The sequence below is a fragment of the Ranitomeya imitator genome, chromosome 3 (assembly GCF_032444005.1).
Source record: "Ranitomeya imitator isolate aRanImi1 chromosome 3, aRanImi1.pri, whole genome shotgun sequence".
In the NCBI taxonomy this organism is placed as follows: Eukaryota; Metazoa; Chordata; class Amphibia; order Anura; family Dendrobatidae; genus Ranitomeya; species Ranitomeya imitator.
The window spans coordinates 780871723-781160080 of NC_091284.1; the positions used below are offsets into that span (position 1 = coordinate 780871723).

At 44.3% G+C, this 288358-nt stretch overlaps 1 protein-coding gene across 1 annotated transcript; it reads right to left on the minus strand.

Annotated features, from left to right (window-relative positions):
* Window positions 1–44278: 44278 nt before the first annotated feature.
* On the minus strand, window positions 44279–168011 carry MIPEP (mitochondrial intermediate peptidase). The gene is made up of 19 exons (XM_069759123.1): window positions 167792–168011; window positions 166683–166856; window positions 162430–162518; window positions 155920–156006; window positions 145461–145524; window positions 139153–139335; window positions 138440–138596; window positions 134816–134864; window positions 133237–133297; window positions 129865–129917; window positions 112865–113018; window positions 112290–112367; window positions 110454–110658; window positions 98881–98990; window positions 97752–97826; window positions 96579–96698; window positions 81216–81337; window positions 80039–80112; window positions 44279–46789 (listed from the first exon to the last, which is right to left on the minus strand). The coding sequence occupies exons 1-19, from the start codon at window positions 167924–167926 to the stop codon at window positions 46692–46694; spliced, it is 2088 nt and encodes a 695-aa protein (XP_069615224.1). The 5' UTR covers window positions 167927–168011; the 3' UTR covers window positions 44279–46691.
* Window positions 168012–288358: the final 120347 nt, after the last annotated feature.

Sequence of the window (288358 nt, forward strand, 5' to 3'; positions counted from 1 at the left end):
TCTTCTTTGTTTGATGGCTTGTGACGATCCATGATCCTCATGATTACACTCCAGAGGTTTTCAATGGGGTTCAGGTCTGGAGATTGGGCTGCCCATGACAGGGATTTGATGTGGTGGTCTCTTAATTCTTGCCAGAGCTGTATGTGTGTATATGATATATGGTATGTGTGTATATAATATACGGTATGTGTGTATATGATATACGGTATGTGTATATTATGCGGTATGTGTGTATATGATATATGGTATGTGTGTATATTATATATGGTATGTGTGTATATGATGTACGGTATGTGTTTATATGATATACGGTATGTGTATATAATATGCGGTATGTGTGTATATTATATACGGTACGTGTGTATATTATATATGGTATGTGTGTATATGATATGTGTATATTATATATGGTATGTGCGTATATGATATACGGTATGTGTATATAATATGCGGTATGTGTGTATATTATATATGGTATGTGTGTATATGATATATGGTATGTGTGTATATTATATACTAGACTGAGGCCCGATTCTAACGCATCGGGTATTCTAGAATATGCATGTCCCCGTAGTATATGGACAATGATGATTCCAGAATTCGCGGCAGACTGTGCCCGTCGCTGATTGGTCGAGGCAACCTTTATGACATCATCGTCGCCATGGCAACCATTATGACATCATCGTCGCTGTGCCCGTTGCTGATTGGTCGAGGCCTGGCGGCCTCGACCAATCAGACGCAGGATGTCTACGTCCTTTATGACATCATCGTCGCTGTGCCCATTGCTGATTGGTCGAGGCCTGGCGGCCTCAACCAATCAGAGACGCGGGATTTCTACGTCGATGCTGTGCCGGTCTCTGATTGGTCGAGGCCTGGCGGCCTCGACCAATCAGAGAGCCGGGATTTCCAGGACAGACAGACAGACAGACAGACGGAAAAACCCTTAGACAATTATATATATAGATGGTATGTGTGTATATGATATGTGGTATGTGTGTATATGATATGTGGTATGTGTGTATATTATATATGGTATGTGTGTATATGATATACGGTATGTGTGTATATGATATGCGGTATGTGTGTATATAATATGCGGTATGTGTGTATATGATATGCGGTATGTGTGTATATAATATGCGGTATGTGTGTATATAATATGCGGTATGTGTGTATATTATATATGGTATGTGTATATTATATACGGTATGTGTACATTATATACGGTATGTGTATATTATATAAGGTACGTGTGTATATTATATATGGTACGCGTGTATATTATATATGGTATGTGTGTATATGATATACGGTATGTGTATATAATATACGGTATGTGTGTATATGATATATGTGTATATTATATATGGTATGTGTGTATATGATATATGGTATGTGTGTTTATATCATATACGGTACGTGTGTATATTATATACGGTACGTGTGTATATTATATACGGTACGTGTGTATATTATATATTGTATGTGTGTATATAATATACGGTATGTGTGTATATTATATATTGTATGTGTGTATATAATATACGGTATGTGTGTATATGATATATGGTATGTGTGTATATAATATACGGTATGTGTGTATATGATATACGGTATGTGTATATTATGCGGTATGTGTGTATATGATATATGGTATGTGTGTATATTACAGTATATATGGTATATGTGTATATTATATATGGTATATGTGTATATTATATATGGTATATGTGTATATTATATATGGTATGTGTGTATATTATATATGGTATGTGTGTATATGATGTACGGTATGTGTTTATATGATATACGGTATGTTTGTATATTATATACGGTATGTGTGTATATTATATACGGTATGTGTATATAATATACGGTATGTGTATATTATATATGGTATGATGGTATGTGTGTATATGGTAAGTGTGTATATTATATACGGTACGTGTGTATATTATATACGGTACGTGTGTATATTATATACGGTACGTGTGTATATTATATACGGTCCGTGTGTATATTATATATTGTATGTGTGTATATTATATATGGTATGTGTGTATATTATATACGGTATGTGTATATAATATACGGTATATGTGTATATTATATACGGTATGTGTATATTATATATGGTATGATGGTATGTGTGTATATGGTAAGTGTGTATATTATATATGGTGTGTGTGTGTATATGATATACGGTATGTGTGTATATTATATATAGTATGTGTGTATATGATATACGATATGTGTGTATATGATATATGTGTGTTTATGTTTTCCTTTATAATGATAATTACTGGCTCGGTGTCAGTTTAAGGGATGTAAACTTTGTTTTCACAACGGATCTTGTGGTCTTAACTTTGCATTCCTCTGAGATACCTTCAAGCAACTTTAGGAGATGAAATTAATTATGTGTCTCCCCGAACCTCCTCTTGTGACTGAAGATTACTACCTGCAGCACATTCCTCATCCTACACTGGCCCTTTTCATTTTTTTACCATAAGACACAACAAAAGGCATAGTGTCTGCTTCTCCCTGCGCAGATTGAGAGTGCGGTTTGTGTGCTGCATGACAAAGAAATACAAAGCTGACTCTGTGCTGGCAGGGTGCAATCTAATCCATATTTGGTTTAAGCATTAGTGTTGGCAAAACCCACTTGGCCTTCACAGTGCATCTGATCCATTTTGATTATATCCCATCATGCAAAGTTCCAAACGGGATATAACAATGGCCGGTGGATTTGCCAGCAGTCCTGCTGTTTTTCACATACGTGGTGAATGGCTGGATTAGAGGAGAATGTTTCTGATGGTCGACAGGATGGGAATGAGCATTGCTTTGGGTCTCTTCAGAGATCAGTCTCCACGAGATGTGTGAGAAAGGGAGCGTTCAGAAGAAATCCCACTTACATCCAGAAATATCTATGAAATCCCTTATAATACGAAGGAGAAGAAAAACTGTTTGGTAGAGGAGCATGGATCACGTACAGTGCGGAAAATAAGTATATGATACACTGCCGATTTTGCGCTTTTACCATCTACAAACAATGGAGAAGGTCTGTAATTTTTATCGTAGGTACACTTCAATTGTGAGAGACTTATGTCCCATGAATGAGACATTTTACAGACTGTCCTATACATTTTACATGCTGTATTGGAGTTCTCATATTGTTTATTGTTGCTATGTGTTCCTGTGTTTTGCATAGCTGAAAAATCCTCCCTTTCCATGAAGTTTGTCCCTTCTGTCTCCCTCTGCTGGGTGTCATTTCACTTCCTTCTTCTTCTCCCTGTGTCTGTCTCAGTCTCCATCTTGGCTTCATTAGAGACAATGTGCTTTCAGCTTCTCTGAAGAAATACTTTTTTACCTGCTGCTGCTGTTTATGCATTCAACAAGAATTCTTAAAGAAATCAAAGTCTCTTCTAGATTCTTCATAACATGTGTGCCGGCAGCTGAGCTAAGCTATCTGCGAACGTCGCCAATTGTAAGTAAGGTGAAGAGATTCAGCATCTCACAGAGCCATATTTGCAGCCACAGGCCCCGGGGACAGAATAGTAAAAAAGACCAGATTCATCTGTAAAGCCATCAACAGCTTCTATAAAGCTACAGAACTTCCTGCAGAGCATCTGCTCTCAGCATATGAGACTATACAGCTCCCATTCTCCCTGTGATCAGGATGGCTGAAGGAATGACTACATGGTCTCTGCCAGACCCATTGTTAGAGGAAGAGTGTATAGAATTTGATCCACCATCTAGTGAGAAGGCTAGACGTCCTACAAAGCCCACATGGAAAGTAAGGGAGAATCTAGAATCCAGTAAACATAATCTTCTCTGTACCATAGCAGAGCAATGGCAAAAACTGCTGAATCACATAGACAGCCTGTCTCAGCCAGCTGAGTTCGCATCTCGGCTGCAGGAAAATGGCCGCCGCGATCTCCATCTGCGCACGCGTGGCATTCTGCGGCCATTTTCGTGAAGCCCCGGGAAGCCGAGAAGAACCATCTGCGCACGAGCGGCCTCACAAAGATGGCCGCGCCCACTGATAAACGGCTGAATAGCGCAGATCGCGCTATTTTCCTTGATGCTGCGCAGTGGATTCGCCACTTGGACATGCGCACACCACTACGCCACCAACGGAGATCTGGGGGAGAAACAGCGCTGTCACCACGCCCATATGACCTGACCAGCGTGAGTGACAGCCCAAAACGGCGACTTTACAAAGGTATTTCGGCAGCATAGGTGGGGAATAAAGGCTCCAAAATACACTAATGTAAAGCCCAGCTCTGCCCCTATTTAACGCTATTTTTAGCTCTTCTTGAAAAAACAGGGTGACAGGTTCCCTTTAAGTGTTTGGAGTGCGACAGTGAGGATCATGTGCAAGCACTCCATCCATCCCAGTCTAACACTGCACAGCCTACGCCTCCCCCCACCACGAGGCAAGGCAGGGAGGATGCTGTTCAAACAGTGAGTTCTATCACAATATCTTCTTCATGCACAGAAGTCTGCGGAGAAGGCCTCTGGGACAAGTCGTGTGTGAAGATATGCCTGGTGAATGTGTTTCCCAAGGGTTGACCAGAGAAAACCGCAAGGGTGTATGTTATCCTGGATGATCAGAGCAACCGGTCACTTGCAAGGTCAGAACTCTTTGATATGTTTGACTTAAAGGGAAACTCTCACCCCTACACCCTGGGCACCTGCGGTGTTACGGTGATCTCTGGGAGAAGAGCAAATGGACTCATCGTGTCTTCTCTCGAGAACAATGTGGAGATACCCTTACCCACTCTGGTCGAATGCAACCAGATACCGTCCAACAGAGAGGAAATCCCAACTCCAGAGGCTGCACTCCATCACCCTCATCTAAGGACTTTTGCAGGCAAAATACCAGCTCTCGACAACAGCCCAAACATTCTGATCTTGCTTGGCAGAGACATTCTGCGACTACACAAGGTACGTCAGCAAATCAAAGGGCCACACGACGCACCATTTGCTCAACACTTTGACCTAGGCTGGGTTATCATAGGCAATGTCTGTATACACTGTGTTCCAAATTATTATGCAAATTGGATTTAAGTGTCATAAAGATTTCATTGTTTTGTTTTTCAAATAAACTTGTGGATGGTATTGTGTCTCAGGGCTCAATAGATAACTGAAATCAATCTTAGGCTATGTGCACAAGTACAGTTTTTTTTGCGTTTTTTCGCGCTAAAAACACTATTAGAACTCATTAAAAACGCATACATTATGCATTCTACCATTTAGAATGCATTCTGCATGTTTTGTGTACATGGATGCGTTTTTTCCGCGAAAAAAACGCATCACGGTAAAAAAATGAGCATGTTCATTATTTTTGGAAAGCGGATTTTCTGCGTTTTTCCCGCAATTCTATGCATTTGGGAAAAACGCACAAAAAATGCACCAAAAACGCGTCAAAAACGCGTCAAAATCGCGGTAAAAACGCATGCGGATTTCTGGCAGAAATGTCCGGTTTTTGTCAGGAAAATTTCTGCAAGAAATCCTGACGTGTGCACATACCCTTAAACACATGTGATAATTAGTTTTCCAGGTGATTCTAATTAAAGGAAAACTACTTAAAAATGATGTTCCACATTATTAAGTAGGCCAAAGGTTTCAAGCAATATGAGAAATAAAAAGGATCTCTCTGCTGCTGAAAAGCATTTAGTGCAATGCCTTGGACAAGGTATGAAAAAATTAGATACTTCACAAAAACTTTGTGATCATCATACTGTGAAGAGATTTGTGACTGAAACAGAGCACAGACAGAGTTCATGCAGATAAAGGCATAATGAGAAAGGTTTTTGCCAGACAAATTCATTGGATTAAGAGAGCAGCTGCCAAAATACCATTACAAAGCAGCAAACAGTTATTTGAAGCTGCTGGTGCCTCTGGAGTCCCTCGAACCGCAAGGTGTATGATCCTTCAAAGGCTTGCTGTGGTGCATAAACCTACTATGCGGCCACCCCTAAACAGTGTTCATGAGCAGAAACGGTTGCAGTGGGCCCAGACATACATGAAGACTAATTTTCAAACAGTCTTGTTTACTGATGAGTGTCAAGCAACCCTGGATGGTCCAGATGGATGGAGTAGTGGATGGTTGGTGGATGGCCACCATGTCGCAACAAGGCTGCGACGTCAGCAAGGAGGTGGAGAAATCATGTTTTGGGCCAGAATCATGGGGAAACAGCTGGTGGGGCCCTTTAAGGTTCCTGAAGATGTGAAAATCACCTCTGTAAAGTAAATAGCGTTTCTGACTGACAACTTTCTTCCATGGTCTAAAAGCAGAAACGTGCCTTCAGGAGCAAAATCATCTTCATGCATGGCAATGCCCCATCTCATGCTGCAAATAATACCTCTGAGCCATTGGCTGCTATGGGCATAAAAGGAGATAAACTCATGGTGTGGCCAACATCTTCCCCTGACCTCAACCCTATAGAAAACCTTTGGAGTATCATCCAGCACAAGATCTATGAGGGTGGGAGGCAGTTCACATCAAAACAGCAGCTCTGGGAAGCTATTCTGACTTCATGCAAAGACGTACAAGCAGAAACTCTCCAAAAACTCAAGAATGCAAGAATTGTGAAGGTGATATCAAAGAAGGGGTCCTATGTTAACATGTAACTTGGCCTGTTAGGATGTTTTGGAGTTAAATAGCTTTTTTGTTCAGTGAATGTGACCTCCTAATGCTGCAAATTCCACAAATGAGCATTTTCAGTTCTTTAAAACTTATCAAATGTTGAGAAATTTTACTGTGCCTAATAATTTGGAACAGTGCATTTTGAGTTTTTATTCATTTAGGAGATTATACTGTTATCATTGGGAGGTTTCTTCAATAAAATTTGATGTATACTCTAAGGGGTGATGACTTTTATTAGACTGACCTTCATTTGCACCGACCATTTAGGAAAATCCGAGAAAAATGTCATCTGCATAATAATTTGGAACATAGTGTAGGAAAGATGAAGAGACCCACAAGGATTTCCTCATTTAAGACTCACGTCCTACCAAATGGTCGCAACACTTACTTTCAACCATGCCCACATCATTACTGGGTGAAAGAGAAGATAAGCGATAAGTGGAAGAAAGAAACCTCTGATGACACAAACACATTCCTGTCCCTCAATGACGACCTCGGGTCAACAGTTTTCAACTCTACAAGAGAAGACAACCAGCTAGCACCTACAAGGGAGGACAAAGAGTTCGTAAAGATTATGGAAAAGGAATTCACCCAAGACTATTCAAATAGCTGGGTATCACCTTTACCTTTTCGTTCTCCAAGAACAAGACTACCTAATAATCTGCAACAAGCAACGGGAAGGTTTTCATCCCTAAAACGCACCTTAAAGAGAAGGCCAGAGATGGAGAAACATTTTGTCGACTTCATGCAGAATATCTTCGACAGAGTTCACACAGAACCCGCACCCCCGCTAAAAGAAGGTGAAGAATGCTGGTATCTCCCATCCTTTGGTGTCTACCATCCTCGCAAACCCGAGCAAATTAGAGTGGTGTTTGACTCCAGTGCTCAGTATGAAGGCATCTCCCTAAATAACCTGTTGCTCACTGGGCCTAATCTAAACAACAGCCTTATAGGTGTAATGATTCGCTTCAGGCAAGAACCTGTCGCAGTAATGGCCGACATTCAACAAATGTTTTGTTGTTTTATCGGGAGAGAAGACAGCAGAAACTACCTCAGATTCCTATGGCACAAAGACAACAAAGTCCATAACAAGGTCATAGACTACAAGAACAGTACAGAACAGAACAGGAAAAAGGTAATGGAAGCATTTCCTAACATCATACCTAACAGACCGGACATTCAGCGTCTCCCACTCACACACCACCTCCTCACCTCGCCCTCTATCTGTCGGAGTCCCACAAGGTTCAGTCCTTGGGCCCTTGCTCTTCTCCATTTACACCTTTGGCCTGGGACAGCTCATAGAATCTCATGGCTTTCAGTATCACCTCTACGCTGACGACACACAGATCTACATCTCTGGACCAGATATCACCTCCCTTCTAACCAGAATCCCTCAATGTCTGTCTGCTATTTCATCCTTCTTCTCCACTAGATTTCTAAAACTTAACATGGACAAAACAGAATTCATCATCTTTCCCCCATCTCACGCGACCCCCCCAACAAACCTATCCATTACAGTAAATGGCTGCCCACTCTCCCCAGTCCCACAAGCTCGCTGCCACGGGGTAATCCTTGACGCTGATCTTTCCTTCAAACCACATATCCAAGCCCTTTCCACTTCCTGCCGCTTTCAACTCAAAAATATTTCACGAATCCGTTCATTCCTCTACCATGAATCTGCAAAAACCCTAGTCCATGCCCTCATCATCTCTCGCCTTGACTACTGCAACCTCCTGCTCTGTGGCCTCCCCTCTAACACTCTCGCACCCCTCCAATCTATTCTAAACTCTGCTGCCCGACTAATCCACCTGTCCCCCTGCTATTCCCCGGCCTCTCCCCTCTGTCAATCCCTTCACTGGCTCCCCATTGCCCAGAGACTCCACTACAAAACCCTAACCATGACTTACAAAGCAATCCACAACCTGTCTCCTCCATACATCTGTGATCTCGTCTCCCGGTACTTACCTACCCGCAACCTCCGATCCTCACAAGATCTCCTACTCTACTCCCCTCTTATCTCCTCTTCCCACAATCGTATACAAGATTTCTCTCGCGTATCACCCCTACTCTGGAACCCTCTACCACAACACATCAGACTCTCGCCTACCATCGAAACCTTCAAAAAGAAGCTGAAGACCCACCTCTTCAGACAAGCCTACAACCTGCAGTAACCACCGATCGACCAAACCGCTGCATGACCATCTCTACCCTCACCTACTGTATTCTCACCCATCCCTTGTAGATTGTGAGCCTTCGCGGGCAGGGTCCTCATTCCTCCTGTACCAGTTACGACTTGTATTGTTTAAGATTATTGTACTTGTTTTTATTATGTATACCCCTCCTCACATGTAAAGCGCTATGGAATAAATGGCGCTATAACAATAAATAATAATAATAATAATTTCCATCTGAGGATCACGCTGCTGGTGTAAGGGATCTTGTTCTGGGTGCTGACGTTCCTCCCATGCAACGCAGCCTCGGTCTGCTTTGGGATATTAAGCAGGACACGTTCACTTTCCAGATGTCAGCTTGTGATAAACTTTTCACTAAACGAGGAGTCCTATCTGTTGTGAACAGCATCTATGATCCTCTCGGGTTTATTCCACCCATCACCATTCAAGGCAAGATACTGTTGAGACAGTTGACCACCGAGAGTATGGATTGGGACACTCCACTACGATCCCAGAAACAACAAAGGTGGGAGGCGTGGAAGAAGTCTCTGAAGGTCTTAAGGCCCCTTCACATTAACCCCTTTACCCCCAAGGGTGGTTTGCACGTTAATGACCGGGCCAATTTTTACAATTCTGACCACTGTCCCTTTATGAGGTTATAACTCTGGAACGCTTCAATGGATCCTGGTGATTCTGACATTGTTTTCTCGTGACATATTGTACTTCATGACAATGGTAAAAATTATTTGATAGTACCTGCGTTTATTTGTGAAAAAAACGGAAATTTGGCGAAAATTATGAAAATTTCGCAATTTTCCAACTTTGAATTTTTATGCAATTAAATCACAGAGATATGTCACACAAAATACTTAATAAGTAACATTTCCCACATGTCTACTTTACATCAGCACAATTTTGGAACCAAAATTTTTTTTTGTTAGGGAGTTATAAGGGTTAAAAGTTGACCAGCAATTTCTCATATCTACAACACCATTTTATTTTAGGGACCACATCTCATTTGAAGTCATTTTGAGGGGTCTATATGATAGAAAATACCCAAGTGTGACACCATTCTAAAAACTACACCCCTCAAGGTGCTCAAAACCATATTCAAGAAGTTTATTAACCCTTCTGGTGCTTCACAGGAATTTTTTGAATGTTTAAATAAAAATGAACATTTAACTTTTTTTCACAAAAAATGTAATTCAGCTCCAATTTGTTTTATTTTACCAAGGGTAACAGGAGAAAATGGACCCCAAACATTGTTGTACAATTTGTCCTGAGTATGCCAATACCCCACATGTGGGGGTAAACCACTGTTTGGGCGCATGGCAGAGCTCGGAAGCGAAGGAGTGCCATTTGACTTTTCAATGCAAAATTGACTGGAATTGAGATGGGACGCCATGTTTCGTTTGGAGAGCCCCTGATGTGGCTAAACATTGAAACCCCCCACAAGTGACACCATTTTGGAAAGTAGACCCCCTAAGGAACTTATCTAGAGGTGTGGTGAGCACTTTGACCCAACAAGTGCTTCACAGAAGTTTATAATGTAGAACCGTAAAAATAAAAAATCATATTTTTTCACAAAAATTATCTTTTTGCCCCCAATTTTTTATTTTCCCAAGGGTAAGAGAAGAAATTGGACCCCAAAAGTTGTTGTACAATTTGTCCTGAGTACGCTGATAGCCCATATGTGGGGGTAAACCACTGTTTGGGCGGATGGGAGAGCTCGGAAGGGAAGGAGCGCCGTTTGACTTTTCAATGCAAAATTGACAGCAATTGAGATGGGACATCATGTTGCGTTTGAAGAGCCACTGATGTGCCTAAACATTGAAACCCCCCACAAGTGACACCATTTTGGAAAGTAGACCCCCTAAGGAACTTATCTAGAGGTGTGGTGAGCACTTTGACCCACCAAGTGCTTCACAGAAGTTTATAATGTAGAACCGTAAAAATAAAAAATCATATTTTTTCACAAAAATTATCTTTTTGCCCCCAATTTTTTATTTTCCCAAGGGTAAGAGAAGAAATTGGACCCCAAAAGTTGTTGTACAATTTGTCCTGAGTACGCGGATACCCCATATGTGGGGGTAAACCACTGTTTGGGTGGATGGGAGAGCTCGGAAGGGAAGGAGCGCCGTTTGACTTTTCAAAGCAAAATTGACAGGAATTGAGATGGGACGCCATGTTGCGTTTGAAGAGCCACTGATGTGCCTAAACATTGAAACCCCCCACAAATGACACCATTTTGGAAAGTAGACCCCCTAAGGAACTTATCTAGAGGTGTGGTGAGCACTTTGACCCACCAAGTGCTTCACAGAAGTTTATAATGCAGAGCCGTAAAAATAAAACAAAATTTTTTTCCCACAAAAATTATTTTTTTAGCCCCCAGTTTTGTATTTTCCTGAGGGTAACAGGAGAAATTGGACCCCAAAATTTGTTGCCCAATTTGTCCTGAGTGCGATGATACACCATATGTGGGGGGAACCACTGTTTGGGCACATGGGAGGGCTCAGAAGGGAAGGAGTGCCATTTGAATGCAGACTTAGATGGAATGGTCTGCAGGTGTCACATTGCGTTTGCAGAGCCCCTAATGTACCTAAACAGTAGAAACCCCCCACAAGTGACACCATTTTGGAAAGTAGACCCCCTTAGGAACTTATCTAGATGTGTGCTGAGCGCTTTGACCCACCAAGGGCTTCACAGAAGTTTATAATGGAGAGCCGTAAAAATAAAACAAAAATTTTTTCCCACAAAAATTATTTTTTAGCCCCCAGTTTTGTATTTTTCCGAGGGTAAAAGGAGAAATTCGACCCCACAATTTGTTGTCCAATTTGTCCTGAGTGCGCTGATACCCCATATGTGGGGGGGAACCACTGTTTGGGCGCATGGGAGGGCTCGGAAGGGAAGGAGCTCCATTTGGAATGAGGACTTAGATGGAATGGTCTGCAGGTGTCACATTGCATTTGCAGAGCCCCTAATGTACCTAAACAGTAGAAACCTCCCACAAGTGACACCATTTTGGAAACTAGACCCCCTAAGGAACTCATCTAGATGTGTTGTGATAGCTTTGAACCCCCAAGTGTTTCACTACAGTTTGTAACGCAGAGCCGTGAAAATTAAAAAAAAAAATCTTTCCCCCCAAAATTATTTTTTAGCCCCCAGTTTTGTATTTTCCCGAGGGTAAGAGGAGAAATTCGACCCCAAAAGTTGTTGTCCAATTTGTCCTGAGTACGCTGATACCCCGTATGTTGGGGGAAACCAACGTTTGAGCGCATGGCAGAGCTCGGAAGGGAAGGAGCGCCATTTGGAATGCAGACTTAGATGGAATGGTCTGCAGACGTCACATTGCATTTGCAGAACCCCTAATGTACCTAAACAGTAGAAACCCCCCACAAGTGACCCCATATTGGAAACTAGACCCCCCAGGGAACTAATCTAGATGTGTTGTGAGAACTTTGAACCCCCAAGTGTTTCACTACAGTTTATAACGCAGAGCCGTGAAAATAAAAAATCTTTTTTTTCCCACAAAAAATATGTTTTAGCCCCGAGTTTTGTATTTTCCCAAGGGTAGCAGGAGAAATTGGACCCCAAAAGTTGTTGTCCTATTTGTCCTGAGTACGCTGATACCCCATATGTTGGGGTAAACCCCTGCTTGGGCACACGGGAGAGCTCGGAAGGGAAGAAGCACTGTTTTACTTTTTCAACGCAGAATTGGCTGGAATTGAGATCAGACGCCATGTCGCGTTTGGAGAGCCCCTGATGTGCCTAAACAGTGGAAACCCCCCAATTATAACTGAAACCCTAATCCAAACACATCCCTAACCCTAATCCCAACAGTAACCCTAACCACACCTCTAACCCTGACACACCCCTAACCCTAATCCCAACCCTATTCCCAACCGTAAATGTAATCTAAACCCTAACTGTAACTTTAGCCCCAACCCAAACTGTAGCCCTAGCCCTAACCCTAGCCCTAGCCCTAACCCTAGCCCTAACCCTAACCCTAGCCCTAACCCTAGCCCTAACCCTAACCCTAACCCTAGCCCTAACCTTAGCCCTAACCCTAGCCCTAACCCTAGCCCTAACCCTAGCCCTAACCCTAGCCCTAACCCTAGCCCTAACCCTAGCCCTAACCCTAGCCCTAACCCTAGCCCTAACTCTAACCCTAGCCCTAATGGGAAAATGGAAATAAATACATTTTTTTAATTTTTCCCTAACTAAGGGGGTGATGAAGGGGGGTTTGATTTACTTTTATAGCGGGTTTTTTAGCGGATTTTTATGATTGGCAGCCGTCACACACTGAAAGACGCTTTTTATTGCAAAAAATATTTTTTGCGTTACCACATTTTGAGAGCTATAATTTTTCTATATTCTGGTCCACAGAGTCATGTGAGGTCTTGGTTTTTGCGGGACGAGTTGATGTTTTTATTGGTAACATTTTCGGGCACGTGACATTTTTTGATCGCTTTTTATTCCGATTTTTGTGAGGCAGAATGACCAAAAACCAGCTATTCATGAATTTCTTTTGGGGGAGGCGTTTATACCGTTCCGCGTTTGGTAAAATTGATGAAGCAGTTTTATTCTTTGGGTCAGTACGATTACAGCGACACCTCATTTATATCATTTTTTTATGTTTTGGCGCTTTTATACGATAAAAACTATTTTATAGAAAAAATAATTATTTTTGCATCGCTTTATTCTCAGGACTATAACTTTTTTATTTTTTTGCTGATGATGCTGTATGGCGGCTCGTTTTTTGCGGGACAAGATGACGTTTTCAGCGGTACCATGGTTAGTTATATCTGTCTTTTTGATCGCGTGTTATTCCACTTTTTGTTCGGCGGTATGATTATCAAGCGTTGTTTTTTGCCTCGTTTTTTTTTTTTTTTTCTTACGGTGTTTACTGAAGGGGTTAACTAGTGGGCCAGTTTTATAGGTCGGGCCGTTACGGACGCGGCGATACTAAATATGTGTACTTTTATTGTTTTGTTTTTTTTATTTAGATAAAGAAATGTATTTATGGGAATAATATTTTTATTTTTTTTTTCATTATTTTGGAATATTTTTTTTTATTTTTTTTTACACATTTGAAATTTTTTTTTTTACTTTTTTACTTTGTCCCAGGGGGGGACATCACAGATCAGTGATCTGACAGTTTGCACAGCACTCTGTCAGATCACTGATCTGATAGGAGTGCAGGCTGCTTCACAGTGCCTGCTCTGAGCAGGCTCTGTGAAGCCACCTCCCTCCCTGCAGGACCCGGATCCGCGGCCATCTTGGATCCGGGGCTGGAGGGAGCAGGGAGGGAGGTGAGACCCTCGCAGCAACGCGATCACATCGCGTTGCTGCGGGGGGCTCAGGGAAGCCCGCAGGGAGCCCCCTCCCTGCGCGGTGCTTCCCTGTACCGCCGGCACATCGCGATCATCTTTGATCGCGGTGTGCCGGGGGTTAATGTGCCGGGGGCGGTCCGTGACCGCTCCTGGCACATAGTGCCGGATATCAGCTGCGATAAACAGCTGACACCCGGCCGCGATCGGCGGCGCTCCCCCCGTGAGCGCTGCCGATCGCACATGACGTACTATTGCGTCCTTGGGAAGTAAAGCCCACCCCACATGGACGCAATAGTACGTCTAATGGCAGAAAGGGGTTAAGCGACGCTGCAGCGATACCGACAACGATCCGGATCGCTGCAGCGTCGCTGTTTGGTCGCAGGAGAGCTGTCACACAGACAGCTCTCCAGCGACCAACGATCCCGAAGTCCCCGGGTAACCAGGGTAAACATCGGGTTACTAAGCGCAGGGCCGCGCTTAGTAACCCGATGTTTACCCTGGTTACCAGCATAAAAGTAAAAAAAAACAAACACTACATACTTACCTACCGCTGTCTGTCCCCGGTGCTCTGCTTCTCTGCACTCCTCCTGTACTGGCTGTGAGCACAGCAGCCGGAAAGCAGAGCGGTGACGTCACCGCTCTGCTTTCCGGCTGACCGACGCTCACAGCCAGTACAGGAGGATAACAAGGTGCATTGTGGCTTCATCCTCGGTAAGGCAAAACTAACCCCGAAACCTGCTCACTCTGTTCCAAAACTCGAACTTTGTGCCGCCGTTCTGGCAGTGGAGTTAGCTGAAGCTATAAAGAACGAAATGGACATTGCTATTGATTCATTTACCTTCTACACAGACAGTAAAGTGGTACCAGTAACATCGGACCCTGATGCACCAATGATCCTTACTCTTGCTACACTTCTTACTCAGAAGGTTGGAAATGCCACAATCCCTCCAGAGAAGTTTGTGGATGGGGACATTTACAGACGTCAGAGGAAACAGGTACAACACTTGTCCAATGTCTTTTGGCACCGCTGGAAAACTGAATACCTGCACCTGCACAAATGGCAGACTGCAAAACCTAATCTCCAAGAGGGAGACCTCGTCCTCCTTAAAGATAAAGAAGCTCATCACGACTGGCCAATGGGTCTTATCACCAAGGTTACACCAAGCAATGACGGGAAGAGCCGTAAGGTAGAAGTCAAGGTTACGAAGGGTGGTTCAACTCGTATTTTGTTCCGTCCAGTCACTGAGCTTGTGTTACTTTTACCAAAGGAGGACATCACATGAAAGTCATTGTTTATGAACATAGCTCACGGCGGGGAGCCTACGCAATATATTCCTCCAGCTGTGTTGGAACATTCGAACATTTGAACTTTCTCCAGTGGATTGTTGGGTTGGTGGACGTGTTTGCATGTTGTGGCTTCCCCAATCTGAAGATGGGTTTATGTTTGGACTCGGGACTATCCCGCTGTTGAGGACTTCATGCCTCCAACTGAAGATTGGACCATGCCAATTGGACTACAACTGTTGTTGTTATTACTTGCATGCTTTTTTTCCTTTTGTTTTTCAGGTCTACAGTGACATCCCCAGAGGACATCATAAGAATTATGAAATCTAAAGGTTTCAGATGGGGAGACATTTTACAGACTGTCCTGTACATTTTACATGCTGTATTGCAGTTCTCATATTGTTTATTGTTGCTATGTGTTCCTGTGTTTTGCATAGCTGAAATCCTCCCTTTCCATGAAGTTTGTCCCTTCTGTCTCCCTCTGCTGGGTGTCATGTCACTTCTTTCTTCTTCTCCTTGTGTCTCAGTCTCCATCTTGGCTTCAATAGAGGCACATGTGCTTTCAGCTTGTCTGAAGAAAGTCTTTTTTACCTGCTGCTGCTGTTTATGCATTCAACAAGAATTCTTAAAGAAATCAAAGTCTCTTCTGGATTCTTCATAACATGTGTGCCGGCAGCTGAGTTAAGCTATCTGCGAACGTCGCCAATTGTAAGTAAGGTGAAGAGATTCAGCATCTCACAGAGCCATATTTGCAGCCACAGGGCCCGGGGACAGAATAGAGACAGAATTTAAAAAAAAACAAAACAAAATCACATTGTATGATTTTTAAATATTTAAATGGCATTTTATTGCATGAAATACGTATTTGATCACCTACCATCCAGCAAGAATTCTGGCTCTCACAGACCTTAGTTTTTCTTTCAGAAGCCTTCCTATTCTGCACTCGTTACCTGTATTAATTGCACATGTTTGAACTCGTTACCTGTATAGAAGACACCTGTCCACACACAATCAATCACACTCCAGCCTCTCCACCATGGCCAAGACCAAAGAGCTAAGGACACCAGGGACAAAATTGTAGACCTGCACAAAGCTGGGATGGGCTACAGGACAATAGACAAGCAGCATGGTGAGAAGGCAACAACTGTTGGCACAATTATTAGAAAATGCAAGAAAAAGAAGATGGCTGCCAATCTTCCTGTATAGGGCTCCATGCAAGATCTTGCCTTGTGGGGTAAGGATGATTCTGAGAAAGGTCAGGAATCAGCCCAGAACTTCACAGAAGGACCTGGTCAATGACCTGAAGAGAGCGGAGACCTCACACTCAAACATTACCATTAGAAACACACTACACAGTCATTCATTAAAATCCTGCAAGGCCCCCCTGCTCACACCAGCACATGTCCAGGGAAGTTTGAAGTTCACCAATGACCATCTGAATGATCCAGAGGAGGCATGGGAGAAGGTCATGTGGTTATTCTTTTTGTTATCAACTTCACTTGCCGTGTTTGGAAGAAGAAGGAGGAGTATGTCTTGAGACTTTGGACAGAAACCTCCTTCCCTCAGTAAGAGACTTGAAGATGAGTCGTGGCTGGGTCTTCCAGCATCACAATGACCCGAAACACACAGCCAGGGCAACTAAGAAGTAGCTCCATAAGAAACATTTCAATGTCCTGGAGTGGTCTAGCCAGTCTCCAGACCTGAACCCAATAGAAAATCTTTGGAGGCAGCTGAAACTCAATGTTGCCCAGTGACTGGCCCCAAACCTGAAAGATCTAGAGAAGATCTGTATGGAGGAGTGGACTAAAATCCCTCCTGCAGTGTGTGCAAACTTGGTCAACAACTACAGGAAATGTCTGACCTCTGTAATTGCAAACAAAGGTTTCTGTACAAAATATTAAGTTCTGTTTTTCTACTGTATCAAATACTTACACTGCGTGCAGAATTATTAGGCAAGTTGTATTTTAGAGGATTATTTTTATTATTGATCAACAACTATGTTCTCAATCAACCCAAAAGACTCATAAATATCAAAGCTTAAAGGGACACTGTCACCTGAATTTGGAGGGAACAATCTTCAGCCATGGAGGCGGGATTTTTGATTCACCCTTTCCTTACCCGCTGGCTGCATGCTGGCTGCAATATTGGATTGAAGTTCATTCTCTGTCCTCCATAGTACACGCCTGCGCAAGGTAAGATTGCCTTGTGCAGGCATGTACTACGGAGGACAGAGAATGAACTTCAATCCAATATTGCAGCCAGCGGGTAAGGAAAGGGTGAATCAAAAACCCCAAAACCCCGCCTCCATGGCTGAAGATTGTTCCCTCCAAATTCAGGTGACAGTGTCCCTTTAAAATTTTTGGAAGTTGGAGTGGGTTTTTTTTTTTATTTGGCTATCTTAGGAGGATATCTGTTTGTGCAGGTAACTATTACTGTGCAATAATTAGGCAACTTAATAAAAACCAAATCTATTCCAATCTCACTTGTTTATTTTCACCAGGTAAACCAATATAACTGCACAAAATTTAGAAATAAACATTTCTGACATGCAAAAAACCGAAAAAAATTAGTGACCAATATAGCCACCTTTCTTTATGATGACACTCAGCAGCCTTCCATCCATAGATTCTGTCAGTTGCTTGATCTGTTTACGATGAACATTGCGTGCAGCAGCCACCACAGCCTCCAGACACTGTTCCGAGAGGTGGACTGTTTTCCCTCCCTGTAGATCTCACATTTTATGAGTGACCACAGGTTCTCTATGGGGCTCAGATCAAGTGAACAAGGGGGCCATGTCATTATTTTTTCTTCTTTGAGACCTCTACTGGCCAGCCACGCTGTGGAGTAGTTGGAGGCATCTGATGGAGCATTGTCCTGCATGAAAATCATGTTTTTCTTGAACGATACCGACTTCTTCCTGTACCACTACTTGAAGAAGTTGTCTTCCAGAACTGGCAGCAAGCCTGGGAGTTGACCGTCACTCCATCGTCAACCTGAAAAGGTCCCACAAGTTCATCTTTGATGATATCAGCCCATACCAGTACCCCACCGCCACCTTGCTGGCGTCTGAGTCGGAGTGGAGCTCTCTGCCCTTTACTGATCCAGCCTCTGGCCCATCCATCTGGCCCATCAAGAGTCACTCTCATTTCATCAGTCCATAAAACCTTTGAAAAGTCAGTCTTAAGATATTTCTTGGCCCAGTCTTGACGTTTTATCTTATGTTTCTTGTTCAAAGGTGGTCGTTTTTCAGCCTTCCTTACCTTGGCCATGTCCCTGAGTATCGCACACCTTGTGCTTTTTGTTACTCCAGTAATGTTGCAGCTCTGAAATATGGCAAAACTGGTGGCAAAGGGCATCTTGGCAGCTTCACACTTGATTTTCCTCGATTCATGGGCAGTTATTTTGCACCTCTTTTGCCCAACACGATTCTTGCGACCCTGTTGGCTATTTGCCATGAATCGCTTGATTGTTCAGTGATCACGCTTCAAAAGTTTGGCAATTTCAACACTGCTGCATCGCTCTGCAAGACATCTCACAATTTTGGACTTTTCAGAGCCCGTCAAATCTCTCTTCTGACCCATTTTGCCAAAGGAAAGAAAGTTGCCTAATAATTAAGCACACCTTATATAGGGTTTTGATGTCATTAGACAACACCCCTCCTCATTACAGAGATGCACATCACCTGTTAATTGGCAGTTGGCTCTCAAGCCTGAACAGCTTGGCGTAGGACAACATGTATAAAAAGTATCATGTGGTCAAAACACAACTTGCCTAATAATTCTGCACGGTCTATTTCCTGCAATAAAATGCAAATTAATTATCTAAAAATCATACAATGTGATTTTCTAGTTTTTATTTTTAGATTCTGTCTCTCAGAGTAAAAGTGTTAAAATTACAGACCCCTCCATTCCACCTACCGGATCTTCTATGACCTCCCATCCTAAATCCATAGACTTTAATATAGAGTTAATTTCCACTTTACAGTTGTAACAGCTTCTATTCTTCTGGGAACGTTTTCTATAACATTTTGGAGGTGTGTTGGGATTTTAGCCCACTCATCCAGAGGAGCATTTGTGAGGTGAGACACTGATGTTGGAAGAGGAGAGTCAGGGCTCACAATCATCTTTTTTTGAATCATCCTAAAGATGATGGATGGGGTTGAGATCATGTTCTTCCACATCAAACTCACCCATCCGTACCTTTTTGGACCTTGCCTTCTACATTGTGGCACAAATATACCGAAGCAGGAAAGATCCTTCCCCAAACTGATCCCTCAGCGTTGGAAACTACAAGTTCCCTTCATTGGAACTAAGGGGCCCAAATCAGTCCCCGAAAATGACTCCACATCATTATTCCTTCTCCACTAAATTTTACAGTTGGCACAATGGAGCTGGGTAGGTAACATTTTCACGGCATTAGCCAAACCCAGACTCATTCATCGGCCACCAGAGAAGTGTGATCCTTCACTCCACAGAACATGTTTTGTTCTACTCCAGAATCCAGTAGTGGCGGCTTAACACCATTAAATCTGACACTTGGTGATGTAAGGCGGCATACAGCTCCTCGCCCATGGGAACCCATGCCACAAAGCTCCTGTTGCGGTTTTTGTGCTGGTGTTAATGGCAGAGGAGTGAGTTATGATTTCTGAATGCCTCCATTTCTCCTTCCACCCCTGTCTAATCCACAGCGCTTGGAACCCCCAAGCGTGCAATGCTGCGGATTAGTTTCTAAATTTACACAGCCAACCAATTCCTACCTGTGGACACGTGTTTCGGGCTTTAGGCCCTCATCAGCACAGGGCTAGAATTGGTTGGCTGTATGGAGTGGGGCTCGGTGAGCAAGCGATACATATATGCTAGCCACATTAGGGAGAGACCCAAGTTGGGCTAAATGTAGCGGGACGAAAGAGACCGAAAAGCCCTCTACTTAAAGGAAATACATAGTGGATGCTTTCCTGAAACGGAAAGTACTTGCAAGCAGCATAATACAAAGAATAGCAGGTTTACCCAGAATCCTTTGCAGTAGGCGGAGCTATGCAAATCATCTCTTTCCACCCCTGTCTAATCCACAGCGCTTGGAACCGCCAAGCGTGCAATGCTGCGGATTAGTTTCTAAATTTACACAGCCAACCAATTCCTACCTGTGGACACGTGTTTCGGGCTTTAGGCCCTCATCAGCACAGGGCTGGAATTGGTTGGCTGTATGGAGTGGGGCTCGGTGAGCAAGCGATACATATATGCTAGCCACATTAGGGAGAGACCCAAGTTGGGCTAAATGTAGCGGGACGAAAGAGACCGAAAAGCCCTCTACTTAAAGAAAATACATAGTGGATGCTTTCCTGAAACGGAAAGTACTTGCAAGCAGCATAATACAAAGAATAGCAGGTTTACCCAGAATCCTTTGCAGTAGGCGGAGCTATGCAAATCATCTCTTTCCACCCCTGTCTAATCCACAGCGCTTGGAACCGCCAAGCGTGCAATGCTGCGGATTAGTTTCTAAATTTACACAGCCAACCAATTCCTACCTGTGGACATGTGTTTCGGGCTTTAGGCCCTCATCAGCACAGGTACAGGTAAACCTGCTATTCTTTGTATTATGCTGCTTGCAAGTACTTTCTGTTTCAGGAAAGCATCCACTGTGTATTTCCTTTAAGTAGAGGGCTTTTCGGTCTCTTTCGTCCCGCTACATTTAGCCCAACTTGGGTCTCTCCCTAAGGTGGCTAGCATATATGTATCCATTTCTCCATAATTCTACTCACAGGTGATGGTGGAATATTTAGGTCATGAACGGACTGGTTACATCGGTGATATCCTATTACGGGACCGCGCTGGTATCAGTGAGCTCTTTACCTGCTCTGAACCATTCTATCACATTTGTTAGTAAGTGCAGACGGCACGGCGAGGGACCAGATTTTATTCACTTGTGGCTATGGGACTGGCTAAAAAGCCTGAATTTAACAATTAAGTTGTGTCTCCCAATACTTTTGTCCATCAGTGAATCTTTTGCTTGGATCATCAGATTCATCAATTGTATGTCCATAATTTTTGTGACATCTCCATTCATCTTCTTGCAGATCATCTAAATCCTTCTTTTCCGTTCAGTCTGACATAAATAATTTGTCTTTTAATACACCTGATTGGTTTAAAGTTTTTTTTTATCCTGGACCTTCCATCAATCTGATTTCTGCACCACCAGTGCTCCCTTCACCATTTACGAGGCACAACCCTGCATATTATTTAGAGGCAGTGCCTGCTACTGCAGGGCAATCACATTAACCTGACAGTGTCAGAGCTGCAGTTCCAGGCGCGGCCACTATGGAACGTGTGGTGCTCTTCCAGGTAAGCAATGGAAGGGCTGCACAGCTCTGGAGAGCTTTAATGGAGTCTTTGTTTTTTTGCAGATATCTGTCTGCTGAATAAGATAACTGAGAATCCAGCAACGAATTTCTTCTCGACCGATTTATGACCACAAAGTTCAAGTCAACTTTGATGTGGTCTGTGGTTCATAAATCAATTCAAAAAAAGCTCCGATAAAAGAAATACAACCTCCCCCCATCAAAACAAGCTCACTGACAGACTCTTAGATAACTCATTCTGCAACCACGAAATGACAGTGTAACACTGGATAAAGCATGTGTATACTTTATAATGAAACCCAATCTTCAGCCCAAAATACATGCATTTAAGATAAAAAGAAATAGCCCCTGGCGATGTCCATATCCCTTACAGTTTCCTAGTATGTTCCCCTTCTTTGCCTATGGCGAGCTCACGGACTGTATCAGACAGGAGACATCTCTCATCAAGGACGAGCAGAGCTCCTCATCTGTGCGTAATGTGGAAACCTGGTGATCCAACGTAACCTCGCCACTTCAAATGGCTTCTCATGCAAAGATCAAATGCCGCGTTCTGTACATTGTTTTATGCTCGTTGTGCGGCAATAGATAATCCCATCAAGGGCTTTGAGGGCAGCCGAGATTAGAACAAAGAGGAGAACTCATCTATGGACCGTGAACCAGATCTGTCTCAAGTGGCTTTACTTTGTTTATGAGCACAAAGACATAATCTTAGCCGGGGACCTGCCATCACCAGGCCCAGAAATATGCAGAACATTGATCTAATCAGGCTTGTGTCTCCAGAAAAGACAGTAACAGTTACATTTAGGGGAAAAAAATCTTAAAAACTCCAGCTTTATAAACTTTTTCCACTCCTAATTGCAATGGAATGAAACTGAAAGGAAGAAGATACAGATTAGATACTATAAAAAAAAACCTTGTTGACAGTGAGGGTAATGAATGAGTGGGACAGGCGGCCACGAGAGGTGGTGAGTTCTCCTTCAATGGAAGTCTTCACACAGAGACTGGACAGACATCTGTCTGAGATGGTTTAGTGTATCCTACATTGAGCAGGGGGTCGGAAAATGATGACCTCAGAGGTCCCTTCCAACTGTAACCTTCTGTGAATTGCTTCCTAATGTCTGATTCACACTTGATAGTTCTTCCTCATCTTGGATAATGCAGTTGTTGACTGTAGGGTTCTGTGATGTTACTTTGTAGTTAAAGGGAACCTGTCAGCAGGATTGTGTACAGTAACCTACAGTGTCAGGTCGGCGCTGTTATACTAATTACAATCATACCTGGTGATGAAATCCATCTTGTGGTTGTTGTTTAATCCTTATTATCAGTTCTGAGTTAATGATATGCCCGTACCCCGGGGCGGCCTGTGAGGGGGTCGTCATGTGCTGTGATTAGGTATGCATCTGCATGGCTTCTGAGAGGTCACTGATCCCTCACTATAAAGGCACGGATGATTGACCTCGTGGAGACCAAAACATCCAACACCGCGGAGACACCATCACGTGTTTCTCAACGCAGTGATCCAGAACACTGCCCCCAAATATGCAAATGCAAGTAGAGGAGCTGCGGAGACACCATCACGTGTTTCTCAACGCAGGCAGTGAATAGCCAGGCCTTTCCCCGGGAAGGAACAACCAAGGGAAGGGCAGCATCCAATAAAGGAAAACATCCAATAAAGGAAAACCACCTATGCCAAGCATGGTATCCATCCACAGACAGCTGTTTCAGGGTTTTTGCCCCTCATCAGTGTGGAGTAGGAAACTGGCTATCAGGAGCAGTGCCTAGTAGAAAGTCTATAAAGGCACGGATGATTGACCTCGTGGAGACCAAAACATCCAACACCGCGGAGACACCATCACGTGTTTCTCAACGCAGTGATCCAGAACACTGCCCCCAAATATGCAAATGAAAGTAGAGGAGCTGCGGAGACACCATCATGTGTTTCTCAACGCAGGCAGTGAATAGCCAGGCCTTTCCCCGGGAAGGAACAACCAAGGGAAGGGCAGCATCCAATAAAGGAAAACATCCAATAAAGGAAAACCACCTATGCCAAGCATGGTATCCATCCACAGACAGCTGTTTCAGGGTTTTTGCCCCTCATCAGTGTGGAGTAGGAAACTGGCTATCAGGAGCAGTGCCTAGTAGAAAGTCTATAAAGGCACGGATGATTGACCTCACTGACCTGCCCCCTAGTTTACATAATGAATGTAAAATGTATTTAATAAAAAATCATATTCAGCAGGCGGCAGCATAGCATGATTCCATCTATAATATACATTTAATTATGTTATTTGGTGATATAAATTTATTCAGAAAAAAAATATCTCTCAAAAACGGCAGTGCAGTAGCATCTATTGGCAAAAACCTAGGTGATCCAATAGATGCTACTATGCAGGCGCCACCAATTTTTTTTCTCTAACAAAATGGCGCTGACGGCGCCTGCACAGTAGCATCTATTGGATCATCTAGGTTTTTGTCCTGATGAAGAGGTCCTGCATTGACCTCAAAACGCGTTGACTTTGTAAATCTGTTAAAATCAAGCGTTTAAGGAAAATGTTCGTTGAATTCAATTATCAGCAGCACATCCAATGACACTTCACCCGGATATGTTCTATAAACAGAGCTGGGGACACAATGGAGGGTGCGTGTGTGTGTGTCGTGTGTGTGGGGGGCAGTCAATGAGAATGATCATTTCAGAGCCATAAGGCTACTTTCATACATCAGTTTTTTGCAGTCAGGCTCAATCCGGCGAGTTTAGAAAAAACGGATCCGTTTTTTTTTTCTGCCGGATCAGTTTTTTTCTCATAGAGTTGTATTAGCCCCGGATTGTGCCTGATGGCCTCACGTTTCATCCGTTTTGCCGGATCCGTCTAAAAAAATTTTTCCGGCGGCCGGAGAAAACGCTCATAGGAACATTTTTTCTGTCTGGCGAAAAAACGCCAAGTGACGGTTCCAGCGATAAACGGATGAAACTGACATGTGAAATGATGAATCCGGCCTCCGAATCCGGTTTCCCATACATTCTCCATTCAATCATGCAAAATCTCTCTCTCGACAGGAAGTCCAACCTCTATCCCCGACCACTCCCCAGCCGCTTGTCACTCATGTGGGATCAGCCAATCATAATGCAGAATCAGTAAAGTGCCAGTTACTGCACCTGCATGTTCTGCGTCCTACAGGTGCCCATTACTGCACCTGCATGTTCTGCATCCTGCAGGTGCCCATTACTGCACCTGCTTGTTCTGCATCCTACAGGTGCCCATTACTGCACCTGCATGTTCTGCATCCTGCAGGTGCCCATTACTACACCTGCATGTTCTGCATCCTCCAGGCGCCCATTACTGCACCTGCATGTTCTGCATCCTGCAGGGGCCCATTACTGCACATGCAAGTTCTGCATCCTTCAGGTGCCCATTACTGCACCTGCATGCTCTGCATCCTGCAGGGGCCCATTACTGCACCTGCATGTTCTGCGTCCTACAGGTGCCCATTACTGCACCTGCATGTTCTGCATCCTGCAGGTGCCCATTACTGCACCTGCTTGTTCTGCATCCTGCAGTGGCCCATTACTGTACCTGCATTTTCTGTGTCCTACAGGTGCCCATTACTGCACCTGCATGTTCTGCATCCTGCAGGTGCCCATTACTACACCTGCATGTTCTGCATCCTGCAGGCACCCATTACTGCACCTGCATGTTCTGCATCCTGCAGGGGCCCATTACTGCACATGCAAGTTCTGCATCCTTCAGGTGCCCATTACTGCACCTGCATGCTCTGCATCCTGCAGGGGCCCATTACTGCACCTGCATGTTCTGCATCCTACAGGGGCCGCCCATTACTGCACCTGCATGTTCTGTGTCCTACAGGTGCCCATTACTGCACCTGCAAGTTCTGCATCCTGCAGGTGCCCATTACTGCACCTGCAAGTTATGCATCCTGCAGGTGCCCATTACTGCACCTGCATGTTCTGCATCCTGCAGGTGCCCATTACTGCACCTGCATGTTCTGCATCCTGCAGGTGCCCATTACTGCACCTGCTGTTGTGAATTCTGCTCTTGGGTTCTCTCCAGTGGTTGTAAGTGGGAATGCAGTTGTCTCTGACTCACAGTCCTGGCCAGGTGTATCGGATGATTACAATTCTGACTGGGATATTTAGGTGTGCAGGATCCTTTAGCCCTTTCCAGTTGTCAATGTTACTTGTGAATTATTGGATCACTTTCTGGCTTCTCCTGCTGGCTGCCAAATTCAGCAAAGATAAGTGTTTGGTTTTTTTGTGTCTGTGGCACACTGCTGTGTGCTTGTTTCAATTTTATTCCTGCTCTGTTTGTAGGATTCACTGGAGTTGCAGATATACGCTCCTACATCTTTAGTTAGATGTAGGATGTTTTTTGTATATTCTGCTGTGGATTTTTTGAAGGGTTTTAATACTGACCGCGCAGAACTCTGTCCTATCCTGTCCTATCTAGCTAGAGTGGCCTCCTGTGCTAAATCCTGTTTTTTCTGCCTGTGTATGTTTTTTCCTCTCCGACTCACCGCCAATATTTGTGGGGGGCTGTCTATCCTTTGGGGATTTTCTCTGAGGCAAGATAGTATTCCGATTTCCATCTTTAGGGGTATTTAGTCCTCCGGCTGTGACGAGGTGTCTAGGTGTGTTAGGTACACTCCACGGCTACTTCTAGTTGCGGTGTTAAGTTCAGGATTGCGGTCAGTATAGTGGCCACTTTCTCCAGTGAAAGTTCTCATGCAGCTCCAAGGTCACCGGATCATAACAGTACAACTGGCCAACAATGAGTTAAATGCATCTCAGAAGAAGGGAAGAAAGGTCTTGAGCCATTTTTTTTTCTCCAGTCTGTTTTGTGTTCTCTTCCCTCTTAATATCTGGGTGGCAGAGGAGCCTGGTGCAAGCATGAATGTTTAGGAATTAGCTTCTCGTGTAGACCAGCTTGCTGCTAGGGTGCAAGGTATTTCTGATTATATTGTTCAGATTCCTGCTTTAGAACCGAAGATTCCTACTCCTGATTTGTTTTCTGGTGACAGGTCTAAATTTTTGAGTTTTAAAAACAACTGTAAACTGTTTTTTGACCTGAGACCTCGATCCTCGGGTGATTCCATTCAGCAGGTAAAAATCGTAATCTCCCTGCTGCGTGGCGACCCGCAGGATTGGGCGTTTTCCCTGGAATCTGGGAATCCGGCTTTGCTTAATATTGACTCCTTTTTTCAGGCTTTAGGACTATTATATGATGAACCTAATTCTGTAGGTCAAGCTGAGAAGACCTTGTTGGCCCTGTCTCAGGGTCAAGAGGCGGCAGCATTGTATTGTCAGAAATTCAGAAAATGGTCTGTGTTGACTAAATGGAATAATGATGCTTTGGCGGCAATTTTCAGAAGGGGGCTTTTTGAATTCGTTAAAGATGTTATGGTGGGGTTTCCCACGCCTTCCGGTCTGAGTGATTCTATGTCTCTGGCCATTCAGATTGACCGACGCCTGCGGGAGTGCAGAACTGTGCGCGCTGTGGCGTTATCCTCAGAGCAAATTTCTGAGCCTATGCAATGTGATAGAATTCTGTCTAGAACGGAACGACAAGGTTTCAGACATCAAAATAGGTTGTGTTATTATTGTGGTGACGCTTCTCATGTCATTTCTGTCTGCCCTAAGCGGACAAAGAGGATCGCCAGTTCAATTACCATCAGTACTGTACAACCTAAATTTCTGTTATCTGTGTCCTTGATCTGCTCATTGTCATCATTTTCTGTCATGGCGTTTGTGAATTCATGCGCCGCCTTGAATTTAATGGATTTTGAGTTTGCCAAGCGTTGTGGTTTTCCCTTGCAGCCTTTGCAGAACCCTATTCCTTTAAGGGGCATTGATGCTACACCCTTGGCTAAAAATAAGCCCCAGTTTTGGACACAGGTGACCATGCGCATGGCGCCAGCCCATCAGGAAGATTGTCGATTTCTGGTGTTGCATAACTTGCATGATGTTATCGTGCTGGGTTTTCCATGGTTGCAGGTACATAATCCTTGGTTGGACTGGAAGTCCATGTCTGTGACTAGTTGGGGTTGTCAGGGGGTTCATGATGATGTTCCTTTGATGTCAATCTCCTCTTCTTCACCTTCTGAAATTCCAGAGTTTTTGTCTGATTTTCAGGATGTATTCGATGAGCCCAAGTCCAGTTTCATTCCACCGCACAGGGACTGAGATTGTGCTATTGACTTGATTCCAGGCTGTAAGTTTCCTAAGGGTTGACTTTTCAACCTGTCTGTGCCTGAACATACCGCCATGCGGAGCTATATTAAGGAGTCTTTGGAGAAAGGGCATATTCGGCCATCTTCTTCACCGTTGGGAGCGGGGTTCTTTTTTGTTGCTAAAAAAGATGGTTCCTTGAGACCCTGTATAGATTATCGCCTCTTGAATAAAATCACGGTCAAGTTTCAATATCCTTTACCTTTGCTTTCCGATTTGTTTGCTAGGATTAAGGTAGCTAGTTGGTTTACCAAGATTGACCTTTGAGGGGCATATAATCTGGTTCGTATTAAGCAGGGTGATGAATGGAAAACTGCGTTTAACACGCCCGAAGGCCATTTTGAATACCTTGTGATGCCATTCGGACTCTCTAATGCTCCATCTGTTTTTCAGTCCTTCATGCATGATATCTTCCGGACTTATCTTGATAAATTCTTGATTGTATATTTGGACGATATTTTGATTTTTTCCGATGATTGGGAGTCTCATGTGCAACAGGTCAGGATGGTGTTTCAGATCCTTCGTGACAATGTCCTGTTTGTGAAGGGGTCTAAGTGTCTCTTTGGGGTGCAGAAGGTCTCTTTTTTGGGCTTCATTTTTTCTCCTTCGTCTATAGAGATGGATCCGGTTAAGGTTCAGGCCATTCATGATTGGATTCAGCCCAAATGCGTGAAGAGCCTTCAGACATTTTTGGGTTTTGCAAATTTTTATCGCCGTTTCATTGCTAATTTTTCCAGCGTGGTTAAACCCTTGACCGATTTGACGAAGAAAGGCGCTGATGTGGCGAATTGGTCCTCTGCGGCTGTCTCTGCCTTTCAGGAGCTTAAACGCCGATTTACTTCTGCTCCAGTGTTGCGCCAACTGGATGTTTCTCTTCCGTTTCAGGTTGAGGTTGACGCTTCTGAGATTGGGGCAGGGGCCGTTTTGTCTCAGAGGGATCCTGTTGGTTCCTTAATGAAACCATGTGCCTTCTTTTCCCATAAGTTTTCGCCTGCTGAACGCAATTATGATGTCGGCAATCGGCAGTTGTTGGCTATGAAGTGGGCGTTTGAGGAGTGGCGACATTGGCTTGAGGGAGCTAAGCACCGTATTGTGGTCTTGACTGATCATAAGAATTTGATTTACCTCGAGTCTGCTAAACGGCTGAATCCTAGACAGGCTCGATGGTCCTTGTTTTTTTCCCGTTTTGATTTCGTGGTCTCGTACCTTCCGGGTTCTAAGAATATTAAGGCTGAGGCCCTCTCTAGGAGTTTTTTGCCTGATTCTCCTGAGGTCTTAGAGCCGGTCGGTATATTGAAAGAGGGGGTGGTCCTTTTTGCCATTTCCCGATTTACGACGGGTTCTTCAGGAATTTCAGGCTGACAAACCTGACCGCTGTCCTGTGGGGAAATTGTTTGTTCCTGACAGATGGACTAGTAGAGTGATTTCTGAGGTTCACTGTTCAGTGTTGGCTGGTCATCCTGGCATTTTTGGTACCAGAGATTTGGTTGGTAGGTCCTTTAGGTGGCCTTCATTGTCACGTGATGTGCGTTCTTTTGTGCAGTCCTGTGGGACTTGTGCGCGGGCTAAGACTTGTTGTTCCCGTGCTAGTGGGTTGCTTTTGCCATTGCCAGTCCCTGAGAGGCCTTGGACGCATATTTCGATGGATTTTATTTCTGATCTTCCGGTCTCCCAGAAGATGTCTGTTATCTGGGTTGTTTGTGACCGGTTCTCTAAGATGGTTCATTTGGTGCCCTTACCTAAATTGCCTTCCTCTTCAGATTTCGTTCAGTTGTTCTTTCAGCATGTGGGTTGTTTGCATGGTATTCCAGAGAATATTGTATCCGACAGAGGTTCCCAGTTTGTTTCTAGGTTTTGGCGGGCTTTTTGTGCTAGGCTGGGCATCGATTTGTCTTTTTCTTCTGCATTTCATCCTCAGACAAAAGGCCAGATCGAGCGAACTAATCAGACCTTGGAGACTTATATGAGATGCTTTGTGTCTGCTGATCAGGATGATTGGGTGGCCTTCTTGCCATTGGCCGAGTTTGCCCTTAATAATCGGGCTAGTTCTGCTACCTTGGATCCGCCTTTCTTTTGTAATTTTGGTTTTCATCCTCGTTTTTCTTCAGGGCAGGTTGAGCCTTCTGACTGTCCTCGTGTGGATTCTGTGTTGGACAGGTTGCAGCAGATTTGGGCTCAGGTGGTGGACAAGTTGGTGTTGTCTCAAGAGGAGGCTCAACGTTTTGCTAATCGTCGTCGGTGTGTTGGTTCCCGGCTTCGGGTTGGGGATCTGGTCTGGTTGTCTACCCGTCATGTTCCTATGAAGGTTTCTTCTCCTAAGTTTAAGCCTCGGTTTATTGGTCCTTATAGGATTTCTGAGATTATTAATCCGGCCTCTTTTGATATCCATAATGTCTTCCATAGATCTTTGTTGCGGAAATATGTGGAGCCCGTTGTTCCCTCTGTTGATCCTCTGGCCCCTGTGTTGGTTGATGGGGAGTTGGAATATGTTGTTGAGAAGATTTTGGATTCCCGTTTTTCGAGGCGGAAGCTTCAGTACCTGGTCAAATGGAAGGGTTATGGCCAGGAGGATAATTCTTGGGTTTTGGCCTCTGATGTCCATGCTGCTGATTTGGTCCGTGCCTTTCATCTGGCTCGTCCTGATCGTCCTGGGGGTCCTGGTGAGGGTTCGGTGACCCCTCCTCAAGGGGGGGCACTGTTGAGAATTCTGCTCTTGGGTTCTCTCCAGTGGTTGTAAGTGGGAATGCAGTTGTCTCTGACTCGCAGTCCTGGCCAGGTGTATCGGATGATTACAATTCTGACTGGGATATTTAGGTGTGCAGGATGCTTTAGCCCTTGCCAGTTGTCAATGTTACTTGTGAAGTATTGGATCACTTTCTGGCTTCTCCTGCTGGCTGCCAAATTCAGCAAAGATAAATGTTTGGTTTTTTGTGTCTGTGGCACACTGCTGTGTGCTTGTTTCAGTTTTATTCCTGCTCTGTTTGTAGGATTCACAGGAGTTGCAGATATACGCTCCTACATCTTTAGTTAGATGTAGGAAGTTTTTTGTATATTCTGCTGTGGATTTTTTGAAGGGTTTTAATACTGACCGCACAGAACTTTGTCCTATCCTGTCCTATCTAGCTAGAGTGGCCTCCTGTGCTAAATCCTGTTTTTTCTGCCTGTGTATGTTTTTTCCTCTCCGACTCACCGCCAATATTTGTGTGGGGCTGTCTCTCCTTTGGGGATTTTCTCTGAGGCAAGATAGTATTCCGATTTCCATCTTTAGGGGTATTTAGTCCTCAGGCTGTGACTAGGCATCTAGGTGTGTTAGGTACACTCCACGGCTACTTCTAGTTGCGGTCAGTATAGTGGCCACTTTCTCCAGTGAAAGCTCTCATGCAGCTCCAAGGTCACCGGATCATAACAACCTGCATGTTTTGCATCCTGCAGGGCATTACTGCACCTGCATGTTCTGCATCCTGCAGGTGCCCATTACTGCACCTGCATGTTCTGCATCCTGCAGGTACCCATTACTGCACCTGCATGTTCTGCATCCTCCAGGGGCCCATTACTGCACCTGCATGTTCTGCACCCTGCAGGGGCCCATTACTGCACCTGCATGTTCTGCATCCTGCAGGGGCCCATTACTGCACATACAAGTTCTGCATCCTACAGGTGCCCATTACTGCACCTGTATGCTCTGCATCCTGCAGGGGCCCATTACTGCACCTGCATGTTCTGCGTTTTACAGAGGCCGCCTGTTATGATCTAGTCTAGTGGCCTAGGAGCAGCATGAGACGGACTCTGGAGAAGGTGGTCCCTGTACTGACCGCAAACCCTGAACCTAGCAGCGCAACTAGAAGTAGCCGTGGGGGGTACCTTACACTCCCTAGACCCCTCGGCACAGCCTAAGATCTAACTACCCCTAAAGACAGAAACAGGAAACCTATATTGCCTCAGAGAAAATCCCCAAAGGATAGATAGTCCCCCACAAATATTGACTGTGAGAGGAGAGGGAAATAACATACGCAGATATGAAATCAGATTTTAGCATAGGAGGCCATACTAGCTAAAAAGAAAGAATAGAACAGAGTACTATGCGGTTAGTATAAAAACACTAGAAAATATCCACCGCAGAAAATACGGATCACCACATCTGACTAAAGACATGGGGGGTATATCTGCATCTCCAGAGAAATAGCAAGGCTGCAAAAAATCCTTCACAGACTAAGCTGAACAAGACAAATACATGAATATGCACAGAACTATAGGTCCACAGCAGGTGGACAGCAAAAACAAAGCCAGGACTTATCTTTGTAGAAAAACACAGCAAACTGGAGAGACCAGCAGGGAAGTGAATCCTTCCAGAACAATGGACAACTGGCACTGACTAAAGGATCCTGCAAAGCTATATACCCCAGTCAGTTTTGCAATTAGTAGACACACCTGCCCACTCCTGCAGTCTAGGCACAACTGCATTACCCTCTACAACCACCGGAGGGAGCCCAAAAGCTGAATTCACAACAGTACCCCCCCCCTTGAGGAGGGGTCACCGAATCCTCACCAGAGCCCCCAGGCCGATCAGGATGAGCCCGATGAAAGGCACGAACCAAATCAACGGCATGGACATCAGAGGCAGAAACCCAAGAATTATCCTCCTGGCCATAACCCTTCCACTTGACAAGGTACTGAAGCTTCCGCCTCGAAAAACGGGAATCCAAAATCTTCTCAACAACATATTCCAACTCCCCAACGACCAGAGGAGGATCAACAGAGGGAACAACAAGCTCCACATATTTCCGCAACAAAGATCTATGGAAGACATTATGAATAGCAAAAGAGGCCGGAAGCGCCAGGCGAAAGGACACCGGATTAATAATCTCAGAAATCCTATAAGGACCAATAAATCGAGGCTTAAACTTAGGGGAAGAAACCTTCATAGGAACATGACGGGAAGATAACCAAACCAGATCACCAACCCGAAGCCGGGAACCAACACACCGACGACGGTTAGCAAAACGCTGAGCCTCCTCCTGAGACAGCACCAAATTGTCCACCACATAAGCCCAAATCTGCTGCAACCTGTCGACCAGAGAATCCACACCAGGAAGGTCAGAAGGCTCAACCTGCCCAGAAGAAAAACGAGGATGAAAACCAAAATTACAAAAAAAAGGCGAAACCAAAGTAGCCGAACTAGCCCGATTATTAAGGGCAAACTCGGCCAATGGCAAAAAAGCCACCCAATCATCCTGATCAGCAGACACAAAGCATCTCAAATAGGTCTCCAAGGTCTGATTAGTTCGCTCAGTCTGGCCATTTGTCTGAGGATGAAATGCAGAGGAAAAAGACAAATCAATGCCAGGCTTGGCACAAAAGGCCCGCCAAAACCTGGAAACAAACTGGGAACCTCTGTCGGACACAATATTCTCCGGAATACCATGCAAACGCACCACATGCTGAAAAAACAACGGAACCAAATCAGAAGAAGGCGGCAATTTTGGCAAAGGCACCAAATGAACCATCTTAGAAAATCGGTCACAGACAACCCAGATAACCGACATTCTTTGGGAAACAGGAAGATCGGAAATAAAACCCATAGAAATATGCGTCCAAGGTCTCTCAGGGACCGGCAATGGCAAAAGTAACCCACTAGCGCGGGAACAGCAAGGCTTAGCCCGCGCACAAATCCCACAGGAATGCACAAAAGAACGCACATCCCGTGACAAAGAAGGCCACCAAAAGGACCTACTAACCAAATCTCTGGTACCAAAAATCCCAGGATGGCCAGCCAACACAGATCAATGAACCTCAGAAATCACTTTACTAGTCCATCTATCAGGAACAAACAGTTTCCCCACAGGACAGCGGTCAGGCTTATCAGCCTGAAATTCCTGAAGAACCCGTCGCAAATCAGGGGAGATAGCAGAAAGAATCACCCCTTCCTTCAAAATGCCGACCGGCTCAAGAACCCCAGGGGAATCAGGAAAAAAACTCCTAGAGGGCATCCGCCTTAACATTCTTAGTACCAGGAATGTACGAGACCACAAAATCAAAACGGGAGAAAAACAGGGACCATCGAGCCTGTCTAGGATTCAGCCGTTTGACTCGAGGTAAATCAGATTCTTATGATCGGTCAGGACCACAATACGGTGCTTGGCCCCCTCAAGCCAATGTCGCCACTCCTCAAATGCCCACTTCATAGCCAACAACTCCCGATTGCGGACATCATAATTGCGTTCTGCAGGCGAAAACTTCCGAGAAAAAAAGGCACACGGTTTCATCAAGGAACCATCAGAATTCCTCTGAGACAAAACGGCCCCTGCCCCAATCTCAGACGCGTCAACCTCAACCTGAAATGGAAGAGAAACATCTGGCTGATGCAACACAGGGGCAGAAATAAATCGGCGTTTAAGCTCCTGCAAGGCAGAAACAGCCACGGAGGACTAATTCGTCACATCAGCGCCTTTCTTGGTCAAATCGGTTAGAGGTTTAACCACACTGGAGAAGTTGGCAATGAAACGACGATACAAATTAGCAAAGCCCAAGAATTTCTGAAGGCTCTTCACAGATGTGGGCTGAATCCAATCATGAATGGCCTGAACCTTAACCGGATCCATTTCTATAGATGAGGGAGAAAAAATGAAACCCAAAAAAGAATCCTTCTGCACTCCAAAGAGGCACTTTGACCCCTTCACAAATAAAGCATTATTACGGAGGATCTGAAATACCATCCTGACCTATTTCATATGAGACTCCCAATCATTGGAAAAAATCAAAATATCATCCAAATATACAACCATGAATTTATCAAGATAACTCCGAAAGATATCATGCATGAAGGATTGGAACACAGATGGGGCATTAGAGAGTCCAAATGGCATCACAAGGTATTCAAAATGGCCTTCGGGCGTATTAAATGCAGTTTTCCATTCGTCACCCTGCTTGATACGAATAAGATTATATGCCCCTCGAAGGTCAATCTTAGTAAACCAGTTAGACCCCTTAATCCTAGCAAACAAATCAGTAAGCAAAGGCAAGGGGTATTGAAATTTAACCGTGATCTTATTCAAGAGGCGATAATCAATACAGGGTCTCAAGGAGCCATCCTTCTTGGCAACAAAAAAGAACCCTGCTCCCAACGGTGAAGAAGATGGCCGAATATGCCCTTTCTCCAAAGACTCCTTAATATAGCTCCGCATGGCGGTATGTTCAGGCACAGACAGGTTGAAAAGTCGGCCCTTAGGGAACTTACAACCTGGAATCAAGTCAATAGCACAATCACAGTCTCTATGCGGTGGAAGGGAACTGGATTTGGGCTAATCGAATACATCCTGGAAGTCAGACAAAAACTCAGGAACTTCAGAAGAGGGGGAAGAGGAAATTGACATCAAAGGAACCTGATCATGAACCCCCTGACAACCCCAACTAGTCACAGACATGGATTTCCAATCTAACACCGGAGTATGTAGCTGCAACCATGGAAAACCCAGCACAATATCATCATGCAAATTATGCAACACCAGAAAACGACAATCTTCCTGATGGGCTGGCGCCATGCGCATGGTCAGCTGTGTCCAAAACTGAGGTTTATTTTTAGCCAACGGTGTAGCATCAATGCCCCTCAATGGAATAGGGTTCTGCAAAGGCTGCAAGGGAAAACCACAACGTCTGGCAAATTCTAAGTCCATTAAGTTCAGAGCGGCGCCTGAATTCACAAATGCCATGACAGAAAATGATGAGAATGAGCAAATCAAGGTCACGGATAACAGAAATTTAGGTTGTATAGTACTGATGGCAACAGAACTAGCGATTCTCTTAGTACGCTTAGGGCAATCAGAAATAACATGAGCAGAATCGCCGCAGTAAAAACACAACCTATTCTGACGCCTGAATGTTTGACGTTCAGCTCTAGACAAAATCCTATCACACTGCATAGGCTCAGGGCTCCGCTCAGAGGGCAACGCCACAGTGTGCACAACTCTGCGCTCGCGCAAGCGCCGATCAATCTGAATGGCCAGACATAGAATCACTCAGACCAGCAGGCGTGGGGAACCCCACCATAACATCTTTAACGGATTCAGAAAGACCCTTTCTGAAAATTGCCGCCAAGGCATCCTCATTCCATTTAGTCAGTACAGACCATTTTCTAAATTTCTGGCAATACAATTCTGCCGCTTCTTGACCTTGACACAGGGCTAAGAAGATTTTCTCAGCCTGATCCACAGAATTAGGCTCATCATACAACAACCCCAATGCCTGAAAGAACGAATCAACATTAAGCAAAGCAGGATTGCCAGATTCCAGGGAAAATGCCCAATCCTGTGGGTCACCACGCAGCAGAGATATGATGATTTTAACCTGCTGAATAGGACCACCAGAAGACCGGGGTCTTAATGCAAAAAACAGTTTACAGTTATTTTTGAAACTCAAAAATTTGGATCTGTCACCAAAGAATAAATCAGGAGTGGGAATCTTAGGTTCTAAGGCAGGATTCTGGACAATGAAATCTGAAATACCCTGTACCCTAGCAGCAAGCTGATCCACCCGAGAAACTAACTCCTGAACATTCATGTTATTACTAGATTCCGTAGCCACCCAGAGATTAAGAGGGAGGAAAATACAAAACAGGCTAAGGAAAAAAAAATGGCTCAAAAGTTTCCCGCCCTTCTTCTGAGATGCAATTAACTCATTGTTGGCCAGTTGTACTGTTATGATCTGGTGGCCTAGGAGCAGCATGAGACGGACTCTGGAGAAGGTGGTCCCTGTACTGACCGCAAACCCTGAACCTAGCAGCGCAACTAGAAGTAGCCGTGGGGGGTACCTAACACTCCCTAGACCCCTCGGCACAGCCTAAGATCTAACTACCCCTAAAGACAGAAACAGGAAACCTATCTTGCCTCAGAGAAAATCCCCAAAGGATAGATAGCCCCCCCACAAATATTGACTGTGAGAGGAGAGGGAAATAACATATGCAGATATGAAATCAGATTTTAGCATAGGAGGCCATACTAGCTAAAAAGAAAGAATAGAACAGAGTACTATGCGGTCAGTATAAAAACACTAGAAAATATCCACCGCAGAAAATACGGATCACCACATCTGACTAAAGACATGGGGGGTATATCTGCATCTCCAGAGAAATAGCAAGGCTGCAAAAAATCCTTCACAGACTAAGCTGAACAAGACAAAAACATGAATATGCACAGAACTATAGGTCCACAGCAGGTGGACAGCAAAAACAAAGCCAGGACTTATCTTTGTAGAAAAACACAGCAAACTGGAGAGACCAGCAGGGAAGTGAATCCTTCCAGAACAATGGACAACTGGCACTGACTAAAGGATCCTGCAAAGCTATATACCCCAGTCAGTTTTGCAATTAGTAGACACACCTGTCCACTCCTGCAGTCCAGGCACAACTGCATTACCCTCTACAACCACCGGAGGGAGCCCAAAAGCTGAATTCACAACAGCCGCCCATTACTGCACCTGCATGTTCTGCATCCTGCAGGGGCCCATTACTGCACCTGCATGTTCTGCATCCTGCAGGGGCCCATCACTGCACCTGCATGTTCTGCATCCTGCAGGGGCCCATTACTACACCTGCAAGTTCTGCATCCTACAGGTGCCCATTACTGCACCTGCATGTTCTGCATCCTGCAGGGGCCCATTACTGCACCTGCATGTTCTGTATCCTGCAGGGTCCCATTACTGCACCTGCATGTTCTGCATCCTGCAGGGACCCGTTACTGCACCTGCAGGTTCTGCATCCTGCAGGTGCCCATTACTGCACATGCATGTTCTGCATCCTGCAGGGACCCATTACTGCACCTGCATGTTCTGCATCCTGCAGGGACCCCTTACTGCACCTGCATGTTCTGCATCCTGCAGGTGCCCGTTACTGCACCTGCAGGTTCTGCATCCTGCGGCCACAGAGATTCATTTTCACATTCTTGAACTGTATTTGCCACTCATCTGTTTTTCTTATGAGATTTACCTATCAGGAATGTGTATTCAGATGAATGATATAGCTTGATACTTACAGAAATATGTATCCATGCCATTCTATAATTGGCTACACATGGATTTGTGACCTCTTGAGACTTTCTCCTCCACTAACCAATCAGAAGCAGCTGATTTCAATGTTATTTCCGGTTTCTTGAGAAAACATCAGTAGTAACAATACAAGGCGCCAAAGATGTCATACGAGTCTAGAACGTCCTATAATTTGGGTCTGGTTGCACCCTCATTCTAACCACATTAACCACTTTCCAAAGTTCCTTATTATTACATTTTCTTTGAAGGCCTTGGCCGATCTTCACACAAAATATGAGACTCAGTATCCTGTATGGCCGACTTTGGCATAAAGTATGGTGTTTGAGTGGAGAGACGTAGCAATGTCAAGAATGTGAACAGTTAGGAAGGGTTAAATGAAATATGAAGTTTTGCTGAGGTCGAAAAATGGCGGCCAGATCTGCAACATAAGCTCACCATGTTCTGTCTAACAGAGCAGTCCCGGGCCAAATTCACAAGATTAGTATTTTCGGTCCGAGTCCTATCAGACTACGTTCACACCAATGTTATTCAAAGGGGCAGGGCAGATGAGCGATTTCTTTTCACGGACTGAAGCTGCAATTAAAAAAAAATATGCAGCATGCGCTGGCTTCCTCCGTGTGAGGCTCGCCCATTAAAATCTAAGTGCCAAGTCCACTTTTATAATTACGGCACATGAGGACGAGAGGACAAAATTATTATTTTTATCCGACATCCAGGGTTCTTGGGAATTATTGTGATTTTAGGACATTCAACCATCGTGTTGGGTTGGTCTTACAGGAATTTATGGTTTTCATATTATCTTTTTTTGTTTCTTTATAACTCCCCTTCCTTAGAGATTTTTCCACACTGACTTAAATGAAAGCTGTGAGTTGGAAGGGGTGGAGGTGCAAAGTTAGAACAGTTTAGAAAGTTTTTGAATAAGGTTCCAACAATCTAGTTTTCGTATTTTCTATAAAATGATTTTTTTTTTTGTATATCGACCTTCTAGCTGCAGTAAACAGGAGCGCAGTCAGTTGCAGGCTACTCACAGTAAGTCCTCGTTCACACATCCTTGGGAAATGTCTTTTTTTATCGGACAGCACACAGGCCCATTGAGTAATGGACGATTCTGATCCTCAAAATGGGATCGGAATAGGATCTGTTCTCGGTCTCACCAATGTCATTATCAGATCCGTGATTTCTAATTACATCCATTCTACTCAGATAAAAAAAAAAGAAAAAAATGCAGACGACACATGGAACTGAGAACTGTGCACTTAAACGGACAAGTGGCACAAAAAAGTCAACTAGGATGTGGTCATTCGGAGCCCTCACCAAGAGGAGATAGGCCCCTAATAAACATCCCCATCCCTCCAAGCCAGAAGGCCAGAGCAAGGGGAAGGGACTCGTGACCTCCCATAGCTGAAGCTTAAGGAGGCCACATTTACTCCCATCAGCCACCATGTAAGTTGGCTCCTCTCCTAAGAAGAGAGCAGAACCTAATGGCTTCCCCCCTCCAGACCAATCAAGAGAGAGCCCATAAGGGAACCGTACCCCTAAAAAGTCCTAGTGACATGGACAAACAGCTCTGACAAAAATTAAGAGATCACCACATCCACACCCTGTCATGAGCAGCCCAATCTCCAGACCTGAACCCCACTGAAAACCTCTGGAATGGAATGAGGATGATTGATCGTCACAAGCCATCAAACAAAGAAGAACTGCTTACATTTTTGCGCCAGAAGCAGCGTGATAGACTGGTGGAAAGCATGCCAAGACGCATGAAAGCTGTGGTTAAAAATCATGGTTATTCCTCAAAATATTGATTTCTGAACTCTTTCTGAGTTAAAACATTAATATTGTTGTTTCCAAATGATTATGAACTTGTTTTTTTTGCATTATTTGAGGTCTGAAAGCACTGGAGTTTATTGTTAGTTTTTTTTTTTAAATTTTGACCATTTCTACTTTTCAGAAAAAAAACACAAAATGTATTGCTTGGAACTTCGGAGACATGTTGTCAGAAGTTTATAGAATAAATGAAGAATTTACATTTTACTCAAAAATATACCTATAAAGAGAAAAATCAGAGAAACTGAAAATTTTGAAGTGGTCTCTTAATTTTTGCCAGAGCTGTATATTGATGGGGTGATAACAAGTGAAAACAAATATCATAAATATGGAAGGTTCCTCAATGTCACAGTGACCGGACCTTCACCCGGGAATTGTAAAAACTCCCCATCCTAAGGCCAGAAGGGCAGAAAATGGGTGTGGGCTCAAAAGAATGAAAGTGCAGTGCAAATGTGAGAAGTGGGTTTCCCACGCCCGCTGAGGTAGACTGCACAGCCAGATTCGGAGTCACACGAGCGTAAGATTTTCTCGTCTGAGAGGATCGGATCGATTATGTTAATGACATTCGGATCAAATTCTGAGCAGAGTGTCGGCTTACTGTGATCAGATTCTCTCGGAGGAGAAAATCGTAGCACATGCGAAGAGAAGACTGAACAAGGAGAACAACATTTCTCAATTATCTCCATTCCGTGAGTCTGCCGAAATTGGACTGCACTTGGATGTCATCTGAGTGCAGTCCGATGTTTTCCACGCACCCATAGACTTGCATGGGTGCACGACATCAGATTTGCGCTGCAAATCGCAACATGCAGAATCGATGAGAAAAAAAAAAACGCAGTTCTGCACTGCCCCAAAGTATAACAGTGGGCCGAGTGCCTTCTGAAAACACATCACGCAGCACTCGGCAGATGTATATGCTGGTGGGAGCAAGCCCTTAGTGATCAAGCTTCTCCTTGTGGAGAGATATAAGCTGGAATAAAGAGACTTAAAGGCCACGCAATGCTCCTCAGGGAAATTAAATGAGCAAATTGCCTTTTCAGAGAGAAGGGCAACCTACTGCGGGTAAAAATCCTAAAAGTCCATTTCTAACCTTACTGGTGCGGTTTTGATAGAATCCCTGTCTTCTCTGCTGTAGATGTAGCAGTGCTCAGAATGCTGAGCCCTGTATAACCCCGCCCACACCCTTGATCCCTGGAGTCAGGTTCTCTGCCTCTACTAAAAAAATCCAGAAAATCCGCTGCACATTTCAGCGGCATTGTTGTGAATGAGATTTTATAAAATTTTGCAACTGTTCGGACGAACCCGAACATTCCGGTGTGTGCCCATCTCTAATTAAGAATTAACAAGCACGTAATGACACTGCTCCCCTATGTGTTGGGCACTCACAGTCCCATTTTTTAGCTTCATTTTCACATCCTAAGGAAATGAAATTGAGGTTATTGTCCACTACCTGGGGGAAAAAAAAAACACAAAAAACCAACGGAGACTCATCTCGCCAACCAAGGTTGCTCCTCCATAGTCAGTGCCTGCTGGGATCAACATCCGTCAGAGACGTCATGTGAGCGCTGCAGCCAATCAGCAGCTATAGTTTGCAGTGTTTTCATTGTCTGAGTTAAGGTGGAAAGAATAGTGAGTAAACGGAGATGCAGCAATGACTATGGAGGTATATATACAGGTCCTTCTCAAAAAATTAGCATATAGTGTTAAATTTCATTATTTACCATAATGTAATGATTACAATTAAACTTTCATATATTATAGATTCATTATCCACCAACTGAAATTTGTCATGTCTTTTATTGTTTTAATACTGATGATTTTGGCATACAACTCCTGATAACCCAAAAAACCTGTCTCAATAAATTAGCATATCAAGAAAAGGTTCTCTAAACGACCTATTACCCTAATCTTCTGAATCAACTAATTAACTCTAAACACATGCAAAAGATACCTGAGGCTTTTATAAACTCCCTGCCTGGTTCATTACTCAAAACCCCCATCATGGGTAAGACTAGCGACCTGACAGATGTCAAGAAGGCCATCATTGACACCCTCAAGCAAGAGGGTAAGACCCAGAAAGAAATTTCTCAACAAATAGGCTGTTCCCAGAGTGCTGTATCAAGGCACCTCAATGGTAAGTCTGTTGGAAGGAAACAATGTGGCAGAAAACGCTGTACAACGAGAAGAGGAGACCGGACCCTGAGGAAGATTGTGGAGAAGGACCGATTCCAGACCTTGGAGAACCTGAGGAAGCAGTGGACTGAGTCTGGTGTGGAAACATCCAGAACCACCGTGCACAGGCGTGTGCAGTAAATGGGCTACAGGTGCCGCATTCCCCAGGTAAAGCCACTTTTGAACCATAAACAGCGGCAGAGGCGCCTGACCTGGGCTACAGAGAAGCAGCACTGGACTGTTGCCAAGTGGTCCCAAGTACTTTTTTCTGATGAAAGCAAATTTTGCATGTCATTCGGAAATCAAGGTGCCAGAGTCTGGAGGAAGACTGGGGAGAAGGAAATGCCAAAATGCCTGAAGTCCAGTGTCAAGTACCCACAGTCAGTGATGGTGTGGGGTGCCATGTCAGCTGCTGGTGTTGGTCCACTGTGTTTCATCAAGGGCAGGGTCAATGCAGCTAGCTATCAGGAGATTTTGGAGCACTTCATGCTTCCATCGGCTGAAATGCTTTATGGAGATGAAGATTTCATTTTTCAGCACGACCTGGCACCTGCTCACAGTGCCAAAACCACTGGTAAATGGTTTACTGACCATGGTATTACTGTGCTCAATTGGCCTGCCAACTCTCCTGACCTGAACCCCATAGAGAATCTGTGGGATATTGTGAAGAGAAAGTTGAGAGACGCAAGACCCAACACTCTGGATGAGCTTAAGGCCGCTATTGAAGCATCCTGGGCCTCCATAACATCTCAGCAGTGTCACAGGCTGATTGCCTCCATGCCACGCCGCATTGAAGCAGTCATTTCTGCCAAAGGATTCCCGACCAAGTATTGAGTGCATAACTGAACATTATTATTTGTTGGTTTTTTTGTTTGTTATTAAAAAACACTTTTATTTGATTGGATGGGTGAAATATGCTAATTTATTGAGACAGGTTTTTTGGGTTATCAGGAGTTGTATGCCAAAATCATCAGTATTAAAACAATAAAAGACCTGACAAATTTCAGTTGGTGGATAATGAATCTATAATATATGAAAGTTTAATTGTAATCATTACATTATGGTAAATAATGAAATTTAACACTATATGCTAATTTTTTGAGAAGGACCTGTACATTTTTCATTTCCCTGGGCCCTTTAATAAGGGGGTATCCGGTAGTGGACAATCCCTCTAAAGAACTGGACAAAAAAGGAGCTAAAACCCTCTCCAGAATTGTTGATTTGAAGCGGGCCTTCCCCTTTAACTCCATGTGATATTGTGGATGTGTGCTTGGATTAGTCGCTCCGTGGTCTTTAATCAGCAGCCAAGAGACAGTCGGTATCTTTCAGTAAATATAAATAAGGCTGTTTTGATTGGTGCCCATTCATCTGCCAGGTGCGGGCACACAGATAGTCAGATACTCGCTAAATAAAAGCTACAGAGAGAGTCAGTCTCAGACAGCCTGTAATTTACTGTGATGAGTGAAACCACCATGACCTGGTCTATCCCACCACCGACAACCAGTATGGAAGAACACACAATGGAAATAAACTGGGTCCGCACATTCCAAAGCCGCAAAAAAAAAGCAAAAAAAGTGGGGTCACACAGAGTGCAGTAGATGGGTGGAATAAAATACATAAAATGTTATAGTAACTGAGCTGTAATAAGGAAAACGTAGACTAAAGCGGAGTAAATGGTGACGTCCGGAGAATTTCTACTCATGTGTGGCTCTATGTAGCCTAATCCTTCCCCACTTCTTACTAACCTGCAGTAATAGGAGCCTAGCATGGCCGCAGATCAGGCTACACAACCTGCAGCGTCTCCAGTCTTGTCTCGCACATTGGTCGACAACTGCAATGGCAGCTGCCAGCAGCGGATCTTGATGATTCGCCCAAATGCATTCAATACGGCAGAACATTCGACAACCATTAATAACCTCGGAGATGGCAGCCAAGGGTATAAGTGACGGGATATCTGCACGTGGCGCTGATACTCTCGGGAGTCGCACCCTAGCCAGGAGCATCTACATGGCCGTACACATGGAAGGCACTGTATATATGGAGATGTTATGGTGGTACACAAGCTCTTGGACGATTTCCACATCCGTGTGTCGCAGACACTGTGTCTAATGGCAGCAGGAAATCCGTGGCCGGTATGTGTATCATGGCCACGAGACACGGGTCGCACCGGCCTCGCATCGTTACTGTCTATAAATATTCGTCATCGAGTTTCCAGATTATTTTTTATTTATTTTGAAAAATATCTAGAATTCCGTATTAATACAAGACAATAATGTAATAACAGAACTACAATCCCGCCCTGTTGCCAGAGATGTCTCGGGTCCCAAACAATTGTAAGGAATCAATCAGATTAAATGTCGTCCAATATAAAGGCCTTAAAAATGTGACTAATGGGTGCTGTTCAAAGGAACCTTCCCGCCATTCCTACACTCCGTGTACCAAACCTTATGTATGGATGACCAACACCGATCCTTCCTACTGAATACAGATCAGATCCCTGAAAAAGGGACGGTGTATAACGGTCTAATAGCCAGGAAGACGCTGTGTAGTATGTGGCTTTAAGAAGATAGTGAAAACTTTACAATTCTGACTTCCATGTCTGATACAGGACAGCTTGAGAGAGGTTTACTTTTATCATCTGTGAACTGTTACTTAAAGGGATTGTCCGGGACTTTAATACTGATCCTGTCCGTAGGATAAGCCATCAAAACTAGATTGGGGTGGATGCAACACCCGGTACCCACTGCTGATCAGCTGTTCCCAATGCTGGATGTGATCAGGTCATCAACATAAAAGTACTGAAAAACTTTTTAAAGGGAATGTCATCAGGTTTTTGTACCCCATCTGACAGCCTGAAAATCATCAAATTTATCTCACTGTGTCGTAATGAACAGATCTTTAGTCATTTTTGATGAAGTTTACATCGTCTATTCATAAGTAATATCGTGCCCAGATTTGGTGACATCCCGGTCGAGAAAAAACGCAGAAACTGTAAAACAAAGGACCTTAAGGGTATGTGCACACGTCAGGATTTCTTGCAGAAATTTTCCTGACAAAAACCGGACATTTCTGCCAGAAATCCGCATGCGTTTTTACTGCGATTTTGACGCGTTTTTGGTGCGTTTTTTCCCAAACGCAAAAATAATGAACATGCTCATTTTTTTTACCGCGATGCGTTTTTTTCGCGGAAAAAAACGCATCCATGTGCACATAACATGCAGAATGCATTCTAAATGATCGAATACTTAATGTATGCGTTTTTAATGAGTTTTTTAAAAGCGTTTTTACCGCGAAAAAACCTGAACGTGTGCACATAGCCTCAATGTTAACCCCTTCCTACTGCGACCAATTCAGACTTTTGCTCTTTTCTGCCCTTTTTTCAAAAGTCACAACTATGATATCTTTCCGTCAACTTAGGCGTGTAAAAGATTGATTTACGTTGACATGATTCCTTTTGCCATGGGAGGTACTGCAAATGTTTAGTTTAACATTCCAAGTACAATGAAATAGTGTAAAAGAATTATATTGTGTCATTTTTGGAGAGTGTGAGGATTGTTTTTACGGCGTTCAATCTAAGGTAAAATTGACCTAGTAATAGGATTCCTTCGGGTTGGTATGAATATGGCGATATCAAACTTTCATAGTTTTTTTTTTCAACAAATTAAACTAATTTTGAAATTTGTTTAAAAAAAAAGTTATAGAAAAATAATTTTGTTATCGTTTTTCATTGCAATTTTTTTCTCTTTACAGCACTTACTATATGGAATAATTATATTTTTTCAGAGAAGTGAAGACTTTTACGTACGCAAAAATACCAAATAAGTTTATTTTATTTTTTTTATTCTGGTCTTGGGAAAGGGACGAGATTCAAACCCATCTATTTTTTGTTAAAAACAAAACAACTTTTTTTTTAACTCCATTTTCTTTGTCTTTTTGGGGGGCTGCTTGGTCTGTATGCAGCGATATGGTAGTATATAGTGAAAATTACATCCCTAGCCTTTTGGCACAAGATAGCAGTGACTGGGGGTGTTGAGCAGGTAACATCCTCGGCACCGCACAATCACTTCACAGTGGGGGGAATCGATGGAAGCCAATAGACTCATTCATCAGCAACCAGCCCAGGTCAGAGGCTGACTACGACATGTAAGTGATCGAACAGCAGTGATCAGGGCTCGCTCCAATTGCTGCTGCTACCGGCACATGCGGATTGTCGCCTGTACTTGCTAGCTATGAAACAGGCTCAGTTCCTCAGCTGCTACACACACCCGGGCTAGGACGTACTATTATCTCCTACATTGGGAAGGGATTATGGGTCTAAAAAAAAAGTCCATATTCATTTATAACTGTCCACATTATGTGTGCCTGTCATGGTTTACCAGGGATTTTATGGATTTAAAAAAATGAAACAAAAAACCCCCAACAATTGACGTTTAAAGTTAGGGGACCCCGTGTAGAAAGTGACTTTGCTGCTGGAAGTAGCTGACCATTGATCGCACATTACTTCCTTGCTAGTAGGCATGTGGCCACACACTGACATGTATCAGGTGGCCTGGTAGCAGCAGCTTTCTTGGACGGTGACACTAAGTAACACGTCACATATCCAGTGTTCTGCATTCTTTGTCTACTCAGAGTCCATAATAAACGTCTCGAAATCTGGATCCAGATCTGACACAAGGGCATCCACGTAGTCCTCCACCGACGGGCACTTCTGAAGCATGCCTGCAAAGAACGAGATCCAGCATTAATACCTGGTAGCATCTTCTCATCTTCATCGTTTCAGACATTAATCTTCTAACAATGTGAATATTTAAAAAACCCAATGGTATGAACGGGGATATAAACTGGTGTAAGCGAATGTTCACACTGGCCACTGAGCAGAAAAAAACAAAAGACAGAAACAATGTCTGATTTTTTTATTTGGACCAAGTGGTCCGTGGAAAAAAAAAAACATTCTCCACATTCGTGAAAAATTGATGCCCCTCTGATGTGGAGAAAATAGTGGTGAGACCCTGGCCTTCAAGTATTTCCTTGCCAGTGGCGAGGACCATTTCAACACTGCATCCAATAACACTGGTCTACAAAAAAAATAAATTTCTGGCTTGGACTTTAAGATCAGTTTTAGACTAATTTGAGGGTGCTGAATTCAAATCTGATCTTATAATTTCTCTATCACATCACGTTTTTGCGCTACAGGTATATAGCCCATTTTCATGAATTCCATGATAAATATAAGTAGTGTATGAAAAGTGCCGGTTTATACGGTTTACTAAGGTAAATTTAGTATTCATTTAATCTCCCAATAAATGTGAGAATATCTTTGTTTTCTTTGAACATGCATAATTCCCATTTGTTATGATAACACCCTTGTTTTCTGTGCTACTGGGACAGTAGAGCTACAGCAGAGCATTGGGTGAAAACTGAATGGAGCTACAGCAGAGCATTGGGTGAAGTCTGAATGGCCTCAGCGACAGAGTTTGGCATCTGGCGATAAGAATGTCATCCATGATCCTCTAGTGGATAGGAAGGACATTGTCTTTCCTCCCTTACACATAAAACTTGGATTGATGAAGCAGTTCATCAAAGCTCTCAATCACAGTGGAGAATGCTTTAACTATATATGTTCAACTTTTCCTGGTCTTAGTGAAGAGAAGAAAAAGGCTGGAATATTTGAAGGACCTCAAATAAGAACACTTATGAGAGACCCAAATTTTATCACATTAATGAATGAGACAGAAGAAAGAGCTTGGAATGTATTTTGTAATGTGGTGCAGAATTTTCTAGGGAATAAGAAAGCAGACAACTATGAAGAGATTGTGGAAGAGCTACTAATGAGTCTGCGAAATCTTGGATGGAGAATGAGTATCAAGATTCACTATTTACACAGCCATTTTTAGACTTTTTTCCAGAGAACCTTGGGGATATGAGCGAGGAACAAGGGGAGCATTTTCATCAGGACATTAAAACAATGGAAGAACGGTATCAAGGCCGGTGGGACTCACATATGATGGCTGACTATTGCTGGAGCTTGATGAGAGACAACCCAGAAGCTGTACATCACAGATCAGCCAAGAAAAGAAAGTTCAAGTACCGTATATACTCGAGTATAAGCCGAGATTTTCAGCCCAAAATTTTGGGCTGAAAGTGCCCCTCTCGGCTTATACTCGAGTCACGGTAGCGGTGGGGTTGGCGGGTGAGGGGCTAAGGGCGCTGAGGTATACTTACCTAGTCCCAGCGATCCTGGCGCTCCCCGCCTGTCCCACGGTCTTCTGTGCTGCAGCTTCTTCCCCTCTTCAGCGGTCATGTGGGACCGCTCATTAGAGAAATGAATAGGCGGTTCCACCTCCCATAGGGGTGGAGCCGCGTATTCATTTCTCTAATCAGCGGTAACCGTGACCGCTGATAGAGGAAAAGGCTGCGGCACCGAAGACCGTGGGACAGGCGGGGAGCGCCAGGATCGCTGGGACTAGGTAAGTATGTAATATTCACATGTCCGCGTTCCAGCCGCCGGGCGCCGCTCCATCTTCCCGGCGTCGCTCCGCTCTGACTGTTCAGGTCAGAGGGCGCGATGACGCATATAGTGTGCGCGGCACCCTCTGCCTGATCAGTCAGTGCGCAGAGACGCCGGGACCGGACGCTGGGAGCTGCAAGCAAGAAAGGTGAGTATGGCATTTTTTTTTTTTATTGCAGCAGCAATGGCAGAGCTTTCTATGGCACAGCTATGGGGCAGTACTGAACGGCGCAGAGCACTATATGGCAGCTATGGGGCAGTTCTGAACAACACACAGCACTATATGGCAGCTATGGGGCAGTACTGAACGGCACACAGCACTATATGGCAGCTATGGGGCAGTACTGAACGGCGCAGAGCACTATATGGCATCTATGGGGCAGTTCTGAACGGCACACAGCACTATATGGCAGCTATGGGGCAGTACTGAACGGCACACAGCACTATATGGCAGCTATGGGGCAGTACTGAACGGCACACAGCACTATATGGCAGCTATGGGGCAGTACTGAACGGCACACAGCACTATATGGCAGCTATGGGGCAGCACTGAACAGCACACAGCACTATATGGCAGCTATGGGGCAGTACTGAACGGCACACAGCACTATATGGCAGCTATGGGGCAGTACTGAACGGCACACAGCACTATATGGCAGCTATGGGGCAGTACTGAACGGCACACAGCACTATATGGCAGAGCTTTCTATGGCACATTTATGGGGCAATAATGAACAGTATGGAGCATTATATATGGCACAGCTTTATATGGAGCATCTTATGGGGCAATAATGAACGGTATAGAGCATCTATTTTTATTTTTGAAATTTACCAGTAGCTGCTGCATTTCCTACCCTAGGCTTATACTCGAGTCAATAAGTTTTCCCAGTTTTTTGTGGCAAAATAAGGGGGGTCGGCTTATACTCAGGTCGGCTTATACTCGAGTATATACGGTAACTGCCATTTGTCATTCATCTGTGTGCCATATATATGTTTTTATATTTTGTAGTTTAATTCTGTAAGTATATTTGATTTGCTGTACATAGACTTTGTAATCTTTGTTATTCCTTGATTCAAAATATACAATGTAGTATCGAAAATCATGTGTTTTTATCATAAAACATTAGGAGTAATTTTCATAAAAAAATTGAAAATATCTCGAAATCCTGATGTGATAGCCAAAAACGGAGTTCATACTCGTAATCAGCAGCCAAAATTGACTTAAAATATGTTTTTAAAAAATTGCGTTGACCAGTGTAATGTCTCATTTGGGGATTCAGGTTTTTTTTTTCTTTTGCAAAATATAACATGTCCAGGACTCATAAAAACCTGGTGCTTTCCTGAAGCCTGGCATAAGCTGGCACAAAAGCCAGGACTTGGTACACAGACTCCTCTCCAGCTTTGATGTGGTTCTTTATGAAAGAAAGAAGAAAAATCCTCCCATGTAAAAGTAAACATGACCCGATTGTGGACTGCCGCACCTTGTGTACATCATGCAAAGTAAAAAATGCCTCCGACAATTCGGCTTCTCTCGGAATAATTACAGGCAGCATTTATTAGCCGCGTAATCTCTGGCCTCTATCCCTGAATAAACATTGCCGGAGCCATTCCCCGCACCAGCCTGCAGCTCTGACATCAGGCTCTGAGAAAAAAGAGCCGCGGGCAATAATAAGCGGTTATACAATTTGCTCCCTGATACAAGCAGTAAACTGCCTTATGCAAGTGGCGGCATGAAGAATCAATAGTATCAGGGAGAGCGCCCACTTCCAAATAAAATCCAATTAGTAAAATATTCCCGGTAGATCGTTAGATGGAATGCAGATGGAATCCTGCTTAGCCTCCTCGTTCCAAAAACCACAAAGCGCAGGAGCCGTCACAGCCAAGGACCTTTTCACCTGTATTCCTGGCCTTCATGAGGGTTATATGAATGTAAAAATATATATATTTTTTGCAAAACACCATTTTTATCTATAGGTTGTGATTGGTATTGCAGATATAGTCACCAAAATGGGGCTCAGCAACAATACGAGACCCAACCAATATACTGTATAAAAATTTCCACCTCAGTTCTTATCAAGATAAGCTTGGAGCTCCCCCTGATCACATGACAATACTTTCCGCTCTTGGTCCCGTATCTGGATGTCAAAAAAGGAAAAATTAAAATCCCTAAATACATCTCCAGAGAGGGGACATATCACCCTCACATTGAACATATGGGATTAATTACAACCGGGGAAGCGAGAAACTAATTAGAACTGGGAAAGTGAGAAAAAGATGACACTTCCCCCTCCATTGAAGTAGTGACCTCCTTCAGTGACCAGGTAATTACAAAATGCAATTTGTTCTAGTAACCACGACTGGGTTTCGTTTATACAGAGGCAGAGAAGTTCCCTTTCCATGCTACAGCTTCCTCTGATCAAAGCATCAGAGGCTCCCTGAGAGCTTTTGGAGCCAGTGGTCAGTGATGAATATTGGGGTTTGCATCAATCCGATATTTATGGGAGATTTTTTTTTTGTGTCGTAGCAAAGGGAAGAACATAACGCAATTACTCACATCACCATAAAGCTGGCAGAACCCCTCCAACTTAATAATGATCCGATGGATGATTTTACCCAAGCCACGTACCATCTCTTTAGAAAGGTTCATTTCTTAATAGGAATAATAGCGGCAATATCTATCGCCTGGGATCTCCAAGGGCAAAAATATCCTGAAATTTGGGGATCTCATAACCACTTGAAATAAAGGCACAGATGATTGGCCTCGGGGAGACCAAAACATCCAACACCGCGGAGACACCATCACGTGTTTCTCAACGCAGTGATTCCAGAACACTGCCCCCATCCCTTATGGGAAATATGCAGATGCATGTAAAGAAGCTGCGGAGACACCATCACGTGTTTCTCGACGCAAGCAGTGAATAGCCAGGCCTTTCCCCGGGAAGGAACAACCACGGGAAGGGCAGCATCCTATGAAGGAAAGCCACCTATGCCAAGCATGGTATCCATCCACAGACAGCTGTTTCGGGGTTTTTGCCCCTCATCAGTGTGGAGTAGGAATCTGGCTATTAGGAGCAGTGCCTAGTAAAAAGGCTATAAAGGCACAGATGATTGGCCTCAGGGAGACCAAAACATCCAACACCGCGGAGACACCATCACGTGTTTCTCAACGCAGTGATTCCAGAACACTGCCCCCATCCCTTATGGGAAATATGCAGATGCATGTAAAGAAGCTGCGGAGACACCATCACGTGATGGTGTCTCCGCAGCTTCTTTACATGCATAACCACTTGAAAGACCTAGCACATCCTACAACCATCTCCGGAGGTATGTGGGCATAGCTGTGATTGAATAAAAAGCAGAATTTGAGTTTTGTATTTTGTCAGTCCTGGAAGGTACAGCTTGCTGTGGGTTCTGTCCATTTTTCTAAGAAGTACCTCCCTCCACTAAGCTCTGAGCCATTTCCATGAAATCAGGTTTAGTCATTTTCTTCTGTTATCCCTTTAATTTTATGTAATTGTATATACCATATTGTTTTGATCCCATTTTGCATAATCTTTGCATATTTTTATAAACACGGCCCATATATATATATAAAATTTAATAGCTCTGTTCCTCTTGCTTTGTAAACCGCACCCCTGAAGCAATTTGCTGTCTGGTGGCAGCAGTGGAATCTGTGTGACCTCCAGTGTTGTCTGTGACAATGGGTCATTATGTTAATAAAAATCCACATCAACGGCTGAAGACATAATGTGTTAGCTAGATCAGTAGCCATAAATATTAAAAGGGCTGTCCACTCAATACTAGGACAATCCCTTCTTAAACTGAATGTTCGGCCTCGGCAGAGCATTATATACGGCATGCACAGCATTATGTACGGCATGCACAGCATTATATACGGCATGCACAGCATTATGTACGGCATGCACAGCATTATATACGGCATGCACAGCATTATGTACGGCATGCACAGCATTATATACGCCATGTACAGAATTATGTACGGCATGCACAGCATTATATACGGCATGCACAGCATTATATACGGCATGCACAGCATTATGTACGCCATGTACAGAATTATGTACGGCATGCACAGCATTATATACGGCATGCACAGCATTATGTACGGCATGCACAGCATTACAGTTAGGGCCAGAAATATTTGGACAGTGACACAATTTTCGCGAGTTGGGCTCTGCATGCCACCACATTGGATTTGAAATGAAACCTCTACAACAGAATTCAAGTGCAGATTGTAACGTTTAATTTGAAGGTTTGAACAAAAATATCTGATAGAAAATGTAGGAATTGTACACATTTCTTTACAAACACTCCACATTTTAGGAGGTCAAAAGTAATTGGACAAATAAACATAACCCAAACAAAATATTTTTATTTTCAATATTTTGTTGCAAATCCTTTGGAGGCAATCACTGCCTTAAGTCTGGAACCCATGGACATCACCAAACGCTGGGTTTCCTCCTTCTTAATGCTTTGCCAGGCCTTTACAGCCGCAGCCTTCCGGTCTTGCTTGTTTGTGGGTCTTTCCGTCTTAAGTCTGGATTTGAGCAAGTGAAATGCATGCTCAATTGGGTTTAGATCTGGAGATTGACTTGGCCATTGCAGAATGTTCCACTTTTTGGCACTCATGAACTCCTGGGTAGCTTTGGCTGTATGCTTGGGGTCATTGTCCATCTGTACTATGAAGCGCCGTCCAATCAACTTTGCAGCATTTGGCTGAATCTGGGCTGAAAGTATATCCCGGTACACTTCAGAATTCATCCGGCTACTCTTGTCTGCTCTTATGTCATCAATAAACACAAGTGACCCAGTGCCATTGAAAGCCATGCATGCCCATGCCATCACGTTGCCTCCACCATGTTTTACAGAGGATGTGGTGTGCCTTGGATCATGTGCCGTTCCCTTTCTTCTCCAAACTTTTTTCTTCCCATCATTCTGGTACAGGTTGATCTTTGTCTCATCTGTCCATCGAATACTTTTCCAGAACTGAGCTGGCTTCTTGAGGTGTTTTTCTGCAAATTTAACTCTGGCCTGTCTATTTTTGGTATTGATGAATGGTTTGCATCTAGATGTGAACCCTTTGTATTTACTGTCATGGAGTCTTCTCTTTACTGTTGACTTAGAGACAGATACACCTACTTCACTGAGAGTGTTCTGGACTTCAGTTGATGTTGTGAACGGGTTCTTCTTCACCAAATTAAGTATGCGGCGATCATCCACCACTGTTGTCATCCGTGGACGCCCAGGCCTTTTTGAGTTCCCAAGCTCACCAGTCGATTCCTTTTTTCTCAGAATGTACCCAACTGTTGATTTTGCTACTCCAAGCATGTCTGCTATCTCTCTGATGGATTTATTCTTTTTTTTCAGCCTCAGGATGTTCTGCTTCACCTCAATTGAGAGTTCCTTTGACCGCATGTTGTCTGCTCACAGCAACAGCTTCCAAATGCAAAACCACACACCTGGAATCCACCCCTGACCTTTTAACTACTTCATTGATTACAGGTTAACGAGGGAGACGCCTTCAGAGTTAATTGCAGCCCTTAGAGTCCATTGTCCAATTACTTTTGGTCCCTTGAAAAAGAGGACGCTATGCATTACAGAGCTATGATTCCTAAACCCTTTCTCCGATTTGGATGTGCAAACTATCATATTGCAGCTGGGAGTGTGCACTTTCAGCCCATATTATATATATAATTGTATTTCTGAACATGTTTTTGTAAACAGCTAAAATAACAAAACTTGTGTCACTGTCCAAATATTTCTGGCCCTAACTGTATATTTTATTTCTTCTGCTCCGCATTTTTGTTTTTAAAATCCTCCTTATGATTACGCAATAAACAATAAAAGGCCATTTCTTTGGAGCTATGTGGCAGATTTAAAAACAAAAGCAGCAGCAGGAATAAAATAAGTGCAAAAACTGGAAACTTAACCTGGTGCCTTTAGAATGCAAAAAATAAAAATTTGCATCTGGTTTCATTTTTTATTTAATAGTTGTCTATAGTCTACAGGCGGGGAAAAGGCGAGTGCTAGAGGCAGATGCGGATGAAATCCCCCTACAGGAAAAGTATATCACGGTGACCATTCCTTATGAAAAGGTGAAGGACTATAAAGCCATGCATGTAAAAGTGGGCCAGGGAGAGAAGTACGGACAACATGAAAAACACATAGCGGTTGCTAAGATTAGACATGGGACTGACGTTTTTCCATAAACCGCGCCATTCTTGTCCATGGCCTGGTATTGCAGCTGAGCTCCTTTTTTATACCAATTGAACAACCCCTTTGTTTCTGTGCACAGAGAGAAATTTTGCAGAATTTTTGGAGACGAACCTTCAAATTTCTGAGGAGAGTTTGAAGAGTCTCAGCTCAGTTTCGACTCCAAAAATCTCTGCACATCTCCCAAACTGTATGGGTTACGTTTAGGCCATGCTCCCACAATTTTTTATGCGTAGTAAGTCTGCTGCTGTTAACAGTTCAAACAAATGGATATGATTTCTGGAAATCTCCTGTCCAATGTGTGTTTAAAGACGCTGCTGAACTGGGTATTTTTTTCATGCATTTTTTTTCTACAGGCTTTTACGTGGAGCCTGAAAAAAACTCAAGATAAAAAAGTTGCTTCAGTTTGGCACCAATAATGCACTAAAATAAAAAGGAACACAAAAAAATGCAGCAAAAACTCAATAAAAGGAGATTGTTATTGGGTATCTGGTGTGTGTGGACACTTGCAAAAAACAAAACAAAAACCTGCTGTGGAGGTAAAAAAAAAAATGCAGTTTTTTTTTGCATGTAGGAACATGGCCTTAGACGAGTAGATAATTTGCTTATATAAAAAAAGAGCAGACTGATAATGTAGGAGTTCTATCCATATCTGTTTGTGAAATGGATGTAATCGTATCCAGTCTTGTGTTTTCACCCATTTATTGTGACACCTTTCCCCCTCTCATCGTTCTTCATATTGGTGTAAAAAGCCCCTAAAACAGCTGAGAATTCAATTTATTAAAAAAAAAAAAAATATTTAGAGATCAGGAATCCAAGCTGATCTTGGTTTGTGATCTACTATCTGATTAACCAGGGACTCCAGACTGAAGCTCCTTAGTTTTCACAACATAGTTGAAGGCCAAGAGTGACTAGAGATGGGCCGCTCCCGAGCCCGAGGCCACTGTGAGGCTCACCTGCTCTCCTTTGAAGTTTCGGCCCTCATGAAAGAAAATAATTTCATTTAATTATGTTGGTGACTGGAGAGATTCTTGGTTGAGGCAGTGATTTATGAGCATTGGACATGTGAAGGAGGCGGAATATTAACGTGTTCAGAATTGTCAAGTCCCTCTAACTGTTGAACTAGCCAGTGACCACAAACAAAGAAGCCCTCCTCCCATCAAAGTTTATATCCTCTTACCATATTGCAATCATATTATACAGCACTGTGTATTTACAATTGCTCATTTTACATTTCTACCAGCTAATTATTCTCTTTTCCATTAGGTCTATGACATCCTAAGCTCTATGTAGAAACAGGAGGTCAATTTTCCCTGCATGAGTCATAAGTCACTGCAAAAGACCCTGACAGGGGAGAGGAGGGAGCAGCTGGGTCAGGAAAAGAAGAGGGGAATGATAAATCCAGAGAAAAAGACTTCCTGTTTCTACATAGAGAAGAGAAAAGAGAAGAATTATCTGGGTAGAAAGGCAAAATTAGCAATTGTAAGTACACAGTGCTATATAATATGATAAATGCAATATACTAAGAGGATCACTCCTAGAATACTTCTGTCATCATTGGGCAGAAAAGTATTCACATCGACTAAGAGGATAGAAACTTTGATGGGATGAGGGATTCTTTAACTAAGGCTGATTATTGTGAAGAGGTGTTCCTAAGAACACAATAATGGCGCGTTATGAACAGGTTGCCAATCACTCAACGAACGAACCAAACACTCATTCGTCATGTCAAGTGATTTCTAAGACTACTTAACATTCATTGTTCCCGACAGCACATTGTCCTTTGTAAGCAGGATATCAGTTGATTACTAACATATTGCTCGATCTGTGCACATGCCAGTGGGCTTTCAATTTTTCCATCCAATTACATTAAAAGGATCTAGTTTCACTTGAGGCATCTTCAGCGTGTTCAGTGTTATAAAAAAAAAAAAAAAACGGATCCGTTAACGGATGACATAACTAATGACCATACGCGGCTATGATCCCTTGACATTTTTTGTTCTGGTTGAAAAATGAATAGCGGCTGGAAAAGAGGCAAATGGATCAAATGGAAGACATTTATGATACTTCAGTTCTGGAACATTTTATTTATGATCACAAGCCTGATGCAAAAACAGCCATAACTACAGGACATGTGATCAGAACCGTTATGGGGTGTTCCCATCTCCAAGATCCTATCCCAATATGTAGAGTAGGTGTAATAATAATAATGATAATAGCAAATACCTCCAATTAGAAATGTAATATAGTTCTTCTGTTTGGCTATGTCTCTTTTCTCATGTGCAGACATGGCACGACCTTAGGTATTCATGGTAACTACCAATGATATAGTGACAGCTAGTTGCTTGTGGTCGTAACCATGGATACCTAAGGTCCTGCACATGAGGAAATAGACATAGCGAATCACAAGAACTATACTACATTTCTAATCAGAGGTATTTCCTAATATTATTATTATATAGTATTATTACACCTACTACATATTGGGATAGGATCTTGGAGATGGGAATACACTTGGCCTTTATAAGAAAGCCAAAATTGGCCTTAAAGGGAACCTGTCAGCAGGTTTTAACATCCTAAAACTGAAGTCATCTATGTAAAGCATCAGAAATGTTGATTTTCCATACTTTTGTATCATAAATCCGTGCCTCCCTCACTATAAAATAATGCATCGTGAATGGATATGGTCTCTTTGTACGCCGGTCTTGGGGGACATTTCTTAGGAGTTGGCCTCTTTGTTGTAGCTTTGCTTTTCCATGTCACGAAAGGATAAATCCGCTTCCCCGGCTATGAGAAGTACAATTTACCACTGATTCTGGCATAAACTAGGCTAAATCTGCCACACTTCGTAGTGTCTGGACACTTAAGAAAAATGGCATCACTTTTTTTTTGCCTATTGTGTAAAACAAGCTTGTGCCAACATTTGCAGCCCTTAATGTAGAGATACAGAGGTTGTCGGGACCTGCTGGGAGTTTCAGATCTAGCAACAGCTGGAGACATATTTTTTTGCTCCTAGAAATAGTCACTTTTATGTTTTGTAGCCGTACTGATTACAGGGATCTTCCAGGATTATGATACCATGGGATGCTTCCTTGTAGAAACAGAGCCATCCCTGACCATGGAGTTGAGCTGTGATATCACTCAAGGGTGACACGATTTCTGAAAAAACACAAGGTTTTTACAATCCTGGATAATTCGTTCAAAGGTGTTGTCCAGGAAGAACATTAAACAGAGTTTTTCACTTCAAATTTATATTTCAAACGTACCACACAGTCTTGCAGGAGACGCAACAGTAAAAATCAAACTGTTCTTTTTGGTTATAAATTTGTTCCTCCGTTGCCTCTGAAAACAAATTTATTGTAATATGCAAATGAAGGTGCTCAGTGCACCATCGGCATGTCATATGTTGTCATCCAGTGTTGGCTTGCCCAGAGCAAGTGCTGTCTGATGAAAAACCTCTGTTATGTGATCACTGTCCCTGCGTGGTAGCGAGCACACAAATCCCTCTCTCCTCGCTGCTGACATTGCTGGTCTCCTCTGCCATCACTTCAGTTTAGTAGAGAACACAAATCCCTCTGACCTCGCTGCTGACATCGCTGGTCTCCTCTGCCATCACTTCAATGAAAAAGAGGGAACACAACTCAATCTCTCCTCGCTACTGACATTGTTGGTCTCCTCTGCCATCACTTCAGTGTAGTAGAGAACACAAATCTTTCTCTACTCACTGCTGACATTGTTGGTCTCCCCTGCCATCACTTCAGTGTTGTAGAGAACAAAAATCCTTCTCTCCTCACTGCTGACATTGCTGGTCTCCTCTGCCATCACTTCAGTGTAGTAGAGAACACAAATCACTCTCTCCTCACTGCGGACATCACTAGTCTACTTTGCTATCACTTCAATGCAAGAGAGGGATCACTCTCTCCTCACTACTGACAATGCTGGTCTCCTCTGCTATCACTTCAATGCAGGAGAGAACACACATCATTCTCTCATCGCTGTGTACCAATGTCAGCTTCAAGAAGGGATGATTGCTGCAAATCTCCATGTACCCAGCAGGATGTAAGGGTCTAAAACTGCAAAATGTTTTTTACAAATCTAAAAAAAAAATAAGAACATAAAAATAGGGCATTTAACAAACCTGATTTAAACAATGGGTAATTTTCTGATGACACATTCCCTTTCAGTTAACAGGAGAGGGAACACAAATCACTCTCTCCTCACTGCTGGCATTGCTGATCTCCTATGCTATCACTTCAGTGCAGTAGAGAGCAAAGAAATCACTCTCTCCTCAATGGTGACTTTGTTAGGCTTCTCTGCTATCACTGCAGTGCAGGAGAGGGCACACAAATCACTCTCTCCTCTGCTAATCCTTCAGTGCAGGAGAGGGCAAACATATCACTCTCTCCTCACTGCTGACATTGCTGGTCTCCTCTGCTATCACTTCAATACAGGAGAGAACACACACATCACTCTCCTCACTGTGTACCAATGTCAGCTTCAAGAAGAGATGAATTGTGCGTTCTTTGCTGCACAGGGGTCACATAAAGGGGTTTATCGCTACACAGCCCCTGTCAATAACCAGAGAGGGAGCGGCAGTAATTTAAATAGGTTGGTGAACAGATCACCAAGGCTTAGCCACATCAAGGGTGCACTGAGCATCTTTATTTCCATATTACACTAGACATGGTTTTCCGGGCAATGGAAGGAACAAATTTAAAAACTAAGAACAATTTTATTATTGCTCAATCTCCTGCAGGGCTATATGGTTATTATGAAGTGTAATTTTGGAGTAACAACCTCCCTTTTAATATCTTATGTACATTACTTCAAGTGAAAGGGACAAAGTGCAGTACGGCATAGCGTCCCTTAAGCACTGTACAATGCTGCTGTGTTTCGTCCCGATATCACTTAGTTCTGGCAACTGTATGAGTTTTCAGCTGATCAATGAGGGTGAATGGTGTCGAACCCCCAAGGATCTCATATTGATGACCTATGCTATGAAAAAGTTCCAGGAAATATGTAACATTACATGGTTACCATCCAACTGAATGGGTGTCAGGTGTCTAATGCATGGATGGGCTAGGTCCTTCAGTGTGGGAACTGCTTTTTCATACTGGTTCCAGGTCCTGGCTCCTAAGGGACGTCCAAGCAGTAGTAGATCCCTCTGTAAGACGGCAGTATGCCGTATTTTGGGGGAGGTCCCTTTTTAGGACAATATAGTTGTTCTACTGCCCTTCATTTTGTTCCATTGTGTCCATGATTTTTTTGACTGTTACAATTGCATACTTCATTGGGAATTTTCTCTCTTTCCTTTCGGCCCCCTTTTCCTCCCTTCCTCTTCTTGTCACATATAGAATCGTCCTATACAGTGTACCGCCAGGACATGACTATATTTCTGGTTGCCAGGATTTGACAGCTCTGGCACTACCTCGCAGCTATATAACATTCACATCTCCCTCCCAGATCCGTTCTGCTTAGAAGTGCAGCTGTGCATCATGGAGCCAAGAAACAGCTCCACGGAAAGGTCTAAATAATCCGCCCCACTGATAAGAAATGTACATGCAGACTCCGATTTATCATCCTCCACATCTGCACTCTTTGTAGTGTCTGTCTTTAAAGTAATGATACAATTTGCCCACCGGGTCTTAGAGAAGATAAAATCACTGTATTATAGAAAGGAGTAAAAGTGGATCAAAGGCGAGAACATGATGACCGAGCCAAGTCACAAAAAGTAACAGTATATCCTCAGCGATTGCAGGATTAAATGTCAGCACAAAACGATGTCCCACTCCCAGGGTACAACACGACACAGAGACGAGGCGACCGAGGACAAAAATGCTGCAGAAATCAAATACATTCAAAAAATCAAGTAGATTCTCTGTTACCCTAAGGGGTATTAGAATTAAATGTTAACTGAAAGTCAATGTGTCGTCAGAAAATTACCCATTGTTTAAATCAGGTTATGTTAAATGTCCTATTTTTATGTTCTTTTTTTTTAGATTTTTAAAAAATATTTACCAGTGTTAGACACCTACATCCTGTTGGGCACATGGAGATTTGCAGCAAGAAACTAACCCTACTGATTTGTATAGAAGCGCTATCTGAGTTCGCTATCATCAGGGCAAAAGTCAGGGTCAGTGATGTAACTATAGTCTGATGGGCCCAGTGCAAGAACTCCCCCCCCCCCCCCCCCCGATATATATATGACCTCCATCCTGGTATATGTCACTTAGCTTGGACCCCATCCTGATATAAAACATATCTCCCCCATCCTGGTATATGTACCCCGTTCTCCCACTGTTCTTTAATGCATATAGAAAAAAGTAACCCAGGGTTGAACATAGAAGTCATGGAGCCCCACAGCAGAAGTATAATGCACACTCAATAGTCCTCCATATAGTATAATGCACCCTTATAGTTCTCCGTATAGTATAATGCACTCCCTATAGTCCTCCCTATAGTATAATGCACTCCTCATAGTCCTCCCTATAGTATAATACACGACCATAGTCCTCCATATAGTATAATGCACCCTCATAGTCCTCCGTATAGTATAATGCACTCCCCATAGTCCTGCCTATAGTATAATGCACTCCTCATAGTGTAATGCACCTCCATAGTCCTCCATATAGTATAATGCACTACCCATAGCCCTCCAGAAATTATAATGCATTCCCCATAGTCCTCTATATAGTATAAGTCAATCCCCATAGTCCTCCATATAGTACAATACACTCCCCATAGGCCTAAATATCATATAATGCACTCCCCATAGTACTCCATATAGTATAATGCAGTCCCCATAGTCCTCCATATAGTATAATGCACTCCCCATAGTACTCCATATAGTATAATGCACTCCCCATATTCCGTCATATAGTATAATGCACCCCCATAGTCCTCCATATAGTATAATGCACTCCCCATAGTCCTCCATATACTATAATGCACCCCATAGTCCTCCATATAGTATAATGAACTCCCCATAGTCCTCCATATAGTATAATTCACTCCCCATAGTCCTAAATATAATGCACTGCTCAAAAACACTAAAATACCATGTCACAGATATCACTGCATTAAATCATCCACTTTCAAATATTTATCTATTACATAGTAGAATGCATTGAGAACAATAAAACATAAAAATGATGAATGTAAATCAAAATGAATATGCCAAGGAGGTCTAGATCTGCAATGATACCCAAAATCAAAGTGGAAAATCAAATTACAGGCTGATCCAATGTCAGTGCCTCTATGACCTCAATACAATGCCTCAACATGCTCTTGATGAGGCGGCGGATGTTCTTCTAAGGGATCTCCTCCCAGACATGGATTAAAGCATCAGTCAACTCATGGACAGTCTGTGGTGCAACGTGTAGTTGGTGGATGGAACAAGACATGATGTCCCAGATGTGCTTGATTGCATACAAGTCTGTGGGACGGGCGGGCCAGTCCATAGCATCAGTGCCTTCATCATGCAGGAACTGCTAACACACTCCAGCCACATGAGGCCTAGCAATGTCATGCACCAGAAGGAACCCACAATGGGTCAGAGGATCTCATCCCAGGACTTAATCGCAGTCAGGGTACCTCTGGCTAGCACGTGGAGAGCTGTGCAATTTTCCAAAGAAATGCCTCCCTGCTCCACTATTGTCCCACTGCCAAATCAGTGATGGTGGAGGATGTTGCAGGCAGAACGTTCTCTACAGCGTCTCAAGACTCTGTCACGTCTGTCACATGTGCTCAATGTGAATCTGTTGTCCTCCGTGAAGAGCACATGGTGCCAATGTCGAATCTGCCAGTTCTGGTGTTCTCTGGGAAATGACAATCGCTCTACACGGTGTTGGGCTGTAAGCGCAACACCCACTTGTGGAAGTCGGGCCCTCATACCACACTCATGGAGTCTGTTTCTGACAGTTTGAGCAGACACATGGATGCTAGTGGCCTGCTGGAGGACATTTTGCAGGGCTCCGGCACGGCTTTCCTTGCACAAAGGAGGAGGTAGCTGTCCAGTTGATGGGTTGTTTCCCTCCTACAGAACCCCTTAATGTCTCCTGGTATCAGCTTTATGCTCTGGACACTGTGCTGACAGACACAGCTACCCTTCTTGCCACAGCTCACATTGATGTGCCATGCTGGATGAGCTGCACTACCTGAGCAACTTTTATGTGTTGTAGACACCACCTCATGCTACTGTGCAGTATCTCTAGGGGTGAGAGCAATGACAATGCAAAAGTGACCAAAAAACAACCAAAAACAATGAGAACAGAGAAATGGTCTGTGGTCACCCCTGGAGAACCACTTCCTTTATAGGGGTTGTCTTGCTAACTGCCTATCATTTTTACCTTTTGTTTGTTCTATTTGCACAACAGAAGAAATTGATTCACATAAGTGTTGATTCATAACTGGACAGGTTGAGTTCACAGAAGTATGATTGACTTGGGAGTTCCATGGTGTTGTTTAAGTGTTCCCTTTATATTTTTGAGCAGTGTATAATGCACCCTCCATAATCCCCCACAGTCCTCCATACAATATAATGCACAGCCCATAGTCCTACATGTAGTATAATGTACAGGCCATCCTGGTATATGTTCATCATCCCGGCATATGTCCCCTATACTGGTATATGGTCATCATGCTGGTTTCTATGTCCCCCATGCTGGTATATATTGCCTCCATCCTGCTACATGGCCGCTATCATGGTAAAGGCCCTCATCCTGGTAAATAGCCACGCTGTTGTTCAATACACAGAAAAAAAAGCTCTCGCTCACCTTTACAGCGCTGCATGGCGGCCACTTCTGAAGCCGGCAGCTGACTTCTGAATGCAACGGGAGAGAATGACGTCACTGCCATGCTCCCCCAGTCACGTGTACACTGATGTCAGCTGCTGGCCGTGATGGGTCAGTACACTGCAATACTCTTCAGCTGGACATGCATTTGAGCACATTAGGGGCTGGCGTCGGCGGGCTACTCACCTTCCGGGCACGGTCGCAGCATCGTTATGCCCCTGGTCAGGGTGTAGAGCAGGGGTGGGGAACCTCAGGCCCTCGATGACCTTTTATCAGGCCCCCGAGCAGATTCTCAGGGACCGCCATTCTTGCGCAGGAAGGTGTATTTTGATTGCCACAAGCTCATTAATTTCTTCTTGCTCTGTTTGCACACACACAGTGTTCACTACTGAACAATGAAGGGCATGCAATGAAAGATTATGTCCTGAAACCAGCGCCAGAGTCAGGATGTACTTAGTACGGCCCCCGAAGGATGGTATAAATATCCAAATGGCCTTTCTAAGGAAAAATATTCCCCACCCATGGTGTAGAGTGTGGGAGAAGGTGAGCTGTGACATCACCCATTGTGAATGGTGATTTCTGTGTTACATGCTGTCATTGTAATCCTGTCTGTGATAATAAACTGCTTAACCCCTTAAAGACCCATGACGATAATATAAGTCATGTTTGGGGACTACTGCCTGCACCATGACATGGCTTCATGCTGCATTTTCGCCATGGCTTCAATATGTCACAGACATCATATTATATATACATACATACATACACAGTGATTCAAAAAGGATAGTGCCTGTAGAGAAGACATGAAGTTAAAGTACCATCAGTGGTGAATGGCCAGTAACTGAAAAGAAAAGCAAAATTGGCCAAAACAACCTATCACAGCACAGCTTTCATTATTTAAAGGGATTGTCCAGGCCTGGGCTTCAAGTCTGCAGTCACTCTACATGACTGCAGACTTGTGAATCCTCATGGCGCACACACTGTGCTGTCAGGATTCTCCAATGCCGACAGGGGGCGATCATCTGATCTGATTTGTAATCTTCCGGCCACATTCAGACTACATGTGTCCGGTTTAGCTCAATTGACCTGTATGAATTGCATACATGCGGTCACACGCCTGCCTGCTCCCTTGAACAAAGTGGAATAAAGAGGGCACCAGATAATAAAAGGGATCAGCCTACAGCACACCAAAAAAGTGCAACAAATAAAAGGGAAGAACATCTGGCTGCTCCCGATGCTGGAATTAGAGAATCCTGACAGCGTGAGTTGTGCGCGCTGTGAGGATTCACAAGTCACACTTCAGTCCCAAGCCTGGACAACCCCTTTAATAGTTGTACAAACCAATTTGTACACTCACCAATTTATTTCTAACCACCCCGATTATCTGATATGATAGAGAAAACAATTGGAATCTTGTCGACCAGCCAAAAATGTAGAATTGGGTGGACTTCTGTGGAAGGTGGGGCTTGTAAATAAAAGACACATGGCCCGGGGCACAATTAGGTGCAGACAATAAGGCCCCCCAAAATTGAGAATGAAATGCAGGTGAGAATAGAGCTCTCAGTAGTGGCGCATCGATGGTGGTCAAAAACAGGGACAAAGAAGATGTCCTTGTTGTAACCTCCATGCAATGCAGATGATAACAGCCCTATACCCGTATGTGGGGCAACCACTACCACATCCAAGCCAACTAGTGTACAGCAGTGTAAGAAAAATATGGGAGGCGTAGATATCGCACAACAGATACTGCAACCGCCGTCAAAAAAAGGAGGGTTTGGTACAAAAAGATGGTCCAAATTGCGCTCTATATTAGTTATATGCTGCACAGAAAGGTAGGGATCTTACAGGACTGCCAAGAGAAAATCATAAAAAAAAATTTGCTGGGAGACCAGGGTGGGGAAACTAGTGCATCAACTTCCAGCGAGGATGGCAGGGATAATCAGGGACAACATTTTGCCTCCCAAGAGCCCCCAAATGCTTATAAAACACTTCCCCAAAAATAAGATGTGGAGTATGTTTAAAAAACGGCATAAAGGAGCACATCCCCGTACTAACAAAGCTGCGCATCCAGGAATCCCTTTGGATAGAACACACCTCCCTTGATTACTTTTTTTTGTACTTTTGATTTCGCCCTTTAGATATTTTCATTCTTTCATTTTGTAAGTCATTTTTTTTTTATATCAAGATCAACACATTTTTCAAAATATTGCTGAGATTCAATTTATGGGTAGTCAGTAAAGTCACATGAAAACTTTTAATGGAACCTATCGGCTATAAAACTCTATTCAGATGCAGGGAGAAAATGAAATGATATCTTCCCTGTAGGGGGCTTGCTTCCAGTCATGGGGGTGGTGCAGGGAGCAGTGATCAGAGTGCTCTGCTCACTCCCCCACACCTTGAGTGACCGCCTGCTGTGCAGCGTCTCTGCGCAGAGCAGGCTGACAAGATGCAGAGGAGTGATTACAGCAATATTATACAATTACGGTTACACCTTAGGGTGCTTTCACATTGCATTACTGCACCCGTTATGTTGCACAGTCAGGGGTTACATCCAAATCCACCGCAAAAAGGGATTCGGATTTATGTGCCGACAGGGCCATAGACTATAATGGTGCCGATAGAGTGACCGTGTGCTCTGCCGTGCATTATTTGAGATGAGCGAACATGTTCGGATAAGGCGTTATCCGCCATGCTCGGGTGCTAACCGAGTGTCTTCGGCGAGCTCGAAAAATATGTTGAGTCCCTGCAGCTGAATATCTCAACACATATAGGGATTGACTGTTTGTTGCATGTGTTGAGACATGGAGACGCCGGAACTCAAACATATTGTTCAAGCACGCCGAAGACACTCGGTTAGCACCCGAGCATGGCGGATAACGCCCTATCCGAACATGTTCGGTCATCACTAGTGGCAAGCGATCGACATTTTGCTGGCGAACAAACATAGTTGTCAGATCATGTCTGACACGTTCATACGACTATCTGGCATGGCATAATGTGTATGTGATGATCATTCGGAAAACGTTAGCTCCACCCCACGGATTATCAAACATTTTTGTTTGTTATTTATCAGAAATGTATGGATGCATCTAAAAGATATCTGGCCAATGTAATTGGATGTGTGTATGGTGACGTCATGCAAACAAAGATTCGAATGATCTTTCATCGTTCAATTGTCATCTCAAGAGTATGGCCATCTTACTCCCGGCCACATCCCGATTACCTCCCGACTGCCAGAACCAGGTTACTTTTCCTGGTATTAAAAAGTTTTCTCTCTAAATGGAGTCGGCCAACCATGAATTGTGCATTCATTAAATATTCCTTTACTCAGAGCAATTAGGAAACACCCAGATAATGGGCTGAACTCTGGTGCAGTAATCTCCCCTAGGACGGAGCCATCCTTCTATTTCTCCAAGAGGCCAAATATCACTAAACATCATATAAATATTTAGACACAATTTCTGCCATCGCTCTGAAACTTAACTGGGCTTCTGAGCTGAAGCCATAATTACATTTGTACATACAGTAAAATTCCTTTAATCTACAGCATCAATGGGATCTGGACTGAGGACGGAAGAGACAACAGACGTTCATTTAATATTAAGTATGTAAAATAAGTATAGAAAGTGTACTTGTTATTTTGGACTGCTGAAGATTCCCAAAAACTAAGAACCACCTCAATACTGTACTCCTACTGTAATCATTTTACATCATTTTTTGAGATACATGAGACATCTTATTTCCCTTATACATATACAAGAAACAAATTTTGTTTTTGCTCCCATTTTTCATGAGCTGAACTCAAAGATCTAAGACTTTTCTATTTACACAACAGGCTTTTTTCTCTCAAATATTGATCACAAATATGCGTAAATCTGTCTTAGAGAGCACTTCTCCTTTGACGAGATAATCCGTCCCCCCGACAGGTATGGCATATCCAGTTGCTGATTAGACACCTCAACATCCAGCATCTTCACCTCCAAGATCATCTGAGACCAGCCACCTGGACAGCCCAGAATCTCAACATCCAGCATATTCACTGCTTTTATCATCTGAGACCAGCCACCTGGACAGCCCAGAACCTCAGCATCCAGCATATTCACTGCTTTTATCATCTGAGACCAGCCACCCGGACAGCCCAGAACCTCATCATCCAGAATCTTCATCTCCCAAGATCATCTGAGACCAGCCACCCGGACAGCCCAGAACCTCAACATGCAGCATCTTCACCTCCCAAGATAATCTGAGACCAGCCACCCGGACAGCCCAGAATCTCAACATCCAGCATATTCACTGCTTTTATCATCTGAGACCAGCCACCTGGACAGCCCAGAACCTCAGCATCCAGCATCTTCACCTCCAAGATCATCTGAGACCAGCCACCCGGACAGCCCAGAACCTCAACATCCAGCATCTTCACCTCCCAAGTTCATCTGAGACCAGCCACCCGGACAGCCCAGAATCTCAACATCCAGCATATTCACTGCTTTTATCATCTGAGACCAGCCACCTGGACAGCCCAGAACCTCAGCATCCAGCATCTTCACCTCCAAGATCATCTGAGACCAGCCACCCGGACAGCCCAGAACCTCAACATCCAGCATCTTCACCTCCCAAGATAATCTGAGACCAGCCACCCGGACAGCCCAGAATCTCAACATCCAGCATATTCACTGCTTTTATCATCTGAGACCAGCCACCTGGACAGCCCAGAACCTCAGCATCCAGCATCTTCACCTCCAAGATCATCTGAGACCAGCCACCCGGACAGCCCAGAACCTCAACATCCAGCATCTTCACCTCCCAAGTTCATCTGAGACCAGCCACCCGGACAGCCCAGAAACTCAACATCCAGCATATTCACTGCTTTTATCATCTGAGACCAGCCACCTGGACAGCCCAGAACCTCAGCATCCAGCATCTTCACCTCCAAGATCATCTGAGACCAGCCACCCGGACAGCCCAGAACCTCAACATCCAGCATCTTCACCTCCCAAGTTCATCTGAGACAAGCCACCCGGACAGCCCAGAATCTCAACATCCAGCATATTCACTGCTTTTATCATCTGAGACCAGCCACCTGGACAGCCCAGAACCTGAGCATCCAGCATCTTCAACTACCAAGATCATCTCAGACCAGCCACCCGGACAGCCCAGAATCTCAACATCCAGCATATTCACTGCTTGTATCATCGGAGACCAGCCATCTGGACAGTCCAGAACCTCAGCATCCAGCATCTTCACATCCAAGATCATCTGAGACCAGCCACCCGGACAGCTGCTACAACAATCGGTTTACATACTCGTAACCAAAGAATTTTTGCACTAAATGTCAGAAACCATCTCAGGGAAGCTCATCTGTAGCTTGTTGTCCTTATCGGAGTCTCGACCTGACTGCAGTTCATCGTCGTAACTAAATTGAGTGGCAAATGCTTACATTCAATGGCGTCTGGCACGTTAGAGAGGTGTTCTCTTCATGGATGAATTCTGGTTTTCACTGTACAGGGCAGATGGCAGACTAAGTGTATAGCATCGTGTAGGTGAGCAGTTTGCGGATGTCTACGTTGTGGAGCGGCCCATGATGGCGGAGGGGTTATGGTACGGGCAGGCGTATGTTCCGGACAACGAACACAGGTGCATTTTATTGATGCCATTTTTAATGTGCAGAGATACTGTAACAAGGTCCTGAAGCCCATTGTTGTGCCATCCACAACCATCACCTTTCATTGTGGCAGCCTGAGGCACACTTGTGCAATAATCATATGTCTAATCAGAAACTGGATTAGCCACACGTGAGGCGGATGGATTATCTCGGCAAAGGAGGAGAGCTCACTAAAGGCCCCTTCACATTAAGCGACGCTGCAGCGATACAGACAACGATCCGGATCGCTGCAGCGTCGCTGTTTGGTCGCTGGAGAGCTGTCACACAGACCGCTCTCCAGCGACCAACGATGCCGGTAACCAGGGTAAACATCGGGTAACTAAGCGCAGGGCCGCGCTTAGTAACCCGATGTTTACCCTGGTTACCATGCTAAAAGTAAAAAAAAAAAAACACTAGATACTTACCTACCGCTGTCTGTCCTCCAGCGCTGCGCTCTGCACTCCTCCTGTACTGGCTGTGAACCGGAGAGTTCAACTGAGCGGTGACGTCACCGCTCTGCTTTCCGGCTCACAGACAGTACAGGAGGAGTGCAGAGCACAGCGCTGGAGGACAGACAGCGGTAGGTAAGTATGTAGTGTTTGTTTTTTTTTACTTTTAGCATGGTAACCAGGGTAAACATCGGGTTACTAAGCGCGGCCCTGCGCTTAGTTACCCGATGTTTACCCTGGTTACCAGTGAAGACATCGCTGGATCGGTGTCACACACGCCGATCCAGCGATGTCTGCAGGGAGTCCAGCGACTAAATAAAGTTCTGGACTTTATTCAGCGACCAACGATCTCCCAGCAGGGGCCTGATCGTTGGTCGCTGTCACACATAACGATTTCATTAACAATATCGTTGCTACGTCACAAATAGCAACGATATCGTTAACAATATCGTTATGTGTGAAGGTACCTTAACTCAGATTTAGATGAATATGTGAATAACTGAGAGAAAAAGGACTTCTGTGTACATAGAAAAGTATTAGATCTTTGAGTTCAACTAATGAAAAATGGGAACAAAGACAACATTGTTGTTTATATTTTTGTTCAGTATCTATCTATATATACATACACACACACACGCACGCACACACACACACACACACACAGTTGTGAAGAAAAGGATTTTCCCCCTTCCTAATTTCCTATTGTTTTGCATGTTTGTCGCACTTAAATGTTTCAGATCACCAAACAATAAATGTTAGACAAGGCTAACACAAGTACGGTAAACACAATATACAGTTTTTACAAGAAGGTCTTTATTATTAAGGGAAAAAAAATCCAAACCTACAGGGCACTGTGTGAAAAAGTGATAGCAACCTAAACTTAATGACTGGTTGGGCCACACTTAGCAGCAACAACTGCAGTCAAGAGTTTGCGATAACTGGTAATGAGTCTTTTACAATGCTCTGGAGGAATTTTGGCCCACTCATCTTTGCTAAATTGCTGTAATTCAGCCACCCTGGATGGTGTGTTTCTGGTATTTTGGTTATACAACCTATTCACACCACTGTTGAGTATTTTTTACCACTTGCTGCTTCAAGTATTATAGTTTGAAGTGTGAGTAAGGACAGGTGTTATTACAACTCTTAGTCCATACGTCCCAAAACATCTGGCGTAGAAGTAACACAGCATTTCAGAAAAGGAACATCGTACCAACAGTAAAATATGGTGGTGGTAAGGTGATGGTCTGGGGATGTTTTGCCAATTCAGGACCTGGATGGCTTGCTGTGGTAAATAGAACCAAGAATTCTGCTGTCTACCAAAGAATCCTGAAGGAGAATATCCACTGCCATCTAATCGTGACCTCAAGCTGACGTGTACTTAGTTTATGCAGCAGGACAATGATCCAAAACACACCACCAGCAAGTCCACCCCTGAATGGCTTAAGATAAGCAAAATTAAGACTTTGGAGTGGCCTAGTCAAAGTCCTGACCTTAATCCGGTTGAGATGCTGTCGCATGACCTTAAAAAGGCGGTTTATGCTCGAAAACCCCTGCTGCAAAGATGAGTGGACAAAAATTCCTCTAGAGCAGTGTTCCCCAACTCCGGTCCTCAAGAGCCACCAACAGGTCATGTTTTCAGGATTTCATTAGTATTGCACAGGTGATAATTGCATCACCTAGACAGGCAAGCATTCAATTACCTGTGCAATACTAAGGAAATCCTGAAAACATGACCTGTTGGTGGCTCTTGAGGACCGGAGTTGGGTGCACTGCTCTAGAGCGTAGTAAAAGACTCATTGTCAGTTATGGCAAACGCTTGGCTGCAGTTGTTGCTGCTAAGGGTGACCCAACCAGGTATTAGGCTTATGGGGCAATTACTTTTTCACACAGGGCTTTGTAGGTTTGGTTTTCTTTTTTCCTAAATATTAAAAACCTTAATTTAAAAACTGCATTTTAGTGTTTACTTGTGTTAGCTTTGTCTAATATTTACATTTGTCTGGTAATCTGAAACACTTAAGTGTGACAAACATGCAAAAGAATAGGGGGCAAACACTTTTTCACACAACTGTACATACATACATACTATTGTTGAATTATCGGAGGAAACTGTAAAAATAAAGGCAGCGTTTGTTATTTGTTATTAAGTATCAATGAAAATACATTACACACCATTATGTGTTTTGTGTGACAAAAAAACCTTTTAGATCAGCTCAAACTATGAAAATTGCTGGTATACACGAATGATTAAGTGAATAGGAGTAGGGGGAAAAGTCGGTCTTGGTAAATAGTTTAAAGTAGTTGACCCAACACTCAGGAATTTGATAAAATCAAATATATTTCAAAACGGTTAAAAGAATACATCAATATACCCTACTCAAAAAAATAAAGGGAACACTAAAATCCCACATCCTAGATATCACTGAATGAAATATTCCAGTTGTAAATCTTTATTCATTATATAGTGGAATGTGTTGAGAACAGTAAAACTTAAAAATGATCAATGTAAATCACAACTAATATCCCACGGATGTCTGGAGTTGGAATGATGCTCAAAATCAAAGAGGAAATTCAAACTGCAGGCTGATCCAATTTCATTAAAAATGCCTCAAGACAAGGAAATGATGCTCAGTAGTGTGTGTGGCCTCCATGTGCCTGTATGACCTCCCTACAATGCCTGGGCATGCTCCTGATGAGGCGGAGGAATCGGAGGATGGTTTCCTGAGGGAACTCCTCCGACACCTGGACTAATGCACCCGCCAACTCCTGGACAATCTGTGGTGCAACATGACGTTGGTGGATGGAGCGAGACATGATGTCTCAGATGTGTTCAATCGGATTCAGGTCTGGGGAACGGGCGGGCAATCCAAAGCTTCAATGCCTTCATCTTGCAGGAACTGCTGACACACTACAGCCACATGAGGTCAGGCATTGTCCTGCATTAGCAGGAACCCAGGGCCAACCGCACAAGCATATGGTTTCACAAGGGGTCTGAGGATCTCATCTCGGTACCTAATGGCAGTCAGGCTACCTCTGACGAGCACATGGAGGGCTGTGCGGCCCTAAAAAGAAATGCCACCCCACACCATTACTGACCCACTGCCAAACCAGTCATGCTGAAGGATGTTGCAGGCTGCAGATCGCTCTCCATGGCGTCTACAGACTCTGTCATGTCTGTCACATGTGCTCAGTGTGAACCTGCTTTCATCTGTGAAGAGCACAGGGCACCAGTGGCAAATTTGCCAATCCTGGTGTTCCGTGGCAAATGCCGAGCGTCCTGAGCTGTCAGCACAACCCCCATTTGTGGACGCTGGGCCCTCAGACCATCCTCGTGGAGTTGATTTCTAACCTTTTGTGCAGACAAATGCACATTTGTGGCATGCTGGAGGTCATTTTCCAGGGCTCTGGCAGTGCTCCTCCTTGCACAAAGGCTGAGGTAGCGGTCCTGCTGCTGGGTTGTTGCCCTCCTATGGCCCCCTCCACGTCTCCTGGTGTAATGGCCTGTCTCCTGGTAGCACCTCCAGCCTCTGGACACTACGCTGACAGCCACAGCAAACCTTCTTACCACAGTTCGCATTGATGTGCCATCCTGGATGAGCTGCACTACCTGAGTCACTTGTGTGGGTTGTAGAGTACATCTCATGCTACCACGAGTGTGAAAGCACAACCAACATTCAAAAGTGACCAAAACATCAGCCAGAAAGCATTGATACTGAGATGTGGTCTGTGGTCCCCACCTGCAGAACCACTCCTTTATTGAGGGTGTCTTGATAATTGCCAATAATTTCCATCTTTTGTCTATCCCATTTGCACAACAGCATGTGAAATTGATTGTCATTCAGTGTTGCTTCCTAAGAGGACAGTTTGATTTCACAGAAGTTTGATTTACTTGGAGTTCTATTCTGTTGTTTAAGCGTTCCCTTTATTTTTTTGAGCAGTGTATGATGCAAAAAAGTTTGTGGACAAAAACATGATAGGAATGGTAATATGGGAGATCGACGCATTTCGAACCTGTTTCTCCCTGGTTCGGAAACGTAACATGTGTATATAAATATTTAGATGGTACCTTTGTTCATTGTCTAATGACTTCCTCTTATTTTGGTAACTGCTGTAACTCCATCATATAATGAGCACCCCGCCCTGTCTGCCAAGAGCAGGACTCCTCTTAGGGTGACGTCTCTGGCTTATGCACTCAATGTCTCCCAGGGATTAAGTCAATTTTAATCCTGGTTGACGTATGTCTAACATTGAGTATCTTCAGTAACAAATGTGTCAGCCAACTCCTAGATCACATATAAATAAAGATTGGGCCATTATATTATAAAAACGATGAAGAACACCGATACTCCGATGTCGGAAAAGTTCAGTCCCACCATACTGGAGACCCGGAGTATTGTCAAAAAGGTTCTTATCTATAATCTATACCGGAACAACCTGGGCGAGAGGTAAGATTCAGCTTCAGTCACGTGAAATCCCAGGTATAGATACACGAGGACCTTTTTGACTGAAAGGAAGAACTTAAGAGTCATATAGCATTGGTGCAAGGACTGGTTGCTTGTTTTCAAAATGAGCAATGCTTCAATGTGACCCTCTCTAACTCACACACTTAGAACAAGCGCGAATACACGTTACACACAATCATATCACGTTACAACAGCTGGCAAGGAGGAGGAAGGAACACAGGTCCTTCAGACAGCCTTGTCCTGGACCACTGTTCTGACCTCATCCCTCCAATTATAATTATCAGGCCTATGGTATTACGATCCTTCAGCTTCCATAGAGATCTGGTGGGAGTTCGGATGGCCTCACCACCAGATTATACTTTTATGCCCCTTTCACACATCAGCGAAACATAAACATTACATATTTGTGGTTTACAGACCGGATACGGACTGTGATTTCCGGATTGGCCGTAGGTCTCCTTACCTGAACTAAAGAATTTGGTAGGCTGTTGTATTTGTGATCGCGGCCGGTCTGGAAATCACAGTCCGTATGTGGACTGAAACACAAATGCTGCCTTAGACAAATCCCAAAAATAAAGATGTGCTTTTATTTTTCTTAAAGGGATTGTCCACTACTAGGACAGCCCTTTCTAGAACTAAATGTTTGGCGCCATTCCTGAGGTGCCGGGGTTCTTCTGCGGTGTTATAACACGTGGTGCCCGATCAGTGCTGGCGTCACTGTTCCCATCTTTGACCGGATTGAACATGAGGAGGAAGTCCGGGCGGCAGCTGATCTTTGACTTCCTCTTCATGCTCCACCCATACAAAGGCGGAGACAGCACTGATTGGGCGTCGGGCACCACGTGTCACAACACCGCCCCAGAGCTCCAGAACGGCGCCAGCACGGGAGGGGAGTATAGTTTTTTTATTTTATTGGGGCCAAACAAGTATTCGTTTCCTATTAGTGGGTATAATACAAAGAAACAACCCCAGAGAACAAAAGTAAGCAGATAATGGGCGAGACAATGCTTAGGGCAACCACAGAACCCCCACTAGATTAGAAGACTATAAAACAGAAAGCAATTATTACCGCGTGACCCACAGGTGGACGAACAGCCGGGAATGTATATGTGATGTGGAATCCAAAAGTATGTACAGAGGTAAAATTCTGAGACTATAGAGGACTTACAAGGTTGTGGATATTGCTAGGATCCAAGACCATTCAATCGGTTCAGGGCAAATTCTTTAATGCCTCAGACTTGAAAATAATAAAATAAATGACATTCACCCTCTTCGGTCCCTCGCAGCTCCCGTCACGTCCCTTGGTCCCCACCGGTCTTCCTTGTTTAGTACTTGACTCTGGAAATGTGGGGGGAAGGGAATGCCTACTGAGCCGATCACAGGGCGCGGCGGTGACCCACCTCAGCCAGTGAGCCAGCCAATCAAGGAGGGAGACTATAATTTATTTCATTATTTTAAAGCAGGAGGCATTATTTTATTTATTTTTTTTAAATATATATTCTCTGAAGCAAAATATTCAAGACTTGATTTGGAGCTTAACATTGAAAGGGAACATGTCAAAAGGTCAGGTGTTTGCTATATAAGCTGAGAGCAGCGTGCTGTAGGGGCAAGGACCCTGTTTACAGGGATGTGTCACTTATTGGGCTGTGTCTTTCTGTTTCATTATAATCGGTGTTTTATCAGCAGGAGATTATCACTACAGGACAAGGTGTCCAGTGCCTCCTGGTCCAACCTCGCCCCCAGCACTAATTATCAGCTTGCTGTAAATATACAATGCACACAGACCTGAACATACTACAAACTCCCTCTGTCACCTCTGGAGAGGGCAACACTCCATCACACTAGAAACCACGTAGATTACACGCAGGTAGTTTGGCTTGAGTCACCCAATTAAATATTATGTAGATAATTTTATACTGAAACAATAAAGTGTTGATTTTTATTACATTGTTTATGAATAACACTTTGTGATCTACAGTGGGGCAAAAAAGTATTTAGTCAGTCAGCAATAGTGCAAGATCCACCACTTAAAAAGATGAGAGGCGTCTGTAATTTACATCATAGGTAGACCTCAACTATGGGAGACAAACTGAGAAAAAAAAATCCAGAAAATCACATTGTCTGTTTTTTTAACATTTTATTTGCATATTATGGTGGAAAATAAGTATTTGGTCAGAAACAAAATTTCATCTCAATACTTTGTAATATATCCTTTGTTGGCAATGACAGAGGTCAAACGTTTTCTGTAAGTCTTCACAAGGTTGCCACACACTGTTGTTGGTATGCTGGCCCATTCCTCCATGCAGATCTCCTCTAGAGCAGTGATGTTTTTGGCTTTTCGCTTGGCAACACGGACTTTCAACTCCCTCCAAAGGTTTTCTATAGGGTTGAGATCTGGAGACTGGCTAGGCCACTCCAGGATCTTGAAACGCTTCTTACGAAGCCACTCCTTCGTTGTCCTGGCGGTGTGCTTTGGATCATTGTCATGTTGAAAGACCCAGCCACGTTTCATCTTCAATGCCCTTGCTGATGGAAGGAGGTTTGCACTCAAAATCTCACGATACATGGCCCCATTCATTCTTTCATGTTCCCGGATCAGTCGTCCTGGCCCCTTTGCAGAGAAACAGCCCCAAAGCATGATGTTTCCACCACCATGCTTTACAGTAGGTATGGTGTTTGATGGATGCAACTCAGTATTCTTTTTCCTCCAAACACGACAAGTTGTGTTTCTACCAAACAGTTCCAGTTTGGTTTCATCAGACCATAGGACATTCTCCCAAAACTCCTCTGGATCATCCAAATGCTCTCTAGCAAACTTCAGACGTGCCCGGACATGTACTGGCTTAAGCAGTGGGACACGTCTGGCACTGCAGGATCTGAGTCCATGGTGGCGTAGTGTGTTACTTATGGTAGGCCTTGTTACATTGGTCCCAGCTCTCTGCAGTTCATTCACTAGGTCCCCCCGCGTGGTTCTGGGATTTTTGCTCACCGTTCTTGTGATCATTCTGACCCCACGGGGTGGGATTTTGCGTGGAGCCCCAGATCAAGGGAGATTATCAGTGGTCTTGTATGTCTTCCATTTTCTAATTATTGCTCCCACTGTTGATTTCTTCACTCCAAGCTGGTTGGCTATTGCAGATTCAGTCTTCCCAGCCTGGTGCAGGGCTACAATTTTGTTTCTGGTGTCCTTTGACAGCTCTTTGGTCTTCACCATAGTGGAGTTTGGAGTCAGACTGTTTGAGGGTGTGCACAGGTGTCTTTTTATACTGATAACAAGTTTAAACAGGTGCCATTACTACAGGTAATGAGTGGAGGAAAGAGGAGACTCTTAAAGAAGAAGTTACAGGTCTGTGAGAGCCAGAAATCTTGACTGTTTGTTTCTGACCAAATACTTATTTTCCACCATAATATGCAAATAAAATGTTAAAAAAAACAGACAATGTGATTTTCTGTATTTTTTTTTCTCAGTTTGTCTCCCATAGTTGAGGTCTACCTATGATGTAAATTACAGACGCCTCTCATCTTTTTAAGTGGTGGAACTTGCACTATTGCTGACTGACTAAATACTTTTTTGCCCCACTGTATATGCGACCTACGGGACGTGTGATCTATGTGGTTTCTAATGTGCACAGAAATCTGCCAATCAGTGGTGTGTGTGTGTGTGTGTGTGGGGGGGGGGTTATACAGAGAAAACTAAGCAATACATCGCTGGAATCAGGGTCTCAGTCCCTACATGATGCTGCTGTCGGATTACATAGCAAAAAACCTAGTGGCAGATTCCCTTTAAAAACTAAGGGATCTTACAGTACGTATAGAAAGACTATAATCACTTAAAAATAAATACGTTTCTTATATAAAAAAAAGTTGTTCAACCATTTTGCAGTATGAACACGTTACACTTTGCTTACACTTTCTTTCTTTTGCACATATTCAGTGTGTCCATTGCCCCCATGCACCCAGTGTATGACATAAGAATGCCTTGTTGCCATATTCTCGGCATGCAGAGGAACACAACAGAACCCAGAACGCAATGTGTCTGCCCAGTAATTGGGGGTAAATACTTCTTACATAGTGGACATCAGAAGTGTCTGCAAAAACAACAACACCTTATCTGAGAGCAGCATAATGTAGGTGCAGAGATCCTGATTTCAGTAATGTGTCACTTACTGGGCTGCTTGCTGTAGTTTTTATAAAATGACTTTTATTGGGAGCATATTACATTACAGGACTAGTAAACCTGCGGACATGTAGTCCTCCATATTCATGACCTCTGTGTAACCCCACCCCCCATCACCGATTGGCAGCTTTTTGTGCACACTGACAGAAAGCTACCAATCAGTGGCGTGGGCGGGGTTATAAAGAGCTCAGCATTCAGAGAACTGCTAAGTCAGCAGCAGAGAAAACAGTTTATTTAGCACAACTGCAGCACTCAGCCCAGTAAGAGACACATTGCTGAAATCAGGGTCTCGGACACTACATCATGCTTCTCTCAGATGGGGTAGCAAAAAACCTTTAATAGCAGATAGGTATACTTTTTTGGTAGAACGGTTGGCCAAGAGGGGATTTAAAAAAAAAAAAGGCTAAATTTAAAGTTCACATAAAACATAACAGGAAGAGCAGATGTTGGAGGAGATAAACAGGAGCAAGCGGCAGCCAGAAAATGTGCACAGGAATGTGAGGAAATCCATCAAAGGCTTCCTGCACTTTAAACTAAAAAGTTCCACAGCACCGGGACACAACATAACTATAAGTGAGCGCTACAACTGGCAGATATCACATCAGCGCCCGCTGCAAAATAATCAAGGACAGTGAACTGGAAGACAATATGCGGGATAATGCCCCCCCAAAGTAGAGGTCTCCAAGATTCCCTGCCTATAAAACCATAGGATGACCGCCTGAAAGGCAATGTTCACCTTCACACAATGTTTTATATCGCTCATCTGCAAAGTTAAGCAACTTTCTAATTAGTCTTCTTTAAAAACGTAATAAGTATCTTAAAGGGAATCTGTCACGAAATTTTCACTACCTAATTGAAGAGCAGCATAATGTAGGGGCAGAGACTCTGATTCCAACGATGTGTCACTTACTGGGCTACTTGCTGTAGTTTTATTTTTAATCATTGTTTTATCAGCAGGATATTATCATTAGAGGACTACTTGGCCTGCTGCTTCTAGGTAGTCCAACCCCGCCCCCACCACGGATTGGCAGTGTACACAGAAGGCTGCCAATCAGTGGTGTGGGCGGACTTATAAAGGGCTCAGCATTCAGAGAACTGGCACATCTGCAACAGGTAAAACAGTTTTTAATAAAAACAGTAGCACCAAGTAAAGTAAACGATACACTGGTGGATTATAGCTTCTTGCCCCTACATCATGCAACTCTGGAGGGAGCAAAAACCTGGTGAGCGAATCTATTTAAGTCTCAAGAAGATAGAGACACAGAAACAAGGAGAGAAGGCACATGGAGAGGAACTGCAGGATAATACAGCAGCGCCCTGGGTACATACAGAGCTGTCATCCAGCCTATATTACCGGGAGGGACACTCCCACAAGGGAAAAATCATTTATTAGGCTGCAAACTGCATATGAGGCAATCAAAAAAATGAATACCGTATAACTCTGTATTGTGATGTTCCTCTATTATTCCTCCCGAATATTTCTGTCACCATTTCTCATGCTTCAGGGCTGACCGTCTGATAGGGTCAGCGTCATACTGAGCATGGACGCACCCCAACCGGTAACACACAACTGGCAATTGTCATTACTCCTGGAAAGGATAGCGTTGTGCTCTGTAATATGGGAATCTCTGGAGATGCTTTGCGAGGGGATCCATCTAATCACTTAGTGAAGGGCGCAGACATCAAACAGCTCAGCCTTTACTTTACCTTCCACCATGAGCGCAGGCTCCTTTCCTCCTCCGTGTGCCAGCATCTCCTTGCGATATCGTTCTCCCATCACCCTGCAGACAACACATTTTCAGTTACCAACACCGGCATGCTCAGGATCCCACACGGTGACAATCTCACCTTCACTCACTGACATGTAAGGGGTTTTCAAAGATTTTACAAATTCTACCCAAAAGTAGGAAACGTTATAAAACAATGATATGCGGTTAAGCACACAGCAATTTTTTTGGCTCATGTGGTGGATATCCGACAATGACCACGGTTGGGATGCAAAAAACACCTTTTTGGGGTGACCATCTGTATAAAGTTGACTTTCTAGATGAAGGTCAAAAGGGCATTCCTCAAGTTGGCTTTTTAGATGGAGGTCAAAAGGGCACTCCTCAAGTTGGTTTTCTAGAGAGAGGTCAAAAGGGGACTCCTCAAGTTGGCTTTCTAGACGGAGGTCAAAAGGACTTTCCTCAAGTTGGCTTTCTAGATGGAGGTCAAAAGGGCATTCCTCAAGTGGGTTTTCTAGAGAGGTCAAAAGGGGACTCCTCAAGTTGGCTTTCTAGACGGAGGTCAAAAGGACTTTCCTCAAGTTGGTTTTCTAGAGAGGTCAAAAGGGGACTCCTCAAGTTGGCTTTCTAGACGGAGGTCAAAAGGACTTTCCTCAAGTTGGCTTTCTAGATGGAGGCCAAAAGGATACTCCTTTGATCTCAGCTTGGTAAATTGGGGGATTACATAAATGATAGTTGAACATATACATCAGGAAAAAGCTTCTTTCTTAGTATCTTTGTTATTTAAGTATAAAATAGTAAAATAAGATAATTCATTGTTAAAAGTAATGGATCGGATTTTTACGGAGATAGCGATACCAAATATGCTTTTTTCTATATTTTATCATTGAAAAGGGGGAGCAATTCAAACTTTTATAACTTTCCAACTTTTATTTTTCTGTCTCCTTAGGAGACTAGCGCCTGGATTCATCGGATCACTTTTTGGGGGTTTCTGAGATACGGCACCGTCCTAACACAACACCTAATCGTCGCGCACAAGTGACATTATATTCATATTGCATTTCTCAATGACAAGACATTCATCTCCGCCGTATCCGGATCTGTTGCTGCATCTTACGTGTGAACGCATGATAATCCTGAGGGTGAAATGAAACTCTTACCGGTCAAATGGATTTTTCATGAAGCACTGTTTCCACACCATGGAGGCAATCGCCCGAGACATCAAGTAGGAGTAGTATTTGGCACCATAACCTGCTAGATGACTAAATCGTAGTTGCCAAGCCTGCATCAAAACAAACATTATATGTATAAAAAGCAGACAGGGATTCTGTGACTTGGATTGACTTTTTCGAAAGAAAATGGAAAAATGTAAAGAAGAAGTGGAGCCTGTATAGATGATATCTGCTTGATGATGAATATGGCTGAGAAAGTGTCACCAGACAGTAGCATTTCAGAAGCAGGAAATGTAAGATGCCTTATGGTAGTTACAACAGCCGGCAGAAAGTTGTGTGTTCGTGGCTGTTGTAAGCTGCTGGAGAAGTACTCAGACAAACATGAGGCGTCATCCATTACCCATAAGCTATAACGCCATGCGTTTAATGGATTCGGTTGGCGCTCTGAGGCTCTTATACTTGTAGTCAGGGAAAGTTGCAGACATTTACTGGAAGGGATGACCAAATGTGGATAAAAAAGGCTTAAAAATTAATCATGGGATATTCCGTAACTACAAGAAACGTATAATTTATTAATGCATTTTTATTGCAAAATTTACTAGAATTGTGGACTTGAGATTTTTGTGGATGCCCCCTGTCGATCGCCGACCACAATCTTTGGAAGAAAAAGGAAAAGGACTTTACCAGAAACGTGATGTGGCAACGACATATCCCCCTCCCTCAATAAGGCCACATACAGGGTTATTCATTTATTTTACTCACTTACTGTATCTAGTGATATCATCTTCTGCATAACTTTACTGTCATCATCATCACTGTCCCCATCGGGGCTCACAATGTAGATTCCCTATCAGTATGGTCTTTGGAGTGTGGGAGGAAACAACCTGGAGGAAACCCACACAAAAAAGGGGAGACCATACAAACTCCTCGCAGATGTTGTCCTTGGTGGGATTTGAACCCAGGACCCCAGCACTGCAGTGCTAACCACTGAGCCACCGTACAGCCCACTATCCCACACATTCATGTAAATGAATGGCAGGTGCCAGTCCATGTGTGCCTTAGGTGCCATCTTCTCTGTCGGTTACATTAGTGTGCATCACTTAGCGACAGCGAAGTAGAAGGATACAGGAGTGAGCAGCTGCGCCTGTGCAGCCTGCCCAAATTCCCCACTGACCCTGGGGGCTCATGAGAAACTAGAGAATTAACAATAACATCTGGTATTTACAGAAGTGTCCACCACTATAAAGGGGCTTTCGGTTTAGGAAAACCCCTCTTCTCCAGCTGCCGGTTGTTTCTAGTTCACAGTTCTACGGTTGAAAGAAGACAAGTCCATCGAGTTCAACCCAGAACCTGTTTTTTCATTGCTCTACTCGCCCTCCCCAGGTTCAGCACTGGGTCTCCGCTGCCGCTCTTGGTGTCTGCACTGCAGCCAGTATCTGACCTCAGCGGCTCGTGCCGTCTACTAGGGCAGAGCCGCTGAGGTCACTGATTGACTGCAGTGCCGTTGATTTGACATTAGCGCTCAAGAAAACCACAGACACCAGGAGCCCTGGTGGAGACTCAGTTTTTCACAAAACAAACTGAAGCCAAAAAGGAGGGGTTTTATGAAAATCGCTTTAACTTTCCTAGCACAGCGTTAAGTGATATTATCTGCCACAATATCTGCCATTTACACTCACAGACATGTCCACTTCTGATTATGGAAGTCAAAGAGAGTCAGAGTCCAAATTTTTTTATCAGAGTCCAACGTTTTCTCAGAGACCAACGTTTTTTCAGAGACCAACGTTTTCTCAGAGACCAACGTTTTCTCAGAGACCAACGTTTTCTCAGAGTCCAACGTTTTCTCAGAGTCCAACGTTTTCTCAGAGACCAACGTTTTTTCAGAGTCCAACGTTTTCTCAGAGACCAACGTTTTCTCAGAGACCAACGTTTTCTCAGAGACCAACGTTTTCTCAGAGACCAACGTTTTCTCAGAGACCAACGTTTTCTCAGAGTCCAACGTTTTCTCAGAGTCCAACGTTTTCTCAGAGACCAACGTTTTCTCAGAGACCAACGTTTTTTCAGAGTCCAACGTTTTCTCAGAGACCAACGTTTTCTCAGAGACCAACGTTTTTTCAGAGTCCAACGTTTTCTCAGAGACCAACGTTTTCTCAGAGACCAACGTTTTCTCAGAGTCCAACGTTTTCTCAGAGACCAACGTTTTCTCAGAGACCAACGTTTTTTCAGAGTCCAACGTTTTCTCAGAGACCAACGTTTTCTCAGAGACCAACGTTTTCTCAGAGACCAACGTTTTCTCAGAGTCCAACGTTTTCTCGGAGTCCAACGTTTTCTCAGAGACCAACGTTTTTTCAGAGTCCAACGTTTTCTCAGAGACCAACGTTTTCTCAGAGACCAACGTTTTTTCAGAGTCCAACGTTTTCTCAGAGACCAACGTTTTCTCAGAGACCAACGTTTTCTCAGAGTCCAACGTTTTCTCAGAGACCAACGTTTTCTCAGAGACCAACGTTTTTTCAGAGTCCAACGTTTTCTCAGAGACCAACGTTTTCTCAGAGACCAACGTTTTCTCAGAGACCAACGTTTTCTCAGAGTCCAACGTTTTCTCGGAGTCCAACGTTTTCTCGGAGTCCAACGTTTTCTCGGAATCCAACGTTTTCTCGAAGTCCAAAGTCTTCAGAGAAGTACACATTTATAGGTAACATGGAGCCTCTGGATAATTGTTGACCAGCATGGCATCCCTGGAAAGTATTGTCTTATCTCCACCTTGTGCCATACATCTCAGGTTAGGTCAAATTTAGGGAAACATCCTGCAAGTGGACGTGGGAGGTTGTAAACAGAATTGGATCGCACTGAGAGGATTAGAAATCTTCTATACATCTATAGTCTATAAAAGGCCAGTGCTACCAAGGGACTGTTCACATGGGGAAAATAATCTGCAGATTATTTTCACTATATTTTCCAAGCGGAAAATCTGCAGCTTATTATTACAATGCCAACAAGGTGAATGAGATTTTACCAAGTACAGTTTAAAAATGAAAAAAAAAAAAAAATAAATAAAAATATCTGCAGTATGCCAATGTTTACTGTGGATTTCACCTTTTGCCATCCATATGGCGAAAAACCACAAGTGACTCAAGCAAACTTTGCCATGGATTTGTTGTGGATTTTTTTTCCTCATGATTCTACATCCTGTGTGGACATACCACCAATACATACAGGCTCAACTATTGTGAGGTGTCTGAGATTACAAAAACGGACAGGCCAATTTTTCAAAAGCAGGACCACTTTGAGCATTGGCTGCAATACCAGGAATGATCTGCTGTCAAAAGTGGCATCAATTCTGGAAGAAGAAAAATATATATTTTTTTATCATCTTACACATTCATCTCCATGGATTGCTGTGCCGTAATGAAGGTGTGAATGTAAAAACTTGGACACCGCATGTTGGTCCCGGCTGGTGAAGGATGCGGGCTTTGTTCTATACCTAGTAGGATACTACATTTCCAGAGAAAAATGACCGCCGGAGGCAGAAGGTGCACCATCAGCTTACATTACAGGTAATACTGGCTCATGACAGTCTATACAACACCGGGCAGATGCAACAAGTCAGAGAAGGGGATTAAGATGTTCCAGCCATTAATTACCCTGATTTGCTCGGGGCCTGATATGTGCCATGTACAGATCATGTCGCTGCCTGCTCCCAGTAGCTACGTCTAATCATAGTGTGAACTATGATGTCAGTCTAGATGATCGCCCTGACAGGAGAAATGCCATTGTTTCACCTTTAAGTGCTACGGCTTAATTGACCAAAAAAAAAAAAAAAGAAAGAATGATTCGTCTTCCTTGAACATTAAAACTTCATATCCCTAAATGGCATTTACAAATTCCAGACAATGATACGTCTCTAAGCTTTGGTCTCCTTCTTTGGACAGGGCATAAAAGTTCACACTGGAGGGGACCGGATTGGTAGGATTGTCTCCCCTCTTACAGCATGCCATTTCTAACTGCAGCTGCATCTCCCTCCTCCCAGGCAAGACACCAGTAAGACTATTTCAGCGACAGAGTGAGGTTTGTGAGCATTACCAGAGTCTGTAGACTCTCCAGGAAAGTGCTGACGACGTTCCCCTAATAACATATTACAAAGTTTTATATATTATTTCACTCGCCATTAATTCCACAGCGCTTTACAGACATTATCATCACTGTCCCCCCGATGGGGCTCACAGGCTAGATTCCCTAATTGTTTGGACTTTGGAGTGTGAGACGAAACCAGAGAACTCGGAGAAAACCCATCAAACATGGGGAGAACATACAAACGCCTTGCAGATGTTGTCCTTGGTAGGATTTGAACCCAGGACCCCAGCGATGCAAAGCAACAGTGCAAATAAAATTGATGTACCCCTGAGAGGGGATGCAACAGATTGCAGAAAAAAGAGGGGTTGCTCTCTTCCCCACCAAAAAGTAATAAAGTGTAACGCCTGTTCATAGAACTCAATCCCATTCATTTTAATAGAGCAGAACAGAAGGACTAGAAACAATGGTTTTCTGGGGGATAGCCGCCATGCTTTTCTATTTTTGTACAGGCACTTAAAAAAAATGCTAGAAAAAAATGAAAAGGATTCTCCGAGGGCATCTTACTTATTGGGAGGTGAGTGGCACTGATGACATGGACGGGGAGCGTGCAAGGCCGGCAGGTATTGTGCATCCATCACCCGCACTTCTCCTGAAGCAGAAGTGAGTGGTGCCAGAGACCCCCCTTAAAGACCTCCCCGGATTTATACTGCTTACATGTTGATCAGAAACTGTGCCAAATCTACCAGTGGAGCAGATCTGATGCAGCCGGATAGGCCCGCTACTCTTTTGTCTTTCTTACACCACTCACTTGTTTTACACTAATATTTCGCAAAAAAAAACAGTGCTGCGCGCTGTCAATAAATCTGCTGCATTTTACGGCTCCTTTGAAGCCACCCACTTTTCATTAGGGTCTAATGAGGCCTAAATCACATGCTGGATGTGGCTGACGGCATGAATTCCACTCCTTGGCACAGACTCTTGGCACATTTTGCCAAGTGAATCTTCTCGGATGTGTTCTACCTAGTGCAGAGCCTGAAGATTTCCATCTTTGATCTTGTTTACTCCCCTTGCTCGTTCCAGCGATGCCTCTACTCTGCTCTTCTGGTCTTTGATGATTGACCGCAGCAGTGACATTTTATAACAGCTGCAATCAATCACTGGGCTCAGTGGCTCTGTCAATGAGCCCGCCGATGCCGCACCTTTTCTCTTCGATGACTGACCGCAGCAGTGACATCACATCTATAGCGCTTGCAATGGCAGCAGTCAATCACTGGGCTCAGCGGCTCTATCATTGAGCCCAGCGATGAATCTCCTTTTCTCTTTGATGACTGCCTGCAGCAGAGACATCACATCTACAGCGCTTATAACTGCTGTAGTCAATCACTGAGCTTAGTGGCTCTGTCAACGTAGACGGCACGAGCCAATGCGCCCAGTGATGCCTCTTCCCTTCTGCTTTGCTCTTTGATGATTGGTTGCAGTGGTGATGATGCATGTACAGCTAATACACAAAAACACACACACATGGTCACCAGCCTATGTAGGAGCATCAACAGAATGAACCTACATAGGCTGTAACCAAACAGCAACTCTTAATTTAAAGAAAAGAAGAAAAAGGAAAAAAAAATTGCATGAGCTCCCGCGTAATTTTCATAACCAGCAGAGGGAAAGCTGACGTTAATATTCTTTAAAGGAGCCAATAGCCATAAAGGTTCTCAGGCTATTAATATCAGCTCACCGCTGTTTTCATAGCCTTTACTGTCTAGTTTCCAGGGGGATCGCGGAAAAAATTGACATAGGGTCCCCCTATAAAATCTAACCAGCAAAGGCTAGGAAGACAGCTGTGGGATGATATTCATAGCCTAGGAAGGGGCCATGGATATTGCCCCCCAAGCTAAAATCATCAGCTCTCAGCGGCCCCAGAAAAGGCGCATCTATAAGATGTACTAAATCTGGTGCTTAGCCTCTCTCTTCCCACTTGCCCTGTAGCGGTGGCAAGTGGGGTGATAAATGGGGGTGTTGATGTCACCTTTGTTTTACCAGGTAACATCAAGCCCACATGTTAGTAATGGAGAGGCATCTATAAGACGCCCATAGTCATATTGTATAAAAACACAACACACCCAGAATGAAATGCCGTTATTTGAAATAATGACACAGACGACTTTAATAAATCTAAATTAAACCACACTTACCGAACGCCTAATCCACTGATGCCAATGTCTCCTGCAACAAAAATAAAATAATAAACAACAATATTCCTCACCTGTCCACTGAGAAGATAATCCATAATGTCCCACAACGATCATGACAACTTTGAGAGCAGTCTCTGATGGGACTGCTCTCAAAGACAGACGGCAATACACTGACAGGAAGTAATCGCACCTGCAGTGTATCACTGAGCTGCCGTGACAGAATTTACTGGAGTTCATCAGCTGACCAGCTCCGGTGATCTCCCTTACGGAACCACTGCTGTGTGAGAAAGTTCTCACGCAGCGGTGCCACAAGTGAGATCACCGGAGCTAATCAGCTGATGAACTCCGGTGACCTCTCACGGCAGCTCAGTGATACACTGCAGTAGCGATTACCCCCTGTGAGTGTATCTCCGGCGGCCGGATAGAACGGTCACATCTCCCAATGTGACTGTTCTACACGTGAGATCGCCGTGGAACACTCGGGATTATGTGGACTACGACGGACAGGTGGCATATGGTGGTTTATTATTTTACCTTTTTACTAGGAGACGAAGGCTTTTGGGGGATTTGGTGTTAGGTGAGTATGATGTGTTTTTTTATTTTTATTTGAATATGTATGTTCTACATGTTTTTTTTTTTTTATGTGAGGACAGGTTCCGGCTGATGAGACTACGTCAGACGTATGCTGATGGGAGGAGTAGTCTCATCAGCCCGTGCCTCATCTGCGGTAACATCTTACCGTGTATCACTGCTGTGGGTCACAGTATCTGTGCGGGATCAAGCTGACATCTGACAGCATGACCCCGCAGTGCTCTGACCGACGGTCTTACCGGCAGTAGCATTACAGTGGGTCACAATCACACCTGCGGGGTCACACTGACATATGACAGCATGACCCCACAGTGCTCTGACCGACGGTCTTACCGGTGGTAGCATTACTGCCGATAAGAACCACTGTGCAGGTATAAACTCAAACAGAAACTCAGCAAATCCGCAAACATTTATTTTTTATACCTGCATTTTTGCTGTGGGTTTGACGACTAAGTTGAAGTCATAGTAACATAGTAACATAGTTAGTAAGGCCGAAAAAAGACATTTGTCCATCCAGTTCAGCCTATATTCCATCATAATAAATCCCCAGATCTACGTCCTTCTACAGAACCTAATAATTGTATGATACAATATTGTTCTGCTCCAGGAAGACATCCAGGCCTCTCTTGAACCCCTCGACTGAGTTCGCCATCACCACCTCCTCAGGCAAGCAATTCCAGATTCTCACTGCCCTAACAGTAAAGAATCCTCTTCTATGTTGGTGGAAAAACCTTCTCTCCTCCAGACGCAAAGAATGCCCCCTTGTGCCCGTCACCTTCCTTGGTATAAACAGATCCTCAGCGAGATATTTGTATTGTCCCCTTATATACTTATACATGGTTATTAGATCGCCCCTCAGTCGTCTTTTTTCTAGACTAAATAATCCTAATTTCGCTAATCTATCTGGGTATTGTAGTTCTCCCATCCCCTTTATTAATTTTGTTGCCCTCCTTTGTACTCTCTCTAGTTCCATTATATCCTTCCTGAGCACCGGTGCCCAAAACTGGACACAGTACTCCATGTGCGGTTTAACTAGGGATTTGTACAGAGGCAGTATAATGCTCTCATCATGTGTATCCAGACCTCTTTTAATGCACCCCATGATCCTGTTTGCCTTGGCAGCTGCTGCCTGGCACTGGCTGCTCCAGGTAAGTTTATCATTAACTAGGATCCCCAAGTCCTTCTCCCTGTCAGATTTACCCAGTGGTTTCCCATTCAGTGTGTAATGGTGACATTGATTCCTTCTTCCCATGTGTATAACCTTACATTTATCATTGTTAAACCTCATCTGCCACCTTTCAGCCCAAGTTTCCAACTTATCCAGATCCATCTGTAGCAGAATACTATCTTCTCTTGTATTAACTGCTTTACATAGTTTTGTATCATCTGCAAATATCGATATTTTACTGTGTAAACCTTCTAACAGATCATTAATGAATATGTTGAAGAGAACAGGTCCCAATACTGACCCCTGCGGTACCCCACTGGTCACAGCGACCCAGTTAGAGACTATACCATTTATAACCACCCTCTGCTTTCTATCACTAAGCCAGTTACTAACCCATTTACACACATTTTCCCCCAGACCAAGCATTCTCATTTTGTGTACCAACCTCTTGTGCGGCACGGTATCAAACGCTTTGGAAAAATCGAGATATACCACGTCCAATGACTCACCGTGGTCCAGCCTATAGCTTACCTCTTCATAAAAACTGATTAGATTGGTTTGACAGGAGCGATTTCTCATAAACCCATGCTGATATGGAGTTAAACAGTTATTCTCATTGAGATAATCCAGAATAACATCCCTCAGAAACCCTTCAAATATTTTACCAACAATAGAGGTTAGACTTACTGGCCTATAATTTCCAGGTTCACTTTTAGAGCCCTTTTTGAATATTGGCACCACATTTGCTATGCGCTAATCCTGTGGAACAGACCCTGTCGCTATAGAGTCCCTAAAAATAAGAAATAATGGTTTATCTATTACATTACTTAGTTCTCTTAGTACTCGTGGGTGTATGCCATCCGGACCCGGAGATTTATCTATTTTAATCTTATTTAGCCGGTTTCGCACCTCTTCTTGGGTTAGATTGGTGACCCTTAATATAGGGTATTCATTGTTTCTTGGGATTTCACCTAGCATTTCATTTTCCACCGTGAATACCGTGGAGAAGAAGGTGTTTAATATGTTAGCTTTTTCCTCGTCATCTACAACCATTCTTTCCTCACTATTTTTTAAGGGGCCTACATTTTCAGTTTTTATTCTTTTACTATTGATATAGTTGAAGAACAGTTTGGGATTAGTTTTACTCTCCTTAGCAATGTGCTTCTCTGTTTCCTTTTTGGCAGCTTTAATTAGTTTTTTAGATAAAGTATTTTTCTCCCTATAGTTTTTTAGAGCTTCAATGGTGCCATCCTGCTTTAGTAGTGCAAATGCTTTCTTTTTACTGTTAATTGCCTGTCTTACTTCTTTGTTTAGCCACATTGGGTTTTTCCTATTTCTAGTCCTTTTATTCCCACAAGGTATAAACCGCTTACACTGCCTATTTAGGATGTTCTTAAACATTTCCCATTTATTATCTGTATTCTTATTTCTGAGGATATTGTCCCAGTCTACCAGATTAAGGGCATCTCTAAGCTGGTCAAACTTTGCCTTCCTAAAGTTCAGTGTTTTTGTGACTCCCTGACAAGTCCCCCTAGTGAAAGACAGGTGAAACTGTACAATATTGTGGTCGCTATTTCCTAGATGCCCGACCACCTGCAGATTTGTTATTCTGTCAGGTCTATTAGATAGTATTAGGTCTAAAAGTGCTGCTCCTCTGGTTGGATTCTGCACCAATTGTGAAAGATAATTTTTCTTGGTTATTAGCAGAAACCTGTTGCCTTTATGGGTTTCACAGGTTTCTGTTTCCCAGTTAATATCCGGGTAGTTAAAGTCCCCCATAACCAGGACCTCATTATGGGTTGCAGCTTCATCTATCTGCTTTAGAAGTAGACTTTCCATGGTTTCTGTTATATTTGGGGGTTTGTAACAGACCCCAACGAGAATTTTGTTACCATTTTTCCCTCCATGAATTTCGACCCATATGGACTCGACATCCTCATTTCCTTCGCTAATATCCTCCCTTAAAGTGGACTTTAGACAAGACTTTACATAGAGACAAACCCCTCCTCCTCTCCGATTTTTACGATCCTTTCTAAACAGACTGTAACCCTGTAAGTTAACTGCCCAGTCATAGCTTTCATCTAACGATGTCTCGGTTATTCCCACTATGTCAAAGTTACCTGTAGATATTTCTGCTTCTAGTTCTTCCATCTTGTTTGTCAGGCTTCTGGCGTTTGCAAGCATGCAGTTTAGAGGATTTTGTTTTGTTCCAATCTCCTCGCTGTGGATTGTTTTAGAAATGTTCTTACCTCCCTTCTGAGTATGTTTTCCTGGATCTTCTTTGTTCAAGTCTAATGTTTTTCTTCCCGTCCCCTCTTCTTCTAGTTTAACGCCCTCCTGATGAGTGTAGCGAGTCTTCTGGCGAATGTGTGTTTCCCAGGTTTGTTGAGGTGTAGTCCGTCTCTGGCGAGGAGTCCATCGTACAAGTAATTCACACCGTGGTCCAGGAATCCGAATCCTTGTTGTCTGCACCATCGTCTTAGCCAGTTGTTTGCATCAAGGATCCTGTTCCATCTCCTGGTGCCATGCCCGTCTACTGGAAGGATAGAAGAAAAAACTACCTGTGCATCCAGTTCCTTTACTTTCTTCCCCAACTCTTCAAAGTCTTTGCAGATTGTCGGTAGGTCCTTCCTTGCCGTGTCATTGGTGCCAACATGTATCAGAAGAAATGGGTGGACGTCCTTGGAGTTGAAGAGCTTTGGTATCCTATCGGTCACATCCTTGATCATCGCACCTGGAAGGCAGCATACTTCTCTTGCAGTTATGTCCGGTCTGCAGATGGCTGCTTCTGTGCCTCTCAGTAGTGAGTCTCCCACCACCACCACTCTTCGTTGCTTCTTGGCTGTACTTTTTGCTGTCACTTGTTGCTGTGTGCCCTTTTCTTTTTTGCTTGCTGGTATTGCTTCATCCTTAGGTGTGCCATCTTCATCCTCTACAAAGATTTGATATCGGTTCTTCAGTTGTGTGGTTGGTGATTTCTCCATGGTCTTCTTGCTTCTTTTGGTCACATGCTTCCACTCATCTGCTTTTGGAGGTTCTCTGACACTTTTTTCACCTTCTGTGACCAGTAGAGATGCTTCTGTTCTGTCTAGAAAGTCTTCATTCTCTTTGATGAGTTTCAAAGTTGCTATTCTTTCTTCCAGACCCCGCACCTTTTCTTCTAAAAGGGCCACTAGTCTACACTTCTGACATGTGAAATTTAATTCTTCTTGTGGTCGATCTGTGAACATGTAGCACAAGCTGCAGCTCACCATGTAGGTTGTCACATCTGCCATGTTGCTCCTAGATCCTGCTGACTTGCTGTGTGTTTTCCTTCTTGTGTAATCTACTCAGCCAAGCTCTCTTGCAATAATGTCCTACAGGCAAAAATTCGTTTGGTGATTCTTTCCAAGCAGCTGGTCCCGGCTGTACCCAACGATCTTCTAGCTTAGGGAGACTCTTCGCTTTCCCAGAAGGCACCTGGAATATGCAAATTAGCCTCCTCAAGCTTGAATCCCTGGTTTGGTGATTCTTTCCAAGCAGCTGGTCCCGGCTGTACCCAACGATCTTCTAGCTTAGGGAGACTCTTCGCTTTCCCAGAAGGCACCTGGAATATGCAAATTAGCCTCCTCAAGCTTGAATCCCTGGTGTGTGGAAAACTCTAAAAATCCGCACAAAGAATTGACATGCTGCAGAAAAAAACCCCTGCAAATACTCTAAGGAAATTTATTGGTCATGTGCACAGCACTTCAGGATTGTCATTGAATTCCGTAGTGTTTTTGGCCCATTTCCTCGCTTCAAAAACGCACGGTGTGCACATAGCCTAACTTCTTCTATCACCTGATTGTATTATTCTTGTATAAGATCCGGCGCGCTCCATTTCTTGGCAGGACACTCTAGTCTGTCATCACCACGTTATACCCGACACCCTCCCCTTGAAGCCTCTTCTTCTTAAAGACGTTCTCTTTCCCACTCGACATCATACGGTAATTATTTTTATTCCATGTCCTCAGGGCGTTTGTACAAGCAGGTAAAGTTACGTCTCAATCCTCCTATAATTCTCCTCCTGTCAATTACTTCATTTCCACAAGAAGCTGCTTTTCACATACAGAAGCGGCGATCATCGCTACCTGGTCAGCAACGTAACAGGGAGTCATCACACGTGCCACCTACCACCGTTTCAGAGGATAGGTAATAGATATATATACGATCCATGTTGGTCTCTATAATCACTAGCGTTCAGATCTCCAATAGTGATGAGCGAGTGTACTCGTTGCTGGGGTTTTCCCGAGCACGCTCGGGTGGTCTCCGAGTACTTATGACTGCTCGGAGATTACATTTTCATCACCTCAGCAGCATGATTTACAGCTACTAGCCAGCCTGATTACATGTGGGGATTCCCTAGCAACCAGACAACCCCCACATGTACTCAGCCTGGCTAGTAGCTGTAAATCATTCAGCTGCAGTGATGAAAACTAAATCTCCGAACATTAACAAATACTAGAAGGTCACCAGAGTGTGCTCAGGAAAACTCGAGCAACGAGTACACTCGCTCATCACTAATCTCCAACAATCAGACCCTGACTAATGGCTGATCCAAACAATCCGCAACGTTATATATGGATGTACAAATCTCATCAAGATGCCCAAGACACTGCGAGACAAGACAAGGAGACTGACACTCTCCACCTCGTATTGGGGCTGATCTCCTCACATTTATATGACAGCTGTAAAACAACCCAGCATTATCTTACAGAAGGTAATTATACCGCAACTCCGAGGTGTCAGCCCACGTAATGCCGGTGTGAAAACTGCCAAAACCTCCACGTTACATGGACTACGGTCCCTGGATGGATTTTCTAACTATATTTTCTCTGAAACGCTCCTGTGAATATACCTTCCTGTGAATATACCTGGTTGCGATTCATGCATTTAGCGGTTTGGGCAGCATGAATCAGGTTCCCTTTAAGTACAAAAATTCTGCTTTTAAAACTAGTTAGAAAAAAAAAACAAAACCTCAAGGTCCATAATCTCAAACACTCTGCCAAATAAAGTGTCTCCGAGCTGGAAAATGTGTTTGATTTGGATCACTTAAGTAAACCCAGCGAGAGACCGAGCTCATATTGTTAACAGAGCAAGAGGGAAGATTAAAGGTCCGGCTCACAGCACTTGACTGTTTGTATGAAGCTGTCAGGGACACATATAGATGGGAGCGTAGTGTAAATATTTAGGAGGCGTTTACTCAGGGGAAGTGCCCAGGAATTTAGCATCCGATTAACCACTTAGGGGGCTCTAGACATAAGCCAGGTGCTGGCCAATTATTCATCCTCTATGCAATTGTGACTTTTCTGGAGGGATCTGCTAAAACTAAGCCGTTCATCAAGTCCATCACACAAAAGGGAAAACGGCTGGGGAGAAAGACGAGGTGTCAGGGTGCTGCATACTGGAGCAAACACAGGCGTCACCTGTGGGGTAATGTGTGGAGACTACACAACGTACATGTTGATCACCAAGTCAGTTTTGCCGACATGTTGCCAGAAATCCAAAGTAAAGACCCTAAAGAATGGCTTTCACACTTGGCTCTTTAGACCTCGGTAACTGGCAGCCATATTGCCCTTAAATCTAATTAGTTGGATTTTTAATAAAGATCTCATACACAGGAGATGAAAATTGTCCAAAACCAATGTGGACGGCAATGACTGACCAATGGATGTGTATGAAGGACTTCCAACATCGTAAGAGGAGGGGATTCGGTAGCTGAAATGTCAATGGCCGCTCCTTTTGCTTTCACCTGTCTCCCCGTGGAAAACGCTGGGCCAAGCCAAGCAACCATGTGTATGGGGACATCTGGAGGGATTGCTGCAACCACCTTATCTTGTCCTAATGGAAAAGACCGTGTACCTTCATCCCGTGATCAAGATCCTGGGACTTCTGCTGTTCAAAAAGCTCAATTCCCCCTTCTAGCAAAGATATAGCAGAGGGTATTGAGCTCGGTCAGCGTTGGTTTTGGCTCAATTAACTCCTTACATGCCACAATAGTAATTGCTGCATGTTGATAGTCTGACAGAGGGAGACTGCTCCCTCTGTCATTACACTGACTCCATACAGTGCAATTACATGGTTGCTATGGCAACCAGAGGCTTAAAGGGAACCTGTCACCTGAATTTGGCGGGACCAGTTTTGGGTCATATGGGCGGGGGGTGTTTGATTCACCCTTTCCTTACCCGCTGGCTGCATGCTGGCCGCAATATTGGATTGAAGTTCATTCTCTGTCCTCCGAAGTACACACCTGCACAAGGCAAGATTGCCTTGCGCTGGCATGTACTTCGGAGGACAGAGAATGAACTTCAATCCAATATTGCGGCCAGCATGCAGCCAGCGGGTAAGGAAAGGGTGAATCAAACACCCGAAAACCCCGCCCATATGACCCAAAACTGGTCCCGCCAAATTCAGGTGACAGGTTCCCTTTAACAGTGGCCTCCACTTCTGCCATAGATAAAAGCTTGACACACTGTACCAGGCATGGACTAATAGTTGCTTTGTCAATATAATACAGGCAGGTTTGATGATGCTCTTCACAACATAAGTAGTGCAGGGTATTATCTATGTAATCCATAGTTCGCATGTGTTCAAGAGTATATATACATATATATATATTTATTTATTTAAGTTTAAAAAAAAAAAGATTATAAAAAAATAAATAAAAAAATGTCACAATAAAAAAAAGTCATTTAATCCATAAAACAAATGCCCCAAAAATAGAGATGGACCTAGTATCACCATGTGCAGTAAGGACAAAACAATAAAAATCCATCTTTTATCCCATCCAATTAATTAGCAAAAGAAAAAAGAAAAGTCGTATGTGCCCCAAAATGGTACCAATAACAATTTAAGCTTGTTATGAAAAAACATTCACAGAATGCTGTACTCAGAAAAATGAGCTATAGCTCTCAGAAAACATTTAAAATAAAATAATACAGAATTATTACTTTTTTGTTCAAAAGTGCAATAAAACGTTATCAAAAAGTCCCATGTACCTGGAAATGAGACTAGTAATCGCTTTATCGCTTAATTGTTGGAGAAATGTAAAACTTATGAAAAAAAAAAAAATCATGGTCCTGGTTTAACGTCAAGTCCGGTCTTATGTGGCGGTCTTCACTTCTCCAACTGCATTCTCTTGTGCTCAGTTCCCTTCCCTAGTAAATAGTCCTCACACGACGTCATGATATCGCAGGGCTTAGTAAGTGCAAGAGGTGCTGAGGATGCCAGCTGCAGAGGTGTGGACTGACCTCATCTGGCTGCAATGGAGAAACCTCCATTAAGGAATGAGTCAATGGACTGCGTACTTACTGTATGAGGTATATACGGCAACCCATAGGACAATTCCTGGGTTTCCCTTAAAATGTCTGTCGTTGAGCCCTTTAGAGGGTGTTTTCCATGATAAATTTGGTCCAACATAGAGTTAAAGACCTGGAATACAGAAAACAACAGTGAACGCAAGGCGTCAATCTTGTCTAGATAAAAGGGTGGTTTTCTCAGAGTGGTGGTCTTAAGGAGAGGTTTCACTGTATCCAAGTTACTAAAGTGAACCAGCTGAGCCAGCTGTCAGTCAGTGTCGAGGCGTGGTTACAGTCACCTTTCACTGTGTATGAAGTGGTGACATAAGCCTCGCCGACTGAAGCCGCGGCGACTGAAGCCTCGCCGACTGAAGCTGCGCCGACTGAAGCCTCGCCGACTGAAGCCTCGCCGACTGAAGCCATGCCGACTGAAGCCGCGCCGACTGAAGCCGCGCCGACTGAAGCCTCGCCGACTGAAGCCTCGCCGACTGAAGCTGCGCCGACTGAAGCCTCGCCGACTGAAGCCTCGCCGACTGAAGCCTCGCCGACTGAAGCCTCGCCGACTGAAGCTGCGCCGACTGAAGCCTCGCCGACTGAAGCCGCGCCGACTGAAGCCGCGCCGACTGAAGCCTCGCCGACTAAAGCCGTGCCGACTGAAGCCGCGCCGACTGAAGCCTCGCCGACTGAAGCCGCGCCGACTGAAGCCACACCGACTGAAGCCGCGCCGACTGAAGCCTCGCCGACTGAAGCCGCGCCGACTGAAGCCGCGCCGACTGAAGCCACGCCGACTGAAGCCTCGCCGACTGAAGCCGCGCCGACTGAAGCCGCGCCGACTGAAGCCTCGCCGACTGAAGCCGCGCCGACTGAAGCCGCGCCGACTGAAGCCTCGCCGACTGAAGCCGCGCCGACTGAAGCCTCACCGACTGAAGCCTCGCCGACTGAAGCCGCGCCGACTGAAGCCACGCCGACTGAAGCCGTGCCGACTGAAGCCGCGCCAGCCGTATCTGAATGACTGAAAGCTGGAGGCTTTTATTCTCCCATTAGTCGGGGTGTAAGTGAGGCGGCCGTATGGCTTAAGAGCACTATTATCCTGCAGATTAGGTTTTTTTTTTACATCTCAGGTTCCCTCTAAATATTCAATCTTTGCCATTATTGGCTTTAACAAGTGAGAACTGAATACACTCACCTGAAGCTGCATGTCTGAAGCCGCGCCAACCTTTTTGGATTCACAGAGGCGAGATACCATAGGTTTAGACAAAGGCTATAACAGAAAACAAATTGTAGACAACCTGTAAGTATCCCGCATTGGTGGATTTCCCAGAACTACATTCTTAGGAAATGCCGTGCACAACAATTATAGGGGTAACAATTTTGCATAAATTTGATCATTTTTGTTTTTTCCCCCGCTGCCCTCACCCTTATTCTAAAAAGTGAGCAGGGGCTTAGCAGGATGTCCTAGGCTTCTCAGCTGCCTGATGGATTTACTATATTCCAGAAATTTGCATAAATTATAGCAAAACTCTCTGCTGGCTTATAACTCAAGCAACACCAGGTTTGTTGTCTGTACGAGATGCACCAAATTAAAGGGAACCTGTCACCCCGAAAATCGCGGGTGAGGTAATCCCACCGGCATCAGGGGCTTATCTGCAGCATTCTGTAATGCTGTAGATAAGCCCCCGATGTTACCTGAAAGAGGAGAAAAAGACGTTAGATTATACTCACCCAGGGGCGGTCCCGCTGCTGGTCAGGTCGGATGGGCGTCTCTGGTCCGCTCCGGCGCCTCCTATCTTCTTTCCATGACGTCCTCTTCTGATCTTCAGCCACGGCTCCGGCGCAGGCGTACTTTGCTCTGCCCTGTTGAGGGCAGACAAAGTACTGCAGTGCGCAGGCGCCGGGCCTCTGACCTTTCCGGCGCCTGCGCACTGCAGTACTATCCTCTGCCCTCAAGAGGGCAGAGCAAAGTACGCCTGCGCCGGAGCCGTGGCTGAAGATCAGAAGAGGACGTCATGGAAAGAAGATAGGAGGCGCCGGAGCGGACCAGAGACGCCCATCCGACCTGACCAGCAGCGGGACCGCCCCTGGGTGAGTATAATATAACGTCTTTTTCTCCTCTTTCAGGTAACATCGGGGGCTTATCTACAGCATTACAGAATGCTGCAGATAAGCCCCTGATGCCGGTGGGATTACCTCACCCGCGATTTTCGGGGTGACAGGTTCCCTTTAAGAAGCGGGCACTTCCGAATAAATAGGTTTGCTGACTTATACTCCACCACTCTCATGATTGGCGTATGAAACATCGATCTTCCATAATTTACCTGTCCGGTCTGGTAGTGCCTTGCAAATTGGTTTACGACTCTGTAATCACTAACAAAGTATTCCATAAGAATAGACGGGACCTCCGCAAAGTCGGTAGAACATCGGGTGCCTAAAAAACAGGTAGAAGAAAAGAAAAATGCAATGTGACCCAATCTCAATCATCTTTACATCAAATATGAAAAATGTTTTAAACTAAATCTTTGCCCCTTTCACTCTGACCACAAAGCCTCAAGGCACATCCCCTGTTCTGTAGAGATCAATTTTCAGCAGTCTCATTATCATCACAGGCAGAAAAGCAATGGCAGGTAAGTAACACAAGAACCACATTTCACTGTAGGTGGCGGTCACATCTCACCTCCTCCACCTCCCTGCAGAGGTCACAGACAGCATGCTTGGAATCTTACCTCCGCCCCCGGTAAATTGTTTCCCATAGTTTTGGGGTAGAGCTCATCTCTCAACGCTGTTAAAAAGAAGCTCAGGCAAAACCGCTTTCCCCCAAAAATCATGTGCAGAAAATATAAAATAGATCAGAAAAGTAAAGAATAGTATCTGGTTCTCATTCATATAAAATAGAACTGATTAATTACTCTTACCCCCCCATAAAAAAAACCTGCCGCCCCCCAGTATCATTACAACATCCGCAAGACACTGAATTAAGGAATCCTAAAAACAGGATGGAAAACATATAACATTTCTACACGTAATGATCGGAAATGAAGATCACACGATCATTCATATTTGGTAAAAAACTGAAAATCTAATAATGTTTGCACAGCTGTGCGGAGGTGAACTCCAACCCCCGCTGCTCACACCCTTCACAAATATTAGCAAACTGGCCCGACATGAAAGCTCCAAGTGTCACTGTGCTACATGGTGGCTGCCATCGTCCCACTGCAGACAGCCGTCATCGGGAGAGGCGCTGGTGCGCACATCTGTGCCATCGCTTCCATTTATACACAAGCTACCAACACCTTCCCACGCTATAGAAGACATCCCAACAGCCTCAGACGGGCCTTACTGATGAAAACTTGTGGTCTGAAGATACCACTACTGACACGAAGACAAAACACGAATAACAATTGTTCAATAAACACGGGCTTGTGAATGAGACCATATTTATACAACATGAAAATAAGCAAGTTTGCAATTGACTTGCTTTTTTCATCTGCTGTCACTCTCCTGCAATGTGAGGGTTCATCTTTCACAGTGTACAGCTGATTTCCATGGAGAGTGCCTGCTCAGTAGTAACATTCCAGGAGAGAAGTTAACTCCTAACATACCAGCCATCTGCCTCCAGCCCATTAATTTCTAAACAGAAGTTATCTACTAACCTCCCTTCAACGTAGAGCCTGACATTCTGTGACTATAAATCTTGCAGAATCACCAACCTACAGAATTGACTTTTCCCAGAGCAAGTCTCCTAATCCCGGCTTTTGAGCAATGTGCTTGTTCAAATGCTCTGCTATTTCTATCTATATGTAAATATAGCGCAGGAAACCCTTCAGACAGAACAAACCACATTAGAACTTGTGCCGAGTTCTGTAGGTCCAGCTACTTATCAGAACTGACACTCAAAGAGGAGAGCCCGCCCTGCCAGAAAGCAGAACGTAAGGAGACTGTATAGCATTGAGCTGCTCAACTTGAAAATACACTTTCAAAGGAAAGGCTTGTTTTGGGCTTTAATGATTTTAAAACAATGTAGAGTTTTTTGTTTTTTTTTAACATTAGTATTATTGCACAATAAAACATGTTTTATGGATTAACCTTTAAATTAATTTTTGCGTGAACAGAAACACTGTAACGATTATTTGCACTGGTCTAATGTGTATGGGAACAGCGGTAAAGATGTCGATCAGACATGTATGAGCACACTGTACAAGTGAGAGCTGTGATTAGGAGAGCAGTTCTGGAGCTGCTAGTGCTGGCTGATTGTGATTATGAAGGTCTAGATAAAATCCCTGTCAGGAACTGCAGGGAAGGTGAAGGAGATGAGCAACAAACTGCTGCAGAGAAATCAGTGGAGTAGAGAAAAGAGGCTAGGATGTAAGGAGTTAACTCCTCTCCTGGAATGTAACTGCTTCGCACACTTGGCCAGACTTTAGTGGTCACGCTCCAAGGAAACAAGCTGTACACTATATAAAGGTACCTTCACACATAACGATATTGTTAACGATATCGTTGCATTTTGTGACGTAGCAACGATATCTTTAATGAAATCGTTATGTGTGACAGCGACCAACGATCAGGCCCCTGCTGGGAGATCGTTGGTCGCTGAACAAAGTCCAGAACTTTATTTCGTCGCTGGATCTCCCGCGGACATCGCTGGATCGGCGTGTGTGACACCGATCCAGCGATGTCTTCACTGGTAACCAGGGTAAACATCGGGTAACTAAGCGCAGGGCCGCGCTTAGTAACCCGATGTTTACCCTGGTTACCATCCTAAAAGTAAAAAAACAAACAGTACATACTTACCTACCGCTGTCTGTCCCCCGGCGCTGTGCTCTGCACTTCTCCTGCACTGGCTGTGAGCGTCGGTGAGCCGGAAAGCAGAGCGGTGACGTCACCGCTCTGCTTTCCGGCCGCTGTGCTCACAGTCAGTGCAGGAGGAGTGCAGAGAAGCAGAGCGCCGGGGACAGACAGCGGTAGGTAAGTATGTACTGTTTGTTTTTTTTACTTCTAGGATGGTAACCAGGGTAAACATCGGGTTACTAAGCGCGGCCCTGCGCTTAGTTACCCGATGTTTACCCTGGTTGCCGGCATCGTTGGTCGCTGGAGAGCTGTCTGTGTGACAGCTCTCCAGCGACCAAACAGCGACGCTGCAGCGATCTGGATCGTTGTCGGTATCGCTGCAGCGTCGCTTAGGCTACTTTCACACTAGCGTTAACTGCAATCCGTCACAATGCGTCGTTTTTTCTCCATTGACTAACATTACGCGACGCATTGCGACGGATTGCCACACGTCGCAACCGTCGCGCGACGGTTGCGCCGTGTTTCGGCCGACCGTCGGCCGCAAAAAACGTTCCATGTAACATTTTTTGCAGCCGACGGACCGTCTTTTCCGACCGCGCATGCGCGGCCGGAACTCCTCCCCCACCTCCCCGCACCTCACAATGGGGCAGCGGATGCGCTGAAAAGCAGCATCCGCTGCACCCGTTGTGCGGCGGAGGCAACGCTAGCGTCGGTAACCTCGGCCCGACGCACTGCGACGGGCCGGGCCCGACGCTAGTGTGAAAGAAGCCTAAATGTGAAGGGGCCTTAAGAGAAAAGCTCTCATAAAAGAAGAATGGCGGCAGATAAAAATAGCAAGTCAATTGCAAACTTGCTTTTTTTTATGCTAACTAAATCATTTTACTAATATGAGAATATCCTTTGAATCTCTCTTTTTTTAATTTGTTCCCATTGGAAAATTTAACCCCTTCCCGACCTTTGACGCATACGCTGCGTCATGAAAGTCGGTGCCATTCCGACCCATGACGCAGCATATGCGTCATGGAAAGATCGCGTCCCTGCAGATCCGGTGAAAGGGTTAACTCCCATTTCACCCGATCTGCAGGGACGGGGGAGTGGTAGTTTAGCCCAGGGGGGGTGGCTTCACCCCCCCGTGGCTACGATCGCTCTGATTGGCTGTTGAAAGTGAAACTGCCAATCAGAGCGATTTGTAATATTTCACCTAAAAAACTGGTGAAATATTACAATCCAGCCATGGCCGATGCTGCAATATCATCGGCCATGGCTGGAAACACTTATGTGCACCCACCCCACCGATCGCCCCCCCATCCCCACGATCTGTGGTCCGCTCCCCTCCTTCCTGTGCTCCGCTCCCCCGTCCTCCTGTCCGCTCCCCCCGTGCTCCAATCAAACCCCCCCGCACTCCGATCCACCCCCCGCACAGCGATCCCCCCCCGTGCTCCGATCCACCCCCCGCACAGCGATCCCCCCCCCCCCGTGCTCCGACGCCCCCCCCCGTGCCCTGATCCCCCCCCCTTATACTTACCTAGCCTCCCGGGGTCCGTCCGTCTTCTTTCCTGGGCGCCGCCATCTTCCAAAATGGCGGGCGCATGTGCAGTGCGCCCGCCGAATCTGCCGGCCGGCAGATTCGTTCCAGAGTGCATTTTGATCACTGAGATATAACCTATCTCAGTGATCAAAATAAAAAAAATAGTAAATGACCCCCCCCCTTTGTCACCCCCATAGGTAGGGACAATAAAAAAAATAAAGAATTTGTTTTTTTCCATTAAGGTTGGGGTAAGAACTAGGGTTAGGGTTAGGGGTAGGGTTAGGGTTCGGGATGTGCACACGTATTCTGGTCCTCTGCGGATTTTTCCGCAGAGGATTTGATAAATCCGCAGTGCTAAACAGCTGTGGATTTATCGCGGATTTACCGCGGTTTTTCTGCGCATTTCACTGTGGTTTTACAACTGCGATTTTCTATTGGAGCAGTTGTAAAACCGCTGCGGAATCCGCAGAAAGAAGTGACATGCTGCGGAATGTAAACCGCTGCGTTTCCGTGCAGTTTTTCTGCAGCATGTGTACAGCGATTTTTGTTTCCCATAGGTTTACATTGAACTGTAAACTCATGGGAAACTGCTGCGGATCCGCAGCGTTTTCCGCAGCGTGTGCACATACCTTTAGAATTAGGCTATGTGCACACGGTGCGGATTTGGCTGCGGATCCGCAGCAGTGTTCCATCAGGTTTACAGTACCATGTAAACATATGGAAAACCAAATCCGCTGTGCCCATGGTGCGGAAAATACCGCGCGGGAACGCTGCGTTGTATTTTCCGCAGCATGTCAATTCTTTGTGCGGATTCCGCAGCGTTTTACACCTGTTCCTCAATAGGAATCCGCAGGTGAAATCCGCACAAAAAACACTGGCTATACGCGGTAAATCCGCAGGTAAAACGCAGTGCCTTTTACCCGCGGATTTTTCAAAAATGGTGCGGAAATATCTCACACGAATCCGCAACGTTGGCACATAGCCTTAGGGTTAGGGTTGTGATTAGGGTTAGGGGTGTGTTGGGGTTAGGGTTAGGGGTGTGTTGGGGTTAGGGGTGTGTTGGGGTCAGGGTTGTGGTTAGGGGTGTGTTGGGGTTAGGGTTGTGATTAGGGTTATGGCTACAGTTGGGATTAGGGTTAGGGGTGTGTTGGGGTTAGTGTTGGAGGTAGAATTGAGGGGTTTCCACTGTTTAGGCACATCAGGGGGTCTCCAAACGCAACATGGCGCCACCATTCATTCCAGCCAATCTTGTATTCAAAAAGTCAAATGGTGCTCCCTCACTTCCGAGCCTCGACGTGCGCCCAAACAGTGGTTTACCCCCTCATATGGGGTATCAGTGTACTCAGGACAAACTGCGCAACAATTACTGGGGTCCAATTTCTCCTGTTACCCTTGAGAAAATAAAAAATTGCTTGCTAAAACATCATTTTTGAGGAAAGAAAAATGATTTTTTATTTTCACGGCTCTGCGTTGGTAAACGTCTGTGAAGCACTTGGGGGTTCAAAGTGCTCACCACATATCTAGATAAGTTCCTTTGGGGGTCTAGTTTCCAAAATGGGGTCACTTGTGGGGGGTTTCTACTGTTTAGGCACACCAGGGGCTCTGCAAACGCAACGTGACGTCCACAGACCATTCCATCAAAGTCTGCATTTCAAAAGTCACTACTTCCCTTCTGAGCCCCGACGTGTGCCCAAACAGTGGTTTACCCCCACACATCGGGTATCAGCGTACTCAGGAGAAACTGGACAACAACTTTTGGGGTCCAATTTCTCCTGTAACCCTTGGGAAAATAAAAAATTCTGGGCTAAAAATTTATTTTTGAGGAAAGAAAACGTATTTATTATTTTCACGGCTCTGCGTTATAAACTTCAGTAAAGCACTTGGGGGTTGAAAGCGCTCACCACATATCTACATAAGTTCCTTTGGGGGTCTAGTTTCCAAAATGGGGTCACTTGTGGGGGGTTTCTACTGTTTAGGCACACCAGGGGCTCTGTAAACGCAACGTGACGCCCGCAGACCATTCCATCAAAGTCTGCATTTCAAAAGTCACTACTTCCCTTCTGAGCACCCACGTGTGCCCAAACAGTGGTTTACCCCCACATGGGGTATCAGCTTACTCAGGAGAAACTGGACAACAACTTTTGTGGTCCAATTTCTCCTGTAACCCTTGGGAAAATAAAAAATTCTGGGCTAAAAAATTATTTTTGAGGAAAGAAAACGTATTTATTATTTTCACGGCTCTGCGTTATAAACTTCTGTGAAGCACTTGGGGGTTGAAAGTGCTCACCACATATCTAGATAATTTCATTTCGGGGTCTAGTTTTCGAAATGGGGTCACTTGTGGGGGGTTTCTACTGTTTAGTCACATCAGGGGCTCTGCAAACGCAACGTGACGCCCATAGAGCATTCCATCAAAGTCTGTATTTCAAAACGTCACTACTTCCCTTCTGAGCCCCCACGTGTGCCCAAACAGTGGTTTACCCCCACACATGGGGTATCGGCGTACTCAGGAGAAACTGGACAACAACTTTTGTGGTCCAATTTCTCCTGTAACCCTTGGGAAAATAAAAAATTCTGGGCTAAAAAATTATTTTTGAGGAAAGAAAACGTATTTATTATTTTCACGGCTCTGCGTTATAAACTTCTGTGAAGCACTTGGGGGTTGAAAGTGCTCACCACATATCTAGAGAATTTCATTTCGGGGTCTAGTTTTCGAAATGGGGTCACTTGTGGGGGGTTTCTACTGTTTAGTCACATCAGGGGCTCTGCAAACGCAACGTGACGCCCACAGACCATTCCATCAAAGTCTGTATTTCAAAACGTCACTACTTCAATTCCGAGCCCCGGCAAGTGCCCAAATAATAGTTTACCCCCACATATGGGGTATCACCGTACTCAGGAGAAACTGGACAACAAATATTGGGGTCAAATTTCTCCTGTTACCCTTGGGAAAATTAAAAAATTCTGGGCTAAAAAATTATTTTTGAGGAAAGAAAACGTATTTATTATTTTCACTGCTCTGTGTTATGAACTTCTGTGAAGCACTTGGGGGTTCAAAGTGCTCACCTCACATCTAGATAAGTTCCTTTCGGGGTCTAGTTTCCAAAATGGGGTCACTTGTGGGGGGTTTCTACTGTTTAGCCACATCAGGGGCTCTGCAAACGCAACGTGACGCCCGCAGAGCATTCCATCAAAGTCTGCATTTCAAAACGTCACTACTTCACTTCCGAGCCCCAGAATGTGCCTAAACAGTGGTTTACCCCCACATATGGGGTATCAGCGTACTCAGGAGAAACTGGACAACAACTTTTGGGGTCAAATTTCTCCTGTTACCCTTGGGAAAATAAAAAATTGCGGGCTAAAAAATCATTTTTGAGAAAAGAAATTTTTTATTTTATTTTCATGGCTCTGCGTTATAAACTTCTGTGAAGCACTTGAGGGTTCAAAGTGCTCACCACACATCTAGATTAGTTCCTTTGGGGGTCTAGTTTCCAAAATGGGGCCATTTGTGGGGGATCTCCAATGTTTAGGCACACAGGGGCTCTCCAAACGCGACATGGTGTCCGCTAATGATTGGAGCTAATTTTCCATTTAAAAAGCCAAATGGCGTGCCTTCCCTTCTGAGCCCTGCCGTGCGCCCAAACAGTGGTTTACCCCCACATATGGGGTATCTGCGTACTCAGGACAAACTGGACAACAACATTTGTGGTCCAATTTCTCCTATTACCATTGGCAAAATAGGAAATTCCAGGCTAAAAAATCATTTTTGAGAAAAGAAAAATTATTTTTTATTTTCATGGCTCTGCATTATAAACTTCTGTGAAGCACCTGGGGGTTTAAAGTGCTCAGTATGCATCTAGATAAGTTCCTTGGGGGGTCTAGTTTCCAAAATGGGGTCACTTGTGGGGAAGCTCCATTGCATAGGCACACAGGGGCGCTCCAAATGCGACATGGTGTCCGCTAACAATTGGAGCTAATTTTCCATTCAAAAAGTCAAAAGGCGCGCCTTCCCTTCCGAGCCCTGCCTTGTGCCCAAACAGTGGTTTACCCCCACATGTGAGGTATCGGTGTACTCAGGAGAAATTGACAAACAAATTTTAGGATCCATTTTATCCTGTTGTCCATGTGAAAATGAAAAAATTGAGTCTAAAAGAATTTTTTTGTGAAAAAAAGTACTCTTTCATTTTTACGGATCAATTTGTGAAGCACCTGAGGGTTTAAAGGGCTCACTATGCATCTAAATAAGTTCCTTGGGGCGTCCAGTTTCCAAAATGGGGTCACTTGTGGGGGAGCTCCAATTTTTAGGCACACGGGGGCTCTCCAAACGTGACATGGTGTCCGCTAAAGAGTGCAGCCAATTTTTCATTCAAAAAGTCAAATGGCGCTCCTTCCCTTCCAAGCCCTGCCGTGCGCCCAAACAGTGGTTTACCCCCACAAATGAGGTATCAGCGTACTCAGGACAAATTGGACAACAACTTTCGTTGTTCAGTTTCTCTTTTTACCATTGGGAAAATAAAAAAATTGTTGCTGAAAGATCATTTTTGTGACTAAAAAGTTAAATGTTCATTTTTTTCCTTCCATGTTGCTTCTGCTGCTGTGAAGCACCTGAAGGGTTAATAAACTTCTGGAATGTGGTTTTGTGCACCTTGAGGGGTGCAGTTTTTAGAATGGTGTCACTTTTGGGTATTCTCAGCCATATAGACCCCTCAAACTGACTTCAAATGTGAGGTGGTCCCTAAAAAAAATGGTTTTGTAAATTTCGTTGTAAAAATGAGAAATCGCTGGTCAAATTTTAACCCTTATAACTTCCTAGCAAAAAAAAATTTTGTTTCCAAAATTGTGCTGATGTAAAGTAGACGTGTGGGAAATGTTATTAACTACGGTATTTTGTGTCACATAACTCTCTGGTTTAACAGAATAAAAATTCAAAATGTGAAAATTGCCAAATTTTCAAAATTTTCACCAAATTTCCGTTTTTATCACAAATAAACACAGAATTTATTGACCTAAATTTACCACTAACATGAAGCCCAATATGTCACGAAAAAACAATCTCAGAACCGCTAGGATCCGTTGAAGCGTTCCCGAGTTATTACCTCATAAAGGGACACTGGTCAGAATTGCAAAAAACGGCAAGGTCTTTAAGGTCAAAATAGGCTGGGTCATGAAGGGGTTAAGCAGTGATTGCGTACATAAAGGCTCCTATACACATAAGACTAAAGACAACGGAGTAGATCGATATGGACGGAATAAGCCGACAGTCTAAATAATGGAGAGATATGGGTTGGCAGATTGAACTTAATGCCCAACCAACCCATACTCGGGGGGAGCTGAGAAAGATAATGGCCAAATGAGATCGCATGTGTATTACCAGCCTAACAGCGCTACGCTGACAGGCAAACTAAGAAGTTATGTTACTGGCAGACCTAGGGGCTTTTGCAAGGCCTTCAGCTGCCATATTAACCAGGCAGAAGGGGAGGCAAGCTAATGTACTGATAGATCTCAGGGACCCCCACTGACCCAGAGAAATACCCCCAAGGATCAAAAAATTATTACATCCTAGCGATAAGCTTAAGGAAATGCCCCCTTTAAGGGCACATTGGCACAGTTCTGCTTTAGCAGATGGTGTAACTTTTTATCCTTCTACTTGGCATCAATATAAAAGAAAATTTTAAAAAAAAAGTTGTTTTGCGACTTCTCATTTATATTCGTTATGTTGTTCTCGTGTGAAAGAACATCTGCCTCGAAGAGGACAATGAACAAACAAACAATCCTAGTGAACCGTTAGCCCTTCTACACAGTCCGCGATGACAACACATAACACGAAAATGCAGAGTAAGAGGCATTATGAGAAAGTGGGGGATGGGAGAGCACTGGATTTCTCACCAAAACAACCATCAACTTTAAGATTAGCGATGAGTGACCGTGCTGGGATAGGGGGTTATCCGCCATGCTCGGGTGCTGACCGAGTGACTTCGGCGTGCTGGAATACTATGTTCGAGTCCCCGTGATTGCATGTTTCGCGGCTGTTTGACAGCCACAACACATGCCGGGATTGCCTGCATGCTGCAGCCCACTTGACCACTGCAGACAATCACTCTGCCCAGTAACTCAAGCAGTCACTGAATCTGAGGAGGGCGAGTATAGTTGTATTTCTTACTTTTATCACCTGTAAGAATATGGGCAATTTAAATTTTATCCCAAAACAGTCCCTTTAAAGTCAGTGCAGCAAGACCGAGACAGACAATCTATCCCTTAGAACGCAATATATCACTCCATTAACAGAAAGTAATTTGGGAACCTGTCCTTGGAATTGAGGGCATCCCTTTGGTTGGATCACCACCAATTTACCGCTTATACCGTGGATAAGTAATAAATGTATTTAGTGAGAAAACCCCTGTGAATCACAAGAATGTATCTAGTGTGCAGCGGAATAACTTAGGCATTGGACAGAGGAGAAAACTACATAGAGTTCAAAATATGTTTAATACAAGATATATTGGCAGAGACCCTGATTCCAGTGATTTTTCATTTGATGGTCACCATTTTCTCTGCTGCAGGTCTAGCAGTTCTCTGAATGCTGAGCTGTGTATAACTCCGCCCACATCCCTGATTGGCAGCTTTCGGTGTACACTGTGCATTGACAGAAAGATGCCAATCAGTGGTGAGGGCGGAGTTACACAGAGTAGGAGGACTAGGAGGCACAAGGCAGCTAGTCCTGTGGTGATAATCTCCTGCTCATTAGACAGTGATTTTATTGAAACAGTAACAGTGATATATCGCTGGAATCAGGGTCTTGGCCCCTACCTTATGCTTCTCTCAGATTACATGGTAGAAAACTGATGAGAGATTCCCTTTAATTGTTTAAAATGGGGCAGTGTTTGATGTAGTTTTTTTAATTATAGCAAGGAGTGGATACAATGGGAATTGGAAGTATAAAAGAAGGACTTCTCCCTCCTGCTATATCGATTTCTGGCATTTGCACAAAAAAACTGCGTTAAATACTGAATGTGTGATTTAAAGAGTTATTTTTCAGATTAAGCTGCCATGCTACGAATATTGGTATACCAATCTCACTAGAGGACTAAGAGCTTTCTCTTTGAGCCTTTCTGCTTTTTTTTCCCTCTAGACCCATGACCCTCCTGCACTAAATAGAATTTTAGCAGATGTACGGTAGTTTGATTCTTCAATGCGGACAGATCTGTAGACAGATTTGAGCAGTTCTCACTGCAGACAGATCTGTAGACAGATTTGAGCAGTTCTCACTGCAGACAGATAGGTAGACAGATTTGAGCAGTTTTTGAAGTTGAACGTTCATTGCTGGTAGACAAAATGTGACAAGAAAGCATTTTATTCTTAATCAGATGCATTAAAGTTTCTTACCTTCACTTCTACTAATGACTCAGAGAAAAAAAAAAGTCTAGTTGCTATTTAAACTCAATAAGGGAGGAAAGTATACAGGAAAAGCTGCTACTTAATGGCTTCCTTTAAAAGAAACAAAAATACCTGCATCGAAACTGCGCTGAGTGAACTACGTCTGACGGGGGATGTATATAAAGTCCAGACTGCTCTTACCAGTCACATGTTGGTAGCGAGTCCGCCCCAGCATCGAATGCATAGCATGGCCCATTTCGTGGAAGAGATTTTCCATCATAGCGGGGGTTAGCAGCGTCGGAGAGCTCTTGGTCGACTGTGGGAAATTCAGCATTAAGACGACCACAGGAAGCTGATATTCTCCATCTTCTTTCAGCCTCCCGCCACGTATGGTGAAGTGACAGTCCTGGTGTAGATACATCATAGTTATATACCACTGCAGATATCTCCGCCATCATTAGAAATCGGTTACCATCATGGAAACTAAATTAAAGCCAGCAGAGCTGAAGAATACCACCACCACAGCCTCATACTACGGGGTCTACGGCTGAAAGCTGCATGGTGGACATGAGAAGACCACGCAAGTCTGCTATTAGGCTATGTTCAGATTAGCGTTTCCCGACGCTGCGTCGGGCGACGCAGCGGCGACGCACGCGTCATGCGCCCCTATGTTTAACATGGGGGACGCATGCGTTTTTCTTGTTGCGTTTTCCGACACGTGCGTCGTTTTTGACGCTAGCGTCGGACGCAAGAAAATGCAACAAGTTGCATTTTTCTTGCGTCCGATTTTCGTCAAAAAACGACGCACGCGTCGCAAAACGCAGCGTTATTGCGTGCGTTTGCACGCGTTTTTTCGTGCGTCGTGCCGCCGACGCAGCGGCGCGCAACGCTAATCTGAACGTAGTCTCAGAAAATATTGAAGCTATGCCAACATAGCAGACACATATCCTATAGATTTTCCATAAAAAACGTGGCCTGGTCATTGACAAACTTGGCTTGGTCACTAATAACCAAACTCTCACACGATTATCTTGTAGCGTAAATTACCCTACGACCCTTGGGCCCAATTCACACATTCAGTATTTGGTCAGTTTTTTTTACCTCAGTATTTGTAAGCCAAAACCAGGAGTGGAGCAATCAGAGGAAAAGTATAATAGAAACATATGCACCACTTCTGCATTTATCACCCACTCCTGGTTTTGGCTTACAAATACTGAGGTAAAAAACTCATAAAAACTTAATGTGTAAACGTGGCCTAGGTACACTACTACTAAAGCAGACCACGTGCACACGTTCAGTATTTTACCTCAGTATTTGTAGCCAAAATCAGGAATGGAACAATCAGAGAAAAAGTATAATAGAAACATATCACCACTTCTGCATTTATCACCCACTCCTGGTTTTGGCTACAAATACTGAGGTAAAATACTGACCAAATACTGAACATGTGAATGTGGCCTTCACCTTTTGTACAGATGACATGTCATTGTTGTCTCATGTATTGTGACGTTCCCTAATCCATTGGTTTTTTTGCTGTGGATTGTGGCCAGAATAATTTATTTGCATTGGTAGTGACATCTTGGACCCATGGATTGTCGCTAGGCCCCGAACAAAGGATTTTACACACAGATCTGTGGCCTTCTAGTTATAGGGATTGGTAGGGATCCCAGACACCAGATACTTATTGACTAGTGATGAGCGAACGTGCTGGGATAAGGTGTTATCCTCCATGCTCAGGTGCTAACCCAGTGTCTTGGGTGTGCTCGAATAATATGTTCGAGTCCCCGCGGCTTGTGGCTCTTCGACATCCGCAACACATGTAGGGATTGAGGTTTGTTAGGCAGTCCCCAAACATATTATTCGAGCACGCCGAAGACACTCGGTTAGCACCCGAGCATGCTCAGATAACACCTTATCCCAGCACGTTCGCTCATCACTACTATGGACATTGACGGCACACTGAGCCGCACGTCACCAACATTTACCGTAGAGTCGCCTTTGTAATTGCAGTCATGCTGTGTCTTTCACACAATTTACCTGTGGGGGTTTTTCTGCACGGTGAAAAAAGTCACAATAAATGTAACCCAAAAGGCCTTCACTTTCATGCACCACGGCCTAAAAAAAAAAAAAAGAAAAAGAAGAAAGGAATTTTTTAAGATGTTTTATTAAAAAAATTAAAAAGGTCCCTCAAAATTGGCAAAAAAAAATAATATTCAAAGAAACTTGTAGTCTTATAACAAAAATAAATTTTCAATGGCTGCTTCCTCCAGCTACTGAGGTCCCATTATGGGACTATGGCAGATAATGTGGACACATCTGGGTGGTGCCAAAATCGGCCATTATGGTCAGATGACATCTCAATAGACGTGAAGTCGGGGTATTGTTATAGAGGGACACAGTGATGGTTCTAAGAAAAGAAGTCCTAGAAGGTGTCCGTCACCACGGCTGATCCACCGCTCAGAGGAGATGATGTGGAAGCTCTGGCATCCTGTATAGATGTAATTAATAAGGAGATCATCTGTGCGATGTCATCATGTCCTAATAGCTGGGGGAGTAGCTGGACGTCGCTAACGCTTCGTTTTTCAACCTTCCACAGATACGAGACAAATTACCAGTTTCCGGACGTCTTCTGTCCAAACCTCTCCCTTCTCCAGTTGCTCAGAATACAGAGAAATGCCAAGAAGTTGGTTAAAAAGCGAATTTAATCCTTCCATGCAGGCACCAAGGGAGAAAAAAGGGGAGTACAAGCTGGGCTCTATGTTATACCTAAGGGGGACAGAAAAATGAAAACTGGGTGAATCTAAAGAATAGAAGCAACCGAGTCGTCATCAATACATGTAAAATAACGAAAACAATGCTAGCTGTGGAGAGAGAAGCCAATCCATACAGGGTGTATATACAGGGGCTTCTCACAAAGTTAGAATATCATCAAAAAGTTAATTTATTTCAGTTCTTCAATACAAAAAGTGAAATTCATATTATATAGAGTCATTACAGACAGAGTGATCTATTTCAAGTGTTTATTTCTGTTAATGTTGATGATTATGGCTTACAGCCAAGGAAAACCCAAGAGTCATTATCTCAGTAAATTAGAATACTTTACAACACCAGCTTGAAAAAATGATTTTAAAATCCGAAATGTTGGCCTACTGAAATGTATGTTTAGTAAATGCACTCAATACTTGGTCGGGCTCCTTATTACTGCATCAATGCGGCGTAGCATGGAGGAGATCAGCCTGTGGCACTGCTGAGGTGTTATGGAAGCCCAGGTTGCTTTGATAGCAGCCTTCAGCTCATCTGCATTGTTGGGTCTGGTGTCTCTCATCTCCCTCTTCACAATACCCCATAGATTCTCTATGGGGTTAAGGTCAGGTGAGTTTGCTGCCAATCAAGCACAGTGATACTGTTGTTTGTAAACCAGGTATTGGTAATTTTGGCAGTGTGGACAGGGGCCAAGTCCTGCTGGAGAATTAAATTTCCATCTCCAAAAAGCTTGTCCGCAGAGGGAAGAATTAAGTGCTTTAAAATCTCCTGGTAGATGGCTGCGCTGACTTTGGTCTTAATAAAACCCAGTGGACCTACACCAGCAGATGACATGGCTCCCCAAACCATCACTGATTGTGGAACCTTCAAGCAGCTTGGATTGTGGCCTCTCCACTCTTCCTCCAGACTCTGGGACCTTAATTTCCAAATGAAATGCAAAATATACTTTCATCTGAAAACATCACCTTGGACCACTGACAACAGTCCAGTTCTTTTTCTCCTTTGCCCAGGTACAACACTTCTGGCGCTGTCTATTGGTCATGAGTGACACAAGGAATGCGACACTTGTAGTCCATGTCCTGGATACTTCTGTGTGTGGTGGCTCTTGAAGCAATGACTACAGCAGCAGTCCACTCCTTGTGAATCTCCCCAAAATTTTTGAATGGCCTCTTCTTAATCCTTTCAAGACTGCGGTTATTCCAGTTGCTTGTGCACCTTTTTCTACCACACTTTTTCCTTCCACTCATATTTCCATTAATATGCTTGGATACAGCACTCTGTGAACAGCCGGCTTCTTTATCAATGACCTTTTGTGGCTTACCATCCTTGTGGAGTGTGTCAGTGACTGCCTTCTAGACATCTGTCAAGTCAGCAGTCTTCCCCATGATTGTGGAGCTACTGAAACAGACTAAGGGACCTTTTTAAAATGCTTAGGAAGCCTTTGCAGTTGTTTTTTGTTAATTATTCTAACTTTCTGAGATAATAACTTTTGGGTTTTCATTGACTGTAAGCCATAATCATCAACAATAACAAAAATAAACACTCGAAATAGACCACTCTGCTTGTAATGACTCTATATAATACATGAGTTACACTTTTTGTATTGAAGAACAGAAATAAATTAGCTTTTTGATGACATTCTAATTTTATGAGAAGCGCCAGTATATATTTATATCATATACACCGTATATACTCGAGTAAGCTGAGATTTTCAGCTGAAAGTGTCCCTCTCGGGTTATACTCGAGTCATTGTCCCAGGGGGTCGGCGGGGGAGCGGCAGCTGTCCATCATACTCACCTGCTCTCGGTGCGTCTCTGCATGTCCCTGCTTCTCCGGCGCCCGCTGCTCTTCCTGTGTTCAGCGGTCACGTGGTACCGCTCATTAAAGTAATGAATATGGACGCGAGTTCACTCCCATAGGGGTGGAGCGCATATTCATTACTTTAATGAGCGGTACCAGTGACCGCTGGACACAGGAAAAAGCTGCCGGCGCCATCGCATCGGAGAATCAGGGACCGCGCCAGGAGGATGAGTATAATGGGGTAGGTGAGCCATGCGATATTCACCTGTCCCCGTTCCACCGCCGGGCGCCGCTGTGTATTCTGCGTCCTCTGGCTGTGACGTTCAGGTCAGAGGGCGCGATGACGTGTTTAGTGTGTGTGCCGCCCTCTGCCTGAACAATCACTGCAAAGCGACGGAAGACAGAGCGGCGCGTGGCGGTGGAACAGGGACAGGTGAATATTGCAAGTGGCGGTGTCACCGCCTGCTCGGGACAAGAGGTTAGTATGTCATTTTTTTTTTTAATCGCAGCAGTAGCATATGGGGCAAATGTTGCTATGGAGCATCTTATGGAGCCATAATCAACCTTTGTGCAGCATTATATGGGGCATATTTTATTATGGAGCATCTTATGGGGCCCATCATGAACTGTATGGAGCATTATATGGGGCTCCTGATTCAATATGGATATTCAAAAACACTAAGGCTATGTGCACACTTTGCGGATTGGGGTGCAGAATTTTCTGCACAAAATCTACATCTCCAGGCAGAAAACACAGGTGCAGATTTGATGCGTTTTTTTAATGCGGATTTCATGCGTTTTTTACCCCTGCGGATTTCTATAATGGAAGGGTGCAGAAACGCTGCAGATCCGCACAAAAGAAGTGACATGCTCCTTCTTTTGATCTGCAGCGTTGTCCATGCGGAATTTTCCGTACCATTAGCGCAGAATTTTTTTTTTTCCTATTGTATTACATTGTACTGTAAATTACTTTGCGGATCTGCAGCGTTTCCGCGTGGAAAAAACGCTGCGGATCCGCAGTAAATCCGCATCGTGTGCACATAGCCTAAACCTACTGATGTCTCAATCAATTTTACTTTTATTGGTATCTATTTTGATTTTTGAAATTTACCAGTAGCCGCTGCATTTCCCACCCTAGACTTATACTCGAGTCAATAAGTTTTCCCAGTTTTTTGTGGCAAAATTAGGGGTCTTGGCTTATACTCGGGTCGGCTTATACTCGAGTATATACGGTATATGTATATATATATATATATATATATATATATATATATATATAAAAATATATATATAAATAAATATATATATATATATACGTATCATCCATAGTGGCTGTATACAGTGGGAAAGATAAGTATTTGATACATTACCTGGATTGGCTGGACCATCATTGTAAATACATCATTGTAAATACACACCTGTACTTTGCATCTCCCCCACCTCATTGTAGATTGTAAGCTCTCATGAGCAGGGTCGTCTTATTTTGCTTTAATTATTGTATTGTTAACGTTGTTACATATGACTGTTGTGTTTGAAACTGTTAAACTGTAAAGCGCTGCGGAATATGTTGGCGCTATATAAATAAAGTTAATAATTATTATTATTACACTGCCGATTTTGCAAGTTTTCCACCTACAAAGAATGGAGAAGTCTATCACTTTTATCGCAGTTACACTTCACATGTGAGAGACAGAATCTAAAAATAATAAAACAGAAAATCACATTGTATGATTTTTAAATACCGTAATTATATTGCATTTTATTGTTTGAATCAGGTATTTGATTTCCTACCAACCAGCAAGAATTCTGTCTCTCACAGACCTGTTAGTTATTGTTTAAGAAGCCCTCCTACTCTGCACTCATTACCTGTATTAATTGCACCTTTTTGGACTTCTTACCTGTATAAAAGACACCTGTCCACACACTCAATCAATCAATCACACTCCAACCTCTCCACCATGACCAAGACCAAAGAGCTGTCTAAGGACACCGGGGACAAAATTGTAGACCTGCACAAGGCTGATATGGGCTACAGGACAATAGGCAAGCAGCTTGGTGAGAAGGCAACAACTGTTGGCACAAATATTAGAAAATGGAAGAAACACAAAATGACCGTCAATCTTCCTCGGTTTAGGGCTCTTTGAAAGATCTTGCCTCGAGGGGTAAGGATGATTCTGAGAAAGGTCAGGAATCAGCCCAGTACTACAAAGGAGGTCCGGGTCAATTACCTGAAGAGAGCTGGGACCCACAGTCTCAAACATTACTATTAGTAACACACTACGCAGTCATGGATTAAAATCCTGCAGAGCACGCAAGGTCCCCTCTGCTCACACCAACACATGTCCAGGCCTATTTGAAGCCTATTTGGATAATCCAGAGGAGGCATGGGAGAAGGTCATGATGGTCAGATGAGACCAAAATAAAACTTTTTGGTATCAACTCCATTCGCCGTGTTTGGAGGAAGTAGAAGGATCAGTACAACCCCAAGAACACCAACCCAACCATGAAGCCTGGTGGGGGAAACATTAACCTTTGGGGGTGCTTTTCTGAAAAGGGGTCAAGACCACTGCACCGCATTGATGGGGGGGATGGATGAGGTCATGTATAGCAAGATTCTGGCCAACAACCTCCTTCCCTCAGTAAGACCATTGAAGATGGGTCGTGGCTGGGTCCTCCAGCATGACAATGACAAGAAATACACAGCCAGGACACCTAAGGAGTGGCTACGTAAAAAAACATTTCAAGGTCCTGGAGTGGGCTAGCCAGTCTCCAGACCTGAAGCCAATAGAAAATCTTTGGAAGGAACTGAAACTCTATGTTGCCCAGTGACAGCCCCGCCACCTGAAAGTTCAGAAGAAGATCTGTATGGAGGAGTGTGTGCAAACTTGGTCAAGAACTACAAGAAACATCTGACCTCTGTAATTGCAAACAAAGGTTTCTGTACCAAATAATAAGTTCTGTTTTTCTGTTGTATCAAATACTTATTTCATGCAACAAAAGGTCAATTAATAATGTAAAAATCATACAAAGAGATTTTGGGGATTTTCTTTTTCTTTTTAAGATTCTGTCTCTCACAGGTGAAGTCTCCATTCTTTTATAGGTGGGAAAACTTGCAAAATTGGCAGTGTATCAAATACTATATATATATACACACAGTTATATGAAAAAGTTTGGGCACCCCTATTAATCTTAAGCTTAATGTTTCATAAAAATTGTTTTTTTTTACAACAGCTGTTTCAGTTTCATATATCTAATAACTGTTGGACACAGTAATGTTTCTGCCTTGAAATGAGGTTTATTGTACTAACAGAAAATGTGCAATCTGCATTCAAACAAAATTTGACAGGTGCATAAGTATGGGCACCCTTATCATTTTCTTGTTTTAAATACTCCTACCTACTTTTTACTAACTTACTAAAGTACCTTTTTTGGTTTTCTAACCTCACTGAGCTTTGAACTTCATAGCCAAATGTATGCAATCATGAGAAAAGCTACTTAAACTGGCCACTTGCAAGTTGTTCTCCTGTTTGAATCTCCTCTGAAGTGTGGCATCATGGGCTCCTCAAAACAACTGTCAAATGATCTGAAAACAAAGATTATTCAACATAGTTATTCAGGGGAAGGATACAAAAAGCTGTCTCAGAGATTTAACCTGTCAATTTCCACTGTGAGGAACATAGTAAGGAAATGGAAGAACACAGGTACAGTTCTTGTTAAGGCCAGAAGTGGCAGGCCAAGAAAAACATCAGAAAGGCAGAGAAGAAGAATGGTGAGATCAGTCAAGGACAATCCTCAGACCACCTCCAGAGAGCTACAGCATCAATTTGCTGCAGATGATGTCACTGTGCATCGGTCAACAATACAACGCACCTTGCACAAGGAGAAGCTGTATGGGAGAGTGATACGAAAGAAGCCGTTTCTGCAAGCATGCCACAAACAGAGTCAGGTGAGGCATGCAAAAGCACATTTGGAGAAGCCAATTTCTTTTTAGAAGAAGGTCCTGTCGACTGATGAAACCAAGATTGAGTTGTTTGGTCATACAAAAAGGCGTTATGCATGGCGGCCAAAAAACACAGAATTCCAAGAAAAACACTTGCTACCCACAGTAAAATTTGGTGGAGGTTCCATCATGCTTTGGGGCTGTGTGGCCAATGCCGGCACCGGGAATCTTGTTAAAGCTGAGGGACGAATGGATTCCTCTCAGTATCAGCAGATTCTTGACAATAATGTTCATGAATCAGTGACAAAGTTGAAGTTACGCAGGGGATGGATCTTTCAGCAAGACAATGATCCAAAACACCGCTCCAAATCTACTCAGGCATTCATGCAGAGGAACAATTACACTGTTCTGGAATGGCCATCCCAGTCCCCAGACCTGAACATCATTGAACATCTGAGGGATCATTTGAAGAGGGCTGTCCATGCTCGGCGACTATCAAACTTAACTGAACTGGAATTGTTTTGTAAAGAGGAATGATCAAAAATACCTTCATCCAGGATCCAGGAACTCATTAAAAGCTACAGGAAGCGACTAGAGGCTGTTATTTTTGCAAAAGGAGGATCTACTAAATATTAATGTCACTTTTCTGGTGGGGTGCCCATACTTATGCACCTGTCAAATTTTGTTTGAATGCAGATTGCACATTTTCTGTTAGTACAATAAACCTCATTTCAAGGCAGAAACATTACTGTGTCCAACACTTATTAGATATATGAAACTGAAATAGCTGTTGCAAAAAAAACAATTTTTATAAAACATTAAGCTTAAGATTATATACACACATACACAGTGCACTCCCATGACCGCTGATATATACCCTCAGATAACATATTACTACTGCTGCTACTCTGGGATGTCCGGGAATCCAGAAGTTGATGAAAAACTCTAGTTTCCAGGTCATTTCTCTTCTTTTATTTTAGGATTAAATGGCGCTTAATTGTGTTCATTTGGTCTGAATCTTCCGTCCATCGCATCACTTCAAACGTGTTTTCTCTCTCGCTGAGCTAATGTGGCTCATGTGCCTCTGATTAACTTGCCATCGGTAGGCCAACTCTCAGCGCCCGTAATAGAAGGATCCCCCCTGATTGTCATAAAAATTACAGCCAGCCCGTTATATAAGCTTCTGGTTGGTAAAAAAAAAAAAGAAAAAAAAAATTCCCCAGAACCACAAGATGTTTGACATCTGCTTCTTACAAAACTTTTCAGCTGCTGCCAGGAACACAGATCTATTCTCCCCTCCCGATTTTGCGAGCGCAGAAGTCGACAATCACAAAAGGTCAAGTCAAACTTTAAAGGCGACCATACGAATTTAGTCAATGATGGTTTTGTATCATGGGGAGGGTTGGGGGACAATCCGGGTCACTAGTCGGAATGGTTTTGTGAAATGTAAAAAAAAAAAAGCAGAAAGAATGAAATGCAGGCAACATCTGTGCAGAGAAATCTGGAGGGTTGGGAAATGGATGATATGGTAGAAACTGAGCCTTCAATTATCACAGCTCTGCACGTTAACACGGGAAGGACACACTTGTTTAACGCCTTCCAGCAGCGCCGGCGTCTTCACACAGCGGAGTCTGGAGACACTTGTGAGAGCATACGATCAATGCGTCCATAATTAAAGGGGCTGTATGGGATCAGAAATAGCTCTGTTCTATTTTTCTTTTTTTTTTTTTTTTTTTACCAAAAACATCACCCTCATCAGTTCATTTCTGGCGTTGCAGATTGGCAGTATTGAACTAAAACCGAGATATCAGGGGAGCAGTCAGGTCGTCTCTGATGGAAGCTGAAATCTCTTGCTGAACTGAACGGACGTTTATTTTTTTCACGTTCCTAAGAGACAGGTCACCATCTACAGATAAAACACAGAACATGTTTATATACATCCTGAAAGATGGTTGGCTTTGGAGAACCTTGGATTCAGCAGAGATCTAAGGGGGGCTGTCACAGCAATAAGTGTGTGGGGTATGACAACAGCGATATCGATCTTTGCTGCAGCTAAAATGTAGGTGGCCTTTAAGACAGGACCATTTTTGCACTTTCAATTTCTTCAACCCTTTTTCCAAGAGACAAGTTTTGTTGTTTGTTTTTTTTTTTTGTGCGGTGAGCTGAGGTGTTTAGGCTGCTTTCACACATCACTTTTTTGCCGTCAGTCACAATCTGGCGAATTTTAAAAGAAACGGATCCGGCAAAAGTTGCCGCCAGATCCGTTTTTTTTTCTCATAGACTTGTAATAGTGCCGGATTGCGAAGGATAGCATCACGTTTCATCCGTTTTTCGCCGGATCGGACGAAAGTTGCTTATCCGGTGGCCGGAGAAAAACGGACATAGTAACGTATTTTGTGTCCGTCGTTTGCTAGAATGGAAGCTTATGGCGACGGATCCGTCAAATGACAGAATCCGGCGACGGATTCTGTTTTTTTAACTGAGCATGCTCCGATTTTTGGATCAGCTAGTCGGATCCGGTGAAAAAACAGATCCATCGCATCAGTTTTTCACAATCTGTGACGGATCCGTTTTTTTTTCAAAAGTCGATGGATTGTGACTGATGGCAAAAAACGATGCGTGAAAGCAGCCTCAGTGATACATATATAGGGTACATATGACGTTTTGATCACTTTTTGTTTTAACTTTTTTGAGAAAGTCAAGTCAAGCAAAAAAATTTTGCAATTATGGAGTTTAGAGTTTTCGTCTCTTTATGGGATTCATCATAATATTGATTAATTTTATATTTTCGTAGATCGGACTTTTATTGGACAAAGTGCTAAAAAAAACTAGGCTTTTTTTATTTCTAAAAGAAGAGGTGAGTTAAACAATTTATTTTTTTAGTCTTACTTTATTTTTTTAGTCCCCTTAGGTGGCTTTAACTGGATCACTTGTAATATATACCTAATCACTACAGTATATGGAAAATGACAGAAAAAAAGGCTTAACGGGTGTACAAAGATGGTGGTGGTTGATTCAATAAGCAGCCCATGATTGGGGAAGGGTGTCCCTACCCTTGCCGCTCTGACCGCTGCTGTTAGAAGCAGGCTGTATAACCCCCCACGTATGGAGTGAGCGCAGCTCCGGAGCATGCACTCGATGTGTGATGTACAATTGCATTACACGTTGGCAATGACTTAAAAAAAAAAAAAAAAGATGGGCCACAATAATAAAACACATTACTTACCTAATAAATCCAGCACTACCGCTCCTCACTGGTCTGATCTGCAGAGATAACGAAACCCAGCTACTCAAGTGACTGCTGCAGCTAATCACTGGTCTCAGTGTATGCCTAATGATTGGCTGCAGTGGTCACATGAGAAGTTGGCGATGTCCTGGATTAGCACTGGTCTTTGTGTACTGCTCTGCAACAACGACAAACTTGATTTACCCAAGGGAGCACTTGAGGCGATCATTGGCCTTAATAGTATAGGGTTTTAGGCCAGTGATTGGCTGCAACGGTAACATCAAATCATAGCTTTAAAGGGAATCTGTCACCAAGACTTTGCTACCTCATCTGCGAGCAGCATAATGTAGGGACAGAGACCCTGATTCCAACAATGTACCACTTTACTGGGTGTAGTAGTTTTGACACAATCAGGTTTTAGCTGTAGAATGCAGAAGATGAGAAAGCTAAACCCTGCCCCACACCAAGCTCTGTGTGTACATTGTCTATAGACAGTAAGCTGCTTATCACAGGAGGGGGCGGAGTCAGATTGCAAGCACACCCCAGCTGGTCACAGCAATGATAATATCCTAGTGATAAAACCTTCAGCGCAACAGCACACTGATATGACACATCATTGAATTCTGTGTTTTAACCCCTACCTCTGCTGTCCTCAAATTATATAGCAAAAAATTCCATTTAACTACTAGAGTGACTGAGCGAATCTTGATCTGACCTGTTTCTATTAGCTTAGCATGTTCCAACAGGGCATTGAACAGGAGTTTGTCCTTTATACGCAGCTCATGAATATGGAGGACTACACGGCAGCAGCTGTACTAGTCCTCCATGGATAATTTCCTGCTAATGAAACAGCGATTTTATAAAAATGACAGCAAGTGGCCCGGTAAGCGACATGACTTGAATCAGGTAGTAAAAATAGACAGCGCTCCATCCAGGTGTATAGACCAAAACCAGTGAATTTATTCAGCCATGATAGCAACGTTTCGACCCCAGTGGGTCTTTGTCAAGCATGAGTGCTGTCAGCAAACTTTTCGTTTCTTATGACTTGAATCAGGGTCTCTGTCCCTACTCTCAGATCAGGTGACAGATTACCTTTACATTCTGACTCAAGCAGGGCCTGGCGATACCGAACTCCTCCGTAAAAACACAAGACTTTATGTGCAGTGTTCAGGCGGCCAGTTACACATCTCAACCCGCACAACTGGAAAAACCAAAAATATCTGCTCGCCAGGTGCTGAAAAACTAAATCTCCTCCAGTCATTAAACAGCAAAAAAAAAAAAAAAAATAGTGGCAACATCCTTTCTATAACTACCAGGTGAAACTATCACCATGTTCTTTGCTGCTTTCCAAATACCGGTTGTAACACATTTCTATGTATGGCCCTGAGCTGTCCCGAGGCCCGGCGATTACGGTAGCGCTGCTGCCGCTGACCTCGCACGTCCCCTTCCAGGTTTTCTCCAACATGCACTTACAGGATCAGAGGCTTGAAGCTAGAATAGTTAGTGAAGATGACATGCGGAGAAGAATCAGAGCTGTGCAACTTCTCCATGAGTCATCTTCTCATTACAGGTTACTCATTCTGCCCCAGGTTCCAGATAAAGGCGAGGGGACTAAAAGTTGAGAAATTCCCAACGGGTCTATGACCTTCTCTAGCGCTACGTAGGGACTAAGCAGTTATAAAGGAAGGAGATACAAGATTAGCGGAGACATTCCGCCAAAGCTAAAAGAGCGGGCTAGGGGCCTGCACGGAACGCAATGGGGTCCAGGAGATATATACCGTATATTTAATCCCCAAGTGATATCCATTGTATTACGTACAGCGGGCTCAGGACCTGAACCTACTACATAGAAGGGCATTACACGTGTGAATCGAGTAATGCTATTTTTTTGATAAAATACCCTTGTGGTGGTCTTTACCTATGAGAGACCACACAAATGACTAAGGATAGTGAACGTGCTCGTATAAGGTGTTATCCGCCATGCTCGGGTGCTGAGTGTCTTCGGCGTGCTCAAATAATGTGTTTGAGTCACCGCTGCTGCATGTCGTGTGGCTGTGTGACAGCAGCAACATATGCATGGATTGCCTAACAAACGAGGCACTTTCACCTATTTTGATGCGCCCACCCCATTACGCGAATCGCGTTGTCACATACCTGTCTGCTGTTGACAGACTAACATGTTACGCAAAGCGTCACTTAAGACACCCTACCCATTCACACCAACCTGATGATGGTATTCGCGTCACTATGCTTTAGTTCTTTTATTTCTCTTGTCACCACATGATCTCTTCTTTTTATATACGGTTTGCCTTGTCTTACTCTTATTACTCCATTAATCAAAAGAAACTATTTATGGTATTAGAAACACATAGAGTGTAATGTTAATATTGGTTGATCCAGCCTACTTCTGGTCACACCCACCTCTGGGACTTTATACGTGCCTATTTACTTTAGCAAGGCAATTAGCAAGACAACCCCTATAACGGAGTGGTTCTGCAGGGGGTGACCACAGACCATTTCTCTGTTCTCATCACTTTTGCATTTTGTCTTTGCTCTCACCTCTAGAGGTACAGTACAGTAGCATGAGGTGGTGTCTACAGCCTACAGAGGTTGCTCAGACAGTGCAGATCATCCAGGAAGGCACATCAATGCAGGCTGTGGCAAGAAGGGTAGTTGTGTCTGTCAGTAGTGTCCAGAACATGGAGCAAATATCAGGAGACAGACCAGTACACCATGAGACGTGGAGGGGGCCGTAGGAGGGCAACAACCCAGCAGCAGGATCGTTACCTCCTTTGTGCAAGGAGGAACAAGAGGAGCAGTGCCACAGCTGGCAAACTGACCTCTAGCAGGTCACTAACATCCATGTGTCTGATCACACTGTCAGAAACAAACTCCATGAGGGTGGGTGTCCTGCTTACAGTCCAACACCATGCAGGGCGCTTGGCATTTGCCAGAGAACACAAAGATTGGCAGATTTGACATTGGAGCCCTTTGCACTTCACGGATGAGAGCAGGTTCACACTGAACACATGGGACAGACGTGACAGAGTCTGGAGACACCATAGAGAATGTTCTGCTGCCTGCAACATCCCCCAGCATGACCAGTTTGGCAGTGGGTCGGTAATGGTGTAGGGAGGCATTTCTTTAGAGGGCCGCACACCCTCCATGTGCTAGTGTAAGGGTCCTGGTTGTTACAGTGGCATTGCTTTCCTCACGGGGAGAGTGATGTCACGCTTGGAAGCAAAGGAAGATCTTCTTTATCAGGTAACACAAGCATACAACATGTTCACACTCCATGCCAGAAGGGGGAGGCTCTGATCCAGCTTATGTGTGGCTCCCCTATATATATATTCTGGTCTGGAGGGAAAGTCAGTCAGTTCCTGTCAGAGAGAAAGAGAGGAGAGAAAGTCGGAAGGACTGAAGGGGCTGTGCAGGCAAGAGGGTGCTGCAGCTCCTGGACAGAGATAACACAGAAAGAGGAACAGTTTGTACTGAACGTGTAAGAGAGCGAAGCACAGGAGAGTGAGAACTGGGGAGAATAGCTGCAACAGGGCTGGCTACCTCCCTGCAGAGTGCAGACACCGCTAGCTGGAAGACCGAGGTTGTGTCGGACTCCACGAGGCACAGCAGAAACCAGCAGGACAGCTGGACTACACGTCACCTGTCCGCCCTAACATCTGGAGAAACAGTGGCGCATAGAGCCCGGGTAGTGATAGAGACCCTGTAAAAAGGCTCGAGACACCTGTCATACAGGTTAGTGTCCTACCCTTTTAAGGAGGACAGAGAGAACTGTGAGGACCTTGACAGAAGCCACATGCAGCAAGGGACTACACCACCGCGCTAGTAGGAAGGCTTCTAACTCCACCTGGTAAGGGGGACTCTGAACTCGCTTCCAAGCCGGCCGGACCCTGCCTGTACCTGTGATCTGGTGCCCTGGACTGTGACTGCCTGAAGTCTTCAGTAAACCAGGTAAAGAGACTGCAAACCTGTGTCCTCCATTTCTTACTGCACCACCACCCACCATCTCCATCTACACACCAGGAGCCCTGGGGACCCAACTTCACCTGTGGGAAGTTATATCATCTTAGGCTACTTTCACACTAGCGTCGGAATCTCCCCGTCGCAATGCGTCGGGCAGAGATTCCGACGCTAGCATTTGACGCACTGCACAACGGGTGCAGCGGATGCATTTCTCCGGCGCATCCGCTGCCCCATTGTGAGGTGCGGGGAGGTGGGGGCGGAGTTCCGGCCGCGCATGCGCGGTCGGAAAAAGCGGTCCGTCAGGAGCAAAAAACGTTACATGTTTTTTGCTCCCGGCGGTCTGCCACAACACGGCGCAACCGTCGCACGACGGTTGCGACGTGTGGCAAAACGTCGCTAATGTTAATCTATGGGGCAAAATCGCGTCCTGCAAACAACTTTGCAGGATGCGTTTTTTGCCATAAACGACGCATTGCGACATCTGGCAAAAAACGCCAGTGTGAAAGTAGCCTTAGCTACCATAACATCACCCCAGAGGACCCCTTTAAGCAGCGTCGGTCATCTCTGACCGAATACCACAGGTGGCGTCACGAACACAAACTTTATTGCCAAATCCCCTTTAAAGACTATCCCTTTACTTGGGCGACCAGGGCCACAGACCGGGTCGCAGCCACCGTGACACCCCCTTTAAGTACCGGACCCGGTACCGAGTACCCCTAGAACCTGGCAAGCGACCCACTAGTACCCGACTGCCATTAGGTACTGGGATGAGATCCTCAAACCCATTGTGAGACCATTTGCTGGTGCAGTTGGCCCTGGGTTGCTTCTGATGAATGACAATGCTAGGCCTCATGCGGCTGAAGTGTGTCTGCAGTTCCTGCATGATGAAGGCACTGAAGCTATGGACTTGCCCGCCCGTTCCTCAGACCTGAATTCAATCGAGACATGATGTCCCAGATGTGCTTGTTCCATCCACCAACGCCACGTTGCAACACAGACTGTCCAGGAGTTGACTGATGCTTCAATCCACGTCTGGGAGAAGAACCCTCTGGAGATCATCCACAGCCTGGAGCATGCCCAGGCGTTGTAGGGACGTCATACAGGCACGTGGAGGCCACACACACTACTGAGCATCATTTCCTTGTCTTGAGGCATTTCCATTGGAGATCAGCCAGTAATTTGATATTCCAATTTGATTTTGAGTATCATTCCAAATAAAGACCTCCATGGGATATTCATTTTGATTTACATTGAATTTTTTTTTATGTTTTATTGTTCTGAACACATTCCACTATGTAATGGATAAAGATTTGCAACCAGAATATTTCAGTCAGTAATATCTATGATGTGGTATTTTAGTGTTCCCTTTATTTTTTTGAGCAGTGTCTATATCTATATAGACAAGTCTTTGCTCATATTTTTTTGTTATACTTTGTTTTTGATGTACTTTCTTAAAAATTTCTGTCTTGTAAATGATTATGTGAACAAAGCTTGGGATGAGCCGAAACATCAAAATCTTATGTCATTGCTTGCACCACAGTTTTCTTATCATATGAACTGAGTTTCTTAATAAAATTTAAATTTCTGTTAGAAAAATTACGAGAGTGCTGTAACTGAAGTATCTGCTACATACAGAGCACGTGCCAGCTGCGTTACACAGCAGGCACTCAAGAGTAACTGCAGCCATTGTAGGTAACTAGAATGTAAAAAGGGAGAAAAAAATCACTGTCGTCTGTTCAGACTCCCGTTGGACACAAGTGACAAAATGACCAGATGACAATGGCGTTATGGTAGCTGTGATAAGTTGCTATTCGATGGCGGTTGGACCTCTGTGCATCAGTTAATAGACAATATTGCATCAGTGGTGCAGAGGCTTGACCACGGCTCACTCAAACAGGGGACTCCAAAGTCACATTCTCAGAATCGGTGCGGATCACGGCCATCGCACCCCCATCAATCTGCAACTTAACACCCGTCCTGCGAATAGGTGAAAATGTGATGATATTCCAACCCCTTTAATGGCAAATTGCCTTAGGTTTTTTTTTTTACACATATATCATCAAGTGGCCAACCCCTTTAAAAATCCATTAAGTGCAGGCGATACAGATTGGGCAGATGCAATCGTGAAAAATAAACCATTTCCAAGACTGTCCACTCTGGTCTCCCACGTGTGCTCATCGCAGCAGGGGCACCCATGTGTGCCCCAAATCAGGGGCACCCGCGCGCGGGCTCACCGAAGCAGGGGGCACCCGCGCGGGCTCACCGAAGCAGGGGGCACCCGCGCGGGCTCACCGAAGCAGGGGGCACCCACGCGTGGGCTCACCGAAGCAGGGGGCACCCGCGCGCGGGCTTACCGAAGAAGGGGGCACCCGCACGCGTGCTCACCGAAGAAGGGGGCACCCGCGCGCGGGCTCACCGAAGAAGGGGGCACCCGCGCGAGGGCTCACCGAAGAAGGGGGCACCCGCGCGCGGGCTCACCGAAGAAGGGGGCACCCGCGCGAGGGCTCACCGAAGCAGGGGGCACCCGCGTGCGGGCTCACCGAAGCAGGGGGCACCCGCGCGCGGGCTCACCGAAGCAGGGGGCACCCGCGCACCGAAGCAGGGGCAGTCGTGCGTGTGCCCCAAACCAGGGGCATCTGTGCGTGTGCCCCAAACCAGGAGCACCTGAGCGTGCTCAATGAAGTAAGGGCTCAGTGGATAGGGCAAAATAGATAGGCAAATAGAAACATAAGTTCCCTGACTGATTTTTTAACTACAGTACCATAAGAATGTAAATCCCAATGGTGGCTGCATTGACAACAATGCAGCAGTTCTGGTGTCTTTTTGCGTATGCCATTTTTTTCCACCTTTTGTGCATCCACGGATTGTTGCTTATTTGTTATACTTTGGATGCAATTTTATTTTTTACAGAATTTGAAAACTTTTAAGTAAAAAATTTTTTTAAAAAATCTTAAAACAGAAAACCCCAGCATGAGCAAAAAGTTGTTAAAAAGGTCCAAAATATGTGCGGTGTTGGGTTAGAGAGGCCTGCCCGTACAATCACTACTAGGCCTGGTTCACATCCACACTTTGTGCTACAAGTGAGCACCGACTGGTGGTCTCTGCAGAGGAGCCGGCGACAGAGGCCTCTGATCCAGCGGTGTCCGTCTTATTTTATTTTATTTTAAGGCAGAGTCAAAAGCCTTTCAGCTTCATTATTCTCACTCACTTATTTTTCACCTGAAACCAATTGTGAAACAATGGCGCCCCCTGCTGGACAAAAGCAAGTACAATGAAAAAAGCTAAAAATCTAACCTAGATTTCTTTATGCACAAAAGATCAGCAGAAGAAAAGTGAAGGCATAAACTGAAGAATTTCATTATTTCAACCTGATACTTTATAAGAAGCAACAAATGGGCGTTTTTCCGGAGCATACAATGGCAGACTCACAGCTGGGGCGAAAAATAAAAAAAACACCCCTCTCTTTATAAACGAAAGTCAAGCTGTTAACTACAGTCTAGTTTTTTTATGAAATGGAAAAATAAAATATTGTTATGACACAGCAAACACTACAGCAGCGAGGCGCAGCCCCAGTGACGTAGGAAAATCCAGCCGCGTCCATACATTTTACAGCAGATTGATATTTTCTAATACCCAACAGCGGAGGACTCGGTACATAATCTAGTAAGCACTGTGCATCTAGCAATGGAGAAGACAGAGGCGGCAATAAACCACTTCTGTTGTCTATATAGAAATTCTCTGTTGGTCAAAAATTAAAATTTTTGCTGACGCAAAACTCGATGGCAGTGTACAGATCGATTGAGTGTCAATCACGCTCGCTCATCACTAGGACTAACCTTATAATAAAATCTATAAAAACAAACACTTCTCTGATCTAGTCACTAATTAGCAGCGTAACTTACTTTTCTGCACGTAAAACGCCACCATAAAAAGGAGCATCCCACGGCATCAACTCCTAATGGACAGAGAACATCAGTGACATATAAAAGATGGGGGATCGTTTACTTACAGAGACATTATTGCTAAAAAATCCTAAACAAAAAGAATCAATGCAAAACGATGTACTGTAGAAAAAGACACAGAGGGAACGGCCAACACTCACACTGATCTACTGTGGCTGAGCAAAAATGAACAAAACTGAACACCAGGTTTTTCATTAACAATCTGACCCGACTGAATGAAGCCCACTGCCATGTCACGGCAAATCTATTGGTGGGTCCCCACTAAGATGGAAGTTTTATTTGATCCTTGATCCATTGCTACTGTGCTTGTGGAGGCTTTGCACTGCAGCATGGGTGCTGTGGAGGCTTTGCAGTGCAGCATGCATGCTGAGGAGGCTTTACAGTGTAGTATGGGCGCTGTGGAGGCTTTGCAGTGCAGCACAGGTACTGTGGAGGCTTTGCAGTGCAGCATGGGTGCTGTGGAGGCTTTGCAGTGCAGCACAGGTACTGTGGAGGCTTTGCAGTGCAGCATGGGTGCTGTGGAGGCTTTGCAGTGCAGCATGGGTGTTGTGGAGGCATTGCACTGCAGCATGGGTGCTGTGGAGGCTTTGTACTGCAGCATGGGTGCTGGGGAGGCTTGCAGTGCAGCACGTGTGCTGTGGAGGCTTTGCAGTGCAGCATGGGTGTTGTGGAGGCTTTGCACTGCAGCATGGGTGCTGTGGAGGCTTTGTACTGCAGCATGGGTGCTGGGGAGGCTTGCAGTGAAGCATGGGTGCTATGGAGGCTTTGCACTGCAGCATGGGTGCTGTGGAGGCTTTGTACTGCAGCATGGGTGCTGGGGAGGCTTGCAGTGAAGCATGGGTGCTATGGAGGCTTTGAACTGAAGCATGGGTGCTGTGGAGGCTTTGCAGTGCAGCATGGGTGCTGTGGAGGCTTTGTACTGCAGCATGGGTGCTGGGGAGGCTTGCAGTGAAGCATGGATGCTATGGAGGCTTTGAACTGAAGCATGGGTGCTGTGGAGGCTTTGCACTGCAGCATGGGTGCTGGGGAGGCTTGCAGTGAAGCATGGGTGCTATGGAGGCTTTGAACTGAAGCATGGGTGCTGTGGAGGCTTTGCAGTGCAGCATGGGTGCTGTGGAGGTTTTGCAGTGCAGCATGGGTGCTGTGGAGGCTTTGCATTGTAGCATGGGTGCTGTGGAGGCTTTGCAGTGCAGCATGCGTGTTGTGGAGGCTTTGCAGTGCAGCATGGGTGCTGTGGAGGCTTTGCATTGTAGCATGGTTGCTGTGGAGGCTTTGCAGTGCAGCATGCGTGTTGTGGAGGCTTTGCAGTGCAGCATGGGTGCTGTGGAGGCTTTGCATTGTAGCATGGTTGCTGTGGAGGCTTTGCAGTGCAGCATGCGTGTTGTGGAGGCTTTGCAGTGCAGCATGGGTGCTGTGGAGGCTTTGCATTGTAGCATGGTTGCTGTGGAGGCTTTGCAGTGCAGCATGCGTGTTGTGGAGGCTTTGCAGTGCAGCATGGGTGCTGTGGAGGCTTTGCAGTGCAGCATGGTTGCTGTGGAGGCTTTGCAGTGCAGCATGGGTGCTGTGGAGGCTTTGCATTGTAGCATGGTTGCTGTGGAGGCTTTGCAGTGCAGCATGCGTGTTGTGGAGGCTTTGCATTGTAGCATGGGTGCTGTGGAGGCTTTGCAGTGCAGCATGGGTGCTGTGGAGGCTTTGCAGTGCAGCATGGTTGCTGTGGAGGCTTTGCAGTGCAGCATGGTTGCTGTGGAGGCTTTGCAGTGCAGCATGGGTGCTGTGGAGGCTTTGCAGTGCAGCATGCGTGTTGTGGAGGCTTTGCATTGTAGCATGGGTGCTGTGGAGGCTTTGCATTGTAGCATGGGTGCTGTGGAGGCTTTGCAGTGCAGCATGCGTGTTGTGGAGGCTTTGCATTGTAGCATGGGTGCTGTGGAGGCTTTGCAGTGCAGCATGGGTGCTGTGGAGGCTTTGCAGTGCAGCATGGTTGCTGTGGAGGCTTTGCAGTGCAGCATGGTTGCTGTGGAGGCTTTGCAGTGCAGCATGGGTGCTGTGGAGGCTTTGCAGTGCAGCATGCGTGTTGTGGAGGTTTTGCAGTGCAGCATGCGTGTTGTGGAGGCTTTGCATTGTAGCATGGGTGTTGTGGAGGCTTTGCAGTGCAGCATGGGTGCTGTGGGGCACTGGCTCTCTCCCCCTGCTGGTGTGGAGTTCATTCAGCAGTGGTTGCTGCACCTTTAAGGTTAGGGACCCCCTATGCGGCAGTGGGCTTCACACACCTGATCAGAATGTTACCCAACAGCCTCATGTTCAGCCTTGTAAACGTTTGCTCAGCCGCAGTAGATGAATGTATGAGCTTCGGACATGCGGTCTGTGTCTTATTATACAGTTATAGCAAAACTATGTACAACTGCAGGAAAGGTGAAACACCAGGTTTGTAACCCCTTAATGACTGAACCAATTTTTACCTTAACGACCAAGAAAATGTTACAATTCTAACTCTGGAACGCTTCAACGGATCCCAAATCTTAGACTGGTTTTTCGTGACATATTGTACCTCATGATAGTGGTAACATTTCTTCAAGATGACTTGTGTTTATTTGTGAAAAATAAAAAATTGGACGAAAATTTTGCAATTTTCAAACTTTTAATTTTTATGCCCTTAAATCAGAGTTATGTCACACAAACTAGTTAATAAATAACATTACCCACAGGTCTACTTTACATCAGCACAATTTTTGTAAACAAAATGTTTTTCATTATGAAAGTTATAAGGGTTAAAAGTCGACCAGCGATTTCTCATTTTTCCAACAAAATTAACAAAACCATCTTTTTTAGGGACCACCTCGCATTTGAAGTGACTTTGAGGGGTTTATATGACAGAAAATACCCAAAAGTGACACCATTCTAAAAACTGCACCCCTCAAGGTGCTCAAAACCACATTCATGAAGTTTATTAACCCCTTCAGGTGCTTCACAGGAATTTTCGGAATGTAGAAAAAAAATGAACATTTCACAAAAAAATTAATTTAGACCTTTTTTTTTTTATTTTCACAAGGGTACCAAGAAAAAAAAAAATCAACCCCAAAATTTGTTGCACAATTTCTCCTGAGCATGCCACCCCCCGGTAGTTGAGACCCCGGAGATTTTCTGACTCTCGGGGGCTCTACAGCATTATCCAGAACCACCGTTTTAATGCGTAACGGCGGTCGCTAAGGGGTTAATGTAGTCCTGTCTTTTGTTGTACAGCCTGAACCTTAGACACCTTTTTGTTTCTTATCGCTGCTGTACATTGGAATGAGAAGAGAATAAAATCCTCCTTACCGGGTTCATGGGGTTCAATTTCTTTTTCATTCCCAGCATCATTTCAAAATCTTTCAATGTCCTGTAAAAAAAAAAAAAAAATCATAAAATATTTGAATCCTGAGATCGTAACATAACTGGTTTAACGCTCAGCATGAGAATGTTCCGATACTAAAATCTCAGGAGCAGCATGGTGGCTCAGAGGTCAGCACCGGGGTCCTGGGTTCAAATCCCACCAAGTACATATGCAAAGAGGTTTTTTGCTCTCCCCGTGTTTTCATGGGTTTTCTCCGGTTTCTTCCCACACTCCAAAGTCTCCTTACGGGTTTAATAAATGGGCAAATTTTATAATTTGATAGAATGGACTTTTACAGGTGCAGTGATAACATTTTTTAATTTCTTTTAATGATGAAAGAAGGGGCAGGGGTGATTAAAAATGTTATATATCGGTATAATTTTTTTCATATTTTATTTAATTTTTTTCAATTTTTTACTGACTTTAGAGGACCTGAACTTGCTATTATTTCATCGCTTATACTAGACATGTTGCAATACATCTGCACTGTAGTCATCGTCGGACTGGGTTGGCAAAGGCCCACCACTAACATTCATTCTTGGGGCCCACTTCTACATGAGGTTAATTTGGCCAGCTTGTTTAATGAACGATGAGACAATACTTTTCTCTGCAAATTGTGAATCATGTGTAATAGCGCAGTTCTTCACAGGGGCCTACCGGAGGTCTCATTGCAGTATATAGAGACAATGACATTCTCCTAGTAATGTATGCCCCAGGCTGAGCTTCACAGGAGGACAAAGATGGTTGCCGGTGCTCGTGCTGTAGGGGGCCAATGTGCGTACCAGCAACCTGGCTCTTTAAACACCGCTGTCAAAGATTGACGGAGGCCTTTATGTAGTTAAAAAGGAGCAATTAGTAAGACGTCAACTATGTAAAACAGTCGGCATTTTCATGGAATGGTGCGGGATCAGCTCCTGAGCCTGCTCTGTACAGTGGAACCGGACCAGGGACGTACTTCTACGTCACATCTTGAGAAACATATAAGAACTCAAATGTTCTGCTGTCAGTCTTATGTAATTATAGTAAATGTGAACATTCAGAAATCCAAAAGGATTCAATTTGTGCTGTGACTGCGCCAACTTACTGGTTGCAACGTCCCCACATTAACTATCATGAGTCACAATGTAGCGCAAGACATCGTGATCTTATGTTGAGCAGTCTAGTGATGAGCGAGCGTGCTTGGATAAGGGGTTATCCGCCATGAACGAGTGCTAATGGAGCATCTTCGGCGTTCTCTAATATGTTTGAGGGATTACCTGTTTGTTAAGAAATCCCTGCAAGCGTTGCGGCTGTCGATCAGCCACGAGACATGCTGCCGCGGAGACTCGAACGTAGTGTTAGAGCACAACGAAGATGGTCTATTAGCACTCGAGCATGGCGGATAACCCCTTATCGGAGGTGGCTCGCTCATCACTATTGAACACCTAGAAACCGCTGTGAAGCCCCAGCCTTAAAGGGGTTAGAAGATTTGGACAGACCTTTCCAGCATGGTAGGTAGCCTCCACAATAAGGATAGTAACTTACCGTTCTTTTAGTTTGCTGGATAACTTTTCAAGAAACAGCATCACAGTCTCTGGCAATAAAAGCGGATAAAGTTACAAAAGTCAAGAAAATAGTCATGATGTGACCTGCGCACAGAGCATCATATGAAGCGGAGATCTGCTTCCTTTTTTATTTCAGTCTTCAAAGCAACGACATCCAAAATAAGTGTTCAAATGATATATAGTATGTATATTGTTTGATCTCTTACTCTCTGTTCTGACTGCAGGGTTAAGCTCAGACGACATTATGGCTGCGATTTATCATTGTTTCTTTTTTTTTATCCACTTCCTTTGTCTTGTGGTATTAGTTAACATTTTTGGTGCCAAAATTCATTAAAATGGTGCACGCGATTCATGTATTTGGCGCAATGTCTTGAATTGCTTTTGGTGTATAAAAAAATAAATAATAAATCATGCACCAAAATACACCAGAGGGAAACCGGAGCGAAATTGAACAAAATATTGAACCTTTTTTTTAAAGTTGCAAGTAAAGAAAAAATCAGCTGAAAACATCTGAAATTCATAAACTCCACCCTCAAAACAAAACACCAAACAAGCGAGTTCATAAAATTGATTTTTTTTAAAAAAGGCGCAAATATGGTAATGAATTGGGTGCAAACAAAAAAAAGGGCACAAAACACAAAAAATAGACAAAAAACAGGCACAAAAGCGATGAAGAATCAGAGGTCTACATTTGGGGCTCCACAAGGTAGAGCTTAGACATCCATCTGCTTTAACCCCTTCACCCGAGAGCCTGTTTTCACCTTCCTGACCAGGTCAATATTTTCAATTCTGACGAGCGTCACTTTATGTGGTAATAACTCTGGAACGCTTCAACGGACCACCCTGTTTCTGAGACTGTTTTCTCATGACACGTTGTACTTTATGTTAGTGGTAATTTAGGTCCATATTTTTTTTGTGTTTATTTATAAAATATTGGAATTTTAGTGAAAATTTAGCAGTTTTCAAACTTGCAATTTTCATATCCTTAATCCAGTTAGTCATGCTGTACAAAATAATTAAGAAATAACCTTTCCAATATGTCTACTTCACATCAGCATTCATTTTAAAACAATTTTTTTTTGTTAGGAAGTTGGAAGGGTTAAAAGTTTATCAGCAATTCTAATTTTATCAACAAAATCAATTTTTTTAGGGACCCCGTCACATTTGAAGTGACTTTGTGGGACCTATGTGACAGAAAATACCCAAAAGTGACACTATTTAAAAAACTGCACCCCTTCAAAACCACATTCAAAAAGTTTATTAACCCTTTAGGTGCTTCACAGGAAGCAATGTGGAAGGAAAAAATAAAAAAAAAACTAGTCCCAAATTTTGCATTTTCACAGGGGTAAGAGGAGAAAATGGACGGTACAATTTGTTTTGCAATTTCTCCTGAGCATGCCGATCGACCCCACATGTGGTGGAAAACTACTGTTTGGGTGCACGGCAGAGCTCAAAAGGCAAGGAGCACCGTTTGACTTTTTAATACGCAAATATGGCTGGAATTGAGAGCGGACACCATGGCGTGTTTGGAGAGCCCCTGATGCGCCTAAACAATGGAAACTCCCTACAAGTGACCCCATTTTGGAAACTAGACCCCTCAAGGAATTTATCTACTTCAAAGAATTTTATAACATTGAGCCGTGAAAATGAAAAAAAAAATAGATTTTTCACACAAAAATATTGCTTTAGCCCCAAATTTGTTAAATTTCACAAAGGTAACAGGAGAAAACGAGCCCAAAATTTGTTGTGCAATTTCTCCTGAGTGCGCCAATACTCCATATGTGGAGGAAAACTACTGCTTGGACACACTGCTGAGCTCCAAAAAGGAAGGCGTGACATTATGGAGCGCACTCTTTGATAAAATGGTCTGAAGGTGCCATGTTCTGTTTGCAGAGCCTCTGATGTGCCAAAACAGTGGAAACCCCTACAAGACCCCATTTCGGATACTACACCTCTTAAGGAATTATCTAGAGGCATAGTTATAGTAATGATAATAATGCTTTTGGGTTTACTAGTGTATGAATTTATAATGTGGCGGTATGTGTAAGATGTGCGGAGTACATCAGATTATACAAGTGTGTTGCGTTAACAGGGTAAGAACAAATTTTATTTATTTATGGACGTGTGGTACGCTTTGAAGCAATCCTTAATGCAAAGGCCAGGATTCACACTGGTAAATTGTGTCTTTTCATATTCCCCACAGTTTTAAGCGTGCCCTAAAAACTCATTTGTTCAGACTGGCCTACCGCCTCAATGCATTAACCTAACGATCCCTGTGTGGCCTATATTAAAAAAAAAAAAAAAAAAAAAAAAAATTAATTAACTGGTTCATGCAGCTTTACATGAACACCCAAGCCTTACACTATGGCTGGTCCGAATAACTATAGCAATTGTTACCATCCACCTCTCGTGTCTCCCCTTTTCCTCATAGTTTGTAAGCTTACGAGCAGGGCCCTCACTCCTCCTGGTATCTGTTTTGAACTGTATTTCTGTTATGCTGTAATGTCTATTGTATGTACAAGTCCCCTCTATAATTTGTAAAGCGCTGCGGAATATGTTGGCGCTATATAAATAAAAATTATTATTATTATTATTATTCCCCTATTGGAGCATACTCTGCACCTTGTTTGGGATCTTCCCTTGTTTGGGATCTTCCATTCACTGTTTGAGGAACCTCTCCTGGAAAATGTTGACCTGGGACAATACGTGCTCCATTAGTTTTAGAAGTACTGGGACCCTCACCTTCCTCACTGCCAAAAATTAAGGACTTGATGACTACTTCCAAACTATTGTACCATATTTTACCTTTTCGCATAGCACTGTATGGTTTCAGGACCTGATTTGAGATCTACACCCCATGAACTTGTTATAATCCAGGGTACAATCTGGTTTTGGAACTTTTGTTGTGGTACCTCGGACAATGACAAAGAAGCTGTTGTCACGGTGTATGGTGCTCAAGAGAACGACATCCCTCTTGTCCTTATAGTTGACCACCAGCATGTTGTTGCAGTATTGGGCTCTGCTATTGCCCTTTCTCAGTAGTTGCCCAATTAGTGGCTTAGGGAGACCTCTCTGATTTTTCACAGAGAGGGTCTTTTAAGGATGGGATGCTGGTGTTTAAGTTATCTACGTAGAGGTGATAACCCTTATCCAGCAGTGGGTGCAGCAATCCACACACAATTTTCCCACTCCCATCCAACGACAAGGGGACATTCAGGTGATCAATCTGGGTGTCCTTATCATGGCCTTACGAAATACCAGTGTGATGTAGAGAGTCCAGTATTGCCGAAGCTCTGGTTTTCTGATTATGCCCCCATGCAGCACTATGCACCAAAATGTCATCATCTCTGCTGCATTTTCAAGGGGCCATCTGGCAAATGAAGACTTGTCATTTTGGGTGAAAATTGATGGGTATAAAATTTGTCAGGGCCACCATAAGATTTATTATTTCCTCACTGACTCACACTTAGAAAAAGTCTCATTGCGAAAAACACATGCCACACAATAGACGCCATTTTGCTATGACCTTGTGGCGGAAGTATCTCTGAACTATACAAACTGAACCGGAAACCTCAGTTGGATGATGATCACAGACATTTCTCACCTGGAGTTCTTGCCATGGTCCCAAGCAAAGCTCTGTGTGCAAATGTCGGATAGCCAACAAGCTGAGCTAACGCGTTTCTACTCTTGAGCAGTTCATCCAAGCATTTCATCTGACTGCTGTTGGGGTAAAGGAAGATCTTGTAGGCGGCTTCCCGAACCTAGATGAACATAAAATAATAATAAGCTACAAAAGGATAGAAATAATCAGGTGTCACATATGTACGACAATGCGTGTCCCACAATATCATATGGAAGATCACTCAATTTAACAAGAAAAATTGTAAGGATGAAGCCGAGGACATTAGAAAAACGTAGAATGAAACATTCGCCAGGACTGGTTACTAGTGATGAGTGAATGTGCTGGGATAAGGTGTTATCCGCCATGCTCGGGTGCTAACCAAGTGACTTCGATGTGCTCGAAAAATATGTTCGAGTCCCCTCGGCTGCATGTCTCGCGGCTTTCGACAGGGATTGCCTAACGCCTAACAAAGAGGAAGGGGTGTGCAAAACATTTTTTCCTGTACGATAGTTTATCGGGCACAAAGTAATTAGTTTTTTTTATATACACCCTGAACAACAAGGCATGTGTTCACGCAACAAGTTCACTTTACTGAGTATTGAAATAAAAAAAGATTCGTACACACGTACTGTGCAAAATTCCTGAGCACGGAAGTACGGCAGGAATCTAATTATCTGCTCCTGTCAATCACCTACCAGGTCATCGGGACAATCTGCGTGGATCCCACTGATCTGTATATACTTTCCATCCCAGGAAAAGTGCGAGCGGATATGTTCTGGTATCACACTGACATCAATCATGTTGGGCAGGTTGGATCCCATCAGGAAGTCATTGCTGAGGTCGGCAATCACGACGTTCAGGTTGACGGCCTTCTGACGCTGCAATGAGACAAAGCAATTAGTCTAAAGCTATAGATGTCGAAATGCAATCACATCTTCTAGTCCCGGAGGGACCTATATTTCCAGTAACACTGGATATAGGGGTGGTAAATCCCTACTGCAATGGGACAGTGCTTGCATCAGTTTTCGAGAAAATCTCTAATCAGGCAAGTATGATCGGTAATCACTATTACAGACATGTGCACAGAAAGCTAAGAGACTTACAAATGCTGCATTACAAGGAGGTCACCCCGATGAGTGGTGGTTTATGTAATGCATAAACATGCGAGGAGTTCCACAACAGGGGTTGTCGTCCCCAAAAAAACATTAAAAAGCTTGTCTTATCTTAAATGTTACAAGTGCCAAGTCCTTGTAAAAACAAGCAAGTTTGCAATTTATTTATAGAGAAAGATTATTTCTATAGTTTATTGCTCGTTACATAGGGAACCAGCCATCGCTGCAGAGGCCAGTCTCTCCGCAATGACAGCAGGCGGTATCCACCAACCCGGCTAGGTTCAGTGCTCCTCTGATGCTGCAGCGGTGAAGCTACCTTTGATTACAGCAGTGGAAAGTGCACAGTTTGGACAGAACCTTAACCATGCCGCTGGTCCGAACTGTCCGTCACGTAGCAGCGCACACCCTTCCCCAACAGGCAGGAAGCCAGGGGAGCGCTGCGTAAATAAATAAATAAATAATCTTTATTTTTATATAGCGCTAACATATTCCGCAGCACTTTACAGGTTGCACACATTATTATCACTGTCCCCGTTGGGGCTCACAATCTAAATTCCCTATCAGTATGTCTTTGGAATGTCGGAGGAAACCGGAGTACCCGGAGGAAACCCTCGCAAACACGGAGAGAACATACAAACTCTTTGCAGATGTTGTCCTTAGTGGGGTTTGAACTCAGGACTCCAGCGCTGCAAGGCTGCTGTGCTATCCACTGCGCCACCGTGCTGCCCCTAAAGACATAACTTGACACATCACTGGTGATGAGTCAAAATGGGCAGACACCTGGATGTTCACGTGCAGCCAAACAGTTACAAAAAGTTCAGGTCCAAGTACAGAACATGGACCCCGTTCACTTGAATGGGGGTCCAGAACATCCAGTGTTTGCCAACAATGAGAGCGCGGCAAACAGCGCTTCTAATCGGCGGTAAAATCATCACTCACACTGTCAAAAGACAGTGCGAGTGCGCAGCTGTGATCGGAGGTATAAAGTTTACCTCCGGTCACTAGTGTCAGCTTGGATGATGGGACTACTGCTCCCATCAGCCGACGCCTGCTGCCGCTAAAAACAGTGAAAGCAGGAGCGACTGATGGGAGTATTCAGTTTTGTTTTGTTTGTTTGGTTTTTTTTTTACTTTTTTATGTTCAATAAAGAGGATTTTTAAATAAAGTAAAGGAGCTCCAAATTTCCCTTACCAATCTGTTTTTTTTTAGTATTGTCTGGTATGGTCAATATGTGGACGATATTCTCATTGTTTGGTCTGATGACGTATCGAGTTTACCAGACTTTGTGCATTAATTGAACAACAATTATATCAATTTGTGGTTTACAAACAATGGCCCTAAATTTAGGATTGCGTGTTTGGATTTTTTATTAACTGGCAAATGTCTATCCAGAAATATTGAATCCTCAATATTTTGTAAACCATGCGTACTGACAGCTGCCTCCCAGTACACACCATTTCATCTATTCCTTATGGGGAATTTATTAGGGCTAAACATATTTGTTCCAAGGAATCAACTTTTAATAGGGAATGTGCGGTGATAAAAAAAAACAACTTAGTTACGTTGGTTGCAATAATAGAAAGGTGAAGAAAAGAATAGTGACCATGCCTTCACCAGGTCGTGGTTTTTAACATTCAATAAAGCCTGAAGTTTTTTTACATTTGTTTGGAAGTGCCGCCCTTTTCCTCTTTTCTTCTCCAGTTATACTGTATTTATGTGGGTGAGCAGATAGAGTGGCATCCAGCAAAATAAGACAGAGGTTTTTCATCTAATAGTACGGTGAGCGATAAAGCCCACTTTTTTTTGGTCATAGGTACAGCTGCAATCAAAACTATTCAACTTTCATTGCAAATTACATTTATAAGCAAAACTTACAAACTTTCAGCTGTTTGCAATAAAGAGGTTGTCCATGCCTGGGGAACAAATCTGCAGTCTCCTCATGTGACTGCAGACTTGTGAATCCTCACAGTGCGCACACCTCATGCTGTGAGGATCCTCTGACACTGGGAGAAGGCAATCAGGTAAACATAAGTATGCCATTTGCATAAATATAGTCACGTGACCGCTAGACGTGCACGGCCTCGCTCAATACAAGTTATTGGGGTGAGGCCGGGAACGTCCAGTCAGAATGTGGCCGAAAGCATGCAAATCACATACTTGCGGTCACATGAGAGAGACTCCAGAGAAACTTCACAGATTTTTTTCAGACAATATGGTGCTAGAATTCAATTCCTCTTCCTTTTCCAACACATCCGATACCTGAACTGGCTGGGGTTTGCCAACTGTGAAGTTTGATTGTATGCTAGAAATATGGCTAATGCAGGAGAGTGGTTAAAGGAAAAAAATATATAAATATAACAAAGGCATTGAACGTTCCTGGAGATACAGTCAAAAACATAGATCCCAAATTTAAAGTTACTAAATGCTGAAGGTCTGCATGCCAGGACCCAAAAGGCTTGCAATTTTCAAACTTTTAATTTTTGTACCCTTAAATCAGAGCGTGGTGTCACACAAAATAGTTAATTCCCACATGTCAACTTTACATCACACAATTTTTTTTTTTTTTTTTTTGTTAGGACGTTATATGGGTTAAAAGTCTTTCAACAATATTTACAAAACCATTTTTTAGGGACCACCTCACATTTGAAGTGAGTTTGGGGAGGTCAATATAACAGAAAATACCCAAAAGTGACACCATTCTAAAAACTGCACCTCTCAAGGTGCGCAAAACCACTTTCAAGAAGTTTATTAACCCTTCAGGTGCTTCACGAGAACTAAAGCAATGTGGAAGGAAAAAAATGTACATTTTACTTTTTTCACAAAAAATTTACTTTGGACCCAAATTTTTTATTTTCACAAGGTTATCAGGAGAAAATGGACATCAGAATTTGTTGTGCAATTTCTCCTGAGTACGCCGATATTCCGTATGTGGGGAAAAGCCACTATTTGGGTGCATGGCAGGGCTCACAAGGGAGGGAGCACAGTTTGACATTTTGAACGTAAAATTGGCTGGAATCAATGGTGGGCACCATGTCGCTTTTGGAGACCCCTTGATATATCTAAACAGTGGAAACCCCCCAAATTCTAACTCCAACTCTACCCCCAACACACTCCTAACCCTACTCCCAACCCTAACCATAACCCTAACCACACCCCTAACCCGAACATGCCCCTAACCCTAATCCCAACCACATCCCTAACCCCAACACACTCCTAACCCTACTCCCAACCCTAACCATAACCCTAACCACACCCCTAACCCGAACATGCCCCTAACCCTAATCCCAACCACATCCCTAACCCCAACACACTCCTAACCCTACGCCCAACCCTAACCATAACACTAACCACAACCCTAACCCCAACACACTCCTAACCCTACTCCCAACCCTAACCATAACACTAACCACAACCCTAACACACCCCTAACACTAATCCCAACACTAACCGTAATTACAACCATAACCCTAACCTTAGCCCCAACACTAACCCTAATGGAAAAATGGAAATACATTTTTTTTATTTTATTATTTTTACCTAACTAAGGGGGAGATAAAGGGGGTTTGATTTACATTTTTATTTGATTTTCATCACTGTCATAGGGTCTCTCACAGTGATCAAAATGAACAGATGCCGTCCGGGACACCGGAGGTAGGGGAACTCGGGGACCCTATTTCTCTTTCCTCTGATGTGCTAGATAATATCAGAGGAGAGAGAAATTAAATGGGAAATCGGACTTCTTTTTTTTGTGTGCGGTCGCAGATATTCCGTGAATAACGGTGATCACAACACTGGGGACAGTAAAAACCGACCTGAATCAAGTTCTCTGGGGTCTCAGCTACCTCCAGTAGCCGACACCCAGGAGAATTTCCAATGCTGGGGGGCGCTATAACCTTATTTCCCAGCTATGTTAAAAAGCAGCAATGAGGAATAAGTACCCTTAAGTGGCGCCGTTAAAAGGCGCATAGGCGGTCGTCAAGGGGTTAAGAAATAGTCATGGAAGATTCTGAGTGGCCATCACAGTCACCCGACTTGAACCACATGAATAATTTTGATTGCAATTGTATAAAATCCCTTCTACTTACAAAAGTTAGATTAGACCATGCCAGACACAATCCACGAGAGATAGACACAATCCACGAGTGATGGACACAATCCACGAGAGATGGACACAATCCACGAGAGATAGACACAATCCACGAGAGATAGACACAATCCACGAGAGATAGACACAATCCACGAGAGGTAGACACAATCCACGAGAGGTAGACACAATCCACGAGAGATGGACACAATCCACGAGAGATAGACACAATCCACGAGAGGTAGACACAATCCACGAGAGATAGACACAATCCACGAGAGATAGACACAATCCACGAGAGATAGACACAATCCACGAGAGATAGACACAATCCACGAGAGATAGACACAATCCACGAGAGGTAGACACAATCCACGAGAGATGGACACAATCCACGAGAGATAGACACAATCCACAAGAGACACAATCCACGAGAGATAGACACAATCCACGAGAGATAGACACAATCCACGAGAGGTAGACACAATCCACGAGAGGTAGACACAATCCACAAGAGACACAATCCACGAGAGATAGACACAATCCACGAGAGGTAGACACAATCCACGAGAGGTAGACACAATCCAGAAGAGACACAATCCACGAGAGATAGACACAATCCACGAGAGATAGACACAATCCACGAGAGGTAGACACAATCCACGAGAGATAGACACAATCCACGAGAGATGGACACAATCCACGAGAGATAGACACAATCCACGAGAGATAGACACAATCCACGAGTGATGGACACAATCCACGAGAGATAGACACAATCCACGAGAGATAGACACAATCCACGAGATATAGACACAATCCACGAGAGATAGACACAATCCACGAGAGATAGACACAATCCACGAGAGATAGACACAATCCACGAGAGGTAGACACAATCCACGAGAGATGGACACAATCCACGAGAGATAGACACAATCCACAAGAGACACAATCCACGAGAGATAGACACAATCCACGAGAGATAGACACAATCCACGAGAGGTAGACACAATCCACGAGAGGTAGACACAATCCACAAGAGACACAATCCACGAGAGATAGACACAATCCACGAGAGGTAGACACAATCCACGAGAGGTAGACACAATCCACAAGAGACACAATCCACGAGAGATAGACACAATCCACGAGAGATAGACACAATCCACGAGAGGTAGACACAATCCACGAGAGATAGACACAATCCACGAGAGATGGACACAATCCACGAGAGATAGACACAATCCACGAGAGATAGACACAATCCACGAGTGATGGACACAATCCACGAGAGATAGACACAATCCACGAGAGATAGACACAATCCACGAGATACAGACACAATCCACGAGAGATAGACACAATCCACGAGAGATGGACACAATCCACGAGAGATAGACACAATCCACAAGAGACACAATCCACGAGAGATAGACACAATCCACGAGAGATAGACACAATCCACGAGAGGTAGACACAATCCACAAGAGACACAATCCACGAGAGATAGACACAATCCACGAGAGATAGACACAATCCACGAGAGGTAGACACAATCCACGAGAGATAGACACAATCCACGAGAGATGGACACAATCCATGAGAGATAGACACAATCCACGAGAGATAGACACAATCCACAAGAGACACAATCCACGAGAGATAGACACAATCCATGAGAGATAGACACAATCCACGAGAGATAGACACAATCCACGAGAGATAGACACAATCCACGAAAGACGAACACAATCCACGAGAGATAGACACAATCCACGAGCATCTAATACAAGACAAGACTCACCTTCTCCTCATTCATGTGGATGCCGCTGATTTCAAAATCAATTAGAAACAATTCAGCCACGCGCCTGAATAAAAAAAGTAATGTCATTACATGTGATTGGGCTTAGTGGTATATTCTCTTCCCATACAGAATTTATAAATATACAGTAAATATGTGTATGTATGGTATATATCCTGCGAAGAAAATGCAATATAGTATATCTGTATATCTTATGTAATTTTTAAGGTAGGTACACTTCAACTGTTTGAGAAAGAACCTTAAAAAATGCAGAAAATCACACTATGATTTCTATATAATTAATTTACATTTTATTGCATGAAATAAGGGTTTGATACAACAGAAAAACAGAGCTTAGGCTATGTGCACACGTTGCAGATTTCCTGCGGATTCGCAGCGTTTTTTTCCACGCAGAAACACTGCAGATACGCAAGTGACTTACAGTACAATGTAAATCAATGGCAAAAAAACATGCTTTGCTAATGGTGCGAAAAAATTCACACGGAAAACGCATCAGATTAAAAAAAGGAGCATGTCAATTCTTTTTGCAGATTTGCTGCGTTTCTGTACCTATTCCATAATAGAAATCCGCTGGGGTAAAAAAAGGAAGAAATCTGCACAAAAATCTGCAACGTGTGCACATACCAAAAAAAAGGCACAAATTTTGACCTGCGTTTTCTGCCAAGAGATGCAGAATCTGCACAGAAAATTCCACAGTCAAATCTGCAACGTATGGACATAGCCTTCATATTTGGTACAGAAACAGGGATTTCTGTGTTACTCACCGTAAAATCCAATCCTCAAGAGACGTTCATTGGGGGACACAGGACTGTGGGTGTATGCTACTGCCGCCAGGAGGCTGACACTAAGTAATACACCCTGCCACTGTCCGCAGGCGAACCCAGTTTGGTGCAAAAGCAGTAGGAGAACAAAAAATAAATCAGCATTAATACCAAAACAACATGTCTAGAAACAACCCCACCGACTGATAAAGTCAAGAAAAAACAAAAAAGAGCCATTTGGCTAACAGGGACGGAGCTGTGTCCCCCAATGAGCGTATCGGAGAAAAGGATTTTACAGTGAGTAACACAAAAATCCCTATTTCTCCTTCGCCTGATTGGGGAAACACAGGACTGTGGGATGTCCTAAAGCAGTCCCTGGGTGGGGAATTAACTCACCGGTATAGCATCCAGGCATCTGTCGGCTATAAGTGCGATACCGCTGCCTGAAGAATTCTTCTACCCAGACTTGCATCTGCCGAAGTCTGAGTGTGGATATTGTAATGTTTGGAAAACGTATGCAAACTAGACCAGGTTGCAGCCTTGCAAACCTGTTCTGCTGAGGCCTGGTGACGAAGCGCCCAGGAAGCCCCCACTGCCCGAGTGGAATGTGCTTAGATTCCGGCCGGAACGACCACGCCCTTGATGCGGTAGGCCTCCTGAATAGCCGATCGTATCCACCTAGTCAAGGTTGATCTCAAGGCAGCAAGTCCTTTCCTGAGACCTTCAGGGAGGACAACAGTGCATCCGTCTGCCAAAAAGGTGCTGTCCGTGAAATGTACCTTCTCAGCGCTCTCACTAGATCTAACGTATGGAGAGATTTTTCCACACAGTGCTTTGGCGCTGGGCAAAAAGAAGGCAAGATGTCCTCGTTAATGTGGAACGAGGAAACCACCTTTGGTAAAAAGGAGGGTGCTGGCCTGAGCACCACCTTATCTTGATGGAACTGTAGAAAAGGAGCCCGTCAGGATAGGTCCGCCAGCTCCGATACCCGTCTAATTGAAGTTATGGCCTCCAAGAATACGACTTTCCAGGAAAGGTAAGTTAAAGAGACGTCCTGAAGAGGTTCGAAAGGAGCTTCCTGCAAGGCACTTAAGACCAGATTAAGGCCCCAAGCATCCAGGGGGGCCCTGTAAGGTGGAACCTTGTGAGTGACTCCCTGTAGGAAACTTTTCACCTGTAGACTGATAGCGATCCTGCGCTGAAAAAGTACCGACAAGGCTGATATCTGTTTTCTAAGAGTACTCTGTGCAAGCCCTGAATCCAGGCCGGCTTGGAGAAAAGCAAGAATGTTTGGGATGGAGAGACGTAGTGTGTGTGTGGAAGGGGGGGAATCCGGACAGGGCGGCCTGCCAGGAGATGATAAAAATACTGCAGAGCCTCCCGCAAGGACCAGCGTTCCTGGGCTGTGTGGTGGTAAAACACTGCTCCCCAACCTAGGAGACTGGCATCTGTCGTAAGTACTAGCCAATGGGCTGGGGGAAAAGGTTTTCCCTGTTGCAGAGACGGACTCGTTGACCACCATGAGAGAGCCTGTCTGACCTGGAGAGGTAAACGGCACTTGAGGTTGAGAGAGAATGGATTTTTGTACCATGCTGTTAACAGTGCATGTTGGAGAGGACGAAGATGGAGTTGCGCAAATGGCACCGCCTCCATTTCCGCCATCATCCTTTCTAAGACCCTCATGCAGAACTGGATCGATAGACTGGCTGGCAAAGGGTCTTCACCTCTTGCCGGAAAATCAGGACCTTGTCCTGGGGCAGGATTGTCAAACCTTGTGAGGTGTCGAAGATCATCCCTAGAAAAGAAATTCTCCAAGATGGTACAAGAGATTACTTTTCTAGGTTCACCAGCCACCCTAGACGAGATAGAGTGTCTAGAGCAGCGGTTCTCAACCTGGGGGTCGAACGACCAAAACACAGGGGTCGCCACCTCTCTCAGCATCTGCGGCCCGAGGTGCACGCTAGAAGAGGAGGCGGCACAGAGCTCTGGGACTTTCGCAGCTGCTGGAGACGAGAGCTGCCCACAATGCGTCGCCATGGATACGCAGTGACTTCCGACCCTGTCCAGTGCCCGGAGAATGAGCCGTGCGTCGCTAAACAGGAAGTGTGCACTGTGCAGCACCTGGAGCAAAGGATTGCGGGGGCCGGGGGGATGCAGAGCCTGGCTGGGAGGACAAGGTATGGGCTCTAATATACTGCGTGGGCTCTGCTATATACTACATTAGCTGCTATATACTACATGAGCTGCTATATACTACATGGGCTGCTATATACTACATGGGCTGCTATATACTACATGGGCTGCTATTTGCTACATGGGCTGCTATATACTACATGGGCTGCTATATACTACATGGGCTGCTATATACTACATGGGCCGCTATATACTACATGGGCTGCTATTTGCTACATGGGCGCTGCTATTTACTACATGGGCTGCTATATACTACATGAGCTGCTATATACTACATGGGCTGCTATTTACTACGTGGGCTGCTATATACTACGTGGGCTGCTATATACTACATGAGCTGCTATATACTACATGAGCTGCTATATACTACGTGGGCTGCTATATACTACATGGCTGCTATATACTACATGAGCTGCTATTTACTACATGGGCTGCTATATACTACATGAGCTGCTATATACTACATGAGCTGCTATATACTACATGGGCTGCTATATACTACATGAGCTGCTCTATACTACATGGGCTGCTATATACTACATGGGCTGCTATTTGCTACATGGGCTGCTATATACTACATGGGCTGCTATATACTACATGGGCTGCTATATACTACATGGGCTGCTATATACTACATGGCTGCTATATACTACATGGCTGCTATATACTACATGGCTGCTATTTACTACATGGGCTGCTATATACTACATGGGCTGCTATATACTACATGGCTGCTATATACTACATGGCTGCTATATACTACATGGCTGCTATATACTACATGGGCTGCTATATACTACATGAGCTGCTATATACTACATGAGCTGCTATATACTACATGGGCTGCTATATACTACATGAGCTGCTATATACTACATGGGCTGCTATATACTACATGGGCTGCTATATACTACATGGCTGCTATATACTACGTGGGCTGCTATATACTACATGGGCTGCTATATACTACATGGGCTGCTATATACTACATGGGCTGCTATTTGCTACATGGGCGCTGCTATTTACTACATGGGCTGCTATATACTACGTGGGCTGCTATATACTACATGAGCTGCTATTTACTACGTGGGCTGCTATATACTACATGGGCTCTGCTATATACTACGTGGGCTCTGCTATTTACTACGTGGCCTGCTATATACTACATGGGCTGCTATATACTACGTGGGCTGCTATTTACTACATGGGCTGCTATTTACTACATGGGCTGCTATATACTACGTGGGCTGCTATATACTACGTGGGCTGCTATATACTACGTGGGCTGCTATATACTACGTGGGCTGCTATATACTACGTGGGCTGCTATATACTACGTGGGCTGCTATATACTACATGGCTGCTATATACTACGTGGGCTGCTATATACTACGTGGGCTGCTATATACTACATGGCTGCTATTTACTACGTGGGCTGCTATATACTACGTGGGCTCTGCTATTTACTACGTGGGCTGCTATATACTACATGGGCTCTGCTATTTACTACGTGGGCTGCTATTTACTACGTGGGCTGTGTTATATACTGCGTGGGCTGCTATATACTACGTGGGCTGCTATATACTACGTGGGCTGTTATATACTACGTGGGCTGCTATATACTACGTGGGCTGTGCTGTATACTACAATGTGGGCTGTGCTGTATACTACAATGTGGGTAGTGCTGTATACTACTGTGTGGGCTGTGCTGTATACTACTGTGTGGGCTGTGCTGTATACTACTGTTTGGGCTGTCCTATATACTACTATGTGGTCTGTGCTATTTACTACTATGTGAGGACTGAAACAAGGCCAGGGGGCTGGATGGGTGCAATGTCGTGATTTCTGCCCCCATAATGTGCTCAGATTTCTTCTGCCCCCCCCCCTAATGTCCTGATTTCTGCCCCCATCCCCCCCATATGTTCCTCAGATTTCTCCACCACATGCAACTGCACCCGGGAAGGGAGGGGATGGACTCCGGAATCAGGACATTATGGTGGCAGTAGAAATCTGAGGACATTATTTTTTGGGTTGGGGGTCACCGCAACATGAGGAACTGTATTGCGGGGTCACGGCATTAGAAAGGTTGAGAACCACTGGTCTAGAGTAATGCTGACATTTTCCTCGTAGGCCCGAAAAGAGGGCCCCTTGATAAGGAGCTCATCTAGATATGGTAAAACGAGTATGCCCCGGGAATGCAGGATGAACACCACAACCACCATGACCTTTGTGAATACTCTGGAAGCGGTGGCCAGCCCGAAAGGTAAGGCCGTGAACTGGAAATGCAGGTTGCCTACGGCAAAACGTAGGAATTTTTGGTGAGAAGGAAATATGGGAATGTGCAGATAGGCATCTTGAATATCTATTGAAGCTAAGGATTCTCCCTTTTGCATTGACACAACGACTGACCGAAGAGATTCCATTCGAAAGCGACGAATGTTGACAAACCTGTTTAAACATTTCCGGTCCAAAATGGGCCTTACTGTTCCGTCTTTTTTGGGAACTATGAACAGGTTGGAATAGAACCCCTGAAATCTTTCTTCCTTCGGAACGGGAATGATGACTCCGCGGAGCCGAAGGGACTCTATAGAATTGAACAGGACCTGTACCAGGGATTCTGAACTGGGAAGGCGGGAGGGAAAGAACCGGCACGGGGGGTGCCTGACAAACTATCTTGTATCCTGAGGACACCAGTTCTCTTACCCACCTGTCGTGGGCAGCCAGAAACCGACTCCAGTCACTTGGCCGAAAACCTATGGGTTCTAGATCCCCTTGATCTTGGCGGCTGGGATCGCATTCTTCCCACTGGGTTAGCCCTGTAGGAGATCTGATGATCTCTGTCCTGATTGGGTAACCTTGGAACAACGGGATTTGACGCTGGAGTCCACCTGGTATTAAGAAAGGACTTGAAACGAGCCTGTAACTGGCGACGAAAAGGCTGTTTAATCCTCTGCTGTGGGAGAAAATTGCTTTTGCCTCCTGTGGTATCAGAAATGAGCTGATCCAATTTTTCTCCAAATAATCGGCCAAATAATCGGCCACTAAGGGAGGGTTGTGAGAGATTTTTTAGAAGTAGAATCTGCCCGCCATTTTCTCAACCAAAGAGCCCTTCTGATGGCAATTGCGTTTGGTGCTGCTGATGCCGCACAGTTCGCTGCGTCTAAAGACGCACTGATCAGATAGCTCCCAGCTAGAGCTATTTGATTTGATATTTCTGTCAACTCCACTGGTAGGTCCCTCATCTGAAGAGCTTTGGTCAAAGGTTCTGACCAAGACATCATGGCCTTAGCTACCCACGTCGCCGCAAAAGAGGGCGAGAGGGATGAACCTGAAGCTTCAAAAACTGAACGAGCCAAACTTTCAATAAGCCGATCAGTAGGATCCCTAAGGCTGGTTTCACATTTGCGTTTTTTGCCGCAGTGTTTGTACCGCATATATAAACGCATGCGTCGTGTTTTTCTATATTTAACATTAAAAACGCTTGCTTTTTTTTGTTCGCGTTTTGCCGCGTTTGACGACGCATGCGTCTTTTTGTCGCTTGCGGCTTGGCGCGGAAATGCAACATGTAGTAATTTTAGAGGCGTCTATTTGCCGCCAGGAAACGCATGCGTTCGATTGCGCACGGTTTGCGTAAAAAAAAAGCATTGCTGTCTATGTAAATGCATGCGTTTTTAAGCACATGCGTTTGGTTGCGTTTTTGAACGCATGTGTTTCAATAGAGAAAAACAAGTCTAGACACTGATAAGCCACCCCCCAACATCAAGGTGATAAAGGGATCCAAACCCTAACCCACCATCAAGGTGATAAAGGGATCCAAACCCTAACTCTAAACCTAACCCTAGCCCTAATGGGAAAATGGAAATAAATACATTTTTTTTATTTTTCCCTAACTAAGGAGTTGATGAAGGGGGGTTGATTTCTATTTATAAGGGGTTTTCTAGTGGATTTTTATGATTGGCAGCTGTCACACACTGAAAGACGCTTTTTATTCCAAAAAATATTTTTTGCGTTACCACATTTTGAGAGCTACAATTTTTCCATATTTTAGTCCACAGAGTCATGTGAGGTCTTGTTTTTTGCGGGACGAGTTGACATTTTTATTGGTAACATTTTCGGGCACGTGACATTTGTGATTGCTTTTTATTCCGTTTTTTGTGAAGCAGAGTGAACAAAAACCAGCTTGTGAAATTTCTCATCATGCGTACCAAAAGCGCGAACGCAGGAAAAAACACATGTAAACGCGTACAAACGTGGCGTTTTTTAACCGCATGCGACAAAGCATGCGCCTAAAAAGCGCAGCGTTTGTAGGCGTTTACATGCGTTTTTTTCACCACTTGCGGATGCGTTTTAAACGCTGCGCATTTAAACGCAAATGTGAAACCAGCCTAATAGAGGAGCCGTTGGGAAGGGATAACAGTGTTTTAGAGGCCAGACGAGAAACCGGAGGATCTACGGAAGGGTTTTCTGCCCATTTCTTACGCAGCTCAGGGGCAAAAGGGTATCTAGCATTCAGGGCCTTTTGTCCCGCAAAACGTCTGTCCAGATGCTCCCTGTGACATTGGACCACGTCCTCGAACTCAGGGGGAGAGGAGAATACCCTGTGAGACTGCTTGGCCCTCTTGAATGATACCTTATGATCAGAGGTCAAGGCAGATTTGTCTTCTACTCCCAGGGTTTAGTTGACGGCCTCAATTGGGCTGTCTACTGACTCCTGGTAATCAGGCGCCTCTAAATTGAGGGACCCCTCAGAATCGTAATCCGAACCGAGTTCACCACTCTCTGCTGGAGAAGGTGAGCGAGAGGCGGAACTCCAGGATGCAGATGCACCTGATGGACCGGGAAACGCTGTGTGGGTTCGCTTCTCCCGCGTCTGCCTAGTGTGAGCGCGGCCCCTGCAGGCCGAAGGCTCCTGAGGGTCGGAGGACCTCTCCAAGGCGGGTGAACCGCTGTCCCTGGCCCTAGCTGGGGTCTGCAGGGACTCGATTGCCTTAGTTAGGGATGCCATAGATTGCGACAAGGACGTGACCCATTCCGGGGGAGAAACCACAGCTTCTGCCTGAGTCGCAGGGGAGAGCTCCTGAGCGCGTTCGGAGTCGCAGGTCTCATAGAGCCGATTACTCTGGGAATGTGGAAAAGCGGACCGACAGGCTACAAATGCGGTATATAGCACCATGTGAGATTTGGCCCTTCTAGACATGGTGCCCTGCAAATCCTATAATCAGGGGTTCTAGATAGGCAGTAGAAATGCAGATATTACTGCTGTTAGTCTGGGGGGAGTAGCACTTACCCCAGTCCTGTGTCCCCGTTTGTCCTATGGAACTTGTCCCAGGGCGAAGCGTCCGTGCTGCCTTTTAAAATAGAGCCCCCTCATTAGTGGGCGTTACCAGAAATGGCGGTTTCTGCGGCCTATAGAAGGCCGAAGCCGGGGCCTAGATTTTTCCTTATCAGCGTTCGGCGAGGGAAAAGGGGGCGGGGTCGTCCGAAGATGGCGGGGCCGCCCGAAGATGATGCGGTCGGAAGGGGCGGGGCTTCCGCCCGCGGCCTACCCCGACTAACGCCGGGGACTAAATTATTGACCGCCCCGGAAGTGACGCCGGGAAGCCAGTCCGCGGTGTGGTGCCGCCTACAATAGACAGGCCGCGGCGCCGCTAGAAACAGGTAGATCGCGGCACCACCAGCGGCCAAAAAAAAAACGCGCCGCTGCCAGCCGCCAAAAGAAAACAAGGCCCCCGCAGAGCTGTCCTGCCCTCCAGAGCCCCAGTATGACGCGCGCTGCCTCAGGAGCCCTCCCAGCCCCTCTCGTACGAACATGGTGCCCTACAATGGACCCTATAGTTAGAGGGGGGCTGTAAAAAGGACAGTGCAGGCACCCAAACTCCATCTTCCTTTCATAGGATGAGGAGAGGGACCGTCCGCCCCCCCTTTATCACCGCTGTCTGAGCATTGGTGATACAGTGGGGGCCGCACGCTCAATCCGTATGCACCCGTACAGCCTAGGGTTCCGTTACCTTAGGGTGGTCAGGGCTAAGTCCGGCAAGTAGTCCCGCGTTGCGGGAGAGGATACGTGCTCGCCCGTTGATGGTTTGGGGAGATCGGACCTCTTCAAAAGGGTCCGTCACCCCTGTCTCGCTTCCAAGATAAAGAGCAAAAAAGTACAGGAGGTCTGGGAACCAGACCTGTGCCTCCTTCAGACACTAAGCATGAATTGGGTTCGCCTGCGGCCAGTGGCAGGGTGTATACTGCGGAGGAGGAGTTAAACTTTTTTTTTAATGTTTACTTAGTGTCAGCCTCCTGGTGGCAGTAGCATACACCCACAGTCCCTAGTCCCCCAATGAGGCGAAGGAGAAACCTTTGTTTGCAATCACAGAAGTCAGACATTTCCTGTAGTTCTTGACCAAGTTTGCACACACTGCAGCAGGGATTTTGGCACACTGCTCCATACAGATCTTCTCCAGGGCTTTCAGGTTTTGGGGCTGTTGCTGGGCAACATTGGGTTGCAGTTCCCTTCAATGATTTTCTATTGGGTTCAGGTCTGGAGAATTGAAAGGCCACTCCAGAACCTTGAAATGCTTTACGGAGCCACACCTTAGCCACAAATTATCTTCAATGCTGTTACTGAGTAAGGGAGGTTCTTGTCCAAAATCTGACGAAACATGACCCCATACGTCCTACCTTCAATAAGGTGCAGTCGTCTTGTCCTCTTTGCAAAAAACACCCCCAAAGAATAATGTTTTCCCCACCATGCTTCATGGTTGGGACGTGTTCTTGGGGTTGTACTCATTCATCTTCTTCCTCCAAACACGGCGAGTGGAGTTGATACCAAAAAGTATGACCACATGACCTTCTTCCATGCATACTTTGGATCATCCAAATGGTTATTGGCAAACTTCAAACAGGCTTGAACCTGTGCTGACTTTAGCAGTGGGGCCTTGTGTGCCCTGCAAGATTTTAATCCATGACGGCGTACTGTGTTACTAACGGTAATGTTTGAGACTGTGGTCCTATCTCTCTTCAGGTAATTGACCAGGTCCTCTCGTGTGGTTCTGGGCCGATTCCTGACTGGCATCTATTATGCCACGCTCACACGTTCAGTATTTTACACCACTATTTTTAAGCTAAAACCAGGAGAGGGTGATAAATATAGAAGTGGTGACATGTTTCTATTATACTTTTCCTCTAATTGTTCCCTTCCTGATTTTGGCTTATAAATACTGATGTAAAATACTGACCAAATACTGAATATGTGAATCTGGCCTTAGTACACCTTAGTAAACAAAAATTGCAGCATGCACTACTTTGCTTCATTTCACAGACTAGAATAATGGATGTAAAGTAAATGTAACTCCGGCACCAGTCCGCAATGTGGGCGAGCACATGGAGCTGCACTGAGAGCCAGTCAGGGTGGCAATTTGCCAATGTTCAATACAACCATCAGAACCCGGCCTCCAAGGCATTCCTCAATATCGTACTTACAGAGTAAAACGTACCTTGTTTCTGGGTCCAGAGAATCCATCACGGACTTGTTTTCCAGAAGTCGCCTCAAGCTCTCACACAGTTCGACATTTGTGTTTAACCTGCAAAATGGAAATCAGTCTATAACCACAACAGACTTTCCCGCAGTCCTATCAAGGGCAAAGGCAAACGTAAAAACAAAAGGTAGCACAACCCAAGTATGCTTAATATCAAATATCTTTACTGTACGAAAATCGTACAAAATTCATAAAAAACAAAACAGAGTAAGAGACAAAACAAATACATTAAAATAAAAAAAAATTAAAAATGACAGCATTAGAAAAGGGTACCAACAAAGACAGTGCCACACTGGATTTTTTAGTTTTTATGTAAGCCTCCAGAGCTAATTTTTTAATCTACCTAGCCATTTAGGATTTATTTTATCATTTGCATTTTTGCAATTGGGTTTCTGTTATGGCTGGCAATCAGGCAACACAGCGTGCAGTAATCAGCGCACATACAGAGATCTGGCAATAACCAAAAACAATAGGACGAGCTCTGAGACGTGGAATCTCTGTAGACTGCAGTACCTGATCTATCCTCACACAACTATAAGCAGCAGTGGATTGCGCCTATAACTACCTATGCAACTCGGCACTGCCTGAGGAGCTGACTAGCCTGAAGATAGAAATACAAGCCTGACTTACCTCAGAGAAATACCCCAAAGGAATAGGCAGCCCCCCACATATAATGACTGTTAGCAAGATGAAAAGACAAACGTAGGACTGAAATAGATTCAGCAAAGTGAGGCCCGATATTCTAGACAGAGCGAGGATAGCAAAGAGAACTATGCAGTCTACAAAAAACCCTAAAACGAAAACCACGCAAAGGGGCAAAAAGACCCACCGTGCCGAACTAACAGCACGGCGGTGCACCCCTTTGCTTCTCAGAGCTTCCAGCAAAAGTTAATAGCAAGCTGGACAGAAAAAACAGAAAACAAACTAGAAGCACTTATCTAGCAGAGCAGCAGGCCCAAGGAAAGATGCAGTAGCTCAGATCCAACACTGGAACATTGACAAGGAGCAAGGAAGACAGACTCAGGTGGAGCTAAATAGCAAGGCAGCCAACGAGCTCACCAAAACACCTGAGGGAGGAAGCCCAGAGACTGCAATACCACTTGTGACCACAGAAGTGAACTCAGCCACAGAATTCACAACAGTACCCCCCCCTTGAGGAGGGGTCACCGAACCCTCACCAGAACCCCCAGGCCGACCAGGATGAGCCACATGAAAGGCACGAACAAGATCTGGGGCATGGACATCAGAGGCAAAAACCCAGGAATTATCTTCCTGAGCATAACCCTTCCATTTGACCAGATACTGGAGTTTCCGTCTAGAGACACGAGAATCCAAAATCTTCTCCACAATATACTCCAATTCCCCCTCCACCAAAACAGGGGCAGGAGGCTCCACAGATGGAACCATAGGTGCCACGTATCTCCTCAACAATGACCTATGGAATACATTATGTATGGAAAAGGAGTCTGGGAGGGTCAGACGAAAAGACACCGGATTGAGAATCTCAGAAATCCTATACGGACCAATAAAACGAGGTTTAAATTTAGGAGAGGAAACCTTCATAGGAATATGACGAGAAGATAACCAAACCAGATCCCCAACACGAAGTCGGGGTCCCACACGGCGTCTGCGATTAGCGAAAAGCTGAGCCTTCTCCTGGGACAAGGTCAAATTGTCCACCACCTGAGTCCAGATCTGCTGCAACCTGTCCACCACAGAATCCACACCAGGACAGTCCGAAGACTCAACCTGTCCTGAAGAGAAACGAGGATGGAACCCAGAATTGCAGAAAAATGGAGAGACCAAGGTAGCCGAGCTGGCCCGATTATTAAGGGCGAACTCAGCCAACGGCAAAAATGACACCCAATCATCCTGGTCAGCGGAAACAAAACATCTCAGATATGTTTCCAAGGTCTGATTGGTTCGTTCGGTCTGGCCATTAGTCTGAGGATGGAAGGCCGAGGAGAAAGATAGGTCAATGCCCATCCTACCACAAAAGGCTCGCCAGAACCTCGAGACAAACTGGGAACCTCTGTCAGAAACAATATTCTCAGGAATGCCATGTAAACGAACCACATGCTGGAAGAACAAAGGCACCAAATCAGAGGAGGAAGGCAATTTAACCAAGGGCACCAGATGGACCATTTTAGAAAAGCGATCACAGACCACCCAAATGACCGACATTTTTTGAGAAACGGGAAGGTCAGAAATGAAATCCATCGAAATATGTGTCCAAGGCCTCTTCGGGACCGGCAAGGGCAAAAGCAACCCACTGGCACGTGAACAGCAGGGCTTAGCCCTAGCACAAATTCCACAGGACTGCACAAAAGCACGCACATCCCGTGACAGAGATGGCCACCAGAAGGATCTAGCAACCAACTCCCTGGTACCAAAGATTCCTGGATGACCGGCCAGCACCGAACAATGAAGTTCAGAGATAACTTTACTAGTCCACCTATCAGGGACGAACAGTTTCTCGGCCGGACAACGATCAGGTTTATTAGCCTGAAATTTCTGCAACACTCTCCGCAAATCAGGGGAGATGGCAGACACAATGACTCCTTCCTTGAGGATACTCGCCGGCTCAGATAGCCCCGGAGAGTCGGGAACAAAACTCCTAGACAGAGCATCCGCCTTCACATTTTTAGAGCCCGGAAGGTATGAAATCACAAAATCAAAACGAGCAAAAAATAACGACCAACGGGCCTGTCTAGGATTCAAGCGCTTGGCAGACTCAAGATAAGTAAGGTTCTTATGATCAGTCAAAACCACCACGCGATGCTTAGCACCCTCAAGCCAATGACGCCACTCCTCGAATGCCCACTTCATGGCCAGCAACTCTCGGTTGCCCACATCATAATTACGCTCAGCAGCAGAAAATTTCCTGGAAAAGAAAGCACATGGTTTGAACACTGAGCAACCAGAACCTCTCTGTGACAAAACCGCCCCTGCACCAATCTCAGAAGCATCAACCTCGACCTGGAACGGAAGAGAAACATCAGGTTGACACAACACAGGGGCACAGCAAAAACGACGCTTCAACTCCTGAAAAGCTTCCACGGCAGCAGAAGACCAATTAACCAAATCAGCACCCTTCTTGGTCAAATCGGTCAATGGTCTGGCAATGCTAGAAAAATTACAGATGAAGCGACGATAAAAATTAGCAAAGCCCAGGAATTTCTGCAGACTTTTTAGAGATGTCGGCTGAGTCCAATCCTGGATGGCCTGAACCTTAACCGGATCCATCTCGATAGTAGAAGGGGAAAAGATGAACCCCAAAAATGAAACTTTCTGCACACCGAAGAGACACTTTGATCCCTTCACGAACAAGGAATTAGCACGCAGTACCTGGAAAACCATTCTGACTTGCTTCACATGAGACTCCCAATCATCTGAGAAGATCAAAATGTCATCCAAGTAAACAATCAAGAATTTATCCAGATACTCACGGAAAATGTCATGCATAAAAGACTGAAAAACAGATGGAGCATTGGCAAGTCCGAACGGCATCACCAGATACTCAAAATGACCCTCGGGCGTATTAAATGCCGTTTTCCATTCATCTCCCTGCCTGATTCTCACCAGATTATACGCACCACGAAGATCTATCTTGGTGAACCAACTAGCCCCCTTAATCCGAGCAAACAAGTCAGAAATCAATGGCAAGGGATACTGAAACTTAACAGTGATCTTATTAAGAAGGCGGTAATCAATACACGGTCTTAGCGAACCATCCTTCTTGGCTACAAAAAAGAACCCTGCTCCCAATGGTGACGACGATGGGCGAATATGTCCCTTCTCCAGGGACTCCTTCACATAACTGCGCATAGCGGTGTGTTCAGGTACGGACAAATTAAATAAACGACTCTTAGGGAATTTACTACCAGGAATCAAATCGATAGCACAATCACAATTCCTATGCGGAGGTAGGGCATCAGACTTGGACTCTTCAAATACATCCTGAAAGTCCGACAAGAACTCTGGGATGTCAGAAGGAATGGATGACGAAATAGACAAAAATGGAACATCACCATGTACTCCCTGACAACCCCAGCTGGTTACCGACATAGAGTTCCAATCCAATACTGGATTATGGGTTTGTAGCCATGGCAACCCCAACACGACCACATCATGCAAATTATGCAGTACCAGAAAGCGAATAACTTCCTGATGTGCAGGAGCCATGCACATGGTTAGCTGGGCCCAGTACTGAGGCTTATTCTTGGCCAAAGGTGTAGCATCAATTCCTCTCAACGGAATAGGACACCGCAAAGGCTCCAAGAAAAATCCACAACGTTTAGCATAATCCAAATCCATCAGATTCAGGGCAGCGCCTGAATCCACAAATGCCATGACAGAATACGATGACAAAGAGCACATTAAGGTAATGGACAAAAGGAATTTGGACTGTACAGTACCAATAACGGCAGAGCTATCGAACCGCCTAGTGCGTTTAGGACAATTAGAAATAGCATGAGTAGAATCACCACAATAGAAACACACTCTGTTCAGACGTCTGTGTTCTTGCCGTTCTACTTTAGTCATAGTCCTGTCGCACTGCATAGGCTCAGGTTTACTCTCAGACAATACCGCCAGATGGTGCACAGATTTACGCTCGCGCAAGCGACGACCGATCTGAATGGCCAAGGACATAGACTCATTCAAACCAGCAGGCATAGGAAATCCCACCATTACATCCTTAAGAGCTTCAGAGAGACCCTTTCTGAACAAAGCCGCTAGTGCAGATTCATTCCACAGAGTGAGTACTGACCACTTTCTAAATTTCTGACAATATACTTCTACATCATCCTGACCCTGGCATAAAGCCAGCAGATTTTTCTCAGCCTGATCCACTGAATTAGGCTCATCGTAAAGCAATCCCAGCGCCTGGAAAAATGCATCAACATTACTCAATGCAGAATCTCCTGGTGCAAGAGAAAACGCCCAGTCCTGTGGGTCGCCGCGCAAAAAAGAAATAATAATCAAAACCTGTTGAATAGGATTACCAGAAGAATGAGGTTTCAAGGCCAAAAATAGCTTACAATTATTTCTGAAGCTCAGGAACTTAGTTCTGTCACCAAAAAACAAATCAGGAATCGGAATTCTTGGTTCTAGCATCGATTTCTGATCAATAGTATCTTGAATCTTTTGTACATTTACAACGAGATTATCCATTGAGGAGCACAGAGCCTGAATATCCATGTCCACAGCTGTGTCCTGAAGCACTCTAATGTCTAGGGGAAAAAAAAGACTGAAGACAGAGCTAAGAAAAAAAAATGATGTCAGGATTTCTTTTTTCCCTCTATTGGGAATCATTGGTGTGGCTCCTTGTACTGTTATGGCTGGCAATCAGGCAACACAGCGTGCAGTAATCAGCGCACATACAGAGATCTGGCAATAACCAAAAACAATAGGACGAGCTCTGAGACGTGGAATCTCTGTAGACTGCAGTACCTGATCTATCCTCACACAACTATAAGCAGCAGTGGATTGCGCCTATAACTACCTATGCAACTCGGCACTGCCTGAGGAGCTGACTAGCCTGAAGATAGAAATACAAGCCTGACTTACCTCAGAGAAATACCCCAAAGGAATAGGCAGCCCCCCACATATAATGACTGTTAGCAAGATGAAAAGACAAACGTAGGAATGAAATAGATTCAGCAAAGTGAGGCCCGATATTCTAGACAGAGCGAGGATAGCAAAGAGAACTATGCAGTCTACAAAAAACCCTAAAACGAAAACCACGCAAAGGAGCAAAAAGACCCACCGTGCCGAACTAACAGCACGGCGGTGCACCCCTTTGCTTCTCAGAGCTTCCAGCAAAAGTTAATAGCAAGCTGGACAGAAAAAACAGAAAACAAACTATAAGCACTTATCTAGCAGAGCAGCAGGCCCAAGGAAAGATGCAGTAGCTCAGATCCAACACTGGAACATTGACAAGGAGCAAGGAAGACAGACTCAGGTGGAGCTAAATAGCAAGGCAGCCAACGAGCTCACCAAAACACCTGAGGGAGGAAGCCCAGAGACTGCAATACCACTTGTGACCACAGAAGTGAACTCAGCCACAGAATTCACAACAGGTTTCATAAAAATGTTGGGTTTCTACAGCTTCTATGCATCATAGTACATAGCAGACTGAAAAAATTAGATCACTGAATCCATCAGCAAGCTCATCTCCAGGCAGGGTCTAGAAACAGTTTCCTCCTTGGAACTTTTTTTTCTAAACCGATTTATGACCAAACGAATGGGGCAGTCATAAGTTGTCTTGACCCCAGCGATAAGGCACTTATTGCTTTGTTAAAATTGATCCTTGAGATGATTGTCTGAGGCCTCCACGTAGTTTCTGGCGAGTGGCGTGCACTGCAGACGCAGTGTGAACAAGGCAGAAACACGTCATCCCATCTGTGAGTCACAATCACACAATGTAGACAGACAGCAGGACAGCTTGGGACGCCGGTCACATACTTCTCCACCATGGTACCTATGTTCCTGCAGGTTTCCTCAGCGGCTTCTCTGAATGAAGGGTCGGGATGGGCAACCTTCACAAAATCAGCCTGCAATGTTAGAATAAAAAGGTGAATATACATCCTCAGGATAGGTCATCAATGTTAAAGTCCCAGACAACCCCTTTGATCATTCACCATCAGTCCCTCTAATTAAAGAGAACCTGTCAACACAAACTGAATGTGAAAATCAAGCACAGGCGCTTGGTGCACCCTTGGTGTGGCTGCACCACCGCTATCATCATTTACGGTCATTTTTGCCATATTATAGTAAATTTGTTCTACTATGGTGGCGTCACTGCTCAAACCAAGCTTCACCCATGCTTAAAATCCCCCCCAAAAAATGTGATGTGAGCGGTGAAAAAGAAAAAGCACAACATGTTGTGCAATTATGTCATCCGCCATAATTTACAATTTGTCTCTGGGGGGGTAAAACTGTCGTACAACATTTATTTCCCCTTCATGTGTAAATTTGTCACCGTGGTGTGGACTGTACTATTACACATACAAGATGCAGATGGATTCACAGACGGCGTCACTTTTCCATTTGAAATGTGTCCAAACAGCTATCGATTTCAATGGGAGAAGCGGCTGCGCTGAACCTCATCTTAGTCCTCCCTATAGGATGGCATCGCACCCGGGAGACATTCACAGCAAATACGGATGATGGGAATATCCGGGTACGCCACATAAAACAGGATGGAGACACTGTGGATTTTCTATGTAGTTTTGGAATGGAAAATCATCAGCAGACTACAGCAACAGCATTAAGATTTCACACGTAGATTTTGCTGAATTTTTGCTACGGAATTGTGTCCAAGTGGACCTACGTTAAAGGAAATGTTAGTAAGTTCAACTCCCCAAGTCAAAATATGATATATGCAACTCACTGAAATTTAAACCCATCGATACTTTTATATATTCTATCTGTTGCTGCATTTCTGAATAGTTAGCATTATGTATTCATATGTAAATTACGTTTTTAGGGCTCTGGGCATGACAGAGCACTTCATAAGTCTACCCAGGTTGTTTCTCTGACTCATTATCTTGATTTATCACTCACAGTCAGATTTCCTCACCTAGTGACCAATGTCACAGACAGTGAGCTACAAATCCAGCTATAGAGGCTGCTGCTGGGTGGCAAAACAATTTGGGGACACATAGGCTCTTTCACATCCCAAGCACTTAACACTTCATTTGCATATACAAGAGAATGCCAATTACTCAGCAATGCAGCAACAGATAGAAGATGTAGAAGGGGTCGATGGATTTACATGACATGTTCCTTTTAAAAATCTCTGATTTATGTACGTAGATAGACTTTTTTTCTCTTTTTACATACAGACCTGTCCTAGTTCTCTCCTGGTTTGTGAGAAGCCTAGCGAGATGGACATGATTAAATTGGTTTCCCCAATCCAAATGTGACATTGTGTCGGTCATGTGCGTGCAACAACCAATGTCTGATGCAGTACACAGGGCCAAAGTAGTGGTTACATAACTGTTAGACATTTAAGGATGGATTCAGACAAGCATTAGGTAAAATTGACAATTTTTCATCTAGTAAAAAAAATGAATAATTAAAAATGGACGATTATTAATCTGTATTGTCGTCTGTATATAATTGGTGTGGACTTTTACAACATAAAAAAACCTAATAGGTCATAGAAGGTTTTCAATGTTAATAACTGCAACATATGATGAGCTTATGACAGTCGTTTTTTTTAATGCACCCATTAAGTTTCAGATTAATGGACTAGTCGGATCTGAAAAATGGATCACAGTAGAGCATAATGGGATTTTTGTTTACATGTTGACCATTAGTCTTGTGCACAAAAATACCTATGTGAATTACCCCATTGACTTGCATTGGTCCGTGGGCTATTTGTTTTGCATACAGACATAAAATAAGTTTGTATTAGCAATACTGACATAAAGAAAATTTAAATTCTTGCAGAAGATGAGAGAAAGAACTTGGACTCTACAAGTTGTCTCCAAATTACACCCTATGTAGCGGACCTCCTCCTTTTCCTTAAGGAAACTCCTAATGGCTAACAGATGTGAGACCAGAAAGTGGAGAAGCAGATTTACAACGGAGATAAGACTTAGGAGAAACATAAGGATCAGTGTCCTTTCTCTGCTTATTAGAAACAAAGAATGGAGGTTTGTACAAACTGTTTTGATCTAACAGATAGGAAAGTCATATTTTCGGAAACGTGATGAAGTGGCGAATGCAAAGAAAGGTTTCACGTCGCTATGCAATGACCAAAATCCCTCCAACTGAATAATGGCCTTGTAAGACGAGGCTACACCTGTCATCTTTGGTCTCTAAGTAAATATAAAATTAGAATAGGAAAGATGACGGTTAAATCTCCTACCTGTGAGATCCAGGGGCGGAGATATCATGGAAGTTGGGAATTTCTATAAAATCCTGAAGAGCTGAGGAAATCCCACAACTGGCCCCCCGTGAGGTCATCAAGGGTAGGTTTGTGGTGTAACTTAACCCTGCTGTTCTGTTCGGTCTGGGGAGACCTATTTTGAACTTTGGTATTTTTTGGGGTGTTCAAGATGCGGTTCTGAAACTTGTGGTTGATTGACTTAAATGAGGATGGGTCGGTCGGCCACGGGTTTCAGAGCCGCATGTTGAATATTTTAAAGAATATTGAAGTTCAAAGTCGGTCATTTTTGACCAACAGAACAGCAGGGTTAAGAGATAATAAAAAGTCAAAGCAAAGTATGATCTGTGTTCAATGCCAGAAGTTACATCGCTGTATAGGCTTGATCCACGTTTACTTTTCATAAGGAGCGCTTCCCTCCATAAAACTGAAGCCATTTTAGTGATGTCAGGTTTAGTTATATCCTTTTGCTAATTCTTTTATTTTTATAACCGTACATGCTGTATTGTTTTGTCCCCTTTGTAAAATCTTTTGTATATGTTTTATAAACACTGCCTATCTTTATGGATTATATATAAAATGTAATAGTTCTGCTTCCTTTTGTTCCGTAAACCGCACTCATGAAAGTCCAATCAGCCTGTTAATGATTGGTGGTGGCAACGAGTAGTTACTTTTGTTATTGAGGAGCTGGCAGTGACCGTACTGGGGTATAGACATAGGGTCTTCCATTAATAAATAAATTGCGTAACTGCCCTGACGATAGGAGGCAGCAGAGAGCTGTTCATGACAAAAAGATAACAATGTGGTGGGCTCAGTGTGACTCCCTTTGGCAGGGATCTTTGACCGAGACTATAAAAAGGATGTCCACTTCTAGGAAAACCCTTTCTTAAATATTATATTCCCCAATGTAAAATCGTCCATACCAGAGCTACTATGCCTGCACCCCAGGAGACCCAGCTGGAACGTCAGAGTTATTCTAGTAATAAACTACCCCTTTAACATGAGCCCCATTCCCTTTGAGTTCCTTGAAGAAAGAGCTTGTTCAGATGGGGGTATTTTACGTCCACGTGTGGTCTGTATTCACAATGGATGACAGCACACTGACCAATGTAAGTTTTTGGAGTAGTTTTGCATGTAAAACAATTGTAAAATGCAATTCTCTGACCTGTTCTTGGGAGAAAACCCACATAACCATCATGGATGGGAAAAAAAGGGAAACAAAAAAAAGATGCCATATGGATGTAAAACTGGACATATGGATGACACATAAAATCCCATATGGATGAAAAAATTATTTTTTTACTGGATGAAGGACGGAAAAATTTACCTACAGTCATCTGAACCAGGTTAAAAAAAAAAAAGGAGGCAGAAAATCTAAAAAAAAAATAACTTTTGAATTTTTGGAAAATTTCTTCACTGCAACATAAGGACCCAACAAAAAAAGTTGTCCACCTTCGGGGACTTTTTTTGTTTTACTTTATTGCATGTATTTGGGGCTAAAAATCACGTTTGCAATTGAATTTCATTAAAAATGTTTCACCATTTGGCTTTTATAGGCTGCTTGGTCCTTGCATATTCTACTTTAATATAGTCTATGGTCAAAAATCAGCGGAAAAGCGCTCCCAAAAAGACATAAGAGAGCTACAAACTGGATTCTCATTTAACTCAATCTGCAGCCAGTGAAGCAGAGAATATCAAAGGAGAAAAGGTGCTGATAATTTAATGATTTATTTTTTATCCCCAAATAAATGCATTAAAAGAATTTAAAAAAAAAAAAATTGGCCTCCAAAGTTGAACAACCCCTTTAAGTTTTAATTCTCACCAAGTCGGCGACTTTGCACAGCTCGTCGCTCATTTGGTCAAACATCTTGACGGTCTCGGCACTCGGAGGTGTAGTACACACTTTGTCCACTAGGGACTCTGTTATTCTCAGGGCAATATCCTGAACGACCCGAAATCCCTCCGGAGAACTCAGTTCCGGGACCCCGAACAGACCCTGCGGGATAGAAGACCGGCAGCGTTATACGTCAGGGGGGGGGGGGGGGGGGAGGGTAGAAATGATGAACACGCGCATCTGTGGGGTTGTAAAACCGCGACCTAGAAGGACGAATACCAAATCGCCAACTATCACCTACTACTGCGCTCATCGGGCACGCATGGTGACGTAATGAGATAGTCGCGGTACGATGTCGTCATTCTAATTTCTATATAATACAACGGATGCCTCAGATCTACCAGACCCCGTAGAGACGCGAGACCCCTATATAGTGTCCATTATAGGCCATATACACTGAGGTTTAAGCCACGTAACCCCACCAAATGTCATTTCTGAACTTTTTTTTTTTTTACACCCCTTCTTTCATTTTATTTTTTCCGTACGTTTTCTTGGGGAACGAGTCGTAGTTTGATTTCCACCTTTATCACAATAATGTAAAAAGTAGTGTAAGGAAAAACAAATCATTTTTTTTTCCAAGTCTCTGCAAGATTAATGTGCGATGCAAATACGGCAATGCCAAACTCATGTATATATATTTATTTTTCTTTGCCTTTGTGTTGATTTCTCCATTGACGGAGCCGTGATGAGGGTTTATTTTGTAACGTGGACCATCTTAAAAGATGGCAAAGCCCCCGTCCTATGGGGGTCCAAGGGGGAAAGTTAAAAAATTGATAAATTATAAATACAAATATAATTTTTATAAAGATAAGCTGTATGAATAAATGAAATGTAACATTACAGCGGTTTTATAATTATACCCCGACATGCCTTTTTATTTTTTTTTCTAAAAATGTAAATTAACTCTTAAAAAGATAAAGCCTCCAGCCCCGGTAATGAGCCCTGACCCGGGCTGTTGTGGTGCTGTCACGACACAGCGCGATATGTCAGCAGTCACGTGTCAGTGCTGGCCGGCCAGGCTGCTCACAGCCGCTCACCGTGTTCTTCCCGAACACGTCCAACCTCCTCTGCTGCTTCACATTGAAAGCGGCCCCGACAGGAGACCAGCCGGTGCTGACCGAGCGACACACGGGCCGGTGCAGGGAGCGCAGGAGCCGCCGCAGGGACAGCATGGCGAGGAGCGGCACCCGGCACCGACCGCAGCTGGACTGACGGTACAGGCTGGAATGGAGGGGATACTGCGAGGGGATGAGGTCACCGGAAGGGGCGGGGCCTCCTCACTCCAGCGGAGCTCACTGCGCAGGCTAGAGCAGACCCGGTACCAGGAAGCGAAGCGGAGCAGTGTGCAGCTGAGGAGGAGGCTAAGGAGAGGAGAGGACTCGGGAGAGGAGAGAGTGGAGAGCTGAGGAGAGGACTCGGGAGAGGAGAGGGCAGAGTGGAGGGCTGAGGAGAGGAGAGGACTCGGGAGAGGAGAGAGTGGAGAGCTGAGGAGAGGACTCGGGAGAGGAGAGGGCAGAGTGGAGGGCTGAGGAGAGGAGAGGACTCAGAGGAGAGGACAGAGTGGAAGGCTGAGGAGAAGAGAGGACTCAGAGGAGAGGACAGAGTGGAGGGCTGAGGAGAAGAGAGGACTCAGAGGAGAGGACAGAGTGGAAGGCTGAGGAGAAGAGAGGACTCAGAGGAGAGGACAGAGTGGAGGGCTGAGGAGAAGAGAGGACTCAGAGGAGAGGACAGAGTGGAAGGCTGAGGAGAAGAGAGGACTCAGAGGAGAGGACAGAGTGGAAGGCTGAGGAGAAGAAAGGACTCAGAGGAGAGGACAGAGTGGAGGGCTGAGGAGAGGAGAGGACTCAGAGGAGAGGACAGAGTGGAGGGCTGAGGAGAGGAGAGGACTCAGAGGAGAGGACAGAGTGGAAGGCTGAGGAGAAGAGAGGACTCAGAGGAGAGGACAGAGTGGAGGACTGAGGAGAAGAGAGGACTCAGAGGAGAGGACAGAGTGGAGGGCTGAGGAGAGGAGAGGACTCAGAGGAGAGGACAGAGTGGAAGGCTGAGGAGAAGAGAGGACTCAGAGGAGAGGACAGAGTGGAGGGCTGAGGAGAGGACAGAGTGGAGGGCTGAGGAGAAGAGAGGACTCAGAGGAGAGGACTGAGTGGAGGGCTGAGGAGAGCAGAGGGCAGAGTGGACGGCTGAGGAGAGGGCAGAGTGGACGCTGAGGAGAGGAGAGGGCAGAGTGGATGGCTGAGGAGAGGAGAGGACTCAGAGGAGATGACAGAGTGGAGGGCTGAGGAGAAGAGAGGACTCGGAGGAGAGGACAGAGTGGAGGGCTGAGGAGAGGACTCGGGAGAGGAGAGGGCTGAGGAGAGGAGAGGACTCAGAGGAGAGGACAGAGTGGATGGCTGAGGAGAGGACTCGGGAGAGGAGAGGGCTGAGTGGAGGGCTGAGGAGAGGGCAGAGTGGAGGGCTGAGGAGAGGAGAGGGCAGAGTGGACGGCTGAGGAGAGGAGAGGGCAGAGTGGACGGCTGAGGAGAGGAGAGGGCAGAGTGGACGGCTGAGGAGAGGAGAGGACTCAGAGGAGAGGACAGAGTGGAGGGCTGAGGAGAAGAGAGGACTCAGAGGAGAGGACAGAGTGGAGGGCTGAGGAGAGGACTCGGGAGAGGAGAGGGCTGAGGAGAGGACAGAGTGGAGGGCTGAGGAGAGGAGAGGGCTGAGTGGAGGGCTGAAGAGAGGAGAGGGCAGAGTGGAGGGCTGAGGAGAGGAGAGGGCAGAGTGGACGCTGAGGAGAGGAGAGGGCAGAGTGGACGGCTGAGGAGAGGAGAGGACTCAGAGGAGATGACAGAGTGGAGGGCTGAGGAGAAGAGAGGACTCAGAGGAGAGGACAGAGTGGAGGGCTGAGGAGAGGACTCGGGAGAGGAGAGGGCTGAGGAGAGGAGAGGACTCAGAGGAGAGGACAGAGTGGATGGCTGAGGAGAGGACTCGGGAGAGGAGAGGGCTGAGTGGAGGGCTGAGGAGAGGGCAGAGTGGAGGGCTGAGGAGAGGAGAGGGCAGAGTGGACGGCTGAGGAGAGGAGAGGGCAGAGTGGACGGCTGAGGAGAGGAGAGGGCAGAGTGGACGGCTGAGGAGAGGAGAGGACTCAGAGGAGAGGACAGAGTGGAGGGCTGAGGAGAAGAGAGGACTCAGAGGAGAGGACAGAGTGGAGGGCTGAGGAGAGGACTCGGGAGAGGAGAGGGCTGAGGAGAGGACTCAGAGGAGAGGACAGAGTGGAGGGCTGAGGAGAGGACTCGGGAGAGGAGAGGGCTGAGTGGAGGGCTGAAGAGAGGAGAGGGCAGAGTGGAGGGCTGAGGAGAGGAGAGGGCAGAGTGGACGCTGAGGAGAGGAGAGGGCAGAGTGGACGACTGAGGAGAGGAGAGGGCAGAGTGGACGGCTGAGGAGAGGGCAGAGTGGACGGCTGAGGAGAGGGCAGAGTGGAGGGCTGAGGAGAGGGCAGAGTGGACGGCTGAGGAGAGGAGAGGACTCAGAGGAAAGGACAAAGTGGAGGGCTGAGGAGAAGAGAGGACTCAGAGGAGAGGACAGAGTGGAGGGCTGAGGAGAGGACTCGGGAGAGGAGAGGGCTGAGGAGAGGACAGAGTGGAGGGCTGAGGAGAGGAGAGGGCTGAGTGGAGGGCTGAAGAGAGGAGAGGGCAGAGTGGAGGGCTGAGGAGAGGAGAGGGCAGAGTGGACGCTGAGGAGAGGAGAGGGCAGAGTGGACGGCTGAGGAGAGGAGAGGGCAGAGTGGACGGCTGAGGAGAGGAGAGGGCAGAGTGGACGGCTGAGGAGAGGGCAGAGTGGACGGCTGAGGAGAAGAGAGGACTGAGGAGAGGAGAGGACTCAGGAGAGGGGAGGGCTGAGGAGAGGACTCGGGAGAGGAGAGGACAGTGGAGGGCTGAGGAGAAGAGAGGGCTGAGGATAGTAAGGGATTGAGGAGAAGAGAGGGCTGAGGAGGGGACTCGGGAGAGGAGAGGGCTGAGAGGAGGGCTGAGGAGAGTAAGGGACTGAGGAGAAGAGAGGGCAGAGGAGAGTAAGGGATTGAGGAGAAGAGAGGGCTGAGGAGAAGAGAGGGCAGAGTGGAGGGCTGAGGAGAGTAAGGGACTGAGGTGAGAGGAGAGTGGAGGGCTGAGGAGAGTAAGGGACTGAGGAGAAGAGAGGGCTGAGGAGGGAACTCGGGAGAGGAGAGGGCAGAGGAGAGTAAGGGACTGAGGAGAAGAGAGGGCTGAGGAGAGGGCAGACTGGAGGGCTGAGGAGAGTAAGGGACTGAGGTGAGAGGAGAGTGGAGGGCTGAGGAGAGCAGGGGGCCGAGGAGAGTAGAGGGCTGGAGAGAGTAGAAGGCTGAGGGGATGATTAGAGGATGGCTGAGGAAAGGACTGAGGAGGCTAAATCCCAGTGGCCTAAAGGACCAGGCCCCTATGAGTGTTTTAACCCCTTCCCAACTTTGGATGTATGGATATGTCCTAGCTAAAATGCGTCACCTTGACCGAGCGCCAGTGATCACATTGAGACGTCTGCTGAATGTGACAGGAGGGCATCAGGGCTTGTCGTTGCACAACCATTTCAGCAATAAAATTCCCCTTTTCTCCTACACCACCCTCCCCTCTGCCGCTTAGAGCTGATCAGTACTTGATCGCTCGATTTTTGGCAGTTTTTTCATGCCCTTGCATCCAATTACTGATCGGCACTCTTGCTTGCTTTTTTAAGAACTTTTTTTGTCTTTGTCCATTTTTTGGGCCCTTCGAGAAAGCAGGTATGCGAAACGCATCAGGGGCTTTGATGTGGGTGACAGAGGTCCTGACTGACGATGGGTAAGCAGACATGATGGCTCTAGAATAGGCTTGATTATCCTATGCATTAGATTACTTTGGAATGACTTGTTTGCTACAAACCCATGCTGGCTCTGGTTAATTACTATATTTTTATCCAAGTACTGTATTTTCTGGCGTATAAGACGACTTTTTAACCCCTGAAAATCGTCTCAAAAGTTAGGGGTCGTCTTATATGCCAGGTATGGCGTGTGCAGGGAGCGATCCTGGATGGTTCCCAGGGTCTGGAGGAGAGGAGACTCCTTCAGGCCCTGGGATCCATATTCATGTAAAGAATAAAAATAAAAAATATCGATATACTTACCCTCCGGTGGCCCCCGGCTCTCAGCGGTGCAAGCGGCAGCCTCCGTTCCTAAGGATGCATTGACCGTAGAACCTGCGACGACGTCGCAGTCGCTGAAGGAGAGTTTCCTCTCCTTCAGATCCTGGGAACCATGCGCACCGCACACGCCGTTTCAGACGATTGGGCGTATAAGAAGACCCCCGTCTTATACGGCGGGAATATCCCAAACTCCATATTTTATATGGAAAAGTTGGGGGTCGTCTTATACGCCCATTCGTCTTATACACCAGAAAATACCAATTCCAAAGACATACTGATAGACAATTTAGATTGTGAGCCCCAACGGGGACAGCGATGATAATGTGCAAAACTGTAAAGCGCTGCGGAATATGTTAGCGCTATATAAAAATAAAGATTATTATTATTATTATTAAAATACGGTATTTACATACATGCTGTTTAATAATTTGTTCAGAAATCTTTCCTGGTATAGAAGTAAGGCTCGCTGGCCTGTAATTTAATATACACTGCTCAAAAAATAAAGGGAACACGTAAACAACAGAATATAACTCCAAGTAAATCAAACTTCTGTGAAATCAAACTGTCCACTTAGGAAGCAACACTGACAATGTCACATGCTGTTGTGCAAATAGAATAGACAACAGATGGAAATTATTGGCAATTATCAAGACACCCTCAATAAAGGAGTGGTTCTGCAGGTAGGGACCACAGACCACATCTCAGTACCAATGCTTTCTGGCTGATAGTTTGGTCACTTGAATGTTGGTTGTGCTTTCACACTCGTGGTAGCATGAGATGGACTCTACAACCCACACAAGTGGCTCAGGTAGTGCAGCTCCTCCAGGATGGCACATCAATGCGAGCTGTGGCAAGGTTTGCTCTGTCAGCGTAGTGTCCAGAGGCTGGAGGCACTACAAGGAGACAGGTCAGTACACCAGGAGATGTGGAGGGGGCTGTAGGAGGGCAACAACCCAGCAGCAGGACCGCTACCTCAGCCTTTGTGCAAGGAGGAACAGGAGGAGCACTGCCAGAGCCCAGCAAAATGACATCCAGCAGGCCACAAATGTGCATGTGTCTGCACAAACGGTTAGAAACCGACTCCATGAGGATGGTCTGAGTGCCCGACGTCCACAGATGGGGGTTATGCTCACAGCCCAACATCGTGCAGGGCACTTGGCATTTGCCACAGAACACCAGGATTGGCAAAATCGCCACTGGCGCCCTGTGCTCTTCACAGATGACAGCAGGTTCACACTGAGCACGTGACAGACATGACAGAGTCTGGAGACACCGTGGAGAGCGATCTGCTGCCTGCAACATCCTTCAGCATGACCGGTTTGACAGTGGGTCAGTAATGGTGAGGGGTGGCATTTCTTTGGAGGGCCGCACAGCCCTCCATGTGCTCGCCAGAGGTAGCCTGACTGCCATTAGGTACCGAGATGAGATCCTCAGACCCCTTGTGAGACCATATGCTGGTGCGGTTGGCCCTGGGTTCCTCCTAATGCAGGACAATGCCAGACCTCAAGTGGCTGAAGTGTGTCAGCAGTTCCTGCAAGATGAAGGTATTGAAGCTTTGGACTGGCCCGCCCGTTCCCCAGACCTGAATCCGATTGAACACATCTGGGACATCATGTCTCGCACCATCCAAGTCACATTGCACCACAGACTGTCCAGGAGTTGGCGGATGCTTTAATTCAGGTCTGGGAGGGGAGCCCTCAGGAGACCATCTGCATCAGGAGTATGCCCAGGCTTTGTAGGGAGGTCATATAGGCACGTGGAGGCACACATACACTACTGAGCATCATTTCCTTGTTTTGAGGCATTTCCACTGAAGTTGGATCAGCCTGTAATTTGATTTTCCACTTTGATTTGGAGTATCTTTCCAAATCCAGACCTCCAAGGGATATTAATTTTGATTTACATTGATAATTTTTATGTTTTATTGTTCTCAACGCTTTCAACTATGTAGTGAATAAAGATTTACAAGTGGAATAGTTTATTCAATGATATCTAGGATGTGGGATTTTAGTATTCCCTTTATTAATTGAGCAATGTAGTTAGGGTTAGTGTCAGATAGTTGTGAGCGCTCAGTGATTTTTTTTTTTACCGACGTCCAATTAGTAAGCTTTTGTTTAACCAAATTTTTAAATTCTTTATTTTATTTTTATCTTTCTAGATTTTTTTTTTCTTCTAAATAAAAAAAACGTTTACACCATACACACACACCTGAATAAAATTTTGTATACACATGAACACCACATACGTGAAAAAATGTCCCGCTTGTCCCAATCACGGTATTCAGCGGAGGAGGCATGTGCTTTCCTTGCCTCTAACACTAATAGAAAGAGGATCCCATCTTCCTTTATTTTTCATCCTCATCCTCCTTTTCCTCAAGTAATACCTAATGGCCACCCAGATGACCCAGACCGAAAATGAACCAGCGCCCACCATTAGTGACTCCGCGTCGACCTCACCCCTTCCTCCTGCCGAATTACTTTCCCGAATTTGTGTCGCAATCAGGAATCAAATTTGACACTACAGCCTCATAGGAATTGACTTTTTCAAAGTCTTTTTCTATGAGGATTTTGTAAACCTAATGGTGGCCAAGACAAATTTGTACGCTCAACAGATTTTGGGCCAAAACTCAACTTCGCCATTTTGTAACTGGACCCCTGTAGAAGCAGTAGAAACTAGGACGTTTTAAGGTCTTGTTCTTCACGTGGGGTTAGTGAAGAAGCCAGAAGTTCGGCAATATTGGAGTGTTGATGTTATGTATAACACCCCAATGTTCCGCGTGGCTATGTCCCGTAAACAATTTGAGGCCATCCACAACACGTATACCAACCTGATGCACTCTACACAAGTCACGTATACCAACCCGATGCACTACACAAGTCACATATACCAACCTGATGCACTCTACACAACTCATGTATACCAACCTGATGCACTCTACACAACTTACATTATGTCACTACATTATAAAATTCATATACCAGGAAAACACTAGATCACTTGCAATATAGTGTCACTTATGGGGTGTTTCCATTGTTTAGGCACATCCGGGTGTCTCCAAATGCGACCGTTAGATCAAAGTCTACGTTCCAAAACATCACTCCTTTTCCGAGCCTTGCCGTGAGCCAAAATAGAAGTTCTTCCCCACATATGAGGTATCGGCGTACTCAGGTGAAATTTCACAACAAATTTTGGGGTTCATTTTCTCCTGTTACCCCTGTGAAAATAAAAAAAATTGGAGCTAAAAGAACATTTTTGTGGAGAAAAATTAGATATTTTTTATTTTCATAGCTCTATGTTGTAAAGTTCTGTGAAGCACCTTGGGGTTCAAGTTGCTCACCACACATCTAGATAAGTTCCTTGAGTGGTCTAGTTTTCAAAGTGGGATCACTTGTGGGGGGTTTCCACTGTTCAGTCACATCGGGGGCTTTCCTTATCTGACATGGCATCCGCTCTCGATTCCAGCCATTTTTGTGTTCAAAAAGTCAAATGGGGCTCCTTCCCCTCTGAGCCCTGCCATGCGCTAGTTTTTCCCCACATATAGAGTATTGGCATACTCAGGAGAAATTGCACAACACATTTTACCATCTATTTTCTTCTGTTGCCCTTGTGAAAATAAAAAAATGACTAAAAGAACATTTGGGGGGAAATTTTGATTTTTTTTATAACTTTATGAAAAATTTATAAAAATTATTACATATGAGAAGAAAGAAAAAGCCATCCACAAGTATATAGGTTAACTAATGATAGTGTGTACTTTTTCTATTAACCAATAAAATTATCATCTATAAGAAATAGACTAAACGCACTTGAGTCTTTATCTTAACATATTGCATGAACAAGTACAGTGACATGATAAGAAATTGACACATAAGGGTAAGATGGGCTGCGAAACGGTGGAAAGAGACACAAGTGTACGCGACCTATCTGACCTATATCACCTTTTGCAACTACGTTCATTAAGAGTCTCTTTGAACCCAGTATGTGTCTCATTGAGTCCATGCTACTTCAAAACCCTGATTAGTATTATTTAATAAAACTGTAAGGTATTCAATACTTCTAACTTCTTGTATTCGTAGCTGAGGGTCACTCATAGATGGAGGTTGGGTCGACTTCCACTTACAGACCATCAGACGCCTAGCAGCCATTGTCCTGTGCAATAGAAGTTGATTAATTTTATGACCTAGTTGAAATGGCAAAATATTAAGTAGATAGAATTTTGGATCCAAAGGAATCTGAAGGCCAGTAACATTATAAATAAGGGACTTAACAGTTTCCCAGAAGCTTTGAAGATTTGGGCAAGACCAAGACAAATGGAGTAGATCACCTTCTGAATTTCCACAGCTCCAAAAACAATTAGGGACTGCGGGATTAAGGTTATGCCGGAGGGAGGGTGTATGATGCCAAAACATGAGTAAATTGTTATTTTTTTCCTCGTAAATATAACATGTTGATGGTTTGGCTGCATTACTCCATATCGGTTGCCAAACACAAGGTGGAAGAGATTACTCATGTAGGGGTTCTTCGGGTGATCATCTGGACAAGGGTTAGGTAATATCTGATAGATGTCCAATATAAGACTTTTAGTTAACCTGCTATACACAATTTTTGGAAAAGAGTGGGGAAAGAGACTTTGAAGGTTGAAAAAATGAAAATGCATAAAGTGTCAAATTTGCAGGTATTGAGAGTTTGCTGGTAGATTGTAATGAGGGAATAAAGTATTAAAAGGTAGTAAAATCCTAGAATATCCAATTTTGCGTTTCCGTGCGGTCAGCGCACACGTCAAATCGCCACATGCAGACACATCCGCATACAACGCATGTCCCTGCGTACCCAATATTACAGATAGGTATGCAGGGAAATGCAGTAGTATAATAAGGAGAAGGGTGCACTCAAGCCGTATACAGAAAATACTACAAGGCGTGCAGAGCCAAGTCCAATGGTATATAACCTGAACAAGCGAAGAGAAAAGAAAGGACTAACCAAAAGGCTCGCACAACCATATACAATATGAAATACAAAAAATGTTTATTCAAAACACCACAGCACAAAAGATAAAAACATTAAAAACACAATATCCTGTATAAATCACCCACATATAATTATATATACCAGTAGGAATTAAATTCAAATAGCTGTATCACAGATATCGTATAATGGACTAAGTTAGGCACCAGGTATAATACCTCAGATATCGTGGCGGCTAAATCGAAAGCCCACATAAATACATAAATACATAATAACTCCGCTGTACAGAAAAACCCCCTAAATAGAGTCTGGATGAATAGGTAAATATCAACGAGGTGTAAACCTATACAGACCTAGAGGGTGACAAAACGTCAAGTTGTAAGTCAGTTAATTGGCGGAGGAGCTAAACCGTCACCCATACCTCAATCAACCATGGGGTCCTACAAAAGAGTCCAAGCCTACATGTCCGGCATGATTATGTCTCATATCTATATGTTGCTGTATCCATATATGCATATATATAAAATTCCTTAGGATGTATCTCCTGTTTAATCTTGTTTTATTTCTTAGGTGCCCCACTTGCTTTATAGCCGGATTGCCCTTTCGGGCTTTCTTCTCAGTCGTCAAACTTCCCATGTAGGTGCTACGGCTCCTTTTTCCGTTCGCTTCCTCCCCCCCCCCCCCCCCCCTCGCTCCTTCTTCCCCCGTCCTCGATCTGTCTGGCCCATCTCCCTGGGCTTGGATATGTTCCCCTCGACGCTTGCGCAATGCGACTCAGTATTGAGTCGGCTGTGCGCAGACGCCGCTCATCTCCATGGAGACTCTGTATACTTCCGGCTACTTACTCCGCTTCTCTGCGGTCAGCGTGCGCCTCTCCACTTCCGCCTCTCGCATGGCGGCAGCCCAGCTGAGGGCACTCCGGATGATCTTAGGTTAGTATAAATGTAGGTTCTTATCATCATTATGCTCACTTCCCCTGACGAAGCCGCTGCGGCGGCGATACGCGTGGGGCGTCTTCTTTTCACCCCACTTTTGTGTATTCACATGCCGGACATGTAGGCTTGGACTCTTTTGTAGGACCCCATGGTTGATTGAGGTATGGGTGACGGTTTAGCTCCTCCGCCAATTAACTGACTTACAACTTGACGTTTTGTCACCCTCTAGGTCTGTATAGGTTTACACCTCGTTGATATTTACCTATTCATCCAGACTCTATTTAGGGGGTTTTTCTGTACAGCGGAGTTATTATGTATTTATGTATTTATGTGGGCTTTCGATTTAGCCGCCACGATATCTGAGGTATTATACCTGGTGCCTAACTTAGTCCATTATACGATATCTGTGATACAGCTATTTGAATTTAATTCCTACTGGTATATATAATTATATGTGGGTGATTTATACAGGATATTGTGTTTTTAATGTTTTTATCTTTTGTGCTGTGGTGTTTTGAATAAACATTTTTTGTATTTCATATTGTATATGGTTGTGCGAGCCTTTTGGTTAGTCCTTTCTTTTCTCTTCGCTTGTGCAGGGAAATGCAGGACGCATACAGAAGTAGGCGGAGCATCACGGAGGAAGTACACAGCTATCCGCAGCCCTCCTCAAAGCAAATGTGAACGTAGCCTAAGTCTGTATCTGTTGCATATCTGCCAACATCATAGCGCCACACACTCACCATCCAATCAGGACATAGAGCAGCGCCAGAAAACCAAAAGTGAAAGAAATGTATCTCCTGTTCTCAGGGATTGTCTCCAGCTAGAAAGTATACATATGACGGCCATACTCTTGTAGATCGTGATCAAGCGTGTACATAGAAATCATTAAGCGTCATAGCAAAAGTCCTAATTGCCCCCCCCACTCAATAAAATAATATATATACATATGTTCTTCAGAGGAGGAGCTGTGTCATAGAATATATGTGCTGTCAAAAATGGGTATACCTCCTAACTTTTAAATACAGGGAGAGTGACATGTATTGCTACATTTATACAATAATTTTGCCCCTATTGAAGCCCCTTAGTTTTGTCGCCCACTACGATAACCCTTTCATGGCCCCCATAGAGAACGATGCCAACCAAAATGCTCCACACTCACTGTATGATACCCTCCCACAGTATGATGGCCCTCACATACAGTAAAAGGACCCTCAAAGCTGACGGCTCCCTGTTCCACCATGGCATTCATCTGTATCTGCATCCTCTGGGTGGGGGCATTCATCTGTATCTGCATCTTCTGGGTGGGGGCCACATGATCAGCCACTATTTGCGGTAGATGTCAGAATGATTTTTGCTGGCTGTGATTTGCTGTTATTAACATTGCTGATGTGTATCACTTAAGAGACTCTCTACCTGGGGTCAAGTTAACATCTCAATAGAAAAGTGATAAAATAAGCCAAGAAGACATTTTTGTGAACATTAAGCCCCCCATATACAATAGTTATTGTGCAAACAATAGTTTGGCCAATTGTTTCATCAACGTTCACACACACAAGAGCACTTGCTCTGCTGAGAGCTCCTGTATCCTCTATAGGAGAGTCACTGCCAAACTCTTCTGGTGGCTTATCGCTCTGAGAACAAAAGGATCAACAATGCGAAATCTAACATGGATGTCTGGGAGGTTATCTCCCCTGACATTATCATTACTAACCATTGGCTGAGCCCACCAATATTGGTGAGATGTCTTGGCGAATAAACCTCCCTTTTTTTCACCTACTTCCCTGGATTCTTTGGTGTATACACTATAGGATACAAGTTGGTTTTCTTAGGCGTATTGCACCCAACAGGGAAGGTACTATTTTTATGTTTTTCGGTACAGTTTGTGTAATCGATCGTGATGGGGATAAGCAGGCAAGTCGGGGAACCTACAGCAAGAAACTCCTAGGAAGGTCTGTAAGAGACATTTGGGAATATTTTAGTGTTGGCCAGACCTTGGAAGCTGCGGTCAGAAACAGCGTCAGCAAGGCTGGGGCACATCATTACATGGTTCTCAAGAAGGTTATCTGCAGTATAGATGTCACAATGATAAGCTTTAGGTGGCGCTCTACTGGGAAAGAATGGAGGTCCTCAACTTAAAAATTACTGCAGAATTACAGGTTATGTCACCAACTGTGACGCTGTCCATAATAAAAGGGAATTTTCCACTCTATTGTACAGACGAACATGCTGAGCTCATCTCTTGTTACTCTCTGTATATAAGGTTGGTTTTCCGTAAAAAGGACTTTGTTTTAACAAGCTGGTGTGGTTTCCTTATTGTGGGGTCAAAGAGTATTGGTGGTGCGCATAGCGTGGCAGAGCTGCCCTGGGAGATGTCTACAATGGAAGCACGACTGTACATACACACCGAGTCAGGATCCCATTATTCTGTAGCGTTCCGGGGCGTGGAAGGCTAGCACCTCACCCATGGCTGCCACCCCAAACCACGTTACATAGTCTTGAGATTTCATTGTACCCTGCACAGACTCAAGACAAGCTGTGCTAGATGCAGCAAAGCAACTCCAAAACATCACCGAACCACCTTCATGTTTCACAGTAGGTACAGTGTTATTTTATTTCCATGATTCAAGTGCACCTGTGAACATAGGGCTGACTTGCCAAAATGCTCCAGTTTTGCCTCGTCTGTCCAAAGTACATTCTCCCAAAAGCTTTGTGGCTTGTCAATATGCATATTGTCAAATTCCATTCTCACTTCTTTTATGATTTGCTTTTGATAGTGGTTTCCTCATCAGTCGTCTTTCATGAAGTATATAGCAAACAATATCCCTTGCTTAATGTATAACAAGGTGACCGCCTCAGTATATACCTAAATAGCCAATTAATATGCATTACTTTAAACTTTGAAAAACTAGATACATATCCAAAAGGTCCCCGTATAATATCAGGATACTATAATTGACACTCAACGCTCCATGTCAATAAGCTGGAATTTCAATTCACCGATACCTGAATATTACTGATTGGAATGAAACACAGATACATATATGCCTTTGTAATAAAGTGTAAGGAAAGAAATAAGAAAAAAAAGTGTGGATCTCACCCAATACATATACAGATGGGCATCGGAATTTCTTCAGTCGAGACTTATTTTGTCGAGGTATCCCTCAATCTGCCCTGTTGTGCCCTCTGCAATGACTCCTGCCCTGACAAGGACAGTACCCAAGTGTACTTTGTTTTCAGTAAATGGAAGGGAGAGACGATTTACTGAGAACCTGGTAACTCGTATACCGCGATTGAATAAGCCTCGTCTGAAGATACACCAGTGTCTTTGCTTTTGCAAACAGACAGGGTGGAAGTGTTGGTTTGCTCCTTTCATCACAATGTGCTTTCCAGGTCATCCCCCGGTTCCCTCACTTACATTTCTTTCCTTTGAAGTCCACGCCGTCAGACTCTTTAAGTCCTTCTCCTTGTGAGTGGCGGTTGTTTATCACCCTCTAGGCTCCTCCCGCCTGTTTCTAGACCACTTTGCCACCTGGCTTACTCACTTTCTATCCTGTGACATCCCCACCCTCATCACGGGAGACTTTAACATCCCCATCAATGATCCTCTCTCCCAATCTGCCTCTCATTTTCTTTCTCTAACTTCTTCATTCGGCCTCTTACAGTTTACTAATTCTCCTACACATGAGGACGGGAATACTCTGGACCTGGTTTTCTGCCGTCCCGGATCACTGCACGACTTTACTAACTCCCCTCTCCCGCTCTAGGACCACAACCTTCTTTCCTTCTCTGTCAAGAATTGTCTCCTCACCCAGGACACCCCCACTTACCACACTTATCGGAATACACGTACCATTAATACCCAGCACACCTTTAGCCCCATCTCCTCCCTCTCCTGTCCAGACTTAGCATTGTCACACTTCAATAATACACTGAAGAATGCCCTAGATGAAGCAGCACCTTGTATACGCAGAAATACCCGACACAGACAACGGCAGCCCTGGCACACTATGCAAACACGCTTTCTTCAGCGTTGCTCAAGGTGTGCAGAGCGGCAGTGGAGAAAATCTCTCTTAGCAGAAGACTTCATCCACTATAAGTTCATGCTCAAAACCTATTACTTTGCCCTTTATCTGGCCAAATAATCCTACTTCACCACCCTCATCACCTCACTATCCAACAACCCAAAACGACTTTTTGAAACCTTAAACTCCCTCCTGAAACCTAAATTACAGGCCCCCATTACCAACCTCAGCGGTGAGGATCTGGCCACCAATTTCCTAGAAAAAATCAACCACATCCATCAGGATATCTCAGCCCAATCTCCTCAGTGCCTGGATCCCCTTCCCTGCCGCACCTCAAGCTCACTAGACATCTTTGAGCTTGTTTCAGAAGAAGAAGTTTCCAAGCTCCTCACTTCTGCTCGGCCTACAACCTGCAACAGTGACCCCATTCCTTCACATCTCCTGCAGTCTCTCTCACCAGTGGTCACCACTCACCTGACTAAAATATTTAACCTCTCTCTTCAGGTATCTTTCCCTCCTCATTTAAACATGCTATCATAACCCCTTTACTTAAAAAGCCATCCCTGGACCAGAACTGCACTGCTAACTACAGACCTGTCTCTAACTTTTCCTTCATCTCTAAACTCCTGGAACGCTTGGTCCACTCCCATTTAATCCGCTATCTGTCGGATAACTCTCTTCTCGACCCCTTACAATCTGGTTTCCGCTCTTTACACTCCACTAAAACTGCCCTCACTAAAGTTTCTAATGATCTAGTAACAGCCAAATCCAAAGGTCATTGCTCTCTGCTGATTCTCCTGGATCTCTCTGCCGCATTTGACACTGTGGATCACCAGCTCCTTCTCACTATGCCCCGCTCCATAGGCCTCAAGGACACAGCCCTCTCCTGGTTCTCCTCCTACCTCTCTGACTGCCCCTTCACTGTATCTTTTGCTGGCTCCTCTTCCTCTCCTCGTCCCCTTACTATCGGGGTTCCGCAGGGCTCAGTCCTAGGCCCCCTCCTCTTCTCTCTTTACACGGCCCCTATTGGACAAACAATCAGCAGATTTCGGTTCCAGTATCATCTCTATGCTGATGACACCCAATTATACACTTCTTCCCCTGACATCACCCCTACCCTAATTCAAAATACCAAGGATTGTCTGTCTGCTGTCTCTAACATCATGTCCTCCCTCTACCTGAAACTAAATCTCTCCAAAATGGAACTTCTTGTGTTTCTCCCTTCTACTAACCTCACTCTACCCTACATCGAAATTACCCTGGAGGGTTCAACCATAACTCCCAAGCAGCATGCTTGGTGTCATATTCGACACCAAACTTTTCTTTACTCCCTATATCAGATCACTCACTCACTCATGTCACCTGCATCTTAAAAACATCTCCAGAATCCGACCTTTTCTCACTTTTGAAACTGCTAAGACTCTTACTGTCGCTCTTATTCATTCTCGTCTGGACTTCTGCAACTCTCTTCTGATCGGTCTCCCTCTTACCAAACTATCTCCTCTCCAGTCCATCTTGAATGTGGCAGCCAGGGTCATATTTCTGTCCAGCCGCTTCACCGATGCCTCCATCTTGTGCCAGTCATTACACTGGCTACCCATTCGCTACAGGGTCCAGTATAAACTCATCTCTCTCACCCACAAAGCTCTCAACAGTTCTGCACCGCCTTATATCTCGTCTCTCATCTCTGTCTATCGCCCTAAACGTGCCCTCCGTTCTACAAATGACTTAAGTCTTAAGTCAGGTCCTAAGACTAACATCCCCTGTAATCTGAACCTCGCACCTCCGTCTCCAAGACTTCTCTCGTGCTGCGCCAGCTCTCTGGAATGCACTTCCCCAGACGATCAGACTGATACCTAGCCCCGACCTATTCAAGCGCGCTTTGAAAACCCATCTCTTCAAACAAGCCTACCAAATCAACTACTCAGTAAACTAACTTTTCTCTGTTCCCTCCTTCCAAATATTATTCTGAATCTGCACCCTACTATTCATCTGTCTCCACACCCTCCATGGACATGATAACTGCACTCGATACTTTGCTATTGCACTTAAACACACGGGCTGATGACCGGATCAAGCAGCTTTATATGAAAATTCCTATTTATTATAATTGCCAGACCTGAAATAACAAGCACTTTTCACCTATTGTGTCTCCCCATTTCCTTGTAGATTGTAAGCTTGCGAGCAGGGACCTCACCCCTAATGTCACTGATTAAATTGTCTTAACTTGTACTGAATTTATTGTCTGTACATGTCCCCGCTTATTGTAAAGTGCTGCGGAATATGTTGGCGCTATATAAATAAAAAAATATTATTATTATTATTATTTTGCACAATGTTCTGCCCTTCTACTGGTACTGGTTTTAACTTCCTGCTGGGTAGGTGCATCTCACAAAATTAGAATATCATCAAAATGTTTCAGTTCTTCAATACAAAAAGTGAAACTCATATATTAGATAGTCATTACAAACAGAGTGATCTATTTCAAGTGTTTATTTTTGTTAATGTTGATGATTATGGCTTACAGTCAATGAAAACCCAAAAGTCATTATCTCAGTAAATTAGAATAATTAACAAAAACACCTGCAAAAGCTTCCTAAGCATTTAAAAAGGTCCCTTAGTCTCTTTCAGTAGGCGCCACAATCATGGGGAAGACAGCTGACTTGACAAATGTCCAGAAGGCAGTTATTGACACACTCCACAAGGAGGGTAAGCCACAAAAGGTCATTTCTAAAGAAGCTGGCTTTTCACAGAGTGCTGTTTTAATGGAAGGTTGAGTGGAAGGAAAAAATAGTAGGAAAAAGGTGCACAAGCAACCGGAATAGCTGCAGCCTTGAAAGGTGTGATGGCACCAGTGGTGTCACTGGTGCTGCCTAGGGGACGCTATCAGAGGGCACGGGAACGAGCGCAGGGAGTGCAGGAACATGGCACGCTGTGCACAAGGACCTGAGAGTAAGCAGTGAGCACAGGACCTGGCACTGAGCAGTCACGTGACCAAGGGGCAGAGTTACCCCGTGTGAATCCAGGGAAGGTAACAGTGCATGGAGTGCAAGGCACAGACAAAAAACGTGGTCAAGGAAAGCTGAGGGTCAAAAGCCAGACAAGAGCATAGTACCTAGGGATAAGACAAAGAGCAAATGGAGACAAACCAAGGGGTCAGATAACCGGAAAGGACAGGGCAGTACAAAGCAGGCTACAGAGGTAAAAGTCAGGGGACAAACTGGGTCATACACAGCAAAGCACACAAGCACAGAGGCACAACGAATACGGATGAGTAACCTGGGTCAGCAAGCACAAGCCGAGAATACGGAAGTATCACTGACACCAAATTCAGGAACTGCTAACATTAAATAGCTGCACCAGAACCAAAGAGAGGTGAACTTAAATTAACCCTGACCTGACCAGGATGGAGGCGGAGCCAACCTGTCCAGAGTCATGACAAAAGGATTGTTAAGAAAAGGCCATTCAAAAATTTGGGAGAGATTCACAAGGAGTGGACTGATACTGCAGTCATTTCTTCAAGAGCCACCACACACAGAGGTATCCAGGACATGGGCTACATGTGTCGCATTCCTTGTGTCAAGCCACTCATGACCAATAGACAATGTCAGAAGCGTCTTACCTGGGCCAAGGAGAAAAAGAACTGGACTTTTGCTCAGTGGTCCAAGGTGTTGTTTTCAGATGAAAGCAAATTTTGCATTTCATTTGGAAATCAAGGTCCCAGAGTCTGGAGGAAGAGTGGAGAGGCCACACTCCAAGCTGCTTGAGGTCTAGTGTGAAGTTTCCCCAATCAATGATGGTTTCTGGAGCCATGTGTAATGCCGGTGGGTTTATACCTTGTTTCTTCGGCATTACTCTGCATGTCTCTGTTTTAACCCTTGCTCCTCTCTCCCTAACTTGCAGAGCTACTGTAGTGTATGGATGCAGCTCAGTTCCCTGTGCCGCTGCGAAGCTGTACATGTGCTGTGATGTCTTTGCTCTGCTGCATGACACCCGCAAGTACGGTCCCTGGCTGCCGCTGTGGAAGCTATCCGCGGTTTGCAAGGTCCTCTGCAGCTGGTGCATGACTTTCCACGTGTGTTCAGTCGCTGCCAGGTGCCCTAAGCCACAGTTCCAGTGCTGACTGTGCTGTAATGGTTTCTGTTTGTGCTTATGGTGCACGGCCACACCTACCCTGCTTTTACTAGGGTTTGTGTGTGCACCTGTGTTGCTTTCCTCAGCCTATTGCTGAGGGTAGCTCCTATATAAACTATCTCTTTCCTGTTGGGCGTCGCCAGAGCATTTCATTGTGTTTCTGAGTCTAGCCTTGTGTTATGTATCCAGCTCCTGTTCTGTCTGCAGTCTGTTCTAGGAGCTGATACCTGTCTTTCGCCTGTTGTGGGGGTAGAGTACCCAGATCCTGCCTGCTCTGGGGCAGAATACCCAGATCCGTTTGTGTCTCGTTTTTCCACCTGTTCTGGGGACAGAGCACCCAGATCCTGGCTGCTCTGGGGGCAGAGTACCCACATCCGTTTGTGTCTTGTTTTTCCGCCTGTTCTGGGGACAGAGTACCCAGTTCGCCTATCCTGGAGGCTACATATCCAGTACCTGACCCTGTCTGAATTGTGTCCTCTGTGTTATGTGCCTGAAGTCCTTTTGTGTCTGATACCCCGTACCCAGTGACTAAACTCCCTGGGTTCATCTTTTAAAGATGGAGTCCGGTGTTCTTGCTCAGCTTTTAGTTTCAATATGTTTATTTGAAATTTTTCAACTTAACATAAACGATCTTCCATACAGAAGAAAAAGGTGAATTATTAAAAAATATAACAATTGCTAAATGGAAGACTCGACTTTACAGGGGGTAGACCAGACATATAAAGATACAATTACATCACGTACAAAGGATAAGAACATCAGGGTAGGGAACATTAATACTGTCAACAAAACTGTCAGTGGCTGCTACTTAAAAGGCGATATTGTACATTGAAATCATCACTCAAGTGACCTGGTATTCTAAACAAGTGTTTTTGTACAAATTTATGTGGGGCGTAGATCTGAGGGACACCAAATAGACAGGGTAGAGCTTACAAATCATAGGAAGGTTCATTCCGTTGAGGGTGTAGCTACTAAATTGACATCAGACCACCTATAAATGCCCTATTATGGGGAGAGCATAAGAGCTTGAGTCAGAAGGGCATTGGGATCAAGGTCAAGCCAAGGGTTCCAAATTTGAAAAATGGTGCTCCACTCTTCTTTCCTGGTTGCTTGAATGCGTTCATATAATAGAATCACATTTATCCTATCCTTAACTAACGAGATGGAAAGTGACGGGGTTTTTCATCTAGCTGCAATGTGAATTTTAGCTGCCATACAAATGATAGTCACCAATTTATGTAGACTTTTAGAGAACCCAGGATGCCTTGCCCCCAGCAGAAACGTTCCACGATTGACTTGACCTCGCGCCATAAAGTCTCAGCAACCGGGCAGCTCCACCATGTGTGTAGCATATCACCCGGAACATTACAGCCTCTAAAACAGTTGTCGGATATGTGGGGGTAGATGGCATGAAGTCTCGTCGGGACATGGTACGCTCTGTGGAGAACTTCAAGCGACGTTTCCGCTAAGGAAGCCTGATGGCTGCCCTTTGATAATGTATCACAGCACATGTGCCATGTCTCTATGGGCATGGCAAGCCCCAAGTCTTCCTCCCACTGTAACATATATTTTAGTTTCTATTCCGTGCGTGGTGTGTTAATAGCAGAGTATATCAAGGAAATCATGTATACATTTCTGTTCAAATCCAGTTGCAAAAAATGGGGTCTTATGAAATAAGGTTTGCCTAGCAAAATGGTGGACTTGATTTATACGTAGGGCCTCTCTAAACGGTGGTTCATGTATCTGAATGAATTCTTGCCTAGTAAGTAAAATATTGAATGGGGAACAGAGGTGTTTTAATGTGGTGATACCTCTCAAAATCCACCAAGAAAAGAGAGAGGACTCTAGGCCTGGTAAGAACATAGGGTTATGGAATAAGGAAGTGAGTGGGGAAGACTTGGATTGTAATCCATTTTTGAATCTCTCTTTCCTCCAAAGGATTAAGGAATGGGCTGAAAAAGGGGCAGTAACCGAAATGTTTTGTGGGAGTTTTTCAGTGGTCCACAGAAGGCCAGACAGTGAATATGGGATTCTAAATGTACCCATCTAGGACTTCTGCTATTGGAGTTGACTTTGGCCATTTGGGCAGATTTAAAATATAATGCAAGGTTGGGTAGAGATAGCCCTTCTATTTTTCTATGTAAAAACATAATATTTTGCTTGATCCTTGGTCTCTTTCCATTCCATATAAACTTTTAGATAAGCGCTTGGATATCTCGGAAATTTTTAGATGGTATTGCAACAGGGAGGGAACAAAATAAATATAAGAATCGCGGGAGGGATATCATCTTTATAGCGTGTAGTCGACCTAGCCAAGACAGTGTCTTAGAAGACCACCTGGCTATGTCAGCCTGAAAGTTTCGGATTAAAGGAGAGTAGTTCCATTTAAAGAGAGATGATTTGTGAGTTGTAAGATTAATTCCAAGATAGGTTAAGAAGTGCTCCTTCCTAGTAAATCCAAACTGAGATACCAAGCTATCTTGAACCTCCCTGGGGGTATTAATAAAAAGTGCTTCTGATTTTTCGACGTTGATTTTAAGGCCTGATATTGTTTCAAAAGTGTGGAGGAGGGAGAATAAGTTAGGGAGGGTAGTATGAGGATTGGTTAGAGCCAGGAGGAGGTCGTCAGCAAAAAGACTGACTTTGTATTGATCTCCGAGATCAGTGGGACCTAATATGTTGGGATTATTTCTTATAGTTTTGGCTAATGGCTAAGGCAAATAGTGCTGGCGATAACGGACATCCCTGTCGTGTTCCTCGTTGTATAGCTATAGGGGTAGGTTTAGTAGATGGGAGCTTGAGATAAGCAGTCGGATTATCGTATATTAACTGAAGACATGAGATTGTATTTTGGGGAAACTCAAATTTAGTTAAAACCATGAAAGGTAGGACCAAGAAACTGTGTCAAAAGCTTTTTAAATGTCTAAAGCTAACATCATAAGTGTTTTTTGGAAACGGTTTGCCGAGTGAATAACATTAAGGTTTCTTCTTATGTTATCTGGTCCTTGTCTCATGGGTATAAAGCCCACTTGGTCTTTATGTATTAATGAGGGGAGTATCTTATTAAGTCTATCAGTGATAATTGACGTGAATATTTTAAGATCAACGTTACATAATGAAATGGGTCTATAATTTTTAACTAATAAGTGATCTCTTTTTGGTTTGGGGATGACCGTCACGTGAGCTACGTAAAACTCAGGAGGCATCTGGGAGCCTTTCAGAAGGGCATTGCAGAAATTTTTAATGTGGGGCACAAGGATGCTATTGAATTTTTTTATAAAAAAGAGCCGTAAGGCCATCGGGTCCAGGGGCTTTCCCTGTTTTTAGCTTTTTGATTACCAAGTCAATTTCTTCAGTTAGAATTTCTGATAGGAGATGCTGTGATATTGGTTCTGTAATTTTAGGGAGGGATATGTCCTGTAAGAAGGATTGTAGAAGATGCGGGAGGGGGGGGGAGGGGGTGTTTGAGGGGAAGAATACAGCTTCTGATAATATTCATGGAATACTTTATAGATGGTCTCTGGGTGGGTTGATGCACGTCCTGTGGTATCTCTAATAGAGGGTATAGTTTTTATAAGGTCTCTCGATCGCAATTGATGGGCTAGCATTTTAGAAGGTTTGTTTGCCTGTCTATTAAAGGTGGCTCATGTCCAGGTCCGGGCCTTTTCCGTTCTGTTAGTGAGAACCGCGTCTAGTTGTAGTTTAATATCCTGTATTTGTTTAATTAAATAACGGGATGTAGATAATTGATTTGCCTGTTCTAACATGAATAGTTTAGTTTCCAACCTGTTTTGAAGTTCAGATCTGCTTTTTTTCTTGGCAGATGCTATTTTAATTAAAGAGCCAGTAATGTACTTTTTATGGGCCAGCCAGATGTTCCCAGGGGAGGATGCCTCAGTCACATTGAATTGAAAAAAAAATTTCAGCTCCTCTGTGATTTGAGAAGATATCGTAAAGTCAACAAACAAAGACTCATTTAACCGCCATCTAAAGAGATTAGATGTAACAATATCAAATTTAAAAACAGACAGGACAGCGTCATGATCAGACCACAATGATGGGATATGGCGAAAATAAAACAGTTGGAAGTGAATTTGCCGCAGTCATTTGGAGGTCAATGCGAGAGTACGATTTGTGGACTGGTGAAAAGTATGTGTAGACTCTCATGGATCCTTTAACCTCCCTCCATATATCCACCAGCCGGTTCTCGCTCATCATCATTTTTTTTCTATCAGTCTTGGTGATATCTGATCTTTTTGATGAGCTGCTATCCAGGCTCGGGTTCAGGGTGAAGTTGTAATCTCCACACCAAACAAGGTGGTGATAAGAGATTGAGGAGAGCCCACGGGGGGGCCTATCGCAGCTGACATCCGACACTGTGCCAGGATCGGTCACGGACCGCCCCCGGCACATTAACCCCCGGCACACCGCGATCAAACATGTGCCGGCGGTATAGGGAAGCATCGCGCAGGGAGGGTGTTCCCTGCGGGCTTCCCTGAGACCCCCGCAGCAACGCGATGTGATCGCGTTGCTGCGAGGGTCTCTTACCTCCTCCTCCTCCTTGCAGGGCCGGATCCAAGATGGCCGCGTCATCCGGGTCCTGCAAGGAGGTGGCTTCACTGCGCCTGCTCAGAGCAGGCGCCAGGAAGCATGAGAAAAGTGCACGTCAGATCGCTGATCTGACACAGTGCATAGCAAAGTGTCAGATCAGCAATCTTACACTATAACATGATGCCCCCACCCTGGGGCAATGTTATAGTGTAAAAAAAAAATATTCCAATGTGTAAAAAAAAATTGTTAAAAATTCCAAAAAAAAAAAATATATTGTTCCTATAAATATATTTCTTTATCTAAATAAAAAAAGCAAACAATAAAAGTACACATATTTAGTATTGCCGCATCCGTAAGGACCCCACCTATAAAATTAGATCACTAGTTAACCCCTTCAGTGAACACTGTAAAAAAAAAAAAAACAGGGAAAAAACAACGCTTTATTATCATACCGCCAAACAAAAAGTGGAATAACACGTGATCAAAAAGACGAATATAAATAACTATGGTACCGCTGAAAACGTCATCTTGTCCCGCAAAAAACGAGCGGCCATACAGCATCATCAGCGAAAAAATAAAATAGTTATAGTCCTCAGAATAAAGCGATGCAAAAATAATTATTTTTTTCTATAAAATAGTATTTATCGTATAAAAGCGCCAAAACATAAAAAAATGATGTAAATGAGGTATCGCTGTAATCGTACTGACCCGAAGAATAAAACTGCTTTATCAATTTTACCAAGCGCGGAACGGTATAAACGCTTTCCCCAAAAGAAATTCATGAATAGCTGGTTCTTGGTCATTCTGCCTCACAAAAATCGGAATAAAAAGCGATCAAAAATTCTCATGTGCCCGAACATGTTACCAATAAAAACGTCAACTCGTCCCACAAAAAACAAGACTGCACATGACTCTGTGAACTCAAATATGCAAAAATTATAGCTCTCAAAATGTGGTAACGCAAAAAATATTTTATATAATAAAAAGCGTCTTTCAGTGTGTGACTGCTGCCAATCATAAAAATCCACTATAAAAGTAAATCAAACCCCCCTTCATCACCCCCTTAGTTAGGGAAAAATTAAAAAATTTAAAAAATGTATTTATTTCCATTTTCCCATTAGGGTTTGGGTTAGGGCTAGGGTTAGGGTTGGGGCTAGGGTTAAGGCTACAGTTAGGGTTGGGGCTAAAGTTAGGGTTGGGGCTAAAGTTAGGGTTAGGGTTTGGATTACATTTACGGTTGGGAAAAGGGTTGGGATTAGGGTTAGGGGTGTGTTTGCATTAGGGTTTCAGTTATAATTGGGGGTTTCCACTGTTTAGGCACATCAGGGGCTCTCCAAATGCGACATGGCGTTCGATCTCAATTCCAGCCAATTCTGCGTTGAAAAAGTAAAACAGTGCTCCTTCACTTCCGAGCTCTCCCGTGTGCCCAAACAGGGGTTTACCCCTACATATGGGGTATCAGCGTACTCAGGACAAATTGGACAACAACTTTTGGGGTCCAATTTCTCCTGTTACCCTTGGTAAAATGCAAAACTGGGGGCTAAAATATAATTTTTGTGGCAAAAAAAAAAAGATTTTTTATTTTCACGGCTCTGCTGTTATGATCAGGTGACCTTGGAGCAGCATGAAAACCTTCACTGGAGTAGGTGGTAACTATACTGACCGCAAACCCTGATCTTATCACCGCAACTAGAAGTAGCCGTGGGGTGTACCTAACAAATCCTAGACACCTCGACACAGCCGGAGGACTAAATACCCCTATAGATGGAAATAGGAATACTAATAGTAAAGATGAATGGAAACTCCAGCTCCAATAAAAGGTGAAAGTCTTTATTAATCCAAATTTAAAAATGGTAATCCAACGCACATAGTGAACAAGTGGATGAGAGCGATAGTGTCGGCTACGCGTTTCGATCCATAAGGATCTTACTCATGCCTTAGGAAAAACCGGATATAAAGGTCTAGATATACCTATCATAAGCCAATGACATAATTCTAATTGAACACGTGATAAATCCGGAAAGGTCCTAAACCATAAAATGTTTAGGACCTTTCCGGATTTATCACGTGTTCAATTAGAATTATGTCATTGGCTTATGATAGGTATATCTAGACCTTTATATCCGGTTTTTCCTAAGGCATGAGTAAGATCCTTATGGATCGAAACGCTTAGCCGACACTATCGCTCTCATCCACTTGTTCACTATGTGCGTTGGATTACCATTTTTAAATTTGGATTAATAAAGACTTTCACCTTTTATTGGAGCTGGAGTTTCCATTCATCTTTACTATTTGCATTCGCTTGGCGTCTCGGTCAGGACGGACTCTCGTGCTCTACATCTGGTGGTCTGGTCGGTGAGCTGGCTGCGGCTTTCAGCCGTTTTTTTTTTTTTGTTAAATAGGAATACTATCTTGCCTCAGAGCAGAACCCCAAAGGATAGGAAGCCCCCCACAAATATTGACTGTGAGTAGTAGAGGAAAAGACACACGTAGGCAGGAAACAGGATTTAGCAAATGAGGCACACACTAGCTAAATAGGAAAGGATAAGACAGGATACTAAGCGGTCAGTATTAAAAATCCTTCCAAAAAAATCCACAGCAGAAAATACAAAAACTCCACAATCCAACTAAAGATGTGGAGCGTATATCTGCATCTCCAGAGAATCCAACAAGACTGAGAAAACACTGACACAGTCTAAGCCGGACAAGAGAAAAACAAACGAATAGCACAGAATATAAGCACACTGCATGTGTGCCACAGAAACAAAAACCAGACACTTATCTTTGCTGAATTGACAGCTGAGCAGCAGAAGCCAGAAAGAGATCCAACACTTCAGAAGAAACATTGACAACTGGCCAGGACTAATGAATCCTGCACACCTAAATATCCCAGTCAGAACTGCAATCAGCAGAAACACCTGGCCAGGACTGCGAGTCAGAGACAACTGCATTCCCACCTACAACCACTGGAGGGAACCCAAGAGCAGAATTCACAACAGTACCCCCCCCCTTGAGGAGGGGTCACCGAACCCTCACCAGGGCCTCCAGGATGATCAGGATGAGCCAGATGAAAGGCACGGACCAAATCAGGAGCATAAACATCAGAGGCAAAAACCCAAGAATTATCCTTCTGGCCATAACCCTTCCATTTGACAAGGTACTGAAGCCTCTGCCTCGAAAAACTAGAATCCAAAATCTTCTCAACCACATATTCCAACTCACCATCAACCAACACAGGGGCCGGAGGATCAACAGAGGGAACAACGGTCACCACATATTTCCGCAATAAAGATCTATGGAAGACATTATGGATAGCAAAAGAGGCCGGAAGCGCCAAACGAAAAGACACTGGATTAATAATCTCAGAAATCTTATAAGGACCAATAAACTGAGGCTTAAACTTAGGGGAAGAAACCTTCATAGGAACATGACGGGAAGACAACCAGACCAGATCCCCAACCCGAAGCCGGGAACCAAAACACCGACGACGGTTAGCAAAACGTTGAGCCTCCTCTTGAGACAACACCAAATTGTCCACCACATGAGCCCAAATCTGCTGCAACCTGTCAACCACAGAATCCACACCAGGACAGTCAGAAGGCTCAACCTGCCCAGAAGAAAAACGAGGATAAAAACCAAAATTACAAAAGAAAGGCGAAACCAAAGTAGCCGAACTAGCCTGATTATTAAGGGCAAAGTCGGCCAATGGCAAGAAGGCCACCCAGTCATCCTGATCAGCAGACACAAAGCATCTCAAATAAGTCTCCAAAGTCTGATTAGTTTGCTCGGTCTGGCCATTTGTCTGAGGATGAAATGCAGAAGAAAAAGACAAATCAATGCCCAACCTAGCACAAAAGGCCCGCCAAAACCTAGAAACAAACTGGCAACCTCTGTCGGAAACAATATTCTCCGGAATACTATGCAAACGAACCACATGCTGGAAAAACAACGGAACCAAATCTGAAGAGGAAGGCAATTTAGGCAAAGGCACCAAATGAACCATCTTAGAGAACCGGTCACAAACAACCCAGATAACAGACATCTTCTGGGAAACCGGAAGATCAGAGATAAAATCCATCGAAATATGCGTCCAGGGCCTCTCGGGGACTGGCAATGGCAAAAGCAACCCACTAGCACGGGAAAAACAAGGCTTGGCCCGCGCACAAGTCCCACAGGACTGCACAAAAAACGCACATCACGCAACAAAGAAGGCCACCAAAAGGACCTACCAACCAAGTCTCTGGTACCAAAAATGCCAGGATGACCAGCCAACACGGAACAGTGAACCTCAGAAATCACTCTACTAGTCCATCTGTCAAGAACAAACACTTTCCCCACAGGACAGCGGTCAGGTTTGTCAGCCTGAAATTCCTGAGGAACCCGTCGTAAATCAGGGGAAATGGCAGAAAGGACCACCCCTTCTTTCAGAATACCAACCGGTTCTAAGACCTCAAGAGAATCAGGCAAAAAACTCCTAAAGAGGGCATCAGCCTTAATATTCTTAGAACCCGGAAGGTACGAGACCACGAAATCAAAACGGGAAAAAAACAATGACCATCGAGCCTGTCTAGGATTCAGCCGTTTGGCAGACTCGAGGTAAATCAGATTCTTATGATCGGTCAAGACCACAATACGGTGCTTAGCTCCCTCAAGCCAATGTCGCCATTCCTCAAACGCCCACTTCATAGTCAACAACTCCCAATTGCCAACATCATAAATGTGGGGGGCTGCCTTTTCCTTTGGGGAATTTCTCTGAGGCAAGGTAGGCTTATTTTTCTTTCTTCAGGGCTAGCTAGTTTCTCAGTCTGTACCCAAGGCGCCTAGGTCTGGTCAGGAGCGCTCCACGGCTACCTCTAGTGTGGTATGATAGGATTAGGGATTGCGGTCAGCAGAGTTCCCACGTCTCAGAGCTCGTCCTATGTTAGTAACTATCAGGTCACTTTGTGTGCTCTTAACCACTAGGTCCATTGTGGTTCTGAATCACCTGTTCATAACAGTACTGGAGGCCCAAAGTACTAATGCTTCTCAATAGAGGGAAAAGAGAAGTTCTGAGACCATTTTTTTTTCTCTGTACTGTGTTTTGTCTTTCTTTTCCCCTAGACATTTGGGTGGTTCAGGACACAGATGTAGTGATGGACATTAAAGGTCTGTCTTCTTGTGTGGATCATCTCACTGCAAGAGTACAAAATATTCAAGACTTTGCGGTTCAGAATTCTATGTTAGAACCAAGAATTCCTATTCCTGATTTGTTTTCTGGAGATAGAGCTAAGTTTCTGAGTTTTAAGAATAATTGTAAACTGTTTTTGGCCTTGAAACCCCGCTCCTCTGGTGACCCAGTTCAACAAGTTAAGATCATTATTTCTTTATTACGTGGCGACCCTCAAGACTGGGCATTTTCCTTGCGCCAGGAGATCCTGCATTATGTAATATTGATGCGTTTTTTCTGGCGCTCGGATTGCTGTATGATGAACCTAATTCAGTGGATCAGGCAGAGAAAAATTTGCTGGCTCTGTGTCAGGGTCAGGATGAGGTAGAGATATATTGTCAGAAGTTTAGGAAGTGGTCTGTGCTCACTCAATGGAATGAATGTGCGCTGGCAGCAATTTTCAGAAAAGGCCTCTCTGAAGCCCTTAAGGATGTCATGGTGGGATTTCCTATGCCTGCTGGTCTGAATGAGTCTATGTCTTTGGCCATTCAGATCGATCGACGCTTGCGTGAGCGTAAAACTGTGCACCATTTGGCGGTATTATCTGAGCATAGACCTGAGCCTATGCAATGTGATAGGACTTTGACCAGAGCTGAACGGCAAGAACACAGACGTTGGAATGGGCTGTGTTTTTACTGTGGTGATTCCACTCATGCTATCTTCGATTGTCCTAAGCGCACTAAGCGTTTCGCTAGGTCTCCTACCATTGGTACGGTACAGTCGAAATTTCTTTTGTCCGTTACTCTGATTTGCTCTTTATCATCCTATTCTGTTATGGCATTTGTGGATTCAGGCGCTGCCCTGAATTTGATGGACTTGGAGTTTGCTAGGCGCTGTGGTTTTTTCTTGGAGCCCTTGCAGTATCCTATTCCATTGAGAGGAATTGATGCTACGCCTTTGGCCAAGAATAAGCCTCAGTACTGGACCCAGCTGACCATGTGCATGGCTCCTGCGCATCAGGAGGATATTCGCTTTTTGGTGTTGCATAATCTGCATGATGTGGTCGTGTTGGGGTTGCCATGGCTACAAGTCCATAACCCAGTATTGGATTGGAAATCAATGTCTGTGTCCAGCTGGGGTTGTCAGGGGGTACATGGTGATGTTCCATTTCTGTCTATTTCATCATCCACCCCTTCTGAGGTCCCAGAGTTCTTGTCAGATTACCGGGATGTATTTGATGAGCCCAAGTACAGTGCCCTACCTCCGCATAGGGATTGTGATTGTGCTATCGATTTGATTCCTGGTAGTAAGTTTCCTAAAGGTCGACTGTTTAATTTGTCTGTGCCTGAGCACGCCGCTATGCGGAGTTACGTAAAGGAATCCTTGGAGAAGTGTTATGAACAGGTGATTCAGAACCACAATGGACCTAGTGGTTAAGAGCACACAAAGTGACCTGATAGTTACTAAGATAGGACGAGCTCTGAGACGTGGGAACTCTGCTGACCGCAATCCCTAATCCTATCATACCACACTAAAGGTAGCCGTGGAGCACTCCTGACAAAACCTAGGCGCCTCGGCACAGCCTGAGAAACTAGCTAGCCCTGAAGATAGAAAAATAAGCCTACCTTGCCTCAGAGAAATTCCCCAAAGGAAAAGGCAGCCCCCCACATATAATGACTGTGAGTTAAGATGAAAATACAAACACAGAGATGAAATAGATTTTAGCAAAGTGAGGCCCGACTTACTAAATAGACCGAGGATAGGAAAGATAGCTTTGCGGTCAGCACAAAAGCCTACAAACAACCACGCAGAGCGGGGCAAAAAGACCCTCCGCACCGACTAACGGTACGGAGGTGCTCCCTCTGCGTCTCAGAGCTTCCAGCAAGCAAGTAAAACCAATATAGCAAGCTGGACAGAAAATATAGCAAACCAAAGTAACACAAGCAAAACTTAGCTTATGCAGGGCAGACAGGCCACAAGAACGATCCAGGAGAAAGCAAGACCAATACTGGAACATTGACTGGAGGCCAGGAACAAAGGACTAGGTGGAGTTAAATAGAGCAGCACCTAACGACTTAACTTCGTCACCTGAGGAAGGAAACTCAGAAGCCGCAGCCCCACTCACATCCACCAGAGGAAGCTCATAGACAGAACCAGCCGAAGTACCACTCATGACCACAGGAGGGAGCTTGACCACAGAATTCACAACAGAGAAGGGTCATATTCGCCCGTCGTCGTCGCTTTTGGGAGCAGGGTTCTTTTTTGTGGCCAAGAAGGATGGTTCGCTGAGACCTTGTATTGATTACCGCCTTCTAAATAAAATCACGGTCAAATTTCAGTACCCCTTGCCGCTGCTGTCTGATTTGTTTGCTCGGATTAAGGGGGCTAGTTGGTTCACCAAGATAGATCTTCGTGGTGCGTATAATCTTGTGCGTATTAAACGGGGCGATGAATGGAAAACAGCATTTAATACGCCCGAGGGCCATTTTGAGTACCTGGTTATGCCATTCGGGCTTTCTAATGCTCCATCAGTGTTTCAGTCCTTTATGCATGACATCTTCCGAGAGTACCTGGATAAATTCCTGATTGTATACTTGGATGATATTTTCGTCTTCTCGGATGATTGGGAGTCTCATGTGAAGCAGGTCAGAATGGTGTTCCAGGTCCTGCGTGCGAATTCTTTGTTTGTGAAGGGGTCAAAGTGTCTCTTTGGTGTTCAGAAGGTTTCCTTTTTGGGTTTCATTTTTTCCCCTTCTGCTATCGAGATGGACCCTGTTAAAGTTCAGGCCATTTATGATTGGACTCAGCCGACATCTCTGAAGAGTCTGCAAAAGTTCCTGGGCTTTGCTAATTTTTATCGTCGCTTCATCAATAATTTTTCTAGTATTGCTAAACCGTTGACTGATTTAACCAAGAAGGGTGCTGATGTGGTCAATTGGTCTTCTGCTGCTGTGGAAGCTTTTCAAGAGTTGAAGCGTCGTTTTTCTTCTGCCCATGTGTTGTGCCAACCAGATGTTTCGCTTCCGTTCCAGGTCGAGGTTGATGCTTCTGAGATTGGACCAGGGGCTGTTTTGTCGCAAAGAAGTTCTGATGGCTCAGTGATGAAACCATGCGCCTTCTTTTCCAGGAAGTTTTCGCCTGCTGAGCGTAATTATGATGTTGGCAATCGAGAGTTGCTGGCCATGAAGTGGGCATTCGAGGAGTGGCGTCATTGGCTTGAAGGAGCTAAGCATCGTGTGGTGGTCTTGACTGATCACAAGAACTTGACTTATCTCGAGTCTGCCAAACGGTTGAATCCTAGACAGGCTCGTTGGTCGCTGTTTTTCTCCCGTTTTGACTTTGTGGTTTCGTACGTTTCGGGCTCTAAAAATGTGAAGGCGGATGCCCTGTCTAGGAGTTTTGTGCCCGACTCTCCGGATTTGTCTGAGCCGGCGGGTATTCTCAAAGAGGGGGTAATTTTGTCTGCCATCTCCCCTGATTTGCTGCGGGTGCTGCAAAAATTTCAGGCTAATAGACCTGACCGTTGCCCAGCGGAGAAACTGTTTGTCCCTGATAAATGGACGAGTAGAGTTATCTCTGAGGTTCATTGTTCGGTGTTGGCTGGTCATCCTGGAATCTTTGGTACCAGAGATTTGGTGGCTAGATCCTTTTGGTGGCCGTCTCTGTCGCAGGATGTGCGTTCGTTTGTGCAGTCCTGTGGGATTTGTGCTCGGGCTAAGCCCTGCTGTTCTCGTGCCAGTGGGTTGCTTTTGCCCTTGCCAGTCCCGAAGAGGCCCTGGACACATATCTCTATGGATTTTATTTCGGATCTCCCCGTCTCTCAAAAAATATCGGTCATTTGGGTTGTTTGTGATCGCTTCTCTAAGATGGTCCATTTGGTACCCTTGTCTAAATTGCCTTCCTCCTCTGATTTGGTGCCATTGTTCTTCCAGCATGTGGTTCGTTTGCATGGCATTCCGGAGAACATCGTTTCTGACAGAGGTTCCCAGTTTGTTTCGAGGTTTTGGCGAGCCTTTTGTGCTAGGATGGGCATTGATTTGTCTTTTTCCTCGGCTTTCCATCCTCAGACAAATGGCCAGACTGAACGAACCAATCAGACCTTGGAAACATATCTGAGATGTTTTATTTCTGCCGATCAGGATGATTGGGTGTCCTTTTTGCCTTTGGCTGAGTTCGCCCTTAATAATCGGGCCAGCTCGGCTACTTTGGTTTCGCCGTTTTTCTGCAATTCTGGTTTCCATCCTCGTTTCTCTTCAGGGCAGGTTGAGTCTTCTGACTGTCCTGGTGTGGATACTGTGGTGGATAGGTTGCAGCACATTTGGACTCATGTGGTGGACAATTTGACATTGTCTCAGGAGAAGGCTCAACGTTTCGCTAACCGCAGGCGCTGTGTGGGTCCCCGACTTCGTGTTGGGGATTTGGTTTGGTTGTCATCTCGTTATATTCCTATGAAAGTTTCCTCTCCTAAGTTTAAGCCTCGTTTCATTGGTTCGTATAGGATTTCTGAGGTTCTTAATCCTGTGTCTTTTCGTTTGACCCTTCCAGCTTCTTTTTCCATCCATAACGTATTCCATAGGTCGTTGTTGCGGAGATACGTGGCACCTGTGGTTCCATCCGTTGATCCTCCTGCCCCGGTTTTGGTTGAGGGGGAGTTGTAGTATATAGTGGAGAAGATTTTGGATTCTCGTATTTCGAGACGGAAACTTCAGTACCTGGTTAAGTGGAAGGGTTATGGTCAGGAAGATAATTCCTGGGTCTTTGCCTCTGATGTTCATGCTGCCGATCTGGTTCGTGCCTTTCATTTGGCTCATCCTGGTCGGCCTGGGGGCTCTGGTGAGGGTTCGGTGACCCATCCTCAAGGGGGGGGTACTGTTGTGAATTCTGTGGTCAAGCTCCCTCCTGTGGTCATGAGTGGTACTTCGGCTGATTCTGTCTATGAGCTTCCTCTGGTGGATGTGAGTGGGGCTGCGGCTTCTCAGTTTCCTTCCTCAGGTGACGAGGTTAAGTCGTTAGGTGCTGCTCTATTTAACTCCACCTAGTTCTTTGTTCCTGGCCTCCAGTCAATGTTCCAGTATTGGTCTTGCTCTCTCCTGGATCATTCTTGTGTCCTGTCTGCCCTGCATAAGCTAAGTTTTGCTTGTGTTTCTTTTGTTTGCTATATTTTCTGTCCAGCTTGCTATATTGTTTTTTCTTGCTTGCTGGAAGCTCTGAGACGCAGAGGGAGCACCTCTGTACCGTTAGTCGTGCGGAGGGTCTTTTTGCCCCCTCTGCGTGGTTGTTTGTAGGTTTTTGTGCTGACCGCAAAGCTATCTTTCCTATCCTCGGTCTATTCAGTAAGTCGGGCCTCACTTTGCTAAAATCTATTTCATCTCTGTGTTTGTATTTTCATCTTAACTCACAGTCATTATATGTGGGGGGCTGCCTTTTCCTTTGGGGAATTTCTCTGAGGCAAGGTAGGCTTATTTTTCTTTCTTCAGGGCTAGCTAGTTTCTCAGGCTGTGCCCGAGCCGCCTAGGTCTGGTCAGGAGCGCTCCACGGCTACCTCTAGTGTGGTATGATAGGATTAGGGATTGCGGTCAGCAGAGTTCCCACGTCTCAGAGCTCGTCCTATGTTAGTAACTATCAGGTCACTTTGTGTGCTCTTAACCACTAGGTCCATTGTGGTTCTGAATCACCTGTTCATAACAACCCTAGCAGCAAGCTGGTCTACACGAGAAGCTAAATCCTGAACATTCATGCTAGCAGAAGGCTCTTCAGCCACCCAGAGATTAAGAGGGAGGAGAAGACAAAGTAGACTGAAGAAAAAAAAATGGCTCAAGACCTTTCTTCCCTTCTTCTGAGATGCATTTAACTCATTATTGGCCAGTTGTACTGTTATGATCAGGTGACCTTGGAGCAGCATGAAACCTTCACTGGAGTAGGTGGTAACTATACTGACCGCAAACCCTGATCTTATCACCTAAACTAGAAGTAGCCGTGGGGTGTACCTAACAAATCCTAGACACCTCGACACAGCCGGAGGACTAAATACCCCTATAGATGGAAATAGGAATACTATCTTGCCTCAGAGCAGAACCCCAAAGGATAGGCAGCCCCCCACAAATATTGACTGTGAGTAGTAGAGGAAAAGACATGTAGGGAGGAAACAGGATTTAGCAAATGAGGCACACACTAGCTAAATAGGAAAGGATAGGACAGGATACTAAGCGGTCAGTATTAAAAATCCTTCCAAAAAAATCCACAGCAGAAAATACAAAAACTCCACAATCCAACTAAAGATGTGGAGCGTATATCTGCATCTCCAGAGAATCCAACAAGACTGAGAAAACACTGACACAGTCTAAGCCGGACAAGAGAAAAGCGAATACCACAGAATATAAGCACACTGCATGTGTGCCACAAAAACAAAAACCAGACACTTATCTTTGCTGAATTGACAGCTGAGCAGGAGAAGCCAGAAAGAGATCCAACACTTCAGAAGAAACATTGACAACTGGCCAGGACTAATGAATCCTGCACACCTAAATATCCCAGTCAGAACTGCAATCAGCAGAAACACCTGGCCAGGACTGCGAGTCAGAGACAACTGCATTCCCACCTACAACCACTGGAGGGAACCCAAGAGCAGAATTCACAACACTCTGCGTTATAAACTGTAGTGAAACACTTGGGGGTTCAAAGCTCTCACAACACATCTAGATGAGTTCCTTAGGGGTCTACTTTCCAAAATGGTGTCACTTGTGGGGGGTTTCTACTGTTTAGGTACATTGGGGGCTCTGCAAACGCAATGTGACGTCTGCAGACCATTCCATCTAAGTCTGCATTCCAAATGGCGCTCCTTCCCTTCCGAGCCCTCCCATGCGCCCAAACGGTGGTTCCCCCCCATATATGGAGTATCAGCGTACTCAGGACAAATTGGACAACAACTTTTGGGTTCCAATTTCTCCTGTTACCCTCGGGAAAATACAAAACTAGGGGCTAAAAAATAATTTTTGTGGGAAAAGATTTTTGTTTTATTTTTACAGCTCTGCATTATAAACTTCTGTGAAGCACTTGGTGGGTCAAAGTGCTCACTACACCTCTAGATAAGTTCCTTAGGGGGTCTACTTTCCAAAATGGTGTCACTTGGGGGGGTTTCAATGTTTAGGCACATTAGTGGCTCCCCAAACGCAACATGGCGTCCCATCTCAATTCCTGTCAATTTTGCATTGAAAAGTCAAACGGCGCTCCTTCCCTTCCGAGCTCTCTCATGCGCCCAAACAGTGGTTTACCCCCACATATGGGGTATCAACGTACTCAGGACAAATTGTACAACAACTTTTGGGGTCCAATTTCTTCTCTTACCCTTGGGAAAATAAAAAATTGGGGGCGAAAAGATAATTTTTGTGAAAAAATATGATTTTTTTATTTTTACGGTTCTGCATTATAAACTTCTGTGAAGCACTTGGTGGGTCAAAGTGCTCACCACACCTCTAGATAAGTTCCTTAGGGGGTCTACTTTCCAACATCTTTTCAGGTCCATTTTCTCCTGTTACCCTTGGTAAAATAAAACAAATTGGAGCTGAAATAAATTTTTTGTGAAAAAAAGTTAAATGTTCATTTTTATTTAAACATTCCAAAAATTCCTTTGAAACACCTGAAGGGTTAATAAACTTCTTGAATGTGGTTTTGAGCACCTTGAGGGGTGCAGTTTTTAGAATGGCGTCACACTTCGGTATTTTGCATCTTATAGACCCCTAAAAATGACTTCAAATGAGATGTGGTCCCTAAAAAAAAATGGTGTTGTAAAAATGAGAAATTGCTGGTCAACTTTTAACCCTTATAACTCCCTAACAAAAAAAAATTTTGGTTCCAAAATTGTGCTGATGTAAAGTAGACATGTTGGAAATGTTACTTATTAAGTATTTTGTGTGACATATCTCTGTGATTTAATTGCATAAAAATTCAAAGTTGGAAAATTGCAAAATTTTCACAATTTTCGCCAAATTTCCATTTTTTAACAAATAAACGCAGGTAATATCAAAGAAATTTTACCACTATCATGAAGTACAATATGTCACGAGAAAACAGTGTCAGAATCACTGGGATCCGTTGAAGCGTTCCAGAGTTATAACCTCATAAAGGGACAGTGGTCAGAATTGTAAAAATTGGCCTGGTCATTAACGTGCAAACCACCCTTGGGGGTAAAGGGGTTAACCCTTGCTCCTCTCTCCCTAACTTGCAGGGATACTGTTGTCTGTTACCTGTATGGATGTGGCTCAGTTCCCTGTGCCGCTGCGTAGCTGTACATGTGCTTTGCTCTGCTGCATGACCACCCGCATGTACCTGACCCTGTCTGAATTGTGTCCTCTGTGTTATGTTCCTGAAGTCCTTTTGTGTCTGACACCCCATACCCAGTGACTTTTAAAGATGGAGTCCGGTGTTCTTGCTGAGTTTTTGCTATACTTTGCTCAGTCTGCTATGCGCTGCTAACTTCGTCTGACCTAGGTGCAGTCTGACGGTGCTTGGACCTTCCCGCCTGAGTTCATTCTTAGGTTCAATGCCCGGAGCCTGACAGCCATAGCTAGAAACCTGATATCCACCGCTGTCTGGTCCTGTGCCATCTGTGTCCCAGATGTCTATCCGGTGTCCCTGATGTAACCGATGACCTGGGATGCCACACCAGTGTCCCAGATATCTCTCCGGTGTCCCTGATGTAGATAATGACCTGGGCTGCCACACCAGTGTTTCAGATGTCTGTCCGATGTTCTGATGTCTTGCCCGACTCCGATGTCCTGATGTCTTGCCTGTGTCCAATGTCCTGATGCCCTGCCTGTGTCCGATGTCCTGATATACAGCCCGGGTCCTGATGTCCTGAGGTCCAGCCTGTGTCCAGATGTCCAGTTTGTGTCCGATGACCTGATTTCCAATCAGAGTCTGACCTATGGTCCAGCCTGTGTCCAGATCTCCAGTCTATGTCCTGATGTCCAGTCAGTGACCCGGTGTTCCACCGGTTCCCTTGGGTCCACCCTGTGATGACCTCTGTCGAAGGTCGGTGTCTGATGTTCTCCTGCTGAACCTGTGCTACTCCTGAGGCCTGAGAGAGAGGCCATCCTAGTATGCCTGTGCCAGATAACCCTGGACTGCATCAACCCGTGATGACCCCTGCCATCATCTGAAATCCATCCGAGGTCGGTGTCTGATGTTCTCCTGCTGAGCCTGCTCTGCGCCTGAGGCCTGTGAGTGAGGCTGTCCTGATATGCCCGTGCCAGATAACCCTGGACTGCATCAACCATGTCCTCCTGCCTTTGTCTGTTATCCTGAGACGTGTATCCTTCCTTGATGTATGGAATCGGGATCCTGACTGTTATGACCTGGTGGTAAGGACAATAATGGACCTGGTGGTTAAGAGCATACGGAATGACCAGATAGATATTAATAATATAGGACGAGCTCTGAGACGTGGGAACTCTGCTGACCGCAATCCCTAATCCTATCACACACACTAGAAATAGCCGTGGATTGCTCCTAACGCTCCCTATGCAATTCGACACAGCCTAAGAAACTAGCTAGCCCTAGAGATAGAAAAATAAAGCCTACCTTGCCTCAGAGAAATTCCCCAAAGGAAAAGGCAGCCCCCCACATATAATGACTGTGAGTAAAGATGAAAATTACAAACACAGAGATGAAATAGATTTAGCAAAGTGAGGCCCAACTTACTGAACAGACAGAGGATAGGAAAGGTAACTTTGCGGTCAGCACAAAAAACTACAAAAAGACCACGCAGAGGGCGCAAAAAGACCCTCCGCACCGACTCACGGTGCGGAGGCGCTCCCTCTGCGTCCCAGAGCTTCCAGCAAGCAAGACAAAATCAAAATAGCAAGCTGGACAGAAAAACAGCAAACCAGAGAAAAGCAAACAGGAACTTAGCTTCTGCTGGGAAGACAGGTCACAAGAACGATCCAGGAAAGAACAAGACCAATACTGGAATATTGACAGGTGGCATGGAGCAAAGATCTAAGTGGCGTTAAATAGAGCAGCCAGCTAACGAATTAACCTCGTCACCTGTGGAAGGAAACTCAGAAGCCGCAGCTCCACTCACAACCACCAGAGGAAGCCCATGGACAGAACCAGCCGAAGTACCATTCATGACCACAGGAGGGAGCTTGCCAACAGAATTCACAACACCTGACATCATTATGTTTTGTTTATCTACTGTGTTTTCATTTAAGTAAACTTTGTTTCTTAATACCTGAAGTTGTGCGGTGTAATTTAGTTCTGCACATTGCAATCTGCTCAGCTACCACAGACCTTGCTCGCTAACCTTCCCTAGTCTGGGTAGGTCCAGGTTACTCTATGTGTGCCAATGGGTTCACATTCCGTTCCCACCTGGGACGCTCGCCCGCATTGTCATGGTCTGGCGACAAGGAGGTGTCGGCTCGGCCATGTCTGTGGTCACAGCCATAACACCATGTCATCTGCTGGTGTAGGTTCACTGTTTTTTATCAAGACCAAAGTCAGCGCAGCCATCTACCAGGATATTTTAGAGCACTTCATGCTTCCCTCTGCCGACAAGCTTTTTGGAGATGGAAATTTCATTCTCCAGCAGGACTTGGCACCTGTCCACACTGCCAAAAGTACCAACACCTGGTTTAAAAACAACAGTATCACTGTGCTTGATTGGCCAGCAAACTTGCCTGACCTTAACCCCATAGAGAATCTATGGGGTATTGTCAAGAGGAAGATGAAATACACCTGATCCAACAATGCAAATGAGGTGAAGGCTGCTATCAAAGCAATCTGAGCTTCCATAACCCCTCAGCAGTGCCACAGTCTGATTGCCTCCATGCCACGCTGCATTGTTATAGTAATTGATGCAAAGGAGCCCCAACCAAGTATTGAGTGCATTTACTGAACATAATTTCAGTAGGCCAACATTTCCAATTTTAAAATCATTTTTTAAGCTGGTGTTAAAAAGTATTCTAATTTACTGAGATAATTACTTTTGGGTTTTCCTTGGCTGTAAGCCAGATTCATCAACATTATCAGAAATAAACACTTGAAATAGATCACTCTATTTGTAATGACTCTATATAATATATGAGTTTCACTGTTTGTATTGAAGAACTAAAATAAATTAACTTTTTGATGATATTCTAATTTTGTGAGAAGCATGTGAATGTCAGAGGAGTCCATCCTGCAGACCTCCAGGACAATCTTTCTTCTTAACACCTGGACTAGTGCTTCTCCTCTGCTCCGAACGCTGTACCCCTCAGCAATCTGACAATGTTTATGTCACGTGAGAGCTGCAGCATTCACAGTTCGATCAAGACAAAACTGTGAAGACTCCCCTTGATAAGACACACGTAAAACGCTCGTTGGGCATCCTCCATGGACTTTACACTGCACTTTCTCATCATGCATAAGCTGTCCATGTGAAATATGCTTATGATTTGTGCCTTATCCCTGTTCATCGGCTAATACGGGACTGCCCCGGACTCTGCATTAACATTTTAAACACAGTGGTCAAGTTTTCCACATGATCTACTATTGTATTTTCAGAATAGTTCACATAACTGTGTCCCAAACATGCATTGACCCCCTTATTTCAGACAACGCTCTACCTTTATTCATTACTATGTTCTGTATTTCTGACTGTGAGGTCTGTGGCCTTTTCGATTGTACTCAGGACAAGTAACAAATGAACTGTTATTCATCTTATATGATATAGCCTAATGCAAGTCGCAATTCCTCAGATTTCTTTTGGATCTTTCTCTGGCAAACCTTTACTCCTTGTTCTCATTGTTGTATTTATTATTATTAATGACATTGAATATTGCATTATTTAACCATCTGAATATGAATATAGTACTCCTGTCTGTGTGACGTATATAGGGATTATATTATTTGGAGAGTATTCTGTAATATCCTTTATTGGAAAATAGGGACCATGAGGTTCTTTTGACAACATCCTTCCGACCAAAATAGTATAATTATGTCTTGTGAATAATATCATAACTGCGAATGCTGCCGCATTCACATGATGCGCACAATGTCCCCATATTTCCAGGGGAGCACAGTGCTCAGAGTAGAATAGCGGTGGTGGTCTGTGTGTGAAGTATGAATGTTTTATACATTTTAATAACCACATTGATAATGGGTTATACTTTACTGGACAATCCCTTTAAACAGGTGAAGTGAATTTAATTAAAGGGGTTTTCCACCCCAGGGCAAATTTTCTGCAAACAGAAATAGTTTTTAGTTAAAATATTTGTATATATAGGAATCTACTATGGTAATTGGTGGCACTACAGGTAATGAGACGATTACATCAACCACTAAATAGTTGGGGTGCAAATCATTTGCACAGACCTCATATATACCATTGTTTGTTGTAAAACAAATTCTTGCTGAGTTGTCATGAGGGGATTTACCTGTATGGTTCACTGGACCAATTCAGCATACACCCCGACGCACGTTTCGGAACTGGTCCTTTACTTGTGTGCTCCTTGACCCATTTATATCTTTTGCATTTGTCATATGTAAGTGTAGGCACTCTTTTTCAGTAGTCCACTATCTACCACATCTGTTTGAATAAAGTTGTTTTACCTTCACTAACACAAGTTTTTGACTATTTTTGGCCATCAGTTCAGTGTTTTCTCTTTTGGTTTTCCAAATTATCATCCAAGTGGTCTGCCATTTATTTTCCAAGCACATATACAGTATATCACTATCATATTCATAACATCTTTAGTAAGTCTCTTGATATATATGAATTGTTCTCGTTCAGTATGTATATCTTCTAGAACTTTTAAAGAAGCTGATGAGAAGCACAATGCCAAGCGACGGATGGAGTGGTGTAAAGCCGCCACCATTAGACTTTGGAGGAAACGTGTTCCAAATATATTTTTTGACATTTACTTGCTTTTAATCTATTTTTGAAAAAAGAAACTAGATGTTTTATTGAAATTTGCCGTCCTGTGAGCCGGATCATCCTCTTCCTTTGCTTTATAGACTTTGCTTTGTGCATTGGGCACATTTATGGCGAAAAGAAAAATACCCTTCTCTAAACTGTTCTCAAAAAGTTGGAGGCTTCCATTGTATACAATGTCCTCTGCTAAAGCGTAAGGGAACGTTCTCTTGGCACTAAACGCCAGCCAGAAAAGTGTGATCCTTCCCTACACAGAACATGTTTACTCCAGAGTCCAGTGGTGCGCCATACAGAATAGGCCCCATATAATTATCCATACAGTATGAGCCCCATATAATGCTCATACGGGGTGAGCACCATATAATGCACCATATAATGCTCCATGCAGAATGGGACCCATATAATGCTCCATACAGAATGGACCCCATACAGAATAGGCCCCATATAATGGTCCATACAGTATGAGCCCCATATAATGCTCATACGGGGTGGGCTTTATATAATGCTCCATTCAGTATGGATCCCATATAATGGTCCATACAGGGTGAGCACCATATAATGCACCATATAATGCTCCATGCAGAATGGGCCTCATATAATGCTCCATACAGAATGGACCCCATACAGAATAGGCCCCATATAATGGTCCATACAGTATGGGCCCCATATAATGCTCCATACGGGGTGGGCCCTATATAATGCTCCATACAGTATGGATCCCATATAATGGTCCATACAGGGTGAGCCCCATATATTGCACCATATAATGCTCCATGCAGAATGGGCCTCATATAATGCTCCATACAGAATGGACCCCATATAATGCTCCATACAGGGTGGGCCCCATATATTGCTCCATACAGAACGGGCCCCATATATTGCACCATATAATGTTCCATACAGCATGGGTCCCATATGCTCCATACAGAACGGGCCCCATATATTGCACCATATAATGCTCCATACAGAATGGGCCCCATATATTGCTCCATACATAAATGAAATACTTCTCGTTGGCCGCAGGTCCGGACTCCTCAGCGTTGCCGTCTTCTGGCTTTCTGCACTGTGACTGCTCAGAGCAGAGGGTACACACTAGTGACGCCATCGCACCCTCTGCCTTGAGACGTCACAGAGTCAGGAGACACGAAAGACAACTGATCTGCGCAAGAACAGGGAGAGGTAAGCATTGCAAGTCCGGGGCCCTGAGCAAGCAGGAGGGGCCTCGCTCGCGGTTGCTGGCATTGGCCCCCCGACTCACGGGCCCCATAGTGTGCCAGTGTCCCCGACAGCAAGTGGACCCCCTGCTTACTCAGAGCCCCGGCACTTGCTAGTGTGCGCCGGGTGGTGACGCCGGCCCTGGACAGCACAGAACCCAGTCTTCAACCCAATCCAACATCATCGGTATAAGCTAGAGCGTAGATTGTGATCCCGGCCTCTCCTTCTCCACCAACAGTGTCTGACCTCACAAATGTTCTTCGGGATGAATGGGCAAAACATTCCCCCACACACCTCCACCTTCTGTCCATATAGTGTATGTTATTAAACTGCTCCAGATTTTGCCCTAGATTTAGAGTTTAATTAAGAAGAAACAACAGAAAATTAGAAAAAGTTAAAAAAATAATCGTACTAAGTCCATCTTGCAGAATGTCATAAGCACCTGAAGGGGAATAAATCATCTGGAAGCATGTACACAGGAAGAGACGCCTTTGTGTTTCCTTTATATTTTATGCATTCTGCAGTCACATACATGTTAATGACCATTGATTCTGTTCAGCCTTGGAGCACAATGAGTGACGTCAATACATATAAATCGTTTTCTCCTTTATTCCACCAGGGACGTTGTGATATATCTAATACATGCAATTTATGTTCCGTGCACATGAGAGGATATTTATCTCTCGTCTGATCTGCGTTTTCGGCAGGAATGGCTGAGCACTGGAATGGCCGGGTCATGAGTGATGCCATTGATTTTCCGTGCTGTATCTGTAAGCTCGGCTCTTCCGCAGGTGGATTATTATTATATGCCGTTATCATTCTCCTGTCTGAAATATTCCTGATTCTATCGGCATAAATGGCTGTAGGTAAATACTGTGGTCTGAATAATGGATCGTGCCGGTGGATGTTCCTGCTTCACAGCGAGCGCGATGTGTACTTTGTGTTATGATGCGTTGGGATTTATTTGTTATGTGATTCCCTCATAAGACCACTGCGTGGTGCTGTTGCTCCTTATCTGGAGCAGTTTGATTTATTTTGTGCTGCAAATGAGACTTGCTCTCAGACAATTTCGCTAACAGGGATAGAAATTCTTTGTTTTTGAAGCACATTAAGGAACTTGAACAGGGAAAACTTCTTGTTTTATCTAGTACATTATGATATAATACAGATCATTTATATGGCCACAGCAGAAACTAATTCCATTTGTAGTAGATATTTGAAGGAATGTGGAAATATATAATAGTATAGATAGAGCCTTGTGTATGCCAGAGACAGTCCTAAGGTCTGACTAGTCAGCAGAGTCGCATGACGTGGGTGTCCCTGACGTGAGCGGAGACCGAGACAGTGGATAGCAAGATCCAGAGTAAGTAAAGGAGAAGAAGGATAGAATGATGCAATGGAGACGGGTCCGGGGACAGGGCACCTAACAGTATGGCCCCAAGTTTATAACTCAAGGAGTTAACGGGCCAGGATGGAACCGGGAACATGAGACGAAAAGAGTGCCCCAGGTGGGATTTCATGTTGAAAAACTAGCTCCCCTAAGAGGAAAATAGGACATGGAGTTGAGAATAGGACTCTCACTAATTGGACTGTAGCACTGTGTTGGGTTATGGTGAAGACAGGAGACCTTGAGGCAGAAACACGTAAGCCTGGAAGAGGTAGAGAGATTGTCTGAAAATGCTATTGTAAAGAAAACATCCACGAAGCTATGCACCTGTTATCTATTGTACATAGTTCCCACCAAGTTATTGTTAAGTAAAATACATTTTTTTTTGAGTGGTGGTCTCCTTCATTGAACTGTTCAACATCCGATCCTGGCCTGCCAAATCACTGGCATCATGCGGCCTGCAAGAGTGTAGGGCCCCCATAGTCAAAGTCCACACACCCAGCGTGGACATGCTTCTTCATCACCTGTTTCCAATCTTCTACTGTCCACTTTTCTTAATTTTTTGCAATCTAAAGCCGATATTGAAGTTGAGCCTCCTTCACCTTTTTTTGAGCCACCCTTTCAGTGTAACACGCGTCTCACGTTGCTTGCATGCACATCTGTGATCTCAGTATTATGAAGCATACGAGCCACCTTAAGTATTGTGTTTGTCGCGCCAGAACTGATAGACCTTGTGGTGAACCTACTTGTTAACTCCGACATTTTGCCTGGACGTCCACCTCTTGGCTTCTGAATGGTTGAATGGACTTCACTTTCTATTCTTCCAACTGTCATGGCACTCACATGATGCAATTTGGCAGTTTTCTCGGCCGAAAGACTGCTATCAATCAGCTGGATGATGCTGATTCTTTTTTCTCGGGAAATCTTGGTAGCTCCTCGATTCAAACCAGTGTCTTTTCGCTTGGGAATTAACCTAATAACACACTGAGCTATTAGGGAATGTGAGAACAAGTTGTGTATTGTAGTATACAGGAAGAAAAATATTTTTTCATCCCCAAGAGCAAAACAGTAACAATGCAGTGACATGACAAGAATATGCATAATCATATGCTAATAGTTGGAAATTAAATTCATGTATGAAATAGACAAGACGATTGTCTATAAAATGATGGTAGTCTTACATTCGAAGGAGTAGTGGATGGTGAGATATGGAGCCCGAAAATCACTTTATATTTATAAAAAATTACAGAAAGCTATTGCAAAAATTTTAAATTGATGGTGTATCTCTGTTCTGCGTTCTATTAATTTAGGAGGTCTGGTATGCTATTTCACTATCTTTCCAGTCTTAGGTTTGAAATTTTTAGGAGTCTTAATGTAAAGAAGACCTGACACTTGCCAAACATTTGTTTTTTGAGATCTCGCCTTTTTTCCTTACGTAAAGAAATGGGAAGATTTCTGACACGGTAGATGTATTATTGTTTATCACTGTTTTATGCTGAATTTAATGTAATATCTCCGGTTAGAGCTGTCATAGGTTAGACAGCTAGGAAAGGAAGAGATAAGTTAACCAACCCTGTAGTGAGGAGGAGTGTTTGACGAGGCTGAAGTTGGTTTCTTATTCGTTCAGTTTCTTATTCGGAGCTGAAGTTTGTTTCTTATTCGGCAATTTTTTCTTTTTTTTTTTTATGGGTTTAACAACAAAAAATAGGCATCACAATAATAAAAGACAATGCAGCGAGGAGCCCTGATGTGAATACACTTAAAAACGGCTACAAAAACAATAAAGCTGGCGAGTGCTGAAGAAAGGGTTAAATGCCTTTGGGCCACTGATCTCACACTGCAGACATAGAGAACAGGGCGCCCCACATCAAAACCAGCTATCTCCAGCCTGGCCCAAAAGGGTTCTGGGCATCAGAACTGGCATCAAAGTGGGCAGTCAATTTTGGCCACTTGAATAAGTAACTGATGTTTTTAAGGAGTTAAAGGACTTTGGGTCACTGATCTGATACATAAAATACACAGATAGTGATGCCCTGCATCAAACCAGGTCTCTCCAGCCTGGCCCAAATGGGTTCTGAGCACCAGAACTGACATCAAAGTTGGCAAACAGCCCATTTTCACAGATTTGAATAAGTAACTGATCTTTTTAAGGGGTTAAATGCCTTTGGGCCACTGAACTGACACTTAAAAAACACAGATAGTGATGCCCTGCATCAAACTCAGGTCCCTCCAGGCTGGCCCAAATGGGTTCTGGGCACCAGAACTGGCATCAAAGTGGGCAAACAGCCCATTTTCACACATTTGAATAAGTAACTGATGTTTTTAAGGAGTTAAATGACTTTGGGCCACTGATCAGATACATAAAGATACATAAAATGCACGAATAGTGAGCCCTGCATCAAACCCAGGTCCCTCCAGCCTGGCCCAAATGGGTTCTGGGCTTCAGAACTGGCATCAAAGTGGGCAAACAGCCCATTTTCACAGATTTGAATAAGTAACTGATGTTTTTAAGGGGCTAAATGCTTTTGGGCCACTGATCTGACACTTAAAATGCACAGATAGTGATGCCCTGCATCAAACCCAGGTCCCACCAGCCTGGCCCAAGTGGGTTCTGGGCACCAGAACTGACATCAAAGTTGGCAAACAGCCCATTTTCACAGATTTGAATCAGTAACTGATGTTTTTAAGGGGTTAAATGCCTTTGGGCCACTGATCTGACGCTTAAAATACACAGATAGTGATGCCCTGCATCAAACCCAGGTCCCTCCAGCCTGGCCCAAATGGGTTCTGGGCTTCAGAACTGGCATCAAAGTGGGCAATTATGAACCATGACTATAATGTTTTGACACATTTTATTAACGCAAAACACCCTCAAACTGTTATACATATTTATTCATACGCATATACAGGTGAGAAAATCTCTTAACGAAAATAGCAACACTTCACAAAAACCACAATGACAGCATACACACACTCCCCTTCTTATAAATTGTGGTATGTTGGTGACCTAGGCTTTGAGGATGGAAGAGATGGCATAACAAAGATGTTTGGGAAGTTGCCAAGATTGGACCCATTACCTGGGAGTCAGCAGAACCTAAAAGGTAAGAGTAACCGTGCCTCAAAGGTTGGTGCTCCTGCGGGTGACAGTATGTGCCACCATGGCCCACAAAATGCTCCCCCACCATAGTGCCAGGCCTCGGCAAAGGATGGCTCATTTCATAGGGATGGCCATTTGCCTATCCGGACCTGAACATTCCACATGCCTATGTACATGCATCTGTCAGTCTTGACGGGCCAGCAGTGGCTTCCTCCTCGTCTGGTGGTTGCAGATAGTTGCGCGGTGAGCGGTACCAGTCTTCCAGTGAATCAAACACCTAAGTGGGGTTGTTGGGTTTTGTGCATGCAACTAAAATAATATGGATCGAATTGCGGGCATGGTGCTGCAGGGGTCGATCAATGTCCCGCATGTAACGTGCCAGACTATGGGCAAAAGCCTCCTCCCCATCATCATTCACCATGCATGAGAGATAGTCTAAAACACCACTATCTACGTCATGCCTGGTGGTGATGATGGGGATCTCTCTCCTGCGTCTAACTCTTCAGGTAATGGGGGCTGCAACGGGTGAGTGATCCAGCGGAGGGGTTGAGCTGCTGCTCTGCCGCTCTTCCACTTCCTCTGTGACTCTTGCTATTGTTGGGGCAGGTTCACCAGTGGTTGGAGCTGTTGATGTGGAGGGTGTTGGTGCTTATGGATGGCCAGAATCCGAGGATTGATGTGTTTCTGCATGGTTTCCCCCTGTCCTTTATGTTGGAGTCAGTACTGGTAAATTAAAGTATACATTATTTTTTTGTCAGGTTTTGCAATAATTTTAAACAAAATGTAAAATAAGGGTAACATAGGGAAGAAAAACACAAACTTTCAGACGGAGGTCCAAAAATCGGTGCCAGAAAATTAATGCGCTCCATATAAATATATGGCCTCTTTGTTGACGCCGCTAAGCCACTTTTGGCCCTCTGTTGTCGTTCACGACGGTAGGTATCCCTGCAGCTGCGCCACCAGCGGGTGATATCATTCACTGTTGTAATGGAAAATTAGACAGAACAAAAATAAATGTAAATTATGTAACATACATTAAACAAAATGTAACATTCACAGCAAAATGTGTATTGGTCATGTATTTGCAAAATTACAATAAATCCCAATTAATAAAATAAAAAACCACATGTGGACATGGCTCAACAATTCAAGCATAACACCACTGAATAATTTGGGGTGTCCAGGTATAAATTACAGGCATTGTTTAACAGTCGCTTGGTAATCAAAATTGGAGTATAATTAGAACAAATATAATATATACAGCAATATATATTTTTATTGATTTGGGGGAACTTGCTCATTCTCGTTTGCTCCTCTCGGGAGCACGTATCATAATTGGGATACATCTGCCAACAGATGAAAGTCCAAGATGCATCCCTTCTGTTGCGATCTTGATATGCCACATCTCGTTTATCCCACAGCTCATGCCGCTCCTGAACTAGGACAACTAGCATCTCTACATTAATGTGAGGTGCCATGTTACTGATCTCCGTGGAGGCATGTTCTTTTATTTTTATAGGATGCCAGGATGTGCTTGCCTTACAACTTCCTACACTGTGATGATGCAATTTCCTGGGCCAGTGGAGAAATCACACGGCATTCGGATTAGTCCAATGCTGTCCGAATGCAGTGAGATTGCTATCCGATTGCAATGTGATTTTAACACAAGCTTTTACATATAGAAATTCTCTATGTTATTTACACATCTTTTTCAAAGGATAAATTGTTAAAAAACAACAATTTATCTCTGCGGAAAGGTGAGGAATATTGTTGTTTTTATTTTTAACTCTTTTGCAGATGACAAGGGTATCGGTGGAATGGGCAAGGTCGTAAGTGTAGTTCAATTAAGATTTATTTAGTCTGTGTGTCATTCTTTCAATTAAATTTTTTCTTGGTGTCTGTGTTTTCATACAATGTGACTATGGGGTTAGTAATGGGGGGCATCTTATTGACTCCTCTTCAATAGTACCCTCGGGGCTTGATGTTACCTGACAATACAAAGGTGACATCAACCCCCCCCTCTATCACCCACTTGCCACCACTACATGGCAAGTGGGAAGAGCAAGGCTAAGTTCCAGAATTGGCACATCTTATAGATGTGCCTTTTCTGGGACTGCTGAGAGTTGATGTCTTTAGCCTGGGGGGGACAGTATCCATGGCCCCTTCCTAGGATATTAATATCAGCCTGCAGCTGTCTGCTTAGCCTTTGCTGGTTATTAATTATAGGGGGACCCTATGTCATATTTTTAGGGTCCCCCAATTTAATAAAAAGTAAAAGCTAAGCATATAATTGTGAGCTGATATTAATAGCCAGGGAAGCTCCATGGTTATTACCCCCTTCCCAGGCTATAAACATCTGCCCCCAGCCATCGGCTTTCCCTCTGCTGGTTAAGAAAATTACGCGGGAGCCCATGCTATTTTTTTCTGAAAAATATTTTTTTATTAATTAAATACATGTACAGTAGGCTGCACACACACTGTACTAATTGTATATGTCACTGACATCTATATATCTATTCTATGTGTATTTACTGTATGTAATCCATCTCTTCTATACTATCGGCTCCTGCAGTGATTTAACAGAACACTGCAGATGAATTGCAGACTTTTCTTTTATCTATACATACTGTATATACATGTGTGTGTCACTGACATCTATATATCTGTGTTCTATGTGTATATATCTATTATTTTCTAACTTGTCACGCTGTGATATTACTGTACGCGGAACATGAATTGCCAGCTTTTCAAATGAGATTGGTGTGTAAAAATCGGACAGCACTCACATGGTCCGAGTGATGTGCAATTTTTTTCTCAAACCCATTGACCCATTCTATGGCGGGATGCGATCCGATTTCCGATTAAAATGGTAGAATAACATTGGTCTGAATACAATCCGATTTTTTTTTTATTGGATTGCATTCGTCCGATTTCATCGCAAGTGGGAATGAGCCCATATGCAGAGGTTCAAGAGAGACCAAGATTTACACTTTAAACTACACTACTATGGTATTGCAGTAAAAGTAAAAGAGATGGACGATCGCAGGTTAATGTGCCCTGGGGAAGTTAAAATCACGCTTTTAACCAATTGAAAATAAAGAAATTAAAAAAATAAACAGATTTCTTATTACCACGTTCATAAAATTCCAATCTATCAAAATCTAAAATTAATTAACCTGATCAGTATACACCTTAACGAGAAAAAATGAAATGGCAGAAAGGTGGGGGGTTATTATCATTTTTTTACTCTAAAGAATAATGCAATAAAAACAGATTAAAACATCGTTCATAGCTAAAAATTGTATCAATGAAACTGTCAGATTGTCAGGCAAATAAAACAAGCCCTCATCCATTTGAATCAATGGAAAAACAAAAATGTTACCGGTGTCGCAATGCGGCAATACAAACAAGAACTTTTATTTCTTTTTTACAAATTTCTGAAATGTTTTTCTTTACCTAAATAAAAAAAAAACCTATACAAATTTGGTATCGCTGTAACCATACTGATAGGAAAATTATAGCTAAAAGTAACTTTTACCATAGAATCTATACCGTAAAAATAAAACACAAAAAACCATGGCAGGATTGCATTATTTTTCCCAATTTCACCACAAGTGTAATTTTTTTCAAATTTTTCACCAATCAAATCTACAATTTGTCCCGGTATCTCACCACATGGTGTAGCACAGCCAATCAGGAGGGACTATCATTGCTTGTATAAAAGCCTAAGCAGGGCTCCCTGCAGCCATTTTAGGCTAGTGAGAGAACGTTAGAGCTCAGCAATAGAGACAGGGAGGCAATACCTAAAGCATTAGACAACTACTCTAGTCCATAATATTACTCTCTTTTTCACTCTCCGGCTCTTTCTCCCTCTTGCCCCTAAAGCTATGCTGATGATAAAAAAATAAAATAGATAAATTTGCAATACCAAAGTCAAATAGCGCACTTTCCCTTTTTTTAAACCCGCCATGTGCCCAAACAGTATTTTGTTTTACTACATTTGAGGTATCATTTGGGAAAAAGTGCGTAGCAAATTGTGCTGTAAATTTTTTGCCTATTGCCCCTGGAAAAATTGTAACATTTAGAGCTAAAGTCATATTTTAGTGGAAAACAAGTAATTTTTCATTCCATTCAATCCACATTGTGTTAATTCCTGTGATGCACCTGAAGGGTAAAAAAAACTTCCTCCCATAGATTTGATCACTTTTAGGGTGCATTTTTTAAAATGGTATCACTTTAAGGGGGTTACAAAAACACTTCAAAACTGAATAGGTCCCTAAAAAAATTAGTTTTAGTAAAACTTCGCAAAAAAATAATGAAAATTTGCTGCTAAATGTTTAAGCCTTTTAACATCTTAACGGAAAGGATGATGACGTAACGTAACAAATGGAAAATGTTGACATTTTTTATGTGGTATGACTATTTTCTTCAAGGGTACATAAAGTCTTAAAAATTGCTAATATTTCTACATTATATAGTTACTTAGGTTAAAAAAGACCTACTATAAGTCCATCATGTTCAACCTTTCTCCACCATTTGTACATTTGGTGACTAAATTATCTATAACACAAATTTGTAGAAAATTTCAGATGATTTCATGAAAAAACTTGAAACATGTCAACTAGTGATGAGTGATCGTCACGAAGTGACTGTCCAAGCGTGACACGATCCAACGGGTGGTCGGTCACAAAAACGGTGGAACTCACAAGTGAACACTGGGGACACAATAACAACGGTGGGCCCTGCGATAGGGAACGGGGAAATGGACACCTCCTGCACTCTCCTAGGGATGTGCCCTAATCTTCCTGATGTCCCAATACGAGTTTTTTCAACCTGTCTGTTGTGAATTCTGTGGCAGAGCTCCCTCTTGTGGTCACAAGTGGTACTTCGGCTGATTCTCTCTGTGAGCTTCCGTTGGTGGAGGAAAGTGGTACTGCGGCTTCTGAGTTTCCTTCCTCAGGTGATATGGTGAAGTCGTTAGGTGCTGCTCTATTTAACTCCACCTAGTGCTTTGATCCTGGCCTCCAGTCAATGTTCTAGTATTGGACCTGTCTCCTCCTGGATCGTTCTTGTGGCCTGCTGCTCTGCATAGCTAAGTTATTCTTTGCTATTTGTTGCTGTTTTTTTCTGTCCAGCTTGTCTATTTGTTTTTTCCTGCTTGCTGGAAGCTCTGGGATGCAGAGGGTGTACCTCCGTGCCGTTAGTTCGGTACGGAGGGTCTTTTTGCCCCCTTTGCGTGGTTTTTGTAGGGTTTTGTGTTGACCGCAAAGTTACCTTTCCTATCCTCGCTCTGTTCAGAAAGTTGGGCCTCGCTTTGCTAAATCTATTTCATCTCTACGTTTGTCTTTTCATCTTAACTCACAGTCATTATATGTGGGGGCTGCCTTTTCCTTTGGGGATATTTCTCTGAGGCAAGGTAGGCTTATTTTCTATCTTCAGGCTAGCTAGTTTCTCAGGCCGTGCCGAGTTGCATAGGGAGCGTTAGGCGCAATCCACGGCTGCCTTTAGTGTGGTTGGAGAGGATTAGGGATTGCGGACAACAGAGTTCCCACGTCTCAGAGCTCGTTCTTGTTTTTTGGGTTATTGCCAGGTCACTGTATGTGCGCTGACCTCTATGTCCATTGTGGTACTGAATTACCTTTCATAACACCTGTCGCCGAGCAGGATACCTTAGCCCTCGCTCGCCCTGCACCTATCCCTCGGTAGGGAATTGGCTAGTGAGAGCACTGGTCCCACCGCTGCACTAATAAAACACATAAGGAAAGTTTATACAAACAAGGTATAAGCAAACAACACTTAACTTTCTTTGCTGCAATGCACAGTACAGCAGAGTAAGGCACCAGGTATGAATATTCAGCAGAAGCACCACTGCACTCAGGAAACTCCTTCCACCTGCTTGGTTGAACTCCAGAAGGACCTGTATAACCAACAGTAAGCTGATGCACCAGGTGACCTTATGAAGTATGGTGGGAGAGGTCACCAACATCAGCTGACCCAGCAGCAATGCAAAGCAATGCAATAACACCAGCGGCCACCGGGAGAGGAAAACTGCAGTAACCCCCGATGACCTGAAAGGAAAGGTTTTAATCTGAGGGAAAGCAGATCTGCCACAGATCCAAACCTGGATCGTGACAGATAATGTGTTATCTGCCTATGCTCATGTGCTAATAGAGTATCCTCGGCGTGCTCGAAAAATATGTTCCAGTCCCCTCAGATGCATGTGTGTTGTTCGACAGCCACAACACATACATGGATTCCCTGTTTGTTAGGCAATCCCCTGCATGTTAAACCAAAAAAATAGGAGTATAAATAACCTAATGAATATGCAAATTTAGTTCAAGTAGACAACTATACCTGATACCTAAAAAACTGCTTGAACACTGAAATCAATCATTAAAACATAATACAAAAAATAAAATGAATAATAAACACAATTTTATTGAGGACACCAATAAGAAATACACTTAGACATGATAAAAACGTATAACAAATAATTAAAAACAAGTGGAGCAGGGCATCACATACAATACAAACATGATCTATAGTAAGAAAAGGAGAATGTCATAGCCAAAAATAAAGTATTGATAATTAATAAAGTGCTATGCATATAATAAACCCAGATGCTATTGGAAGAGATATATAAAAAAGGAGAGTGCTTAGTGCATATAAAGCGGTATATATACACAGGGCCGCCATCAGGGCATTACAGGCATCACTGCAGTATGGGGCCCGGTGATGAGGAGCAAAAAGGGGGGCCCGAGCGAGCACGCTGGCAGCCGGTCCACGCTGTTGTGAATTCTGCTCTTGGGTTCCCTCCAGTGGTTGTAGGTGGAAATGCAGTTGTCTCTGAGTCACAGACCTGGCCAGGTGTATCGGATGATTACAATTCTGACTAGGATATTTAAGTGTGCTGGATCCTTTAGCCCTTGCCAGTAGTCAATGTTCCTTGTGAAGTGTTGGATCACTTTCTGGCTTCTCCTGCTCGCTGCCAAATTCAACAAAGATAAGTGTTTGGTTTTTGTTTCTGTGGCACACTGCTGTGTGCTGGTTTCAGTTTTATTCCTGCTCTGATTGTAGGATTCACTGGATTTGCAGATTTACGCTCCTACATCTTTTAGTAAGATGTAGGAAGTTTTTGTATATTCTGCTGTGGATGTTTTGAAGGGTTTTAATACTGACCGCACAGAACTCTGTCCTATCCTGTCCTATCTAGCTAGAGTGGCCTCCTGTGCTAATCCTGTTTTTCTGCCTGTGTATGTTTTGTCCTCTCCGACTCACTGCCAATATTTGTGGGGGGCTGTCTATCCTTTGAGGCAAGATAGTATTCCTATTTCCATCTTTAGGGGTATTTAGTCCTCCGGCTGTGACGAGGTGTCTAGGTGTGTTAGGTACACTCCACGGCTACTTCTGGTTGTGGTGTTAAGTTCAGGATTGCGGTCAATACAGTGGCCACTTTCTCCAGTGAAAGTTCTCATGCAGCTCCTAGGTCACCGGATCATAACATTACTACTGGCCAACAATGCGTTAAATGCATCTCAGAAGAAGGGAAGGAAGCTCTTGAGCCATTTTTTTTCTCCAGTCTGTTTTGTCTTCTCCTCCCTCTTTATCTCTGGGTGGCTGAGGAGCCTGGTGCAAGCATGAATGTTCAGGAATTAGCTTCTCGTGTAGACCAGCTTGCTGCTAGGGTGCAAGGTATTTCTAATTATATTGTTCAAACTCCTGCTTTAGAACCGAAGATTCCTACTCCTGATTTGTTTTCTGGTGACAGGTCTAAATTTTTGAGTTTTAAAAACAACTGTAAACTGTTTTTTGACCTGAGACCTCGATCCTCTGGTGATTCCATTCAGCAGGTAAAAATCGTAATCTCCCTGCTGCGTGGCGACCCGCAGGATTGGGCGTTTTCCCTGGAATCTGGGAATCCGGCTTTGCTTAATATTGACTCCTTTTTTCAGGCTTTAGGACTATTATATAATGAGCCTAATTCTGTGGATCAAGCTGAGAAAACCTTGTTGGCCCTGTCTCAGGGTCAAGAGGCGGCAGAATTGTATTGTCAGAAATTCAGAAAATGGTCTGTGTTGACTAAATGGAATAATGATGCTTTGGCGGCAATTTTCAGAAGGGGGCTTTCTGAATCCGTTAAAGATGTTATGGTGGGGTTTCCCACACCTTCCGGTCTGAGTGATTCTATGTCTCTGGCCATTCAGATTGACCGACGCCTACGGGAGCGCAGAACTGTGCGCGCTGTAGCATTATCCTCAGAGCAAATTTCTGAGCCTATGCAATGTGATAGAATTCTGTCTAGAACGGAACAACAAGGTTTCAGACGTCAAAATAGGTTGTGTTATTATTGTGGCGACGCTTCTCATGTCATTTCTGTCTGCCCTAAGCGGACAAAGAGGATCGCCAGCTCAATTACCATCAGTACTGTACAACCTAAATTTCTGTTATCTGTGTCCTTGATCTGCTCATTGTCATCATTTTCTCTCATGGCGTTTGTGGATTCAGGCGCCGCCTTGAATTTAATGGATTTTGAGTTTGCCAAGCGTTGTGGTTTTCCCTTGCAGCCTTTGCAGAACCCTATTCCTTTAAGGGGCATTGATGCTACACCCTTGGCTAAAAATAAGCCCCAGTTTTGGACACAGGTGACCATGCGCATGGCGCCAGCCCATCAGGAAGATTGTCGATTTCTGGTGTTGCATAACTTGCATGATGCTATCGTGCTGGGTTTTCCATGGTTGCAGGTACATAATCCTGTGTTGGACTGGAAGTCCATGTCTGTGACTAGTTGGGGTTGTCAGGGGGTTCATAATGATGTTCCTTTGATGTCAATCTCCTCTTCTTCACCTTCTGAAATTCCAGAGTTTTTGTCTGATTTTTAGGATGTATTCGATGAGCCCAAGTCCAGTTTCCTTCCACCGCACAGGGACTGCGATTGTGCTATTGACTTGATTCCAGGCTGTAAGTTTCCTAAGGGTCGACTTTTTAATCTATCTGTGCCTGAACATACCGCCATGTGGAGCTATATTAAGGAGTCTTTGGAGAAAGGGCATATTCGGCCATCTTCTTCACCGTTGGGAGCGGGGTTCTTTTTTGTTGCTAAAAAAAGATGGTTCCTTGAGATCCTGTATAGATTATCGCCTCTTGAATAAAATCACGGTCAAGTTTCAATACCCTTTACCTTTTCTTTCCGATTTGTTTGCTAGGATTAAGGGAGCTAGTTGGTTTACGAAGATTGACCTTTCGGGGGGCATATAATCTTGTTCGTATTAAGCAGGGTGATGAATGGAAAACTGCGTTTAATACACCCGAAGGCCATTTTGAATACCTTGTGATGCCATTCGGACTCTCTAATGCTCCATCTGTTTTTCAGTCCTTCATGCATGATATCTTCCGGACTTATCTTGATAAATTCTTGATTCTATATTTGGACGATATTTTGATTTTTTCCGATGATTGGGAGTCTCATGTGCAACAGGTCAGGATGGTATTTCAGATCCTTCGTGACAATGCCCTGTTTGTGAAAGGGTCTAAGTGTCTCTTTGGGGTGCAGAAAGTCTCTTTTTTGGGCTTCATTTTTTCTCCTTCGTCTATAGAGATGGATCCGGTTAAGGTTCAGGCCATTCATGATTGGATTCAGCCCACATCCGTGAAGAGCCTTGATTGTCACGTGATGTGCGTTCTTTTGTGCTGTCCTGTGGGACTTGTGCACGGGCCAAGCCTTGTTCCCGTGCTGGTGGGTTGCTTTTGCCATTGCCGGTCCCTGAGAGGCCCTGAACGCATATTTCGATGGATTTTATTTCTGATCTTCCGGTCTCCCAGAAGATGTCTCTTATCTGGGTTGTTTGTGACCGGTTCTCTAAGATGGTTCATTTGGTGCCCTTACCTAAATTGCCTTCCTCTTCAGATTTGGTTCCGTTGTTCTTTCAGCATGTGGTTCGTTTGCATGGTATTACGGAGAATATTGTGTCCGACAGAGGTTCCCAGTTTGTTTCTAGGTTTTGGCGGGCCTTTTGTGCGCTAGGCTGGGCATTGATTTGTCTTTTTCTTCTGCGTTTCATCCTCAGACAAATGGCCAGACCGAGCGAACTAATCAGACCATGGAGACTTATTTGAGATGCTTTGTGTCTGCTGATCAGGATGATTGGGTGGCCTTCTTGCCATTGGCCGAGTTTGCCCTTAATAATCGGGCTAGTTCTGCTACCTTGGTTTCGCCTTGCTTTTGTAATTTTGGTTTTCATCCTCGTTTTTCTTCTGGGCAGGTTGAGCCTTCTGACTGTCCTGGTGTGGATTCTGTGATGGACAGGTTGCAGCAGATTTGGGCTCATGTGGTGGACAAGTTTGAGTTGTCTCAAGAGGAGGCTCAAAGTTTTGCTAATCATCGTCGGTGTGTTGGTTCCCGGCTTCGGGTTGGGGATCTGGTCTGGTTGTCTTCCCGTCATGTTCCTATGAAGGTTTCTTCTCCTAAGTTTAAGCCTTGGTTTATTGGTCCTTATAGGATTTCTGAGATTATTAATCCGGTGTCTTTTCGACTGGCGCTTCCGGCCTCTTTTGCTATCCATAATGTCTTCCATAGATCTTTGTTGCGGAAATATGTGGAGCCCGCTGTTCCCTCTGTTGATCCTCCGGCCCCTGTGTTGGTTGATGGGGAGTTGGAATATGTTGTTGAGAAGATTTTGGATTCCCGTTTCTCGAGGCGGAAGCTCCAGTCCCTGGTCAAATGGAAGGGTTATGGCCAGGAGGATAATTCTTGGGGTTTTGCCTCTGATGTCCATGCTGCTGATTTGGTCCGTGCCTTTCATCTGGCTCATCCTGATCGTCCTGGGGGCCCTGGTGAGGGTTCAGTGACCCCTCCTCAAGGGGGGGGGGGGGGTACTGTTGTGAATTCTGCTCTTGGGTTCCCTCCAGTGGTTGTAGGTGGGAATGCAGTTGTCTCTGAGTCACAGACCTGGCCAGGTGTATCGGATGATTACAATTCTGACTGGGATATTTAAGTGTGCTGGATCCTTTAGCCCTTGCCAGTAGTCAATGTTCCTTGTGAAGTGTTGGATCACTTTCTGGCTTCTCCTGCTCGCTGCCAAATTCAGCAAAGATAAGTGTTTGGTTTTTGTTTCTGTGGCACACTGCTGAGTGATGGTTTCAGTTTTATTCCTGCTCTGATTGTAGGATTCACTGGATTTGCAGATTTACGCTCCTACATCTTTTAGTAAGATGAAGACACAAAAGAGAATATTAAAACCAAAAACACTCAGTTTGAAAAAATGTTGCAGTAATCCGCAAGTGCTAGTAAAAGATGTAAAAAACAGGGTATTTGGTTGATACGTTTTTTGCAAAAAATGTATACTAAGCTGCTCTACCAATCTTCACGGTATACCCTTATCAGAGCAGTCCTAACTAATGTATGCAATCCCTATCTGATGTATTTAAAAACCTGATCATCTGTATATAACCTGTGTGAACAGGGTTCAGAGAGGAAAAATCCATGTGCGCATACAGGGTAGAACAGCTTTTGTGCAGATAGCCCAAGAGGAGTGGTGGAACTCCCCAGTCTTGTAGACACAAGAGAACAATTATGGAAACAGGAACACATGGGCTACTTGCACAGTGAACAAGTCTGTATGATCATGTTCACACACCACCAAGAAACCTGAAGACACAAAAGAGAATAGTAAAACCAAAAACACTCAGTTTGAAAAAATGTTGCAGTAATCCGCAAGTGCTAGTAAAAGATGTAAAAAACAGGGTATTTGGTTGATACTTTTTTTGCAAAAAATGTATACTAAGCTGCTCTACCAATCTTCACGGTATACCCTTATCAGAGCAGTCCTAACTAATGTATGCAATCCCTATCTGATGTATTTAAAAACCTGATCATCTGTATATAACCTGTGTGAACAGGGTTCAGAGAGGAAAAATCCATGTGCGCATACAGGGTAGAACACCTTTTGTGCAGATAGCCCAAGAGGAGTGGTGGAACTCCCCAGTCTTGTAGACACAAGAGAACAATTATGGAAACAGGAACACATGGGCTACTTGCACAGTGAACAAGTCTGTATGATCATGTTCACACACCACCAAGAAACCTGATGACACAAAAGAGAATAGTAAAACCAAAAACACTCAGTTTGAAAAAATGTTGCAGTAATCCGCAAGTGCTAGTAAAAGATGTAAAAAACAGGGTATTTGGTTGATACGTTTTTTGCAAAAAATGTATACTAAGCTGCTCTACCAATCTTCACGGTATACCCTTATCAGAGCAGTCCTAACTAATGTATGCAATCCCTATCTGATGTATTTAAAAACCTGATCATCTGTATATAACCTGTGTGAACAGGGTTCAAAGAGGAAAAATCCATGTGCGCATACAGGGTAGAACAGCTTTTGTGCAGATAGCCCAAGAGGAGTGGTGAAACTCCCCAGTCTTGTAGACACAAGAGAACAATTATGGAAACAGGAACACATGGGCTACTTGCACAGTGAACAAGTCTGTATGATCATGTTCACACACCACCAAGAAACCTGAAGACACAAAAGAGAATAGTAAAACCAAAAACACTCAGTTTGAAAAAATGTTGCAGTAATCCGCAAGTGCTAGTAAAAGATGTAAAAAACAGGGTATTTGGTTGATACGTTTTTTGCAAAAAATGTATACTAAGCTGCTCTACCAATCTTCACGGTATACCCTTATCAGAGCAGTCCTAACTAATGTATGCAATCCCTATCTGATGTATTTAAAAACCTGATCATCTGTATATAACCTGTGTGAACAGGGTTCAGAGAGGAAAAATCCATGTGCGCATACAGGGTAGAACAGCTTTTGTGCAGATAGCCCAAGAGGAGTGGTGGAACTCCCCAGTCTTGTAGACACAAGAGAACAATTATGGAAACAGGAACACATGGGCTACTTGCACAGTGAACAAGTCTGTATGATCATGTTCACACACCACCAAGAAACCTGAAGACACAAAAGAGAATAGTAAAACCAAAAACACTCAGTTTGAAAAAATGTTGCAGTAATCCGCAAGTGCTAGTAAAAGATGTAAAAAACAGGGTATTTGGTTGATACGTTTTTTGCAAAAAATGTATACTAAGCTGCTCTACCAATCTTCACGGTATACCCTTATCAGAGCAGTCCTAACTAATGTATGCAATCCCTATCTGATGTATTTAAAAACCTGATCATCTGTATATAACCTGTGTGAACAGGGTTCAGAGAGGAAAAATCCATGTGCGCATACAGGGTAGAACAGCTTTTGTGCAGATAGCCCAAGAGGAGTGGTGGAACTACCATGAAGATTGGTAGAGCAGCTTAGTATACATTTTTTGCAAAAAACGTATCAACCAAATACCCTGTTTTTTACATCTTTTACTAGCACTTGCGGATTACTGCAACATTTTTTCAAACTGAGTGTTTTTGGTTTTACTATTCTCTTTTGTGTCTTCAGGTTTCTTGGTGGTGTGTGAACATGATCATACAGACTTGTTCACTGTGCAAGTAGCCCATGTGTTCCTGTATCTTTTAGTAAGATGTAGGAAGTTTTTGTATATTCTGCTGTGGATGTTTTGAAGGGTTTTAATACTGACCGCACAGAACTCTGTCCTATCCTGTCCTATCTAGCTAGAGTGGCCTCCTGTGCTAATCCTGTTTTTCTGCCTGTGTATGTTTTTTCCTCTCCGACTCACCGCCAATATTTGTGGGGGGCTGTCTATCCTTTGGGGATTTTCTCTGAGGCAAGATAGTATTCCTATTTCCATCTTTAGGGGTATTTAGTCCTCCGGCTGTGACGAGGTGTCTAGGTGTGTTAGGTACACTCCACGGCTACTTCTAGTTGCGGTGTTAAGTTCAGGATTGCGGTCAGTACAGTGGCCACTTTCTCCAGTGAAAGTTCTCATGCAGCTCCTAGGTCACCGGATCATAACACCGCGCTCTGCTCGGGCCTCCCTGACATTTTTATTCAGGCTGCGGCTGCGCGGCTGCCACTGTGCCTAAATGAGCCCTGTAGCTTTAACGCGGCCGGGCCCGCGGTGTATCATGGGCTGCAAGTTTGTGACGTCACACGCTGCCCTGCTCCACTTCCTCATTCCGGAGCAGAGCAGCGTGAGATGTGCCACCACTTGGCTGCGCCTGCGGATTGCGGAGGAGCAGTCGGCGGAGGGAGCAGAAGAGACAAGCGGCAGCGGGGGACCACCGGACGACGAGGGACCCGGCGGAGGACCAGACGGCGGAGGAGAAGAGGCAGGCGGCAGCGGGGGATCGGCGGAGGACCAGACAGCGGAGAAGAGGCAAGCGGCAGCGGGGTACCACCGGAGACACTGGGGGCAGAATGCTGGAGACACTGGGGGCAGAAAGCTGGAGACACTGGGGGCAGAATGCTGGAGACACAGGGGCAGAATGCTGGAGACACAGGGGCAGAATGCTGGAGACACGGGGCAGAATGCTGGAGACACAGGGGCAGAATGCTGGAGACACAGGGGCAGAATGCTGGAGACAATGGGGGCAGAATGCTGGAGACACTGGGGGCAGAATGCTGGAGACACTGGGGGCAGAATGCTGGAGACACTGGGGCAGAATGCTGGAGACACTGGGGCAGAATGCTGGAGACACTGGGGGCAGAATGCTGGAGACACTGGGGGCAGAATGCTGGAGACACTGGGGCAGAATGCTGGACACAGTGACAGGGGCAGAGTGCTGGACACAGTGACAGGGGCAGAATGCTGGACACACTGACAGGGGCAGTATGCTGGACACAGGGGCAGACTGTGAGACCCGGGGGCAGAATGCTGGACATTGGGGCAGAATGCTGGACATTGGGGCAGAATGCGAGACACGGGGCAGAATGGCGATACGGGACATGATTGGAGACTGATTGCAGGATGAAAGACATGGGGGCATGACTGGAGACTGATGGGGAGGATTGGAGACAGATGGGGCAGAATGGAGACACAGGGCGCATGATTGGAGACAAGTGGCAGGATTGCAGACATGGGCAGAATGGAGACATGGGGCATGATTGGAGACACTGGGAGCAGAATTGGAGACAGATCGTGCAGGATCATGGGGCAGGATGGATATGATGAGACAGATGGGGCAGGATGGAGAGATCACATGGGGCGATCATATGGGGCAGGATGGGGAGATCATATGGGGCAGAATGGATACTCATGAGGGCAGGATGGGAGAACATATGGCTGACGCCAGGAATGAGACACACGGTGGCCAGGATGGGGAATATCATTACCATAGGGACTAATTTAAGGATATTATTACTGCAGTGATGTACCGTATTTATTTTATTTTTTGAGGACACGGTTTTAAATGGGGGGGGGGTGTTCCTGTTACTGTGTAGAGTGACACTATGTCACCTCTTTTTCTTCATGTGGTGTAATGTAGAAGTTGGGAAAAATTAAGTAATGTATTCTACAAGCGGAGCTCAAGATAACTGTGTTATTTCCTGCAGAGAGAAGTCCTGGCTGGATGAAATGATGGCGGTCTGTGCTGGATGAAAGATGAAGGACTTCACCTAGAGACGTCACTGGTGAGTCAGTGTGTTACCTATACACTGACACTATACACTGTATACTATATACAGAGTTCCTGTGTATAATTTCAGTAGTGATCACTTTATTATCTGTACACAGACACTGCATACTAAGTACAGATCTCCTGTGCATAATGGCACTTATGGTGATCGTATGGTGCTTTTTTTAATTACTGATCAGAATTGTAGTATTCAGTCACTATGTGGTGGTAATATGTGGTCTGGTCATAGTGTAGCGGTATTTGTTCTTTGTATGTGATATTATTCGATCACTGTGGTGGTAATATGTCATCTGGTCATGGTGTAGCGGTATTTGTTCTTTGTATGTGATATTATTCGATCACTGTGGTGGTAATATGTCATCTGGTCATGGTGTAGCGGTATTTGTTCTTTGTATGTAATATTATTCGATCACTGTGGTGGTAATATGTCATCTGGTCATGGTGTAGCAGTATTTGTTCTTTTTATGTGATATTATTGGTCATTTTAAAAATTGAAAAATAAATAAAAATATACCTAAATTGTATTGCATATTTTAACAAATATTTAATAGGTTACAGTAGAGTAGGGCCCGGCCAAAAGTGTCTACCGTGTTATGGTGGCGGCTTAAAAAATCTTTTGGCCAAAACAAAAGCTGCTGGCTATGTATGTGATCTGGTGATGGGAACTGTTAATGTGTGATAGGTGAGAAGTGGAGTTTTTCCAAGAGAGAGCGGTGGGACTGTGGACAGTTCGAGGGGTGGAGCGTGGAGGCGGGGCTGGGGTGGAGCCTGGGCGGAGTCTCAAGGGGGTCCTGAAAATTTTGCCAGTATGGGGCCCCAAAATTTCTAGTGGCAGCCCTGTATATACACTATGTTTATAGGTACCGCAAAGTGCCAAAGTGCAAATAATGATTAGTAACTTTCTCCATAAGGGGTAAAGATGAAGTAAATATACTAATCAGGATTCATCCTATACATCATGCCACTGCTACCCCCCACTCCAACGCGCGTTTCACATGTTGCTTTCCCCACTCCCGCCTGGACTACTGTAACACTCTATTAATTGGCCTCCCCCTCACACGACTTTCCCCTCTCCAGTCCATCCTTAATGCAGCAGCCAGGGTCATCCATCTGGCTAATTGTTACTCGGACGCGTCCGCTCTTCGCCAGTCATTACACTGGCTGACCATTCATTACAGGATACATTTCAAAGTACTTGTTCTCACCCACAAAGCTCTCCACAGTGCGGCACCCCCTTACATCTCCTCCCTCATTTCTGTCTATCGGCCTATCAGACCGCTGCGCTCTGCAAATCACTTTCGACTAACCTATGCACTAATCTGTACCTCCCACTCCCAACTCCAAGACTTCTCCCGTGCTGCGCCAATCCTCTGGAATGCTCTACCCCAAGATATTAGGACCATTCACAATTTGCATAGTTTTAGGTGCTCGCTCAAAACACATTTGTTCAGAGCGGCCTACCACGTTCACTAATCAAAGTCATTTTATGTTTGTGTGTGTAGCCCATTCACTATCCCCATCTATCCCCCACCACCTGAAGATGGCTGGACCATCATTGTAAATACATCATTGTAAATACACACCTGTACTTTGTATCTCCCCCACCTCATTGTAGATTGTAAGCTCTCACGAGCAGGGGCGGCTTATTGTGCTTTAATTATTGTATTGTTAACGTTGTTATTTATGACTGTTGTGTTTGAAACTGTTAAACTGTAAAGCGCTGTGGAATATGTTGGCGCTACATAAATGAAGATTATTATTATTATGTGTTGCAGCTGTCGAACAGCTACGAGAAATGCAGCCGCTTGGACTCAAACTTATTATTTGAACACGCCGAAGACACTTTGTTAGCACATGAGCATGCTCATCACTAATGTCAACCCAAGTTTACCACTAACATAAAGTAAAATGTATCATGAAAATAAATGTCTCAATGGATTGGAAGAAGCACTACATATAAACTGAATGTTAGTTTTGAAAAATGGGGCTTAGTCAAGAATGAAATAAAAAAAGGGGGAAGGGGCAGGGGATATTTTCAGCTCAGTGTGTGTATGAATGTAGCCTCCATAGTAGGGTGCGGTGCATGGACTCCAGCCCGGCAGCTGGGCAGCAAAGTCAAAGAGAAAAAGGAGGTTCTAGCATCCGCTATGATGACTTTTAATGATAACGTTTATGAAAAAATCATGATAATAAAATGAAATGTGGGGGAAGAAGGTGGGAAGCGAGGGGTGAGGAGGAATTAGGACATCTGTCCATGCGTCTCGAGCTCAGAGCTCTTTGTCTGAACAGTGAATGAGCCCAGGCTAGATGTACACTGTGTGCAGAATTATTAGGCAAGTTGTATTTTGATCACATGAACATGATACTTTTTATACATGTTTTTCTACTCCAAGCTGTTCAGGCTTCAGAGCCAACTACCAATTAAGTACTGTAAATCAGGTGATGTGCATCTCTGTAATGAGGAGGGGTGTTGTCTAATGACATCAAATTCCCATATAAGGTGTGTGTCATTATTAGGCAACTTCCTTTCCTTTGGCAAATTGGGTCAGAAGAGAGATTTGACGGGCTCTGTAAGGTCCAAAATTGTGAGATGTCTTGCAGAGGGATGCAGCAGTCTTGAAATTGCCAAACTTTTGAAGCGTGATCACCGAACAATCAAGCGTTTCATGGCAAATAGCCAACATGGTCGCAAGAAGCGTGTTGAGCAAAAAAGACACAAAATAACTGCCCATGAATTGAAGAAAATCAAGCGTGGAGCTGCCAAGATGCCATTTGCCACCAGTTTTGCCATATTTCAGAGCTGCAATGTTACTGGAGTAACAAAAAGCACAAGGTGTGCGATACTCAGGGACATGGCCAAGGTAGGGAAGGCTGAAAAACGACCTCCTTTGAACAAGAAACATAAGATAAAATGTCAAGACTGGGCCAAGAAATATCTTAAGACTGATTTTCAAAGGTTTTATGGACTGATGAAATGAGAGTGACTCTTGATTGGCCAGATGGATGGGCCAGAGGCTGGATCAGTAAAGGGCAGAGAGCTCCACTGCGACTCAGACGCCAGCAAGGTGGAGGTGGGGTACTGGTATGGGCTGGTATCATCAAAGATGAACTTGTGGGACCTTTTCGGGTTGAGGATGGAGTGAAGCTCAACTCCCAGACCTACTGCCAGTTTCTGGAAGACAACTTCTTCAAGCAGTGGTACAGTAAGAAGTTGTTCAAGAAAAACATGATTTTCATGCAGGACAATGCTCCATCACATGCCTCCAACTACTCCACAGCGTGGCTGGCCAGTAAAGGTCTCAAGAAAAAATAATGACAGAGCCCCCTTGTTCACCTGATCTGAACCCCATAGAGAACCTGTGGTCCCTCATAAAATATGAGATCTACAGGGAGGGAAAACAGTCCACCTCTCGGAACAGTGTCTGGGAGGCTCTGGTGGCTGCTGCACGCAATGTTCATCGTAAACAGATCAAACATCTGACAGAATCTATGGATGGAAGGCTGGTGAGTGTCATCATAAAGAAAGGTGGCTATATCGGTCACTAATTTTTTTCGGTTTTGTTTTTGCATGTCAGAAATGTTTATTTCTAAATTTTGTGCAGTTATATTGGTTTACCTGGTGAAAATAAACAAGTGAGATGGGATTATATTTGGTTTTTTTCAAGTTGCCTAATAATTCTGCACAGTAATAATTACCTGCAGAAGATATCCTCATAAGATAGCCAAATCTAAAAAAAAAAAAAACACTCCAACTTCCAAAAATATTAAGCTTTGATATTTATTAGTCTTTTGGGTTGATTGAGAACATAGTTGTTGATTAATAATAAAAATAATCCTCTAAAATACAACTTGCCTAATAATTCTGCACACAGTGTATATATATATCCAAAAGGGAGAGAAAGGCACCTGAAACATATGGTGTAATCAGACATGAATGGAATGTTGATTGCATATAAATGAACCTGTGTAGACAACAGACTTCAGCATAAAAACTACATGGAACAAAATGAAAAAATATTCGATATACAACTTAGAAGCCAAACAATGACAGCAATATAAAAATGTAGGCATAATAAAGATAGTTGTAATAAAATTGTTGTACCAGATTTCAAATATGAAAGCTTTTTGTAAGTATGTGAGACCTTACATTGTCGCTATGTTATATGCCGTGCAGAAAAAATGATGGCAACACACTTGTATGGAGGCAGGGTCTGAACATGACTCGTAAGTGGCAAGTATGCCATATAGGAGTCAGAATGTTATGTCTGTAAAAAAACAGATTAAAGTGGGGAGTAAAAAAATTAACGTTGCGCAATCAAGAGTAGGCAGGACCGAAACACGCGTCGGGGCGGACATGCATCTCCTGTGCTGTTGGGTGTTTCTCGCATAGGGAATGATTACTTCAATATTTGTTCCCACTTGGCTAATATAAGTTAATAAATGAATGCTTTTGCGATAGTGGTCAGTACCTCTATGCGATGCAGGGACTTTACCTTAGCCACTCACCCTGCGTTGATATCTCATGTCAATTGTGACTTACATGTTTATTAGATATTTTATACATAGGATGATGTTATACATTCCACTTTGTCACCTGCCCATTGTTGCAGCATGTAATCTGTGATGTATAATACATATCTCCCTCTCTCCCTCACCAGTTGTTAATCTTTTAATAATAAAGTATATTTTGTTCACTTATTCCTTGACTAGTCTATCATCCTTTTTCCCTTTGCTCATTTCTGCAGTGATGTAAAAAAGAAAAAAGATGAGCAACAGCCACATACAGAACATTACGTTGAATGGAAGCGAACCTAGTACAGATAACAGCGTTTATATATGTATATACATGTATATATATGTGTGTATATATATATATATATACATATATATATATATATATACTATATATCAGGGGTGTCAAACTGCATTCCTCGAGGACTGCAAACAGTGCATGTTTTCAGGATATCCTTGTACTGCACAGGTGATAATTTAATCACCTACACAAATAATGAGTTGGTGATTAAATTATCACCTGTGCAGTACAAGGAAATCCTGAAAACATGACCTGTTTGCAGCCCTCGAGGAATGCAGTTTGACACCCCTGCCGTATATATATATATATATATATAGTATACATTTCCTCGCCAAATAATGATAGTGATATAAATATATAAATTCATTGGCATGGTATAAGGTGACCGCCTTCTTCCCCCACATTTCATTTTATTATTATGATTTTTTTTTTCATTTTTAATGTTATCATTAAAAGTCATGTTTTAATCTCAACATCAAGTGGATGCTGGAATCTCCTTTTTCTCTTTGATTTAGTCACGAATGCCAAAAATTACTTGGTCACTAAGGGTCTAAACTCCCTTAGACGCCTCTAAGATAATGCTGCATACAATTTTATGACTTATAGTTGAGAGGAAAAGCAAATGATCCCTTGTTTTTTTTAATGTTTTTCCTTTTTCCTTGCAGCTAAAATCCACAGCCAAAGAGTCGTTTAGTGTCAGGCTTTCTTTCTTCGCAGGCGGTTACCGTTGGCCGCTTTCATCATGCGCAGTGTCCTCTGTGGGCCTGACATAAGGACGTTTGTTGTGACAGTCTTTGTACTAGAAAGACACTCCGTGTAAAAGTTGTCTTTTCCCCGTCTGTAGTAAGGGCGTTGTATCTTGAAGTGACAGATGCAATTCTTGTTTATTCCTCATATGTTTTATTTCAGGAAAATATTGGACGGACGCTAAAACATTTTAATGAGGTTTCCTTCTCAGTCAGAGGGGGGAAATAGCGACGCCTGTGATGTCTGACAGTTTCTGGCTCTCCCTTGATGCCTGGTGTATAGTGAATTTACAGAGTTTTAGTTATTTAATCCTTCAGTCTGGATTTTTTTAACAGCCGATGTCCATCAAATGAAATTAAATGCTACATATTGGATTTGTAGAGCGGAATCTTTCATTGATATATCCACAAAGAAAAACTATACTCTAGACTCTAGATTGCATAGCCAACCACCAGAACAAGTGAAAATAGCTTGAGAGACTTAAAGGGAGAATGTCATGTCCAGAAACACTATTTCACAGCAGATATAGGGTTAATCTACAGGTAAAGGTAGCATTAAGATCATATTAGGCTGTTTTCCCGGAACCGCAGCTACAGAGAGAAATTGAACTTATATCTTCCCTGCAGCTGCTCGCTTCTAGTCCTTGGGGTGGTGCTGGGAGCTGTTACTCACTAGTGCTACTCACTATACAGGGAGCTCCCCGTAATCACTTCCCAGACACATTGATTGACACTTCAACATAGTCTAATACGGTTAATAGCCATTTTAATGGGCAGCAATTCCAACTTAAGAGGATAAAATTACAAATCCTTTTTATTCAGTAGTAGGATTAGCGATGAGTGAATATACGCTCAGGTGGTCTCTGAGTATTTGTGACTGCTCGGAGATTTAGTTTTCGTCCCCTCAGCTGCATGATTTACGGCTGCTAGCCAGCCTGATTACATGTGGGGATTCCCTGGCAACCTGGCAACCCCCACATGTACTCAGGCTGGCTAGCAGCTGTAAATCAGGCAGCTGCGTCAACAAAAACTAAACCTCCGAGCAGTCACAAATACTCGGAGACCACCTGAGCTTGCTCGGGAAAATCTGAGCAACGAGTATATTCGCTCATCACTAATTAGGATTAAAAAAACAAATGAATAATAAAAGACAGGGCAAAACCTTCAAAAAGGAGGAGAAAAAACACAGTATCAATCAGTAAGTAGTGAGAAATGGTGGGATAAGAATGCAGGGTTAACCTCAAACCAGAACCCACCGATGCTAACACAGTCTATGAAAGCAACGAAAAGAGCTTGCCTAGAGAGGAAAGTGGTCTGCACAGTGAATGGTGCTAGGGAATGCTGGTAAATTGACACAATGAGGCTGTTTAGAAAACCGTAACGTAGGTGGTTCCCGCATGGAATATATGAAAAGATGCATCCCCGGAAATGTCCATTCCGCAGTGTACCTAGATGCAGTCAATGGTATGGGAGAGGTATGCAAGAAAATAAACAGCAAGTAGAAAAGTAATATTATCTAAAGGAAAATGGTACTGTGCACAGTGGGGCTGGTTGTGTTCCCGTCACACCCAACGGGTGCCGTTTCGCTGCTTGCTTCTTCCGGGGGCTTGTCATTGGTAGCAGATACCTATAAGTCCGCAGTGTCTTATTATAATTAGATGGAGCCCAGACATGCAGCAGCATGTGTCATTGGGACTCTGCCCCCTGTAGCTAAAGGGACGTCCGGATTAGTGCTCAGGTGGAACGCAATGGAATGCAGTGCGGTCACCAGTTAGAGCGTTTCCGGAAGTCAGAGGGGAGACAGGACCCAATGCATGTGCAAGCGCCAGAGCAAGATCCCAGCCAGACGGGGAGCGATCCAGATATGTAAGTGGATAGCAGTGTGAGTGCTTTGTCATTTGAAGGGGTAGGATCCTAAATCTGCTGCTCAATGCGTGAGGGGGGGGGCAATAGAGTATTGGATGGTGCTGCCCATATGTGACAATAGTGAAAGAATGGGAATGACAGGAGGAAGGGAAAAGTAAAATCCCAAGATAGGGAAAAAGATATACCGTATATGATGTGTGACCCTTTCAACCTGCTGTGACAAAAAGTGGGTGTATTGGATGTAGTAAACTGTAGGTAATACAGAATGTGAATGAGTGATAAACTAATGCATAAGCAATTAAACAATAAAGTATTTAGGGTACCACAATGATGTAATGACAGATTGTGATAGTCATTATGAAGTACTGGGGAATCAATGAGGGAAAATGTTAGAAAACCAATAAAAAAATTATAAATGTAAAAAAAATATAAAAAATATATTAATAACGAAAAAGGGATTGTGTGGGGTGCGGGGGCAGCACTGAGTTACAACAAAAAGTATCCATATATAAACATAATGTATTAAGGATAAACTCTATAGATTCAATAATGGTTTAATGTGACTAATCAGTAAGGTGATCTTGACCTCATAAGATACACAAGGGTGGTCAAGAATGGGTGAGTGTGCTGATGGTAAATAATGGGTGTGAACATATTGGGGGGTGAATTAAGCACAAGTTATACAGTGCCTTGCGAAAGTATTCGCCCCCCCTGGAACTTTTCAACCTTTTCCCACATATCATGCTTCAAACATAAAGATACCAAATGTAAATTTTTGGTGAAGAATCAACAACAAGTGGAACACAATTGTGAAGTTGAAGAAAATTTATTGGTTATTTTACATTTTTGTGGAAGTTCAAGAACATGATGCTCTCTGTGCTTCAAACAGAGCCCTGAGACTATCACAGAGCAGGTGCATTTATACAGAGACTTGATTACACACAGGTGGATTATATTTATCATCATTAGGCATTTAGGACAACATTGGATCATTCAGAGATCCACAATGAATTTCTGGAGTGAGTTTGCTGCGCTGAAAGTAAAGGGGCCGAATAATATTGCACGCCCCACTTTTCAGTTTTTGAATTTCCACAAAAATTTAAAGTAACCTATAAATTTTGTTCAACTTCACAATTGTGTTCCACTTGTTGTTGATTCTTCCCCAAAAATGTACATTTGGTGTCTTTATGTTTGAAGCATGATATGTGGGAAAAGGTTGAAAAGTTCCAGGGAGCCGAACACTTTCGCAAGGCACTGTACATAATAATAACAACCAAATAAGTGCCATGGGGTTTATATATACTTTATTATATATAATAAAGAGGTACCAACATAGTGTTATACATCAAATTCAATAAGGTGCCTTCGTACAAAGTGAAATATAGTACTTGGATTAGGTAAAGTGCCAAAGTGCATCCCCAAAAGATGAGGTGAGAGGGGAAGGGATGGCAAGAATGCCGTGTACTGGTAAAACTATCCATTGGTACCAGAAATGTCAGAATGTAGCCCCATAAGGCCAGGGACACAAAGGTGCTGAATAACTATGGCAAAAATGGAGTATATCATAAAAATGAGAATACCCTCAAGGTCATATAGGTCCAAAGACAGGATACATTCAGCTCTCACCAAGGAGGAACGGAAAGACCCGCGGTTACATTGTTCCAATATTACTGTATTAATACTCCAATCTGAAAGTTCTGATAGTCCATGATAATAATCAAATTTAAGAGTTTTTTAGTTCTTGGAGGAGCTAATGGCAGGGTAGGTACAGATGGATTTCACGATGGTCCTCAAGTCACTCACGGCACTACTCTGGTCCAACCATGTAAATGAATGGATCCCCTAACAAGGACTGGGAAAAGGATACTCTGATGAATGGTGCATGTACTTGGATGAGTATAAAAATGTTAATTAAAAACATGTTAAAAAAATGGATCAATTAATAAAATCACCCTAAAGGACCCCAAAAATCCATCCCCAAGTTTATAGCTACAAAAAGGAATTAATATCGAAGCTCTCATTAAGGCCTTGAGGTGTCAGGGTGCCCAGCCGGTATATCCACCTACTTTCATATTGGGATAAAGTCTTGCTGGTGTCACCCCTCTTATGCCCATGTCAACTTGGTCAATGCCCATAATAATGAGGCCCCTGGTACTGCAATTATGTCTTGTTTTAAAATGGCGGGGCAAGGTTTTAAGGAGTGACCAATCCTCGATCGTTTGTACTCTTTCAATATCACTAATATGTTCCCTCACTCTTACCTTAAGCTCATGACTGGTGAGTCCGATATAGATAAGGTTACAGGGGCATTTGGCATAGTCGATAACCCCCTGGGTTGAATATGTTAGATGTTTCTTCATCTTGAAATGTTTTGATTCATTGAAGTTCTGAAAGTGCTGTGCTTTTTGTAGGTTCAGGAAGGTCTTACATAGGCAGCATGGAAAAAACCTTTTGTTGTGAAGGTTTTTTCTTAAGACTTCTTGCGTGTTGTGAATTTGCTTTTTGGCTCCCTCTAGTGGTTACTAGTTTTTTGACTCTGGTTTTTCTGTCTTTCCTTTTATCCGCACCTGGGTCGTTAGTTAGGGGCGTTGCTTTATAAGCTCCCTGGACACTCAGTTCTATGCCTGGCAACGTAGTTATCAGAGCTAATCTGCTGTGCTCTTGTCTACTGATCCTGGTCCGGTTATTCAGCTAAGTCATTTACTTTGCTTTTTGCTATTTGTTTTTGGTTTTGTATTTTTGTCCAGCTTGTTCCTAATCTGTATCCTGACTTTTGCTGGAAGCTCTAGGGCGCTGGTGTTCTCCCCCCGGACCGTTAGACGGTTCGGGGGTTCTTGAATTTCCAGTGTGGATTTTTGATAGGGTTTTTTGTTGACCATATAAGTTACCTTTCTATATTCTGCTATTAGTTAGCGGGCCTCTCTGTGCTAAACCTGGTTCATTTCTGTGTTTGTCATTTCCTCTTACCTCACCGTTATTATTTGTGGGGGGCTTCTATCCTGCTTTGGGGTCCCTTTCTCTGGAGGCAAGAGAGGTCTTTGTTTTCCTCTACTAGGGGTATTTAGATTCTCCGGCTGGCGCGAGTCATCTAGGATCAACGTAGGTATGACCCCCGGCTACTTCTAGTGTTGGCGTTAGGAGTAGATATATGGTCAACACAGTTACCACTGCCCTATGAGCTGGATTTTTGTATCTTGCAGACTTCCACGTTCCTCTGAGACCCTCGCCATTGGGGTCATAACAGTTTGCCAGGCCCATATTAAATGTTTAATGCATTGCAAAAGAGGGATTATAAGAAAGAAGATTCTGAGTTTTTTTTTCTCCTCTCTAATTTTTTTTTTTTTTTTTTTCTTCATCCCCTTTACCTCAGAGTGGCTTATGCTTGCTGCAGACATGAATGTCCAGACCTTGATTACAAGTGTGGACCAGCTGGCTACTCGTGTGCAGGGCATACAAGATTATGTTATCAGAAGTCCTGGGTCAGAACCTAAGATACCGATTCCTGAACTGTTTTCCGGAGACAGGTTTAAGTTTAGGAATTTCAAGAATAATTGTAAATTGTTTTTGTCCCTGAGACCCTGTTCATCTGGAGACTCCGCTCAGCAAGTAAAAATTGTTATTTCGTTCTTACGGGGTGACCCTCAAGATTGGGCTTTTTCGCTGGCGCCAGGAGATCCGGCATTGGCTGATATTGATGCGTTTTTTCTGGCGCTCGGTTTACTTTATGAGGAACCCAATCTTGAGATTCAGGCAGAAAAGGCCCTGCTGGCTATGTCTCAGGGGCAGGACGAGGCTGAAGTGTATTGCCAAAAATTTCGGAAATGGTCCGTGCTGACACATTGGAACGACTGTGCACTGGCCGCTAATTTTAGAAATGGTCTTTCTGATGCCATTAAAGATGTTATGGTGGGTTTTCCCATTCCCACAGGTCTGAATGATGCTATGGCACTGGCTATTCAAATTGACCGGCGATTGCGGGAGCGCAAGACCGCAAATTCCCTCATGGTGTTGTCTGAACAGACACCTAATTCGGTGCAATGTGATAGAAAAACCGCAAATTCCCTCATGGTGTTGTCTGAACAGACACCTGATTTAATGCAATGTGATAGAATCCTGACCAGAAATGAGCGGAAAATTCATAGACGCCGGAATGGCTTGTGCTACTACTGTGGTGATTCTACACATGTTATCTCAGCATGCTCTAAACGTATAGCTAAGGTTGTTGGTCCGGTCACCGCTGGAAATTTGCAACCTAAATTTATTCTGTCTGTAACTTTGATTTGCTCACTGTCGTCTTATCCTGTCATGGCGTTTGTAGATTCAGGTGCTGCCCTGAGTCTTATGGATCTGTCATTTGCTAAGCGCTGTGGTTTTACTCTTGAACCATTAGAAAATCCTATTCCTCTTAGGGGTATTGATGCTACGCCATTGGCAGCAAATAAACCGCAGTATTGGACACAGGTTACCATGTGCATGACTCCTGAACACCGCGAGGTGATACGTTTTCTTGTTTTACATAAAATGCATGATTTGGTTGTTTTAGGGCTGCCATGGTTACAGACCCATAATCCCGTCCTGGACTGGAAGGCTATGTCAGTTTCTAGTTGGGGCTGTCGTGGTATTCATGGGGATATCCTGCCTGTGTCTATTGCTTCTTCTACGCCTTCGGAAGTTCCGGAGTATTTGTCTGATTATCAGGATGTCTTTAGCGAGTCCAGGTCCAGTGCATTGCCTCCTCATAGGGACTGTGACTGTGCTATAGATTTGATTCCAGGCAGTAAATTTCCTAAGGGAAGACTCTTTAATCTGTCGGTACCTGAACATACCGCTATGCGTTCGTATATCAAGGAGTCTTTGGAGAAAGGACATATTCGTCCGTCTTCTTCCCCTCTTGGTGCAGGATTCTTTTTTGTGGCTAAAAAGGACGGATCTTTGAGGCCTTGTATTGATTATCGGCTTTTAAATAAGATCACTGTCAAATTTCAGTATCCTCTGCCGCTGTTGTCTGACTTGTTTGCCCGAATTAAAGGTGCCAAGTGGTTCACCAAGATAGACCTTCGTGGTGCGTACAACCTTGTGCGCATTAAGCAAGGTGATGAATGGAAAACCGCATTCAATACGCCCGAAGGTCATTTTGAGTACTTGGTGATGCCTTTTGGGCTCTCCAATGCGCCTTCAGTTTTTCAGTCCTTTATGCATGACATTTTCCGGAAGTATCTGGATAAATTTTTGATCGTTTATCTGGATGATATTTTGGTTTTTTCTGATGATTGGGACTCGCATGTGGAGCAGGTCAGGTTGGTCTTTAAAATTTTGCGTGAAAATTCTTTGTTTGTCAAAGGCTCAAAGTGTCTCTTTGGTGTACAGAAGGTTCCCTTTTTGGGGTTTATTTTTTCCCCTTCTGCTGTGGAGATGGACCCGGTCAAGGTCCGAGCTATTCTTGATTGGACTCAGCCCTCGTCAGTTAAGAGTCTTCAGAAGTTCTTGGGTTTCGCTAACTTCTACCGTCGTTTTATCGCTAATTTTTCTAGCGTTGTGAAACCTTTGACGGATATGACCAAGAAGGGCTCCGATGTAGCTAACTGGGCTCCTGCTGCCGTGGAGGCTTTCCAGGAGTTGAAACGCCGGTTTACTTCGGCGCCTGTTTTGTGCCAGCCCGATGTCTCACTTCCCTTTCAGGTTGAGGTGGATGCTTCGGAGATTGGAGCAGGGGCCGTTTTGTCGCAGAGAGGCCCTGGTTGCTCTGTTATGAAACCTTGTGCCTTTTTCTCTAGGAAGTTTTCGCCTGCCGAGAGAAATTATGATGTGGGCAATCGGGAGTTGTTGGCCATGAAGTGGGCATTTGAGGAGTGGCGTCATTGGCTCGAGGGTGCTAAGCATCGTGTGGTGGTCTTGACTGATCACAAAAATCTGATGTATCTCGAGTCTGCTAAACGCCTTAATCCGAGACAGGCCCGCTGGTCATTGTTTTTCTCCCGCTTTGATTTTGTTGTCTCGTATTTACCAGGTTCAAAGAATGTGAAGGCCGATGCTCTTTCTAGGAGCTTTGTGCCTGATGCTCCTGGAGTCGCTGATCCTGTTGGTATTCTTAAGGATGGAGTTATCTTATCAGCTATTTCTCCGGATCTGCGACGTGTGTTGCAGAGATTTCAAGCTGATAGGCCTGAGTCTTGTCCACCTGACAGACTGTTTGTTCCGGATAAGTGGACCAGCAGAGTCATTTCCGAGGTTCATTCCTCGGTGTTGGCAGGTCACCCGGGAATTTTTGGCACCAGAGATCTGGTGGCCAGGTCCTTTTGGTGGCCTTCTTTGTCAAGGGATGTGCGGTCATTTGTGCAGTCCTGTGGGACTTGTGCTAGAGCTAAGCCTTGCTGTTCTCGTGCCAGCGGGTTGCTCTTGCCCTTGCCTGTCCCGAAGAGACCTTGGACACATATCTCCATGGATTTCATTTCTGATCTTCCGCTATCTCAGGGCATGTCTGTTATCTGGGTGATATGTGATCGCTTCTCCAAGATGGTCCATTTGGTTCCTTTGCCTAAGCTGCCTTCCTCTTCCGATCTGGTTCCTGTGTTTTTCCAGAACGTGGTTCGTTTGCACGGCATCCCTGAGAATATTGTGTCAGATAGAGGATCCCAGTTCGTTTCCAGGTTCTGGCGATCCTTTTGTAGTAGGATGGGCATTGATTTGTCGTTTTCCTCTGCTTTCCATCCTCAGACTAATGGACAGACGGAGCGAACCAATCAGACTTTGGAGGCTTATTTGAGGTGTTTTGTCTCTGCTGATCAGGACGATTGGGTGACATTCTTGCCGTTGGCTGAGTTTGCCCTTAATAATCGGGCTAGTTCCGCCACCTTGGTTTCGCCTTTTTTTTGCAACACTGGTTTCCATCCTCGCTTTTCTTCAGGTCATGTGGAGTCTTCTGACTGTCCTGGGGTGGATTCTGTGGTGGATAGGTTGCAGCAGATCTGGAATCATGTGGTGGACAACTTGAAGTTGTCACAGGAGAGGGCTCAGCGCTTTGCCAACCGCCGCCGCGGTGTGGGTCCCCGACTACGCGTTGGGGATTTGGTATGGCTTTCTTCCCGCTTTGTTCCTATGAAGGTCTCCTCTCCCAAATTTAAACCTCGTTTTATTGGTCCTTACAAGATATTGGAAATCCTTAATCCTGTATCTTTTCGTCTGGATCTTCCTGTGTCGTTTGCTATTCACAATGTATTTCATAGGTCCTTGTTGCGGCGGTACGTTGTGCCTGTAGTTCCTTCTGCTGAGCCTCCTGCTCCGGTGTTGGTTGAGGGCGAGTTGGAGTACGTGGTGGAGAAGATCTTGGATTCTCGCCTCTCCAGGCGAAGACTTCAGTACCTGGTCAAGTGGAAGGGCTATGGTCAGGAGGATAATTCCTGGGTGGTCGCCTCTGATGTTCATGCGGCCGATTTAGTTCGTGCCTTTCATGCCGCTCATCCTGATCGCCCTGGTGGTCGTGGTGAGGGTTCGGTGACCCCTCACTAAGGGGGGGGTACTGTTGTGAATTTGCTTTTTGGCTCCCTCTAGTGGTTACTAGTTTTTTGACTCTGGTTTTTCTGTCTTTCCTTTTATCCGCACCTGGGTCGTTAGTTAGGGGCGTTGCTTTATAAGCTCCCTGGACACTCAGTTCTATGCCTGGCAACGTAGTTATCAGAGCTAATCTGCTGTGCTCTTGTCTACTGATCCTGGTCCGGTTATTCAGCTAAGTCATTTACTTTGCTTTTTGCTATTTGTTTTTGGTTTTGTATTTTTGTCCAGCTTGTTCCTAATCTGTATCCTGACTTTTGCTGGAAGCTCTAGGGCGCTGGTGTTCTCCCCCCGGACCGTTAGACGGTTCGGGGGTTCTTGAATTTCCAGTGTGGATTTTTGATAGGGTTTTTTGTTGACCATATAAGTTACCTTTCTATATTCTGCTATTAGTTAGCGGGCCTCTCTGTGCTAAACCTGGTTCATTTCTGTGTTTGTCATTTCCTCTTACCTCACCGTTATTATTTGTGGGGGGCTTCTATCCTGCTTTGGGGTCCCTTTCTCTGGAGGCAAGAGAGGTCTTTGTTTTCCTCTACTAGGGGTATTTAGATTCTCCGGCTGGCGCGAGTCATCTAGGATCAACGTAGGTATGACCCCCGGCTACTTCTAGTGTTGGCGTTAGGAGTAGATATATGGTCAACACAGTTACCACTGCCCTATGAGCTGGATTTTTGTATCTTGCAGACTTCCACGTTCCTCTGAGACCCTCGCCATTGGGGTCATAACACTTGCGGGATCATAGTAACTGTGGACCAATAGGTCTTTTACATTTTTGCTTAGTCTAGCCACTAAGGATGGAGAGGGTGGAATGATTTTACGGAGAATAGGGTCAGTCATGGGGATATTCCAGTGTTTATTCAAGATGGTTCTGAGGTCACTCCATTGATTATTGAGAGTAGAAAAACATTGTAAAAAACACCAAGAAAAAGGCAAAGATTCTTACCTGCCCAGGCCTCAAAACAAATGCACTAACAGGGTGCAGTGGACCCAATTAAAGATGGCGTCTACACAGGTGCAGTAATACCAATGAGACAGCCAGCCTACAATCAGGGATTGGCCATTTGGTACACCAGTGCACAAAAAGATACAGTCTGTATGCGGCAATGTTCATACACAAGAGATGCAGAGCATCTGACTCACAGCCTATTAATGACGCCCATACTCTTAGATCAGGCGGGGGCTGCCCATTGCTAACTAAAATGCATCCTGTGTGAACAGAGGCCACAGTTGGGTCCACTACACCCTGTTAGCCTGTCTGATCTAAGAGTATGTGTGTTGTTGTTCAGTTTATCCATCTGGAGTTTAAGGTCATCTGTAGTTCCCTCCCACACAAACCAAACATCATCAATGTATCGCAAGGACCTGTGCACCATGCTAATTTCCGCAATGCCATACTCCTGGAATTTGTCCCTTTCCCATGCTCCCAAAAAGAGGTTTGCATAGGAGGGAGAACAGGAAGCCCCCATAGCTGTACCCTGTTGTTGCAGGTACGTATGTTTATTAAAGGTAAAAATGTTATGTTTAAGGACATATTCCAGGAGGATGAGATCCATAAGGTTGCTGGTTCTCAGATACAAAGCAGTCTCCCTCAGACCATCCTCATGTCTGATTGAGGTGTATAACCCTTCCATGTCCACTGTGACCATGATCATATGATCTTCCAGAAAGAGGTGATTTAGTCTCTGTACGGCGGCCGTGGTATCCTGTATATATGAGGGAAGTGATGATACCAGGGGTTTCAAGTAACGGTCAATGAAATTAGAAATTACCTCACCTAGACCCCCATTTCCTGCCACAACTGGTCTACCTCGGGGATCTCCAGGGTTTTTGTGGAGTTTCAAGGTTAGATAGAATGTGGGTAATTTCGGGTGCAGGTTGCGGATGGTGTCCACCATTTTTTTTAGAATAATGCCCTGATCAAAGGCCATTTCCTTTTGTCCTTCCCTTCTTACAAGAGCCATAACTTTTTTATTTTTCCGTCCACCATATCAAGGCTTGTTTTTTTGGGACAAGTAACTTTTGAATGACACCATTCATTTTATCATGTGGCACATTGGAAAGTGGAAAGAAATGTCGTGGCAAGTAAAAGTCATTGGGATCTTGAATCCTGTTGCAAAGGCTCAAAGCAGCCATGTAACATTACATCTTCATCCATTGACTTAAAGAGGATCTGTTGGCTTTCTTGACATGTCTGTTGGGGCAAATTCTTGTATTCCACATGAAATAACAATTCACAAAATAGCAAATCTTTTCCCTTAACTGTGTAACTTCACCTGTTATTCCCGTTAAATATTTCAGAATAAATTGACAAGTGGACATTATCATTTTATTTGACATATGGGTGTGTCCATATGCAGTCTGATACCATCAGCATTCACTGGATGGCATCATTATTCAGCGACACCCCCCCTTGTTGATAATTTAATTATAAATATACAGGGAGCATAACTGTAATGGTGCAGCACAAGGAAGGATGATCCAAGATTGTTATATCAGGACAAATCCAAGTATTTATTAAAATAAAAATGTCAGGAGAATTGAAAGGTCATCGTTACACGGCTGTTGCTTGATACTACAAGAACATTTCTGAAATAACATGCCTTCTTCCTATTTCACTAGCATTTACAGCTGTGTACAGATGAATAAAAGATATGAGCAAATAACAGAGACAAACAAATCCAATGTAATTGAAATACATCTTTTATTAACAAGCATATAAACTGAGCACGCTTATTTAAACACAGGTAAAACAACTGAAACAGGTTCCAAGTTCATTATTTGGTGTTTCCTCCGACTGTATATATATATATATATATATATATATATATATATATATACATTCAAGTTGGGTCTCCCCATGGTATCTTGTTACTGCTCAGCCTCCTCTTCTTCAACTCTTCGAGGTGTCATTTTTATCCTTTGTCCAAAGCTGAACTTTAACTTGAAACTTAGATCAATTGGTCAAGATTGACTATTTTTGTCCCTTGCCCACCACCTAGTATTCATATGAGTCCAATACTTTTCCTGTCCTTTATTAGTGATTCATCACATCCATAAAGAGCTATAGAAATGTCATACCTTGGAAAATTAAATGTGTATGTATATGTTTTTATAGAGACATTACCTCTCGTGTCTCCCCTTTTCCCCATAGTTTGTAAGCTTGTGAGCAGGGCCCTCACTCCTCTTGGTATCTATTTTGAACTGTGATTTCTGTTATGCTGTAATGTCTATTGTCTGTACAAGTCCCCTCTATAATTTGTAAAGCGCTGCGGAATATGTTGGCGCTATATAAATAAAATTATTATTATTATTATTATTATTATTATTTGACGATCTGCTTAGACCGATCATCCTTGATCTTACAACTGTCATTTCGTGCTGACTTAGGTGACTGTTCTCATTATTTTACAATATAAAGCATTAGCAGAGCTCTACAAGATGAAAGTCACTTGTCATGGTGCAACAGATCCAATTCTCACAATATATAGAGAATAAAGATGACCACAACGTCTCCGGTACAAGCAGACCCAGCCTTTAATAACCGGGTATCACAATAGCTACATGTCTTTCTCAGTGTCTTTGACCTGTCATGAGATTCATGGTGCCTGTACCTTAGGCAGCAAGACTGAGAAACCTGTCAGTCAAGGGGAGAAGAGCAGGGAGAAGTTGCCTCTTAGACTAGTCATCAGACATGCGTGGTCACCAGTGGCTTTGCAAGGTTTTCTGTGAAACGCCGTGGGAGAGATGTATCAACCATACACATGACGTCTAGGCCTCCATCGCATTTCACCCCTTTCTGTGCAGTATGTCTCATTTATAAAACCCTGTTGATGAATAAGTTGTAGTTGTCAAAAAATGAGTTTCATTAAAGCTTTACAAAAGTTTTAAAATGTATCTATTTAAAATGCAATCAATATATGAATCACATATCAATTTACGAATTATCTATCTCATATCTGTCCTTCCTGGTGTCACATAAAAGAAACATTCCTTAAGTGCTGTTTTCTTGAAAGTTTTCTGAGGCTACTTTGACACTTGAGAATCCCTTGTTTCCTGGAGCCTCCTGGGAGAGTATTATCTAGGTAAGGGCACAGTCAGACGGCCATATTATTTGGGCCACAATGCTCTTGACCTGAGCGTGACAGCTGCATAGAAATACATGAAGCTGTCATGACAGCCACCAGCCAGTCCATGCATAACAGTCTGATCTTGCTCCGATTTATACGGCCTTTCATTACGCCGTTTACTATCACTTTCTACAGATGTAGCAAAATTTAACTTGCTCCCTCCCATTACGTTTTTCTTTATTAAATGTGTGTATATATAAAATTGATGTAGCGTGAGTGTATTAGTATATTCACCCACCGCTGTTCTCTCGTGTCCAATGCTATTGCAACTATTCATGACTGCTTTTCAGACTGTCAGGAGTAGCTTTTACAATTTTAAAATGATAAAACTGGGTAAATCTGACAGGGAGAAGGACTTGGGGATCCTAGTTAATGATAAACTTACCTGGAGCAGCCAGTGCCAGGCAGCAGCTGCCAAGGCAAACAGGATCATGGGGTGCATTAAAAGAGGTCTGGATACACATGATGAGAGCATTATACTGCCTCTGTACAAATTCCTAGTTAGACCGCACATGGAGTAATGTGTCCAGTTTTGGGCACCGGTGCTCAGGAAGGATATAATGGAACTAGAGAGAGTACAAAGGAGGGCAACAAAATTAATAAAGGGGATGGGAGAACTACAATACCCAGATAGATTAGCAAAATTAGGATTATTTAATCTAGAAAAAAGACGACTGAGGGGCGATCTAATAACCATGTATAAGTATATAAGGGGACAATACAAATATCTCGCTGAGGATCTGTTTATACCAAGGAAGGTGACAGGCACAAGGGGGCATTCTTTGCGTCTGGAGGAGAGAAGGTTTTTCCACCAACATAGAAGAGGATTCTTTACTGTTAGGGCAGTGAGAATCTGGAATTGCTTGCCTGAGGAGGTGGTGATGGCGAACTCAGTCGAGGGGTTCAAGAGAGGCCTGGATGTCTTCCAGGAGCAGAACAATATTGTATCATACAATTATTAGGTTCTGTAGAAGGACGTAGATCTGGGGATTTATTATGATGGAATATAGGCTGAACTGGATGGACAAATGTCTTTTTTCGGCCTTACTAACTATGTATGTTACTATATATGTTACTATGTAAAACACACTTCCGGTTCACGCATAGAGAATAGAGCGAGCCGCATAGTCTGAAGTGCAGTGATGTCACTGAGAAGAGGAGCAGAACGGTGATGGTCACTGAGAAGAGGAGCAGAACGGTGCTGGTCACTGAGAAGAGGAGCAGAATGGTGCTGGTCACAGAGAAGAGGAGCAGAACGGCGCTGGACATTGGAGTCTTGTTTGAAAAAAGTTCTTTGATAGAAGCCGAAACGCTTCACCTTTTGATTGTACTGTATGATCTATGTAATAAAGTACTGCACTGAATGAAATCAATGTGAATGCCAGCCTTTATGCTGTTACAGTTTTTAACAGGGATAAACATGACCTGTCAGGGATGAAAATTCTCTATTCTGAGGGTCAGTGGGTCCCAGTGGTCGGACCCCCATCAACCAGTTAGATACAGTTAGGTCCATATATATTTGGACAGAGACAACATTTTTCTAATTTTGGTTATAGACATTACCACAATGAATTTTAAACAAAACAATTCAGATGCAGTTGAAGTTCAGACTTTCAGCTTTCATTTGATGGTATCCACATTAACATTGGATAAAAGGTTTAGGAGTTTCAGCTCCTTAACATGTGCCACCCTGTTTTTAAAGGGACCAAAAGTAATTGGACAATTGACTCCAAGGCTATTTCATGGACTGGTGTGGGCAATCCCTTCATTATGTCATTCTCAGTTAAGCAGATAAAAGGCCTGGAGTTGATTTGAGGTTTGGTACTTGCATTTGGAAGGTTTTGCTGTGAAGTAAACATGCGGTCAACGGAGCTCTCCATGCAGGTGAAACAAGCCATCCTTAAGCTGTGAAAACAGAAAAAAAAACACCCGAGAAATTGCTACAATATTAGGAGTGGCAAAATCTACAGTTTAGTACATCCTGAGAAAGAAAGAAAGCACTGGTGAACTCATCAATGCAAAAAGACCTGGGCGCCCACGGAAGACAACAGTGGTGGATGATCGCAGAATAATCTCCATGATGAAGAGAAACCCCTTCACAACAGCCAACCAAGTGAACAACACTCTCCAGGAGGTCGGCATATCAATATCCAAATCTACCATAAGGAGAAGACTGCATGAAAGTAAATACAGAGGGTTCACTGCACGGTGCAAGACACTCGTAAGCATCAAGAAGAAAAAGGCTAGACTGGACTTTGCTAAAAAACATCTAAAAATGCCAGCACAGTTCTGGAAGAACATTCTTTGGACAGATGAAACCAAGATCAACCTCTACCAGAATGATGGAAAGAGAAAAGTATGGCGAAGGCGTGGTACAGCTCATGATCCAAAGCATACCGCATCATCTGTAAAACACGGCGGAGGCAGTGTGATGGCTTGGGCATGCATGGCTGTCAGTGGCACTGGGTCACTAATGTTTATTGATGATGTGACACAGGACAGAAGCAGCCGAATGAATTCTGAGGTATTCAGAGCCATACTGTGTGCTCAGATCCAGCCAAATGCAGCCAAACTGATTGGTCGTTGTTTCATACTACAGATGGACAACGACCCAAAACATAAAACCAAAGCAACCCAGGAGTTTATTAAAGCAAAGAAGTGGAATATTCTTGAATGGCTAAGTCAGTCACCTGTTCTCAACCCAATTGAGCAGCATTTCACTTGTTAAAGACTAAACTTCAGACAGAAAGGCCCACAAACAAACAGCAACTTAAAGCCACCGCAGTGAAGGCCTGGCCGAGCATCAAAAAGGAGGGAACACAGCGTCTGGTAATGTCCATGAGTTCAAGACTTCAGGCAGTCATTGCCAGCAAAGGGTTATCAACCAAGTACTAGAAATGAACATTTTATTTAAAATTATTTGAATCCGTCCAATTACTTTTGGTCCCTTTAAAAACAGGGTGGCACATGTTAAGGAGCTGAAACTCTTAAACCCTTCATCCAATTTTAATGTGGATACCCTCAAATGAAAGCTGAAAGTCTGAACTTCAACTGCATCTGATTTCTTTTGTTTAAAATTCATTGTGGTAATGTCTATAACCAAAATTAGAAAAATGTTGTCTCTGTCCAAATATATATGGACCTAACTGTATATCAAAAATCCTGCAACTAAGTAACTTGTTTTCAATAGATAACCCATTGAGGTTATCTTAATCCTGTTAAATCAAAAAACTTTCTGTGACAACTTGTCAAGACGGTGCGTCAAGAACTTTGCTTCATCTGTATCTCTCCCTCTCTAAATTCACTCCAAATATGAAGAACTAACCCCGTGAAAGATTAAAGTCAAAGGCCCCTATTCATCAAGACTAAAGTTTTTCATGCCAGTCTAGATGAAGTGTACGCTAGAGTAAGACGTCTCAACTTTATTAACCCCTTTACCCCCAAGGGTGGTTTGCACGTTAATGACCGGGCCAATTTTTACAATTCTGACCACTGTCCCTTTATGAGGTTATAACTCTGGAACGCTTCAACAGATCCCGGTGATTCTGACACTGTTTTCTCGTGGCATATTGTACTTCATGATAGTGGTAAAATTTATTTGATATTACCTGCGTTTATTTGTGAAAAAAACGGAAATTTGGCGAAAATTTTGAAAATTTTGCAATTTTCCAAATTTGAATTTTTATGCAATTAAATCACAGAGATATGTCACACAAAATACTTAATAAGTAACATTTCCCACATGTCTACTTTACATCAGCACAATTTTGGAACCAAAATTTTTTTTGTTAGGGAGTTATAAGGGTTAAAAGTTGACCAGCAATTTCTCATTTTTACAACACCATTTTATTTTAGGGACCACATCTCATTTGAAGTCATTTTGAGGGGTCTATATGATAGAAAATACCCAAGTGTGACACCATTCTAAAAACTGCACCCCTCAAGGGGCTCAAAACCACATTCAAGAAGTTTATTAACCCTTCAGGTGTTTCACAGGAATTTTTGGAATGTTTAAATAAAAATGAACATTTAACTTTTTTTCACAAAAAATTTACTTCAGCTCCAATTTGTTTTATTTTACCAAGGGTTACAGGAGAAAATGGACCCCAAACCTTGTTGTACAATTGTCCTGAGTACGCCGATACCCCATAAGTGGAGGTAAACCACTGTTTGGGCGCATGACAGAGCTTGGAAGCGAAGGAGCGCCATTTGACTTTTCAATGCAAAATTGACTGGAATTGAGATGGGACGCTATGTTGCATTTGGAGAGCCACTGATGTGCCTAAACATTGAAACCCCCCACGAGTGACACCATTTTGGAAAGTAGACCCACTAAGGAACTTATCTAGAGGTGTGGTGAGCACTTTGACCCACCAAGTGCTTCACATAAGTTTATAATGCAGAACCATAAAAATAAAAAATCATTTTTTTCACAAAAATTATCTTTTCGCCCCCAATTTTTTATTTTCCCAATGGTAAGAGAAGAAATTGGAACCAAAAAGTTGTTGCAGAATTTGTCCTGAGTACTCTTATACCCCATATGTGGGGGTAAACCACTGTTTGGGCGCATGGGAGAGCTCGGAAGGGAAGGAGCGCCGTTTGACCTTTCAATGCAAAATTGACAGGAATTGAGATGGGACGCCATGTTGCCTTTGAAGAGTCACTGATGTGCCTAAACATTGAAACCCCCCACAAGTGACACCATTTTGGAAAGTAGACCCCCTAAGGAACTTATCTAGAGGTGTGGTGAGCACTTTGACCCACCAAGTGCTTCACAGAAGTTTATAATGCAGAACCGTAAAAATAAAAAATAATTTTTTTTTCACAAAAATTATCTTTTCGCCCCCAATTTTTTATTTTCCCAATGGTAAGAGAAGAAATTGAAACCAAAAAGTTGTTGTACAATTTGTCCTGAGTACGCTGATACACCATATGTGGGGGGAACCACCGTTTGGGCGCATGGGAGGGCTCGGAAGGAAGGAGCGCCATTTGGAATGCAGACTTAGATGGAATGGTCTGCAGGCGTCACATTGCGTTTGCAGAGCCCCTAATGTACCTAAACAGTAGAAACCCCCCACAAGTGACCCCATATTGGAAACTAGACCCCAAACGAACTTATCTAGATGTGTTGTGAGAACTTTGAGCCCCCAAGTGTTTCACTACAGTTTATAACGCAGAGCCGTGAAAATAAAAAATCTTTTTTTTTCCCACAAAAATTATCTTTTCGCCCCCAATTTTTTATTTTCCCAATGGTAAGAGAAGAAATTGGAACCAAAAAGTTGTTGTACAATTTGTCCTGAGTACGCTGATACACCATATGTGGGGGGAACCACCGTTTGGGCGCATGGGAGGGCTCGGAAGAAAGGAGCGCCATTTGGAATGCAGACTTAGATGGAATGGTCTGCAGGCGTCACATTGCGTTTGCAGAGCCCCTAATGTACCTAAACAGTAGAAACCCCCCACAAGTGACCCCATATTGGAAACTAGACCCCCACGAACTTATCTAGATGTGTTGTGAGAACTTTGAGCCCCCAAGTGTTTCACTACAGTTTATAACGCAGAGCCGTGAAAATGAAAAATCTTTTTTTTTCCCACAAAAATTAGTTTTTAGTCCCCAGTTTTGTATTTTCCCAAGGGTAACAGGAGAAATTGGGCCGCAAAAGTTATTGTCCAATTTGTCCTGAGTACGCTGATACCCCATATGTTGGGGTAAACTCCTGTTTGGGCACACGGGAGAGCTCGGAAGGGAAGGAGCACTGTTTTACTTTTTCAACGCAGAATTGGCTGGAATTGAGATTGGACGCCATGTCCCGTTTGGAGAGCCCCTGATGTGCCTAAACAGTGGAAACCCCCCAATTATAACTGATACCCTAATCCAAACACACCCCTAACCCTAATTCCAACGGTAACCCTAACCACACCTCTAACCCAGACACACCCCTAACCCTAATCCCAACCCTATTCCCAACCGCAAATGTAATCCTAACCCTAACTTTAGCCCCAACCCTAACTGTAGCCTTAACCCTAACTGTAGCCTTAACCCTAGCCCTAACCCTAGCCCTAACCAAAACCCTAGCCCTAGCCCTAACCATAACCCTATCCCTAGCCCTAACCCTAACCCTAGCCCTAACCCTAACCCTAGTCCTAACCCTATTTTTCCTCTCTGAACCCTGTTCACACAGGTTATATACAGATGATCAGGTTTTTGAATACATCAGATAGGGATTGCATACATTAGTTAGGACTGCTCTGATAAGGGTATACCGTGAAGATTGGTAGAGCAGCTTAGTATACATTTTTTGCAAAAAACGTATCAACCAAATACCCTGTTTTTACATCTTTTACTAGCACTTGCGGATTACTGCAACATTTTTTCAAACTGAGTGTTTTTGGTTTTACTATTCTCTTTTGTGTCTTCAGGTTTCTTGGTGGTGTGTGAACATGATCATACAGACTTGTTCACTGTGCAAGTAGCCCATGTGTTCCTGTTTCTAACCCTAGACCTAACCCTAACCCTAACCCTAGCCCTAACCCTAGCCCTAACCCTAATGGGAAAATGGAAATAAATACATTTTTTAATTTTTTTTATTTTTCCCTAACTAAGGGGGTGATGAAGGGGGGTTTGATTTACTTTTATAGCGGGTTTTTTAGTGGATTTTTATGATTGGCAGCCGTCACACACTGAAATACGCTTTTTATTGCAAAAAATATTTTTTGCGTTACCACATTTTGAGAGCTATAATTTTTCCATATTTGAGTCCACAGAGTCATGTGAGGTCTTATTTTTTGCGGGACGAGTTGATGTTTTTATTGGTAACATTTTTGGGCACGTGACATTTTTTGATCGCTTTTTATTCCGATTTTTGTGAGGCAGAATTACCAAAAACCAGCTATTCATGAATTTCTTTTGGGGGAGGCGTTTATACTGTTCCGCGTTTGGTAAAATTGATAAAGCAGTTTTATTCTTCGGGTCAGTACGATTACAGCGACACCTCATTTATATATTTTTTTATGTTTTGGCGCTTTTATACGATAAAAACTATTTTATAGAAAAAATAATTATTTTTGCATCGCTTTATTCTGAGGACTATAACTTTTTTATTTTTTTGCTGATGTTGCTGTATGGCAGCTCGTTTTTTGCGGAACAAGATGACGCTTTCAGCGGTACCATGGTTATTTATATCCGTCTTTTTGATCGCGTGTTATTCCACTTTTTGTTCTGCGGTATGATAATAAAGCGTTGTTTTTTGCCTCGTTTTTTTTTTTTTCTTACGGTGTTTACTGAAGGAGCTAACTAGTGGGCTAGTTTTATAGGTCGGGCCGTTACGGACGCGGCGATACTAAATATGTGTACTTTTATTGTTTTGTTTTTTTAATTTAGATAAAGAAATGTATTTATGGGAATAATATTTTTTTTTTCCATTATTTAGGATTTTTTTTTAAATTTTTTTTACACACTTGTAATAATTTTTTTTAACTTTTTTACTTTGTCCCAGGGGGGGACAATACAGATCGGTGATCTGACAGTTTGCACAGCACTCTGACAGATCACCGATCTGTTAAAGAGCGCTGCAGCGTTACCAAGTGCCTGCTCTGAGCAGGCACTTGGTAAGCCACCTCCCTCCCTGCAGGACCCGGATGCCGTGGCCATATTGGATCCGGGCATTGCTGCAGGGAGGAAGGTAGGAGACCCTTGCAGCAACGCGATCACATGCGGGGGTCTCAGGGAAGCCCGCAGGGAGCCCCCTCCCTGCGCGATGTTTCCCTGCACCGCCGGCACATCGCGATCATGTTTGATCGTGGTATGCCGGGGGTTAATGTGCCGGGGGCGGTCCGTGACTGCTCCTGGCACATAGTGCCGGATGTCAGCTGCGATAAGCAGCTGACACCCGGCCGCGATCGGCCGCGCTCCCCCCGTGAGCGCGGCCGATCGCCTATGACGTACTTGGGAAGTAGGGCCCACCCCACATGGACGGAATAGTACATCTAATGGCAGAAAGGGGTTAATAGATGTGCGCCACTTAATGAATTTGGCACATTTCAGCTGTCATGAACCACTTCAAGAAATATACTCAGCTCAGGGGTTGTTATACATCTCTGTCTTAATTTAAGCCACCTATGTGTTGTAAGTCATGATGAATTTGTTGGGCTCGATTGCCCATCTCCCCCTTTCTGCTCGAGTTCTGTCAACTTCTCAAAAGCATAGCACAGCTGGCTGGAACTGGCAACAAATGCCAACATTTTGCTTTGTTTCAAGACCACAGTGAGTCATTGGACGTGAGTCATTGGACGTGGTATATCTCGATTTTTCCAAAGCGTTTGATACCGTGCCGCACAAGAGGTTGGTACACAAAATGAGAATGCTTGGTCTGGGGGAAAATGTGTGTAAATGGGTTAGTAACTGGCTTAGTGATAGAAAGCAGAGGGTGGTTATAATGGTATAGTCTCTAACTGGGTCGCTGTGACCAGTGGGGTACCGCAGGGGTCGGTATTGGGACCTGTTCTCTTCAACATATTCATTAATGATCTGGTAGAAGGTTTACACAGTAAAATATCGATATTTGCAGATGATACAAAACTATGTAAAGCAGTTAATACAAGAGAAGATAGTATTCTGCTACAGATGGATCTGGATAAGTTGGAAACTTGGGCTGAAAGGTGGCAGATGAGGTTTAACAATGATAAATGTAAGGTTATACACATGGGAAGAAGGAATCAATATCACCATTACACACTGAACAGGAAACCACTGGGTAAATCTGACAGGGAGAAGGACTTGGGGATCCTAGTTAATGATAAACTTACCTGGAGCAGCCAGTGCCAGGCAGCAGCTGCCAAGGCAAACAGAATCATGGGGTGCATTAAAAGAGGTCTGGATACACATGATGAGAGCATTATACTGCCTCTGTACAAATCCCTAGTTAGACCGCACATGGAGTACTGTGTTCAGTTTTGGACACCGGTGCTCAGGAAGGATATAATGGAACTAGAGAGAGTACAAAGGAGGGCAACAAAATTAATAAAGGGGATGGGAAGTCTACAATACCCAGATAGATTAGCGAAATTAGGATTATTTAGTCTAGAAAAAAGACGACTGAGGGGCGATCTAATAACCATGTATAAGTATATAAGGGGACAATACAAATATCTCGCTGAGGATCTGTTTATACCAAGGAAGGTGACGGGCACAAGGGGGCATTCTTTGCGTCTGGAGGAGAGAAGTTTTTCCACCAACATAGAAGAGGATTCTTTACTGTTAGGGCAGTGAGAATCTGGAATTGCTTGCCTGAGGAGGTGGTGATGGCGAACTCAGTTGAGGGGTTCAAGAGAGGCCTAGATGTCTTCCTGGAGCAGAACAATATTGTATCATACAATTAGGTTCTGTAGAAGGACGTAGATCTGGGGATTTATTATGATGGAATATAGGCTGAACTGGATGGACAAATGTCTTTTTTTGGCCTTACTAACTATGTTACTATGTTACTATGTTTTATGCCAGGTTTCTGGTGTGTTTTTAGTCATGGACTGATATAGCCTGTGACTTCTTAGGCTATGTGCACACATTGCAGATTAGCCTTAGGAATTTCTGGTGCGGATTCTGCATCTCTTGGCAGAAAATGTTTTTGTGCGGATCAGCAGCGTTTTTGGTGTGGTTTTGCTGAAGATTTTTTTGCGGATTTTCAGTGTTTTTTACCCCTGCGGAATTCTATAATGGAATGGGTACAAAAACGGTGCAGATCCGCAAAAAAGAAGTGACATGCTACTTCTTTTAATCTGCAGAGTTTCCGCACAGAATTTTCCGCACCATCTGCACAGCGTTTTTTTTTCTCATTGATTTACATTGTACTGTAAATCAATTGCGGATCTGCAGTGTTTATGCCCGCAAGAAAACGGTGTGGATCCGCAGAGAATCCGCAACGTGTGCACATACCCTTACTATGACTGTATTAGAACTGGAAATCTTGACATTTCTGGGATGTGGCCTGTAATATAATATTGTACATGTACAATTTACAGTGTTTCCCTATATCTATGTCCTCCAAATGTTGTCCATCCTATAACAATGAAGAATATCCTTCTCCGATGTGTCAGGTCAGCTATGTCCATCTCTTATGAGACGTCTGCAGGCGTACAATTAAAAACTTAGAATAGAAATTGGGTTGGAGGCAATCTGATGGGTTGAGGATTTTATATCTTGCAGGGTGGTTGCATGAGCTCCTTCTAGCATAGAACAAATTAACCCAAGCAATAGATTTTCTGTTTTATTCATTAACTGCTGCATTATCTTGAGTATTTAATTGCAATCCTACTATTGCTGCCATCATCTTGAAACTATTGATTTGCTACAAAATGAACTATTGATCCTACTAATAGGATAAAGCTGAAGGAAGGCTCTAAAAATTGCATTTCAGCAAGGACTTAAACTTTTAAGAAAATCTTCTTATCTGTCCATGTGGACATTTTCCCCATTATCCTTTTTGTTGATCCAGAGGACCAATGATTCTCAAATTTGGTTTCATGGAAAACCAGTGGTTATTTAAACCCCAAAAAGGAATCTGTCACCAGGTTTTTGCTTCCTAATGTGATAGCAGAAAGTAGGGTCAGAGTCCCCAATTCCATGTGTCACTCATAGGGCAGCTTGCTGTTTTGATAATATTACTGTTTTATCTTTTAGTCTTCTCAGTGATTAACTTTGTCAAACTTCACCCACACAATTGATTGACAAGTTTCTGTGTGCACTATGCATAGGCAGAAAGTTTTCATTCAGTGGTGTGAGGTGAGGATAAATAGACCTCATGAATATCAACGAATACATTGCAGGAGCTCGTCAATGAGAAAACTTGCAAAGTTACCGTAGAAATAAGTGTTTTATCAAGGATAAAGTACCGAGCCGAGCTGTAGCTAGGTAGTTAAGCTCGGCAGGAAAAACACATCTGAGTGGGACTTTAACCTAGGTAATCATGTTTACAACTACAGTGGCACACCCTAATCATAGTGGGTAAAAGGAACCGCAGCAGATGATCTTAGTGCCCCACAAAAAAAGGTCCATCACTGTGCACCACCCATTACAAAGCAACAGCCCCCTTTGCAACCTCTAGATGGTAAAATTTCTCTCTACCAAATATTAGAGTCTTCAGTGAGTGCACTAGAATGTAATAATGGCTCCTGTATAGTGTTGAGCATTCCGATACTGCAAGTATCGGGTATCGGCCGATATTTGCAGTATCGGAGTTCCGATACTGAGTTCCGATACTTTTGCAATATTGAATACCGGATTTGGAAGTTCCCATAATGCTATGAGCCAGTTTGATTTATTTCAGCCAATGAGGAATCCTAAGAAGTGTGGGCACATCCTGTTATGCATGTTAGGCATGTAACTAATGGCATGGCTGTGATTGGCTGCTGAAATGATGTCATGATGCACTATAAAAGCCGCCGACTCCATTTTGGGTTCACTCTGCTGTGAATTCAGTTAGGGACAGGACGCTGCTGTTCTGACTGAGGGACAGTTTGAGATAGCGATTTGCTTCACTGTGCTTTACCCAGGCTACTGTAGCAACCGCTGTGTGAGAAGCTTTTTTTTGCCTTGCAGCGCTGTTCACGGCTGTCTGCAAGGTCTCTGTGTGAGTGCAGCTCATGCTGCAGTGTGTTCTGCAGCCACATCTGGTTGTAGTTCCCTCATACTGTTACATTGTCCTTTTTTGCATTTGTGCTGCTGCACGTTTTTTCTGATTTCTGCTATTAGTGTGTTTCCATCCGTATCCAGCTAGATAGCGTGCAAACACTATATAGGAGTAGATAGAGGAGCTTTTCTGCAGCCTTGCAGCGCCGTTCACGGTGGTCTGCGAGGTCACTGTGTGTGTGTGCAGCTCACGCTGTAGTCTGTTCTGCAGCCACATCGTGTTGTAGTCCGCTCAGCGTGCGCCACTGCCTCATACTGTTACATTGTCCTTTTTTTCATTAGTGCTGCTGCCCATTTTTCCTGATTTCTCCTATTAGTGTGTTTCCATCCGTATCCAGCTAGATGGCGAGCAAACACTATATAGGAGTAGATAGAGGAGCCTTTCTGCAGCCTTGTGCCCTGCAGCCCCAGCCAGATTAGTATTAGCCTATTTTTTGGAGCTTCATCTTTTGCATTGTAGGTTACCTTCCTGCATTGTAATAGTTACAAAAAGTTTGTGATACTATCGGTTTTACATATTTGGGCACATCCATTTTTTTTTGTAAAAAAAAAAAACCTAAATAAAGTTCACCAAACACTCCACTTTACAGTTGTGTAGGCCACATTAGCTCATAATAAAGTCTAGTCCACACTTTATAAAATTAGTTTTTTTTATACCTGTTAGTAGCTGTTCAAGAATAAGCACACTAAGTCCTTAGTACTTTTCTGCCTATCTTTATCAGTCTACCAAGAAAAAGAAGGCAGGGAGTAAGGCACGTGGTCGTGGGCATGGAGTTTCTGCAGGGAGAGGACGTGGGGATTCTGTGCCTGCTGTGGGCACCAGTGACTCAGCATCCCCGAGTTTTACCTGGAAACAGTCCTTTATGCGCAGCTTTGTAGGAGCTCACCATACCCCACTGCTGTGGGATGAACAAATTGAAGCCGTTGTCGGATGGATGGCAGCTAACGCATCGACTTCAATTAGTGCCACATCCTCTCAGGTCCAGAGCACTGAAGAGCACCCATCTGTCTCTTCACCACCTGCCAAATTTCCCAGGCAGTCAGAGAGCCCTGGACAGGAGCCATCTCTACTTCTGTTCTCTGAATCTCTTGGCTTGGAAAGAGGGGGCCAGCCAAGCAGCATTCGAGAAATGGAAGAAGAGGCAGTATGCAGTGATGCGCAACTGCTTTGTCTCTCTGAATCTGAAGAGGCAGGTGGGCCAGTGCCTACGGTCAGCACTCCTCAGTACGCATCTGATGATTAGACTCAGGTGCCACTTTCTGGTGCGTACTGTGCTGCCGAGACTACCCAGGAGAAGCAGTTGTTGGAAGAGGGTAGTGTAGATGATGAGATCCTTGACCCATCATGGCGTGAGGTACAGGAAGGTGGTGGGAGCAGCTCTGAGGAAGAGATTCCCCAAATGGCCCAAAAAGGAGGGAGAGGGAGGGGGCAGACTGGGTTGCCTGTAGCCTCCACTTCGGCACCCATTAGGAGCATGCCTCTTCCAAAACCCAAAACGGGCGCTCCCAAGACTTGCAGTGCCTGGTCCTTTTTTGACACAGCTGCAGATGACATTTGTTTTGTCAAATGCAAGCTGTGTAATCAGAAAGTGAAAAGAGGGAAAAGTGTCAGCAACCTCAATGCCACAAATATGTGGAAACATGTGCGGACCAAGCACGTGGTGGAGTTACAAAGAAACACTGAAGACCTAGGCCAACCTACAGCGCCACCTACCACCTCTTCAGCTCGTGTTGAAGCCTCTTCCTCCAGCTCACACACAGCTGGTTTGGCTTCCTTACAGGATTGCCATGGAAGAACCTCTGGCACTTTTCTACAGAGACCCAGTGTAATTCCACCCACAGCACCATGTTCCCTGTCATCCTCACACTCCCAGGCCAGTCTACAGCCATCGGTAGCACAGGCATGGGAGAAAAGGCGGCCATACTCGGCACAGACTCTGAATGCTGGCTTTGCAAAACTACTGTCCCTTGAAATGCTCTCATTCAGGCTGGTGGAGATTGACACCTTCCGTAACTTCATGGCATTGGCAGTCCCACAATACAACGTGCTTTTGTTTCAGCAGGCCAGCCGTCCCTGCCCTGCAAAAGCATGTGGAGGGAAACATTAAACATGTGCTATTAAACGCTGTCAGTAGCAAGGTCCACCTGACCACCGATGCGTGGACCAGTAACCAAGGACAGGGGCGATACCTTTCCCTCACTGCCCATTGGGTAAATGTTGTGGAGCCAGTTACAGATCTTGAGAGTGGCGCTGTACATGTTCTGCCAACTCCGAGGATTGCAGGAATCCAGTCTGTACACATTGACTCCTTCTCATACTCCAGTTCCTCTGAATCATCGCTGCAGGAGCCGTCACAGTCTACCTCCACATGGACCCGTGAACGCTTACCTATCACGACCGATATGAGCACAGCCATGGCCAAACGTCAAAAGGCCGTATTGAAATTAATTTCTTTGGGGTATCGAAGCCCCACAGCGCAGGAGCTCTGGAATGCCATCAAGCAGGAGAGCAACGTGTGTTTTGTGCCAGCGAATCTCCAGCCAGGCATGATAGTGTGTGACAATGGCCGAAATCTGGTGGCAGCTCTGGGCCTAGGCAACCTCACTCACATTCCATGTCTGGCACATGTACTCAACTTGGTCATGCAGAGTTTTTTGAGGGACTATCCGGATCTTGATGCACTGCTGCACAAGGTCCACCTAGAGTGCATTCACTTGCGGCGTTCCAGCATGGCAAGATCGCGCATTGCAGCTCTGCAGCGCCGATTCCGCCTTCCGTAACATTGCATCATATGTGACCTACCCACCAGGTGGAATTCAACGTTACATATGTTGGAGCGGTTATGTGAGCAGCAGGCAGCAGTAATTGAGTACCAGCTGCATCAGGCGCAAACAAGTCGCACTGCGCGACGTTCACACTTCACTACCACTGAGTGGGCCTCTATGAAGGACATCTGTCATGTTTTGCGTGCCTTCGATGATTCCACGCGGATGGCGAGTGCAGATGATGCACTAGTCAGCATGACTATCCCCCTTATCTGCCTGCTTGAAAAAACACTGCAAGCACTAAGGGAGGAGGTTGTGGAAAAGGTGGAGGATGAGGAGTCACAAATGACATCTGCTTCTGGACAGTCTGCACAACGTGGTTCCTCACAAAGGCCTAGGCAGGGGACACTTTGTGAGGAGGATGAGGATGATGCACTAGTCAGCATGACTATCCCCCTTATCTGCCTGCTTGAAAAAACACTGCAAGCACTAAGGGAGGAGGTTGTGGAAAAGGTGGAGGATGAGGAGTCACAAATGCCATCTGCTTCTGGACAGTCTGCACAAAGTGGTTCCTCACAAAGGCCTAGGCAGGGGACACTTTGTGAGGAGGATGAGGAGTCAATGGAGGAGGAAGACATCTGTCCAGAGGAGGGAGTTACACAATGCTCTAGTTGTCAGTATCTAGAGTGAGGGTGGGGTGATGCAGAGCAGGCAGAGATGACGCCTTAAGCAGGGGACAGCATTTCTTGGCCAGTTGGCAGTCTGCAGCACATGGTTGATTTCATGCTGCAGTGCCTGAGAAACGACCGCCGCATTGCCCACATTCTCAACACGGCTGATTATTGGGTGTACACCCTCCTAGATCCTCGCTACCGGGACAACTTACAAAGCCTCATAACACCGTTGAACCGGGAGCGTAAAATGCGGAGTACCAAGACACACTGGTGCTTTCCATCATGTTCTCCATTCCAACCAAGATCAGAGCTGCTAGTGCTTTACAAAGCAGCTCAGTGCGTCGAGGCAGTGGAGGAAGCTCTACACAAAGTGGGAGCAGAAGCAGTGCCTCAGCACAAGGCAAGACCAGCATGGCCCAAATGTGGCAAAGTTTTGTGTCCCCGCCACAAATGTCTACACTATCACAGACGGCTCCAGTCAGCAGGAGGCAACGTTTCCGTCAGATGGTGACAGACTACATGTCTTGCCCTCTCAGTGTACTCCCAGACGGCTCTTCTCCCTTCAAGTTTTGGGTCTCTAAGCTGAATACATGGCCAGAGCTTAGCCAGTATGCTTTGGAAGTGCTGGCTTGCCCTGCTGCTAGTGTATTATCGGAACGCGTCTTTAGTGCTGCAGGTGGTGTACTAACAGACCGTCGCATGCGACTATCTTCCGATAATGTTGACCGGCTTACTTTTCTGAAAATGAACAAGGCCTGGATCTCGAAGGAATTTGCCAGTCCTCTTCCAGATTAAATAATAGGTTGTCAACAGTATCCAGGTCTCCTGTTGTGTTCATGTTTCTACCACCTGAACTGTAATCTCTGGGCTCCAACACCGCCAGTTGCTGTTCAGAAGTGCCGTCTACACAGTCAACACTTGCTGCCATGATATTAGGGTTCAATAACGTCAGCTGATCCCCTGCTGTGTATCCGTCAATTTCTAATGCTTCGTCCACTCTCACACTACAACAGATATTAAACTTGCTCCAATTAGGCCTCAGACTACCCTCTGTTTCAAGCAGACCCTGGGCTCCAACACTGCCAGTCGTTGCTCAGAAGTGCCGTCTGCACAGTCAACACTTGCTGCCGTGTTATTGGGGTTCAGTAACGTCAGCTGCTTGCCTGCTGTGTATCCGGCAATTTCTCATGCTCCGTCCACACTCACACTACAACAGAAATTAAACTTGCTCCGATTAGGCCTCAGCCTACACTCTGTTTCTAGCATTGAACCTGGGCTCCAACACTGCCAGTTGCTGCTCAGAAGTGCCGTCTGCACAGTCAACACTTGCTGCCGTGTTATTGGGGTTCAGTAACGTCAGCTGCTCCCCTGCTGTGTATCCGGCAATTTACCCTCCTCCCTCCACTCTCACACTACAACAGATATTAAACTTGCTCCAATTAGGCCTCAGCCTACACTCTGTTTCTAGCATTGACCCTGGGCTCCAACACTGCCAGTTGCTGCTGAGAAGTGCCGTCTGCACAGTCAACACTTGCTGCCGTGTTATTGGGGTTCAGTAACGTCAGCTGCTTGCCTGCTGTGTATCCGGCAATTTCTCATGCTCCGTCCACTCTCACACTACAACAGAAATTAAACTTGCTCCAAGTAGGCCTCAGCCTACACTCTGTTTCTAGCATTGAACCTGGGCTCCAACACTGCCAGTTGCTGCTCAGAAGTGCCGTCTGCACAGTCAACACTTGCTGCCATGTTATTGGGGTTCAGTAAAGTCAGCTGCTTCCCTGCTGTGTATCCGGCAATTTCTCCTGCTCCATCCACTCTCACACTACAACAGATATTAAACTTGCTCCGATTAGGCCTCAGCCTACACTCTGTTTCTAGCATTGATCCTGGCATCAGCTGGTCTTCGGAAGTTCCATTGGCTCTTGTACCTTCGGCTACCCATCCGGGTTCCAGTACCATCAGCTGGTTCTCGGCAGTGTCTTTGGCATGGGTACTCCCTCCTGCCCAGCCTGGTTCCAGCACGCCAGCTGTTTCCGGGTAGTGTCAAGGTCACTTAGCCTCCAATACGTGTCCTGTCGAGTTAGCCGACTCTATGGTGCCTGCAGTTTAGGTGCTTCAGTTGTGGGCTGCGGGTGACTAGCGGGAACTGGTTCCGTAGTGCCAATAGGACAAGCTCCCCTGTAGGATTGTGAGTTTTCGGTAACTCCGGCCGGCTCGCGGCCTTTCAATTTTTTTTTCATGTGGACCTTCTGCTGCCTATCTGAGTTCCAGCACCATTAGCTGGTTTTTTGGAAGTCAATCTTGAATAGGTCCCCCTGGGTTCCAGTACCGTCAGCTGGTTCCAGGCAGAGCCTTTGGCTTAGGTGCCTCCTTCTCGGTATCCGAGTTGCACCAACGTCTGGTGGTCCTTGGTAGTGCTTTTTGGCATGGGTACCACCTGCTTAGTAACTGGGTTCCAGTACCGTCAGCTGGACCTCGGTAGTTCCTTTGGCTCTTGTACCTTCGGCTACCCATCCGAGTTCCAGTACCGTCAGCTGGTTCTCGGCAGTTCCTCAGCCTTCTTGTACCTTCTGTTACATTTCCAAGTTCAAGCTTTTTGAAATGGTTTTTGGTAATCACTCTGGATCTCCCTTATGACGACCCTAAAGATGACGACCCTGAAGACCACACCGAAGAAGACGACGACCCCGGAGATGACGACCCCGGAGACGACGGCCCTGGAGACGACCACCCTGAAGACCACCCTGAAGAAGACGACCCCGGAGATGACGACCCCGGAGACGATGACCCTGGAGACGACGACCCTGAAGACCACCCCGGAGAAGATGACGACTCCAGAGACGACGACCCCAGACACGACAACTCTGGAGACGACGACCCTGAAGACCACCCCGAAGAAAACCAAGAAGATGACTCTGAAGAAGATGACCAAGAGGACAAAGAACAAGAAGACAAACACCAAGATGCAGAAGAACAAGAGACGGAAGACCAAGAAGCAGAAGAACAAGAACCTGCAGAACAAAAAGCAGAAGAACATTAAGCATAAGACTAAAAATCAGAGCAAAAGATATTATCTAAATTATAAGCAGAAGAAGACTAAGCAGTGTATGGGGGTGAGTCCGTTCCTCCTCGTGGTGCCCCTGGAAAAAACCTGCTGCTGCAGGCTAAACTGAACGCGGACAAATCCTGTTGTAAATCTTTTGTGACAGGCAGAACGGAAGGTGTAATCTTCAAACTTTTATAGATAACAACTACATGAATGCCTGTCACAAATAAGAATATGATGAAGAAGAAGAATATGAAGAAGATGAAGAAGTAGAATATGAAGAAGAATAATAGTTGAATAAAAAGAATATGAAGAATGTAAAAAAAAGAATAATAGGAAGAAGGTGAAGAAGAAGAAGATAAATAAGGTGAAGAAGAAGTTGATGAAAAACATCCTGCTGCTGAGGCTGATGAAGGAGAAAGTGTGGGAGAAGTAAAAAAGAAGGTGAAGAGCATGGAAGTAGTGAAACATAAATATCTGACAAAATATAGAAAAGCTTAACATAGTCAATATCTTTGTAACTCCGAATGTCTTAAAAAAAAAAATTAATTCCTTCTATTCCATTTGATTGGGCTAAACCTCTATGCCTTTAATGTCTCCTCCACCTCCCCCAATACATTCTACATTATTCTTATTTGTTGTCCTTCATGTAGAATTAACCTACAAGGAAAGAAAGGGTTTATTTTAATTCCGATATTTGTGTCCCATTAACTTGCATTGGTTTCCGGTATCGGAATCGGCGATAATCGATATTTTTTGGGTATCGGTCCGGTCCAATCCGATCCAATATTTTCGGATATCGGAAGGTATTGCTCAATACTACTCCTGTATGCACATTTGAGAGTTACAATCCACTGAGCGCCCTTTTAATGGAATAATGTCTCTGAAGTACCTATTTAATATTTAATAATTTTCTGAGTGCCCCTCAAATACAGTAATAATGTTCCATGTTCCCTCCACATACAGTAATAAAGGCCTCAGAGTTCCCTCAAAAAAGTAATGCGCCAGAAAAAATAAATAAAATACATATACACAGAGCTACCATCACCACTCAATATAATAACCTCCAAAGCCTCCCCCACAACCCCCACACACTGTATTATCCCCCAAACAATGTATTATCCCCACCTCCAGTATGATTCCCATACAGAGTATGATACCCAACAGCTCCCACACATAGTATAATTCTTCCACAGCACCCCACACTGTAAAATAACACACAGCTCCCAACACATAGCGTAATCCCCTGCAATCCTCCCTCACATAGTATAATGCCATCACAATTCCCCCTCACAGTATGATTACGCCAGACCACCATACACAGTATAATGCCCCTACAACTCTCAACATAGTTTGATCCCCCATAGCTACCTACACATATCATAATCCGCTAAACAGTGTGATTTCTTTCACAGCTCTCCACACACAGTTTAATCCCACACATCTCTTCCACAGCGTCACACACTCAGTATGATCCCCCACAAATTGTATGATCCTCACAGCTCTCCACACACAATATGATTCCCCACAGGTCCCCATACACAGCATGATCCCCCCACACATGTGCGTGGGCCGGGGCGACATTCCCCTATGCCCAATTGGTAGCTATACTATTGTGGCGCCCCAGGGTCCTGGTTGTCACAGTAGCATTGCTTTCCTCACGGGGAGAGTAGTGTTATGCTTGAAGGTAAGAAGGGATAACTGTACCCAGGTACCACAAACATGCAACACATTCACACTCCAGGCCACCAGGGGGAGCTTTTGATCCTATTTACTAGGTGACTCCCCATATATATATATCTGGTAGTCTGTAGGGAGAGTCAGTCACTACTTGCCAGGAGACAGACTGGATCAGTCTGAGACAGAGGTGGGTTTACGGAGCTGTGTAGCCGCAGTGCAGCAGTTCCCGGAAAGAGACATTCAGAAAGCTGAATTGATTGCAGTGAACGTGCAGGAGAGCAAAGCACAGGAGAGAATATCAGGGGGAGACCAGCCCCTCCTTCTGAGGCGCAGAGACCGGTAGCCGGAACACCGAGGTTGTAAGGACCTCTCTGACTTACATCAGAGACCGGCAGGACAGCTGAACTCCAAGTTACCCGTTCGACCTAATACCGAGGAGGCACGGTGACACCCTTAGAGGCTGGGACATGCTAGAGTCCCTATAAACCGCCTCAAGTCAACAGTCATACGGGGTTATGTCCTATCCTATCCAGGGGACAGAGAGAGAGATAACAGCTGTGAGGACCTTATGTGAAGCAATAGGCAGTAAGGGACTACACCACCACGGCGCTAGAGGAAGGCTTTGATTTCCACCTGGATAAGGGCACTCCTAACTTGCCTCCAAGCCGGCCGGACCCTGCCTGCCCTGTGAACCGGTGCCCTGGACTGTGGCTGCCTGAAGTCATCAGTAAACAAGGTAAAGAGACTGCAAACCTTCGTCCTCGTTCTTTACTGCACCATTCACCATCTTCCATCTACACACCAGGAGCCCTGGGGATATACTTCACCTGTGGGAAGTTATACCATCTAGCTGCCATAACATCACCCCAGAGGACCCCTTAAAGCAACGTCGGTCCCCAGTGACCGAATACCACAGGTGGCGTCACGAACATAAACTTCATTCTCTTTAAAGACCCTTCCCTTTTAAATGGGCGCCCTGGGCCACGGACCGGGTCGCCACCATGACATCCCCCTGTGAAACAGCAGAACCGAGTACCCCACGGCCCAGGCGGGGCAACTCATTTCTTTGCGTCACGAACAGGATGGACTGACTCAGCAAATCGGGTCATGTGTGCCTAAGAAAAATAAAGACTGTGCCTGAACCGTGCTTTAATGAAAGACTGTGTACTGTGAAATACCGCCAAAAATTGTGGCCAAAACCGCGGCCATTACAGCACCATGTGGCGTGCAGGAGGAGTGGGGCGTGTTGTCGTGGGCAGAGCTTGGAAAAACGGCATGAAAGTAGTAGCCGCCCCTCATAGATACTACTATATCCGAAGTATATGCTCATCAACAAAAGAGATCCGCCTCCTATTCTGGGATGTAGGGGGAAGGAGCAGAAACCACCCAGAACAGGAAGACGCCGACGAGAACCTGGTTGGCAAGATGGCGAGCGGAGGTCACCCAGAGGAGGGGGAGGATGCCTGCAGCTATTCCCACCAATCGGAGGCAGAAAGGGTCCCATCGTCACCGATGGACCTGGAGGTTCCTGGCGCAGAGGTGGAGGAGCTATGCCATCAGCTCTGGTGTTCTTGGTACCGTGCAGCCGCAAATGTCAGTGAGCAGCAGCGCGGCCAACCCCAGGAGCCCAAGCTTGCAGTGGAAGGGTCCCGCACCGGAGACACTGCAGGCAGGAACACCAACCCTGCCCTGGTAGCCGAGGAAACCCTACTAGTGCCCATAGACGCTTCCCAACCACCACCACCCGGTCAGGTGTGTAACCTCTTAGAACGGGAACGGCGCTGGGAGACTTTAAGGACCCCTGACGCCCTGCTGCAGCCAGCGAGGAAGACCTAGACATCCAGGAAGAATGGATTACCTTCCGGTGGAAGCACACCAGTACTGACCTGATCGGGTTCCGCGGGGAGGCCCAAACAGAAGGGGAGCAGGTAGAAATCAAAAACCAGGAGGAGTATCGTCAGCAGCAGGCGCTCCAACGAGAGCAGGAAGAAAGGGAGCAGGACCTCCGACACCAGGCCGCAAAGGAAAAAGACTTGCAGGCTAAGGCCTGGGCCAGGAAGGGAAGTTATAAGGACAGGGGCCCGCGGAGGCAAGATACCATGGTGACATTCCGCCTTAAATTTGGATGGGGGTTTATCAAGAAACCTGACCTGTACTCAGAGATATTTGTTACCAGACTAGATGTGGAGGCTCACCTAATAGAGGGACACTCGGACAGGGACCACAGGGACCTACCCCAGTGACCGTGTCACCTATACCAGACACTGGGGAGAAAAAGGGTGGTACGCCCTACACGTGCACAGATGTGTACCAAAGATTCCGGAATCCCCAGCTCATGACCTTGAGCCATCGTCACCAGTGGCCCCACGTTGCCTGCCGACGTCCTCACCTGGCAAGGTGACATCAGCATCTACACCCCACAGAGTGTTATGTTTGCTAATGACAGGTGTTATGAAGGCAATCCAGAAACACAGTGTGCTTAGCGATCAGAGCGCACACAGTGATCTGACAAATACCCAAAAATACAAGAACGAGCTCTGAGACGTGGAAACTCTGTAGACTGCACACCTGATCCTATCCTAAACACAACTAAAAGCGGCTGTGGATTGCGCCTAACAACTACCTAGGCAACTCGGCACAGCCTAAGAAACTAGCTAGCCTGAAGATAGAAAAATAGGCCTGACTTGCCCCAGAGAAATTCCCCAAAGGAAAAGGCAGCCCCCCACATATAATGACTGTGAGTAAGATGAAAAGACAAAACGTAGGGATGAAATAGATTCAGCAAAGTGGGGCCCGATATTCTAGGACAGAGCGAGGACAGTAAAGCGAACTTTGCAGTCTACAAAAAACCCTAAAGCAAAACCACGCAAAGGGGGCAAAAAACCCCCACCGTGCCGAACTAACGGCACGGCGGTACACCCTTTGCGTCTCAGAGCTTCCAGCAAAACAAAAGACAAGCTGGACAGAAAAAAAGAAACAAAAAAGCAAAAAGCACTTAGCTATACAGAGCAGCAGGTCACAGGAATAATCAGGAGAAGCTCAGATCCAACACTGAAACATTGACAAGGAGCAAGGATAGCAGCATCAGGCGGAGTTAAGTAATGAAGCAGTTAACGAGCTCACCAGAACACCTGAGGGAGGAAGCTCAGAAGCTGCAGTACCACTTGTGACCACAGGAGTGAATTCAGCCACAGAATTCACAACAGTACCCCCCCCTTGAGGAGGGGTCACCGAACCCTCACCAGAGCCCCCAGGCCGACCAGGATGAGCCGCATGAAAGGCACGAACAAGATCGGAAGCATGAACATCAGAGGCAAAAACCCAGGAATTATCTTCCTGAGCATAACCCTTCCATTTAACCAGATACTGGAGTTTCCGTCTAGAAACACGAGAATCCAAAATCTTCTCCACAATATACTCCAATTCCCCCTCCACCAAAACCGGGGCAGGAGGCTCAACAGATGGAACCATAGGTGCCACGTATCTCCGCAACAACGACCTATGGAATACATTATGTATGGAAAAGGAGTCTGGGAGGGTCAAACGAAAAGACACAGGATTGAGAACCTCAGAAATCCTATACGGACCAATAAAACGAGGTTTAAATTTAGGAGAGGAAACCTTCATAGGAATATGACGAGAAGATAACCAAACCAGATCCCCAACACGAAGTCGGGGACCCACACGGCGTCTGCGATTAGCGAAAAGTTGAGCTTTCTCCTGGGACAAGATCAAATTGTCCACTACCTGAGTCCAGATCTGCTGCAACCTATCCACCACAGAATCCACACCAGGACAGTCCGAAGACTCAACCTGTCCTGAAGAGAAACGAGGATGGAACCCAGAATTGCAAAAAAATGGAGAAACCAAGGTAGCCGAGCTGGCCCGATTATTAAGGGCGAACTCAGCCAACGGCAAAAAGGACACCCAATCATCCTGGTCTGCAGAAACAAAACATCTCAGATATGTTTCCAAGGTCTGATTGGTTCGTTCGGTCTGGCCATTAGTCTGAGGATGGAAAGCCGAGGAAAAGGATAGGTCAATGCCCATCCTACCACAAAAGGCTCGCCAAAACCTTGAAACAAACTGGGAACCTCTGTCAGAAACAATATTCTCAGGAATGCCATGCAACCGAACCACATGCTGAAAGAACAAAGGTACCAAATCAGAGGAGGAAGGCAATTTAGCCAAGGGCACCAGATGGACCATTTTAGAAAAGCGATCACAGACCACCCAAATGACTGACATCTTTTGAGAAACGGGAAGGTCAGAAATGAAATCCATCGAAATATGTGTCCAAGGCCTCTTTGGGACCGGCAAGGGCAAAAGCAACCCACTGGCACGAGAACAGCAGGGCTTAGCCCTAGCACAAATCCCACAGGACTGCACAAAAGTACGTACATCCCGTGACAGAGATGGCCACCAGAAGGATCTAGCCACTAACTCTCTGGTACCAAAGATTCCAGGATGACCAGCCAACACCGAACAATGAAGTTCAGAGATAAGTTTATTAGTCCACCTATCAGGGACGAACAGTTTCTCTGCTGGACAACGATCAGGTTTATTCGCCTGAAATTTTTGCAGCACCCGCCGCAAATCAGGGGAGATGGCAGACACAATGACTCCTTCCTTGAGGATACCCGCTGGCTCAGATAAACCCGGAGAGTCGGGCACAAAACTCCTAGACAGAGCATCCGCCTTCACATTTTTAGAGCCCGGAAGGTACGAAATCACAAAGTCGAAGCGGGCAAAAAATAACGACCAACGGGCCTGTCTAGGATTCAAGCGCTTGGCAGACTCGAGATAAGTCAAGTTCTTATGATCAGTCAATACCACCACGCGATGCTTAGCTCCTTCAAGCCAATGACGCCACTCCTCGAATGCCCACTTCATGGCCAGCAACTCTCGATTGCCCACATCATAATTACGCTCAGCGGGCGAAAACTTCCTGGAAAAGAAAGCACATGGTTTCATCACTGAGCAATCAGAACCTCTCTGTGACAAAACCGCCCCTGCTCCAATCTCAGAAGCATCAACCTCGACCTGGAACGGAAGAGAAACATCTGGCTGACACAACACAGGGGCAGAACAAAAAGGACGCTTCAACTCCTGAAAAGCTTCCACAGCAGCAGAAGACCAATTAACCAAATCAGCACCCTTCTTGGTCAAATCGGTCAATGGTTTGGCAATGCTAGAAAAATTACAGATGAAGCGACGATAAAAATTAGCAAAGCCCAGGAACTTTTGCAGACTTTTCAGAGATGTCGGCTGAATCCAATCCTGGATGGCTTGGACCTTAACTGGATCCATCTCGATAGTAGAAGGGGTAAAGATGAACCCCAAAAATGAAACTTTCTGCACACCGAAGAGACACTTTGATCCCTTCACAAACAAAGAGTTAGCACGCAGGACCTGAAAAACCATTCTGACCTGCTTCACATGAGACTCCCAATCATCTGAGAAGATCAAAATGTCATCCAAGTAAACAATCAGGAATTTATCCAGATACTCACGGAAGATGTCATGCATAAAAGACTGAAACACAGATGGAGCATTGGCAAGTCCGAACGGCATCACTAGATACTCAAAATGACCCTCGGGCGTATTGAATGCAGTTTTCCATTCATCTCCTTGCCTGATTCTCACCAGATTATACGCACCACGAAGATCTATCTTAGTGAACCAACTAGCCCCCTTAATTCGAGCAAACAAGTCAGATAACAATGGCAAGGGATACTGAAATTTAACAGTGATCTTATTAAGAAGGCGGTAATCAATACACGGTCTCAGCGAACCATCCTTCTTGGCTACAAAGAAGAACCCTGCTCCCAGTGGTGATGACGATGGGCGAATATGTCCCTTCTCCAGGGATTCCTTCACATAACTGCGCATAGCGGCGTGTTCGGGCACGGATAAATTAAATAATCGACCTTTAGGGAATTTACTACCAGGAATCAAATTGATAGCACAATCACAATCCCTATGCGGAGGTAGAGCATCGGACTTGGGCTCTTCAAATACATCCTGATAATCAGACAAGAACTCTGGGACCTCAGAAGGGGTGGATGACGAAATCGACAAAAATGGAACATCACCATGTACCCCCTGACAACCCCAGCTGGATACCGACATGGAATTCCAATCCAATACTGGATTATGGGTTTGTAGCCATGGCAACCCCAACACGACCACATCATGCAGATTATGCAACACCAGAAAGCGAATAACTTCCTGATGTGCAGGAGCCATGCACATGGTCAGCTGGGTCCAGTATTGAGGTTTATTCTTGGCCAAAGGTGTAGCATCAATTCCTCTCAATGGAATAGGACACCGCAAAGGCTCCAAGAAAAACCCACAACGTTTAGCATAATCCAAATCCATCAGATTCAGGGCAGCGCCCGAATCCACAAACGCCATGACAGAAAACGACGACAAAGAGCATATCAAGGTAATGGACAGAAGGAATTTGGACTGTACAGTACCAATGACGGCAGACCTAGCGGACCGCTTAGTGCGCTTAGGACAATCAGAAATAGCATGAGTGGAATCACCACAGTAGAAACACAGACCATTCAGACGTCTGTATTCCTGCCGTTCAACTCTAGTCATAGTCCTATCGCACTGCATAGGCTCAGGTTTAACCTCAGGCAGTACCGCCAAATGGTGCACAGATTTACGCTCGCGCAAGCGTCGTCCGATCTGAATGGCCAAAGACAAAGACTCATTCAAACCAGCAGGCATAGGAAATCCCACCATGACATCCTTAAGAGCCTCAGAGAGACCCTTTCTGAACAAAGCTGCCAGCGCAGATTCATTCCACTGAGTGAGTACTGACCATTTCCTAAATTTCTGACATTATACTTCTATATCATCCTGACCCTGGCACAAAGCCAGCAAATTTTTCTCAGCCTGATCCACTGAATTAGGCTCATCGTACAGCAATCCGAGCGCCAGGAAAAACGCATCGACACTACTCAATGCAGGGTCTCCTGGCGCAAGAGAAAATGCCCAGTCTTGAGGGTCGCCGCGCAAAAAAGAAATAATAATCAAAACCTGTTGAATAGGATTACCAGAAGAATGAGGTTTCAAGGCCAGAAATAGCTTACAATTATTTTTGAAACTTAGAAACTTAGTTCTATCTCCAAAAAACAAATCAGGAATAGGAATTCTTGGTTCTAACATAGATTTCTGATCAATAGTATCTTGAATTTTTTGTACATTTATAACGAGATTATCCATTGAAGAGCACAGACCCTGAATATCCATGTCCACACCTGTGTCCAGAATCACCCAAATGTCTAGGGGAAAAAAAAAAAGTGAACACAGAGCAGAAAAAATAAAAAAATGATGTCAGAACTTTTTCTTTCCCTCTATTGAGAATCATTAGTTAGGCTCCTTGTACTGTTATTTATGTTTGCTAATGACAGGTGTTATGAAGGCAATCCAGAAACACAGTGTGCTTAGCGATCAGAGCGCACACAGTGATCTGACAAATACCCAAAAATACAAGAACGAGCTCTGAGACGTGGAAACTCTGTAGACTGCACACCTGATCCTATCCTAAACACAACTAAAAGCGGCTGTGGATTGCGTTTAACAACTACCTAGGCAACTCGGCACAGCCTAAGAAACTAGCTAGCCTGAAGATAGAAAAATAGGCCTGACTTGCCCCAGAGAAATTCCCCAAAGGAAAAGGCAGCCCCCCACATATAATGACTGTGAGTAAGATGAAAAGACAAAACGTAGGGATGAAATAGATTCAGCAAAGTGGGGCCCGATATTCTAGGACAGAGCGAGGACAGTAAAGCGAACTTTGCAGTCTACAAAAAACCCTAAAGCAAAACCACGCAAAGGGGGCAAAAAAAACCCACCGTGCCGAACTAACGGCACGGCGGTACACCCTTTGCGTCTCAGAGCTTCCAGCAAAACAAAAGACAAGCTGGACAGAAAAAAAGAAACAAAAAAGCAAAAAGCACTTAGCTATACAGAGCAGCAGGTCACAGGAACAATCAGGAGAAGCTCAGATCCAACACTGAAACATTGACAAGGAGCAAGGATAGCAGCATCAGGCGGAGTTAAGTAATGAAGCAGTTAACGAGCTCACCAGAACACCTGAGGGAGGAAGCTCAGAAGCTGCAGTACCACTTGTGACCACAGGAGTGAATTCAGCCACAGAATTCACAACAACAGAGCACCCGTCATCATGTGCTCAAAATGTTCACAAACTGTCATCGAACAAAAATCAGTGGGCACTCAGACTCCTATCCGGAGCGTGGACGCACTCTATGTGGTACCCAGTAGCTGCCCACATCCGCAGGGGCTACCTTGGATAATGCCACAGCTAAAGCAAAGTAACAATTCTGAACATGACTGTATATAGTTGAAAGTTAATCTATTGCTGCAAGTTTCAAAAATGACTGCACCGTTTAAAAGTTAAATAAACCTGACCAGGTTTATATTTAAAGGGGTCCCTCGTTTAAAGGGATCCTCTGTTGCAGAGTTCATCCATTTAAAGAACTGTGAATTATGGACCATGCATGATCACAAACTTTGTTGTAAATACAGTACAGACCAAAAGTATGGACACACCTCTCATTTAAAGATTTTTCTGTATTTTCATGACTATGAAAATTGTAAATTCACACTGAAGGCATCAACACTATGAATTAACACATTTGGAATTATATGCTTAACAAAAAAGTGTGTAACAACTGAAATTATGTCTTATATTCTAGGTTCTTCAAAGTAGCCATCATTTGCTTTGATGACTGCTTTGCACACTCTTGGCATTCTCTTGATGAGCTTCAAGAGGTAGTCACCGGGAATGGTTTTCACTTCACAGGTGTGCCCTGTCAGGTTTAATAAGTGGGATTTCTTGCCTTACAAATTGGGTTGGGACCATCAGTTGTGTTGTGCAGAAGCCTGGTGGATACACAGCTGATAGTCCTACTGAATAGACTGTTAGAATTTGTATTATGGCAAGAAAAAAGCAGCTAAGTAAAGAAAAACGAGTGACCATCATTACTTTAAGAAATAAAGGTCAGTCAGTCCGAAAAATTGGGAAAACTTTGAAAGTGTCCCCAAGTGCAGTGGCAAAAACCATCAAGCGCTACAAAGAAACTGGCTCACATGAGTACCGCCTCAGGAAAGGAAGACCAAGAGTCACCTCTGCTTCTGAGGATAAGTTTATCCGAGTCATCAGCCTCAGAAATCGCAGGTTAACAGCAGCTCAGATTAGAGACCAGGTCAATGCCACACAGAGTTCTAACAGCAGACACATCTCTACAACAACTGTTAAGAGTAGACTTTGTGCAACAGGCCTTCATGGTAAAATAGCTGCTAGAAAACCACTGTTAAGGACAAGCAACAAGCAGAAGAGACTTGTTTGGGCTAAAGAACACAAGGAATGGACATTAGACCAGTGGAAATCTGTGCTTTGGTCTGATGAGTCCAAATTTGAGATCTTTGGTTTCAACCACCGTCTTTGTGTGACGCAGAAAAGGTGAACAGATGGACTCTACATGCCTGGTTCCCGCCGTGAAGCATGGAGGAGGAGGTGTGATGGTGTGGGGGTGCTTTGCTGGTGACACTGTTGGGGATTTATTCAAAATTGAAGGCATACTGAACCAGCATGGCTACCACAGCATCTTGCAGCGGCATGCTATCCCATCCGGTTTGCGTTTAGTTGGACCTTCATTTATTTTTCAACGGAACAATGACCCCAAACACACCTCCAGGCTGTGTAAGGGCTATTAAGAAGGAGAGTGATGGAGTGCTACGCCAGATGACCTGGCCTCAACAGTCACTAGACCTGAACCCAATCCAGATGGTTTGGGGTGAGCTGGACCGCAGAGTGAAGGCAAAAGGGCTAACCAGTGCTAAGCATCTCTGGGAACTCCTTCAAGTTTGTTGGAAGATCATTCCCGGTGACTACCTCTTAAAGCTCATCAAGAGAATGCCAAGAGTGTGCGAAGCAGTCATCAAAGCAAAAGGTGGCTACTTTGAAGAACCTAGAATATAAGACATAATTTCAGTTGTTTCACACTTTTTAGTTAAGTATATAATTCCACATGTGTTAATTCATAGTTTTGATGCCTTCAGTGTGAATGTACGATTTTCATAGTCATGAAAATACAGAAAAATCTTTAAATGAGAAGGTGTGTCCAAACTCTTGGTCTGTACTGTAGTTTGCACCTTCTTAAAGGTGCTTCCTACTGCTTTTACAAAGGAGCTTTTAAAAAGACTGCTCTAACATTGCTGTGAAAGTTGCTTTGTTTTGCAGAGACCTGAAGAAAAACCTGTTTGGCGCTGCAGGATTCCAGGTCTGGATACACGCCTTGTAGCCTGCCCAAGACCAATGTTGGGGGTTAATGACGGGTCCCTCGCATCGTTGCTGCTGTTATAAAGTTATTGATTGACTTGAGTATTAATTGCACTACTTTAGTATTGAAAGACTTGAATGCTGACTTGTTGCACTTTGCTAGTTCGAATTGTGTGCTGCATGTTAGAAAGTTAATATATTAAAGAGTTAATATAGTGAATAAGAATAAAATTGAGACTTGAACTTAGACAGTGTTGTGCGCAGATACAGTAGCTATGAAGATATCTTATGATGCACCTTGAAATAAAATAAACAAGATATAGTGAGCCCGTGGGGGTTGGTTGAAAGTTTTGCACTCAAAGAAGAATAAAGATAAAATGTTTGTTTTAGCATTTAAAAGATAGTATACCCTTAGAGAGTAATGGCCTTTCGAGAGTAATGGCCTTTCGTAATAGTATTTAATAGTTAGTTCAGTATTATACTGTTCTATTAAATGTCTTTATTAGGGTTGAGCGAAACGGGTCGAACATTTTCAAAAGTCGCCGACTTTTGGCTAAGTCGGGGTTTCATGAAACCCGATCCGACCCCTGTGCGGGGTCGGCCATGCGGTACGCGACTTTCGCGCCAAAGTCGCGTTTCAATGACGCGAAAAGCGCCATTTCTCAGCCAATGAAGGTAAACGCAGAGTGTGGGCAGCGTGATGACATAGGTCCTGGTCCCCACCATCTTAGAGAAGGGCATTGCAGTGATTGGCTTGCTGTCTGCGACGTCACAGGGGCTATAAAGAGGCGTTCCCGCCGACCGCCATCTTACTGCTGCTGATCTGAGCTTAGGGAGAGGTTGCTGCCGCTTTGTCAGAAGCAGGGATAGCGTTAGGCAGGGTCCATTAACCACAAAACCGCTTGTGCTGCAGCGATTTGCACTGTCCAACACCACCCTCGGTGTGCAGGGACAGTGGAATTTTTTTTTTTTTTTTTCCCCTCAGCGCTGTAGCTCATTGGGCTGCCCTAGAAGGCTCCCTGATAGCTGCATTGCTGTGTGTACGCCGCTGTGCAAACCAACTGCTTTTTTCAAAGCACAAATCCTCTTGTTCCTTCCTTTCTGCACAGCTATCTTTTTTGTTTGTCCACACTTTTTATTTCATTTGTGCATCAGTCCACTCCTTATTGCTGCCTGCCATACCTGGCTGAGATTACTGCAGGCAGGGAGATAGTAGCTGCCTGCCATACCTGGCTGAGATTACTGCAGGCAGGGAGATAGTAATTGTAGGACATTCCCTGTTTTTTTTTTTTTTTTTTTTTTTGGTGGGAGATTAAGATTGGCAATTTGGCATTTCTGCTAGAGTGCCATCCCTGTGTGTGCCATCTCTCTCACATAGTGGGCCATAGAAAGCCTTTTCATTTTTCTGTATTTTTTTTTGTGGGGTGTATAAATTCTCCCTGATAAAAATACAGTGGGAGATTAATATTGGCCTTTGGGCTTGTGTGCCAGTCCTGAGTGTGCCATCTCTCTCACAAATAGTGGGCCATAGAAAGCCTATTTTATTTTTTTTTGGGTTTTATAAATTCTCCCTGAAAAAAAGGGAGATTAATATTGGCCTCTGGGCTTGTGTGCCAGTCCTGAGCGTGCCATCTGTGCCAGCCCTGAGCGTGCCATCTCTCTCACAAATAGTGGGCCATAGAAAGCCTATTTATTTTTTTTTTTGGTTTTATAAATTCTCCCTGAAAAAAAGGGAGATTAATATTGGCCTCTGGGCTTGTGTGCCAGTCCTGAGCGTTCCATCTGTGCCAGCCCTGAGCGTGCCATCTCTCTCACAAATAGTGGGCCATAGAAAGCCTATTTATTTTTTTTTTTGGTTTTATAAATTCTCCCTGAAAAAAAGGGAGATTAATATTGGCCTCTGGGCTTGTGTGCCAGTCCTGAGCGTGCCATCTGTGCCAGCCCTGAGCGTGCCATCTCTCTCACAAATAGTGGGCCATAGAAAGCCTATTTAATTTTTTTTTTTGTTTTATAAATTTTCCCTGAAAAAAGGGAGATTAATATTGGCCTCTGGGCTTGTGTGCCAGTTGTGAGCGTGCCATCTGTGCCAGTCCTGAGCGTGCCATCTCTCTCACAAATAGTGGGCCATAGAAAGCCTATTTAATTTTTTTTTTGGTTTTATAAATTTTCCCTGAAAAAAGGGAGATTAATATTGGCCTCTGGGCTTGTGTGCCAGTTGTGAGCGTGCCATCTGTGCCAGTCCTGAGCGTGCCATCTCTCTCACAAATAGTGGGCCATAGAAAGCCTATTTAAATATTTTTTTGGTTTTATAAATTCTCCCAGAAAAAAAGGGAGATTAATATTGGCCTCTGGGCTTCTGTGCCAGTCCTGAGCGTGCCATCTGTGCCAGTCCTGAGCGTCCCATCTCTCTCACAAATAGTGGGCCATAGAAAGCCTATTTTTTTTTTTTTTTGGGTTTTAGAAATTCTCCCTGGAAAAAAAAAGGGAGATTAATATTGCCCTTTGGGCTTGTGTGCCAGTACTAAGCGTTCCATCTCTCTCTCTCTCTCAGTCAGTGGGCCATAGAACGCCTATTTTTGGTTTTATTTGTTTTCTAAATTCTCCCTGAAAAAATCATTTTATTTTATTTGGTTTCTAAATTCTTCCTGATAAAATCATATTTTTTTTATTATTTTTTTTTCTAAAGTCTCCCTGAAAAAAAAAAAAAAAAACAGTGGGAGATTAATATTGGCCTTTCTGCTTGTGTGCCAGTCTTGACTCCTGGGTGCGTCATCTCTCAGTCAGTGGGCCATAGAACGCCTATTTTTGGTTTTATTTGTTTTCTAAATTCTCCCTGAAAAAATCATTTTATTTTATTTGGTTTCTAAATTCTTCCTGATAAAATCATATTTTTTTTATTATTTTTTTTTCTAAAGTCTCCCTGAAAAAAAAAAAAAAAAACAACCAAAAAAAACAGTGGGAGATTAATATTGGCCTTTCTGCTTGTGTGCCAGTCTTGACTCCTGGGTGTGCCATCTCTCTCTCTCTCTCTCTCTCTCTCTCTCTCCAATTGTGGTCCATAGAAAGCCTATATTTTTTTTCCTTGATTTGGGTTCTAAAATCTACCAGAGAAAATAACTACATCAATCATTGGTAGAAAAATATTGGCCTCTGGGTTTGTGTGCCACTCCTGACTCCTGTGTGCGTCATCTCTCAGTCAGTGGGCCATAGAACGCCTATTTTTGTTTTTATTTGTTTTATAAATTCTCCCTGAAAAAATCATTTTATTTTATTTGGTTTCTAAATTCTTCCTGATAAAATCATATTTTTTTTATTATTTTTTTTTCTAAAGTCTCCCTGAAAAAAAAAAAAAAAAAACAAACAAAAAAAACAGTGGGAGATTAATATTGGCCTTTCTGCTTGTGTGCCAGTCTTGACTCCTGGGTGTGCCATCTCTCTCTCTCTCTCTCTCTCTCTCCAATTGTGGTCCATAGAAAGCCTATATTTTTTTTCCTTGATTTGGGTTCCAAAATCTACCAGAGAAAATAACTACATCAATCATTGGTAGAAAAATATTGGCCTCTGGGCTTGTGTGCCACTCCTGACTCCTGTGTGCGTCATCTCTCAGTCAGTGGGCCATAGAACGCCTATTTTTGTTTTTATTTGTTTTATAAATTCTCCCTGAAAAAATCATTTTATTTTATTTGGTTTCTAAATTCTTCCTGATAAAATCATATTTTTTTTATTATTTTTTTTTCTAAAGTCTCCCTGAAAAAAAAAAAAAACAAAAAAAAAAAACAAAACCCCCCAAAAAATGGGAGATTAATATTGGCCTTTCTGCTTGTGTGCCAGTCTTGACTCCTGGGTGTGCCATCTCTCTCTCTCTCTCTCCAATTGTGGTCCATAGAAAGCCTACATTTTTTTTCCTTGATTTGGGTTCCAAAATCTACCAGAGAAAATAACTCCATCAATCATTGGTAGAAAAATATTGGCCTCTGGGCTTGTGTGCCACTCCTGATTCCTGTGTGCGTCATCTCTCACTCAGTGGCCCATAGAAAGCATATAGTTTGTTACATTTGTTTTCTAAATTCTCCCTGCAAAAATCTATTTTTTTTTTTTGGGGGGGTTTCTAAAGTGTTCCTGAAAAAAATAAAAATAAAAAAAAAATAATAGTGTGACATTAATATTAACATTTGTGCTTCAGTGACAGTCCTGCGTGTGGGGCATCTCTCTAATTTGCAGCCACCAAAAAAAGAGTGTGTAACATTGGGCCTGATTTTCGCTGTGGTCTCACCAACCTGTAAAGGGGTAGCTAAATCATACTGAAGTTATAGCTCACCGTGTAAGTTGTGTGACTGCAACAAATAACGTTAGTTTGGTTACGTTTTTAAAACAATGAGGAAGTCTAGTGGAAGAGGTCGTGGCCGGGGGCGTTCATTGTCAGCTGGTAATGAGGGTAGTGGTAGTGGTGGAGCATCAGGTGGTCGTGGGGAAAAAAATATTGCACCTAAGTCTGGAGCTGTGGAGCCAGGTTCGTCGTCCGGCTACACAAGGCCTCGAACGCTCCCTTTTCTGGGATTAGGAAAACCGCTTTTAAAGCCGGAGCAGCAAGAGCAAGTTTTGGCTTATCTTGCTGACTCAGCCTCTAGCTCTTTTGCCTCATCTCGTGAAACTGGTAAAAGTAAAAGCAGCGCGTCGTTAGTGGATGTTCACGGTCAGGGACAAGTCACTTCCTTGTCCTCTTCAGCAAAAACAACAACAGAGAAGAATGCAGCAGGCGACACAACGGGTTACTCCATGGAGCTCTTTACACATACCGTCCCTGGCTTAGAAAGTGAAGCAGTTAACAGTCCATGCCCATTACAAATTGAATCTGACATGGAGTGCACTGACGCACAGCCACAGCCAGACTACTATGCTGGTCCTTTGACTCAGACCACAACATTGCCCTCGCAGGGTGCTGATCAAGAATCAGACCCTGATGAGACTATGTTGCCCCATCACGAACGCTATACCACCGAACGACACGGTGACACAGACGAAGTTGCGCAGGAGGTACAAGAAGAGTTATTAGATGACCCAGTTCTTGACCCCGATTGGCAGCCATTGGGGGAACAGGGTGCAGGCGGCAGCAGTTCTGAAGCAGAGGAGGAGGAGGGGCCGCAGCAGGCATCAACATCGGCACAGGTTCCATCTGCCGGGCCCGTATCTTGCCCAAAACGCGTGGCAAAGCCAAAACCTGGTGGAGGACAGCGTGGCCATCCGGTTAAAGCTCAGTCTGCAATGCCTGAAAAGGTATCCGATGCTAGAAAGAGTGCAGTCTGGCATTTTTTTAAACAACATCCAATTGATCAGCGCAAAGTCATCTGTCAAAAATGTTCTACTTCCTTAAGCAGAGGTCAGAATCTGAAAAGTCTCAATACTAGTTGCATGCATAGACATTTAACCACCATGCATTTGAAAGCTTGGACTAACTACCAAACGTCCCTTAAGGTTGTTGCACCCTCGGCCAATGAAGCTAGTCATCAACGCAACATCCCTTCCGGCAGTGTAGGACCACCATTTAGCGCACCACCTGCTGTATCTGTGCAGGTATCTTTGCCAGGCCAAAGCAGTCAGGGTCAGGGAATCACCAGTTTCGTAGTAGGAAACACTGCATCTAGGGCACCGGCGGCAACAATACCATCTCCCACCGTCTCTCAGTCTGCCATGTCCACCGGCACCCCCGCTAGTTCCACGATCTCCAGCTCTCCAGTCCAGCTCACCCTACATGAGACTATGGTTAGAAAAAGGAAATACTTAGCCTCGCATCCGCGTACACAGGGTTTGAACGCCCACATAGCTAGACTAATCTCGTTAGAGATGATGCCCTACCGGTTAGTTGAAAGCGAAGCTTTCAAAGACCTGATGGACTACGCTGTACCACGCTACGAGCTACCCAGTCGACACTTTTTTTCCAGAAAAGCCATCCCAGCCCTCCACCAGCATGTTAAAGAGCGCATCGTCCATGCACTCAGGCAATCTGTGAGCACAAAGGTGCACCTGACAACAGATGCATGGACCAGTAGGCATGGCCAGGGACGTTACGTGTCCATCACGGCACACTGGGTAAATGTGGTGGATTCAGGGTCCACAGGGGACAGCAAGTTTGGGACAGTTCTGCCTAGCCCACGGTCTAGTAAACAGTTGTCTGTAGCCGTTCGCACCCCCTCCTCCTCCTCCTCCTCCTCGTCCTCCTGCAGAAGCAAGAGCTCGTCCACAGACCGCAGTCGCACAAACACTCCATCCGCACCTGCCACTGTTGCACACCAGGTCTCCCATTATGGGGCAGCTACTGGCATACGTCAGCAGGCTGTATTGGCTATGAAGTGTTTGGGCGACAATAGACACACCGCGGAAGTTCTGTCCGAGTTCTTGCAGCAAGAAACGCAGTCGTGGCTGGGCACTGTAGATCTTGAGGCAGGCAAGGTAGTGAGTGATAACGGAAGGAATTTCATGGCTGCCATCTCCCTTTCCCAACTGAAACACATTCCTTGCCTGGCTCACACCTTAAACCTGGTGGTGCAGTGCTTCCTGAAAAGTTATCCGGGGTTATCCGACCTGCTCCTCAAAGTGCGTGGACTTTGCGCACATATCCGCCGTTCGCCTGTACACTCCAGCCGTATGCAGACCTATCAGCGTTCTTTGAACCTTCCCCAGCATCGCCTAATCATAGACGTTGCAACAAGGTGGAACTCAACACTGCACATGCTTCAGAGACTGTGCGAACAGAGGCGGGCTGTTATGTTTTTGTGGGAGGATACACATACACGGGCAGGCAGTAGGATGGCAGACATGGAGTTGTCAGGTGTGCAGTGGTCGAAGATTCAAGACATGTGTCAAGTCCTTCAGTGTTTTGAGGAATGCACACGGCTGGTTAGTGCAGACAACGCCATAATAAGCATGAGCATCCCCCTAATGCGTCTGCTGATGCAAAGTTTGACGCACATAAAGGATCAGGCGTCTGCACCAGAGGAAGAGGAAAGCCTTGATGACAGTCAGCGATTGTCTGGTCAGGGCAGTGTACATGACGAGGTACCGGGCGAAGAGGAGGTGGAGGATGAGGAGGATGATGGGGATGAGTATATTTTTAATGAGGAAGCTTTCCCGGGGGCACGGGAAATTGGTGGCGTGGCAAGGCCGGGTTCTGGTTTTTTGAGGGACACAAGTGACGTAGATTTGCCTGCAACTGCCCCTCAACCAAGCACAACCGCAGATTTGACAACGGGAACTTTGGCCCACATGGCGGATTATGCCTTGCGTATCCTCAAAAGGGACACACGCATTACAAAAATGATGAACGATGACGATTACTGGTTGGCCTGCCTCCTTGATCCTCGCTATAAAGGCAAATTGCAAAATATTATGCCACATGAGAACTTGGAACTAATATTAGCAACAAAACAATCAACTCTTGTTGACCGTTTGCTTCTGGCATTCCCTGCACACAGCGCCCGTGATCGTTCTCACACGAGCTCCAGGGGCCAGCAGACCAGAGGTGTTAGAGGGGCAGAAATCAGAAGTGGCGTTGGCCAGAGGGGTTTTCTGACCAGGTTGTGGAGTGATTTTTCTATGACCGCAGACAGGACAGGTACTGCAGCATCAATTCAAAGTGACAGGAGACAACATTTGTCCAGTATGGTTACAAACTATTTTTCATCCCTTATCGACGTTCTCCCTCAACCGTCATTCCCATTTGATTACTGGGCATCCAAATTAGACACCTGGCCAGAATTGGCAGAATATGCATTGCAGGAGCTTGCTTGCCCGGCAGCTAGTGTCCTATCAGAAAGAGTATTCAGTGCTGCAGGTTCAATACTAACAGAAAAAAGGACTCGTCTGGCTACCCAAAATGTAGATGATCTAACCTTCATTAAAATGAACCACAACTGGATTTCAAAATCTTTTGCCCCACCCTGCCCGGCTGACACCTAGCTTTCCTATGAAAAGGTCTTGCCTGTGGACTATTCTGAATGACTTTTCCAATCTCGTAATTTTCTTCACCTGATTGTCCAGCATACGACATGTTTCCACCTCACGAAATGGCCAAACTCCCCACACGGGGCCGTGCTATCGCCACTTTGCGCTTGGACCCTTGAGAGTGCTGTTTGTCTGAAGAGGTGGGTGTGGCCGCTTTTGGTCGACGGCACTGCCACTGGGTCCCTCATAGTACAATAAAGTGTCTCTGGCGGTGGTGGTGCGCACCCAACGTCAGACACACCGTTGTAATATGAGGGGCCCTGTGCCTGTACCGCCGGCCACAAGACAGTTCCCCCCCCCAGCTCAAACAGTGCTCTACCACTAGCAAAATTATCTCTCACAGCTTCACCAATGTGTAGTCTAGGCGCTGACATCCTTCAATGCCTGGCACTGACAATACCATTGTTTTGACATTTTTGTTATGTTAGGCCTTCGAAGCCTGTCTGCGGTCCCTTCTTTCTACAACTACTACACTGACCAGGCCACTGCTGGCCGTGTTACCCTGGAACCAATTTAAAAGTGCCTACAGTCAGCCCAATTTTGTTATGTTAGGCCTTGGAAGCCTGTCTGCGGTCACTCCTTCCACTAGACTTCCACTGACCAGACCACTGCTGCCCGTGTACCCCTGGAACCAATTTAAAAGTGCCTACAGCCAGCCCAAGTTTGTTATGTTAGGCCTTGGAAGCCTGTCTGGGGTCACTCCTTCCACTAGACTTCCACTGACCAGACCACTGCTGCCCGTGTACCCCTGGAACCAATTTAAAAGTGCCTACAGCCAGCCCAAGTTTGTTATGTTAGGCCTTCGAAGCCTGTCTGCGGTCACTCCTTCCACTAGACTTCCACAGACCAGACCACTGCTGCCCGTGTACCCCTGGAACCAATTTAAAAGTGCCTACAGCCAGCCCAAGTTTGTTATGTTAGGCCTTGGAAGCCTGTCTGCGGTCACTCCTTCCACTAGACTTCCACTGACCAGACCACTGCTGCCCGTGTACCCCTGGAACCAATTTAAAAGTGCCTACAGCCAGCCCAAGTTTGTTATGTTAGGCCTTCGAAGCCTGTCTGCGGTCACTCCTTCCACTAGACTTCCACAGACCAGACCACTGCTGCCCGTGTACCCCTGGAACCAATTTAAAAGTGCCTACAGCCAGCCCAAGTTTGTTATGTTAGGCCTTGGAAGCCTGTCTGCGGTCACTCCTTCCACTAGACTTCCACTGACCAGACCACTGCTGCCCGTGTACCCCTGGAACCAATTTAAAAGTGCCTACAG

Excerpts from the sequence above, each read along its gene's own strand:
- MIPEP (XM_069759123.1), bottom strand. The coding sequence starts at position 167,926 with ATGCTGTCCCTGCGGCGGCTCCTGCGCTCCCTGCACCGGCCCGTGTGT. Across the intron at positions 134,865-138,439 it reads GACCATGGCAAGAACTCCAG|AGACTGTGATGCTGTTTCTT; the intron begins GTGAGAAATGTC and ends TTTTATTGCCAG. Across the intron at positions 81,338-96,578 it reads TGCCGTATATACCTCATACA|GCTTGGCAACTACGATTTAG; the intron begins GTAAGTACGCAG and ends GTTTTGATGCAG.